Raw genomic sequence first — 252,377 nt, 5'->3', positions numbered from 1 at the left:
GTTCCCTGTTGAAGTTGTCAGCATGTGGAGTGCAGCTGATTTGTGGCATAACTGGCCCTGACCTTGGATTTAGTTTGTTTCTGTGTTCACAAATGGGATGCTAGACTGTTTTATTCCTTAACTGTTTGTAGCTCAAGAAGTTTCCTACTGATCTCAGTAATTTTATTAAATAAATTATATTTTAAAATTTTACTGGTGTCACCTTTTGCCCACAGCTAAACTGTCATTCAGACCTAGAATCTGTTTTTATTAGAAAAGCACTAACAGCAATGAGGAAAAGCAGAATTGTTGGTCTTTCGCACTTGTTTTTGAATCTTTTCTACGGACTGGAAACTGTTTCTTGGCATCTTTTCTGCTCTGTCTACCTTCCAGTCTCCTCAGGTGGCTGCTCAAGCCCCACCTCCTGTCCATCCAAACCACATCGCCTCCCTAGAGGCTCAGTGCAGAGGCATCACATTTCAACGGGGTGTGCGCTCTGTGCTTCAGATGCTGCCCGTCGATAGGTGCTCCTGGCTGGGGGGAAGAGGCCTGAGTGTTCCTCCCCAGAACCACGGGAATTGGGTTCCACTGACTCATGCATAAAAGATAAAGCAGTGGAGGGGAAATGTAGCCGAGCACCATGACGGCTACAGAAACTGCTCTCTCTCCCGCTGAGTGGAGATCAGGCAGCAGCTGAAGTGAATTCTTGGTATTAAAAGCTCAAGGCTGCTAAGGTAGTACTCTGAACACCTGATGGTCTGGAGGGAGCATCTCACCTGGGAATGGGCAGAGGAACCAGGGTGCTGCTGTTTGATGGATGAGTGGCTGTTACACACTGGCACCAGTTTGGCATCATGGAACTGCCTCGACGTCTGAACTGGATGCGTAACCGAGCTTGGAGGCCTCATGGCTGCCGCAGGCACTTCAATCGTAAGTGTAGCGTGTGTTTGGGCCAATCAGGGAATCAGTTTTAGTCTTGATTTCCATTGTTTATGTTGTCTTTGTATTCATATTTTATGTTCCTTTGTTTCTTCTTCTTCTTCTTCTTCTTCTTCTTCTTTACAAACATCTGCTTTCTGGACCTGCTTTGTAATTGTCTAAGTGCTGCTGTGAACCCGAGAAGCTCCCAGTGATGTCATCATGAGTTGTCAAGTGTAAGTTGTTGTGACTGTCACAGAGCTGCTGCTGTTCAGAGCATCATGAGGTGGACTGCAGACACATGTGTCTTGTGCGCCTAGTCATGCTTGATGATTTTAAACATGTCTACATGCTGCAAAGTTTTGTGTTTTTAAATTAGTCATGTGACTCAGTGAGCAGTTCTCAAACCTCTTCTGGCGTGCCCCGCGCTCATTTTCTAATCTGTCATTGAGGTGGGAAAAAAAGGTTAAGAGAAGTTTTAGTCAAATAAAAGTCAGCACCACAGCATCAGCAAATGATGTATAGTTTAAATTTTCACACCATGGTTGCAGCAGCTCTCTGCCGCAACAACAACAAGCAGACTGCAGGTGTCAAATAAGATTAATGTTAAGCATCATGTGCTGAAAACGCACCAGGCTGAGAGAACATGCACTGAAGTGTATGAAGATTCATTCATATTAAAAGCATCTTCACTTGGCTGCAGGCTGAGATCACTCCTGGTTTGTGTTGGTCTTATCTCAAAGGGCCAAACAACATCATTACACTTGTTATTCTTTGCTGATAGTTGATGCATTTGATGACAGATGGCTACGATTCACTTTTCCCTCTAAAAATCCCATCAGAAGGAAAGCTTGTCTGACACAGTGAGCGACGGCTGTCTGCCAACGCTCTAGTCTGTTTGATCAGGCCTGATGGTGAATGTTTAATTGAAACAACATCTGTGTAAGATCAGATTGTAGGAATGAAAAGGATGCAATGCGACACCCGTGTTTCCGGGCTGAGCAGATTTGATGGCGTTTTATTCGGTTTGCATGTTGTTTGCAAAGCTGAACGTCTGCAGACTTTTCTGTGCCTTTGTAGAAATAGTTGTTTCTTGTGCAATGGGTGTGTATAGTGTGACATGCATACATACCGCTGAAATGGAGTGCATGCCCAGAGATGGCGATTGCACCTAAACTGGCTCTATCATGCTCACTTCCAGCTACATTAATTTGATTCTTAGACTGTACTAAATAAGTAATTTATTTGAATTTCATGAGCGGGATCACTCGTTATACCCTCCTCTTCCAATTCTCTTGACTATATATGACCCCACATACTCTCTTTTTGTGCCCTCACCCTCCTTGCCTGTTTCAATGAATTCATCTCTCATTAGTACATGAGGATCTGTTCAGCCTGGAAGCCACCACCAGCACCCTCTGAGGCCCAAACCACAGCCTCAATTCATGCTTACTGCCATTATCTACTAGAAATGCACTCAAACCTCAATGAGGATGTGGTCCTAGCTAGTCAATAAGTATTTATGCAGCCCATCAGTTCCTTCTTTGTGGTGGGGCCAACCCTTGCAGGCAGTTTGAACAGCAGGTGAGTGGGGCCTCTGTGCATATCACGTGCTGACATCACATGGAGCACTGGAGTATTGGAGTATTAAGAGCAGTCTGAAGCCTTAGCTTGAATCAGTGGTTGTGATGGAAAAGACTTTGAGATGATCATTGAGAGTTCATGTTGTATGGCATTTGTACATTTGTGTTTCGTAAAGCCACCAAAACCAATCATATTTTCACAGTTGACTTCTTATAACAGGTTTTATCAGTCTTCTTAGGACTCGTTTTATCAGGAAAATATTCTATAGCTCCATTTTAACAAGGAGTGCTCAGGCAGGCAGCGATCTGGGTGAGGTGGGGGAAGCAAAGGGAGACCAAAGAGACAGCAAACAGCATAAGAACAAACACTTGATAGGATGATGGGGCCAGCGACCCTAGATCAGCAACATTCAGCTCTGTGTGTCAGAGGGGAAATTGAAAAGTTAAAAAATGAAAAGCACTGAACTGCTGCAGTGGATTATTATTATTAAAGATTTGCTCAAAATAAGCTGCCGAACTCGACTCTGCCCTTTCAACCTTTTCCTGAAATGAAAAAGTCAGACTTATAAATATGAACAAAATCAACAAAGGTTTCCATCAAGGTCTCACCGTGGAGCTTGGAGTTGAGGAAGCATCGCCACATTTGTGGAGTTTGAAACTAAAGCAAACACGTGATTATATTTAGGTGTTACTGTTTGAGATAAACATGTATAGAAGTCAAAGTCAGCCTTGAAAATGATCATTACTAGATTCAGGTTAGACAGAGCACCGATTCCTGCAGGTATTCACTCCCGTTTAACTTACTGAGAACACGTTATTCGAGTTAAATGTCATTCGGTATTTTCAGATGTCAAACAGGTAACTTCTCGCCTTTCTAACTGCTGAAGGAGCTGAAACTGAAATGTATCTCAAGTATTGAGCTGTAATTATGGGTCAGAATTTGCTTTGAAACCACACACTAAAAATCTTCTTTTCAAGTGGGACTTGGGACAGATCACTTTCTAAATATACTGCCTCTGTTTCTTGGAATAATCTACAGATGGAGCTGAAATTCTCAGACAGTTTGAGTTTAAGTTAGTTGTAAAGAACAGCGATAGCTCTTAAGGTTGCACCAAACATGGCTTGAAACTGTTTTGTCTCTGATATTTTATTGCTTATGCTTTGATCAAAGCATAAGCAACTATCGATAGTCGTGTTTGAGATTGTCTCCTGCTCCCAGGATTTAGCGACTCATGAAAGAGATTTTTAATCTGAATTAAACTTTTAGTTATAAAGGCGGGGTGGTTTGTGATTATGTATGCTGTTAAGATACTTGGAGCTTGCATTCCTTATATTTTGCTCTTAATCAGCTTTGCAGTTATAACATATACTTTAAAAACAACCTGCATTGCATGAAGCGACCTAATGCGAAGAAACCTCAGCAAAATAATGTATTGAAAACTCATTCATGTCTTTTTTGTTTTTTAAATTTCTCTTTTAATGTGACTGCCTGCCAGCATCCCCTTTAAACCTGCACTTTAAAGATTATTTCTTACGAGAAGGCTGAGTGGATTTTGCACTGATTAGCTCAGAATTTGTTAACGAGAAGATCTAGAGCAGCGGCCTCGAATGCATGATGGCATTTTTACGCCTATGAGCCTTGAAATAGCTCCGTAAAGCAGAACAGAATTACTTCAAAGTACTGATAAAAATATACGACTTTTATCGGCCTTTTGACTGTGGCTCAGAAATTAAAATAGCAATGGAGGGAAAAGGGAAGGGTTTTTTTTAAAAAGCTACAGCTAACAGGTCATAATGTTCGTACTAATAGTCGAAACGCAAATGTCAACTTCAACAGGCAGCTGGAAGAAATAATGTTCTCCCTGGTGGTTAAGAACTGCTGTCTCACAACAAGAGGTTATTGTTCATGAAGCCTTTTTGTTGTGTTCGTGCAGCTGAACCACAGTTATAATGAATATGCAGATCATGATAATGCAGCTTTTCACTCTGTCACATTAGAAGTTGTTGTTTTTTTAGTCTCCCACACCTCGTAATTGATGGTAGTTGATTGCATTTAATTGTAGATGGCGATTGTTTACACATTTTTTTCTGCTCTCCATTTCAAAATGTTCTGTTACCACTTCCTTTGTTTTTGAGGGGTAGTTGTTCACTGGAGACAGAGTAGTGGGTACTAATGTCGCTGTTCACTGGTGGCTTTAAGTACTTATGAACACTTGTGGGATGACAGTGAATCAGACCTAGTCAGGAGTAAGAAATCTATGGACTGGTGATTTATACATGCACAGGTTCCTTCTTCAATTTCAATTCAATTCAGTTCAATTCAATTTTATTTATATAGCGCCAAATCACAACAAAAGTCGCCTCAAGGCGCTTTATATAAATCTATCTTCATCCATCCATTCGCTTCCGCTTATCCTTTTCAGGGTCGCGGGGGGCGCTGGAGCCTATCCCAGCTGTCATAGGGCGAGAGGCGGGGTACACCCTGGACAGGTCGCCAGTCTGTCGCAGGGCCAAAAATCTTATTATTAATCTTATTATTGTGCATTATATGGAATCGAGGTTTAAATCTATCTTTAAACCTCGATTCCATATAATGCACAATAATCCCATCTGGACTTCTCCGTCTTTCTAACACAAAAAGATAACTTATCACTTGTCAGTGTGATTAAATAAATAAACCTCTTGCTCATAAAGGAAGCAGAACATTGGGGGTGGCTGTATCTCAGGAGGTAGAGCAGGTCATTTACTGATTGGAAGGTTGATGGTTTGATCCCTGCCTGCTTCTGTCTGTCAAAGTGTCCTTGGGCAAGACACCGAACCATGCATCCATCAGTGTCAGACAGAGCGCATTCAGAAATCCATGTGTAAACGCTGTGCTCAGATATAGTAGAAAAGTGTTATAGAAGAACCAGTTTATTTTTTTGTTTTGTTTTTTTCCCCTTCACTGAACTGTTTCTAGTACTGAGCAGTAGGGGGCCTCCACAGTTAGATAATATGCATGCTTCCCTTTAGCTCACCACAAACATACAGCACATGCTGTATGTTCCTATCTTGAGCTTAGAAGGAAGTGAAGCAACAAAAAGGCTGCACCTCTTCTCCATTCAGCAGTGTGTTTCTATTGTCAAGGTTAAAATGCATTGTTCCCCTTTTCTGCCACTGCGCTGAGGTCAACAACGCATCAGCTGTTTGATTTTATGAGTATTGCAGAAGCTGGAAAAATTACTTTCCTCTGATGATGACACACACGCACATGCACACCCACTGTGGCCAGTTTATCTGTCAGGCTGTAATTTGTTTTCCTCTAAATGGACCTGAAGTTATGATGAAGATGATTAAAATAAACCACTTAAGCAGATTGTGTTATTCTGTGACCTGACTCATTCGTGCACTTTCCTCCTTCATTCTGTTGTTGCCACCTCCCCATTTTGCCCCTCTCTGTCCCTCACCTGCGCCCTGCTTGCATTTACTTTATTGCTTCCTTTCCTCCCATCCTCCCTCCATTCACCATCCTCATGCCCTGCGACCTCCCTCCCTCTCTTCCAGTTTTCCCCCTTCCTCCCTCCAGATATTCAACCCCCACTCCTCACCCCCCCCCCGCTCTCTTCTCTCCAATCAGATACATAATGGTGCTCACTCTCTAAAAAATCTTCCCACTCCATAGCAACGCGCCTCCTCACCACTGTAACTCTGCTGCTACTGATGCGGGAAGGCGGTGTGATGCAAACTACATCAGAGGAGATTACATATTGCCTCAGCTCATTTTTCCAGCTGTAGCTAGACGTGATTCTCTCTCTCTCTCTTTCACTGCTTGCTCATATTTTATCCCAGTTTTCCTTTTTTTCTCCTCCTGTCACGCTTGTTTTTCCCCTCTTTCTTCTTTCTTTCCCTCTCATCCATACATTTCTCTGCACTCTGCGCTATCTTTGCAGGAAAATAATTATTTCTACAGGTTACCAGGGAGCGTGTAAATGGAGTCATATTGGCCCTTTCTCTGTAATTTCACACAATAAAGTCAACAAGCTGGGCTGCTGCGTGGGCTGCTCGTGAACACAGAGAGAAAGAGTTATAGAAAGAAAGAGAGAGTGAGGGACAGAGAGAGCAAAGAACAAAGTAAAATGTGTTTCCTAAAGAAGAAAATGTACAGGCAACACAGGCGCTCACATGAAGATTGTGTCCTATGCAATATAGTTCAGTATTTTGAGTTCTTGATAATAACGGCTGTAAGCTTAGACATACAATGAGGCTACTGTTAACGTGCAAGTTTTTGTCATCTATAAATGTTAAAAAAACAGTCAAATGCATAAACTGTACTTAAAGGATGGACATAGATTCCGGGTAGAAAAAGTGAGAGTTGTATTCTTTCTATTAGCCAGCAGGGGGCACCTTAACTGACTGTCTACAGGAAAACAACCCTGAGCTTGTTTGCTGTGTTATCTCACAAAATTGTTGCTTATGAGTTCATAGGCTGAACTGCTACTTTCAGGCAGTACTGAACACCAGTTTTTGTTTGGCTAATGGTGATTGCTAGGCAAAATGATGACATCATAACCTCCATGGGCCTAAGATGTACCTTTGTGCCAAACTTGGTCCTTCTATTCATGATCGTCTGGGAAGAGTTTGCAGACAAAGAAACAAACACACAGATAGAGATTAGAGACACATTGTAGTAAGAATAATTCATCCACCTGGAGGCTGCAGATGAGAGCAAGCCCACATTGACTGAAAGGTGTCCTGACAAAGGCTGCTGGAGCTCATTTATGTTTGCTAGGCCTTATCTCTAACTATGTAGTGTCACTGAGCTGACATCTGTTCACTGTTTGTGCTGTTGGATAATCTCTGACTATTATCGTGGCTTGTTGTTTGATTCAGACCATCCAAGCAGGTTGTGCTTCAGTTCTACTGAGTGAAATTCTAGTATTTCTTTAATCAGTTACTTAGTAACTGATTAAACCACTGAATTGTCAAAATGCTGCATTGAATGTATGACAGTCATGGCGACAATGTATCATCAAGAAGAATAAGCCCCGAGTTGCAAAGGCCTAGAGACCAGTTTCATCGATTTTATCCAGCAACAGCCAAAAAACCTCCTTGACTGCCAACCAGTCAGGGAATACATGAATATATATTTTATATCAGGTACAAAATGGCAAACAACTATTAAGTAACATGCGCGACATGAGGTCACACAAGACACGAGAAGCTTTGATTCTGGATCAACTCATCCCCAAGTGGCCATTCAAGGAACTGCAGATGGCTTTAACTTTGCGTCCTCCAGAAGGTGCCCCCTGGTATAAATACACCAACCTGTAAAAGTATTGACTACAGCCAAAGCTCAGGGTGAAGCTCAGCAAACACTCACTGCTGAGCAGTGTTGGGACTAACGCGTTATTAAGTAACGCGTTACAGTAACTACGTTATTATTGTGGTAACGAGCACGGTAACTAGTTATTATGCCAAAATCAGGAACGCGTTACTCGTTACTGGGATTTAGATAGGCTCGTTATTCGTTACTTCGTGTGGTGGCTATCGCGGAGCTTCCACAGATTCAGTAACATTAGCAAGTGGAGGAGGCCAGCAGATGGATGAGGGAAAGGGGAGGCAGGAGAAGGCGAGACCCGAAGCGGCCGCCCGTCCGAGTGTCAGGTGAACTGAACTTCAGGTAAGACGTTATGACCTGCAGTCTATCTGGGTCAGATATGAACCAAGTTTAGGTTATGCTGACTTTTTCGTACTGCGTGCTAGCTAGCATGACGGAGTTTCTATACAGCTGGGTGGGAGCTATGTTACTGATGTTGAACTTTATTTTGTTCATAAGGTTAATTATTAGAGTTGCCAACCGTTCCCTAAAAAACGGAATCCTCTCATATTCAGAGAAAATATTACGGGTTTCGTATTGAGGTGAAAAGGAACAGTTTGTCCCGGACTTCAGCTACAATGAAAAAGACACAAAGCTGGAGTTATTCTGTGTCTTTGCTTCACAGCTGCCTCTACTTCTCTCATTCTCTCCCCTCCCGCTCCTGTTGCTACTTTAATCATGAAACTGATCAATGATCAGCTGATGGCTTTTCTCTCTTGTTTGTTTATCGCCCACTTCGCGCGGATGTCGCGTTAAACAACAGCAGCACGTTTGATCCGCTGTTGTTAGAATTTATTTAATATTAATTTCTAGTATCAGCTGATGTTGGCTGGAGCCACAGCTGTAAAGCTGCTGGTCATGATGTCGGTTTGTATATGTGGTGAGAGGGAAACATGAAGATGAAACCAGGAGATGTCCTTACTGAATCATCAGAGCTGAACAGGTGATGGAGAAACAGGTTTACCTTTTAGGTGACATGAATGAGTTGAAGTGATGAACTGTTTCTGAGAGATGAATAACACCAGGATCCTTTTCTAAGTAGCTGACAGCTGGTAACTGTGCAGGGGCGGGTCTAGCAAAGTGTTGCCAGGGGGCAGGTAGGGCATTAACAGGGAGAGGGGGGCACAAAGAAATACTTTTCTTTCTTATTCTCATTTAAAATGTCTAGCTTTTAAAAAAATAATTATCTGAGTCTTACAACAAACGATTGATAGATTGATACATATATACCATCAGAACAGTGTACATCACTGTCACAACAGTGTTTGTTTTCATTCAAAGGTTTTATGATTTTTCCTATAATGGCGGCCGGTCTCTAGTCAAAATGCCCGGGCCGATTGTTTTGTCCCAGTCCAGCCCTGTAAGCAGCTCATCTGCAGTCTGGTGTTACCTACATCTTCCTATTCAGAAGGCAGAATTTCCGAGTTCTGAGTACAATCAAAGCACCACGACTGCAGTTTTTGTGTTGGATGTAAAAAGCGCACATGACGCTGTGACGTAGGCTAGAATCATGGTGGCGGTCAACGACGGTCCAGGCGTGGGATTTCTCTCGTGGAAATAAAAAATGGTAAATGGCCTGTATTTATATAGCGCTTTACTAGTCCCTAAGGACCCCAAAGCGCACATTATCTTTTCCTTTCTATTGGTAGGTGGCACAGTGCACTTATGGCAAGTAAGCAAGCTAGAAGACTGGCAATCTGGCTGGGTATCCAGTTACGGAAGCAACACATTAACAAGAGAAGTCTGAGTAAAACCAAAGTTACTTTCCCTAGTAACTAGTTACTTTGAAAGTAACGAGTAACTTGAAGTAACTGAGTTACTTTTGATGGAAGTAACTAGTAATGTAACTAAGTTACTAATTTAAAGTAACTTACCCAACACTGCTGCTGAGTGAGTAATATCAGCCAGTTCTCCAGGGCGTTGCACTCTGACCTCACTCTATAATGGAAAGAGCAAATCGATCAAATATCCTGTTGTTGTTGCTGCTGCTGCTGTTATTATTGTTCTTGTTGTCATTCAGAAGAAGTGAGAGAAAAGTTCACATTGACCTCGCCCTCTGCTTGTTGGACTATTTTTGTTCCTGATGACTCACAAGGTATCATGTTTGGAAAAAATAGACAATGAAGCGACTTTATGGTTCAAAAATGTAATATCATGAATGTTTCGTTACAATAAAGAGATGTAGTCGTATCTTTCCACACATGCTTCGATTTTGATATTCAGGTGCGGCAAATAACCTTGTAGGAGTCACTTGCTGCATTAAAGAACTTCTTCTTTTCAGAGTTGATCAATGAGTAAACACACCACACACAGCAAACCGCCTCCTACCATCTTATTATTTCTGCCTTTTCACTGAGACATGAATGAGAGGTTCTCACAGAAAAGCATCGGTCTGAGTAGTCAAACTTTGAGCCAGCTGAAGCATCTCAAGGCCAAAAACAGGAAGAGCTGGCATCCTCGTGAGCTCAAGGTTCCCACGTCACCGGGCTTGGACGGCGCTGACAGTTTCTTCTTTGTGCTTCTCGGTGGAACTGCCGGGTTTCGTGGTGGTCAGGATGTGGTGCTATTGAGTGTCCATTCCCCTCAGAAGGATGCCAGACTAACATCATTGTGTGTGTGTTCTTGCTTGCAAGAGACCGAGATGCCAGCGTTACTTAAACGCATGCTGGCTTCAATAATGAGAAGCAACATTCAAATGCTGATGAACCGGAAAGAAGGCATCGGTGTGACTCTGTATTGCTGTGGGAGAGTCTCCTTCTTTCTTTTCCTTAAAAAAAACAAATACAAAAAATGTGAAAAATCTAAAGTTATTGCAAATTAAAACTCATATGTGCAAACTGATATTTAATTTCTTTTTCTTTTTTTTTAATATGTCAGAAGGTCAAACAACCACTTCAGTTTGAAATAGTTCAGGCTTTGCAGGGTTAAATGTACTTACTGTGAATAACAAGGCTGGGTTATACTTTTGGAGTCCCAGCCTAGCTGTGATCTCAGTGCTTCAGTGCCAAGAACACAGTTTGTTCAGATTAGTTTTGTTTACTTATATTTTGATCAAGCTGTGCTCAGATTAGCTTTTATATTTGGGAGAGTTGTTGCCGCATTCAGCGTTTTTTGTAGCCAGTGTGTGAAGAATTGTGTATTAATAATGATACCATATATATTTACAACCCTAACCTATGGACTAGCCCATGTGTGATGACTTTAGATCAATGTTCTGCTGGAATCTGAATAATGTGACTTTTAAGCTAACTCCTAAATTCAAGCGCCTCTCTTCCGCTCCTTTACAGTGCCCACGGTGAACACCTGAAGATTACAATCACATGATACCATTGTATATCTACTATATATAGGGCTTTGATCAGAGTACATCAGTCATAACATTACAACCACCCTCATAATCCTGTGTAGGTCTCATTTACTTCTAAGGCTGCTCTCATGTACTGATGCATCAGCGTCACAAGACCTTTGAAGCTGATCTATGGCATCAGACAGCGAGATGTTAACATGAGATCCTGAGCTTTCTTGGGTGATGTCATATGCACATTGCCTGCCATTCTGCAATATTGGATGTGATACAATCATTTGTCTCAAGGGATAAATGTGTATTTGGTGGACATGTTAGCGTGATGGCAATACCTCAATAAGGGTGCTTTTAGTTTAGAAATGGAGTCCACTAAACACTAACGTCAACAAACACACAGATTCCAACACATAAAATAGAAGCTGATCTGGATGCACAAGGTATTAATACATGTGTATTCTTACTGGACTTCCAGCTGCTATCTCCAGGAGCTAGCCACTCATCAGCTTTATTAGATAAGCCAATCTTACCCAGTAAAAAGTCAGGTTTATCCACTGAAGTCCATCTGGCCTAACTGCAGTCAGACTGCTGGGCGCGGCATCACAGAGTGCTTGCTCATAGGGGGTCATATGATTGCTGGGTTTTTCTCTGTATGTATTATTGTAGGGTCTAACTTACAATGTAAAGCACCTTGAGGCGACTGCTGTTGTGATTTGGCGCTGTATAAATAAAGTTGGTATACTGGGGCTGATGTGTTTGAAAATGGCTTTCCAGTGCAGTGCAGGCAAGTTACAGCTTCCTCGCTCTGTGACTGCAGTACTATTTTCCAAATTTATGGGGAAAAAAATGGTTTTGTAGAATTTTTTCTTAAAAGTGTTCAGTGGCAGGTATCATTCTGGTGTCTGCATCAATGTCAAATGACAACCAGCATTATTGACAAATCATTCTACCTTCACTGTGTAATTCGTTTCCTTGGCTAAGTTTGATCCATTAATAACACATGAGAAGAATTGCAGGAAATATGTGAAATGTCTTTATATTTAACAGGTAAAAAAACAGTGCCAGGATCATATTGTTTTGTAAGTAGGTCATGCGTGGTTGCTGTTATTAGGCCACGATCATACTTCAGGGAGAAGGACAGATGTGAAGTCAAGGCAGATGTCATCATTCTGGAGTGACCTGATGCAAAGCTAGACTCTGGGAAAGCACGCTTTCATACACATATGCTCACACACACATGCAGAGATTTTTAGTCTGTTTTTAAAAGGCTTTCACGCGTGATGATGTGCTGTCATCACAGTTTCCAGCTCTGCCCCCGATCCTCTGACCATCAGGGCAGAAAGGCTACAAGTGTAAAACTGTGACCGCTTCTGTCATCCTCTGATTTGGTATACACCCTGAGCCCACTTCCCAATTGTGACACTTTTTATTAGTGCTGTGGTTTGTGTTCATTCTGTACTCTGAGAAATGCAGCTGCAACAGGGAGCTAATGTTATTTTACACACTATTGCCCAACCTTCCTTCCACGTCCCCACCCTAGTTCTCAGAAATTGTGTTACCATATTTTCAACTTGTTTAATCTATAAATCTGTTTGGGGTTTTTCACCACTGACTTTTAAAGTGTTTTATATTTACTGCATTTGTACCTTTTAACCACAGGACTAACACAACCAAAGGCCTCAAAAAGTGGATCTTATTACCGTGGGTAGCACGACCCATTTCGTTTGTCAGTGTCTTCTGTTTTCTCCACTTTTCGATTTTGAAAGTTGACTTCTCCTTTTTGTAGTCAGCAGGTGATGGCTGAAATGTAAACTAGAGGACACAGTGATGTACTGGGAGGCGTGGGAGAGGAAATTGTGGTTTTCAGAACTGTTGCCACCCTGTTACCCCACCCTGTGGTAACTTTTTTCATTTAGCTTCTGAATCTCCCCAACAGGAAAATGTTTAATGATCTGTTTGAAGCTCGGGCAAAATCGAGTGTCAGAAATGTGCTAACACACTGAGTGGACTGATGACTGTAACACGTAAAATAAAAAGGTGGGGCTATGTATACATGTGCTGGCTACATGATATCATGCTGCACTGTTTCACTGATCACTTTAAAAGGGATTGGGTTAGACTCCCTTTTACCACTGAATTGATCTGTCTGACTGTAATGCAGTCACAGAGGTGTTGCCTGACGGTCTGTTAGCCAAGATTTGTGACATACTGGCAGGCTACACCAAATGGTCACTTTATTAGGTACACCTTGCTAGTAGTATGTTAGACCACCTTTTTCCCTCCAGAATTACCTTAATTCTTCATGGCACAGATTCAACATGAGGTTGGAAACATTCCTCAGAGATTTTGGTCCTTGTTAACACGATGACATCACGCAGTTGCTGCAGATTTCTTGGCTGCACATCCATGATGCGAATCTCCTGTTCCACCTCATCCCAATTGTGCTGTGTTGGATTGAGATCTGAAGACTGAACTCATTGTGATGTTCAGGAAACCAGTTTGAGATGATCTGAGCTTGTGACAGGCCACATCGTCCAGCTAGAAGATGGGAACATTGTGGTAATAAAGGGATGGACCTGGTCAGCAACAATACTAGGATACACTATGGTGTTTAAGCAGTGGTCAGTTGGTGCTGAGGGGCCCAAAATGTGCCAAGAAAATATCCCCCAGTCCATTACACCACCAGCAGCCTGAGCTGTTGAAGCAAGGCAGGATGGATCCATGCTTTCATGCTGTTTACACCCAAATTTTGACCCTATGTCACAGGAAAAACTGAGACTCATCAGACAAGGTCTTCTGTTATCCAATTTTGGTGAGTCTGTGTGAGCATTCGCACCTAGAGAACTGAATATGTTCTCTTTTTCAGACCACTCTCTGTACACCCTAGAAAACCCCACATAGATCAGCAGCATGAACGTGCACCGAGGACATCCGCGTAAATTAAGCACTCAGGGTCACAGAGACCAAATGAACAGACAGGGTCGAGGTCTGCTGATTCTTTTGACTGAGTGCTTCAGCCGCCTGTTATCTCTTCCCTCCAGGTGTACCCGGGAGCAGCAGGCCACAGCATGAGTACCGCCATCTCTGCGGTGCCAGCCGGCACAGCCGGCGTGCAGCGGCTGTATTGCGGCCATTGTCTGATGCCCTCTTTGCACTCTGACAGGCACAGAAAGGCAAAGAGTAAATGAGCAAGAGAAGAGGATCCAATTGTGAAGCGGAAAGAATGACAAAATACAATAGCGGCAGGGAGAGACAGGGAGAGAGAGCACAAAAATAGAAAGTGGTGACAGCACAAAAGGAGTAGCAGGCTTCACACTGGTAAGAAGGCATCGCTTTGGATTATCCTCTGGCACAATGCATCGCAGAGTCAAGACATACAACCACATTAAGATGAAAAGATATCGATATGCTTACAGTAGGTATCTACTAGTTGTTCTCTTGCAAAGTTACTTCTGTGTGTTTTCATTACCAGCCTCGGATGTTTTCTGCCATCTCACCGAGCTTTCCTGCACACTAAACCACGCAGCGCACTGACGCAATCACAGGCTGCAGGTTTGTCCCAGTGGAAGTCGGTTTATGTGGTTTCTCTTGAATAATATGAGAGCGGATGATACTTGCAGGATTTCAAAACTCATTTGTTGTTTTAAAAGTTCATTCACTCACATGTTCTCCTGTTTGCAGGCTGATTCATGAAGGATGTAACTCAGCAGTCTGCACTGTTTACATTGTGTTTTATGCACGAGTCATTATATCCACTCTTAGATCCAAAATACGAGTTCTCCTTCTTGGATCTCTCAGATGATTACAACACTATGCCACTACCCTATGCTATAACATATAGATTTTCTCTATAGTTTGCATCCTTGTGGGTTTTAAAGATGTTTCAGGAAGCTGGAGCAGATGTTTTGGCCCGTGCACATCTGCATGCATGAATATGTGCAGGCTTGGCGGCGGTTTGGTACATCATGGCCGTCTTCCCTTAGCCACATGAAGCCATAATGTGCAGGACACACACTAACTCACACACGTGCACCTCCAATGAGTCAGAAAGTGCCATGGCAAATTGGATTTGCCACGCAGTGCCCCCGTTATTGTTACCCGGGTAACCAGCCACCCATTCACAGTCATCCCATTTTTTCATCTTTCTTATAGAGAGAGAGAAAAGGCCGAGGCCTGGCTAAAGAGAAAAGGAGAAGGAATGAGAGAGGTCTCCTTTTCCCCCCCTTGTGTCTTCTTTTTCTCCTCCGCTCCTCATCCTGTCTGGCTCATGCTCACATTAGTCTGTGGGAATGATCAAACGTGAGTTGGCCTGAGGACACTTTTCCACCGTCCTCCAAAAATGATGTGATATTTTTTGCCTTCACCTCATTCCCACCACCTCAGATGAATACCCATCTGTCAGGGTGCAGCAGAGGAAGTCAGGCTGACATCAAGAACTTTTTGGAGGAAAGTTTTCCCATAAGTCTCCTCGTTAAAATGATCAGTCCTGGAGCAGCACAAACTTTACTGCAAAATGCACTTTGTGTATGGCAGTTTGTGTAGTGTCAGCTTACTGTGGGTTGGGCGTATCTTCCTCTTTATTCACGTTCTTAGTATTATTGCTTGTTTGTTTATTGCTTTAAGTTGTTATTGCATTTTTGAAGAGCTTATCAGTTAATGCTATATCAGCAGTTGTTATGCACTGACACCAGATCACAGTTTGGAAATCTTTCACGAGAAAAGCCTGCAAGATGTTTTATCAGCAGCACGTTTCTTCCCTTTAAAATATAGTCTAAAACAAGAGCTTTCTATAATTTATTTAGAGCTGGTTAACATTTCTTTTAGAAAGTAATTTTTACACTGATAATAGCAATAATTTGCTAAATTACAGCAATTACAGCACAACTCACGGCCACATCAAGTGTGTTGTGAAGAAATCGTCAGAAGGGAACTTGTTGTGTAACAAGCATTGCTATTTTGCAAAATATCTGTCCTCAAAAAATGCACAACGGAATAGATGGAGTCGACATCAAGCAACGATGAGCTGGTCCTGATGTCCCTGAAGCAGGAAAAAGAAGAAACTGAGATTCTGGGTTCATCTAATTCTCACTAGCAGAAAGCAGCAGGGAGAAATTCATGGTTTGATCCAGGAGTTGAAGCTGGATCACGACTGCTATCGTACATATTTCAGGACGTCAGTGAGGCAGTTTGAGCTCTCGTTGGCAGAGTTGGGACCACATCTGAGGAGGAAAAGAAATCATTTCAGGGAGGCGATTGACCTGAGTCAGCATCTAACTGTGTGTCTGAGGTAAAATAGTATAATTTTACTATTTGTATGTCACTGTATATTCAATACCTGTGCACGTTTTGAGCAACAAGCTGTCACATAGCCAAATATAGTGATCTGATTGGTCAGATCTGTTTATGGTCATACGTGAGAGTGAAAAATATTTTTGACTCATTAAATTTTCACTCAGATTTAACACATCTGGTGTGCAAAGGCCTTTTCTCTAGTGAGAAAAGTAACTCACAGAAGTAACTTTTTATTTAGCTGGCATATTGGTTACATGTCCAGGCTTTAACTCATTGCATTTCCTTCATTACATAACCAGCAACAGGCTCGTCAGCGTCCCTCAGAGCAACAGCTAGAAGCTAGCCAAAACTGCTTCAGAGACACAGTCATTCTTGTATTTAACTATTACTGGATTCATTCGACTTGTATGCAGCCGTGTGGAATGTGAGTAACAGTAACAGACCAGTAACAGCTTTCTTGAACAGCAAAACAAACACGTTAAGCTTCTCGCTACAGAAAAAGTTGTTTGCGTATGTGGTGTACAGTGTTGGTCAAGTTCCTTGAAAAAAGTAATCAGTAACTAATTACTGATTACTTCCCCCAAAAAGTAATCCCGTTACTTTACTGATTACTTATTTTCAAAAGTAATTAATTACTTTTTACAAACACAATTTACAACCTGAATAGGTGATAAAGCGATAGATCTTTCAGCCCAATTCTACTTTTTCTGCATAATCCATCATACAAAATGTAATCAAATGGAAACGTCTATTTTTAAAACTTGTTTTATTAGTTTTAATCTTTTAACTTTATGCATCAAGCAAAAATGTAATTATATGCAACATTCTCTGGCTGGAAGAAATTTGTTTAATATTTAAACCAATTTTCTGCACATTCCAGCACATAAAATAATTTTTTTGTGTGTGTTTACACTCACTCTTTCAAATAGATGCAAGTAAAACACAGCAGAAAATAAATAAAGTCAAAGACTAGCGGTCCTTTTGCTCTATTTTCTCCTGTAAAGCAGGAGTAGGGTAGGCGGAGGTTTACCCTGGTGCAGGTGTGCCGCAGCGGTCAGTGGAAGAATCCACGAGTTTCTCTGTGAATTTCCCATTACATCGTTGCACACTCGATGCTTGCTTGGAAGTTTAGGGGTTTTTTTCGCTGTAAAAAGAAGTTTTCTTCCCACGCACAACGGACACTAATGTTTTTGTCACTTTTTATAGAATCAAACTTAAAGTAAGGTCAGTACTTCCATGCTTTAAACACTGCACGCTCATACTCTCTCCTGCACTCTATATTATCCATTGTTGATCTGCACACAGCTGTTGTCACAAACGTCGCACTTGCTTACGTCACTGTCATGAGACATTCTCAAAAATCACGGTTTTAGTAACGCAGTAACGCAGCGTTCCTACGGGAAAGTAACAGTAATCTAATTACCATTTTTGCAATAGTAATCCCTTACTTTACTCGTTACTTGAAAAAAGTAATCGGATTGCCCATCTCTGGTGGTGTATGCATCAATGGTCCTAACCAGGCTGAACAAAATACCAGAGTCTCCAGAAGGAAAGTAAAACTGACCTAAATGCTAACTAAAGGTCTGCAATATAAAGGAAAAAATTTCAATAACAACACTGACTATTTTTGTGAGTATATATGTGTAAGGGGTAGGAATTAGTGCAGTGAATGTATAAGTGGACACTTTCTTTTTTTCTTGTTTTTAATTTATAACATTAATGTTATCATCTTTGCCAGAGAAGCATTTAAATGACTGAAACTGGTATAAAAAGACAAAAAAATGGCGTGCATCCATTAAATCTGTCAGTGCAAGCCTCTCAGTGGCCTTTTAAACTTGTGGCCACAGAGACCAGTCACAGCTTTTAATGCTAGCTCAGGGACGATAACAATATAGAAACACACACTCGGTGATGTGCTCTGTTGGAGTCTGCACCACGTTATTGGTGCAGTTTGTCTTTAATGCAAGAGCTCAGTTGTCAAGCGCCACAGAATTAGCATGGATGCTAAAGAGCTGCTGCTTTCATGCTAATAACTGATATTTTAAGCCGTGGTAACAGGCAACATACTGATGCATATTTTCAGGGCCAGCAGAGCAGCTGTGTAGGAGGCTGAAGCCGCCTATTCAGCCTCCTGGGATACTCATCATCTGGCTCGATTCAGATGCCAAAGAGCTCCATTGTTTGACCCCATTCAAACGGCACCATTGTACAGAGCCGGTCTGATTGTGCGACAGTTACAACTGTGTATGCGTGTTTTTGTGTTCACTTGTCTGTTTGTGTTTTGTTTTGGTGGTATTGTGTGTGTGTGTTCAGTTGTATCATATGTGTGTAAGAGTCATTTGTGCGTATGCGTGGTGTTGTGTATTTGCATTTTCCGAAGCAGGGGCTTTTTCTCTGGTGGTCAGAACAAATAGCCGGCCATTGAAATGCAGCAGGGCAAACGCTGACCCCATTTTCCGGCGCTGCAGGCCGGCAACAGTTCACGGTCACAGAAAGAGAGAGAAGAGAAGCTCCTATATTTTCCGACATCTGCATGTGCCATTTTTGCATTGAATAAAGTGAGCCTCGGTTTAAGGGAAAAACAACAACAACAATGTTTTGCACATAATGATGACACAGTCAAGAGCAGAACCAGCTCGTTATAGGAGTGCACAGATGGGAGTGGGATGAGTCTGCATAAGACAGTGGGCTTTGCTTTGCATGTGTCACTGTGTTTTCTGTTTACTTGCCTGCCTGACCAGTGACTCTAGCTCCCTGCGACACAGAGCAGCGAGTCAAAATGTCACTGCTGTTAGCCGTGAAGCAGCAGTCTGGTTGGCGAGCATTAATTATGATCCGTCACTTAGTCCGACACTCGAGTTTAACTTGCAAGGAGACAGTGTGGTTCTTGTCGCGTTAATCAAAGAGAAAGATCTTTGCAGGGCTGCGTGATTACAAGACAGCATTCAGAAGAAGAAGCCTTTCAGATTGCTCTCATGCACAGTTTTCATCAACATACAGTTACTTAAAATTCTTACTCCTCATTTTATTTGTTTGCCGTTTCTCTGAGCATTGCACACTCTGACCTTGGGTGAATTTGCAGGGAAGACTGTGGCACCTGAATGTTGCAGACCTACAAACTATGAAAACATCCACTTTTAAAGAGGTGCTGATATTTACTGGTGCTCAACCTGGATGCTTCCTTACGTCTTAATTCCTATAGAAGCAGCTGACTGCTCTGCATGGAAACGTGGACCCTCAATAAATATAAAGCAATAATTCTGAGTAAAATACAACTAAAATATATCAAATCAAAGGCTTATTTATTCAAATAATTAATTGTAAAGGAAAACATGCTTGGTATGAACTGAATGTATACTAAGTAAAATTCATTTGACATTTAATTTACATTGTATTTACTTAATACAATTACATGGAAAATTTAATGTAATTGAATTGGTTAAAATCAGAATTTGGGGCCAGATTTCTTTGTTTCTTTTTTTGAATGACTTCATCTTTGGGTTTTGAGTTGCAGCGGCCAGTTTTAGCCATCTTCACAGATTCTGTGTTGCTTCAGATTGGCAGATAAGATTTGAACACATCTCTAACAAACACGACCGAAGACACATTCTGTTCCTCTTATCGACCTCACACAAACAGGAAATACTCTCATAAAGCGAGCCTTTCTCTCAACCCAAAGATGTTCTTAAAACAACTCTTTGGTCTCACATTCTTTGCGCGTCCTTTTGCGATGTGTCCGGATTGTCTGGACTAGCCCCAGTGAAAATGAGTTTATTCCCTCAAGCTTTGGCCTTGAAGGGAGCCAGCGGCTGGGGAGAGGAAGTCTGAAGGAAAAGTGATAATGAACTGACTTGAGGCCTACTTTCTATTTTGGTTTGAAATTGGTTTGTCTAAATGGGGTGAGTCAGAGAAACTGCTTTCTGGCAGATGTAGGCACAGAGTGAGAAAGAGGAAGAAAGTTCTGTGTCTGCCTGCTTTTTTAAAAAAAACAAACCGTTTCCATCTAAGAATAAATTAAAGGTCAAAAAGACACAAAGCGCTGCATGTTAGCAGTAATTTAGGAGTGGACATGAAATGCTTGAAAGAGGCTGGTAAAGGGCCTCCTGGGGATGGACCAAAGCTCTTTAAAAAGCTGGAAGAAAACTACTTCAGACTTATAAAGTGCACTAGAGAGTTTGTCATTATGCAACACAACATGACAGGACTCCAAAAATATATCCAAGCAGTTCTACATGCTTTTGTTTTTCTCTAAAACAGCACAACACATGAGTTCAGTGCCAGCCTGTGCTGTTTAACCCCCTTTATTTCTATTTAGGTCAAGCAGCTAAACATTAGACTACCTGACAAGATTTCTTACAGTTTTAAAGACTTATTTACCTTAATTCCTCCAGGCGCATGGCATAAAAACTATTCAGTAACAAGGACTCAAACGCCAAATGCAGGTGAAAAACATTTAGTGAGAGTAAAGCACCAATCTGGTTTGGAGAAAGCCTCACTGAGGATCCACAGCAGCTCCTGAGCTTGATACCTTTGAGAGAAGGTGACAGCTGCAGCTAAAGTAGGGAATGAGAATAAACGGGTGTGTGGGGCGAGTGATTATATATGTATGACCAGTAGGGTAGTGGGGTCTGGTCCAGCTCCTGAAATTCTGATAAATTCAAAATAAATACACTTGTGAGTAATTTATATCTATTTAAATTCCTGTCCATGAAGTATTGGGCTTTACTTTGTTAATCTCTTTAAATGATTTGTTTCTTGCATTCTTAATTACTGGATTTAAAGGTATTATATACTGATACCTGCAGATAAAGACTGAGGATGTCCAGTTGAGGTTAGATGCTCATTTTGGGGTTTGGGGCTTTTAGTGATTTCTTCTGCTTATACCGGAAGTTTGTTGATGGTCACCATAAGCATTTATCTTATATTTCTACTGTATTTCTCATCTGCTGTTTTTACTATTTGTTCTTAATTGTTTTTTGTATTATAATTTATTTTGTTTCTTTAGTTCATATTTAGATTTTATTTTTCTTGCAGGGAAACATGTTTCTAACCAATTAAACTTTGAAACTTGAAACTTTTCCACCCAATTATTTTGTTAAAGTCCATTAAAGACGTATGCTGTTTATTCATCTTATCCTGGAAAAACAAAAGCTCAAGGAAAACATTAAAAGCCCAAAATTACCACTGCATTCATACCTGTGATGAGTGGAGGTGAACGCACAGCTGTATAGTCAATAAGTACCACAGTATCAATGCACAGACTTAGAGAGGTGCTAGTATCACTGTAGACTCTAATTCTTCTTCCACCTGAGACATTTACAATGACCATTACATTTGTTTCTGTTTTCTGCGATTTATAGAAAGACTTTAAAACCTTGGCAGTCAGCAAGATTTATCAGATTGTCGTATATTCAGGTGAAATGAAAAAAATATTCATTTATAAAGGACAAAGAGCTGGAGGCGACATCTCTTTATTCACACGTGCGAGCACCCTGTCTATAAATGCATGATTATATGGAACAGATGACAGAGACCAGGATTAATATCCAGTCCAAAGATAAATTGCTCACTTTTTAGATGCATCACTCAAGTCAAGCATTGCTTCTAAAGAGAAATCTTGTACTAAACAATTGTGTACTGTACTAAAAGTTGACTGAATACTTTAACACTGAGAATGAAAGAATCCGGAGGCTTTACGCTGTTTTAAAGCATATTTGTAAAGGCCAGTAATCTCTGTTTGCGCTTCCTAAACACAGATTTCAAGTGTGTGACTCAGTGTAGTCTTGAGCAAAAGACTGAAATGTAAAAACTACTATTCTGCGAGAGGTTCTCCCACTCTGTCTGAATCTAAATCTGCCTCTTTCAGAGCAGGTGAGCGTGCTTATTTGCTGCATGAGCAGCTCTGTGGAGGCTTTCAGCAACAGCAGATGACAACAGACTTTACCGGCTCTGCCAAGGCCTCCTCACAGCGGGTCACAAAAAAAAAAAAAAAAATAGAGGGAGCGATCAGTGTGGTCCCATGATTCCTAGTGAGCTGTGAAGGAATGACAAGCAGAGCCAGCTTCATGTCTCACACACCATGTCAAACACACACACACACACACAGGGTGTGTTTTCACACCCTCTTTGCATGTCCTTGCTGGCTTAAAATAAAGAATCTAATTATTCTGGTTAAATCACCAGGCGCTTGAGCTGACTCATTGTGGAGAACCATAATGTGCATATGGATACACACACACACACGAAGAAACACATGTACACACTACTGATCCTCCCCGTGCTGTACGCTCGCACACATGCGCACAGTTACTCATACAAGTGCTCTCCAACCGGCACGCTCTCACTTCAGCCTTGCACAGGATGTTATGAAATCAGCACTGTTGCTGAAACTTGGTGAAGGTCGCTGGGAGTCCTCTCTCTCACCCACACACACACACTTCACCTGGCACTTACGCACTTGTTCTCATGCAGAGAGCTGAAGCTCAGCTCAGTCCCTGTCCCCTCCTGCTTGTGCGAGGAGCCTGCCGGCGATCGGACTGTCGCCTGTAGCGAAGAGGCCGGGCCGGCATCGATTCAATTTTTACAGCCCAGTCGCTCTCTCTCTCTGAGGCTGAAGGAAGACAAGAGGGAGAGAAGAAGAGAAAGAAGAGGAGGAATAGTGATGGCCGTGACCGACATTGCAGAGGACGACCTGGATGAGATGATGCGCGAAGAAGCGGAGGACGTCTTCTACGAGGACGGTAGGATTGCCAAGAGTCAAATGTTTCGTGTTTGAAAGCGGGCGTGGGTTTACAAGTGGGCTGCAGGGCCGAGACAGCTGCCCCAGCGCTGCGGCGCGGTCAGACTGGTTGGTTTGTGAGTTGTGGTTACGATCAGGGTTAAAGAAAGGGTAAAAATGATGGTTGAAGGACGCCCCAGAGGGCTCTCCCCAGCTGTGTAGGTGGCGTTGTCAACGGCACGGTTGAGTAGCCTCTCCTAAACACAGAGATGGAAAATGAGTAACCTCGAGATAAATAGATTTGTCTCAGTGAAATAAAAAATCACGGTCAGTGTAATGAATGCTTCAGCTGTGTCTCGAGTTTCCCTTCATCACATTCGCTCTGTGCAGTTTTTTTTTTTTTAATCGATTTCAAACTTTTACCCTTTGTAGAAAGCCGAGAGGAGCAGTGCCCTCTGCAGCGTGTGTGGGCGTTCTTGTATAACAAGCAGATGTTTTTAACAAGCATTATTCTCCACAAGAAAATCTCTTGGTTGTTTTTGGGTGGGGTGGGGATGTTTGCTATTTTAAAACAAAGTGTAATCATAACCTGAGGTGAGCTGGATGCTGGAAGAGTGATGAGCAACAGAAGTGCAGCAGAACTTTACTGATGATTATTCATGAGAAGGTGAGAAACGTGTCAGCTCGGGTCAGCTTACTGTTGGAAAAGTAATCTCCAGTATCAGGACTGAGACGACACAATACCAGATATTGATGCTTTATAGTTTCATGTGCATCTCATGACACTTTTTGTCTTTAATGTGCCCGCGTCTATTTAAAGGAACAGCTCGGTATTTTGCAAAAAGCTATTCTTCTGTTTCTCGCATGAAAATTTTTTTAGTTTTTTAAAAACATATGCTTCATTCCCACAAATGCTGTGCTGGTTCTGGTGCAGAATCCTGAACTAGTTTTCAGGCCCTGTAGCTCAGGAGATGGAGTGGGTAGTCCACTAAATGGGAGGAAACACCGACCTTCACATCCTGTAGTCTGAACACAGACGTAACCACGGGCAAGATTCTACACTCTGCTCCGATTCATCCATCAAAGCTTTACTGTGTGAGTTTTAGGTTGAAAGCACTTAGGCAGGGAAAAAATGGCTTGTGTGAATGTGATGGATTGAGGCGTGCAGGAAGAAAGTGTTTTGAGTGCTCAAATAGAGTATGAAAAGCACTATAAGAACAAGTCCCTTTATCATTTCCATCACAAAAAGGCTGGGTCCAGAGCAGGAACCAGTGATATCAGCGGTTATGGGAAGCGGCTACTGCAAAAATTTAAATGATGCAGAACCTGCAGATTTTGTTGGCCATGAATGCAACTTCTGCTACGTAACATCAGGTTCTCAAACCTGTTGCAATGCAGGCTGGCCAAGGCAGAAGTGGCTCTGCAACATTATCTGCACCGACAGCGGGAAAAAAACAGTGTACTTTTGACAGTCTTTACGCTAAGATAAGCTCATCAGACGATGGTGTTTCTTCAAATCTAGATCCTGGCAAGAAAACAAAACACATACTTCCCAAAAACTGTCCCTTTAATTCCAATGAAACTGTTTCCCTTCCTCGTTTTGATAAGCACATCCCTGCATCAGTGGCAAAATGGTCGATTACTCTCGTTCACAGAGGCAAACGCCTCACATCAGAGCTTTACAAGTGCTCTCCCATGTTTTGTGTTTACACTGGCTTTTCTTAGCAGTTAAATTACACACTAACTGATTGGATTACACACACTAACACCAGGCCTTTGATACATTAATACATTTATCTTTAGGGTCCGCGCAGGCTTAAAAAGGCTCTGCTGCAGCTTGTCAGATGGCGAGTGGACGGGGCGGAGGAGGATATTCCGAGTTATTTCGTCATTTGGTGTGCGACGTATGTAAATGCCTCCACTGACCCACTTCTGACTGATACTCACCGATGGTAATGTGACGTTCCCTTTGAACAGCGCTGCCAGGAGGTACACATGACTCTGTGCAACAAAGCAGCCAATCACAGCACACGGATTCATGTGTCGCTTGGCCAGCAGGCATGAGTGTGTTTATTCATAGACTCAGAGGAAGGTTGCACAATACGGATCGCTAATATTTTCTGTTCTAATTAGCTCTTTGGATTAGCGATGGGCTTATTCTGTTGTTTTGTGTGTGTGTGTGTGTGTGTGTGTGTTTCATTTTTATTGGTGCCAAATGCAAATTTATTACAATTGTCCTATTTTCCTTCTCAGTCAAATCACAGTTAGTGAACCATTTGCATATCTTTCACATCTTTCCTATGCACACATCAGCGTTGTGTTGAATGTGCTCAGCGTAAAGTGTGTGACATGGTTTTGCAGGCTTGTAACGGCCCTCGACACCACAAGGGGTCAAACGGCGAATTCAGGGGGAAAGTAGGCGTTACATTTCTCAAAGCATGAGAAAGACCTTTTTCCTCCTGTAACGTTAAACCTTAATCCTAACCACAATGCAGGAAATAAGATTCGAAGAAGAAATCTGACAAAACACTGGCAAAATTCTTCTTTCTTGGCTCCAGATATGAAGCCTGCTTTCATTCTGCTTCTGTCTAAAAATAAGTGTCCATTCATTTAGAAATAGCTGAGAATTACAAGCATGAAACTCATCACTGTCATCGCTTTGTGGAGTCTAATGAAAAGCATGGCGTGGTGTCTTAAACGCACAGATAAAAGCCAGATGAAGGAAGTAACAGACATCACAGCCCTCGCTACAACAGCTATAACAATACCCCAATGTGGCACTGAACTCAGAATTGCCGTTATAAAAAAGGGAGTGTATGTGAAGTTTTGTTAGCTCTGCGCTTCACAGACGTTTCTGCCTCTGTGCTGAGCTGAATTATGACTAAAGGAGTGCTACTTTTAGCCTGGCAGCAGAAATGTCAGAGTGCCTGAACATAGCAGATACACAGCGACACACACGCACACACTCTCTCTCCTCCTTTTCCTGCCTCTCCTCCCCACTCACACACACTCTGTGACTCCAGTTCAGGTCGCATGAATTAACAAAAAGCCTCGGTTAGCTTTGCTCACAGGAACAATGTGTTTCAAAGTACTCTGCCAAAAAGCAGCTGCTTTGTAGGGACGTGATAAGTGTGCTCACATGTTGACCAGATTATACCCACTGTATTCATGAATGTTTGTCTTCTGTAAATCACTTTGTGATAGCTGTCTGTGAAAGATGCTACATAAAGTATGCAAAACTAAATTCTGTGTTTCTGAGTCGGAACACGTGAGAAAATGTGTCTTTTGTTTTTGTATTTCCTTTTTGGTGTCATGTGCAGGTCTCTTGGCAGATGTTTACAGTGAGATTAAACCTTTGGACTAACTTCACAGATATTATCGTTGCCACTTATTTTATGTGTTACCCCCCTGTGTTTATTTGTGATACAGAAGTGGCTGAAATGTGCAATCACAAAAATCAACATTAGGAGTTTTAGAGGCATTTTTTCACTTCTGTTTAATGTGTCGCAGTATTAGTAGAGAGAAATTTCTCAATCGCCCATTTAAAGAAAGCAGCTACTGCATGAACAGCTATCGCACATGCGTATTTATGTATAATGATTCAAACAGAGTCACGCTCATGAGTCCATGCATAATCACCTCTGCATGAACTCCCACCGGACCTGAATGTTTCTGCTTAAAGCTCAAAGAAACTATAGTGAAACATCTTAAGTGGTTTTACACAGAGGCTAAGAAACAGTGGGTCCACTTTATACCCTTATCACCTTTTTCTATACCCCACCACACACACACCCACATTCACACACACACACATGCGCAATCTCCCTTTTTGAAGCCTCTCTGAAAAACAGAAAATTAGATTGCATCAGTAAAAGTGAACAGTAGCTTCTTTGAGACCAGAATAAACTCTTTAACTCCTTCTTTTCCTGTCATGTGAAGTCCAGAGAGTGATTATTGGTCTACTTCTGTGGCTGTGCGCAAAAACAAAGTAGAACAGAGCGGCACGTCTCAAACGGGAGCAGGCATAGCAGGACAGTAAAAATACAGTTGAGCGCTGGATCGATGGCGCCATGGATGGAGTAATGTGTTGGTGTTTGGTATTTAAATAAACCAGTGTTTGACTAACTGGGTCAGCTCAGAAAGCATGAAGAGAGGCTTTCAGTCACAAGTGAGGAGGGTTGTCGGTATCAGGGAGGCATCAGAGCACCTTGAGTTAAAGTTTAGAGAACCACAAAGGAAGTAACTCCTTCAAAATATCTAAATCTGTGAAAAGGTTCTTGCTCTCGTGCAGGAATGTTTTGCATTGTTCCTGCTTCTTGCACAACAGGATTCATCCCTACCCTGACTGCAGACTGCTAATTACATGACAAAACCACTAATTGCTGACCTCACCAGCTATTGTTTGTTTGTTTGTTTTAAGGCAGTGCAGTTTTTGAAAGCTGCCCGAAGCACAGTGGATTCTGCAGAATTTCACCGAGGTGAGGCTGAGATGTGCGATTAAAGGCAGGTGGAGCTTTGAGTGATAGCGTGAAGTGGCACTACCCCTGAAAGCGTTTACGTCTTTGATGTAGTGTTTAAGCCTCCACTCTTTTAAGCCTTTGCCAGGGGGGCTTTTCTTTAAGGTTTGCAGCTAATCAACACCTGAGATTTTAAGGATGAACAAATAAATAGGAGCATGACTCGACACGCAGGCTTCTCTTAAAGGAACAATGTCTCAAGCCCCAGAATTGGGGACTCATTTCCATTGTACAGGAATTTCTCCAGCAACAGGAGGCAGCAGTGGAAGAGCTGCACAGGGAAAAGACAGCTGGACTGAGGTGAAAACAATTTTATCCACTGTAAAAGTTGAGGGTTATGTGTTTTATGCAGCATTAGCTGAATGCACCTCATTGTAATGCGGTTAAGCAACAATATGAGAGTCAGAGGTTTATATATTACCACACAGCCACATGCTTAATTTCATTTCACAAGGTCATAATCAAATCACAGCTTCACATATGAGTACTGATGAGCTCTTATTATGTTATCATTCTGATGACATGAAATCTATCTCGCTTCCACGGTACAAGCTTTTATCTCTTTGCCCTGAGGGTGAGATGAGTGATGCACCCCCACAACACGAGCGCGCACACTTAACACGAGCCATTAGCATAACATACAGAGCTCCAGGAGAAGGCTGTAAGACTAGAAGCCTGGTCGGATTTCATAAATCCATTTTTCCCCTCTTAGCCTCTTGTCTGTACTTGCCTTGTGCAGCAGAGGAAACCAAATCCTTCCCTGCTGACATTGTGCCCGATGACAGTGAATCACGACCAATGAGTGGGGAGCAAAGAGGATATCGAGCCATGATAGCGCAGTGACTAAAGCTGACTTCAGTTTTAGATAGTTAGCAAATTTTACGTCATTTAAACCAGCACTACTGCATCAAGTGTTTTTATGATCTACCCCACTTTGTAGAAAGAATAAGATGCCGATAAAATACTGAGTGGTTCCAGCTGAGACTGAAGTGCTTGTGCGATGAGAGAGAACGAGACTGCAGAGAACAAGACTGAAAACTTCTGCAACATATAGTGTGCTGCACTTAGAGTCTGAACTCTTTGTTGCATTGGAAATCCTTTAAGCCCATTTTAGATGTGAAAAACAGCTGTGCAGTCAAACCTGACTCAGTTAATGACTAGCTTTGTTTGTCAGAACTTATTAAAAGAAAATTACGCGCTAATAAGTGATTTATGACTTGGCAGAAATCACTCCCGATGAGACACAAACACTGTAGTCGAGTGTATTTTACACTCACCTGCCACTAAAAGACGTCCACCTGCTCAACTGCTTGTTAATGCAAATGTCTTATCAGCCAATCACATGATGGCAGCTGAGTGCATTTAGGCATATAGGCATGTTCAAGAGGAGCTGCTGAAATTTAAACTGAGCATCAGACTGGGGCAGAAATTTAAATGCAAAACAGATGGCTGCATCTCCCTGAGCATCCTTTTCAAAGGGAGTTTTTCCTTCCCACTGTCACCAAGTGCGTGCTCCTTTAAGACTCATCTCATTCCTGGAGTTTTACCAATCATTTTTCTAGCGATTAGCATCAACCCTTAGCAACCACAAACCAACTGGTCAGGAAAGGTGGTTTTGGAGCTAACATTAGCTGCTCTCTTTAAATGCCCTCCTTTGCCCTGCTTGTGGCAGGTCTGAGTGAATCACTGCAGCTTAGTGCTCTGGTTTAGCTGTACAAACTGAACACTTGATATGTAAGTAACATTTGTTCAGGCCTGTTTAGACAGATTTTTATCATTTGCCTCATGTAAGACAATAATACATATTTTTTAGGTCAAGTCTTTTCGGATGTTCTGATTTCCTCTATGGTTGTTGTTGGCGCTCTTACGTTATGGCTTTGGCATTTACTATTTTGTTATGCTAGTTAAAGTCACCACTACCGTGGAAGTTGAGAATGATTTTGACTTAAAGCACTTTTTTCAAAATGTTTACACACAATATTATCATTTTATCACGGCACCATAATCGTGTAGTGCAAAATCTGATATCTGGGCTAAAGCTTGTCTTGCCAGAGCTTGTTTAAGGCAGTATTTCTGGAGAAATTACACAAGGAATCTCAGTATTTGGTATGATTGTTGCTTATATTGTCTGGCACTAAAATTATATTTGTTTTTGCTTCCCTTTTACTCTTCTTTATAGCATCAGAATCTGTGGCACTGGGGTCTAGCAGACAATACTGTCTTAATAATGAAAACCCTCATACCTGTGACTCACTTCACTGTTAAAGTGTGTAAGCTGCAATTGAAATTCACACCATGATTATATCAGACTTAGATGAAGAGCTTTCCCCGCAGCGAAAACAGAGAGTTCAGTCGGGCAGCACGGTGGTCAGACCGGGCAGTAATTTGGCTGATGTTTGTTGCTGTCTGTCAGCTTGAGCTGAACTTTTATGGGACATAAAGAGACACTCACCCCTCCCATGACTGCCAATCACAAACTGGTTTGTCAGGGATGCTATCAATGGAAATGCATATCTGTAATCAGAGCGAGTACGACAGGGGGAGCGGGCTGAGCTCGAGACTGATGTGAACTAACTCGCCCCGCCGTCAGACACACACATGCACTGAGCCATTCCTGTTTGAAAACTGCCTTGAAAATTCACACACTGGCAGTCCACCCACACACAAAACCTCCAGTGTGTGGCCACAGATGTCGTCTCTGTCCACGGGGATGCAACACGCTAACAGACTAACGTGACAGTCCTGCAGTTCATGCGTCAGCGGCCGCTCTGTGTTGGGGAAAGCTCTGACCTGAGGGGACCTAGTGTAGCTGGCATATTACTGCTCCGCTCTACATCTCCCCTCTTCCTGCTTCTGACAGTTGGCTTCACTGACCTACTTTAGCCAGAAGCCTACAACTATTATTACTATTATTATTTTCTGCAGCGCTCACTGAATGAGAGGCGAGAGAAAAATTAAAAGAGCAACAAAAACAAAGGGGACGTTTAATGGAGCAACATTCAGTAAGCCAGATGATGCAAGAGCAGAAATCTTTCTCTCTCTGCAGACATATCTCAGCCTTTTTTTGCTCACTGATATTTGCACGTGGTTTATATGAAAGGCGGCAGTTTCACCTTTCAGTTTACAGTTCTCATGCGGTTACCATGGCAGTGTGTGCTGTGGTCAGCACTGGGCGTGCGAGGTTTACACTTAGTGGTTTGGAACTACTCTCACAGTGAGGTAACCCTGTTTAGAGCATGGAGCGTAGCAGGCCACCCATGGCTCTTCACAGAACAGATTAGCGCCTCTTATTTGGCACTGGGTCAGAGTGCATGTAATTTAAATGGACAAGCCACCAGTGAGGGTTAAGCACAAGCATAAATCCTGAGAACGTTACCTGGATCTTGCAGAGTTCTCTTTGCAGGTATGCCACCCATCAGGAAGAAGGAGAAGTACAAGCTCACATCCACACCTAAGGCCCATTTAGACTCACTAGCTGACCTAACATGAATATCGGCTGGACTGTGGAGGTGGGGGGGATCAGGAGCACCTGCAGAAAACCCACGCAGCTGCAAGAAGCACCTGCAATCATCCAAAAAGGCTCCAGAGGACAAGGAGGTTTGAAACTAGAAACTTCTTGCTGTAAGGCAACAATGTTAACCGAAGTGGTATCATTCCACAGCAACATTTCACTATAAATAACAAATTCCAAACTAAAACAGTTCAAAATGTATTTTAATAAAATAAATTCACCACTTACAGACCTGTTTTAAAACCAGTCAGTCACATTTCTTAACCATTTCTAAAGATGGTTATGTGGTAGTGTCTGCTAAAACCAGTAAGAAGCCTCGCTGCTGAATTCTTTTTCATTTGTGGAGCTTTTTAAATCTATACAGTGTCAGAAACATGCTCTATAACACAAATCCACGCCTTGTCAGGTTACTCTGACTGTGAGTTGGATGATATTGTTGACACACACATGCATGGGATGCCTCCAAGCCCCAGGGGGGCCAGGAGTCTACCTGCAACAGCCAAGCTGTCATTACAGACCAAAGCTAACAGGAGCCATGGAGCCATGCAGTACACGGCCTGTAATTGATTCACCTCTGTACAGTACGTCTGACTCAGAGAGACGTACTGAACAATAGGCAGCTTTGTACAAACTTATAGCAGCTTTAAATAAACTTTATTCACAGTAGTGATAATACTTGTCAAAAATAAAGAACAAGATTGTGTTTTAAATAGATTTTATGATATATTTATGTGTGTAGAAGACATTGAAAATGAGGTATGGGTCCCTCTGATGGGATGCAACCAGTCGCCAAGCCACCCTTGGCTGAGCATATCCCCAGCATGTCGTACAGTAGAACAGATCCAGAAAGACGTGCACTACTCTGGCAGTGCAGAGCTGTGCATAGTCCTGCTCTAACAGCCACAAGAACTGCACAGGAACAGGTTGGAGCACCTTGTTTTGGTGCCTTTGTCCACTTGGATTTCCACCGAGATTCAAACCAGAGATAATTTTCTCATTACCCTAATGATAGTCTATACACAAAGGGGTTTTTTTGTGCAGTAAACTGAACCAATTCTGAGGTTTATGAGTGTTGCTGATTGTTCCAATCAACCGGAGCTGAAAACTAGCCACAGAACATGTTTGATGTACTGAGAAATGGATTTGAAACAAAGACTGAAACATATTTCACAACACAAAGCTTGAATTTCCCTTTTATATAACTTGCAAAGAGCAGAAGCTTCATTAATGTTGTGAGTTACACTCGTGGTTACCTGTTAAACCTGTGCATTGTTTGGGCAGCAGTAAAAGCAGCTGCATATTTAGAGCACATACATAAATAGCAAATAATAAAGCGTGGTTTTAATGAAAGTAGAGCTGCTGATGTCGTAATGTGTGTTGGATTCAGAGGAGAAAAATTCAACAATGATTCGACCTAAACGAGGCAAGTAATCTGAGCATAGGCAGCACTCAGCCTTTCAGTCACACACACATCATCATCAGCTGTGCCTGTACATCCTTTAGCCTTGACTTCCTAGCCCTCCAGTCATGTGGTCTTTTGAAATCATCGTGGCTTTAGCAGTCAGACGCCATTAAGCAGAGATGAGGGAATATGGGAAAAGGATCAAGAAAACAGTAAAATGTAAAATAAAAACGTTTGAATGAAATAGAATCTGAGCTACAGAGAGAGACAGGAGTTTCAATGCTGCGCCACAGGCCGAGCAGGAGACTGAAGGTGGTGAACAGCAGCAGCGGCAGAGGTTGGTATGGAAGGAAAGGAGCTGTGCTGCTGGGAGGTCAGTGGACCTTCTTCCATTCATAGTTTGTGTATATGAAAGGGTGTGTAGGTTTATGTGAACAGGGTATGCACCCACACAGAAACAAGGTTTTAAAGTCAAAGAAGTCAGGAGATGCTGGCAGCCACCATAACAAGTGTGGAACAAGTATGTTTTAAGTGCAGTTTAAATCAGGGAGGGACTGACAGAGCTGGAGCACACCAGAGAAGGAAGGAGAAAGGAAAAAGCACTTCTTTTTTTAAACCTTGATTGAGGGCGTTATGTAACTGTTCCAGCTCATTTGTTTGCTTGTCTGCCTGTTTGTTAGCAAGATGACTCATTAAGTTCTGGACAGGTGCGCACGAGCATTTTACCTGAGGTGTTTTTCTTGGCAGAACTTAGAAGGGACAAACTTTTTAGAGCAAGTTGATTCATTAGCAATATAGGATAATATATTGGACAAAAACTGATTCAGATCCAGATTTTCCTTGATTGTGTAACTCAATTCGCGCATGTGGAGGAAATCTTTAGCCTTAGTTTAGGTATGCAGGCTTTTTTAAAAAACATATTGCTAGATGTGTGGTTTTGTTTGTATGTAACTGGTCTGCCTGGTCTATATGTTGTTCTCTTTGTGGTGTGCATGTACACGGAGGTAAATATAGCTGCTGGTCAGGGGCTGTTGATGACAGCCATAATTACAGGCTGGGCTGTCCAACAGCTGAGAGGAAGAGAGAGAGAGAGTGTGTGTGTGTGTGTGTGTGTGTTAGTGCTAATCGAGGAGCTCATGGAAACCAACTCTCTGGCTCTACTGGACCTGAGATTTAACAGCAAAATGCACAACACAAAGTAAGAGCAAATAAAAATGTACTTGCTGAAAAGATGATTAAAAGATAGGGATGAACCGCTCAGCCACAGTTAGTGTGAAAGACGAAGGCTGAGCAATGATCGTGTTTGAGGTGAGTGGCTGCATTTATCTGGCAGGCTCAGGTGGGGAAAGTTCGCTGACAGCAGAACATATGGGGCTGCTAATGAGGAAGAGACGCCTTAGGGTGATAAAAACAATTCAGAAAGTTAGCATTATGTCGTTAAGCCAAATGGTGGCTTTATTGCTTCCCTTCAGACATAAACACTTTAAATCATCATCTGACTTTTAGCAAGAAATACAATAAGGACATTTCCTCCAAGTCGTTCCTCTAAACCTTTATCCGTCTTTCATTCATCCCTCCTCTCTGTCTGTATCTGTCATCATCGTTATGCAGCCTAATGGCCGGCGTATGCATTTCCCATCAAGTAGAAATTAAATCAAGAATGACTTTGACGATTTGAGTCACTTTGTCAGCTCACTTTACAGATTCACAGTCATCTCATTTCTTCTGTTTCCCTAAAGCTAAGTTACATTTGTGTCATGTCGAAATCACGCTCCACGAAAGCTGTCCGTAAGGTCGATGGCTCAGCAGGCTTTGATTTATGACTAAGCTAGCCTACTTCTGTCAGATTATGAGTTCTGTGGATTTCTCTGCCTTTTTATCGATGTTTTAACAAGGAACTAATACACTCGGTGAATCACAGCTGAGCAGTCTGTGGTCACAAGTGAAAGGGTTCCCCTTCCTGCTGTAACTACTACAGGACGCTGGTGAAATCAGCGATCCGTTCAGTTTAAAATTCTGCTCATAAAGATTGATTTGGGCATGTGTTACACTTTACTGCACACTTATCCAGGAAAGGATTAAAGGACAGCAAACCCAGCTTTCCCTCCAATGCACTGTACAGTTGGCCAATCAGCAGTCCTGAAGACGGAAAGATGTGTTTTAAAGGTGTTTGTAACAATGTTTAACCACCTTATGCATCTCTGTAGCCTCTTCTTGATTCTTTTGGACCTTGTGCCACTTATATCTGATCACAGCTTCTCACCCTAAAGAGCACCTTTGGCCTTGTTTTTAAGAAAAGACAATAATTTAACACAAAATTAAAGAAACTGACCAATTTCCAACCTGCGTGAAAACCTCATGAACCCACCCTCTAAGATTAATCATATTGGTGAGTCGTTTTAAAAGTCCCTCTCTCTACTAAAAACCAAGCTGATGGATTAAAAGGGACAAGCCATTTTCTGCTCCCTTTGCTTCTTGGAAGGGTGAGCTGAATTGGATTTGTATGGACTCAGCGGAACAATGTATCCACTTATGGAGGGCAATTATGTTGGCAGGAGCACTTCACGACGAGTCGCTCTTCATAAGTCGTGCCACAGAAATGTATTTTCCCTCGGCCTCAAATAGCAGCACCTGTGCTTCATGCTGTTTGTAGCTTCTAAAGATGGAAGCGTTTGTCTTCTTCATGGTTCCCTCGCATGTAATTCGGTTAGTTTGCAGCTTGCTTTCCAAGGAAAAGACCTCCCAGCAAACCCCTATTGAGGCAAACAGGCTGACGAGGTAATTTGGAATAATCTGTTGGTGCTAAGATGTACATTCACGGGTAATTATATAATCAGTCGTACAACCTGACAATAAGAGAAATGAAACAGCGAGGCACTGGTGAAATGTTGCAGAATGAGGCATGAAATTATTTTAACCCTTGGATGCACAACCTACCAATACCTACACTTTTCCACGACTGGGGTCAAAAATGACCCCAAATAAAATCAATGCATTTTCCTATAAACTCGGTTGTTATTCTTCAAAATCTTTAAAACGAAGAGTTGTAATATTTTCATATTTGAGGTATTCCTCATAAAACATGTTTGTGACATGAGGCCCTTTGCATTTTTATTTATTTTTTCATTAATTTTAAGAAATTGGAGTTTTTGTATCACTTGTATCACTTTTGTATGCTTGCTCTGCATATACTGCAGAAGCTGGGTCTTCCCTCTGAAAGGCACAAGTTGTTCATCTACTGTAACACAATCACTGAGGATGAATTTCTGCCTGCAGTTGACCAGGAACAGGCCCCATATGTAGCGGAAAGCTGCCATACGGTTTGTTTTCAGTCGGTAGGCTCTGGTCCTCTTGTCATCAAAGTGCAAGAAACGGCGAATATCTTTAAATCTTTGAATTGACATAGTGGCCTTGTACAATGGGTTATGCAGAGGACTCCCAAAAAGCACACCGACTTGTACATCCCAGTTCTTCTCACTTCCTGCAAGAATGGTCAATCAAATGAAGGCCAGGAGCTTATGTTTGATTACATTTTTCCACTCTTTTCCCCTGTCTGTGGCTACTCTTTATGCCTCCATGTTTGTGCATGTCAGCACCTCTTCTATTATATTATCAGACATGAACATCTTCCATGCATCTATTGGGGAGACAGTACTAAACCCAGGTGCAAGCCCTGGCCGTCTAATTCGTCTAATTCATTCTGTTAGACTCAATATACATTTCCCGTTCAGAGGACTCATCAGAGGACTCCTCTGTGTCTGACTGGCCTTGTTGAGTGGGGGGGACAGTAGTCTGGGTCCTCTATATCTGAGATGTCTGATGTCTGAGTCACAGCCTCCGATGGCCTTTTCATCCCATCCGTCCTGGATCATTTGTAGGGCAAGGTCCATAGGGATTCTAGCTGGCCTCATAGCAGCCATGTTACTTTAGATATTTAAAAAATCATCAGAAAGTACAATGTTTGAAATGCACAGAAAACTATAAACAGGGCTGCACATAAATGGTCCGCAGGTGCGCATTCGCTGTAAAATTAAAAAACACGCACCAGATAAGTTGGAATGCGCGTTTGCGTACATAAGATGTTCTGGAGGACAGACATTTGTTCAGAACTCTTAAAGATGTCGAAGAAGCAAGCTCCGTAAGCAATTACTTTGGTGTTCCTCCACCACAAAAGAAGCGCATATTCTCGGAATTTCTTGGAATACTTTTACTTTTGACACCGAATACGCACCTTCAGACCACTTATGTGCAGCCCTGACTATAAATCATGTATGTTACTGTGTAAAAATGAATTACTGATCCATCAGATGTGTAAGTGGGACAGTCAGAGTTGCTAAGAATTAAAGTTTCATAGAAGATTCTATAGGAACTGCTTGGGGTCATTTTTGACCCCACTTGTGGAAGAGTGGGGTAGTGATACAAAAACTGCATTTTTTTTAAATTAATGAAAAAATAAATAAAAATAGAAATGGCCTCATGTTACAAACATATTTTATGAGGAATACCTGGAATATGAATATATTACAACTTTTCATTTTAAAGATTTTGAAGAAAAACAACCCGTGGGGTCATTTTTGACCCCACGTGTGCATCTAAGGGTTAATTCCTTAAAGCTATGAAAGCTTCCTAAACATGATCCCACTGCTGTCCAGAGCGCACATGGAGATAATTCATAATCTAACTCAATACATTGTTCTATATTTTCTCTAATGTGAGTGTGCATGAACGCATCCCTATTGGTGAATGGTTTATGAAGTGCAGATCATATCCTGTAGCTGATAAACCTTTACAAACAGCATGTTTATGAAGGTCTTTCCTTTTAATTGCACATCATTAGCTTGGCACATATTTATAACACATTTATATATAGAAATAACAAATTGTCATTTGGACTATTTATAGATCAAAATAAAAGAGAGACACTCCAAATACTTCCTCAGAGAGGGAAAAATGTTTCCTATTGGCTCTCAGTCTCCGCTTATTATCTGTGCCAAGTTTTTATTATCTACACTGTACACAGCAGATAAAACAGGGCAGCTTCACAGCATGCTGAGACATCAACCAATGCGCGTACAGTGCAGTAACCCTGTTTGATGTCTGTATGAGTGTTAGCTTGTAGATTATAGCCAATAAAAAGCACCAAAAGAGGTCTGCAAAATTATGCAATAATATGATCTCAGCTGATATTGGCCACCCTTTGCAGGGTTATCAAGGTGAGATATTAAATAACAGAAGTATTCAGTCTTTGAAACTCACGATAATACAGCTCGTTCATTTTCGGAGATGGAGACAAAGGGAGAGACGCGTAAATGAATGCACGTACGGGCACCCCCACCGCCACACGATGGAGTTGGGGGTCATTCTTCAGCCGTGGTTAGGGTACAGAAAAGATCGACCCCGCCCTCCCCGTGACATCCTCCGCCTCTGATTGGCCGCCGCTGTTCAGGAGGAGCGCTGCAAACACAAACTGGAATGTGTGAGTGGGCTCAGTGTTTGCTCTGGACGGAGCCGCGACGACTGTTCGTCGAGGTGGGGGGGGTGAAAAATAAAGCGACGATCATCCATCACTCATCCGAGCAGCTGGTCCGTCTCTCTGGGAATGAGATTTTCTGAACTGTCACTGAATCGGTGCTAAAACCCTCCGCGCAGAAAGCGAAAAATCACTTTTGTGTTTTTTTATATATATTTTTTTCTTACGCATGGATGGAGAGGCGCAGGTAGACGGTCGGAGACGCCGCTGAGGAGCCGCTGTCGTGAAGTTTTTCCAGAGGTGGGTTGAAGCATTGTTCGGTGCTACTTCACAAAGGGTTAAACCGGGAACAAAATAGGCTCGTGGTTTGGTGTGGTGCGCTCATTCAGGGGAACTCCTCTTTCCCCACTGTGGAGGAAGGCTGATTCCCCGGGGCACTAGGTTAGTGGATCAGGCGACGCGTGAATTGATTTCACGGAGGATGGAGCTTAGTGGAGGATAAACGTACGGAAGCCTATAATAATTTCATTTTCAACCCCTTACATAAATCTCTTAGATCACATAATTAAACTTATAGAATAATAATTTGTTTTGGGGGCTTCACGCTTTTCTGAAAATAAACAACTTCAGGAAATTGAACTCCGACACTGTAAAACGGAGAGTATTTTTAGCCTCGAACATGTGCGTGTGCGGCTCTTTGTGTCATGTGTCACTCTGTTCTTCTGACAGATGATCCGCTGTGATCAGTGTTGACTGGAAGCATGCAAACTAGGTTTAAAATTGTATTATCGCAGCATCCACACGTGTTGGGACTCAGTGCAAGTGAAAGGCGAGAATCGGGCCAGTGATTTTTACAAATGCATCTCTGGGTTTGTTGGGGATGAGGCAGGGTCAAAGGGCATCCATTGTCCACAGAAACCACCCACGGTGGATCTTCCAGCTGAACCAGAGCAGATAAACGGAGCAGCAGCAGCGCTGAGGAGGAACTGTCTGTGAAGTGAGCCCTGACTGTTCTGTCAGAAGACATTGCCAGTAGTTAGCAGGTTTCTACCTGCCAGATTGCTGCTTCCTGGGCCCTCTAACCCAGAGGGATGCATGAATTTCCTCGAATTTTAAAAATCTAGCCCTGTTTAAAGGCTTTCCAACTGAGCTGACGTTATCTCTTCAGCTGCGTGTCCTCCAAGTTGATCAAAAGGTTCTTCAGGCAATCAGAAGTCTTCAGTTCAAAGCCATCTCCAGCACACATATAAATAACAACAAAACAACATGAAAATCGGCTGCCTATAAAACCACGCAGACGTCCATCCTGGCTGCTCGTGCCGTTTCTGAGGAATAGGGCTTTCTTTTTTTTTTCAGGGCTAAATGCTCTTTCAGTGCAGCGCCAGGCTGACTTTGATATGGTTAAGTGGAAGTGCTTTGCTTCGCTGCCAGGCTGTTTGGGCCGTGGTTAAGCTGTTTGAAGGGGGCTGGAGACGAAGGGTAGGGTGTTTGTGCCAAGCTGAGATGGGCTGCGGGGATGCAGGACCAGCGTCTGTTCCCAGACTCTCACACATGCTCCCCCCCTCACCTTCTCTCCACTTTACCACAACCAGCTTTTCATTCCCTGCATCTGCTGCCTCAACCGTCCCTCCTTTTTCTCCCCCTCTCTCTCTCTCTCCAGCTTTCACTTTCTGAGTCTCACACATGCAGGGGCAAGCACACCCACATGCACTCATTTCCTTCTCTTTCTCTCCAAAAGCCTCATTAAAGGAATTATGACTATGTGGTTTGGAGGAAATTTAGAGGCTCTGTCATTTTGTTGGGTTTTCCCCTCAACTACCAAAACACAACACTGCAGCGTTGGTATCAACTAAGTGGGACAGCTGCCAGTTTCACAGAGCACAGAGATTTATTAGATGTCACTCTTCTTTAATTCTGACCAGAAGTTCAAAACCCAAAGATATTCAGTTCACTATCAGATAAAACAAGGAAGTATGTTTATGGTTTTAAAGTAGTTTCCAAAGAAAGTTTGGCATTGTTGCTTGGAAAAAAATCTAACTATCTCAAGTTAGTGTCGATCATCAACAGATTATTTTTTATTGAGCAGCAGCCCTCTAACACCATTTCAAAAATCGAAACCAAGCCCAAACTCTTGGCAAAGTTTTTAATTTAATTGCTGTTAATTTTAGTAAACTGTAATTATCTTGTCAACTTATCAAACCATTCAAATAAGGTTTTGAAGTTTTGTTTGTAGTGCTACAGAGAATATTTCTTTGTGATGGTTTTTTTGTATCGTTATGAAGATGTTAAAGAAATATTAGTCATAAAAACCAATAAATCTGATAATAGGTTGTATTTCAAAACCAAAAGAGAGAGCTAGTTTACTACATAGACTGTATATAGATGATGTAACTAACATGACATCACCCATTTGTTTGGAAATACTGTTTTGAAGCTTCAAATTTGAAAATTTGGACGACTCAAACTTGTATTTGTTTGTTTGTTTGTTTGTTTGTTTGTTTGTTTTTATGAGTGTCTGTAAGTGATTGAGAGGCTAAACCTGGCAAGTTATCAGCAACCACTAGCTAGCTGGGCTAACAAAGTCTGTGTGTTACTTACTGTGATCTAAAATAAGAAGTTAGTTTCACTGAGACAACAGCAAACACAGGCTACCCTAAGCATCCACGTTCTGGATAATGCCAAACTTTAAGCTTTATGCAGTAAAAAATAGTCACCCCTGTACAGTTATTAACAAAAGTGATCATTCAAGTGGTCATTTAAGGAACTACACATTTTGGCACTTGTTCATTGGCTTCTTTTTCAGCTCTGGGATCACTTTCAGACTTCAGGGCTAAAAGCAAATCTTCTTTAAATCAACGTATTGGTCACTACGCTGATTTTTCTACCATGGTGTGACCTCACTGACCGCCTCATGTAGATACTTCAACAGAAGCGCATTATGAAGGTTATGCAAATGCCAAAACAGGATAAGCATGACCTGGTAGTCCATTGTGAACACAGTAAGTATTTTAGTGTTTTTAAGTCTATCAGCGTCTCACACATGGCGCACTTGACCTTTTTCTTCCTAAGTACACCCACTTGTACTTCTCAGGAATATTGCTTGCTACTATGTGTGTGTGTGGGGGGGTGGGTGCTTGTATTCACTGCATGCACCTACATATGTTTTTCCATCTGTGCGCATATATGTGGTTTTTTTGGGGAAAACGAAGGCCTTGCATTCTTACAGGAGGAGTGCCTCCTTGAAGTTTTCACAGCTGATAGTTATTTCTTAAGGACCGTAGGCTGCAGAAAGTTAAAGCTTTCCAAGTCCCAGTGGAAGGAAATGAATCCAATTGGAGTCTTCTGACGCTCCGAACGCTCTGAAGAAGTTTGATATTGAGGACGACTTGAAGAATAAAATCTCAAAACTCCTGCTGAGTTCATCCTGACTTCCATTTTTAACCTGCGTCTGTGATACAAACCGTGACTTGCAAGAGGAAGATTTTTTTTTTCTGGTCCTTTGATGAAACTTGAATGCTCCCTGTGGAGAAAATGGATCGTTCTGATCACTGATATACTGTAGATGACAGTTGTTTTCAGAGCACATCCAGTCTAGTGTTATTTTAGTAACAGAGTCTCTTTGTAACTTTCCAAAGTTTAGCAGAAATGTCTGTTTGTATAAAGAGCTTCATCACATGCTGAGCTAACTGAGATAAACCTCCATTTAGGATGTGGAGTGAGATAAAGCTGCCAGCTGTAAGTCAGAGGTTATCTCAGGATGATAGTCTTATTAGGCTGTTCCAACATGCCTGGCCCTACAATCACTGCCTCCTCAGGGGGGGTGTGTGGGAGGTTTTTCATGTTAGCTGGGAACTCTGGTGTCAAGAAGGTGGGTCATAAGCTGTTACACTGGGGTTAAGTGGTACGTGGAGGGAGTGGAGGGTTGACTGAGGCAGAGGGAAGGGATCAGCTGGAAGGAATGAGGAGTGGTGGAGGGTGATGGTATCTTCAGGGAAGGTGGGGGGGCGGGGTCAGATGAGATAAGAGAGGAACTTTAAGTTGGAGAGGAAGAGTCACTACTGGAGGTCACTTTGATGGTGGTTACACCACGATTAGCAGATAGACTTTTTTTTTTTGAAAAGTCGCTCGGTTATTGATGTCATATCGCTTTACGTTTATATTTACAATTTCATTTTTGACTAATTATTTATTTTGCAGAACTTAAATTCTCACCAGCCTCAGCTGTACGTCCTGCCAGATCAAACATCGTGAGGTAATGATGCCTAAAATGTCACTGACGTCTGGGTCACACAGCTTTGATGGGTGTCCATCTAGGAAGGGAGAGCTTGTTTAGAAGAATTTCATGTACCACAAGGTGGGATTGTACTTTCACTTTAAAATGGACCTGCTATACTTTTTCTTTCTTCTGTCATATAAAAGGATGGGTGTCCTTAAGGTTTTGATGGTACTAGTGCTCGGTAGTGTTGGGCGGATCGATCCAAATATCGATTGTATTGATACCAAGTCGGTATCGGTATCAGATTGATACTAGCCTGGTGAGATCGATTTTTTACTTTAGGTTCCGCTCTTGTTTGTAATGCTGTGGTTTCGGCAACGACTAAACAGCCAGGTCACCGGACTCGCCGCTCCTGTGTCAGCGCAGAGCAGGCACACGCCCCCCTCCCTCCTCTTGTGTTTAGATGTTGCCGTCAGGTGACGTGACTTAGACGCACAAAGCAAACAAACAAGCAAGTTGCTCGCTCAGGTTCATCAGCACAGAGAAAATGCAACAGAAGAAAGAGGAAGAGTAGCGCCCTGTGGCTGTATTTTCAAGTCGAAAATGAGACAACAGCAAAATGTGGGATTTGTAGAAAGCTTGTCAAGTATAGTGGAAACACTACCAATTTATATAAACATAAAAAAACCATATAAAATTATTTATGGAAAAGTATTGGTATCAGCGGTACTGGCCCATATTTACTTGGTATCGGATCGATACCAAAATATGCAGTATTAGTAGTAAGAAATTAAGAAATTCTTAATTTCTCCAATACCAAACGGCATAAATGGGGGTTAATACTTATACCCTGGGGCCCATTTAATTCCGCTTTTCACAACCATAGATGACTTTAAGAAAATCTGACCACAGAGCCGCATTAGTTTGATTTAAAGCACAAGAGGATGATTGTTGGGCACCGTGACGGTCTGGAAGCTCATACAAATATGGAATATAACATCAATATAGTAAAACCTTAATCTTGTGTAGCTTTTAGTCAACTGTATTAAAAGCAGACATGCTGCATTAACCTTTTTATATAAATAATACGATCAGCGTTCATCGGTTTGTGTCTGAGGGTCTGATGGGAGTTTGAGGTGGACACCACGGCCCCTCTGACAGTCTGCTTCATTACAGCGGCTCAGTTTTTGCCTCCTGTGACCATTTTCAGTCACAGTGTCACAGCAGCGTTTGTCTTTTCTTTCACTCTGCTTCACTCGTCCCTCTAAGAGAGACACTGAAACCAGTGCTGGCTTATTAATGAGCGGAGCTACAATAAGATTAGCCTATAGAATCGCTACAGAGGACTGAGCTGCCTAAAGACACATCAGAGCTTTTTAGGCCAGTGTTGAGAACAGTGCGACTTAAACACAATGACTGTGGATAATAGTGCAGAAGTGCCAACCTGTTATATCCCATTAAAGTCACAACACACACAAACACACAGGCTTGTGTGTACTTTTTTGTTTTTGTTTTTCTTCTGACCGCATGAGTAAGAAGTGGTGATGTATGAAAAATGGAAAACCAGAACAATTATGTGCCGCTAATGGACCTAATAAGTGTCCAGCTCTGTGTGTGTGTGTGTGTGTGTGTGTGTGTTTGTGTGGGGCGGGGGGCATCAATCAGGCTGAGTGCTTGCTCGGCATCCCTTTGGGTTTTCCATCTATATTATTGTGTTTTTCTATCAGTTTCCCTCCATCCCTCCTTTCTCTGGCACTTTCTCCACCCTCCTCCACCACATCTATTTACCCCCCTGTCCTTTCTGTGCCCTCCTGCGTAGATGCAGATGAGGAATTTATGGTAGGGTGTTTGAACCCATCCTCACCCCCTCCTCCTGTTGTTTCTGAGCAGATCAGCTTGGCATGTGTCTGTCTGAGGTGTTCCCCATTAATCCTCCCCCACATCTGCGTTACTGTTCTGTGAGGTGTGCACCACATGCTGCATGCTCTGCACGAGATGTCATGGGAGATCCATGATATCAGACACACTGGCACACACACACACACACACACCTCTGGCCGCAGCAGTTGGTAGTAGCAACGTTATGATTGTCATAAGCGTTTTAGCGTCCTAAGCTGATAATCTGTCTGTTTTGGTGTTTGATGTGCTTCCTCTGCAGCAGTCCAGCAGCTGGATGACACTCTGTTGGTTCACGTCTGTGTGTGTGTCGTGATCTTTTCATGTCTGGGTCTTTGTTTTGACAGCGTGACAACATGAGGCTAACAGATTGGTGGCACATCCGGTGCCAGCAGTCCTGACAGTTTTCTTCATAGTTACTGGTAGAAAGTCGTGCACGAGCTGTCAGCGTTTCTGGGCTACCGGGTGATGAATCTCTCAGCTGCACTTGTCTTCTCTGCCTCCTGCCTCCAGTCTTTGCTCGTTGGTGAGCTATCTCGCACCCTTTTTTTCCCGCATGCGTGTGATTACATCTCGTCACAGACATCTTTGCAACTTAAGGCATCCTGAAGTGGGCGTTCCCATTACTCAGCTGCTTGAGGGCGTCTGTGACACACAGCTGTGCGGTGACAGATGACTTAAGAAGGTGGAGAAGGGGTTGGAGTGTGTAGCTCCTTCGTCCTGAGGGGAATCGTTGTAAGGATGACTGAAACCTGCTACTCAAAATACGTTCAGTGTGGTAATGATGTTTTTTTGACATTACAACAGCTGAGAATGCAGTTATCTTTGAACTGATTGTTAAAAATCTATTCAGTATTTTAGGAGAACTGAACTGCACACATGGGGAGGATAGCTATGGTTTTAGGAAGAAAACCAGGCTGGAAGCTGAGGGAAATCAAGTTGGATTATGGGAATTGTGGGATCTGATAATCCTGTGGATGTAAGAAAATACTGGCATTACATACAATATCTTTGTTTTCTCTGCAATATATATTAGGAGATTTGTTTTTAACTCTTACTGCAATAGGACAGGAAAGACGTGCTGCAAATGGCCTCGGAGTGCATTCAAGCCCAGGGCTCTGCATTAGCTTTATCCATGTGGCTCACCCGCTCTACCCAGTGAGCTAAACCAGCGCTCCTGCTTTTAGTTTACTTAAAATCATGACTTGATTTATTGATTTAAAAAATCAATCAGCCTTCAGAGTGTTTCATCTATGCTCACGATTCTTACAAGTCTTTCAGACTGCGATTGTTGCAACTCTTGCTCAGGAGGTTCAGCAGGTTGTCCTCCAGTCTGGCGGCTGATCCTCGGCTCCTCCGCTCTGCATGTCTAAGTAGTGTAAAAGTTCTTTAAGTGGTCAGTGGCACCATTTACCATCAATAAATAATCAGCAGCTGAGAAAGGTCAGAGAGTTTTTCCTTCCCTCATAAATGTTTTGCCTTCTAACTGCGTTGGCTAAAGTGCTAATGTATCAAAGACATAAAATTCAGCGTATTCAGGTGCAGCATCTTTTAGCTGTTGACCTTTAGCGCACGTGCTCACCTCTCTCCTGCTCATCCTCTGCTTCATGCTGCAGATAAAAGCTGCCGCACTGTAATAAAAAAAAAAGAAATCATAAAATAAATGTCAGTAATCCATACAGGAGATCACAGCTGGACCAGATGTGGGCTTTGTGAAACATCTGTGTGTGGAGAGGCTTGGGTGTGAGCAGGTGAGCGAGTTCATGCAATGACTGGTGCGATGGATGGTGATGCAGCGTCTCTGCTGCCTGTCTGTAGCATCTGCAGCACCATCCACGCACTTCTCTGTGAGCGTCTGAGTCATCTTTTCGCTTTTGTTGTCATACAGCGACTCTCTGAGCTACACCCAGTACCAAAACTTTAACACGTCACACATCAGCACATAAACGGACCCATGTATTATAGCATTCACTGGTTGTAAAAGCTGCCCTGCTCCTTACTGAATCTCCTTTACAAGCAGTGCAGAAATCTCCACGTTAACTTGAAGTATCCAACTGTGAAATAACACTTTAGAGGGAAAGGAAAGTTCTCCTCTTCAGTGTGTTTCTGCACCAGAGAAAGTTGCTTTCAGGGACATGATGTTCTTTTTCTGTTATTTTCCATTAGCCTTTTTTTAAAAAAAAAAAATCCCGCACAGTGTGTTTTTTCTCTTTCATTCAGCCGCTGAGTAAATTTTTGTGTCGTTAACATTATAGTAATGGCTAACTCAAGGCAACAGGAGGAATGAATGGAACAGAAATCCACCATGACTTCTGTTTGTGAAATACACCCACAGATTTGAATGCATTGCTGGTAAGAGAGAGAGAGGGAGAGTATGGGCATATGGTTGTATTATGAAACAAATATAGCCAGAAAGCATGTGCTTTATGGATGTAGGTCATGTTTTGCTTGTTTTCTTAGAGAAAATGTGGTCAGATGTTGCATAAATTGCTTTTTTCTCCTAAGCAATATATCACTGTGTGCAGTTTTTTACCCTATTAAACATTAATAAGCAGTGATAACTCGGGTCAGCAGGCCTGATCTCGGCCCGTTGTTAGTAAGTCCAGAGAAATGTTTCACCTCACAGCTGACACAGTGGCTAACCCTGTCACTGATTGGCTGATTCACACATGGCTGTGCGATACTCTGAGATCGTGTTACCACAGCAGCTGCCAGCGGTGAAAACGTTGTTGTCTTTTCCCACTGAAAATAACAAATGGAGCTGAAATAAGCTGCATAATCCTGTTTTGTATGGTAACTGCATTCCAGCGCTGCGGCATAGGTGGCCACTTTCAGTCGGAGCCAGCGCATGACGGACGAATCAAAGGACCAGATATGTTAATCAAGCGTACCTTTTTATTTACATGTAGAAGAAGACAACGTGGGGCTTAATCTTCTGCGCAGCTCCCCTTTTTTGATTTCGAGGAAAATGTTTTCGCTCTCTTGCTGTGCCGATAGATCAGTCGGCGTCATGAAGAACAAACACCTGGTTAAAACATATGTAGACTTTTTTTTCTTTGTCAGAGTGTAGGGTGTTGTTGTTAAGACGCAGCGTTTCCTGTCCGTGCCATCTGTGTCATTTCTGACTAAGCATCACAGATGGGTGGGTTTATTAATACTCTGCAATCAAGTTAGGTGAGCTTGTATGAGCTCAGCAGCAAATGCACTGTGGATGTGCTGTTGAGGTACTTCATTTTGTTGCAGCATTCAGTGGATTTTTGACTATGTGTGCAAACTAAAGGCAGAAAAACACGCATCATGTGTTTGTGGTTAGGCCGCGATCTCTCAGCTGCTGCTCCTTCTTTCTACTGTGCTCTTTTATGTGTGAATTATTTTTTTAAAAAAATCATCTTCTAGATCATTAGAATAGGATGCATTCACTGTTAAGGCTTACAGTGATTGCACACGACCCTCCTGCTGAAATGCCTGAATGTAACCTCAGGCCCGACACGCCTCAGTTAATCTGGTCAAATTCCGCTTCATATCCTGCTCTTAATTTTTCCCGTGCGCCGTGAGGACCCTGATGACTTATAATTGGAGTGGAGTGACCAAATTCGCATCTTACTGATTTTTTTGGGCAGACTTTGACGCACACACTGGTGTCTGAAGCGGCGCAGGTGTCTTTAAATGTTGTGAAAAGGTGGAGAGAAATGATCTTTGACTTTTCTGACAGATATAAATAAATCTATTAATAACTGATTAGTTCACACATCGATAAATCGGGAATAGATCGGGTCGATACTGACTTAAAATACCTGCCAGTGCTGTGTTTCCGTGGTGAGTTTATCTGCTGCATCATTTCTGACCTGTCTTGACTTTCATGTGATAGAGCTGACATTGGCCTCCCCCCTCTCTTGCTCTAAAACTCTCTCTCACACACACACACACACAGAGGCCACCACAGTACCGTCACGTCCCGTCTGCACTGCATCCAGTTCCCAGTCTTTCCCACAATAAAGCGTTTGACTGCATCAGATGACTGAGTCGACTCTCAGCTGATTCTTTTTATTATTTATAGGGTCCAGATCAGTTCAGTGATGACCTGGTAAAGCTTTTTTCTTTTTTTCCCTTTTTTTTAAGTAAATCCGTCACCATGGGAGGATGGCTAAGATCAGTCTGACTAATTAGGTCAGGATTTCAGGCAGAGAGACTATTTTTGGTCAGAAGAAGTGATACGAGTAAAGAGAAGTCAGTCTTTCTTATTGAGAAGGGAAGCATCGGTTTATATGTTAGCACTGGCTGAAATTCACTCTCAGTGTGTGTGTGTGTGTGTGTGTGTGTGTGTGTGTGTGTGTGTGTGTGTGTGTGTGAGACGCTGCAGATAAGATAACATCCACAGTTATCAGTGAGTGATATCTGTTTTATAACATCAGGTTTACGTCGGCTAAATCTTTAAAAATAGTTTGATGAAGAATCGCTGCACTTTAACATTTTCCTTTAACAAAATAAGGAATAAACAGCAAGAAAAACATGTTGTTATCGTTCCAGCATCCGTAAAAACGGCTTATTTGTTGTTGTCCTGGTATAAATTTGATTTAAAAAGAATCAGTGCGAGCTATCTCCCTAATCGGAGCTCTTGTGGAAGCTTCCGGTTGAATAGTCTCACTGCTCGCTCCAAACAGAAATCGATTCCCTGAACAAACTGAGTTAGTCTGTGTTGTTTTACATGTGCGTTTGGGTGTCATGTTGAACATTTATGTTCTTTCTGGAATTTCCACCATTGCGGCCGTTCAAAGAGATAGCTGAGGGGGAAAAAAGAGCTCTGTGAGCACATGTGGAGAGGACTCACCAGGTACCAGCATCACACACGAAGTTTTTGTTTCTTTTCTTTTCTCTGTGTGACGGATTCCTGGAATCACAGGCTGGTGACTCTGAAATGGTGTTTATGATCCTGCACATGATGGTCAGTCATAACAGCGTCAATCTCTCGTTTCAGGTTCAAAGCTTTTTACAAATTCCCATTTGTCCCACAGTCGTGTTATTTACTACACCTTCCTCCTTCTTTCTGGATGTGAGGGTTCGTTTAACATGCTGGTAAGATTGGATTACACAAACTAGACATTTATACCTGTCGTCTACAAGTTTCAATTTCTCTTATTAAAATATTTATCATCAGAAAATAAAATAATTGAATATATAAATATTCGTCTTAAGTAAACATTAACATAAAACTTTATAGGGGACCTAATATGTTAATTTCTAGGTAGCAGAATGAGTTCAGATGACTGAATCTGAAAACCATATTTAATCCATATTTATTTTGCTGGCCTCTATTTGACTGACACCTTGCAGGGCCAAGACAAGAAAAAAAGACTGTCTGAATCAGTGTGAATCCTGAGCCCTGGCTCACACTGATTGCGTGCACAAACATTGGTGGTCTTAACAGAATATATATGGCAGAAAGTAAAGAAAAGCATAAAATATCCTTCTTTTTAAATCTGTAATAACTGTTTTTAGCCACTTAAGGGCACTTGACTGAATGCATTTGCAGTACTTTCCCTTTAACATCACTTTTCCCACTTCTATGGGAAATTTCTGGCTTTTATGTTGCTGAGTGCTCAACTGTGTTCACCAGTGAGTCTGTATGGAACTCTTTCTCCTGTTTCAGAGCAGACAGCTGTTTTGTGAGATCTTGATTGGCTAAAACATGAGACTGAGAGACTGAGCCGAAACTTTCATCGCCACCTCAAAAGATGACATTTTTCTACTCCACAATGTCATCTTAAAGCACTTTCCTCCCAGCTTTATAGTGAGCTTTGAGAAGCCTTTTCAGTAAAGATGAATAAAACCTTCCTCCTCGGGAGCAACGCACACTCTTTTGCAGCACTGTGGATAATGAGGCTCCCTGTTCCTGAAGTCATTTTTCCTTTTAAAAGTAGCTGTAAATGTGTAAATCCTGAATCGGGTTAAGAAGCAATATCGTGAGATTTGTGCTGTGTAGTAATGTGGATTCACATCTGCATGTGCACCCCGCCCAGGTTCGTAAACATGCCTGTTCTTGTGATTATGCATCGGTGTGTTCTGCACATTTGTCAGTGTCACATATTTTACCTGCAGGGAGTTTTGGATTTAAAACCTGTTCTTTCCGAGACATTCAGTGATAAATGTTCCCTTTCATCATGAAATTAATCTTAACTAACTAATACATGCATGGAATGTACCATATTACTTATGAAGATGTGTCCACGTAGGAAGCGAGCGGCAGCAACGCCGCTGAGATTCAGCGACTGTGAGCAGCGACAGAAGACGAGCATTTGAATTGACTGCCATTGATATGTGGCCTGATTGTAACCGATTGGTCCCTGGCAGATATTCCAGGCTCCGGTTGCCTAGGTAACCCTTGAGCGTAGTTACAAAGTTATTTATTAGATGCAGAAAAGTTTTAGTTTTGTGATAAAGGCTTGATTTAAAAAGATGGGGAGCATTGTTTTTAATCTGCAATGGAAGTTATTGGCTCATGGTAGAAACATGTTAGCTAGCAAGCACAGGTAGGTGAATTCAAAATCTGTTGTTTTTCATGTCTCATTTAATATAACAGTGATTTACAAATGACCAGTGACAGATGAAGAACTTGGACATCTTGGATCAAATCCTTAATAACTCCACCATTTGCTCAAAGAGTCTTAATAAGCCTTAATAATTAATCAATAATATCATGATGGGAAGGCGAAGCAAAACTTAAATGTGGTAAACTGTTTATTTGTTCCAGGCTGTAAACACCTCTGCACCTCTGAGAAGGCTAAATGTTTCAGCAGCAAAGGTTACTGCTTCATGGATGATTCAGCTGGGCTGAAGGCACACACGTGTACAATTTTGTCACATTTTACTTCCATTTCAGTGATACATCAGGACAGAGACACCGAGAGTCCCAAATTATACTAGGAAAGATGCTGCAACAGCTTGAAATATGGATAAAATATGAACATTTCTTTGTTAAATCATCTCTAAAGATCAAGTTTTTTCTCAGAAGTTTGAGTCATTAAGTTGAAATTTTGAGATTCCTGACCTGAGAGTTTTACTCATTGATGGCAAAAAATGTTGGTGGAATTGATCTTCCGTATTGAAAAAGCTCATTCTTTCTGGAGAAAAATCTGATTGCTCTACTTCCGGTTTTGACTTCTTTCACTCACTGCAATGGAGAACATTGCAGTTTGTCTGGTGCACCCTCAGTACTGGAACAAGCACTCAAAATTAGCCAAAACACAGCTAACTCTGAACCTTTTTACCTGTTCTCGATGGGCTGACATGCTCTCGCATATGTGACACACCTGGTTTTCATTGTGAACAGGAAAAGAAAATCATAGATGGAAACGGCATGTTTATTTTTTGGCTCTGGGTTTGCAGCCTGCAGCAACTTTAGCCCGGCTTGGAGCTAGACCAGCAGTTACTCTCGTCACTGAACCAGTTTATACAAACCTGGACTCATGGATAACTGCGCAGCTTCCAGGCACACGCTTGCAGCCTGCAGGCTGTGTTGGAACATGTTACTTCACTTCCAGTCATCGCCGATCGCTTCAGTTGGTTTTGTTTTATCACAAACTTGACTGTTTCAGCCGGACTGCTGCATCATCTTACATATTTCTGCCTTTCTGCATTGTTATCAGCACCTGCCTTTCTTGTTTTTCTAATATCTTTCTGTTTTTGTACGCACAGTGAGATAAAAAAAAAGAAGGAAATAATGACAAGCAGCACAGTCACTTTTAATGATGTATTTATGTGTTGAATGACATTGAAAGCAGCATCTTTAAAAGCTCAGGATATACCAAAAAAAACAACTTTTTTTCTCCAAATGCAGGTTTGGTGCTTTAAAAGCTTCGGCCCTGTAACACGAGGGTGTGTGTGTGTATGTGTGTGTGTCCTACTTCTTGGCAGTTGGCTCATAACTGTTGTTTTACGTAACACACTTCATCCCATTTTGTCTGCTGTTGCCATGGTGAGGCTAATTTATACAGGCATTAAGAATTAGCCCTCTCTCATTAACATGCACTGTGGTTCTGATACTGGTTTTTGCATGTAAATACACACTCGTACACGCTCTCACACTCTGAGGGTTATTCAGAAGTTAAATGTTGATGTTTGTGAGTTTGGGTGAGACTGTTGTATAAGAGAGGACGGGGAACGGAGAACAGCGAGCACAGTGAGGGCGCGTTTTGTGCAGTTTACAGCAAACGAGCACAGCGCGAGCAAGTGCTGTGATTATTATTCAGGAACGTTTTAGATGCACGGCAGAGTTTGTTTACATGTACGATTACACCAAATATTAGATGTTTTTTACTTGATGAATCGCTGCTTATTTTTGCAGTGCCATATTTTAACACCTTGTCTCCCTTTATTTATGGTTTTACCTCATTCGTGCTCTTCATGGGGAGAGAAAAGTGCCCCCTCATGCTTCACCATTGACAGATTTGGCTGCACAGACTGAGGATGAGGGAGTCAGAGCAGAGTGAGATGAATATAAAGGGAGCAAAACAAGAGAAAGAAGAATAAGAAAGTGAGTCACACTGTCAGTGAAGAAAAGACCATTCTGGGTGAAATCACTTCAGATATCTGAGTCACTCGAGTGAAACGTCACAAACATGAATGAAGGGTGGGGGGATTAAATGATTAAGAGGAACAGCTGCCTCACATGTTCCTGTGGAGGATGTTAGAAAACTGCTAATGCTGAAATGCAAAGGAAGGAAAGGATGAAATTGTGAAATGGTTGCGTTAAGTGTTAAGTGTTCTTTTGTTGACTCTCGGTGGAAGACTACTACATGAAAGGCGAGGATGGATTTAAAGCCAAGTGTTTCGAAGCTAGCGCTCATTTTATTGAAAATTGATAGACTGTATATAAAAGAAGGCCTTAACCATTAGTTTCCAAAGTTCCATTTTGAAGCTTCATTGTTGCTTCCTTTCAGTGCTTTCTAATGATTGTTAATATGTATTAATAACATGCAAAGCACAACATGAACAGGCTAAAGTTTATACAGCAGAGCTGCTGAGACCTTATATCTTCAGCTGGCCTGTCCAATCATCTGATCAGGTGTTCCACGCTCTTATTTTGAAAGCAGAGGTGATCATGCTTTTGAGGTTGTATCATATGCATATATGAATCTTTTTAACCTCCTAAGACTCGAACTCTTTCATGTCATGCATTTTTAATTTCTCTTTGCTATTTGGGCTGATTGGGACCTGATGAATGTAAAAACAAAGAATTACCTGATTTTTGTTTTTGACAAAAATAAGATTTTGATTTTAAATTTCGATAGAACAGTGGCAGTATAATGTCCTCGTAAGTGCATATCAGGCCCTTGTAGAGCAAAATGCAGTATTTTGGTCAAGACAACTCAAAGTGTGGTGTCCACATGTGTGGACGCCAGGTCCTAGGAGGTTAATGTGTTTTTATCCAAACTGTGAAGCACTTTATAACTTTAAAAAGTGCTTGTGGTGGAATTAAGGCACGACGGGACCACAGATCCGTGTTATGAGCCATCTTTATTTAACATTTGCATCACACCACCACAACAAACCCCAACCCCTGAGTCCCCGTGTTTATAACTCGGCGGGCGTGATTAAGGATGCCGTGCAGATGTGTCCGCCCTCCCTTCACGGCACCGCAGACCACGCCCCACCACAGTGCTAGACAAAGTTTTGAAAGTAGATAAGCGACATGGAGATCTGACTGAGAAACCAAGAGCTCTGAGTGCTAATGGTGGCATTTCCTCCTAATCATATCCTGCTTGAGCATCTGTTTTGTTCTATTAGTGACCATAAGTCATAAAATCAACATCATGCTGTGTTAAATAAGACTTTAAACGAGCTGTTAAGATCAGAAATTTATCAGGAAAGTGTTTACTGAGGTTAAAGATGAAGCAAGCAGTAGGTTTGTCCTCGTATTCGTGTCTATGTGGTCTGGTGGTTTATAAACACCTATTAGTGAGCTGGAAAGGCACATGCTGGAAAATGACCATGCTAGCAATCATGCTAGCTCAGCTGATGATGTCAACCACGTGACTCTTGCCAAAACATATCCCACTTTGCTTGAAGAAGCTCTTTTGTATTTGCAGTTGGCTCTCACTATTAGTTTTGAGGCTCTCTCATCCCTCATTAACTTAGTTGGGCTGTCTCTCTCCCTCACACAGAATCACTCAGTGATGGTGCTAATACGCTAATGTACGTGAACATTGCAGAGCTAACAGCAACTGCTCTCTCCAGCCACCTCTCCTTTGCTAATTGCATTTTTGTAATTTATCCAGTCTTGCCAAGGCGCAGCTAAGAGTACTGATTAATGTGATGCTTACAAGACCCTCCAAAAAAAAAAAAACACAGTCACACAAACACACTCATGAGGGTGTTTAAGGCTGAGATGAAAGACCATTGAATGGTCTGACTGGCAGCTGTATTCAGCATGGGTAACGCCTGGCACCAAACCAGGACGCACTGCAAGTGGGTATTGTTGTTCTCGCTCTGAAAGGCTCTTTAGACGAGATGAGCGGTGACACTAAGAGGTGCGGAGGAAAGGTTTTCATGATTCAGTGGTTGAACTCAGCCCTTTGTGTGTGTGTGTGTGTGTGTGTGTGTGTGTGTGTGTGTGTGTGTGTGTGTGTGTGTGTGTGAGAGAGAGAGAGACATCTATTTAAATGTTGTGGTTTTTTAAGGGGCTTGCTAATACTTTAGAAAAGTTTAGAAAAGCTTGGACTATAGTATGAACATTTATCACACTACTCACACCAGCTGTCCCCTACAAGAGAGTAAAAGCTTGATAGATTTCCTATTGCTTTGACTAATTAGCCTTTAAACCATTAGAGGAATTTAAACTGGAATATATTTAATTTGCTTAAGCTTTAACTAAAGAGTTGGACCCCTTTTGTCTTCAGAGGTGCTTTTTTCTTAATGGCATCGATCCAATAACATTCTGGAGACATTCCTCAGAGATTTCCATATTGACATGAGAGCATCACACAGCTGCTGCACATTTGTCAGCTGCACATCCATGATGTGAATCTCCTGTTCCAGCACATCTCAAAGATCTCTGGAGCCCATTTCAATAGAAACCAGTGTGAATGATCTGAGCTTTGAGTACACTCTGGTCATAAAGGGATGGACAAGGTCATCAAGAGTTCTCAGGTAGGCTGTGGTATTTAAATGATGCTCTGTTGGTACTAATGTGCCGAAAATGTGCCAAGAAAATATCCACACACATTAACCACCAGCAGCAACCTGAACTTGTCGATACAAGGCTGGGTAGAGCCACGTTCTCAAGTTGTTTACTCCAAATTTTGACCCTATCCTCCTAATGTTACCGTAGAAATCAAGACAAATCAGACCAGGGAACGTTTTTCAAATCTTCTATTCTCCAGTTCTGGTGAGTTGTAGCCTCGGTTTCGTGTTCATAGCTGACATGGGTGGCATCAAGTGTGGCCTTCTGCTGCTGTAGCCCATGTGCTTTGAGGTTCAACACACTGTACATTCAGAGATGCTCTTCTGGATACCTTGGTTGCAACGATTGTTATTTGAGTTATTGTTGCCTTCCTGTCAGCTCAAACCTGTCTGGGTATTCTCCTCTGAACTCTGACATCACGAAGGTATTTTCAACCAAAGAACTGCTGCTCAATCTTCCCTTTAGATAATTCTCTATGAACCCCAGAGATGGTTTTTTGGGACAATCACAGCATATCAGGAGTTTGTGAAGTATTCAGACCAACCATGCAACGTTCCACGTCACTTAAATCACCTTTTTTTTCCCCCATTCTGATGCTCAGTTTGAACTTCAGCGGGTGATTTTGACCGTGTCTCCATGACTGGACTGAATTGATGCCAATTTTTTTGCCAGTTAGATACTTGTATTAATGAGCAATTGAACCACTGTACCTAATGACGTGGCCAATGAGTGTTTATACAGTTTCCAACCATAACATATTAAAAAAAGTCAGTTTGTCAAATTCAAGAAACTGTAAATGGCTGATCAAATAATGGTGTTGATCAGCAAATCGATTATTTGGCTCATCATCTCATCATGTAACAAACCGCTGATCTTCATTCAGCCTGTTTGTAGCAGCTGGAGAAACTCACAGTCTAGATATAGGTGTTGCAGATAATTTGCTTGATAATTAAAAGTGAGGTATTTACTTTGTTTCTGAGTTCTGAGAGCACGCAGAGACAAGGTGATTACCTTTTATAAAGTACCACATTTATCCAGCAATGTGTGGGCGAGTCCCTGAAAATGAATGTAGGACAAACACTCTTTGAGTTTCATACAGCCTCTGCCTGACAGGCACTGTCAGAGTTTTAGCGTGCACGCCGTTGTGAAGCTGTTCTGTGTTTGAATCGTGTGAGTACTCTTATTTTACAGCAGTTTTCTCTGATGGCAGGGAGAAGTACTCCGTGTTATTCCCTTGCGTCCTCACCGTAGGCTGTGTGTACATCAGGATACTCGGGGGATAATCTGGTACCATTGGGTATGGAGTTTAGTGAGCACATCTTCTTGTTCTCCATCTTTGTTTGTCTGAATACAGTAGATCTTTCTGAAAGTGCTGTAAACAGTGTCCGGCCTGTTCTGTTATTATCCAGAGAGCATTAGGTAACTGGATGTACCATCATTTCCCTCCCACTGCTCCTCTTTTAGGAGAGTGAGTCAGAAAGTCCGCGAGACATGTACAGAAAGGCAGAAAAGTGTGTTTGTTGAACATCCAGACACCAAAATGGACCAAAAAGCTTCAGAGAATTGCAGCAAATTGCAGCTCTCGTGTAACGTCTCTTCCTTTGCTGTGTTTAGGCTAGTAATGGTGATTACCGCCTCTCAGGAGAATCATATCCCGATAATGTGACCACATCACATTATCTAACAAATCTGCTTTCCGAATGTATATTTTAGACCAGAAGCATTACTCTGGGTTTTGTTTTGCACATATCAGTGCGAGTAACAGTAATGAAGTGCAGGTAAGTGGTTCTAATATCACCGATTTTTAGTACTCTTAGCTACATCAAAGTTGAGGTGTGGAGTGTCCTTGTGTTGTGACCATAGACTGTATATATAAGATAGATGTGCCACCAGCTTCCAAGTCTGAAAAGCGATGCTGCATTCTTTTAACGGCCAGCAGGGGGCAAGTCATCTGGTTTAAAAAAAAAAGACTTCAAGTTGTAAAGAAGTCTATGGGGAAAAAACGTCTTTTCTCGGCTCAGTCACTGAATAGAACATTTTATAAATTATGGTCATCGTTACAGTCAGAAAGGAGGACTATCCAGGTTTTGTTTACTGGCTAATGAGTTGTAATTGACAAGTCATTATTTAAGAGCTCGCTCGTCACTTCAGGGTTCAAAACGCCAAAATGGCAACATCGAGACATCTGAGACTTCACTGACCATCTTTAACACCATTTGTGCTCTTGAGAGAAATAAAACTCCTTTGGATCTGTTTTTTTTTTTCATTGATACAGATAAAAGTGTATGTGGATTCATGCTTGTTCATTTATATATGTAGCAGCAAATAGAGAGGTGAAGATCCAGTGTCGCTTAAGGCAGAGAGAGCAACACTCGTTTTTAGTAAATGTCTTCAGTGAGGCAATGCTGTTGTTCTATGTTGCAAGAAAAGTGCCACAAATAGTTGGGTAACAAATGAAAACAGAGAACCGAAGATTGCAACGCCCTCTTTGTTCTCCGCGCAGCTATACAGTGGTGGTGCAATACGAGCGAAGGCGGTATCTGATGTTCAGACATAGTTTCGACACCAAGACCTGAGTCCTGCTTGAAATGATAGTGCAGGGCGGAAGTATAGAGTCAGTTTATCACTGCTGTACTTATTCTTTAAAAGTTTCTGGAGGGTTCTCAGGCTCAAACTTCAAAGCAGTGAGCAAAAGAAAGTCTGCAGATCATTGGTTGGAGGAGAACTGCAAAGGTGTGCAATAGGAGTAGCAAGTTTTACATTACGCAGTAATTTGACTGGCTGGTAATGTAAAAATATTGATTTATACACCTTTTAGTACAATTGTGAAAATGGCTTTAGCCACTTTTAAAATATAAAAATAAACATAAAATATTGGGTCTTCTGTCTGTAAAGATATATATTTTAAATATATTTTATATTTTCTAACTAATCCAGACAAAACTAGGATTATAACGCCTGTCTATGCAATGGTCCGAATCGCCTATTTACTCAGTCTCAGCCACCAGGGTCTTCTGTGTTCTAGTCAGCTAGCTGCTATTAATAGTCGCAGCCGTATCAGTCTTGCTACATTATTGTTGCTTCTCTGCAAAACAAGGATCTAGTCTTTCCTCGGACCGCGTGCTGGTTCTTTGTGTGGTCCTCAGTCCAGAGGAGCTAATATCAGGTTTCTAGTTTGGCTGCCTGTAGTACCACAGACAGAGGCTTAATGTGTGTGCTGCCCTGCTCCACCACCCCACACAGAAGTCCTCTGGAGAAATAAAGATGGATCCAGTAGGACAAAAGTGGGGTATGATTACAAGCAGCAGCACAAATCCAGAGTTTTCTTGTCATTTGGCATAGTTGTTTTAACTCGTACGCCTGGGGGATGGTTTGCGTCGCTTGTGAGAGGAGGGGGAGCAGACGCAGAGGAGAGCTGAATACTGAGACAAGCTCCTCTGCTTGTTAGTAAAGTTTAATTTGATGTGACAAATGTGTCTCTCTGTTCTTCTCCTTCAGGCATTTCTGTATTAGGCGAGAAGCAATACAGATTAACAAGACAGATCGAGCCTCCTCTGACTCACACAAAGTTTACAGTTATCATGTTATTGTCACCAACGTTGAGATGTTGTTTGTTACTCGGGCATGTTCCAGGTTGCCGTTTGTCTTGTGATGTTGCAGAGGGAGTTAACATTAAAGCAAGGAATAGCAGCGTGTGCAGGAAAGTTCAGGAAAGCGTTGTAGTATGTGAAGATATGTTTGCACACCTGTGGAGATGGCGTGGTATTGCTCGAGTAACACGGTGCTTTCATCTCAGTATATGAATAGAATTTAACAAGCATGTCCTGGTATTTAAAGAACCTGATTTCAGTCTCTTCTCTCATCCTATCACGGTGTCTTTCTGCAACATCTATAACCTTTTCCAGTTGTTCTGACCCATGCTGACCTCTGATGCACCAAAACAAAAGATTTCACTCTATAAAGACTTTCCTCTATTTCCCTTTCTTTTGCTTTTTCATGAGATATGAGGAAGCTTTCCTCGGTTAATTCTTTGAACTTTTTCTAAACTGCGCTTTGAGGTTAAATGTCAGCCTGTTGCCACCGAAGCACAGCGATCTGGACAAATTCTCACACTGCTGTTTGAAACTGTGATCCAGTTATCTCAGTGGATTCCTCCTTTGGGCGCTTGATCTCTGCTACATCATTATCTGACAGCTAAATTTGGCCGTTTCGCCATCTATTTTCGGCTTGCTCCCCAAGTGCCCACGTGAATCATGTTGCACTCCACATCTCCGGCTTAAGGAGAGGCTAAAAGCTGACAGACTGCTGCTGGTAAATATAGGCACAGTGATTTTAAAAAAGGAAGAAAAAGCCTTAACTACAGAAGTGGAAGACAAGACACGTCAAACACTGGGCTGTCTGTGGAATTAATAAGTCAAATGTGGTGATTAGAAGGCAAAAATGGCCCATTGAAGCAGGTGTGTGGTGTATGTAGTGACTTCTGCGTGACGTTAAACAGCTGTCAGTCTGATGAATTGCTTATTGTCACATAGTTGATTTGAAGTGACAGACGTCATGATTTGTGACACACACCTGAGGAATAACAGTAACGGTTGAGGTATGCGACAAATAAGTCAGAGGAGTTGAGGCATGTTAGCACTGGCTCCGAGTGCTGCTCGCACATGTAAAGCATCACCAACTGTGCCTTCTTTGTGCTCGCGGCACTCCAGGTAACCTCACTGTTGATGGCGTTTCATGCATTAGTGACCCCGATCCTAAATCCTGCACATGTTGTGCCTTTTCTGCAGGAGTGTCGTCACGAGTCCCGGAGATCATGGCGACCGGAACCCACTCCCCCGGCGGGCCAAATGGCATAATCCGGAGCCAGTCGTTTGCGGGTTTCAGCACACTACAGGAACGGCGCTCACGGTAAGCGGAACTCTGCTAAGCTGTTCAGCGATGATCAGCTGGAGTTCCTTATTTCTAAAACTGTAATCTGGGTCACACGGTGAATAAAAGACTGATTTGAAAATGACACATCATGGTGCTACTTCTGTACTTCTATGTCAGCATTTAATAAATAGGTTATAAACAGTACAAAAGTAAGTACCTCAATACTTCTAAAGCAGGGGTCCCCAACTCCAGGCCTCGAGGGCCAGTGTCCTGCAGTTTTTAGATGTGTCCTCGATCCAACACAGCTGATTCAAATGGCTAAATTACCTCCTCAACATGTCTTGAAGTTCTGCAGAGGCCCGGTAATGAACTAATCATTTGATTCTGGTGTGTAGACCCAGGGTGAGATCAAAAACCTGCAGGACACCGGCCCTCGAGGCCTGGAGTTGGAGACCACCCTGTTCTAAAGCATCACCTGGATGTTGTTGTTAGATGTTCTAGTAAAGGAAAGTTTGAGTTTTACTGTTTATAAATTACAATAAAACAAAATAAATGAATGAAAAGATTAAGACAAACTTTACTGAGCTAAATGATTACACATGCAGATGGCACCATTCAAGAGTCTGTGATGCCGGCATCATCGACGGAGAGGGGATAACAAGGGGAATTTGACAAGTGGAAACAGAAATGGTGAAAGGGAGATTAGACCCACAAAAACAAAACTCTCTATACAGTCTCCATACTAGTGTCTGTACACGGAGAAGACGTGTATCTCTTCGCATCCATGTACGAATCATATTAGTTATCTCTTCTAAGAGACAAAACAAAAGATCTCATTCTGACAAAAGGAATTCAATGACTCAGGGATATGGAGCCAGTCTTCATGGTGATCCACGAGCCAAAGCAAGTCTTGAGACCTGTGAAAGAAGCGAATTCTTAAGCAGTGATCGTCACTCTGTCACATGATGTATTCTCGTTCATAGCCCGGAGTTGGTTTCGTAAAGTTAGAGATGGATAAAGTTCTCGAGAGATAAGAGTTTCTTCTGTGTGCTTTCCTGTTTGACTCATCTGTGACGGCGCTCTCCATCATCATCACAAGACAAAGCCTGCTCACAGTCTCAGATATACTATATCTCTTATAATCTTACACTTCTGATTGTCGGTGTCTGGGCCTCTTCAGCAGTCCTGGTCCTGTTGAGAGAAGTGGCTCCTTTCTCTCTGCTCAGACAGTGAATGGAGTAATTGGTTCTAATGACTCGCTGTGTGGGCGACTGACAGCGACAGACAAGTTATCATCCTGATAATGAGCAAGGTGGAAAGCTGCACAGATATAGCTCCTGAAGCCGCTGGAGTGTGCCAGCGCCTGTGCGCGCTCCTCTGTTACTGTAATTGAGAAGGGACTTTCCATGTGTGTGTCCATGCGTGAGTTTTGTGTGCACTTCTGCGCGTTTGCATGATGGAGAATTTGCACTTTGTGCGCACAAGGATAAATTCATCATTATGCATGATTTCCTGTATGGAAGTGTTGACATGTATGTTTCTGTATATGTCCCTGCCAAGAAACCCTACTGCACCAGAGCTCGCATGACCCCACGGCTATGCAGCGCTCTCGTTCAGTGTTGCCCTACATTTGTGGCAGCTATAAGCTTCACTTGTGCCGCTGCTGGCACACAGCAAAACGCGGCACGTTCCAGCTCGTCTAGTGCTGGAATTGGTTGTCGCTGCGTCCCTGGAATGACTCTCAGATCATTTCATTAAGACTGGGGAAATGTCATTTGTCAGCTAAATCTGTAATGGTTTTAAAAGCTGAGATGTGCATGCGTGGGAGAGATGAGTGTGACCTAAAATGGATTAATGTGAGGAGAAAGAGACTCATGAGGTGGTTCTGCCACTTAGAAAACTCTGCCCCCTTTTTTCAGCCGCAGATATGAGGCTTAGAAATGGTAAAGTCTTACCCATGAAGACTAACTGAAAACACATTCAGCTTATCAGTTTGTTCCCAAAAGCTTGTTTCAAATCGAAAGGAGGCAGTTGAGGTGGTTCGGGCATCTGGGATTCCTCCTGGATGCCACTGTGAGGTGTTCTGGTCAAGTCCAAGACCCAGGAGACCCCTGAGAGATTACATGTCATACAGCTGATTTGGGAACACCTTGGTGTCACCCTTGGAAAATCTGGATGATGTAACCATGGAAAGGGAGATCTGGGCATCTTTGCTTTGACTCCTGACCTCAGTACTTGGACTTGGATAAGCGACAGATGGATGTGTGGATGAGAGAAACCTTCTTTGGTTGCTGGAAAAATCTTTCTTAAAGGCTTCAACCTGAATGCATACAGAGGGTTGTACCTACAACCTGTCGTATACGGTTATGTCCCCTATGGTCAATCAATGAAAAATCATACAGACTTTTCAGCCAATCAGGGCTAAGCTCTCTATCTCTAATATAATAACATCTGCCCCAGCACTCCTTTCACTCTGCTTGGTTGCAGTGAATTATCACAAAACACAAAAAGCTACCATTTGTGGCACAGTCAATCATTTGTATATTCATCTGTTATCCCTAATATAATAACAACTTGCAGTTAAGCACAATAATTACTGAGAAATAATACTAATGGGCCTCTTCTTCATCATGATTTGATTTTACAGTTTAAATGAGCGAAGAAGCTTCACATGAAGTTTCGTCTGTGTGGTTTCTCTGGCTGATGGAGGGCAGCAGCCTGTGAAGCTTTTACTGGTGATTATTTGTCTAGTTGTTCATTGTTATTAGTAGATCTAAAATGCTCATGCTCAAAACATTGCGCCTTAAAGATGATGAAAGTCAGCAAAACATCCACACAACTTGGGTTGCTGATTATTCTTACGTACGGTGGCCCTGAGAGGTCAAATGCAAAGCAACTTAAGAAAAGCAGCAAATACAAAAATGCTGCAAAAGCACACAAAACACATTGGAAGGGTTTCTGGGGACATGATAAAATGATAGACTGCGTGTGGAAGTGACAACAAAAACATGTGACCGATCTGTGTTTTTAGGGAGAAACAGATGCAGGCAATGTGTGTTTTAGTCACATGATTAAATAAAACTGTAGACACATGTCTGCTGTTAGCCGTTTGCTGTTTGTCACTTCCTGCAGCTGGGCTGTCACGTTATTGTCCGTTTGGCCTCTCGGGGGCCACCGTGAATGGGACATGAAAACTTTTTCGAAATTCGCATTCAAAGACGTCACACGGACACCTCTGACATCTCTGATATATCAGTTAGTTTCAAGTCCACAAAATGCAGACGTTTATAGCTTTAAACCAGGCCTTCTCCATTAGATTCGGTGCATCCAAAGTAGGAATGTTTTGAAAATGCCTCCCTTTTCAAAGATGGTCTTTTACTGCTGGATTAATCCTGGAAGGCTGCTAATATATCAAGTTCCTCCTTATGACAGTAATGACTGCGATTGTCTGATCAGTGAAAATTAAATTGAATAAGAGCATATCTATATAATAATCCACCAATGGACCCCTACTGGTGGTTTACAGAAAACTCTTCCTCCAAATGATTACCTTTAAAAAATGATGTGTGGTGGTAAAAAATGAAAGAAAGCTGAAGCTCCACACAAAGTGTCTGAGCCCATTTCACTGCCTTTTATACAATTATGACAACTCTCTGTAACTGGATCACATTTGTTCAATTCTCCCACTTGAGTCGGTCACACATTTGGTCATTTGAGGAAAGAGACTGAAGATCACTTGAATGTCATTAATCGCCGGGAGGATAAATCTGCTTGTTTGTTTGTAAGTTCACTCCAGCAGAGGATAAACGGCAGCTATGAGTCGGGGAAGCACATGTTTGCATGTGATTGCACACCCGCGTTAAATGCTCAGAATGTATGATTGTATTTGTGTCTGAATCTCTGAATAATATGTAGGCTAAATGCGTCGGTCACATATAAATGTATATGCGTGCGTGTATGTACGAGTTATTTTGGTGTGAGCAGAGTCAACAAGGTCAATGCATCTGACAGATGAGATGAACTCATGCTGTAACTGGCCCAAGGACGTGTTCAGGATGGTGTAAACAATCTAGAAATATAACTCCTTGCTTTTATTGGCAGCTGGTGGCCTGACACTTGAAGTGCTGCAGAGATCCTGTGATAAATATTAGATAAATATAATATGGAAGGTGGTGCCTTTGGGCCTGTGCGATGAGATTTAGGAAATTCTTGTGAGGCACAATCAGCAAACGGTAACTTATCCCGTGTTTGTGTGTGTGTGTTTGTCTGTGTGTGTGCAGATGTAACTCATTCATGGGGAACTCTGCAGTGCAGAAGAAGCCTCAGTCCAAGCCTAAGAAGCCCCACCTGTCAGGCCACAAGGGAGGCAGCAGCTCCAGAGAGCCGCAGCCCAAGAGACTGGAGGAGGTTTACACAGCACTCAAACAAGGCCTGGAGTGAGTAACTCATCCACTTGTTCTATGTACACAATTAAGTAGTTAATATGAAGCTAATTCACTTACAGTACACACTATGAAGTCTTCCAGAGTACCTTGAAATGCTCCATTCCTTTTTTTTCATTGGACAGCTGTGGACAAGCTGTAACTTTCCATCAATAAATGCTCAACCCAGGCTATTTTTTTCAGAGTTTCGACTTGGAAATATAAAAAGAAAAAAAAAGCCTCTAGATTTGATACTTGACACAAATTCTGAAACACAATAAGCCTTTCTATGTTTAATGCCAGATCTTTTAAAGTTAGTAAATATATAGAAGCCATATAGCAGATAGTCAGTAAGTACAATAAACACTGTGTTGTTCTTGACTACAGCTTGATTAAACAGATAGTATTATAGTATTATAGAAGTGCTGCTTACATTTCCCACACGGTGCATGTGTCACTCTTTCTGGCCTTAAAAAAATGTTGATGGTTGTGTTTTTATAATGGATGGAGTCTGGTCTTGTCATGAACTGTATATAAAGAATGTTTATGCAGTGAGTTTTCCTGGTATAGGGGCTTCCTGGGTAATTACCAGAAGCTTTAGTTTGTGCATTTACAGCCTGTTTGAGCTTGTTGACGTTTGCCTCTGAAAGCATTAACAGACCTCTGTGGATGTTTATGTTCCACATGTATTCTTTGGTGTCATTAAGTGATTTTGTAGCGGTGAACGTAACGTTAATGAGCGTCTGAACTTCTGCAGTCGTGTTTTAATTCACTGCTAGTGACTTGTTTTATGCAAAGACTGAAGTGTTTCTCTGTTTCCCCTGTGAAGTGAATATCTGGAGGTTCATCAGACGGAGCTGGACAAACTCACAGGTCTGATGAAGGACATGAAGAGAAACTCCCGCTTGGTGAGAAGTTACTCTGCATTAACTTACATCGTTCCTCGTAATGTTTACAGCCTGTGAGACTCACAGCTTAAGCCAAAAATGCTTTATAAAGAAAATGAAAAATTCACATATATTACATCAATTTTTAAACTAATGAACGCACACATGGAAAATATTTTTCATTGTTTACGCCATCGTGGTTGCCTGATGTGTGCACACAGGAAAAACTGTTTCTTCCTGATGGCAGATAAATGTGATCTTGGATAAGCTGTCCTACCTTTTAGTAACTCTGTAATTTCATGTGTGTGTCTGCGTGTGTTTTCTCTCCAGGGAGTGCTGTATGATCTTGACAAGGTAAGATGATGGGAGGGGAGGGGCTACTGTAACACACGCTCAAGTTTGGAGTTTATCGTGTGAATCTTATAATAACATATTTGCACAGAACATTGTATTTTCTGCACATTTTGTTGTATAATATGTAAGTCTTACCTTGTTATAATCTGTGGTGCCAACAAAAAAACAGATGAAGCCAAATTCTGAATTTTTGCGCTGTCTTTCTGCAGCAAATCAAAACTATCGAGAGGTACATGAGACGTCTGGAGTTTCATATTAGCAAGGTAAGGCTGTTCGGATTTCTTTACAGCTATATTTATTGTTTTGTCAGTCTCTAAACCAAAGAAAGTATTTGAGGCGATCTATATGTGAGTCTTTGGTTGGACTTTTTAATGTAAGTCTGTGGGGCATTTGTTTAAGAGCTTATTTTAAGTCTGAAACCAGTATTTAAGGCCTCATCCCATCCAAGCATTCACCCAGGAAACAGAGCGCTGATGCATATTTTTACCTGTTTCTAAGTAAATGTTCGATATTTTTAAATGCATCTATTTTATTGGTTTGAAACCGTATCGGTGCAGTATTAACTGTAGCACTCAGCGAGTTGGCTGTTCCAAGGTAACGACTACCTACCATCACATGAAAAGCTCAGAAAAATGACGTCTTGCGCTGTTTTGTTTTGTTTTTTGAGCTGTGCAAAGACTAAAGTGTGAAAGTAGCTGTTGATCATGACAGAAAGAAGCTACCTGCACAGCACTAGCATAAACACAGAAATCAGAGGAACTATTAAGGGCTAGGTGGAAATTGTTATCTATGGACAAAGTTTGGTTGTCATGGTCACACACAGTTTGCGTGCACTTGGTAAATCTAGTAAAAAAAAAAGTGATGCAAACTGGAAACGGAGAATGTTTGCCTTCAGAATGAAAGCTGTGCTTCACCACTACAGCTAAAATGTTTCAAAGTTTTACGTTGAAGGCTATTGTTGTCACACTTTTCCTGGTTTCAGCACCACTCGGAAAGTAGTTTGTGTTTGCTTGCAAGTCAGCGTGTTCAATGCAAACTATGAGTGACCACAGCAATCTGCTGTCAACCAAAGCAATTGCAAAGAGATTTTTGGTGCAACACTATGTCGAGGTTTCTCATGCACACATTGCTCAAGAGCAGCCTGCCATATTGGGTGTGATACAACCAGCGGTTGATTGCTTTGGTTGCTAGCTACAGTTGCCTGTAGTTTGCCTTACGACCAAGGGTTGCATGATGGTCGCAGACCAGTTTCTAGGGCTTGGTAAATGGTGCCTTTTTCAATACTTCCTGTATTGTCACAGTGACCGTGATGTTAATGACACACAGTTAGTGGTGTTGCATCTACAAAATCTCAGCAGCTCTTTGTGACCAATTTCACCTAGCAACCTCCAGCAACGACTCGCCAACCGATTAGAGAATACACCGCTTTTTATCAACCTTTGGCTCCCAGGATGTGACTGATATTTCTCAGGCCTTTGTGACTGAAGCGTAACTCTTAACAAAAACAAACAGACAGACAGATTTCTTAAAATGTTTGTTGTTCTCAAAACTTTTCTTTCAACCGGTTTCACGTTGAGTTTATTGAGTGAAGCTGCAGTTTTAGGCGTAACTTCACCTGCTTTTTTGCTGCCAGGCATTAGCTTAGCATTCCTGCTCTTCTAATCTGTTTATATATTAGGGAAGTTTCCAGCTGTTTCCATGGTTGAGGTAAAAACATCCTTTCTGAGGTTGCCAGGTAGGGATTTTTGGCCCCCTGCATCCTCTTTGTAGTCACCTCACAGGTTGCCATTTGGGGACATTAATCCCCTACAAGGTTTTGACTTTTCTTCCACATCGCCTTTTGTAGAGCTTTAATGGTCTTCCTCGCTGTGCGTCAAATCAGATGTGACAGCAGGCAATCAGAGTACACACGCCCAAACAACAGCGCAGCTCCAAAGGTAACCATGGTTACCCGGAGACAGAGCCTTTGAAGTCCTGATGAGCTGGATGGGGCCGTCTGTTGGGTGGCGTTAACCCTTTATGTTCACATGCATCTCGACTACAAAACCCACCTTCAGAACATTTGTCCCAAAAGCATACACAGGTAAACAACAATACAGCAGCGTGACTGCGATTCTGCGGGGATGAAGGCGACAGGGAATCTGGGTCAGGGCAGTTTGCAGCGAGGAGCGATTGACATGGCCCTCAAAGATGGGGGGGAAAAATGAAAGGAAACTCAGGAAGTGTATCTGCAGCTTGCTTCACTTTGACTTTGATAAGAAAGATAAAAGAAGTCGGCGCTTGTTCTGTCTTGTGACGGATGATGTTAAACAAACACGTACTGCTTAGCGTTATTCTTAAGCTCTTCTGTTCTTTCAGGCTTCATGCAAAAATAGATTTGAATGAAAGGGTAAATATTTGAAATAGCAGTGAAGTGTCTGATTTATCGTGCCATGTAAAAAACCTCAAAAGCTGAAGCGTAACTAAAATTAAGCCTAATACTCAATCAGTTTTTATTTATACTCACTATCTGACTTTGTGTAGCTTATCAGAGATAAAATAGTTTAAAGAAAAGACTCAAACTTGTGACTTGACAAATGGTTTGTCTTTATTTTTAAATTAATCAGATGCTAGTTTCTCTTCTAATTAAAAGTAATACAGTTGGTATTAAAGGGCCCAAAGTGTCCAGAGAAAACATCCTCTTGATCCATGTGATTGGCTGATTAGATACTTGCATCAACAAGCAGCTGACCAGGTGTTTCTAATGGAGTGGCCGGTGAGTTTGGAAAAGAAAAGTCATTTTCAACCCAAACATTCTTTAATCATCACTCACTTTCACAGAGGTGCATGTGAGAGCACAAATATCTGGTTCATTGGGCGCCATGTGTGCTGCTACCCACTGTACCCAGACTAACAGACATGTCTACAGGGGACTGTCACCTGCTGTGTGCTACATGTGTTCAAGGGCATCTTTGGCCAATGTCCCGACCTGATTTTTCCCGACATTGGGCAGAATGTGTGAAAATATAATGTAGAAACAACTTCAGCATCACACAGACTGACTTAAACTGTACGCATCAATAACCATAAGTAGCTGTAGTGGTAAGGACATAAAGTCTGAGGGACGTTTTTTTTCTATTTTTTTGCACCAAAAGGGACAGATGAGGACTTCAAAGCTAAAAGCAACATATAGGATGGGGAACAATAAACTCATCTGGACTACTCCACATGTCTTAAACACATGTACGTGATTGGTCAGTGCATGTGTAAACGAAACATTGTTCAGCAAAGACACTGCGAGTGAAAAAAAGAGAAAGAAATGGCGTTTCAGCAGCTGAGCTACAGTAAGCGTGAACATGTTTGTCAGTGTTTTTGCTCAGGCTCAGGCGTGTCTCTTTGTGTAGGACAGCTGCCGTGAGGGATGACTTAACAATCATCCATCAGCAAGTTGTTAGTTTGTGAGTCACATCAGCTCTGCTCTTTTGTTCCTGCGCTGCCTGCAGATGTCTGAGTAGTAATTGGCACACATGGAGGAAGCAGGTGGCACGATACAACCCGTATGATGTCCTGCATCATACGGGTTGTATGGGGGGGGGGGGGGGGGGGGGGGGGTTGGGGGAGTGGGTGTTGACCGCTGGTATCAGCAGGGCATCATTAAATAGACTGAAGGTGAGACGATCGTCTGCCAGACGTCTCCTCTTCCCCTGAGAGGGCGTGTGTGTGTTAAACACATGCCAAATTCAATCCAGAATGAGTGCGCATGCTTTACATGTGATTATTTGTAATATAGGGCATTTTCTGCTTTCCCCACTTCCCTTGAATGCTAATCTTGCCACTGGCACGCGCGCACACACACCCCCACAGCTCCCCAGAGAGCTTCATGTGTGTTTGAAGCTGTTTGGTGTGGCCCGCCTGTTTTAATCTGCTTATAATCACTGGTCCCCCGGCACGAAGTGTGTGCAAGTGCGCGAGGCGCCATCTATGATCCAGAATAATGGCCATATCTTAAGAGGATTGCTGCCATATCTGAAAGATTCACTGCTAATATCTAAAACCCCACGTTTTTAAATCATACGCACTGATGATAGTGAGATAATCCTTTAAAACGTTCAGCGATTCTTAATCACAGCTGCCTTTCAAACTACCAAGCAAATGTTATTAGGAGCGTTTTAGGAAGGGATGCATTCAAAATGGTTTCAAAATACAAAAAATTGTTATTTTACACCAAATACATAAATATGCAATATTATGCTCACTCTGAGCATAACTGATTCCCCAGTAATTCCAATAATCCCTCGGTCTCTGAGCCGTGCAGGTTATTTGTCATCGCAGCGAGCTGCAATTAGCACAGTCCAATAGAGGACTTAATTTAGAATACATTTCCATTTAATGTCTCTTAGCATCTGTAGAGAGGTGATTTAAAAAGGTTCAGATGGTCTTTACGGGCGGCCTGTTAAACAGATGTACTCTTCCTTTGATTAAAGAAGTGCTTTAAATGTTTCTATTTTGTTCATATTTTATATTTTTATTTTAATTAATGTTAAAATTACTGTTATTGGCATTGGTGTAACATTTCCAAAAGATTATTTTTATTCCTGAGAAATCTGCAGATTGTTTTTCTTTGTTGATCCACAGTGGGGGGTGGAAATGGATTTTTACCATTTGGGGAAGCTTCCATTAAAAGAAAATTGATGTAGTGTTTTGTTTTGATTTTTTACAATTTTTGTATATTTTGTACATTTGTCAAAATTACAACCATGTAATGTTTCAGATGTATTCTTTTTTATTTATGTTTTTTATTTTAGTTATTTATTTTACGGTTCTTGAATGATACATAACCGATGGAGACAAAGGGCAGAAAGACGGGGAGATCTCCACAGGAGCTGCTATCAGGATGTATAACACATGTCTGTCTGTCTGTGTGTATGCGCGTCCAAAAGAGCATCAGCACTTCTGCCGGGTGCAGTCCTCTCCTTCCTCCTGTGCTGAGGTTACTCTTGTTTCTTTGTGTTTTGCCTTTCATGTTTCTTTGGGTTTTTTTCCTCTGGGCTGAAATGTGCCCAAGGCTCAGCAATATGCTGACGGCCACCCTCTGGAGTGGAGGAGCCTGGCTGACCTTCAAAAGGACGTTTCCTCGAAGGCAGCAAAGGGCTTTTTTGTAATTGGGGACAAAAATTGGCTCCATTAAGCTGATAATATGATACGGCCGCTGATTGCCTCTAAAGAATGATGGCTTTTCATTAGGCAATGAATGCCTCGTTGTAGTCGTCTCTTTATTTATGTGAGGTGTAAAAAGTTTCCTTGGATCATGCACAAAAACACGTTTTGTGTTTTCCCCCTTCATCGTAAACAAAAACCGTTATTTTCTCAGAGTGCTGAGAATAACAGTTGAGGTTTGAAATTGTTTTCTAGCCGGCTCAGCTCAGCTGCTGCCGCCACATACATCACATACCACAGACAGACAGACAGACGGGCTGGGTCCCGGTTGAGGGTGGGGGGTGGTGAAGGCTTAGTTGGTATAAGGTGGAGTGGGTGGGTTTGTGCATATGTGTGTGTCAAAAAGAGTTACACACTCTAATATCCATCCCACCGCAAACCACTTTCACTTTTTTTTATTAGAAGCACTCCTTTGCCCACCCACCGCTTGCAAAAACTCGCTCTCCATGCACATGTCAGCACGTCGGCGCGTGCAAAAAGTCTGCTCTCACAAACAGGCTGGCAGCGTTCGGCTGATGCACAAAAGATACACAAACAAACAGTTAGATAAGCTGTTGGGACGACAGGAGCCAGAATGGCCCATTTTCTCCTGCTTCTCCCTAATGAGTGCCATAAAGAGCGCGAGGCATCAATATTTCAGCTCTCTCGTCAGGCGGCCGGAGATATTTCCCTTTGATGAGGCTCACCAGAGGTGTTTTGTTTTTTGCTCGCCTGCCGCTTCATCACATGTGAATTTTAGTTCAAAATAAGCCAAAAGATTCAAAGGACAGGACGCTAAAAATCTGGACCGCTGCTAAATGTTGTTGTTGGTACAATGGCTCTGAGTGAGTCAACCGCATCCTCAAAAAGTGCTGGGATTACAGCTCAGTGTTTCTTCATAATGACTCGTGTCTGTTTTTGGAGCCTTTTAAATGTTTGAATTTTAATGAAGTATGTGAAAAATTTAGGAAATACAAATATTGATGAGGAGAACTTGATTTTTAAAGAGTAGGGTTGGTTAAGGAGCACTTGTGTTTGGAAATGTGAAACAATTAAAAATGTTTGAAACAGCGTCATTATAAAGAATTATAATGACTTCATTACCAAAGCTTTGCTCATAATAAAATCATTTAAATCTGCTGTGCCTGTGGCTTCACGGCGGAGTGCATTTCTGTCTGTTAAGCTGAGCTTTTTGCTTCAGCATCATCGTGATTTGATTTCAGCTGAAACGCTGACATTTTAGCTCACACTGAGACAGCAGGATGTTGATGGAGTCGTTCCCTCTCCCTGCGGGTTTGGGTTAGGTCAGGCTAGTGCTGCAAACTGCAGTCGGGCAGACAAATGAGCTCTAAACCCCGTCTGCTGCTGCCTCGCCGTGGGAGTGTCCCACTGGGCTCGCAGACTGGGACAGTGCAGGCGTCGGGTTAGAGTTACACAGATATACAGCAGCTGCATGTGCCAGCTTACTTCAGGACATTTTTATCCATTCTTAGTTAATCCATTTGTCTCTCCTGTCGGTCTTGATGACTATCTTTCTGTCTGTGTGTAATGTCAGCCTTTTACTGTGTTTACTTCTGCAGGCCTTTTCTGTTTTGGACTTCCTGTACAGTCTTATTGACCATGTGATCAGATGTGTATCTGAAATAAAGTGTAAAGCAAAAGTTAATCATGTCTGTGCTTATTTCTGCTCTCGTTGCACAAGCCTGAAGCTGTGCCATCCGTGAATGAATCCCAGTGGGAAGCAAACACAGAGAAATTCACATGGCAGTTGGAAGTTTTTGGGAATTTGCTCCTTGCCCGGGGATGTTTTCATGTATATGGAAGTTTATAACTTTATTTCATAACTGCACAAGTTTCTGTCTCGTGTGTGTTACCCCGCCTGCAAATTCATGAGGGCCGATTAAAGATGGAGGGGACTCTGTGTGTGTGTGCAGGTGGATGAGCTATACGAGGCCTTCTGCATCCAGAGCCGTCTCAGAGAGGGTGCCATCCGGATGAAGCAGGCCTTTTCGTCCTCGCCCTCCACCAAAGGCACCAAAGAGAGTATCGCGGAGGTTAATCGTCGGTACAAGGAATACACCGAGGTACTCAGAGCTGTCAGCTGCAGACTCTTAGTCCTGTAAAGCGAATGGAGCTGTAAAAAGTAACTGTAATTTTAGGGTTACAATAATTATTATGACATTTAAACAGAGATATTTGCAGATTATATATAAACGCAGAACAGGGCGCATTAAACGTAGTCACGTCTGACAGCACCCACTCTAAGTATATGATACAGATTACTGCTTACAGGGATTTGTAAACACTAACCTGCAAAGCCAGATACTTACCTTTAAATCCCAATAACAAGCGCACCTGTCGCCACCTGTGCCGAGGGGTTAGACCCGCCCTCCCGTCTCCTCTGTAGTTTGGTGTTGACCGGCTTTGTCAGAGCCTGCAGAGATAACTTGATTATTGTTGTTGTTCTCGTTTTTGTGAGGGCCGTTTGTGTGATGAGTCTTATCTCTCTCGTTCCGTCCTCCAGAACATGAGCGCATTTGAGAGCGAACTGGAGAACCTGCTCGGGGAGTTTCATATCAAAATGAAAGGTGGGACGTGAATGATTTAAATGAGAAGTTAATGCAAGTTTAGTCATTTACACACTGGGATTATTTAGAATCCAGATGTTTTGGTGATGATTTTATATTCATTGGAGCAAAAATCCTAAGATTTCTCACTCATGGACCAAGTTAGAAACCCTGAATCCCTGAAAAGTCATGACAAAAATATGCTTGACAGTTAAAAGCAGCTTGTCTCATTGTGCAATAATTCATTCTGAATAAGAAAGTGAGGTAACGTTGCTTAACTCATTGTAACCTCCCCCCCAAAATGATGTTTTTTTTCTCTCCTCTTTGTGCATAATATAAATATGTCACTTCTATCTGACAGGTTTGGCAGGATTTGCTCGACTCTGTCCTGGAGACCAATATGAGGCAAGTTTATTTTCTTTGCCCTAACTGCTGACTCTTGGGTCTACTTTTAACAGGATTGAGACAGATAGACACAAGTGACTCTTTCAGCTTGAAACCGCTGTAATGATATTTATGTAGCAACAGCTTTGGCCATCTTTCAGTGAAACACCACTGTACACTCCACCCAGCTCCAAAGTTAGCACTTAGCTGGTTGGTTTAGTGAGACAAACAGTGAGCAGTTAAAAAAAATTAGCTTAGTAGTTCAGACATTATAAAGTTATGTGGTTAAATTTTTTTTTTTTGCTCCTTCCTTTAGATCTTCATGCGTTACGGTCGCCAGCGGTGGAAGCTGAAGGGGAGGATTGAAGTAAACTCCAGGCAAAGCTGGGATGGAGATGAGATGGTCTTCATGCCCCTCATTACTGACCTTATTAACATCAAGGTCTGTACAAACCCAGATAGCCTCGTGTCTAACACGTTGCGCTGTGGCACTGAAATGAGAAACAAACATAAGTTTGTGCCCATCAGGTGACGGAGCTGAAGGGTTTGGCCACACACATGCTGGTGGGCAGCGTCATCTGTGAGACCAAGGAGCTATTCACTGCCGTGCCTCAGGTGGTGGCTGTGGACGTCAACGACCTCGGGACCATCAAACTCAACCTGGAAGTCACATGGTAGTAAGTAGAAGCTCGCTGAATCTAACCGGTGTTGCACGAATTAGGGTACATAATGAGTTGGCAGATGCCAGATGGTATCACTGCTGGGTAGCAGGATTGTTCAGAGGTAGTCCAGAACTATTTTAGTCTTGTTGCTGGACCGGCCATATGTTTGGAGCATCTACAACGTTTGTTAGTGTCACAGCATTAAAGTCGGGGTCTGCATGCCTTGTGGGGTCCTGCCATCTGCTGGTAAAACATCATAGTAACACCCATTTCATACTTTGTTTTTACACAACCGAGATGCCTTGCTGTGGTCAGCTCCAGTGCCAGCACCAAATGTTTCAGTACTGATTTTCAAAAAGGAGCACCTCATCAATGATGTTTTTCCCAGCCCTTGTTGAAAACCCATCATGAAATATTGTTGTTTACACTGCAACAGACCACCTCAGGAAGTGGCTTGAGTGACTGCATCACAGTGAATCTTTGTGGTTGTTTACACCACATTTTAGGGCTGCCCATTTGTAGGTTTTTGAAACCAAATGTAAGCAGTGTTATTAAGAGCTTTGTCTTTTTTTATCCTCCTCTCCAGCCCCTTCGACGTGGAGGACCTGACTCTGTCATCTGGCAATGTGAGCAAAGCTGCAGCTCTCCAGAGACGAGTGTCCGTCTACAGCCAGGGCACACCGGAGACCCCCACCTTCCAGGACACCTCCTTTTTTGTGAGTCAAGCAAGTTGTTAGCATATTCTGTGATCCATAACACACTAACCCATGCACTGTCTGCACCGTGATGTAAATCATGCCCCATGTTATTTTTTCAGTTGATGCTTAAGCCGTGCAGGCACCACCCTTAAACTAACCCTCGCCCGTTTCCCTCCTTTTCTTTGCATATTCCCATTATACCCACACTCTGCCCCCATCTTGTATATCCTACATTTCACCCACCTGCCCTCAAATACCCAACACCCTGTCTTATTTCCCTGCCTTTACTGTGTAAAGAAGTGGCAGCCCTACCCTGTGGAGCGCCAGCGCTTCTCCTTCCTGCACATGCTCCGAGACACCCTGCTAGAGAAGCTAAGGCGCAGTCGTTCGTTTGGTGACCTGGCCTCACTGCGGCCAAGGCCCAAATCCAGTCTGGAGGTTTATGTGAGTGTGTTGTGGCCCCCGTGACCCTCCTAACCCGACTCTGTGTGCCCTCTTACCCCCACTGACATGATGGGGATGTAGTTCTCTGCTCTTGTGGACACACTTGGGTTCACTTTGTCCCTTTTTTTAAGGACTACAGAACGCCATGTGTGGCTCTTTGCACGTCTGTTTGCATGTTCGTTAAGCTGTTCCTATGTTTTCTGTTTATATTTTCCTCACTGTTCGATTCAATTTGGGTTCAGATCTGATCACAAGTATAGTATCAGTATAGTGTGCCATCGCTTTTTCTATCTTGGAAAACAAGAGGAGCTTCTTCTGCACTTTTCTGTTCTTCATTCACTGATTTTAGCCAGATCTCAGTCTTTTATCTTGTTTGCAGCACAGATTTATTCTCCTGTCTCTATTTTCAGTCCACACTGCCCGACGATGTCTTTGAGAACGGCGGCTGCGGTGTGGCTGAGTGCAAGCGTCTGTCCTTCACCTTCTCTGATACGTCTGGTTCTACGCCCAGCCCCAGCCCTGCCCTGAGCTCCTACTCCCCGGGCCAGTCCAACCCTGAGATTACTGTAACTCCTCCGGAAACCGAACCATTACCTACGCAAATCTTCCCAACTAGAGAGGACTCCATCGCAGAGGAACATTTAGTGGAGGAAGAGGAGGAGGAAGAGTACGAGGAGGATGGGGAGACGGGCAGTAGAGGAAGCAGGGGCAGCAGGAACAGTGCCAGCATTGCCAGCGATGAAGCTGAAGCGGCCGAAGACTCAGAGTGGGAGCGCACAGAGTCTCAGCGTAATTCTAGCTCCAACTGTGGTTCAGCTGCCCCGTCCTTGTGTTCAGATGGACAGCTGTCCGCAGTGGCTCCCGAGGATGTCTTCCTGGATCACGCCGACGAGCTGAAACCTGTGGAACTGGACACAGAGGAGGCGGGCAGCCTGACGAAGCAGCTCGTGAAGAGGCTGACTTCCTCAGAAATGATGCCGCCCAGTGGGAGCGCTGCTGAAGGTGAGGGAAGTCTGAGCTGGGCGGGAGAGGGAAGCAGGGCTTTCCTGGAGAGCAGCCTGGAGGAGGCCATCCACAGCCTGCTGACCAGATTAGAGTCGCTCACTCATCGCTGCAGAGAGCTGCAGGACCTGGAGCAGGAAGTGATGCGTCTGGAAGACCTACTGAAGGTAAACCCAGTCTCATTAACATCTACAGAAGATCTTGTGCACTAAAATTTTCAGAAAAACTGCCATCCTAGGGTTCATTTAAATTTTATTGTCTTGTTTGTCTTGTTTTTATACTCTTTGGATGCCCATCATCCTGTCTTTTCCCCCCAGTGCCGTCTCCCGGGTCACAGGAGTCGATCCTCTAGCCTCAGTCTGACTGTGGAGAGTGCCCTGGAGAGCTTTGACTTCCTCAACACCTCTGACTTTGACGACGATGATACCGGAGACGATAACGCCGTCATCAGCATTCCCCCACAGAGGTCTCCGATCTTTGATGCAGATGGAGAGAGGATCGGGTGAGTGTAATATTTTGCATTGGCTAAAACATTACAGTTTCATTTATTTATATATACACATGCAGTTTTTTTTTTAAGGTGCCATACCAAAAACTTTTGTGAGAACTTTGAAGTGCTTGGCAGGAAATGAAGAGTTTAATTCTTAGGATTCTTAGGACGACTGGACTTTTTAAAAACAAACTCACTACACGTACAGTCGGTGTGTTACCGCTGCCCCTCGGTGGTGACTCTTGTATGTTGCTGCTCAGGGCTCAGCATCCAGAAGCCAGAGGACACCTGAGCGAAGCCCTGACAGAGGACACCGGGGTGGGCAACAGTGTGGCAGGAAGTCCCCTCCCACTTACTACTGGAAATGAGAATCTGGACGTGGCTATTGTCATCCACCTTCAGTACTGCATTCACCTCATACAGGTAGAGCTCCTTCTGATAGTTGATATCAAAATTACCATTCATCCTGCTTAAGTAAAACACCAGCTACCTTCTGGAAATTTTAGCATCTGACATGTTTTCATTTTTTCTTGGTAACATGGCAGATGTTGACCAGTGGGGTCAGTGTCTGGCAGCGTCGCAGTGTCCTCCTCAAATTGTCAGGACAGACCCAGCTGCTAGAGGAGTTAGCAGAGATCAGCGTGGACAAACTGGGAGCAATAACATCTGCTGCTGATGGTGGGTATCTAAACACGTAGACCAGATTTCCTCCAACAAGGCCGCTGTCCTGCTTTACTTGTTTTTTTTCCTTTCTTTTCTCATGCTTCACCCCTCCAAGGTTGGCTCTGTAGTTTTTGCATAATCTGGAAACTTATCCCAAAGAACAACATACGTCTTATACTTTAAAGCAGCAAAACAAATCGTTACGGTGCATGAAGGAGGTTTGAGGGTTTGTGGTCTGACCTCGTGCTCTGCCCTGTTTTCCTCAGTCCTCCCGGGCCTCGTGGAGCGCCCCCAGCTGATGACTCTGTGGTCAGAGTGCAGCGGCTCTGAGGGACTTTTCCACACCACGCTGGACAGAGTGTTCAAACACATGAATCAGCGCTACACGGCGGTGCTGCAGGAGAACCGCCCACACGGCGCCGATACAGGTTCGCTCGTCCCTTCTTTGTTTCTGCAAACAGACCACGGGTTATACTTAAAATTTCATCTTCAGTCAGCGCTTCAACTGACTCACGTATTCAGGGTGTAAACAGGTTTTAATGTGCTCCTGAGGGGGAAACGAGACATCTGCATTTAACTGAGAATATAATGCAGCTGATGAAAATGGATAGAAACAAACTGGTTTATGTTATGAAGTAAACTGTGACTGCAGGCTGTGTGAACACGGCATTGTGATTTTTTTTTTCTTTGGTTTTTGTTGTATAGCTGAAACTAAATAATGTTATGCAGTTATCTTGGAACAATGCACTGATCTCTTCTCTCCTCTCCAGCGATTAGCATGGTAGTGGGTGAGATGGTGGACAGGAGCGACCTGCTGGCGGCACAGAGTCCTCCCGCTGCTGCGCTCTCTCAGGACGTCCTGACTGTGTTTCAGTTCTACAGCTACATCTTACAACATGAAGTCCAGGACATGGAGACGCACCTGCTGCACCTGGCCAGAGAGGGTGCGCAAAAGCTGTGATGCTTACATCGTGACACGAATTCCTCTGTTGTTGGCTGTGTCCTGTAATAACCGAATTATTTTCTTAACCTAAGTCGCAAAATGAGGATATTTTTTGCTACATGGCATATACGGCCACCTGTGCAAGTCCAAGATTTCTCCAAGTTAATCCAAATATTAGAGCTAACATTTTGATGCTTTATCCACAACATGGGGAAGAGCAGCGTTTCATGATTTATGAGATGAATCATCAGCAATTTGCAAATTCTGAGCTAAATCACTGTGACCTTTGCTTTCCACAACAATTAGTTAACACAGAAAAACGCAGCTTTCAGCTTTTCGTGTGTTTTGAAGCTGTGTTTTTTTCCTTTTGTTTTTTTTAATGTAATGTAAATGTGCCCGTCTCTAAAGCAGCTTCTGTTCTGGGTCAGTTTCTGTTGTTTAAATGTGCTATAGGCTATAAATAAAATTGACGTGACTGCCAACAGTATTGATGCTATCATGCTAGTATCAATCCAATAGTAATACCAGCGTTTGCATCGATGTATCTGGCTCGATCACCTCACCTCTAATCAGGATTTAGTAGAAAGGACGTTTGTGTGTAGATGAGGCCTGTGAGTGTTACAGCTGGTCCTATCCTTGGTTTAATCTGCGTGTGTCTGCGTTGGCTTCCTCCTCAGAGGTGTTTGCAGAGGTCCTGTGCAGCGGAGACTATTCTCGCTGTCTCACAGAACTGGAGGAGGTACCTTTGTCATCTCTCTGGCCTGGAAGCAGAACCCTAAGGGCCCTGGCATCCCTCCTCACTGCAGAGGACCCTCAGGTCAACAAGGCAGCCGCCGACTACCTCTCTTCTGGAGCGTCAAACAAGCACTTCAGGACCAGGGTGAGTAATGCTCAAGAGAAAACGGTAGGCGCACCATTTCTGCCTTTTGAGCCACATTTTTAATGGTTGTTTGTGTGTCTGCAGGCAGTGGAGTGCTACACCCAGGCACTGTCGGAGGCTGGAGTACAGAGTCAGAGGGCAGCCTGCTCAGCTCTCAGCTGTCTGGAGGTCAGTAGTTGTTTACTAAACTGTGCAAACAGCAGTTTTATGCAATAAAGAGAAACAAGTCATTTGGATTTTTACATTTTTATCTTGTTTGTGTGCGCAGGCAGTCGAGAGCATCAGAGCAGTGGTAGTGCTGTGCGATTCAGCCGACGAAGAGCTGCGTCACGTGGCCATAGAAACCCTGCTCACGTTTGGTGCGTAACAAATCCACTGCATTTTATACACAACTGCCATGAGGTCATTTACACACTATAGTGCTATTAAGATGTGTTTAATTGCAGTGTTGACTGTAAATTCCAAGAAAAACACGTTTTCTCTTGCTTGTTTTCTGGGGCAGATGTTTGAGCTTCAACACTTTCTCTGCAGACGCTTTAAAATCTTACATTGAAGGCAACTTTTCTCAAACGCCGAGGGTTTTAACTCCGCATGCAGATTCTTATATTTTCTTTTGCCAATTTGTTACGTCCTTCCTTTGCCTTCTTTCTGCCATAATCTTGATTGTGGGGATACGAATACTGCCATCTGAGAAGTAGGTGGTCATTACTAACAGAAGCTACTTTTAGCTGCTCCTTCACCACAAGAGATCGCCTCAGCAGGCAACGCTGCATGTTTGGTTTGGCAAAGCCCTTCCTGACGCAAATTCAAACCAGCGACCTTTCATTTGCCAAGTGATTTATTCTCACTAATATTTTTAGAAGATTCTGTTGCTCCTTCTGGCCTTCGTCCAAATTTTCATTCTTAACCCTTGTCAACCAGTTTTACCCGATTCCCAGCAAAATATGCAGGCATCTTGCTGGAGACACCAGTAAGTTCAGCGCCGAGTTTGATGCCATTTCAGTGAACATTGTGTGAAACAGTCTTTGTGAAAGTTAGACAATCCGAAAATCTGTGACAGTCCCACACACACTTAGTGAATGTATCTGTAAAGCTGTCCTCTCTGCAAAACATTCACTTTTTAAGTAACTGCGCATGAGGCGTTTGTGTACCATCAGTAAATTGTAGCTTTTCCCCGTTCTCCCCTTCAGTAGTTACGTGAAAGGTGACTGTGGACACATTATTTCTAATAATCTCTTTTTGCTGCTTGCAGGTGAGGAGGGGCGCCTGGCGTACGAGCAGCTGGACACTGTGCCAGGGGAGATGATCCGTCTGGGCACACGGCGAGGAAACGCCGTCACCACTGCCTTCTGAGCCATCACTGAAAAGAGAAACGGACTGCACCCGGACCTCCGAGGACAACACTTGCCTCCTTAGCTCAACCCACACAGCACACCTCACAGGGCCGTTAACGACTAATCTGTTCATCGATCTGCTTTCTAGCAACAACAAACGTTTTCACTTAAACTGCAGTTAATCACTGTTACTCACTGCCTCCTGAAAGGAAGTAACACCAAACAAGTTGTCTTAACCACAAGGACACACAACCTAGACCCCTCCTGACGCACGCTTACACTCCTCCTCCTCACCCTGCTGTCTGAGCCAGGCACACACCGGTCACGTTAAGTTGAATTGAAAAGCACAAATTTTGACTGGACACAAAGCGGCTGAGAGCTGCTCCAAAGACTGTGGAAATCAAGCACCGGATCTTCACCCTCCTGTCAAAAAGGCTTCCGAGAACACCCGTCTCATGCACTCTCTGAATAATCTCAAGTTTTACAGATTTATTGTACCACGCAATATACTATGATCTTTGTATAATCACTGTTAACATGCGTTCACCTAGATTAGAAGTGCTTTCTGACGCTTTCGGAAGACCTGCACTGTTGTAAGGCGTGTAAATACGGCTTAGTTTACACGTGATACACGTGGTTGTGTTCAAGACGTAATTTTCAGGGATCCTCGTGTGGTTGAAAGACCTGTGTGTTTTTTGGCAGGGAGGAACATTAATAAGATGAGGTCACAGCGGTCCAGGGGAGACGGGGGTTTAGCACAGTGCCCAGTGTTCACTCACGCAGCAGTTTGCGTCTGAGATTTCTCCTACTTGCAGTTTAACAAGTGCAATTTTTTCTGTACATATGTGATTTTTTTTTTCCTTTTTTTTGCACCTGGCTGACACGTGAAGCCCATTTGATATCGTCAGCTTTTGACCTTTTGAGCCTCGTTGTGGCTGAGCTGGCACATTACACAAATACTCTTTGTAAATGTATGTTTTGTTTGTTTTTCCTACAAGGTCAGGAGCCAGTCGAGGGCAATAAACTAGGCAGAGGACCTCATGAGAATGCACTTTCTCGGCAGTTGTGCAGAGAGGATGAGTTGAGGCAGCACGCGAGCTGATAGCAGGATAAGACATTAAGCTTTTGGCCTTTTCTGCCACACTTTGGGTCTGCTCCATGCAAACGGTTTAATGGGAACACTGACGCAGGGGAGGCATCTATCTCCAGCTTTTCTCATTGTAACTGTACTACTGAGTCTGGTGCTGCTGCACAGTGACAAAAATTAGAAGCTCACACGTCATATATTTATTATTTACTCCTTGTTATTCTAATATTCTGTCATGTTATTTTGTATTAGAGCAGACCACATTGTTATGTAAATGATTGTATATTTATGCTCTACTTTCAGGTCTGGTATTTGAATTAATGTCTTTTGTTTAAAAAGGCCTCTGTGTTTTTACCATACGACTCGTGTTTGATTATAATTGGAGTTTATTTTCAATTTAATTATATTAGATTGTTATTTTGGAGAATATTAAGATTTGCTAATAGTAATTATAGATTTTGTTTTCCCTAAAAGGTCCCCAAACTAACGGGGCATTTATATGATAGAGATGTTACTTTATTAAGTAGATTTACTATAACCAAAGGAAAAATCTTGGGATTTTAAAACGGTCTTTTAATAAGAGCTCATCCAGGAGAATGTATTTTCAATACAGCGTGTACATTTGGACCAGAACCCTCAGACTTATCTTTGGAAGCACAAAAAGGAAAAAAAGGCAAACCCGTAATATGAGGATCTCGTTACATCTGGTTGTAACTGCACAATCCAAAAGCCATATTAAAAAGCAAGCGGTTAGTATTTTTATGAAAGGTATTCTTTTTGTAATATAATCTGTAAATGCGTGAAGTTGATACTAAAAGTTGTTTCTTTTTTACTTTCATGCAGCCTTTTGCAAAACGTGGTCCAAATTTAAATTCCTTTTCGAGATGTGAACAGCATTACAGTATTTTGGTCCAGTAACTCACTCGGTGTCTAATTTTCTCTCTTCACAAACTCGCTGTTGACCTGTTTAACAAGTTAATTGGTGGACTGTTCAGTTCCTTAGCACCGTATATAATACAAGGTGGCAAAATGTGCACGTTTAATTTAGGTTTTAATAATAACTGCTGAAACTGAACTTCATCCATCTTCTTGGTCAATAGCTTCAGTACTGATTCATGTGGTTGCACACTGCTCTTCTCCGTCGTGGTTCCTCTGCTCATCAAGAAGTTGCAATAAAGTTTATTTTTGCATAATTAAAAACTGGATTTTTCTTTCCCCACAGAGTCCATCCATTCTCTTCTGCTTCTCCTTGTCAGTGTCGTGAGGGGGCTGGAGCCCATCCTGAGTCTTAAATAGAATGTTTTGTTTTTTTTAAGTCCTACTGCCGTTTTAAATTAATACTAATGTGTATATGCAAATCCATACATAATCGATCTGTTACAACTACACAGCAGCTAGATTTTATATGGAAAAGTGGGCGTACAAGCTTAAAAAAAAAAAAAAAGTCAGGTTTTAGTTCAGTGTAGATTTGACCATTTTATACTGTTAAGACATGACACAACCTAAGCCAGCGATGTCAAACTCATTTTACATTGTGAGCCACATACAGCGTACTCTGATCCTAAATGGGCCGGACCACCAATGTAAGTCAGTTTTTCCTTCCATAGCACAGTAACAAAGACATCTCTAGTTGAGGTCATTTGTGTGTCACTTTGCTGTAGTATGACAGGCTATCGGGGAGGTCTTTATCAGTGAGAAAAGCTGCAACGCGTATCAAAAGACAGACAAAAGTTCAAGATTCAGCCCAACACCACCCAGTGGACTGATTGGAGTCTTTGGCAGAGCCAAGTCCTGGGCATATGTTTGAAACCCCCTGATCTAAGCTTATCCTCAAGCTTAGTGTATACTGCAAACACTGCAGCATAAAGGTTGCACAAATGCTCTTGCCAAATTAGCAGCACATTCGAGTGTTCTTACTTCAAGTCTACTCTGCAAGTGAATTATACCTTTGGACTGACAAAACAAAAATTACATTTTACATCAGTGTGAGGAGGAGGGGGAGAAAAAAAAAAAAAAAAAAAACCAAAACAAGAGTCCCTAGCATACCCATTTATAATTTTCTCATTTCCATAGCAACTTCACCCTCTAGGTTCAGCAAGAACTACAAGCTTCAATAAGTGTCAAGATTTAAAATATAAAGTTTATTTACACCAATTTCACAGTGAGGCAGCATTTCAGGGTCATACTCTTTGCCACATCTAGCAGTAAATAACTGACCAACAGTGCACATTTAACTTATCACAACAGGGAAAAACAGGTGTTCAAGTAAAATTTGTAAACACTGTCAGCTCAACAGGAGCCACAAGACAAATCAAGTGCCAAAAGAAGCACGTTGGACAAGCGTTTTAGTTTCACCTGCCCAAGGTAAACTTCTTTTAGACTAATGGTTGTGGACACCCTGACATGGAAGTCTTTCAGGTGCCAGCAGCTTAGTTGACATCTGTACTTGTCTTCCTATGGCACATCAAGGGGTCTTCTGTTAAAAGGAAACCTTCACTGGCTTAGTTTCTTAAGACCCTTAAAAACTTGAGCAAGCAATGATGAAAAATATATTCAAAAATAAAAATTGCAGGCTGAATTTAGAGTACATACACATCTTTAAAGCTCATCTCCTTCAAACGAAGTACTCGTTGCAGTCAAAGCTTACTCAGGTCAAAAAGTCAAAGTCATGCAGTATTAGTTCTGGAGTCCTGAGGGTCCTGGTTCTTCATCATCTGATAGCTCTTCTGCAGAGCCGTGACTGTAGTCGGGATAGTTTTCACTCTGATCTGCCAAGTCGTCGCCTTCATGTTCAGCCTCAGCTTCATCAAGGGCAATTCCTCTGAGCTCATCCAGATTGTCAGGAGATTTCCCAGTCAGTCTCTAAAAAGAGAGTACACCAAGTTTAATTTACCAACAGACCCATCTGTGCAGTCCTGTCCAGTTTACCCATGCAGCTCTCCACCTGGTCAAGTATTCTGCTCAGGGAATTTGGGTTTAGCTCAAAAGGCTGAAATTTTTACCACCAAGTTAGTACTTTGTGCCCACTGATTAAACAGAATGAGAGTCCAAAATTGTAATTGCAATGCTGCAGCAAGTAGCCAGATTTGTAAACCTTGATCAGACGCATATTGTGTTAAGATTTAATCTCTAGACAGGATGGGCAGTTTATTTACCCCCAGTGGACCAAAGAAGACACTGAAACTGTTGAGGCTGCACCAATAAACTGAGCTCCAACCTGTTTAAAGTTTGTTTAGCGATACATTAAGCTTCCTGGTGCATCCCTCCAGTTCCACTTTCTCAAAAGTGTCCACAGTAATGTTGGTACACAGCTGATAACATTAACAGATGTAGTTTTTCGCCACAACTCAATGTGCAGTCAAATTTTAATACCTACCTCAATCATGTCAGCCATGTACTGGACATGTTGAGCGAGCTCCTGCAGCTCTTCATTTTCACTCTGAAGCTTCGTTAGCTGCTCATCTCTGGCCTCTATGCTTTTGTGGAGCTGAAACAACAATGCAAACACCAAGTTAAGACAACTTCCTACACATGGGAGGTCTAAACCAGAAAACTGCTTCACGTTAATACACTGTAGAGGCAATCTAGCCAAACAATTTAGGAGTTACAGGAATAGTGAAGTAGTGTCCATGAATGCAGAAAAATGCCAGCATTAGCACCTTTTATATAGAGGAGAATTCAGTGAGCTTCAGAGCTACTCAAGTGCCAGCTGGTCAGTAGCCAAAGGTCAAGCGTGTCAGTGGGAGCGTGGGAACAGCTCAGTTTGCAGCTAAACATTAGCAGACTCTCAGTGATTAACTCACCTTCTCATTCTCCTGTAGAACATTGTACAGTGCTTTCCGTCGCTCCTCTGCTACCTCTTTCCAGTAGGTGGAAGGTGGAGTTTCTACAACAGCAGCAGAGGGTTCAGATCAGAGTTTGAGAAAGTGAAAATTTGTGACCATCTAGCGCACCGTGCTGCCTTCTCTACCTTTGACCATGAGCTCATATGCTTCTTTGGACATGCCATCTATTAACCCATTAGCTGCTTCTGTTTGAGTGGATTTGACTTCCATCTTGACTCTCTTTGAACCTCTGATTTGCTCAGCCGTCCAATTCTTTCGCTTTGGACCAGCCTTTCCGGCCTAAAAAAACAAATCATTTCCAAAATTTAGGCTTGAAAGATGCAATTTTCATGAGTGATTCAACATCTACAAGTCTTAATCTCATGCATGCCAATTTGGACAAGATAGACAGCTACTACAAACCTGAGCTGACCTCCCCAGGTCTGAGTTAACCTGACGAACTTGCAGGGTTTGCCTGGCAGGTCCCATAGTCTTTTGAGAAGGTGTGAAAAGGCTCTGAAAGGCATCCAACACAAGTAACCGTTACTGTATATCTGATTAGATTACAACATGCTAACAAAACAGAAGGTGAGACTCCCCCCTCCCCCTGATTAGCCTTTAGAAACTAAAGATTGAGTCACATGGGAAAGTAGCAGAACCCGTGTTCTCATTCTCAAAGCTTCTATTCAGAAAGGATTAGCATCACTTCACAAGCTTTACTTTAGTTACACTGTCACCAGGAGAAAGGGCATAAGTGAGGTGCCACAACAGCAGTGCCATGTGCAACAGACCTACAGGTGTGCAAAGCGCGGGTAGGGCACAAATTCTTAACAGCCGTGGGAAAGTCTCTCTTCAATGATCATTACAGAGCAGCCAGAAAACATAATTTGTTAATGTTTGGCCACAGCTTCACAAGACTGCTGGGGTGTTTTGTATAATGGGTGATTAAGCTGTGAGTGGGACTTTTCCTTAAGGAACAGCAAAGTAGAAACCAAAACAAATGTATTTTTGTTTAAGTGTAAGCAATAAGACACCGATCTGCTCAGCAATATGATGAATTTAAATGCCACTTTACAGGAAATACCACATTTAAGTGCCTTTCCACACAACCCAACCCTGAAGTGTCCTTTAGGACTGACCTTCAAGCCACTTACAGTAGATGGCTTTGTTCTGTTGAGACTACATGTCCAGAGACTGCTGCAGCTGGATTATACATGTTAATATAAAGGAATAAAGACAACAATAAACGGAAGGGGCAATCTTGGCCTTCTATATTTACATAGAGGTTTTTGGTTTTGGAGTTTAAATAAATAAAAATACTGACCCTCACCCGAAAAAAATAAGAATTTCATGAGAAGCTCTCTAAAATGATACCAGTCACCCAAGAAAGGTAGTATAGGAGATATTTGAGCACTACTAGGGAAATGATTACCACCAATGATTACACTTGAAAGTCAAAATGACGAAATAACTTAAAAGTCTTTGTACTTACCTTTATGTTCTCATTGGACTTCTGGTGGCTCTGCTTTACTTTTCCACTGGCGTTCATTTTTTTTTCTCGAAACCTGAGCCAGGACAAGTAGTAGACAAAGAAAGCTTGATTTTTAATTAGCAAAAACTATTTTTTTAAAAAAAAATAATTAAACCTCTAGCCGTCTAGCTTACCATTAACTAGTGATTCTACCCACTTAGAAACGCTACTCTACAAGGAAAGGATTATAAGGTCTAAGTTTCCCCACTTTTAAAACAAACCATGGTAAGAAGGCCTCGAGTCAGCTAGAGCTTAAGGAAAAACAATTAGCCACGTTTAAAGAAGGCAAATTAGCCAACGTGAAAGATACTTAATGTGATATAACTGTAGATAAAAAATAAAATAAATTTAAAACATTTAATATAAAAACATTAACAGAACTTACCCTGCCTGCTTTTTCTTTTTTTTATCCTCAGTTTCCCGTTCGCTCGACTTTTCTCCGATACTCCCGCGCCAAAGGCTTAAATACGCCCACTCCGTCACGTGAGCAAGAGGCCAGTGAGGCGCATGCTCACAAAGAATTATGTTTTTGCGCCGTTGTTTTTTCCCCTCGTGCGGTCACATGTCAAGGCACGTCATATCTTTGTAGTTGACTGTGCAGCCATTTTGGGGGAGGCTGTAGACCGTCTAGCTTGTATGTGCCATTATTAGCTATCTAAAAAAACACGCAAACAAAGAAACCAAACGGAAAAAACGTTGGACGACACGTCGTTAAATATGGGCCCGCCGGGAGACAGAAAACTCCACATGTCGACTGAAAGAACGGAGGACTTGAGCTGGATTGTCGATTTATCTTGACATGGCATGCGGCAGGGCGAGCCGGAGGTTGTGACGACTGAAGAAAAGGAGAGAAAGAAAACAAGCGCAGCAAACACCTCGAAACTTCAGACGTGGAAAGCGCGGGGTTGATTTCTTTTGTTTAGCTAACAATTATTTCGCCATTCAACTGCTGTCGTTGATTGGCTATAATTGATTCCCCTGGGCTGATTCTGTTTTTTTGTCGATGAAGTAGTTAACAAGGCACGACTGAAGCGCATTACATTTAGCGAAAATGGTGTAAACGGTTAGTGAGTGAAGCCCGCAGGTTTCTTAGACTCAAACAGCACTGGCAGTCACATTGAGCCGAGGAGGTGGGGGAAATGTAAACGCGTTTAAAGATGACTGTACGCTAAGCTAGGTGATCACACATAGGCCTCAATTAAGCCAATCAGTCAGATGATAAGATGTAGCTATATCGCTGGCTCACTACTAGTTAGTGTCGGAAGTGAATGCCTAGATTAGCCTGCTAGCTCACCTTAGCTAGTGTGCTAAAAATACGCCCACATCATGACTATCGGCAGTGGCAGCAACGACACAGGCTCTGGGCCAAATGAGTGGCAGTAAAAGTCACGGAAATGTCAAGTTACTTTCACAGTAGTCTTCGATGTTACCCGGTGCCAATATCTCCTGGCATCTGTGTTTACCTGCCATCTTCGTCTGTTTCCCAAGTCCGTCTATAACACGCACATAACAGTGTCTGCACGGAAGCAAAAAGACAGCCATGGATGAGGGACTTTGAAATGACCCAAACGATAGAATATTTGTCCGCTTGCTGTAGTCCACAATCTCAATTGCAGAAAACTAGCGATATGGGTTTTTGCAGCAGCGCTTTCTGCTGATTTCAGTACCATCTATAGGAGGGAAAAGTTGAGTCATTTGAGTTGCTGTTTTAATTTAAATCTTTGTTGTAATCCCTCCATGGCAGGTTGAAAAACGAAGCTCACGGTCCTTGAAAGTCATGTCTTAAAACATGGATTTCTGATCAAGCATAAAGGAGATGTAGTCTTAGCTTGTCGACCATTCCCCCCCTCCTCAACACTGCCCTTTTTTTAACAAAACAATCGAAATGACTTAGTTTTGTTTAAGATTTTTATGACCTTTTAAGTTCGTAGTTGGTATACTGAGGATTTAGCCTAGAGTTTTGATGCGTTGTTTCTGCAAAGGGTAGCCAGCTCCATCCTTTATCAAACAGAAAGTAGAGAGTGTAGCCAAAATATACTGCAGAAGAGGAGAAGACACTACCATCGAAATCCAACCATGGGGGACCCAACTTCACGCAGAAATCAAACACGAAATAGACTTCGAGCTCAACTTCGGAAGAAAAGGGAATCTTTGGCTGATCAGTTTGACTTCAAGATTTATATAGCCTTCGTTTTCAAAGAAAAGGTTTGCCAGCACTACAGATCCACTCATGTTTGTTCCTCATTGTACAACCAAAGCAATGCCTTAAAATATCCCCCCTCCAATTTCTTTCATTACAGAAGAAGAAGTCAGCACTTTTTGAGGTAGCCGAAGTTGTGCCAGTGATGACCAACAACTATGAAGAAAATATCCTACGAGGTGTGCGCGATTCCAGCTACTCTCTCGAGAGTTCAATAGAGCTCCTGCAAAAAGACGTTGTGCAACTACACGCGCCCCGATACCAGTCAATGCGAAGGGTGAGACACAATACCATTTGAAAGGGGGAGTGTATGGAAAAGTAAACATTTTGTGTCATGTTAGCTGTCTGTGTTTTTACAGGATGTGATAGGCTGCACTCAGGAAATGGATTTTATCCTATGGCCACGCAACGATATTGAGAAGATCGTCTGTCTGCTGTTCTCCAGATGGAAGGGGGCCGATGATGAACCCTTTAGGCCTGTTCAGGTCAGTCCTTATCACCTTAGGTTTGGTCAGAACTATAGAAAGTTAAAAATATCATCTTTGTGTACATTGTGTACATTTTTTTAAATCACCTTCACAGTGTAGCAATTTTAAATAGTAAAAAAAAAGCATCTTATCAGCAAATTCAATTTTGCAGCCAGTTTCCCAGATATGTATGAAGTTCAGTCCTCAACTAACACGAAACACTGTGAGTTTGTAGCCTGAGACTAGGCTTAATCTGTGTCTGGGAAACTGAGACTTTACATAACAAAACTTTGTCCGTAGTTCTTAAGTCTGTCTTATTTACAGGCCAAGTTTGAATTTCATCATGGAGACTACGAGAAGCAGTGCATGCATGCTTTGGGTCGTAAAGACAAGGCTGGAATGGTCATGAACAACCCAACTCAGTCTGTATTTCTCTTCATGGATAGACAGCACTTACAGGTATGTCGCATCACTGAAAATAAAATGTAATTCTCCTAAAAAGAGGAGGAAAAAACCCTGAAATGGTCTTGTTAACACACTTTATCACAAATGTTGTCCACATTCTTTCAGACTCCTAAAACCAAGGCCACAGTTTTCAAGTTGTGCAGCCTCTGCCTGTACTTGCCCCAGGACCAGCTGACCTGCTGGGGTGTGGGAGACATCGAGGATCACCTCCGCCCTTACATGCCTGATTAAGGCTTCTTGCTCCACCCAGCCACACGGAGGGGGAATGAAAAAGAAAAAAAAAAGCCTTTCTCCCTTCCTCTTGCCTAAGCCTTCAGAAGCAAATTGATGTACTCATCTCCATCCTTTTTTCCCTTTAAGATGTGAACTTATGCTTGGATCTCCTTTTTTGTTTCTACTCGTTCTACCTTCCCTGACCTGAAGCTGATTGAGTTCCCATCCTTCATTTTTTTTCTGCCTCATGCTCCCAGTGTGCCCCCACCCCTCTTCTCCCTACCATTTTTGGATTTATCCCTCACCTTTTTTTCCACTTCCTCCTCATTCCCTGCTTCTCACTCACCTATTTTTGTTCATTTGAACCTGCACGAACATTGATTTTGAGTGGTTGGTTGTTCTCTTGGAGCTGCACTGTCAACAGCACCGGTCATTGAAGGAACTCTTTATGTTGCATCAGAACAGGAACAAACAATACACAGGTCATCATGGTGGTTCTCACATGGACGCGTTTTATATCCTTGTTGTCATAAGAAATGATTGTTAAAGCTTGTAATGTCACGCAGGTGTCTAGAACAACTTTACGCAGTCTTGTGACCGAGGACAGGTGTGGAGAGGTGTTTAAACACCCGTGTAAGCAAAGAGATAATGAGATGAACAGTATCTGTCAAATCATATGGTGTAGGTATCGCTTCTTATAAACAGCCTTAGTTATTTTGCTGGACTTTCAAAGATGGTTTGGTGTCATTTGCTTTCCTCTGAAACATGCTAGGCAAGCCTTCGCTAAAACCTTGAGTGACTTGAAAGGTGTTATACACACAAAGTTGGTTAGACGTTGAGGGTCATGTTCACTGTTCAAGCACTATTCCATTGAGCTACTGAAATGATGTTTTTATGTTTGTTTTATTGGGGATGTGGGTTGGTGAGTAACTGAAATGGCGACATTTATTGTTTAACATACCTAACAAAAGTTGCTGAAAGCTAATTCTGTTATTTTTATTTGACCTACTAAAAGTTAGATGATTTGCCACCATGCTCATCAAATTAAATTGGGTTTTGCAGGCTTGCTTGTCAAAGAATATTACGCACATATAATTTTGCTCCTTGTTGATTCAGTGTGTTCACTTTAAAAGGATGTAAGGCGTGTAACTTCTGGAATTTTTTTCTCTGTTGGTTCTCAAATCAGTACTGCTGAGCATATCCCAATACAGTGCAAATTCTGAAAGCATCACTCTTTGTCCATTTGCTTTTATTGCATGCGCACGAATCATTGATACAGTCTTTCAATCACGAGGGGCTCTGATCATACAATAACCACTGGTGTCAATTTAAGTTATTGGCAAATATTTAACAGCAGGAAATAAACATCAAGTAACCACCAGCTCGTAGCCCAAGCGTTGTGACACCCACCACTGAAGTACTGATTACAAACTTATTTACAGACAGAGAGAAGCTGTTTACATCGTCACTCTCGCTTTGACACTACAGACAGATACAGAGTGGAGAAGCTTCAGCTGCTGCCAAGATGTTTGGTGTGTCTTCCTTGTGCGATGATCTTCCCTGTAACCTTGTTGGTGAGGTCCACTGTGGCAAACGCCAGACTCCGTCCCTGTTTCAGAACCTGAGCGGTGATGAGAACATCTTCTCCCATCTTGGCAGCGTTCATGTACCTATGACACAGTGACAGCTTTTGTAGTTTATCGGGGAAATTATCAGCCAGGTTAGGAAAGCCTGCAAGAGGTTAAGTTTAATCCTGTGAGGTGTAACTTAACCCTCAGTGCGCTAAGCTGAGTATGTTATTTCTGACTTTCAACATTTATCCTTTAGTCTTGGCAATAAGTGAATAAAGCTACTTTTGGCTGCTCCCTGCATTAACACATCTGATGAAACCCCAAAGGGATTTGTCTCCTGGGATCAAGCCAGGGCCCATTTTCTTACTGGGCGATTCTTCAAACCAAAGAAAATAAAAATTCTGATCAACAAGGGGGCAAAAAACTATATATTTTTAAAGTACTTTTCTCTCAAATGTGGGGTCATGACTCATCACTCTTCATGACTTTGACCTCACAGAGAGGCCGGACACTACAGTTTAAGTGGTATTAAATATCCTCATTTCTGAGTGCAAAGCTCTTCCTATTCTGGCTGCTCCCTTCAGGAGTCGCCATCTTTCTCCATGTCATCCTATCCCTAGCATCACACCAACCCTCTGCATCATCCCCTTTATGCTTGCTCCTCTTCTGCAGTTCTAGCTAGATACTGAAATACAGTGACCACAGCTTATAAGCAAAAACACAGTTCTGAATGTCACCTTAACCCCCTGAGTATAGTGCTATAAATGATACGCAGGTAATATTTTTTTTCCTTTTTCATCTTGTGTGCGATAAGCCCAGCTGATGGATACACCAGTAGGAGTGTCTTGTATGTGTTATTATTCCTTTAATTTAGGTTCAAATTGGTTTGCTGTTTGAAGGTGCACAGCAATGAGAAATAAAAACTTAATGTGTAAAACATAAAGGAACAAGCCTGTTATATTTGTGTGAAAATGCTAAAACCATCTCAGCCTCTCCAAACCACTCAACCTGACCTGTCCCTAGCCCTGGTCACTCCACAAACTGGTGTACCCCTGGTGCCTATCCTGAGCACAGATAAATGGAATAAAGATAGTAAAGTAATTTTGGACTAAGTGTTCACATTTACCCATTTATGAGGAAAACAAAAATAGTATAATGTACAAAAGGTGACAGATAAAAGTAAAAAATATGCTACAACCATGTCTGCAGCACAAACGGCAAAACATTAAAAAAAAGTTTTTGTATGAAAATAACCCTACACGAGCTCAATTCTGGTTGGTGGCTGGGTCCGTGTTGTAGGACCCTGTGAAGGTTCATTTTACATATTTCAATTGAACCTTGAACCCTGCCTGCTACTTTTTACAGGCAGATCTGCCTTATGCCAGAGTTTTGAGGCGTAGAACCTGTTCCCAGAAAGGCTTACAATAGTTATGGACTCACGTTATATTCATATCCACGCTGACCCCCGGTGCCCCCCTCTCACTGTACATGATAGCCATGGTGGAGACGACATCAACCAGTGTGGCTGTTAGCCCGCCGTGCAGCGTCCCTCCCCGGTTTGTGTGCTCTTCTTCTACCCGCATCTCACACACCACTTTACCGGGGCTGGCAGACAAAATGTCCACCTGAAGAAAACACAGAGTTGTTTTTATGTCAGCGCAACAATACAGACACGATCCGGCTTTTTTCTGCGCTTAAACCAAAAACTAATTGGCACAAACTGTCCATATTTACCTTGCTAAGTACCCTGTCGAAGCCTGGGCTATCCACCATAGCTCTCATTACATGTTTTAGGGAATTCAAAGTAAGCGAAGCCATTGTTAACGGCACGGTGTGTGTGTTTAACACCTTTTCATGCAGCCAATGTCAAACTTCTGTTTATCTTACACCGCCGGAAACTGTGGCGTGCCGCAAAACGGTCCGGGTGAAACTTTAACTGGCCAGCCACAGTAAAGAAGGTAAACAGCGCCGCGTGCGTATAAAATTTTAATTTTAATAGTTTTTTTCCAAACCTTCTTTTAGTTAAATATTTTTTATAATAAAAAGTATATTTTAATGGTACGGAGTCTTATGAAATGGTATATCAACCCTAAAAAGTCTTATTTAAAGCTTCAATTTATCCGAATTAGAAACTGTTTAGCAAGTTCACCCGGACGTATTTCATGGGTACACCTTAGAGAACTTGCAGAGAGAAAAGATGGGCTAATGTTTGGTTTTAAATCTTTATTTCAGATGTACTTGTGCAAAACTGGTGTCTAATAAAGATGGCTTCTACCTCGGAGTCGGACACACCGTCAGTTTCTAACTTGGAGGAAAAAAGAAGCCGCCTCTGTGACGAGTTTGCAGCCATAGCGGGAACTGAAAGCGCCGTGGCTCAGTGCTACCTGGCTGAGAATGACTGGGAGATGGAGGTACATACACCAGCTGAGTGTAACTCTGGTGTTGTAGCCGGAGTCCAAATGGGCACTTTTAATTGCACTCAGCACAGCTGCGGGTTATTTTACTGATTAAATAAGAGCCTGTAGCTAAAAACATTACATTGATGCTGATGCTGGAATACGGATGTATATACAGCCAAGTCCTGATATTTTTTTTATTTTTTAGCCCTGTGATAAGCAGCACATTCCTGTCTCTTTTCCTTCAGAGAGCCTTGAACTCATTCTTTGAGGCAGACATGGAGAGAGTGTTTGATGTTGAGGAGCTTCCAGAGAAAGACACCACCCCCAAAGCTAAGAGGCAGAAGGTTGAAGATGCCCCTGCTGCAAACTGGTGAGTCTGCTGTCTTTTCTGTGTATGGTGAAGTTTACTTATGACTCTGTGCATTTTAGCCAAACTGTCTGTGGAAACATTTGCAGCATAGATTTGACTGCAGACAGTCCTGCTACCACACGGAAACCTTCAGAAGAAGATGATGGTAAACTGTCCATGATCACCTGGAACGTGGACGGACTTGATACGGACAACATTGCAGAGCGTGCCAGAGGCCTGTGTTCATATTTAGTCTTGTAAGCATGTGCTACAGTTGTTGCACAGTTTTAGGCATCATTTGGAGGAAATTTTACATTTTGCTCAAAGTTCTATATATTTGATAGTTAATGTAAGTAAAGTAATTGTTTTTACTTTCATTGTTTGTTGTTTTTTTTGTTTCATAGATACACTCCTGACGTGGTGTTCCTGCAGGAGCTCATTCCCCCTTATGTCCAGTACTTGAAGAAACGGGCTGTCAGCTACCTGATGATTGAAGGTACAGTATGTTAGATACAGTTAGGCAAAGCACTCGTGTGAACGATAAAATGGTCATTAATGGCTGAATGCAGTTGAACTGCTTTGGTTTCCCTCAGTGTCGCATGAGCAGAGCCATTAGAGACATTTGTAGATATTAGTGACATCTGTGTTCTTCTTTCACTGCTTTTATAAATTCTGACTGTTGTACTAATATGGGGATTATACTTCTGCGGGAACTGTGACAGGAAGCTCATTTTAAGCCCACGAGGTAACCGTCTGCATAACCTAACGTGGACCTCCAGAGAAATGTAACTGCACATCGGGTCAACACTGACTTGATTGGCATGGAAGGTTGCAGTGTAGGAGTAAAAGGAGTGTCTCATGGTAATTTTAGGGCTTTTATTGACTTGTACAGTTAAGACATTTTAGAGTCTTCAGCACCACTTATTAAAACATTCAAGTCAGAGTGTATATGTTTATTTGAGTCTGTAAGCATACTTTTGACTCTGTGTGGATTAGAGAAAATCTCAAATGAATTCAGACTTTCAATTTTTTTCACTCATTAAAGATGTATGCTTTACAATCATTGCACACTGGAAATAGGACAGTTCAAAGAAGTCATTAAAAGCCTCCAAATTACCACGACATTGATACACACAATGACTAAATGTAAACTGACCACAACCATTAAGTATCTGTGTACACATACAGTTTGCACATGATATTGATACTTGTGTGTATCAGGATACCTTGACTAAAGATTTGATGTGAAGGGGAACCAAAGCTTAAAAGTCTCCCTCTTCCTCCTGACTTGTGTTGACCAGGTGGTGAGGAAGGTTACTTCACAGGGATGTTGCTGAAAAAGTCACGAGTCAAATTTGTGGAGAGCGAGATAGTACCTTATCCCACCACTCAGATGATGAGGAACCTGCTTGTTGCTCAGGTGTGTGCAAAATCATCTGTGATATTTTCTTTATGTGCATAAGTTCTGCGGAACGGGATACTTAGGACCATTTTCCTTTCCAAAAATCAGGTGATCGTCAACAGCCAGAAGCTGTGCCTGATGACATCCCACTTTGAGAGCTGTAAGGGACATGCTGCAGAGCGGATGAAACAGCTGCATGTGGTGATGCAGAGGATGTCAGAGGCACCTGATGATGTCACCATTGTGTTTGGGGGAGACACAAACCTGAGGGATGCGGAGGTCAGACGCTGCTCCTTCCACTCACATACAGCCAGTAAACTTGTAACAAGTAATCACAGTAATTCTTTTCTCTGGACCCGTCTTAGGTGACCAAGGTGGGCCTGCCTGCAACTGTCTGTGATGTATGGGAACGACTGGGCAAGCAGGAGCACTGCCGCTACACGTGGGATACTAAAGCCAACAACAACAAAACTGTTCCGTATGTCAGTCGCTGCCGCTTTGACAGAATCTACTTCCGCTCGGCTACCAAGGATGGAGTCCCTCGTCTGGCCCCTGATCACATGGCCTTGGTGGGGCTGGAGAAGCTGGACTGTGGTCGCTACACTAGTGATCACTGGGGAATCTACTGCACCTTCTCAGCTGAATAGAACTACACAAAGCAACCAAAAACATGACAGTTAAGCATTTTATTTTAGATCATCTGCTCTTTAAATTACTGTAATGCTATGCAGGAAGATGTTCTTATCGCCTGTAAACGATTCACCTTATTTTAATCAGTTTTATACTCTAATGTGTGTCTGCTTAGGTGTTTTATGTGGTTAAAATGACAAATTAAAATATGAAAAGTACCAATAAATTACAATGTCTTTGTTTTATTATACACTTGCACTGATGGGGGGGAAAGTCCATTAACAGAAGTCTGACAGCTCTTCAGCTTTTAACCTTGTTACATGATCTTCCTCAGTGGATGGAGTTGGGACTGAAAAACACCACACACAGCATGAGAAACCCTACTGGGAAGTCACTCTGTGTGTAATACACGCATCAGGCCACTAGACAGCAGTACACAGTTGAATCGCAACTGTTCAAACACTGACAAAGACAAGAAGCAGTGTTATGGGAAGTCGTAATGGTGAGTCCAGGTTTTAACCACTACACACACAGTTATGCCTGAAACTGTTGATCCGCTGTTTTAACAGCTACATGTAATATAGGGCAAGTAGCGGGGTGCACATTAGACGTGGTAAAAAGTAATTTTGTGTTTATGTGTAAAGTCTTTACTTACATTTGTTTTCATGAGCAGGATTTACAAAGAGGTCATACATTTATTTTTTATTTTTTTTTTAAAGCACGTTATGTGCGAATCTTCATGACCTCGGTATTGTACCTACGTTATTACCAATCCAGCGCTTTTTGGCCGCTTAATAATGTTGTTTTTGGTCAAGATGATATCATTCACGAGGGATACATTTGACATATAATTCACAAATTATAGACCAACAAGTCATTTACAGCAGTTTAAATGCCGGTGTTTTAGGTTAACTGGTTATATTTGTTGAAATTCCTCTCTGCGTGTTCCAGATGTTGCATCCGTAGATTTGTCATTTTCACTGAATGGTTGTCTCTGTCGGCCAGTGTGCTGTTTAGTCAGGCGGTTTTCTCCTAACTGAACTGTGAGTATCACTAATTTACGTGGGTGTTTCCTGAATCAGCTGACGGAGCAAACAGGACGTATCCAGGTAAACTCGAAACTGTCGAGCTGATCTGTGCCATAGTGGAGAAACTGTCGACTTGTGATTTACACAGAGGTACGATACCACGCTGAAGAGTTTTATTTCTTTTAGTTATTATTGTTATTTAAATCGTTTCAAATATGAAAAGGGTTAAAGAAGAAGAACTAAAGAATTAATGAAACAACATGATTCAAGTGTAGGTTTATTCTGCCTGCCTTAAAATCCACACGTACAGAATAGGAATTAGGCATTAGGGGGTTTGTAAATATGGATAGAGATTGCAAATAGTTTAGTATTTGTTTTTATATAATTTTCTGTATGTTTATTAAAGTTTGGGAAAAAGGTTATGCAAAATTGATAGAATGGGTGGAGCTAGAACATGTCGACATACTTTCAACCACATTTGTGTTGCAACCATACACACAAAGACACAAATAAACATACTGAGAAACTGCCTGGGTGTATTTGCAGCCAAGCTATTTTTTTAAGTTATAATAAATGAATAGAAAGCATAACCTGTTGTGACCTTTCTTTTAGAGATCCATGAGCTAACTTGTTGAAGCAGACATGGAGAGTGACTCTGAAACACACAGTGGTGAAGATACTACTCCAGATGACTGGTAAGTCTGCTGTCTGTTCTCCTACATGAGGTGAAGTTTGTTTATGACTCTTGTATTTTCATTGACTGCTTCTATGAAAAATTTGCAGGATGGAATTGGCTGATGACAGTCCTGCTGCCAGTCACGGTGACAGTCATGGTGACAGTCCAGCCAACAGTCCTGCTGTCACACAGGAACCCTCAGAAAAAGAGGATTTTAAACTGTCCCTGATCACCTGGAATGTGGATGGGCTTGATGTGGAAAACCCTTCAGAGCGTGCCAGAGGCCTGGTTAAATATTTAAACTTGTAAGCACGTGTTACATTTTTCACACTTTAAGGCATCATTTGGGAGAAATTGTTGCTGGAGATGCAACATTTTGCCAAAAGCTGCATATATGTGACAGTTAATATGATTAAAGTAAATCTTTGTAAATGCAGATACAAACCTGATGTGGTGTTCCTGCAGGAGCTCATTGACCCTTATGTCCACTTCTTGAAGAAACGGTTTGCGAGCTACCTGATGATTGAAGGTACAGTATGTCAGATACAGGTAGGAAAAGTCCATGTATGAATCATCAAATGGTGATTAATGGCTGAATGCAGTTGAACTGCTTTGGTTTCACGTAGTGTCACACATGAGGAGAGCTGTTAGGGACTTTAGATGATATTATTAACATCTGTGTTCTTTCTTCACTGTTTTTATAAAACCTGACTGTTGTACCAACACTACCAGATTATTACACAGGCCATGGAATACACTTTGGAGAAGCTCAGCTGTTTGAGCCTGTTTTGGTTTTCCTGGTTTTCTCTCACATCCAGCACATACTGTATGTATTGTTATTATGATGGATTCAAACCTAATGATTTGAAACTGAAGAAGCTAAGTAGACCCTGGGCGTCAAAGCTCGGGCTTCAGGCTTAGGCTCTAAATACTCAGTTTTGTGTATTTTTTTTTTTCTAGAAATAGTAAGTCTAGTAAGTCAGAGGTAAAGCTGCTTAAAGAGAAAGGAGCTATAATTCCTTTTGTGTCCAAATTTCAACCGTCTAGCTCAGGGGTCCCCAATCCCAGTCCGCGAGGGCCGGTGTCCTGCAGGTTTTAGATCTCACTCTGGGTCAACACGCCTGAATCACATGATTAGTTCATTACCAGGCCTCTGGAGAACTTCAAGACATGTTGAGAAGGTAATTTATCCATTTAAATCAGCTGTGATGAATCAAGGACACATCTAAAACCTGCAGGGACACCGGCCCTTGTGGACTGGGATTGAGGACCCCTGAGCTAGACGGTTGATTTGAGTTGTTTGGTATTCCTTTCTTGCTGAGAGAAGTTCAGGAGACAATTTAGCAGTTCACACTATTTTATTATTAGGCAGTTAAAGATTTGGTTTGCACAGCTGTGGACTTCTCAGTGTCAGGCAGTCTGCACACAGAGTACAATTCATAATTCATTTGCATTTCTATTGTTATCATGCTGTCCTGTCAACTTGGTGGGTTTAGGTTTGACATGTAAACTAGATGACTGCCATTATTTCAGGGAAAGGGGATTTATCTTCCATCTTGCAGATGATTAAATGAGTGCAATGACTCCAACAGACTGTTGATTTTCCTGTTTCTGACAAACATGTGAAATTTGTACCATGACACACACACACATCTGATTACATGGAAACAAACGCACTGCATGTAACTGTCACGGCGAGTGAGATGAGCCGTGTGGAAATAATAAAGGAGGATCCAATCGCAGGCAGTAGAGAAGGTGTGAAGGTGGTTTATTGAACACAAAAAATAAGAATGGGCAAACGGAGAACTAAACTACTGAGCCTGAACAAGAACACGAACATGAACATGAACATGAAGGAAGCTGGTATATGACGGTGACAGCAGGGAGAACACACGAAAGGAACATGGTAGATACACAGACGGACCAGCAATTACAAAGACAGAAGACACGACTTAAATACACACAGAGAAACACAGGGAGATTACACACAGGTGGGGGACACAGCTGGGAGTAATTAACGAGACGAGACAAGAGGTAAAACTGAACACACCCACGTGAGACGCAGACATTCACAATAAAACAGGAACAAGAAACCATCACACAAAGACGCAGACTCGACACTGAGAGACAGACAGAAAATGACACATGGAACTAGACCTATACTAAGCAGACACGACCGAAGAACAAATCCTTAAACAAGAACAAACAGACACAAATAATTCTAATAACAATAATAATAATAGCACCCGAAAACACAACAATCACTCAAAAATAAACCAAAACATCAGAACTCAAACTACTGGGTCGAACCGACCCAGAACCGTGACAGTAACAGCACATGGGTCAAACTGATGAGCAGTTTGAGGAAAAAATAGTACAGAGGTACAGGAAACTGAGAGGAAACTGAGTGTGTATTTAACAAAAGATAAGTATGTAATTCTCACTGACAAAACTGTTTTCATAGAATACATGACAGAATAAAGTCACAATTGTTTCTACTTCACTGAGGGACTAGGCAGGGTTGCTGTTTGTCCCCTGTGCTCTTTGCTTTAGCTATGTAAAGCACTTTGAATCACCTTGTTGTTGAATTGTGCTATATAAATAAACTTGCCTTGCCTATGGAGCCTCTGGCCATTACAGTTAGGAACAACTCTGACATTGTAGGCATATCCAGTGGTCCTGTCGAGTCCATCATCACTTTACTTGCAGATGATGTGGCCCTGACACTGTCAGATGCCAGGCTCTCTTTGCCTGGCCTGCTTCGCCTCATCAATAAATTTGGGCAACTTTCTGGCTACTATTTAAATTGAACTTTCAGGACCTGGTTGATAGTATTAAAGCTAAGATAGATAATTGGACACTTCTCCCACTTTCTTTGATTAGATGTATCAATATAATTAAAATAGTTGTACTTCCTAAATGTATTCATCTCTTCCAAAACATTCCCATCTTTCTTACATCACTTTTTTTTCAAACTATTGACTCTATCATTATGTCTTTCTTCTGAGCAAATAAATCCCATAGAGTTGTGAAGGCACACTTGCAGAAACCCACCTCTGAGGGCGGATTAGGCCTCCCAGTTTTCAGGCACTATTTATGGGTTTGCAACGCCAGAATGTGGGTTTTCTGGAATAATGCTTTAGCTGTTCCTGCTGTTCAGATGGTCAGAATGAGTTCTTCACACTATTAAAGACCTCTACATCGACATTTGTTTTGCTTCATTTGCTCAGCTGCAATCAAAATGTATGCTTCCCTCTGCTCATTTCTTTCGATACTTACAAAATCAGGTATTTTGTTAAACACTCTTTCTCCCATCTGGACCAGCCCCCTGCTCATAGTGAGTTCTGTGATAATTTGATTACAAAATCCTGCTTCCAAACACCTAATCAGCCAGTTTACTAGACTTTTTACACTTACAGCACCTACATACCACATCAGGGATGCTTGGGTTTAGGACATGGAAGAAGAGATATCAGACGCTTTATGGGCCAATGGGTTGAAGAGGATTAAAGAATGCTCTGTTAATGCCAGATTACAACTCATACAGTTCAAAGTCCTTCATCGTTTGCATATCTCTAAAACAAAGCTAGGCAGTATTTGTCCATCTATTTCCTCATTGCGTGATAAATGCAAAGCAGTGGAAGGAACCCTTGGCCCTTAAAATGTTATAAATGCTGTCATGTATTCTATGAAAACAGTTTTGTCAGTGAGAATTACATACTTATCTTTTGTTAAATACTCAGTTTCCTCTCAGTTTCCTGTACCTCTGTACTATTTTTTCTCAAACTGCTCATCAGTTCCCTCTGACCCATGTGCTGTTACATGCAGCACGTTTGTTTCCATGTAATCAGATGTGTGTGTGTGTCATGGTACAAATTTCACATGTTTGTCAGAAACAGGAAAATCAACAGTCTGTTGGAGTCATTGCACTCATTTAATCATCTGCAAGATGGAAGATAAATCCCCTTTCCCTGAAATAATGGCAGTCATCTAGTTTACATGTCAAACCTAAACCCACCAAGTTGACAGGACAGCATGATAACAATAGAAATGCAAGTTTAAAAGATTATTTTTAAAGACTATTATAAAAGATCATTTCCTTTATTTAATTAATCTCACGTGTTGTTTAATCATTAGAAAGCATCTTATAATTCTAACATATTATCACTAAATTTGTTGACTGATCACTAATTGGAGGCACCGGTCTATTAAAAAATCAACCTGTTGTCCTGCAAGGTCTTGGTCAGCAGTAAGTGTCATTTGGTAGTAAGTGTCTGTTAAGTTTTCCAATTTTAACAGTAATGAGAGATATGGCATATTTATGAGTATAAGCTGGTCTGCATTACAAGCGTGTGTGTGTGTGTTGTTTGTTAGTAAGCGGGTTAATGCATTTGCTGTTAGGATGTGTGTACCTTTTGTTGTGATGCTCAGGACCCTTTCTTAACCTCCACTCTGAGTCAGTCTGCCTTAGTTTTTCCTGGTTTTCCGTAACCCAATCTTCATGTGTGCCCACACTAAAAACAGCCTTCATTGTTCCTCTATGTTCTCTTCTCCCTCCTTGTTATCTTCTTCCACCTTCTCACGGCCGCTGCCTGCGTCTCCCACATCCTGCAGCACATCATGGTTATAATGCGTACATTATCAGCAGTTCAGTGGGCAGTTCTTCTTCAGCTTTGTCTTATTTTTCAGTTATTCTGTCAGTCCGGGATCTTCTCCTGTGTGAGGAAACCCCTCCCTACCTTACAGTTGTTACCAGGGATGTTTTATTTTCATGCTGATGTCAGCTTTAATTGACACAATGAAGTCAGTTTTTCTTTCTTGTTGACTAGACCACCCTGTTATCATACACCCAAGAACAAGCAGCCTGTCTGCTCTGTGTTGTGCTCTGTAAGTGTTTAGCAATTTGCCTTCAACACTCAACTCTGTCAACTCCTCTTAGTTAACCCTTCACACCGTGAGATCAATGCTTGTATCCTTTTAATGAGGAGTGCATCAACTCTATCGTGATCATACATTGCAATTAATGTTCAAAAAAAACTTTATCAAAATCTTATTTCTAACAAATTCCTCCTTTCACACCATCAGGTGTGAATTCCACTATTGCAGATCCTTTGAAGAATATAGGGAATTTTTGGAAGAATTTTGTAGTCTTCCTCCTTCAGTATTCCATTACTTTATACAATGTACCAATACTACTGGCAGCAAAACAGCCCCAGAGCACGATGATACCACCATGCTTGACAGCTGATACGGTGTTTCTAGGTTTGAAAGTCTCATCTTTACTCCTTCACACATACCTCCTGTCATTGCTCAACCTTTTTCTCTCACCTGACCATGAAACATTTGACCAGAAACAATTTGACTTGCCCATGTGGAGCAGGGGCTTCTTTCTTGGTCAGCACACTCTCAATCGGGTTCACTATGGACAGAGATGCTGGTGTTCCAGCAGTTTCCAGTTCATGCAGGTTTGAACTCCTAAACATTCTAACTAATTTCCTCTCCTACAATTTTGATTGTGACACATTCGAATAACTTGAACGGATGAGATAGAAATGGCTCTAACTCATGTAAATGTGCAATTCCCTTTCAAAATCATCTCTGATATTTTCTTTGTGTGCATAAGTTCTGCTGAACGTGATGCTCAGAAACATTTTTTTTTGCAAAAATCAGGTGATCGTCGATGGCCAGAAGCTGTGCCTGATGACATCCCACTTTGAGAGCTGTAAGGCCAATGCTAAAGAGCGTATGAATCAGCTGCATGTGGTGAAGTGGAGGTTTAAACATGCACCTGATGATGTCACCGTTGTGTTTGGGGGAGACACAAACCTGAGGGATGGGGAGGTCAGACGCTGCTCCTTCCACTCAGATACAGCCAGTAAACTTGTAACAAGAAATCACAGTAACTCTTTTCTCTGGACCCGTCTTAGGTACCCAAGGTGGGCCTGCCTGCAACTGTCTGTGATGTGTGGGAGCGACTGGGCAAACAGGAGCACTGCCGCTACACGTGGGACACCTTTGCCAACAACAACAAGAAAGCTTCCTACCATGTTCGCTTCCGCTTTGATAGAATCTACCTCCGCCCGGCCATCAGACGTGGAGTCCCACGTCTGGCCCCTGATCACATGGCCTTGGTGGGGCTGGAGAAGCTGGACTGTGGACGCTACACTAGTGATCACTGGGGAATCTACTGCACCTTCTCAGCTGAATAGAACTACACAAAACAACCAAAAACAAGACAGTTAAGCATTTTATTTTAGATCAGCTGCTCTTTAAATGACAGTAACGCTATGCAGGAAGATGTTCCTCACTTTATTTTAATCAGTTTTATCCTCTAATGTGTGTCTGCTTAAGTGTTTTATGTGGTTAAAATGACAAATTAAAATATGAAAAGCACCAATAAATTTTATTGATATGTCCTTACATTGATGGATGAAAAGTCCATTAACAGAAGTCTGACAGCTCTTCAGCTTTTAACCTTGTTACATGATCTTCCTCAGTGGATGGAGTTGGGACTGAAAAACACCACACACAGCATGAGAAACCCTACTGTGATGTTACTCTGTGTGTAATACACACATCAGGCCACTAGACAGCAGTACACAGTTGAATAGCAACTGTTCAAACACTGACTTACAGGACTGAAAGTAGTGTTATGGGAAGTCTTAATGGTGAGTCCAACTTTTAACAGCAGCACACGTATGCCTGAAGCTGTTGATCCACGGTTTTAACAGCTACATGCAGTAGCATCCATCCACTCTCTTCTGTTTATCCAATTCAGGGACTGGAGCCTGTCCCTGCTGTTATAGGTCAAGAGGCAGGGTACACCTTAGACGTGGTAAAAAGTGATTTTGCCACATGTGTTTTTGTTTTGTGTGACATTAAAAGAAATAAAATTTGGCATATTTTATTAAGGACCGAAAGCCCCCACCCCCGGTTAATATTTCTATTTGTTGTAATAAAGTTTGTAATTAATAAATGTAGTTATTTCAAACCCAAATCCGTTTGGAAAAAGTCAGCTTTGTTTGCTTTTCTCTGTTAATTATTCTTTATCTGTATGTACACTGATTAAAGTTTGGGTAAAAAAACGTTATACAACCTTTATAGAATGGGTGGAGCCAGAACTTCGACCTTAATTTGATTATCACGAGTTTAAGTGGGCGTGTTTCCTAAATCAGCAGTAGTCGTTAATCAGCTGACGGGTGAACAGGCTGTGTGAAGGTAAATTTGGGAATCTGCCGAGTTGGTCTGTGGCGTACTGGAGACAGTGTCATCTCGTGGTTTATTTTACAGAAACACAGAGGTACGATACCAGCCTGAATACTTTCGTTTTTTTTTAAAATTATTATTATTATTTAAATAATGTCAATATGAAGAGGTTACACACATATTACAGACTGAAAGTCATTTTGATCAGTAAGACTGGAACAGAGCTTAAAAAAAATTAAAAAGTTCCATCAATTGATGCCAGGAAGAGAAGTCAAAAAACGTGTTTGAATTAACAAACTTATAAACAGAACTCTGTCATTCAGGCACAGAGAAACTAATGAGTTATAATCAAGCAGGCTATTCATGTTTAAAGTTTCATAAGACAGTTTTTAGTTTTTTATTCTTTCAGCTGTAGTTCGGAGGGTATTTAATGGCCTGAGAGCACGTACAGAATGGGGATTAGGCATTAAGGGGTTTGTAAATATAGATGGAGATTCCAAATAGTTTAGTAAAGTGTTTTACACATGTATACAATTATTTATGTATTTATTTTTGTGCGAACACACTTTGAATTGTCTTACGGTGTATTCCTAATAGTATCTAAGCACATGTGGTCTTAGTGTGGTGCTGGTGTTGTTGGGGCTGAGTTGTGTTGGAATCTGTCTGTGGAGGGTGATGGCCGGAAGTGTTTGTCTTCTGGTCTGGTGGAAAAATAAATGTGCTTCACTTTCAAATGCCTCCTACCTGGGCCCGTCCACCAAGTTCACACCCAGGAACCACCAAAGCTCAAGCTGCCATCAACTACAACCTGTGGGAACGCCAGCGTCACCGTCTCACTGCTCCAAAATCAACGTCTTCAAGCTCGGCTGAAGTTTGTAGCTGCCCACATAGACAAGCCAAATCTTTACAATTTCAATTAAATTCTGTTTTATTTATACAGTAGAAAATCACAACAACAATCACCTTAAGGTGCTTTATATTGTAAGGTAGACCTTACTATAATACATTCAGACAAAAACCTAACAATCATATGACCACCTATGAGCAAGCACTTTGGCAACTCCCTTTTAACAGGAAGAAACATCCAGCAGAAGCAGGCTCAGGGAGGGGCAGCCATTTGCCGTGACCGGTTGGGGTGAGGGGAGGAAGACAGGACAAAAGACATGCTGTGGAAGAGAGACAGAGATTAATAACAAGTACGATTCAAAACAGAGAGGTCTATTAACATATAGCGAGTGAGAAAGGTGACTAAAGAAGAAATACTCATTGCATCATGCGAATTCCCCAGCAGCCTACACCTGTTGCAGCATAACTAAGGGATGATTAATAGTCACCTGATCCAACCCTAACTATGTGCTTTAGCAATCTGGAGGAAGGTTTTATAGTCAAATGAGTCAAAGACTGAGCTTGTTGGACACAATGACAAGAGGCGTATTTGGAGGAGTACAGGTGAGGCTTTCACCTGCTGTCAAGCATAATGGGCGTAGCACCATGCTCTGCTGTGTTTTGTTGCCAGTGCATAAAGTGGATGGCATAATAAAGGAGGACTACCTCCAAATTCTTCACCTTCATGTCAAATCAACAGCTAGAGGGTTGAAACTTTGACACAGCTGGGTGTTCCAACAGGACAATGACCGCAAACGCATCAAAACTGGTTTTGAATGCATAAAGCAGTCTAACATGGAGCAACTGGACTGGCCTCCCCAAAGCCCCGACCTTAAACCTATTAAAAACTTTTGGTCTATACTTAAAAGCTGAATCTGAGCCACAAAACCAACCAATTTAAATTAACTTTGTTTCCAAGAAGTGTGGTCAAATATCCAGGCAGATTTATGTCAGAAGCTGATCTCTACCAAAAGAGTCTGGCCGAGACTCGCCATCACCACTGTGTGAATGTGTGTGTGAATGGGTGAATGACTGAATGTAGTGTAAAGCGCTTTGGGGTCCTTAGGGACTAAGTAAAGCGCTATACAAATACATGCCACTTACCATTTACCATTTAACCAAATATTATATGGGTTATATGTCATCATTGAAGACGCTGATTTCTGTAATAAATGTTTTCAATTTAAAATATGTTATTAAAAGAATATTTTCTAAGTCAGGTTAAAAAGGAATATCATTCTTTGACTTTAAATAGAACAGATGATAGCGAAATAGGATGTGGATTATTTACTTTTTGGTTGAGAGTCAGTCCACTCGTGACATGGTGAACGGCCTGCAGGCCAGGAAAATCAACCTGCTCTTACTGACATTAGAGGAAATAATATTTGACCATTTTTATTAAGGACAGAAGGGTTTTGTCACTTTTGTAGTAAGAACAGGACCCAACGCAGGACTTTTCCAAAAAGTGACAGTGAATTTATTTAAAGTGAAATAAGGTAAACAACAACGTGACAATCCCCACACCGTGGTTCCCATGGCGATTTCTCTAAAATCCCACATCCGCTTGTGTCCTTGGCGTGAATCGTGAAAATCCAAATCCCAAACTGTACAGTGGCCCCGCTCCCGTGAATCACTCCGTTCCCAAATCCTGGCAAGACAAGACACACACAAAGTCTTCACTATGAGGCCGGGGATGATAATCAGCTGATAAGCAGACACATGGGCGGGGCGACCAGCGAGGGGTGCCAGCTCAAGATAAACCCAAGAAATACTGACAAGCCCAAAAAACACATGAACCCTGGGTCTGGCCATGACAGGTTTTCGTCCCTCCTTTGGTTAATATTTTTATATGTTTTAATGCATATATGTAGTTATTTTAAAGCCCAATCTGTTTGGAAAAATTCAGCTCTCATAACTTTGATTTAATTACACACTTTTGAAATCTGTGGTGGTGTTGTATCAAACCTTTTATTTCTTAGTTTTTGCTTTTTTTCTTGCATTTATATAGTGTGATACTTACTGAACCTCTGTTGTTGCTTTGTTTGCTTTCTGTTCATTGGCCTTTCTCTCTATGTATGTTTATTAAAGTTTGGGGAAGAAATTATGCAACCCAGAATGGGTTGGGATAGATAGAATGGGTGGAGCTAAAACATGTCAACATACTTTGAACCATATTTGTTTGCAACCAAGGACACAAAAAGTCAAATAAACATACTGAGAAACTGCCTGGGTGCATTTCCAGCAAAGCCATGTTTGTAAAGTTATAGTAAATTATTAGAAAGCATAACCTTCCTGGGACTTTTCCTTCAGAGATCCTTGAGCTAACTTGTTGAAGCAGACATGGAGAGTGACTCTGAAACACACAGTGGTGAAGATGCTACTCCAGATGACTGGTAAGTCTGCTGTCTGTTCTCCTACATATGGTAAAGTTCACCTATGATTCTTTGTGTTTGAGCTGACTGACTGTGTGAAAAATTTGCAGGATGGAATTGGCTGATGACAGTCCTGATGGAAGTCCTGCTTACATTCCGGCCGACACTCCAGGTGCCAGTCCAGCCAACAGTCCTGCTGCCACACAGAAACCCTCAGAAAAAGAGGATTTTAAACTGTCCCTGATCACCTGGAACGTGGAAGGGATTAATGGGGAAAAACGTCCAGAGCGTGCCAGAGGCCTGGTTAAATATTTAAACTTGTAAGCACATGCTACACTTTTCACACTTTTAGGCATCATTTAGGGGAAATGTTGCTAAAGGCTGCATATATGTGAGAGTTAATATTATAAAAGATAACCTTTGTAAATGCAGATACAAACCTGATGTGGTGTTCCTGCAGGAGCTCATTCCCCCTTATGTCCACTTCTTGAAGAAACGGTTTGCGAGCTACCTGATGATTGAAGGTACAGTATGTCAGATACAGGTAGGAAAAGTCCATGTATGAATCATCAAATGGTGATTAATGGCTGAATGCAGTTGAACTGCTTTGGTTTCACGTAGTGTCACACATGAGGAGAGCTGTTAGGGACTTTAGATGATATTATTAACATCTGTGTTCTTCCTTCACTGTTTTTATAAAACCTGACTGTTGTACCAACACTACCAGATTATTACACAGGCCATGGAATACACTTTGGAGAAGCTCAGCTGTTTGAGCCTGTTTTGGTTTTCCTGGTTTTCTCTCACATCCAGCACATACTGTATGTAATTCAATTCAATTTCATTTATATGGCTCCGAATCTCAACAACAGTCGCCTCAAGGTGCTTTATATTGTAAGGTAGTTTCTTGGTTTCTCTCACATCCAACATACTGTATGTATTGTTACTATGATTCTCCATTTTCAAATAATAAGTTTGAAATTGGAGAAGCTAGGTAAATCCTGGGTGTCAACGCTCAGGCTATAAACACTTGAATTTCGTGTCTTTTGTCTAGAAGTAGTAACTCTAGTAAGTCAGACGTAAGGCTGCTTGAAGGGGGAGGAGCCATAACAGCTTGTTTCAGACAGTTTTGAGTAATGAATCATTCAAAGCTGTCCTAGTAGAGATATAAAACAAACAGGAGCTGGAGATGAGTGGAATAAATCCCACTATAAGCCCACTATCATAGCAGTATTCACTGTGATATTGTGTGCTTTCAGTTATTATGTGCAATTTAGCCCATGATCACCTGACAAAGGATTTCCTTTGAAGGTCTTTGCCTTTAAAAGTCTCCCTCTTCCTCCTGACTTATGTTGACCAGGTGCTGAGGAAGGTTACTTCACAGGGATGTTGCTGAAAAAGTCACGAGTCACATTTGTGGAGAGTGAGATAGTACCTTATCGCACAACTCAGATGATGAGGAACCTGCTTGTTGCTCAGGTGTGTGCAAAATCATCTCTGATATTTTCTTTACATGCATAAGCTCAGCTGAACGTGACGCTCAGGAACATTTTCCTTTGCAAAAATCAGGTGATCGTCGACGGCCAGAAGCTGTGCCTGATGACATCCCACTTTGAGAGCTTTAAGGCATGTTCTAAAGAGCGTATGAATCAGCTGCATGTGGTGAAGTGGAGGTTTAAACGTGCACCTGATGATGTCACCGTTGTGTTTGGGGGAGACACAAACCTGAGGGACGCGGAGGTCAGACGCTGCTCCTTCCACTCAGATACAGCCAGTAAACTTGTACCAAGTAATCACAGTAACTTTTTTCTCTGGACCCGTCTTAGGTACCCAAGGTGGGCCTGCCTGCAACTGTCTGTGATGTATGGGAGCGACTCGGCAAGCAGGAGCACTGCCGCTACACGTGGGACACCACTACTAACACCAATCAGAATATTTCTACACCTGTTCGCTTCCGCTTTGACAGAATCTACCTCCGCCCGGCTATCAAACGTGGAGTCCCTCGTCTGGCCCCTGATCACATGGCCTTGGTGGGGCTGGAGAAGCTGGACTGTGGACGCTACACTAGTGATCACTGGGGAATCTACTGTACCTTCACAGCTGAATAGAACTACACAAAACAACCAAAAACAAGACAGTTAAGCATTTTATTTTAGATCAGCTGCTCTTTAAATCACTGTAACTCTATGCAGGAAGATATTCTTATTGCCTGTAAATGATTTATCTTAATTTAATCAGTTCAATTTAATTTCTTCCTCTAATGTGTGTCTGCTTAAGTGTTTTATGTGGTTAAAATGGCCAATTAAAATATGAAAACCACCAATAAATTATGTCTGCTTTGTTTTGATATAAATTTGCATTGACCGATAACAAGATCCATTAGCAGAAGTCTCTTCAGCTTTTAACGTTGTTACATGATCTTCCTCAGTGGATGGAGTTTAGACTGAAAAACACCACACACAGCATGAGAAACCCTACTGTAATGTCACTCTGTATGTAACACAAGCATCAGGCCACTAGAGAGCAGTACACAGTTGAATAGCAACTGTTCAAGCAGTGAGTTTTTTTTATACACTTACGACTGAAGCTCTTGATTAGCAAGACTAGGAAAACGGCCCATGTTTTAGAGGAAGGTGAACTGCTCACATCAGAAAACATCAGACAATCTGCAGTTAACTTAATCTTCCAGATCATTTTCAGGAAGAGCAGACACAGATATAAAAATGGGTTGACCTGATCTGTTCATGTGAGGAGTTGTCATGAAATGCAGGACGATAGGACAGACAGACTTGACAAAGCAATAAAACAAAACAAAACATATATTGCCTTTATTGTTGCTAATGCAAATCCAGAATATAAAATACCAATGTCCACAAACACAAAGAAGAAATCAGGAGGGAAGGCTCTAGGGTTTAAACACAGCCAAACTGAGGTTACATACACAGACAGAAGGCAAGTGGAAACATCAGGGTAACAAGACATAAAGACTATACCAAAAGCCATCAAAGCACAAAAGATCAGTGACCACCAGAAAAAAACACAGGAGTTAGTGTAACAGGGACTCACAGAGACAAAGATTTGACAAAGAGAAGGTACAAGGGATGAAATGTGTGTCATTAAAAACACACTGAAAAAACATTAAAACTGATGCGGCAAATCATATCAAATTAAACATTTGTGTCACTGCCAAAACTTTTAGCTGTGACTGTGTAAGAAATGTGTTTGTGTGCATTCATTCATACATGTTTTTGTCAGTGTGGCCTTGCGCACAGGAATTTGCAAATTTTCTAAATTTACTGAAGTCTCCTTTAATGGTGTAATCCCAGTATGAGGATGAGATCGTGATATTTAATTCAATGCGTAAGCTGACTTTTTTACATCCATCTGTAAGACATTTTAACACAGTATGTGTACTTGTTTTTTCAGTGTTTTTTCACTCACTTTGCTTTAGCACGTTTAAACCTGCCTCTGCATCCTTGCAAGTTTGTGTGGTCGTTGATTGATCTTGCTCAGTGCCACGATAAAATTGTACCAACGTTTTTTTAATAATTAAATAAATAATTAAATAATAATTAAACATGACATATTGCTGTCTATTGGTAATTCTTATCAATAACCCACCATAACATAGCAACAGTAGGCAAAAAACCAAAGATGAACAAATTAAATAAGAATTAGTAAAAAAAAAACCAAAAAAAACCTATAGCATTTATAATTAAAATTGTAATAACATCTGCTTGTTTTTACCTTTTTTCTGTATAAAATAATGTTAAATATCTGATTTGAAAAAGGTGTCTTAAGATGTTATCCTATCTAATGAGTTCCTCCCTCGAGCCAGACGTAATCTGTCTCCTCGCACAGCCTGTCTGGACGCACCCCCCTCACTTCTCCCTGTAATACAGCCTCTGAGTGCATTTCTCATGTTTGTTTGGTGAGCAGTGAGCACAGTTTTTATATCACTGCCACACACAGTGAGGAAAAGCTGACCTCAGGAGAGGACACAGATGTGACTTTTCCCTGGGAGCAGCCATCATCAGAAAAGGCCTCCCACCCTCATTTGTCCCCTGGTCCCTGATTAACAAGGACACATGGACCAGATACGTCCAGCTCTGCTGAGTTCATCTGAAGCCTGAAACACAAACACCTCAAGACTAAACATCTTCTTCTATTGAAGCATTATGCAGATTATATTGGTTTTGGGGTTTCATGTAATCCAAATCTCCTTATCCAACTATTTTTTGTGCAAGCTTTTGGGAATTGGTTTGAAACCTAAAATGATGAAAATGTTTCATATTGCTGACCACTTTAATTCCCAAGTAACACTTCATTAGGAACACCTTGCTAGTTCTGGGTTGCACGCCCTTTCCCTTTCACAACTGCTTTAATTCTTCATGGCACACAGTCCATATTGACATGATGGCATGATACAGTTGCCACAGATGGTGTGAATCTACTGCTCGCCCTCATCGCAAAGGTGCTCTGTTGGATTGGGCTCTAATGACTGTGGAGGCCTTTTGGTTACGGTGAGTACATTGTCAGCATTGTCTACCAGGATGGATCCATACTTGAATGTTGTTCTGCACCAAATTGTGACCCTATTGTCTGAATGTTGCAGTACAGCTCAAGACTCATCGATCAGGTGAATATTTCCAGTTGTTAATCGTCCAGTTTTAGTGAGCATATGTGAATTATAGATTCCGTTTTTTGCTTTTGGCTGACATGACTGCCATCTGGTGTGGTCTTCTGCTGCAGTAGCTCATCTGCTTCAAGGTTCAATATGTTGTATGTTTAAAGATGCTCTTCTGCATCTGCACCTTAATTGTAACAAGTGGTTATTTGAGTTACTTACTTTACAGTCACCTCTGATCTCTGGCATCAACAAGGCATTTTCAGCCTTCTTTCAGCTGCTCACTGGATATTTACTCCTTTTTAGGCCATTCTCTGTGAAACCTATTGTTACACACAGCACTTTGGTCTGTGGGACTTGCAATACAAGTAATCTTTATGTGTTTCTATTCATAAACTTAGACCTAACATTCATAATAACATAACAACAATAGAAACGTCAATAGAAACAAATCAAACATTATGCTAAAGACGAGTGGGACCATCAGACCTTGTACCAACATACCGTTTAAATGCCACATGATGGCTGTAAGTATGAAGAACACATCCAGCTTTTGCAGCAAAACACATGCTACAATCCAACAAAACTACATTTAACACATAATAACAGCATGCCTCTCCATAATAAAAGAGTGCGGGGGCTGAACTGACTTGTCACCCACTGAAAACATTTGGAGCATTATGAAATGACGAATGTACAACAACTGGTGCATAGTCCTGTTAAACAGCTGAAATCCTATTTTAAAGCAAACATTTGGATTCCAACACTACAGCAACTAGTCCACAAACAGCAACGATCACGTCCAAACATTTTCTGAAACATCTTTGTGGTGGCTGCAGTTACAGTCACAAACAGTGGGATTATCAACTAAACAGCAGTGCTACAATAGAGACTTACACATAACACTATACTATACTTATATTTTTCTTTCTTTAAATATATGGTTTAACTTACAGTGGAATGAAGAATTGGTTTTGGTTTAGAATTAATTTTCTTTACTGTATTCTGAAATAAGTGCACTCATTTTAGTTTACACTGTTATGTGTATGAGTTGATCTTTCTTTGTCTTTTGAGTTATCTCAGTAGCAGCTGCTCCCAGTGTCTTGGTTGATGAGCTAAAAAGGGAGGAAAGGGGCGGAGCAAGTGTGAAGGGGGGGGGGTTGTGTGTTCTACCCCCTTTTGTGTCTTTGTGGGCTGATCAGCCACTATTTAAGTTTCTCCTTGGTCTTGTTTAAGTAGTTCAGGTTTTTTTTGAGTCAGTAGTATTGTTTGTTGACAGCTTTCTGTTACTTTGTTACAGAGTTCTATTACTTTGATCTCTTTTATGGGCCTACGATTGGGGGTTTTGGGGGTTAAAAAAAAACTTTTTTAGGGACTTTAACCTGTGCCTGACATTCCTTCACTGCTTGGTCCATTATAATATTCCTAACATTAAATTCAAATCAAGCATTTGAGGACGATATAAGAGCTTGTTTCTAACATTATTAAAGGATATGATCTTTTTTTTTTTTTTACTCCTGTGAAATGGTTTTTCTATAAAGTATCAAAATTGATTATTAGACCTGTTCTGGACCAGCAGAAGCACTACTGGGTTAAGTTAATATGATCTAAGCAGCTATTAAGTGAACAGTCTACCCAAAGCTAAATGCAGAAAAGAAGAGCACTGTCAGCTTTTCTATTCTGCAACTACAATGTGCACGGTGCATGAGAGTAGTGCGGTGTCACACTTGAGTACAGAGAAGAAGATCAGCATAAGGTCATCTACTGTACAGATGGAGGCAACAGCTGTCAGCGCCAAGAAAGTGGTCACATGATCTATCCCTCTGCCTCGAGGAGGATCCTTCTGCCAGAGGCCTATCATTTCCCTCCTCCACAAATCCATAAACATCCGCACCATAAGTTTCCCTCTGAAAGCCTGCATGGACGAATTCCAAGATCATCTCACTCACTCTTGTATTTCCTTCCTTGTTGTCGAACACCAACAGCCTCTCGGTATTTTTGGAGCTTTCCCTCCAAAGCGCAGGCCTCGTAGAGAACGAGGTCTTTAATTTGAGGATGTCAAATTCAATGTTTTTAGTTTTGTGCAGACGTGTTCGTGCGCTGGCGGAGAGGCTCTGGGATGGGGTTTGTCCTTCGAGGTGGGGTTACATGATGATGGGTCTGACACGGATCTGACCCGAGCCTGGAAAAGACTGCGTGAAGAGCAGCAGACGGACGTGCGCTGCAGCTCCTGATAACAGATGGAGCAATAAAAAGCACGACCTGTCAGATGTGTTGCTGTTTGATTGATAGAGTTTGGCTCAGCTTGTTCTTGCTTTTTATAATTTTGTTGAGCTGGGGATGTGAGCAGATGGCTCTGGGCTGCTTTTCCACTGTATGAAGTTGCATGTGGTTACATGGGCACAGCACTGTTTGCAAGCACAATCTAACTGAAGCACAAACACCCACCTCTCTCTGTGCACATGTGCACATAGAGAGAGGTAGTAGATTGTCACAGGCAAGGCAAGGGCACGTCTAAGTGGTACTCCAATCTATATCACCACCGCCACCACCACATCCATCACGACTTCACTTCAAAATTGCTGTGACAAACTGCCCCAGAAGCCAGTATTATGCCTGGCCGTACAGTTCTGCTTCTGCTGCTGCTGCTGCATATTTGAGCACCGATGGTTTTTTAGGGGATTGCAAGATAAGGGGAAATCTTCTGAGTAAGAACATTTCCAAGACTCTCAAAGGGTTAGGAGATGAAGCTGGGTCGTATTTGGAGAGTCGTGCTCGGATTTAGGATGGAAAAGGCATTTTACTAAGAAAAAAAGTGTGGTAGCTCAACAAAGACGGTGACAAGTTTAAAAATGAATCAGCAGCAGAAGCTTTCTGACACATTTCTGTTAAAACATCTGCCATGTAGTCAAGAGTTTTCCACTCAAACCAGTTCCCTTAAAGTGAAAACAAATAAGGACAGTTATTTACTCAGTGTTACATAACGCATCCTGACCTGTAACTCAGACAAGGACAAGAAGTTTGTGTATTTAAAGTCTCAGTGGTTTAGTGTTACTCTTCTATAAGCGACACAAAAGACAAAAGCAGTGGATGAAATATTCCAGGCTTCAGTCTCTATGGGAGAACTTCAAAAATACCATATCATATATTTCCCATCATGAAACTCTGTGTTGTGTTTTTATTAAACTGCATTTGTAAGTTTGTAAGTTTTTATCACCTGAATGATAGAATAAAATATTTTTTGCCTCTACAACACTAAAATGAGTTTAAAATCAAACAAACAGCATCCAGTCGAAGTGCAGATGTTCAGGGAGTTTAACATAACTACAGAATCAACTATTTAGGAATAAATGCCCTTTTTAAACACAGTCCCCCATTTTCAGAGGCTGAGAAGTAACTGCACCAGCTAACAATGTATGAAAAGCGATGATTGTCTTCAATACTTGGGTGAAAATCCCGTCAGGCAGTCACCGGTGGAAGTGCAGAACACATGGACCTCACCACATGCTGCGTTTCCTCAAGATGCTCTGCAAGACCTTTACTTGTTTGTGGGTCTCCTTGGCTTCAGTTTTGTGTTCAGTAATGGAATAACATGCTCTGTTGGAGTGATATCAGGTGACTGACTTGGCTCTTGATAAATATCACATTTCTTTGTCTTGAGAGTCTTGGGTTGCTTTCGCAGAAAGATTTGGATTGATGTGTACAAATAATTTAGCTGAGACCTGTGTGAGCTCCTTTACATGTCTCCTGGTAAAGTTTAGTCTATCCTTGTTTTTGAGTATAACCATTACCAAGGCATCTCTTAATTGCAGGCTTTCACACTGATCTGGCCACTTTCGCAAGTCTGTTCTTGACTTGTGTAGCAGCTGTGAAGTTGTTTTTCTTAAAACATGGAAATAATTCTGGGATCACCCACTTTAATTAATTGGTCTTTCAGGTGTTTTGCTGTTGCCGAGCTGGCCAGTGCATTCATTGTTTTTGAAGAAGAAAGTTAATTTGGACACTTAAGGGCGTAATCTCTCTTCTGGTTTTTCAGACTAATGATGACACTTGCACCAAAATCACTTTGGACCTCATTTTGAGAATTCCAGTGAAAAGCAGCAAAACGCAACTTAAACACTTTGCATGAACAGATCTTTTACCTGTACTGCTTATCAATATGTGCCTAGTTACTTTAGAGCCTCTACAAATAGAGGACTATGCATCAAAATTGCTTTTCTAATTTCAAATTAATTTCATTCTTTTTTTAAAATCCCTTGAATTAAAACTGAAACTTGGCACTTAAAACACTGGCTGACATGAAATCCACTGTGGAAAAAAAAATATTTTGTCCAAATATTTGTGGCTCTAAGTAATTATGAACTTCACCTTGGAGGATTAAAAGAGGTCATCTTGCAAGAAAACACAGAAGAAACCTCAACTTAAAATAAATAAATTCTGGTGTTTTAGTTGTGAGGTTTCATGGAAAAACAGAAGCAGAAGGTTATAACAAACTGTCTGGTTTTATTTTCTCTTTCATAAATAACACTGAACAAGCATTGTACAGTGATAAATAACATTTATACACTGTAAAATTCTCTGTATTACAAAATACAGTATATGTGTAATGCACTTGATACAGATGGGGAAGTATTACATTTCATAGCACCACACATGACCTCACGGCCCTTTAGGTTAATGATCCCTCACTCGGTATAACACCTGCATCCCAAACCCAGGTCTTATATGGGTGTCTATGAAACATACTTCCCTTAGGAATCAGTTGTTGCATAACTATATCTAAAGTTAAGTAGAGCCCACGTAGGAAGAACCAAAGCCTTTAAGTGTAAAACTAAATTTTTGCACAATCTGAGTTCCCAGGTGAGACGCTTAAACGTAATGACGTGTCCCCACGGTGGCCAATCGAGCTTCATTTATGTGTTTGATTTTTGCATTAAACATGACAAAAACAAAATTTAACACGCACACAAACCCCCCCCCCCCCAAAAAAAAACCCCACTTCCGAGCAGAGCAACTTCATTAATCACGCTACGTTTCAGGAGAGTCTCTGTTAGGGGACATCTAAGACTTTAAAACAAACCACATTTCCGTACTTTTAAAACATGACTAAGTGTTAAGTGATTTTTTTTCACAAGCTATCAGTTGTAAGACATGTTCCCCTCTCTCCCTCTATACGTAAACTGTCAATTCAAGTAAGAAGCTGTAAAAGTGTTTCGATCTGACGATAAAGATGTTCGTGTGATCTGTGTGCAAGCAGTCAGTCATTTCAGGGACTCTCCCAATACCAAACAAGCTGTTCTGATCACAGATACCAGCGTGTCTCGTGACGTCTCTTTCAAATCATAGGCAACTCAGAGATGTCTGTCAAAGAGGCAGCGGGAGGTAAAAGGCAGGCTCAACACTGAAATACAAACCTGGGAAAGGTGATACTCTGGAATATAGATCAAATAACTTAAATGCAGCTTTTTGTTCACGTTATAACCCGACTAAGCGATTCCCCTCACTTGGCTAAAGAGCTTACTGGTACATACTGGTATGGGCTTTTTTGCTTTAAACTGTCAAAATTATTGCTAAATTCAAACCGGAAGGGGCCCTTTAAACCAACATTTAGTGTGAAAATAACTCTACAGCTTGCCAGTCGACTGACAGCATGGAATGTGTTTGGGTGAAGACAGTTTCTGGTGTTAAGAAGAACAAAAAGGTACAAAAATTAAAATTAAAAACAAAACAAAAAGTTGCACCAGCATCACAAAGCAGGCTTTTTGTGAACAACTACAGGAACATTAAGATGTGTAATTTTTTTTAATCTTTTAAATAGGAGCCCTTAATATTCCTCTATCAGACTTGGTCTGAGGAGCAGCATCACAATAAATGTAAAAAATAAAAAGTAGTATCACATTCATCCCTTAGTGTCTGTGTTGTGTTTGATTGTCAGCTTCTATGACACATCCAGTTTTTCCTTTTGACCAACCAAACCCATTTGTAGTTCATCTGTATGAAAATAATGTTTGTCTGTAGTGGACTGTGCAAACAAACCTACAGCATGAGATCCTTGTTGTATTAAGAGCTTAAAGAAATATATAAAAAAAAAAGTTACCAGGTGATGTCCATCACCACCAACAAGTAAAAAGTCTTAAGTTGCACTCAGCCTCACCTCAGGCGAGGCCGGGGTCATAACGTCTCATAAGCTTCCTCAATTCACGGCACATTAAAAAATAAAAGCTTCTTTATCTCATGGAGCTCACATCTCTGTAATCTAAGTAAGATAAACCCCAAATAACACACAGACTTGGGTTTGTGTTATGTCGTATGCATGACAGCATTTCTTATTAGTTTGGTTTCAGCACTGAAATGTGACATTCTTGCAGTTTCGTTCTTAGATGTATTGCACTGATTTATCAAATCAACCATTTTAAAGAAAAGAGAAAAAAAAACTCTATAATTCTCCAGAAAAAAGAAAAATCTCACAGCAAAAACAAAAACAAAAGTAAAACGAAAGTTAACGAAAAATCAAAATGGATCACCAATGTGGCGGGAATCGCTCGCAGGGTGTGCGGCTCTCAGTTAAACATATTGGATTATAAACTTCCCGGCTCTCCTCTCAAACCTGCAGGAGGTGCTCAAACTGAAAGCCTACGCTCACTGGGAGTGTTCCCGCCTTCTCCATAGTCCAAAAATAAGACACTTAAAAAAAGGGAACCATAATTAAATGCCAAATAATTCAAAAATATTAATAATGCCCTTTATTACTCATACTGCAAATAAGCAAAATCAATCATCTGAAATAAAATAGAAACAGGTATACTTAAAGGTGCATAGGCTGGTGTTCTTTTGACACTGAAATGAAAAGTAAAATCGGTTCCTTTGAAAGGACCTGCACATTCAGGGAAAAAAAGCAGGCATTTCATTTCCTGCCATGTACTTAAAAACTCGCTCACTGTGCTACCCGCCATATTTTTGCCCACTCTCATGGCAAAAGTGAAACAGTCACGTTAGATCATGTAGAAAACAAACTTTGCATTTTAACCCAAACTATTATTTTGTTAGTGCTTTTGGTGCCAAACCGCAGTAAAAGAAAGCAAACATCTTAAGTGTAAAGGTAATAAAACAGAGTCTGAAAGCTCTGCTCCTGCCCAGCATTCAAGCTACAGTCTCAATAAGTGTATGATTAACTCATGCCACTGCCACCATCTCCCGCCTCCCAGTGTGGACTTTGTAAGTTGAAGTTCTACATGAGCACAAAAAAAAGGATTAAATATCGTGACTACTTCGCAGGTTGCCATGAGATCGTCACATTTCTGCAGACATCTCATGTAACAAATGTGAAAAAGTACCATTAACAAAAAACAAATAAACTACCATTATGACGTACCACGTTCATCAGCACCATTATCAGGCGCGTGGTCCCGCACTTCCACACCGACTACAGGCGTACACTTTTAGGGTGCTCAGAGCGAGATGCCGGGACGATCGCTGCAGTACGTTACCGTGCCGCCGGCGTGTTTGGGACACCAGCTGAACTGTGCTGGTTCCCTCAAGGATACGTGCGTTACAATTGAGTGACCAGGTCGCGGCTGCTACAGCCACGTGTGGCGATTCGAGATCACACGATGTTGATGCAGTTTCCGCTTCCAGCTGTCACCCTCTTGCTGCAGTAGGTGAAGCTGCTGTGATTGGTGGAGGAGCCGTTCATGTGCGACGACTTCAGCTCCATCTGGCAGGCGGCGATGGCTGCGTTGAGCTCTACCTGAGCCCGATGCACGACGTAGAACATCAGGCCGATGCTGATGATGATCTGTAGAGCGGAGCAGAGCAAGAAGCTTTGTGTTAACTAACGATTGTGGTAATGAGCCTTCTGTTTGTGTAATGATGACGATAATAAAGTAAAGCACTACATTTACAGGCACATCGTTTTGTCTCCTAAAAGCAAAAAGGGATGAAGACAAATTTTAGCTACCGTCTAACGTTTAGAAATTAAAACAGTAACAATTAAGTTAGTAGTTATAAACCAGAACAAATATCGATGGAACTTATTTAGTTCAAAAACTAAAGACATTGCTGTGTTCTTCTGTATTTAAAGACATTTCACCTTCTAGACAACTCACATACCTATGAAAACTAAATCTCGAAGCCAGCTGGAGTTTGGCATTTAGTCACTTTGGAGTCTGAGTTTTTCAGAACAAGCCCAAACAAATAATAGGACTTCAGAGGCAAAAACTCTGTTAGCAGCCTCTGAAACACTGCGTTAATTATACTGAAGGACAACCACCAATATGTTTATGATATAAATCACACGTAATTAGTTATTTAAAGGTTGGTTTTAACTCCAATTCATTCATTTTCTCCAGTTCACTTTAAGGTAGCAGGGAAGAGGAGCCTATCTGTACTGCTATTGAGCGAGAGCCATCTATCACAGGGCAAATCCAGAAAATCCGACTGTCCATTCCTCATGCTGGTGTCAGGGAAGCTGGACTACATCGGCACCTCCCATAGTTTCCCATCATGACTGGCTTCCATGTGAATATGGCCAGCTGTCAATGAGATAACATGAAACACTAATACCCTTGTTCTACTCACCAGACACTGGACTCCTGACCTTTATTAACTCTTCCCTGAGCACCTGTGAGAATTACATAAAACTAAACAGGTGTTGGTGATGCTGTAAAACTGAAATGAACTTGAGCTGACTTTTCTGGCACAAACAAGAGCAATGCCTGGAATAATACTTCACAGAAAAGTAATAGAAAGTTCTTCTTAGAAGCAAGGACCAGGTCTGTCACCTGTTGCTTGTGTGTGTAGGTCATATTTATTTTCTCTGTTACTATTGTAACTCTAAAGAAAAGTGTTCAACCTGCATTTCACATGGTCAGACTGGCGTACACGCAGGCTTGGCCGGTGGAGAGCACATTCTTCTTGTTGTGGGTTTGATGTTTTGGTCGATTACGTGGTTTTGTTGTGTTTTCTGACTCACAAAAACCTACAACAAGGAGTGCCTCAAAGCAAAGACCTGCCTAAAAGGGCTGAATAACATCTAAGCAGGGCATCTGGTGGAGATACAGAAGAGATAAAGGTCAGGAAATACCAAAGCTACTCCTTAATCTATTTAAAGCGCCTAATATAAGTGAACAGGATGCAGTTAAAGTGTATTTTGTACTTTAAAAATACTCTATCCTAAATAAAAATCTTAAATGAGATGTTTTAAAAGGAAATGTGATCCAACGTGGATAACATCCTTCATAAGGGAACTTTTTTGCACTTGATACTGAACGTTCTATTAAATTAAAATGAAATTAGAAATTAAAAATCTTCAGGTCTCAGGAGGTTAAAAAAAACCCATCCATAGTTGTCCATTTGGGACAAATTCACCAGAGAGAAACCTTTGAGTGGGAAACTGGTTCATTGCTCATTGACCACATTGCTCGTCAGTTCACTGTTGAACATTGATGTTTTTTTCTTGGCATAAAGTGTCTCATCGCCTGAGAGAATTTGGACTGAAAGCTCATTGACAGATCATTAACAGAAAGGCTAAACTGAAACCTGCTGAAGGACATATAGTGCACGAATAGAGGAAGATGTCAGTGAAGTTTGGAAGAAAGGTCATTGTCTAAAAAATGTTTTCTACAGCAGGAATTGCTTCCTTACTGCAACGCAAAAAGGTAAACACACACATCAGACATTCATTCATGCATCACTGTTTCCTTCTTTAAAAAAACAAAACAAAAACAAACCACTTCCTGTATGTAAGCTTGTTTTCGTCACAGTAGTTACTGTTCTCCATTTTAAAGCATTTTCCACAATACATTTACACACAATTTTTTTATTTTATATCCACAGCTATTATTATTCCTTCAATAATCACCAATATTTAAGAATAAAAATTCAGTATGGTCACAAATAGGGGTGTGTTGATAACGAGCTCCGCTGGGCTTTTGTTCTTTAAATGTCAGCACTATGTTGAGCAAAATGGGAAAGCAACATATAATCTCAAATCTCGGATATTTGAAAATTGTTACCTTCGTACTCAATATATTATCACCTCCAGCTCACCTGCAGGCTGAAAACGAAGTAGCCGCTGACGCTTTGCTCAGCGATGACATCCTCCATAGTACGAAGTGTGGTGCCCAGGTAGGAGTTTAGAAGCTGTGTGGGCAACAGGCCCACAGAGGAGGCCACCAGGTAGTTTGGCAAGGACACATCTGTGATCTGTGAAATGGGAGCAGTGATTAAAAAAAACCCCAAAAAACAAAAACAGGTTTCAAACTTTAATAAAATAACAGTAAAACACACGAGAAAAAGATCAGATTTAATCATATTTAAACATCTATAACTAAAAGACTGTCTTTCAGTTTTTAGTCTTCCAGTTATTTCAACAATGTTGAACTCTGTCAGTCTGTGAAAATCAAACTTGTCTGATTTTGTTGTGCCCTGAACTTTGTGTAGTTTCCAAAACCTGTTGAGTTTTACTGAAACGTTGTAAAGCTTTTAAAGAATTTAAAAAAGAAGCTACGTGACAAGGTGGCATTGTCCTTTTCTAAAAAAGAACATATGAACAACTCCAGCAATTGAATAACTTGTTTTACGACTTTTTTTTTTTATTTTTTTTTTTTATATAAATTGTAAAAGTACTGATTTTTTTATTGTTTATTTACACGCTTTTATATATGTACACCGAATAAATTCTTATGAGGATTGGCTTCCTCGCAGGATAAATAAATATGATACTAACCACAGTAAATTGGGTTAACTAAATAGTTTCTAACAAATTTGAGTGCTGAACCTGCACCCATCATGCAAAAACAGCTCGTGTTCCCATGGCGTTTGGCACCAGGAGAGCAGTCTGGTCCCCACGGGCTGCCTTCCACGAATCAGGCTTGTTCTAGCACGTCCCAGAGATGCTCGATCAGACTGGGATCTGATAAAGCTGGAGGGTGAGTATGGTCTTTGAGCTACTCCTGAGCGGTTTCTGTGCATAGGCTGGGTGCTCTGCTACAGGAGACGGCTGCAGTTGGGGAGTGTCGCTGCCTTCGGGGTTTGTTCCGGTTAGTGGTACACGAGTAAATATAACATTCGCATGAACGCCAGGACCAGAGGTGTCTCTGCAGAGCACTGCCAGTGGTGTCAATGATGTGGCTTAGTGCTGTGCTCACAGGCTACATCACAACTGAGTCCCTTCACCTCAGTTACTAGAAAAACTACTCAAAGGCAGGATGCTGTCTTTAAAAAAAAAAAAAAAAAAAAGAAAAGAAAGAAAGAAAAAATGTTGCTACAGACCCCTTCTTCTTCTTCTATTTTATTTATTTATTTATTTTAAATCTAAAAGGTGTTAAATAAATTTTGGTGCAAGTATCCTGAACTTTGATATGTCGGTATCTCCAAACAACCACCTTAATATAAATATACCGGTATATATAAATAACTGCTGGCTCGCTGTCACCCTTGATCTCTTGATTAAGTGATGACATAAGCCTCTGTGCACCCGTGCTGGCTGTGGGAGGATGTGACCTTGGCACCGTGTGCTCAGTGACTACGCTGCAGCTGATAGCAGTGTGTCAGGGGTTTTGGTATGTTGCTGCAAGACTGTCTGTGCCAAAATGTTATCAGGGCTTGAAAACATTTGCGCTCGATGCGGCCAAAGTGTCTCTTTGCTGGGATAAAATCCTCTCCCGTTATCACACTAGACACTGATAAGAACTTAGGTTACACTTCACAAAACACTGACATTATCGAATCGTGGTTAATCAAGCTAACATTGTAGTCCGGGCTGTTTTTTCGCCAAGCACTTTTCCCTCTGCACGGTCATGTGACAGGCTTTTTCTCCTCGCAAGATTAGCCTTGATGTGTCCACGCCACGTGCCAACACAATCAAAATGCCTTCAGCTGATTTCTGAGACATCTGTGAGAGCTATAGAAGAAAATGAATGCAGTCTCTGAAGCACAGGGCCTCTGAAGTCCCACCCAGGCATCGGGCACACACAGCTGTCTTGTATGCGACCAGGGAAGGGCCAGTCTGTGGTATTTTTAAGACTGTGCAGAGAATTCCCACTGAACCTCCTACTTGCTTCTGCAAGCCTGTATCACGATAATCTGCAAATTCAAGTGAAAAAAATATCGCCCCGTCTTATGACTGGCCTGATTTATTTAGAGCAGTAGCAATGCAGGCCTGACTTTGTGCTTGTAAACAAAACACTAGGTGCTTTGACTATGCAGTAAAATTAGGATTGCAACTGTCATGCCGTTTCTCTTTTTTACTCATACTAATGGAGTGTGAAGAACACTTAAAACATGCCTGCTTGTACCGAAGGTCCATAAATCACACACAAAGACTTCCCAGATTGCTTCATCAGCTCATTATGACGAGTGTTGAAGCCAGGCTAGCGAGCAGGTATAAAAGTGCAATAAAATAGATGTGCGGAGATGAAAGCGCTCACCTGAAGCTCAACGGATTCACAAGCATTTTTCCTGAGCTGTCCTATTGTTTTGCTAACTGCTGCAGTCTCTGTGTCGTTTTAGGTTACCCGTGATAATGTAGCACCACCGACTTCAGCAGAAAGAAGTGAGGGGCACAGTGAAATGTAGCCTCACCCGCAGAAAGTGCTTACCAAGGGCAGGGCAGACAAGACATAACTCTACTGCGAGCCGTTACGGGCCTATGCTTAGAAATGGCTCGTTTCTCTTTTTATTGTGGAGAATAAGATCGTACAGATACAACAGCAGCTCGGCTTTACAATGAACCTCCAGATGAGATTAAGTATCCAGCAAGAGCCTGAGTTGGGGTTGAAAGTGAAAATGTTGCAGGGAAAACAGGTGGTGAGACTGAAAAGCTCCACTCTGACAGTCATTTCTCCACCAGAAACCAAAGAATTTCACATGGAAGCGACTGCGACACGCATCACTGGGTGATGTGATGAATATATCAGTTCTCCATCCTGATCATTTAACAGCAAATGCTATCACTTCTCCACCACCTTCTTTACTTAGAAGGAAACAGCCACCTGACTGTGTTAATCAGGTCTCTTCTTATTAAAACATCATGCTTTTCTTAATAAACCAAATAAATATATATCAGACACTACTACCAAATAGACTTCTCAGAGATGCTGAAGTCTGTGTCTGGAAGGTGCATGTCAGTCTACAGCATAGGCAATGCAGTCCTGTAAATCAAGCATTAGCATCTGAGGACAAAGGCCAATTTTCTCCTCAGATGCAGCCAGCAGATATCTGAGGCTTCCTGCTCTATCTGCTCGATTACAACCTTATTTTGATTCTTATGCCGGATGCCCCTCCTGAAGCGGAGATTTGTCTCTCCCCCTTATCTCAAACCAGCAGTACTTTGCGTGTTAGGCAAATGCATTAACAAATGCAGGTAAATTCAAAAGCACCAATCCATTGCAGGCGATAGTTTATTGCAAAAATAAAATCATTCTTTTGCCTCCTGTCCTTGTCAGGTAACCAGAGCATGCTTGTGACTGATGAGTACAAATTCAGATCCCAAAGTTGGCCCGGGCCTCCACATTCTGCATATGTATACATAGATACCCGTTTAGAAAGATTAGGACTCCACTAACTCCAGTACACTGTGGTTGGTAAATGCTTTGCTATGCTAAGTGTGTCTGCTTGCCGCTTGGTGCCGAGCAGCTAGCGTACGGGGTGCTTTAACAGCATTTTTCATAAAACAGCTGCATGATGCTATGTGAGCAGTCAGAACAAGTTGCATACCAGACAGGTGCAGATCCAGGAGGAAACTGCTGATAAAAGTGTGGAAATAATGATTAAGGCTTACTTTCAATGCTGTCTTTGTGATTTCTTTCAAGTTATCATTTGACACCATATTATTCATTATCGAAGAAAGATGCAGATGATAGACATAATGATATCTCAATAAAACAGGTGAGTTTTTCTCCAAGCTTTTCGGAGCAACATCAACCAAGAACTCAACAAGCTGCTTGTAAATCTAAAATATGTCAAAAGAAACAAAAAACTCCTTAAAAAGCCTGACAATGAGTCAAGCACAGACACATTTTCCAAAGACAAACAGCTGTCATAAGCTGGAACAAACCAGCAGAAAAGTGACAAACGCAAACTGGCATCCAAAAAAATATGACCTACATCTGTAGCATTTGTTGTTTAGCCATTTTAGAATTGCAGCCTTTTTTGTTTGCTTTGACCATGTATGTAATAACCCAGAGCAAGCTGAAGATCACCATCGTAAATGACTGTCAGTGAGCTCACCTTGTACTTTGACTCTCATGAGCTGACTGAGGGTACTAACAGCGCCAGTCACAGAGTCAGCAGCTGAGTAACAGAGTGTTAAAATCTGTCCCTTTGACTTTGACACCTCATTTTCACTTCTGCAGCATGGAGCAGCAAGTTCAATGTTGCAACTATTGTCATAGCGTCTCCACTTATCCTCCCATGAAGCACAGACAAGTCCCAACTATGAAGTATACAGCAAGGGGGAAAAAATGAAGCTACTGAAGTCAGTCAGGCAAAAGAAAGCCATCTGCTAGGCTTAAGCTATGTCATACTCAAAGTCCATGATCAGGTAAACTGCTGACTTAGTGTAGAAATAAAGACTAACAATGCCCATATTCAGAATTACAGATTCTCATACTTGATGACACTGTATGTCTGGGAATTATCACCAACACAGTCTGAAAAACCTTCATTTTAAAACACATTGTGAGCATATTTTACACGAACACCCTAACAACTAAAAAAACAAAACAGGCTCACATTTGGTGCCATTATCAAAGGAATCATTGTCCAAACAGATCCCCACCGACTCTAAACCCTTATCTACGTCAGCTCCCTGCCTAACCTTGATATCCATACATCTGACTTTGAGATGCTTCTCAAATAGCAGCCTATCAGTCAGCGTACAACAGCAGCACAAATGCTTATTGCGTCCCGTGATTCTTGTACCCACAAGGCTTCTCATTATTACCATGCTCTCATCTCACCATTATCAAATTACCGTCTGAAGTTGTAAGGGTCGTTTTGAACAGTAACTGTAGATATGTTAATGCAATATTGATATGTTAAACCAAAGTCTAGTGTTCACGTAATGCAGTGCAATAAATAACTTCAACATGTTGCTCTCACACGCTACAGGGTAGATTAAGATTTCATACCCCTTTACAGGACTTCTCTCTATGTTCAGTAATAAAAATCACACTGGGGACACATTTAGATAGTTATTCAGATCAACCAGTATAGCGGTCGAACACCTCAATATTTGCATGAGGGTTATAAAGCAGATTTTTTATCTCAGTGTGGTGACATTAAACTGTGAGAAATCATAATCAACGCAAAGCACTCAACTCTATAAAGTTGACAAATGTCTAACCAAATCAGTCACCCCGGAAAACCCCACTGGTTTAGCACCATACAACCTCTGTGCTTGTGAAACACACTTACATCATCAGCTTTTTTCCCCTCCTTGGGCTTGTGCATCAACTCCTTCTTGCTGTAAGCTATTAATGTCTTTCAAGCCCAACGCTTTGCATCCAATTTTGCATGTTTGTGCTTCTGCGTTTTCCAGTATTTAAGGGGGATTTCTCATCAGACAATACTTTTAGCATGTTTACCGTTAATCAAGCTCTTTGAGCATGATAGATGCAGCAGATTAAATGTAGTTTTTGTTTTGAGATATAAATATATATATTTTTTGTGTGTGGAAAGGATGTCCCAGCTAAATTTTATTATAACTAGCAGGAATAAATCCTCTCAGTGGCAATTTTACACATATTATAAATGACATTACTGCCTACACAAGGAGTGTGATCCTTAACCTCCTAAGACCCAAACTCTTCCACAGCACGCATTTTTGATTTCTCTTTGATATTTGGGCATATTGGGGCCGATGAATGTAAAAAACAAAGAATTACCTTTTTTTTTTTTTTTTTTTTTTTAAATCTGATTCTAAGAAAAATGAGAGCCACATATGAGGATATTCATTTAAAAGTTTGATAGAACAGTAGCAGTAAAATGTCCTCGTAAGTGGACATCAGGCCCTTGTAGAGCAAAATTGAGTATTTTGGTCTAAACAACCCAAAATGTGATGTCCACATATGTGGACTCCAGGTCCTAGGAGGTTAAATGTATCTAGAAAGACAACTGTGGATATACTGGGTAAGTGAACCTATGTTTTTTGCATGGCTTCAACTTGTAATACCTTGTTTGTTTGTTTGTTTTTTTAAAATAGTCCTATTGTTTTCATATCGAGTGACCCATCCTGATATTCTATAAAACAGAGGATGATCACTTAAGCCTTTTACCTTTTTGGATGTATCAATGAGTTGAGTGAGGAAGATAATGAAGGGGTATAAACTATCCATGCAATGTATGAAGGTCAAGGGCCTCGGTTAAATGTAGGAAAGCAGTTGAAAGCAATATCACAACACTGATCTGACATGAGAGTCATCTCAAAAAAATAAAAATACACAGGAAACCAAACAAAAAAGGCAGCCCCTTAAACTAAATTGTGTTTATGTCACCAGATGTTCAAGAGACAAAAAAACAAACAAAAACAAAAAATTGCTCCTAAATATAAAACCTGAAATATGGCTACTGACCACTGGGAGCCACATCCTAGGAGCACTCCGTTTATCTGCAGAAAGAATGAGTTTCCATTCTCTGTGGACCGGCTTCCTATTTTCATTTCCACATTTAGACTCCGGTCTGCCTTGAATATTGAAGTAACAGGCCAACTACTCTTTTCAGTGTCCTAAACTGAAATGAAACTGGCAGTTCCTGACTTGTATCTAGATAGTTCTGATTTCCCCTGAGATTCAGCTGGCCTAGAAATAAGAAAAATGCATCCCCTCTAAAACACACACAAAAAGACCACAGAATTAACTGTCAGGACTCTGTTTGATTTGTTCAGCCATCATCTGGCACAGTAATGAATTCTTCCCAGAGCCGAAGAAGTGCTGTGACACATCTACTGCAATTTGTGAGTTTACACGATGGCCTAAGAAAACCTGGAAACATACTCACCGAGAAAACTGCATTTTGGAGTCCAAAAGGTATGGGGGTGAGTCTTGCTAAGGCCACAATTTTGAGTCCACTTCCTCCTTCCACCACGCGTATGACGGCACTGAGCTGTTCGTTGTTTCCAACTTTATTCAGCACCCAGTCAGTCAACAGTCGTTTGCACACCACGTGTGCCACAAAGGTCCCTATTAGAACCCCCACCATAACTAGTCCCATGCCCAGCACAAATCCGTAGAGGTAGCCAGCAGCCACATTAAGAACAATATATCCCCATCCACATGGAAAGGACACGATAATCAAACCAACTATAAAGAGCATGGCTCCAACAAAGCTGTCCAAACTCTCCACCCAGAGCAGGAGGTCCTTGAGGTATTGGCGTACCAGAGCCACCGAGGAGAAGCACACAGCAGTGAGGATGCACGCCAGCAGGGCGCTTTTAAAACAGAAGGTGGTGATACAACACGGGTGTCTGAACTCTGCACCACCGGTGAAGGTCGTCCCCCCTGCGTCAACGCTGGCCTCGGGAACACCATCCGACTTCCCCAAGCCAGCCCCCCTCTCATCAAAAGCGTTGCATATTAGGATGTCGATTTTGTCACACTCATCCGTGGAGGTCTTCTGCAGCCAGCGGTTCAGCTGGATCTGCGTCTTGCCCACTGCGTGCTTTACAAGCTTGGTGAAAAGCTGCACGGTCGTAGCCCCTGACATTGACATGTCGGTCCTCAAACAGCCTCTGGGGACCAGCAGTGGAGCTCAGATTGACCTGGAAGCAGCTGTTATGTTACAGGTTCCTAGAAAGCGTCTAAACACAGTCAAAGTCCATCTCAACAGAGACAAGTAATCACAAACTTCGCAGACGATGGCTTCAGCATAAGTAGTAGTCCATTGCTCTGGTGCTCTTACTGCACTGGCATAGTAAGGCATACAGGTAACCTTTTGCCATTACATTAACTGCCCAACTTAACCCGTGTTAGCAGTTTATCTCGGGTACACCAGCTGTGTAGCGTGCCAGCGCAGTGACTTGATGTTGTCAGTTTTGTAGTCGCTGTCTAAAGCACTCGCCATCTTCAGAGTTGTTATCACTTCGCTCAGGACAAGGTTGAGTCAGTGGCCGGAGGGACACGACAAAGATGGGTCTGCATGACAAGGGGAGAGCCTGTGCTATCCACATCAACTTCCAGGACTCCCCCAGTATTCACATCCAGCTTTAGCGATAACTCACCAGCACAAATCACTGCGTGGCTAACTTACTCTCCGCCGTTAGCTAACTAGCTCTCTGCGAGGATAAAGTCCAACAGTGCAATCTCGAGACTAAAACCACCGCCACCGGCCTTTCAGACCCGCCTCTCCCGGACACCAGAGCGACAAACAGGACTCACAAGCCGGATGTGAAAGCCCAGTTTGCTCTTTGTCTCCAGGCTAGCTGCTGTTGCTGTTTCACTCGTCGTCCTCTCTCCTGAGTGGATGCTGTCGATGTTGAAGCTATTCATACAGACCACTGTTTGTGTCCCAGAATGCCAAGTAACCTCAGCCCACGTGACCCACCGTTTAACTGTTTCAACCAATCAGAAAGCTCTCGATGTCACCGCGAGATCTTTTTTAAATAAGTTGTTTTTGAGCGATTGCTTGAACGATTTTGTTTCTGTCAGCCAAGCTTAACGCGATCCCTGTAACGTTTCTTTTACTTCAATCATTCGGAGTCTCTCTGTGTTTTTTAAGGCAAGATATAAGTAACAGATATCACCGTGAAATGTCCCCGTGTTGATACTCCTTACCGTCAGTGTGGCCGGGGACGTAGCTACGTGGAAAGCTCTCCTTTCTAAAAATAAACAGGAGCAAACACACAGTGATTTCATTAGAAAATTACAAATTACGCAACAAGAGGAAAATAAACATAGGAATTAGATTTAAAGATGGCCGGGATTTCATTTTGAACACACGTCATTTTTGATGGTTTATGAAATTTAAATAAATGTAACTGATAAACAACTGAAGCAAATTAAAACACACAAACACATACACACACGCATGAGATTCATATAAATTCATGAGAGCAATTTATTGTTGTTGTTACATGCTTTCTGAGACTTATTTTAAGTGTGTGTGTGTGTGTGTGTGTGTGAGTCTCAATGTGCAGAACAGATATTACCTATACCAGGGATGTCAAACTCATTTAACATCGTGGGCGCACTCTGACCTTCAGTGGGCCAGACCAGTGTAACTTCCCTTTCTGTCAGTGTAAATGCATGTAACTGCACATTTAATCCCCGAGAAGCGGTAATATAGGGGGGAAGTGCAATTTCAACAGTATTTCTCAGTTTTTCTACATTATTAATGTAGAAAATGACAGAAAGGTTTTTGGTACCTCATTGCCTACATAAACATTCCAGTACTGATATCATTATTAGTAGTATAAGTAAGTAGGCACTAAAAACAGGAACTTTTCTGTCATTTGATTATCTATTACTTTACTTTGGTATAGTATGAATGGCAATAGGAGAGGTTTTTATGAACTTGTGAAAAACTCATCAAAATACAGATTAAAGTTTAAATCTATGCATTCCTTCACACTTTCTACAACCTTTCAGTGGGCCAGATTGGAGTCTTTGCCAGGCCACTTCTGGACCCTGGGCTTTATGTTTGACACCCCTGATCTACACATATGTTTGCTCATTGGCATATAATCCTACAAAAAAGGTTCTCAATTCAGTTTTATTCTACTATAAAAGTTATATGTTTCCTCTTGATCACCTAAAATAACATGCTCTTAAATTCAGCTGGCAAAAGTATAGATTGTCTCCAATCAGTCTTCATTCACAACAAGATGAATTAAGCTTAATTTTCTTACCATGTTCATTCAAAATAGCTGTCAAAGAAGGAATCAAAAATAAATATCCATCATGCAATGAGGTGATGAAGAAGCAGACCTAAATGCAGTACATGTACCACAAATCTGTAACTGAACAATAGTACTGCAGTAAATATAGTTAGCATAAAAATACACTGCAGATTATTTTTATGGACATAATTTCACGTTTATAAAAATCTGGTTCATAATTTCAGGCGGCACACTACTGTGATATGTAGCAGAGTAAGAGCACTTTCACTTATTCTCCTGTATTTCTGAGAGCATGCAGTATAATATTATAGCCTGAGGGGAATCACCCTGCTTGGTGTGCTCAGCATAAATTCATAATGAGGGGAGTGAAGCAGACAATAAGTTCATTGGTGCATCTAACACCGCTTTCTCGGCTGTGGAGCTGTAAGCCTTGAGGTGGTATTCCTTTAAAAACAGGCTAACCCCTCCTGTCTGAGTATTATCTCACATAAACCCTGGACTATTAATTACATTATATGTTTTTTCTTTTTTTTTCATCAATGTAATTTTTGGTTTTGTTGATCTGTATTTTTGTGCTATCACAGCACCCCACTAGATGGAAGTGTTACACAGTTTTACAGCCATTTCAACCCACTACATGTGGCAGATTATAACATACATATCCTTGTTATACTTCAATATTCCTCTTCTTCTTCTTCTTCTTCTTCTTCTTTTGCTAATGCAAAGCTACAATAGAAATCATTCTTAATGAGTTGTTGTTGTTGTTGTATTTTAATTTGTTTGTTTTTTAGTTGTATGCATTTTCATTATGGTCAGATTAAAAGAGAGCATATACTGCAGCGAAAACACAGAAATGTCAGTCCTTGAGAGACTGGCCATTTTTGTGTGTTGAAGTGAGACCACCGTTTTCAAGCATTCAACTACCTGGGGGGAGGGGGATCTGTCTAGAGAGGACATCATAAGCCGACCTTTTATGTGGCCTTTGTAGCTTTTACAAAAAGTTCACATTTATGTAACAGCCCACTGTTGGAGTAAGCTATTAGTGCTGCTCATTTGGCTGAAGGCAGCGATGTTGTCAGAGTGTCTCAGGTGAAGTTTCTATGTATTTATTTATATATTTTAAAGCCTGTGCATCACAGTGTGAAAAACACGAATACTTTGCATCAACTAAGGCGGGATCAACACAGACAGTCAGTATATGGCAGGCTGTTGATTTAGCTGTCAAAATAAAAGCATATAGCTGCACGTCGCTGCCTAACAGGGAGGAAAAAGCAGTCTCAAAGCTGACTGCTGGGCAGTTATATTTGGGCTTCGTTACGTGCAGTGTAAGGATCGCATTAACTCTTATTTTCGGCTTTTAAAAGTAAACGTTTAATTGTGGCACTCCAGCCCGGAACTTGTGCGTTACTTCGCGTGTCTTGTCGGAGTCAGAGAATAAGAGGTTCAAGCGGACACACATTCCTCTGCAGATCACAAGTGAAGCTACACTGTGGATGATGGATTGTTCAGAAGAGGTTCAGCCGGTGTCCGAGGAGCCCAGCGCTCAAATAGAGCTCAAAAAGGGAATGTCCATTTTCATTGATGTAAGTATCATGTGTTTTTTATCCTTATTAAGACCAAAATTACACTTAAAAATCAACACTGTTAAAACATAACTGTAGAAAAATATATATACCAGGATTATGTGATCCTTACAAAATGCATTACAGTTTACAAATTTCAATTTATTAGAAATAAAGAAGACCTATTAGTGTTGATTGTGGCTCACTTGATTTAATATGGATTCCTCTAATGTATGACGTGTACAGAGGGCTTTCTTTCTAGTAATTATTTCATACAACTCACATGTACTTTATCTATTTGGTAGAAGGATTTCAAAGCTTACTCCTTTCGCTTCTCCTCAGCCTTAAAATCAAACACAGTAAAATAATTAATTAGTAGAAATCTGCTCCGTTTTGTTGATATGTTTGTTCACAAATCCAGCTTAAATATGAAAAATCTAATTAACATTAACATATTTCTAATTTGAAAAGATAAACCTGTATTTTTTTGTGGGGGAAATGATCATGCAAACATGGGTGTAGGTTTTGTTTGAGTATTGTGCAGGGGGTGGGGGTACATATTCAATTAAATTATGAACATCATTCACTTAATTTCCTAATTTTCACTGCGAATCTGTGCAAAGAAAAACAAACAAACCAGGCCATAGGTGGTAGTTGTAGACATGCTGGTGATTTTTCCTTAAGCGGGTCTTCTGTTTGGGTCCTGTTTTTGTTAGGGATGGAGGCAAGTGCAGAGGGTGTAAGTGTGGACAATAAAATAAGCCTAGGATTGATTCCTCACACATCTTAAACTCTCATCCTGATCTAATGACCCTTCTCCAAGTGTTTGTGTCTTAGCAGCTTTACCCCTGCTCTTAATCAGACTGCCTTCTGCCTATTATCCACCTACTGATTAAATTTCCCTCCATGCTTTCATTCATTTGTGATATCTTAATCATAAACCTGTTGGCTGCCATCAGTATTTTCGGGAAGGCACAGAATGAAAGCAAATGAACCAGGTGAAGTGTTTTGAGTGCTCGGTAAGAGGAGAAAAGTGCTTTGTAGTACATTTAGCATTTAACCAGAGTTATTAAAGGCAGAGACCTCTATCTATCCAGCCAATGTCAAACTCATTATCTGTCTTCTCCAACTGGATTACAGGGAATCAAACCATTTCTTGTTTTTAGGGGAGAGCTGGTCACAAATTGTTGCTTCTTGGGTATATTTTGTTTCTTCTGAGCTTCAACCTCAGTGTGCCTCATGAATACACATATCTTCAACCCAATCACTGACATTATCTCAGATGTTTGCATTTTTATTCTGCTACCGTTGTTGCGGTGTGAGATTTATTTTATTAATAGCATATGAAAGATTCATTTGGGTGAGCTGAGGTATGAAACGAGATGAGACCCAGACTTGAGTTTAATTACAGGGGTAAAAGCAGAAACGGCAGGAGTAGTCATCAAGATTACTCTAAATATTATTTAAGCCTGTGCTATTAAGATTGTGACAATGCGTTCACGGGGTGATAAAGAACAGACACAACAGCTTTAGAGAGCAGACACAATTACATCAGGAACAGGTGCTTATTTTGAGCATTTATTAATATCTATATTATTTTTATACTTAATTGATAAAAACTTAATTATGTGTAATTAAAATACCATGACTTATAAAATATCCTATTCTAGTTTCTTATAATACAAAGTGATGTCTTTTTTGGTAGTCTTTTCTAATTTATGTACACTCACCAGACACTTTATTTAGGTACACCATGAAGCTTAGTACTAGTTTGAGTACAGGCAGCTCATTGTTATGCTCAAGAAAGCATTTTGAGATGATTTTAAACTTAGTGAGATGATATGTGATCCTGCTGGAAGCAGCTGTGAGAACATGAGGACACTGTGGTTATAAAGATGAGCAACTCAGGTAAGCTGTGGCCTTAAAATGATGCTCAGTCAGTACTAATGGATCCAAACTGTGCCAAGAATATATTTTCCAACGCATTACATCACCAGCAGCCTGAATCACTGATACAAGGATGGATCCATGCTTCCATGTTGTTTATGACAAATTCTAGCAGCAGAAATTGAAACTAATTAGACCAGATAATGGGTTTTTTTTTCTAGTCTTCTGTTGTCCAGTTTTGGTGAGTCAGTGTGACATGTAGCCTCAGTTTCCTGTTCTTAGCTGACAAAAGTAGCAGCTAGTGTGGTCTTCTGCTCCTGTAGCACATCTACTTCAGAATTCAACATGTAGGGCATTTAGAGATGCTCTTATGGATATCTTTGTTCCAACGAGTGGTTACTCTTGTTACTCTTGCCTTCCTATCAGCTCAAAGCAGTCTGTTCATTCTGGAATTTTCATCCAGAGAACAGCCACTCACTGGATATTTTCTTTCTCTTTTTTGGACCACTTTCTAACATGCTTGTGATGGTTCCTGCCAAGTGAATGGTTGATTACATATTTGAAATAATAATGAAACAAAACAATGTTTTCTGCTTTGTCGCTTTGTAGAGGAACTGAATTTAACTAAGAGATGAAGACAGAGAGAAGCAGTATTTGTACAGCAGATTTTAAAAAAAAAGTGGGAAAAAAAAGTAAATCAGAGCACAGAATCGACTGCCAGGAGCTTGAAGATGGTGGGTGGATATTTTATAGTAGTTTTCTTTTTCTTTTTCTTTTTTTAACCTGTGTGCAGCTTTGGGCTAGAATCCTCTTAGTCTGGAAATCCCACAAATAAATGAATGAATTTAAAACAGACATCATGTAGATATAGATTTATCCTCCAAAGCCGCCTGTGCAGAGTCTTCTTCACGGTAAGTAAAAGTAGGATGTGCTATTTTGAGGATGGTGGCTCAAGCCTTTTACAGCTGATGTGGTCATTGCCACTCCGCCTTTCATCTCCTCTGGACTCTGGAACAGCACTATCAATAATTTAATGACGCACTGCTTTCGGCAGAGTGATCGATGATCCTCGCACTCACACACTTACTTACTTTAACTCTGGTGGTGTGTAGGGCTGCCACAAACTATTATTTTGATAGTCGACTAGTCACCGATTAATTTTGCGATTAGTCGACTAATCAGATCATCATCCATTGGACGTAAAACTACAGCTTATTGCACCAGCAGCATCTGCTCTTATATAACTATCATTAGCTTACAGCTTTAAGTGTTTAAGGTGCTAACTAAAAATAAAGACAAGATGATAGTTTATTAAATTTTAATGAAATTTGCAGATTGTTTAGGTGAAGTTTAATAAACTCAGCCGTCTGCTCCTTGATATCTAACATATGACGGGACACCGGAGTAAATTCTGGAGCATCTCACACTTCTGATAATCAGCTGTCTGCCTGATGTGTATTCAGCTGTGTAAAAACTATAACTTTGATTTCAGCCAAACCGATTTACTCAGGAACAAATAAAATACTAAAAAAAGCCAAACAATAACATTTTTAAGTTATCTAAGTGACTTATATATGTTTAACCTGAGTAGCGAAAGACGGAGGTGGGTTTGAAGCCGGGAGTCCGGTGTTCTCACGGCTCTAGTGAGCCTTGCCCCGGCTAGCTATCGAGCTAGTGGGTAACAGACGTCTCTGAAAACGTAGGAGCGCTTTTGAAAATATGTGGTGTCTTGATAAACTGAGCAGATATTTGAGGTTTACACAGATACATTCTCGCCTGAAAATATGTTAAACGTTTATTTTGTGACCCAGAAAGAATAATAAGAGTAATATTAAAACTAACTAGCTGCCGCCATTGTTGGAAACTGAGCTGGGCTGCGCTATGAATTCTGGGACAGAGCTACTTCTTCTTCGGGGTTTAACGGCAGCTGGCATCCTTGTACATGCAGTGCTGCCATCTTCTGTTTCAGTCCGTTATTACACTCTTAAATCCTACTACTTATTCCTGCGTCTTTTGTGATCTTACAAAGCTTCAAACGATGCGTCGACTATTAAATTAGTCGTCGACGATTTTGATAGTCGACGTAATCGTGACTAGTTGACTAATCGTGGCAGCCCTAGTGGTGTGGAACCTGCTTTAATATCCTGTTGGTTTTTTTCTTCATTTCCTAATTACAGATCTTACGGAGGGCCGATAAAAACGGTGAGTATTTCACCATCTGGCTCGTTTCAGATTCACACACCAACACCACTCTCTTCTGTGTTGAGCGTCACTTCAACCTTTCTTTCACAGATTACTTTCTCAATGAAATTCCGATCATGACTCTCTGCTGATACTCTGTCAGTTTCCATGGAAACAGGAAACTGACCATGCCCACTGAGGTTCAGTTTCAGAGCATTTACAAAGAAAAACACTGACATTTGTGAACACTTTTATGATAGTGGTCCACACAAAATGACTCAGAGGTGCCCTATAAGGTGGCAAATTATGTTGTTGTTTCACCTCCACTCTCTAATGCAGGATAAACATACAAAAATACATCTTTTATGTTCTTATTGATCAGAGAAGAGCAGACAACAAAGGCAGGGAATCCAAAAAGCACTAAAATAATAAATAAATCTCTTTCTGTTACACATGCAAGTGTAATATAGGATGCACATAAATCCTCCATCTTAGCTTCTTTAAGCTGCTTCACTGTTTACTTTTCATTTAAAAACTGTTTTGACCCCACACAATTCAAGCAAGTCTTTGTTTGCTGAGATAATAAATATGCTTTGAAATAAATAAAACAAGATCTAAATTTCTTTCATTTAATTCTGGCTAATGTTAATTTTTTTAAATTTAAATAATGTTTTTGTAAGAAATGACTTTGATGCTCTGACTTTTACTGAAGTGTATTATAAACATAGATTGTATATAAAAGATGGAAGTAGCCTCTGGGTCTGAACAATGAGGACAAACGTCAAAGTGCCTCAAATCTGCATTTACTCTAATGACCTGCAGGGGGCGGCTTTATTTTTTTATCTCACTTTTCTGATTGTTTTATAAACACATTTGCTAGTTTAGAGTCTATTCACCGCCTCATTACATTACATCTTCTGTGGTTTTGTGCTGTTCATTAGAGTATAATGCTAAATGACAGTTTACCATTTCCATTTAACATTTAGCCAGGGGAGTAGGAAAATTAGGAATTTGGTTAGATGATGCTTTAAGTTGTGGTTATCTTGTGACTGACAAGCGCCAACCTTAGACCTCAGTCACTCATGGAAGATCCTGACTTGTCTGAAAACACTTGCAAACTATTTGTTGTGAAAATACTGTGAAAAGTGTGACCAAACCATTCATTAATTTCCACAAAACAATAAATATAAGAAAAAAATAGATCAGTTTATAAGGAAATTCTTACCAGATGTTGGTAACAACCCATCCAATCCATACATGCAAAGACATCACACCATAAATGTCCATGAATTAAGTTATGTGTAAATAGAAGAAATGATAGAGAGAAAATGTGTTGATCATATGAAGAAAGGAAGGTGCAAAAAAAGCACAAAAAGTCATGACCCCTGCTGAAATCTGTCAGTAGTTAGAAAGCAGTCCTGATACTTTGTGCAAATTATTACGTTTGCGTTTCAAATTAAAAGCTGCTCTTAATTGATGCAACCAACACGTTTCAAAAGGTGCAGCTTTTATGTTGAAGGCAAGTAGTCTCTGTTTCTGGTTTGGGTCACTCTTTTTCAAGTTTCACGACTGCTCGGCGAGTTGCATTGCAGACTGCACGTAACCATGACAACCTGCAAGCGCCCAAACAAATCCCACTGTTTTTGATACAATACTGTATACCTCTTTGTAACCACTTTCACCCAGTGACTACCTGCAGCCACTTGCCAGTTGGTTGGGCAATACACATTTTTTCTAGCAACTGATGTTTCCCAGGGATTTCCCGACTGGTCTGTGTGACTGTGGACTCATGAGTGCAGTAGCCACGATGTCTGAGATTCACCCTGTTTGACAGTTTCATAGAAACAATCTGAAAATGGCAAAAATGTTCATGTCGAGGGTTCAGAAGGGGACGTCACGAAAAACTGCTATCCATCCTATAACGTCCATCAGCGATAACCTGGTGGGTGTTCTTTGCAATAAACAAGTAAACATCAGCACCCATTTCTGGAAACAGCTGTTTGTTTTAAAATGTTAAAAAGGAAAATAGTAGAATCAAGTTTCCTATAAGTCATATAACATACCGACAAATTAACAGACCTCTATATTTAGTTGTATTTCTTTGACCTGCATATATTTTTAATTTGGGGCCTCAGTTTGTAGCAGGAGGTTGATGGTTTGATCCCCAACTCCTCCAAGCAGCATATAGAAGTGTTCTTGGACAAGTTGCTGACCCATTTGCCCCCCATGTCATTAGTATATTTGTTATATCTACCCATTAAAAGTCTGCGTGAATGTGTGACTGCGGCTTGTAGTGTAAACAACATAAATGCAGTCCAGTTGAATTTAGCAGAAATGACCAAAAATAGCAAATCAGTATTTTTCACATGGCATGACATGCTCCATCATCTACTAAATATCCATCCCACGCCGTGTATGATTTGAAGTCTTGTCATGCAGCAATAGAAGTCATCCCACATGTTTGTTTTTATTGTTGCACAAGGAGCAGCACATGCCAAACCTGCTCCGAGCGTATTTCTGAATGCACTGACAGTGACTCACTGTAGGCTCTATTTTTGGGCATGTGATTGTGTTCCCTCACAGCAGCTATAGAAACATGCTACACATTTCCTCCAGATCAGGTCAGCAGTGACAATTTGAAGATGGGCCACACTGTGTCACAAAAACAGGAAGACACCACTGGAGCCAGAGCTGCGTGAAAAACGAGATGTCGTTGGTTTTTGCCGGAGGGCGTTCAGTTTGGAGCGCTCTGTTTTGAAATTGTGTTTATTTTCAGCTCATGAATATTTCATACTACTTTTATTCTGTTCATAATTGCAGAGCCTCAAATCATAAAAAATGACTGACTGTTTGATATAATGTTAGTCTAGTGGAACAAATGGTGATGACCTGCTTTATATATGGAGAGAGGGATAATAAAAACAAGAACAATGTACCTTTGCTGGTGTATTTTGTTATGTTATATTACTCCTCGTTTGATGTGAAAGAGAATCTGATGTTTAAACTTGATGCCATGTTGTACTGGTATAATTTTTAACATCTAAAGACACCTCAGGTCAAACCAGCTCAAGACAAATATTCTTTATTAATGTCATCTTATCAGTTTTATAACAAAATGATCCACCAGTTTCACTTTTACATTTTTTGGACACATTTTCTTATAGTCTGACGTCTTGCAAACACAAACCAAATCCACGATGTTTTAAAGTGTTGAGAACGAAGCCATCCTGAGAAGATTTGTTCTTTACCCCCAGATGATGGAAAGCTGTCCTTTGATGAATTCAAATCCTACTTCTCTGACGGAGTCCTGACAGCTGAGGAACTGAAGGAGCTCTTTCACACGATCGATACCCATAACACAGAGTAAGACTCGCTTTACCTTCTTATCAGTTTATTCCATTCAGATGAGGAGAGGTAAGGGGCGAGTAATCTGTTTCAAAATTCTGAAAGATATCGTTGTGTTTTCCTTTTTAATAACATTCATCTTTTTAAAAGTAAGAAGAGATTTACTTGCTCAAATTATTTTGTGAACTAACTAAAATAATACAACAATATAAATGAAATGGCTGGTAAAATTTGTTATTGGAGCTTTCCCACTGAGGCTTTGAGAGGTCATTTTGAATTTAGTCTACTGCTTTCAAAAATAATTTTTTTTATTGTAATACCTGTACAGATTTTTGTTTCACCCTGAGAGACTGCCACAAGTAGAGAAATAAAGTGAGCTTCTGCATGCTTTTCTTGTACACCATGTCAGTGTGTACCAGTGTGTGAATGTGAGAGTGAATGAATAGTGGAATTGTAAAGCGCTTTGAGGGTCTCGAAAAGCGCTTTATAAATGCAACCCATTATTATTATTATTGTTATTATTATTATTATTATTATTATTACTCTCAAATATCAGGCTAGTATCTAACATGGTTTCCAAATACTTGTGTATTATAAGTCACCTTTCAATCAGGGAAACCATTAACGCATCACAATGAGGCCTAAATCATCGTTAATGATGATCCCAATGTCCTCCCTCACTACACCTGTGAACCTTCTCTGTGGTCTTCCTCTTTTCCTCCTGACCTGCAGCTTTGTTCTGCAAGACTCAGCTGGAGGTGGAAGCACAACGTGTGTAAATACAGATCATCTACTTTTAAAAATCAGGCACTGATGTGCAATGTTCCCTTTATATTCACAATGTCCCAAACACCTAACGGTGAGAGGAAGCCAAAGACACACTGACACTTTACTGTCAACCGATTTGCACTGATTTTTCTGCTTTTTAGTTCACACCAATTCTTTTAAATCACACACATGAGAAACCACATTACTTATGCTCCCTGCAGACATTATAATGTGAACCAGCTCCTGCATCAGTCCTAATCAGGATACAGATAATACTTATACAGTCGCTCCTCTGTGATTACACTGAAGGCATTTGTGAGCAAATGACCCGCTGAGCCACAAGATATTTAGAAATAGCTGCTAGTTTCAGTTATATAATAGCAGTGCAGCACTGAAGCACTGTTTCTGTCTGAGAGGCATTTAGCAGGTGAACAAACCTTTTAGTGCCATTTTGACAAAGCTTAGATTAGTATGTAAGTCTATTTGTAATCTCTGTCTTCCAGCTATATAACACTGGCATCCTTAACCCTAAAGTCCCCGATCAAAGTTTTATATAAAGGAAACAAGTAGAACTAAATATATGTGTGTTATTGTAGAGTGATGTAGAACATGGTTAGGTTAGTAAAAGCATCTGTTATTGATCTAATGTTTAGATAGTCATAACAGAAGAGAAATAAAAGTGTAAAGCCATGCTAGCTTCTGTGCCACGCTTCAATTAGCATGTGCACAAACAAGCTAACAAGTGCTGTCATAAATATATAGAGTAACTGTATCATCTATCAACGTGTACAACCAGTATATAATCACACATTATTATTTGGTTTACCCTACTGTCTGTTGATAGAGTAATAGTCACAGGATGGTTGTTGTTGTTGTCTATGTCACCCGAAGCAAACAGTGTTAATTCTATTAACACTGCTTAATGAGTACACTTATCAGGAAGCTTATTAAAATATCTCTGTTCACTCCAGGATAAACATACATGTGGTGTGTCAATCATGTTACATACTTCATTGGTGTAATTAAACAACCAGAAAATTAAACGCTCTGACTCAAGTGGTTTGATACAGGTTGATTCTCTCTCTAAATAAATAGCTGCTGCAGCTCATCACATCATCACAACAATTATAAGAATGCAGGATTTGCACTCGGCGTTACATCACACAACGATCACCTTGGAAAATTTACATTTAAATCAATATGTTAAACAGTTTCAATGTTTTGGTGTCCAAACTCACATAAACTGCAAGTGGACAAAAGAAAAAACAAGCTCTGGGGAGGCCACAGCGATCAGTAAGTCTGGTCTCCTCACCTAACCAGTTATAGAGCCTTTTGAAGGGTTGTGCATCCACTCACAGAGCTAAAGTTAAACTTACTAACAACTGAATTTCAGTTTTTTCAGAAAAGTTTTTTGCAGACTGAGCACAGAGGCATCAAAACTGAAGTTTAATTGATTTTTATAAACATTTTTAAAAGGATAACCTCAGAAACAAAACCAGATTTCTTAAAATCAGAATATAGTTACTAACTAAATTTATTATATACACACAACCAATCACATGACAGCAACTTTTTAGGCATGTTGATAAAAAACATGAAAGCATATATCAGTCCTGCCTTGTATCAGCAGTTCAAGCAGAAGGTGGTGGTTTAATGTTGTTAGGGATATTTTCTTGGTACATTTCAGCCTCCTAAGCACCAGCTGAGCATCATTTAACCACCACAGCCTACCTGATTATTGTTGCTCATCCTCATCGTATACTTTTACATGGCCTCAACAAGATAAGCCAATGATAGGGGTGACTTAACAAAAAGAAAATAAATTATTTGGCCATTTGAAAAGCAAGAAGAAATTATCTGGCTTTGTCACCACTTGCTCCTACAGTCATCACCATCTAAACTTCTGTCTACTTCCTTAATATTTTAAAGTGATAATAATTATTTCACAAACACATTTTTACACCAGATCTCTTCCTGACTCAGTATTAAAGAGGATTTGTGACTATAGCTGGAATTGACCCAACAACCTTTCACTGAGTCAAGTGAATGTGTAAAACAGCACACAATCGAACTACTTCAGAAACAAGCAGATGACGTGAGTGTGTATGTGTAGATTTGATGTGATATTTGTAATGAGAATAGAGACCTAAAATGTCCCTTTATTCCTAAGCAGAGCTCAGCAGAACTCAATTCTGATATTTAGTTTTATTATATAGATTGTATCAGATATGTATTCAAGAAAATATCAACAACAAAAAAAGAAAAAATGCATATTGTTGACATGCAGTGGAGTCCAGTTTCCTATTATCTTTACCAGACTCCGTGTTAATGTGTGCCTCCACCTGTGAAATGAACACAGGAAGAGGCAGATGACAAAGTTGTAAGGAAGTCAATTGGAAGTCTCTGGTTGAATCCTATATTGATTAAAGAACGAGTAACCAGATTGTAAGGTCTCCCTGACAGGCTGTTAAACCTGCTCAGGTCCATGTCGAACACTGACATTCAATACAGTGGATTTAAACAGGCATACACAGCATGCTGCATGTATGGATGGCAGATTATTGATATGGAATTAACTGTATTTACAGTATTTCAAGGCTGTTTTATTTATTTATAAAGGTAACGAATCTTCAGAGCAATGGTAATGTACCTTCAGTGTCAGAGCAACCAGGCTTCAAGCAAAACAGGAGAGAGGCTAATGGTCCGTTACTTAGTTGTCTGACTTCTGGTTCCTCTCTCCGTTCTGAGCTGTTTGTAAGTGTTTTCTCCTGTTTGGATCATTGATTGCGGCACTCTCGTCTTGCAAACAGCAGCCACGGCTTGCATGAAATGCGGTTTAAACGAGTGAAATCCCCTGGTATCAATGACTAGAACAAGAAATAAGATGTGTTTTTGTGTCGTCTGAAGATAGTTGTAGTGCTGATACAGTGCCTAATATTCTCTTCACTTCGTCACCTCTCCTTTGTTCCACTTCTTTTCTCTTTTGGGCTCTCTCTTTCAGGAACAAAAATACTCAGACCACCCAGAAAAGCATCCATGCATGAACATTTATTAGAAACAGCCAACATTTCTGAAACTCCCCATTTGGCCAATTTGTCTCTCACTCATGCCTCTGGAGGCCAAAACACCAAAATGATTCTGTTACTCGTCGCATATTTTACTCAGTTCTATCTGTCATCACATTGATTCATCAAAGCAAAGACTGTGTCAAAGAGATCTTTGCAGGAAAAATGTACCTCTGTCCCTGGAGATGTCTGTTTTTAATTTAAATACCTGTCATTTTCTTCTTTTACAGCAACTTGGACACGGATGAACTCTGTGGTAAGTTGAGTCTTTTAAATACAGACAGAAAAGTAAAGATAGGTAAGTAAGTAAGATGTTAGACATGGTCACATGCTCCCAGACCAAACCCCTAAGGCAGTGCGAGTGAGGTGTCACACCAGTGCTTCTTCAACAAAACACCTACAGCCCTCTCCCAGTTGTCTGACTCACAAAATGTTTTTTGGTTTGGTTTTTCTGCTTCGAAGAGTACTTCTCCCAGCACCTCGGTGAATACGAGAACGTTCTTGCTGCCTTAGAAGACCTGAACATGTCCATCCTGAAGGCGATGGACAAAACAAAGAAGGTAAGATGCTATAAATGAATGTAATCGGGGGGAACATACACAGGAACACTAGATGTGAATAGTAATGATGTTTCCTGTGTTAATATTCGCATCTCTTTTGGGCATTCGTGTTTTTGAAATTCTCTTGAAAGCGTGTTTTTCTTTTTCACAATGATTTCTGCATTTCAGATTTTATGCAAATTCCAGTTCTTATTAAAACAAAATAAGTTAAAACATTACAGTTTTTTGGGCTCTTTCTATCAGGGAGGTCGTCTTGATGAAGCTACTGACATAACAGATATTTTAAATGCACCTTTATTATTATAAACGTAACATAAAAAAGTAAGAAAATTTGTGTTTGTCAACTGTTTCTTTGGTGTAACAATCTTGCCAAATATGCGTGTCTGTGTGTGTCTGTATAGTCATCAGCAATTTTATTACATGTGTCCAACTCAATATCTAATCAGCCAATCACATGGGTGGCATCACGGTTGACGAGGCAGGCCGTGTGGAGGTAAAGTGAGGACCCCAGTGCAGTCAGAGGTTGGTATGAGGAGTGAGTTTATTTAAATGGAGACGGTGAGGACAGGAACTGAGAAATAATTAAACAAGGAAAACCTAAACACATGAAACTGAATCCAAAACTCACAGGATAACATGCAGATGAACACAGGGAGACATCACAGATGAACCAGCAACCAGCAGGAGAAAACACATGGCTTATATATTCACAGGGACAATCAGGGAACAGGAGACAGGAGGGAAACACAGCTGGGAGAAATCAGAACCGACGAGACAAGGAAGCAAAGCAGAATACACTTACATGAGACACAGACCTTCAAAGTAAAACAGGAAGTACACAGATATAGCCTGGAGGGAGAAAGAACATGGAGGAGCACATGACGGGATGAGGAAACACAGAACACAAGGAGTGGGAACAAAGCACAATACTCACATCACTATATCCACTTAGGCTACGTTCACACTGCAGGTCTTAATGCTCAAATCCATTTTTTTCAAATCCGATTTTTTTTGTCTGCTTGTTCACACTACAAATAAAATGTGACAGCAAACGCGCTCTAGTGTGAACCCTCAAAGATGCGCAAAAGAAGACGTCACACACAACGCGCTCTGTTTAGACCCAGACCAAACAGTATTGTTTGACTGATGGCCGTTAATATAAAGACTTGTTTCGGACTTTACGTTTCCCAATTTTGCTTTAAGTTATAAAGTTATTTTGTTACTTGCATATGGCCTAATAATGATCCTTATTGCTGTTTTAGAGAGGAGCAGTGCTTCAAAGGATAGTTGCAGATTTCTGTCAGAATCTGCAGATTATACAGTACAAATAAAATGTTCACGTTTCTCCAACGTTGTCTTCCCAACAGTTTCACTAACATCTACACTGGATGGTCAGGAAGCGTTCGCGATGTCTTCTCCGGCGCTGATAATTGGCGTCTGTCTTGTGTCAGTGACGTAAAAGATGGATTTAATGCGACATGACCGTTCAAACAGCAGTTGCTTTCTAAAACATCAGATATGTATCAGATTCAGTACCACATAGGAAAGTGACCCAGATCGGAATTTGAAAATATCGGATTTGTGCCGTTCACACCGTCATACCATGATCGGATATGGGTCGCATAGGATCAGAAAAGTCGGATTTGATGTGCCTGCAGTGTGAACGTAGCCTTAGACACACAGAGGGAGACACAGGGGTCCACTACACAGAGGGAAAATTACTAAATAAGGTATACAAGGAACATTACCCTATAGAATAACTAAAGACTGACACTGAGGACTTAATACATAATTCAAAATGACAAAAACACAGGAAACTCAAAACACTGGGTCGAAAAAACCAAGGACCCTGACAAGTGGCTGTAGCCCAGGAATTAGAGCAGGTCGTGTACTGATTGGCAGGTTAGATTGGAGGGTTAGTGGTTCAATCACAGTCTGCATGCCAAGTATCCTTGGGCAAGATACTAACCCGATGCATCCATTAGAATATCAATGTGTGTGAACGTTAGCTTGGAAACACTGAAAATCATAGAAGAAAGTGTGTGAATGGGTGAGTGTGGCACCGAGTGCTCTGGGAGAGGAGGAAAGCGCTATATAAGAATCAGTCAGTCCAACTCAGTGCGCTTAGGCATGCAGACATGGTGGCAACAACAAAAATTAGATATAATAAATCAGAACTATTTATACCTGCATGTTAAAATAGAGCTTTAGCTTGTCAAATGGCTGTAAGCTGCATTCACAGTACTGGCAAAGGCCACTAATTTTTAATTTTATTTCACAACAAAATAAATGTATCTAATGATAATTTCCTTTATACATTTTTGTTTGCTAGATATCAGACATCACAATCATATGTGTGTTTTTTCACAGTGACTGAAACTCAGTGGATGTGACATTTGAGATAAGTTGTGTCAATTGGAGTAACACAGGAAACTTTTGATTAAATTTAGAAGATGTACAGACAATAGGAAGGCATGTTTGATTTTCCCAGAATGTGTCCAAAGCTACATGCTGAAAATCAGCATGCTCCTGGGAGGACGCCCAGCTGGCGTTCTCAGATCTCCCATTAGTCACATTTCCACTACAGAGCCAAAAAGGACAAGCCACGGCTCATGCATACTACTCATGAACCCCCCAGAACAAAACATGTTATAATTCTTTTTGGACTTGCAGCCAGCACAGATGACAAATTGAATGGATTGTGGCTGCGTTACCAAACAAATATGGCTTTTGATCTTTATGTATTACGTCCTCTTGATCTTACTGTCTGAAGCAGAGTGCCCTTTGCATTATCAGAGACGAGAGGAAGGTAGATGAGAGTGGCATGAGACATAAAGTCAAAAAGACAGGAATGATCAGACACGATGAAAAATGGCAGGGTGAAAGGAGAAATGACAAAGAGAAATGGGAAAAGGATGTGAGCAGAAGGAAGAGAGGTGGCTTATTAGATCTGGAGGGAGAGCTTCTATTTTTTTTGTCGCACTCTCTCGTCTTCTTTGTAGTATCTCAGCTGGTGCACACAGCACATGCTGTGAAGCTCAAATCGCCCCTCAGATCTTCAGTGAAGCAGACACATCTCATCGTGGCCATTGTGTGGGAGTCAAACCATTAATTTGTCAGTTGTATTTTTTTTACTGGCACAGAAAGAGGTAACAAATGATGACATCCAACTTATACATGTAAAAGCTGTAGTGACAAAGATAAATGATGGCCAATCTCAGATAAGGCTTTGGTTTATAGAGTGTGTTGGGGAAAAAACAGCAGTAAAGGTAGATTTTATAGAAAAAATTGGATCAAAACAGTTTTATTAATAAAATATGAGGTGCAAAAAAGTAGTAGAAGCTCATAAGACAAAAAGGCGTTGTGGAAAAAAGGTTAGACATGAAGGAGCATATCTGTGAAGTACACCTGCTTGAAATTTCACAATTTCTGCAGAGAAAAAATACACATAGCTCTGCAACCCTTTTGCAATCATTCAAGGGTCTCAACACGTTTAAGCTGAGGTGTGAAAATCAAATTGCACCTCAAATCATTTTTCTGTTCTCCAAGAGGATAACTGAGAGCCGGAAATGAGACATCGGCGGGGCGGTGGCGGAGGGGAGAACCAGGCAGTGTGTATGCTAAGGATTTATCATTTTCTACTGATGCTATTCACCTTGCAAATCTCTCAGAAAATCTCTAGTGCTCCCCCTAGCAAACACTCACACTGGATATTTGAGCCTAAATGAAGACAAATTATTCTGCACAAATTGGACAGACTGTGCAATAACTTCCAAATTAAATTCCAACACTGGACTGTGAAAGACACACAGGTTTTCACCACGATGAAGTCTTTCTGCTTGCGCTTTTTATAAGATTTCTTTGACCTTAGAAATGAGTCACAGAAAAAAAAACAATCCCCGTGTTTCTCTGATTGTCTCTGGGTATTGGCTGAGCAAGAAGGAGAACAGATGCTCCTTTAGTCACAAGAATAAAGCTCAATCGTCTCTGTTGGGCTGAGTATGTATTTCAGTGGGTAGTCTCTGGCTGGGGATGTACGTGAGGGGGCTGCAAGGTGTGTGGGGTTTTTTTTAATATATATTTTAATTTTGCACTGGAATACAATAAGTGTGTGCACACAAGCTAATTTATTTGTGTCCATGCCTCATGTCTTTATGTACACGTGCGGGGGTGCTGGAAGAAGCATTGGAGATAGAGCCAAATCTATGTGATCATAGTCAGTCCGTCTTTTATTTTACACAAATACTGATGCCAAACCTGTAATCTAAAGTTTTAATTAATAAAAAATAATATGCAAAAAAACCCAAAAAAAACCAGTGCTGCTGCCTGGTAAAATGTAGCCGTGTTGTTTGCTGTTTGGTAAGTTTAAAATTAGTGGAAATTTACACACTCCCCAGAAACAGATTAAAACATGCAAACTGAGTTTTACTTAGCATAGTTGTTGTGCTCAATCAGCTTGCTTTTGATGTTATTTAATTATAATTGTTAATCAGGATTTTTATAATTACTAAGGGTAAAACAACTGATGCTGAAGCTGAGGTATGATTGCAGGGCTGGGATTGCATTTATTCAGTGCAGACTTAAATGCTATGATTTTAGCAGCAGTTCTGGGTCAGAGAATGAGGTAGAAAATTATAGAAAACCACACGGTTTTGCCTTCAACAAAGCTCTCCTTTGACCTTTTGTACAACTGAAAATAAAAGATCAAAGAAGAGGCAAAAAAAAGAAACATGAAGCTGTTTAAAATGGTTCTACATTGTTGAGATGGACACACACACACACGCTAACACACACCTGCACAAAGGTGGAGATCACAGGAGACTGACCTTTACCGGTTTTGTCGTGACTCACTCTGGCTGAGCGAGCGCGCAGGCATGTGTGCAGGTGTGTACATGTGTGTGCATGTGTGTGCAGGTGTGTACATGTGTGTGCATGTGTGTGCAGGTGTGTACATGTGTGTACATGTGTGCGCGTTTGCCAGGGGATCAAACAATATCTGTGCATGAGAGATAATGAGACTTTAAAAAAAAGTAATACTGCAAACACTGCAGAGATTTTGTGTTATCTGTACTCCTAATCTAGTCTGCTTACATATGGTTTTGTGTATGTATGTTGTTAAAAGGACTTATGGGGGAAGAGTCTTAATGATCTGAATGCTAGAGGAGCTGCTAAGAGTTTATCTCTCTCCCAGTAGGCACCCACTCAACAAACTGTAATTAGTGAGTGTGTCTGCGCACACATGTACACAACATCTAAACAAATCCAGCTTTTAAAATTCAGCCATTTTCACCGTACTACTGAAAAACACAGCAGTTACCCAAATAAAGAAACACTATCTTTTGTTTTGCTTCGATGCATGCATTACGCACTCTCTAATCCAAGTTGCATTAGCGTTTGCCTTCAAATGTCTCATTGTAAGTGGAGTGTACGAATGCTCATGGTGCTCAGAACTGTAGGAGCAGGTCTGCCATGCAAACAGCAAACTGCTGTGCTGACCATCCCTCACTCTCCTTTGATTAGATTCAAAACAGCACTTAGCCCTGCTGTGCTGTTCCACGCATAACAAATGACATCTCTCCAAAACCTCATTGAGTCTAATTTTCCAACCTGCCATGAAAAAATATCCAACTCTGACTCACAAAATAACAAGAAGCTGATTGTTGCCAACATAATAGAAATGTATACATGTTATTTCCCATAAATAACTGCAGGCAAACACCTGTTACACCAATCCGAAGAAAGGATGCATCATTAAGAGGTGGTGATTGATGCTGTTTGTTTACAGCTATAAAGCCGCAAAAATAACACATTTAATTCTTTAAAGTCATACTTCTCAATACTGCATGTGTATGTTTATAGTATCACGACTATGCACATGGTATCACATGACTGAGAACATTGTTTTATCATCATTTAGACCCTTTCACTCTCTCTCTGATAAATAAATACCCTACGGAGTGAAGACTAATGAATGTGTTCAGGCTGTTAGCAGCCTGATATGTTTTGGGGGAGTCAGTAGAGATCAAAACAAACCAAAGGGGCAGCAAATAGTGACCATGTGGATAAATAGAGCTTCGGAATATGTAAATTTGAAAATGTTTGCTAACCTCTTACCCATAACACGTTTAAAAGTAGAGTTCAAAGTATTTAAAGATGTACTTACAGACTTCCAGCTTTAACTTACAGGGTTTCACATATATTTTGTTTTATATGTTTAAAAATTGCAGCCACTTTTATACACAGCCCCCATTTTCAGAGGCCAAAAAGGAAATGTACAGTTGGGAAACAGATCAGAGCTGAGTCCTTGGTGTTTTATTGCAAATAAGCAGAGAAAAGCTCTGGAGTTTGTTTGTCTTTGACAACTTTCACTAGAGCTTTCACTATAAGATCAAAGACGTGTTGATTCAAGTAAGAGAGTTTATCAGATAGCAACAAGGAGAAGTAAAAATCAAAAGTCTGGTCCATTCTGATTATCAGCTCAGCAACACCAAAAGGTCTTAAAGAATCAGAGCCACTTCGACGGGACAAGACTCAGCTGTTCATCTGCATCGTAAAGACAATGGTCAATCATTTATGGACGCCAGTGTTCACAGTTTGGACAGAGAAGACAAGTGGTTTGAAAGAGGAGTGAAAGAAGCCATCTGTGTCCACTGTGAATGACCATCTTTGAACAGAGGGCTGGTTTACGACACCAACTGTCTGCCATCTATAATCCAGTTTTGAGATCCCCTCCCAGACGCCTTAACGCCCACTCACATTCTGCGCCATTTTACCTCAGTAAATCACATGACAGGTTAGGGTTTCACAATGGGTTTACCTGAAACCTTGGCTGATTGTGACCCACACCCTGATTGTGACTTTTGCATGTGTGATTAGACACTCCCATTGGGCTTAAATTCTGGGACTGTCCACCAATTGCTCTTAGAAGTGAAGAAGCTTCTTGGATGAGAGGTGAAACATCTGCAAGAAACTTCCAGATGCATTTCTTTCCAAGCGCTCTAGGCTACGATGACCTGGATGACTGAGAACCTTCACAAACAGACAGAATCATTGTGAAGAAAAACAACTGCACCACATCTAATCAAGTAAAAAACAATCTCAAAGAGGTAAATGTAACATTGTCAGGGTCAATCAACTGATGCCTTCATAATAGAGGAAACTACAGCAGGTTAACAAAACGGTACAAACCACTGGTTACACCAAAGAACAGCATGGCTAGATTAGACTTAACCTGAATAAAAGTGTCTTCACAGTTCTGTAAAAATTATTTGGACCAATTAAACCAAGATGAACTTGTACCAAAATAATGGGAAGAGAAAATTATGCAGAAGGAGAGAAACGGCTTATGATATGAAGCATATCACATCATCTGTCAAACATGATGCCTGATCTACATGATATTATAGTATTTGGATGTATTGCTGCCAGTGGAACTGGGTCCCTGGTGTTCATTGATGATGTGACTGCTTGCAGAAGCACGATGAACTCTAAAGTGTACAGCGCTAATCTCTCTGCTCAGATTTAACCAAATATGGACAGTACACAGTCTGTGTAATATGTGATGACTGGATGAATAAATAAATATCAATCAAACATCAATAATGACCCAAAGTGTGGTGCAAAAGCAATCCAACAGTTTTTCAAAGGATATTCTTCAATGACCAAGATAGGCACCTGATATCAACCCAACAGAGAAGCTTTCAGTGACTGAAGACAAAACTGAAAGAGAGACCCAGACATTTAAACTAAAGGTGGCTGCATTAAAGGGCCAGCAGAGCAGCCATTGACTGCAAACAATTTTCATCCAAGGCATATAATCTTTATATTTAGAACACAAATATATTAGTTTCTCCAGTTATTTTTGAACCTCTGAAAATGAAGTCCGGTGTATAAAACTGGTAATTCTTTTTTGCAAAACCTCTTGAATTAAAGCACACAATCAGAATGTCAGTGTACAGAGGCAAAACAACAACAAAAAAAGAGTTTTTGTCTAACAAATGATGGATCTAACTGTATATCAGTGTTGACACACACACACCAGCAGTTCAGTTTCTATTAAATCACCTCCTGTCATTTTCTGTGCCGTCACCTCCCGTTTAGATTTTTGCTTCTTTGTGAACACGGATCCTGGATCCAAAGAGCCAAAAAAAGATTTATTCAAATAAAAATGACTGATCTCAGATAGAAACAAATATCTGAACTACCCACATTTGCAGCTTTCTCAACTGAGTCAAGTTGGGTTTACCTTACAGTATATCATCCACCTGCATTTACAGTTACCACATCAAGGCATTTGCCCATGCCATAAGTGAACTAAAGGTGCTGAACTCAAGTGTATCTGTAAACTGGGGGTACCTGTCAACAACATTACTAAAATATTAGCTGAAAGCTTTTGTTCATGGTCAGAATTCTCCATTTAAATCATGACATAAACAAAGAATGAGTTGTAACGTTGTTAAATGTTAAGTGGAAGAATTCACTTTTCACTTTGTAGAAACATTCTGTCGTTAAACTCGACTCAGGTTAAGCTCTCCATCCTACATTTAACTCGACGTCGACTGACACATTGCTGACATCAGTCTAGTGTGGTGGATCAAACACAGCTAACAGGGATTCTTTTATTAAATAAGTTAATAAGAAGACCAAAGGTTTGACATCTGCTTCTTTCTTCTCCTCTCTTTCCAGCAGCACTGTTGTGTAATCTTTTCTAAATGAATGATCTCGTGGGCATCTTTTAATTAGCAGAGGAGGTCTGGGCGTCGAGTGACTCCCGGCTGGCATGTGAAACGTGTCACAGCTCTCCTCGTTCGGCCCTCCTTCACCGTGCCTCCTACTCTAACTTGTCCTCCTCTAATCGCCTTGATTGACAGGATTATCAGGAGTCCACCCACTTGGAGCAGTTTGTGACCCGCTTCCTGCTGAAGGAGACAACCAATCAGCTTCATTCACTTCAAAGCTCACTCGAGTGTGCCATGGAAACCACAGCTGAGCAGACTCGCCAGGAGAAGTAAGAACAAACCTCCCCTGGTCATTCACACACACACACACACACAATTAGTCTTTCAAACTTGGGCAGAATATATTGTACAATAGCACCAATAATTACAGCTCTCACTTTTTTTTTAAACCACACACATCAGTTTGCCTCCCACATTTTAGACTTAAGGATGCCAGCATAGGTTCTTCTTAAGTGTTTGTGAAACACACCTGCTTTCTGTTGCAATCCAGCAGTTATTTGTCCTAATTTATCTGATTAACCCGTTCTCCATGAAGGAATATCTGAGAGAAGTGAAGCACAGTGCTGGTATGAGCTAAAACATCTATTGTAGTTCTCTTTTGCATTTTAGAATCTTTCAGCTCTTTCTCTTTCTTTTTTCACAGACAAGGTGCCAAATGTTGCGTTAACAAATGGTGCCAGATCAGTCAGTGCAGTGTAAAATACAATACAATATATATAAAAATATTTATAAATATTTCAGTTCAGTTCAGTTCAATTCAATTCTATTTTATTTATATAGTGCCAAATCACAACAACACCTCAAGGTGGTTAATATTTTAAGGTAAAGATCCTACAATAGTACAGAGAAACCCCAAAAATCAAACAAACCCCTTTGAGCGAGCACTTGGTAACAGTGGAAAAGAAAAACTCCCTCTTAACAGGAAGAAACCGCCAGCAGTAAGGGCAGGAATACAGAACAAAAAGCAAGCTGTGAAATATAACCAGAGATTAATAATGACTAATGATTAAATGTAGAATGGCATAAAAAAAATACTGAGTGAAATCTAATTTGATATGAGTTAATATACCGAACATATATCAAATGTTTAAGTTCAGATATTTTACTGATTCATGAAGAATATTTGCTCATTTTGAATTTCATGCTAACAACACATCTAAGAAAACTGGGACAAGAGCAACAAAAGGCTGGAAAAGTAGAGCCTTGTTCCCTGTGCACCCTCTGTGCACAGGGAACAAGGCCAGGGATGAATATTTGATGCCCGCGATCTTCAGGTCTTTGGGTAGTATTGTATTAATGAAAGACGTTATTCATTGAAATCACTGCATGGGCACAGAATAATCCGTTTCTGAGGAAAAGTTAAAATTCTTCTTGAAAAATGTTGGACACTACATCCCTTGGACTAAAGTGGAGAGGCACTATCCAGCATCAACGCTCAGCTCAAAAGCCTGCATCTCTGATAGTCTGAAGGTACATTACAGTGCCTGTGAAATTGGAAGCTTACACATCTGGATTTGGCTTTAAAGCAACATATGCAGCATATAACATCCAGGAAGATACTACACTGCATACTGCATTTATTGCAATAGCATGGCTTCGAAGTAGAAGAGTGATGAACTGACCTGCCTGCAGTCCAGACCTCTCACCAACTGAAACATTTGGAACATCATAAAACAAAACATATGTTAAGCAGCTCGACTCTTCTATCAGGCAAGAATGGGACAACCTCTCCCAAATATCCAGCAGCTGCTCTCCTCAGTTCCCAGATGTTTACAGGCTGCTGAAGAAAGTAGGAGGGATGCTACATAGTGGTAAACATGGCCCTGAAAAAACATTTTTGAGACATATTCCTGCCTTTAATTTAAAAGTGAGCTTGTATTTTTCTTAAACTGGTAGACTTTATGAGTTTAAACATTTGATATGTTTTCTGTTGTGAATGAAATATGGGTTTATGAGGTTTGGGAATCACTGCTTTTATTAACAGTCTATACAGCATTGTTTTTCAGAATCAGGGTTGTTGGATTTCTGCTGCTGTGTTGTCACAACTGTCGTGCAATGTGTAAAAATGGCAGTTTGTTTTTACTACTGCAAGCCTTGTTTATGAATACTAGAATGTTAAAAATATGACCTTAATGTGGTCATGATCTTATTATTATAATTTTTATAAATGCACTGACTGCTAATGAATACTCGCCTCTGAGCGTGAAAAGTGAAGGAGTGATGATTCAACCCGAGGCTCATGTTCTTAGTGGACTCTGTTTCAAGTATTTGATCAGTCTGGATCTGCGTTCAGGAATCAGACATGCCTCATTAGTGAGGATGACTCACCAGCGTGCAACATATTATATATGGTGTGAGTGTGGATATACATGGGTGTCCCCTGCAGGTCATGTCTGTGTTCATTATAATCCTGGTGTGTTTAAAGCACAGGTAATGATGCACCTGTCACCGATCTCAGATCAACAATTGAGCAACAATTTGCTGCCATTTGCAACCAAACCTGCATTCAACAGATTCTGAAATTGAACTGTTGCTAAATAATACATTTGTTTTGTTTTGTTTTTTTATTCCAGGCTGTCTTTGTTTTGTGTTTCTCTAATTGCTCTTCGGTCTCTGCGGAGGAAACATATTGCTGAAAACACTCCATTGCAAACTCTTGCTGTGTTTCTAATTAAGTGCTTATTGGATGCTGGATTTTGGTATTCCAAACACATTAATCGCAGTCCTTAAGTCCTTTTGTTTTTCAATTGCCACCTTAATCTTCATGCAGCAAAGGTCGAAGCTCAGTGGAGAGCAGCTGGTATCTTTGACAAACATGTGACACTCCAGCACTGAGAGGCTTTGGAGTGCAGTACAGGAACAATGCAAATTATTTTTATGCCTTCTGCTGGAAATCATACAGAATTTTCCTTGACATTTGTGATCAAATTCAGGAAGAATGACACAAGTGATTCCAAAATCAAAATCAAAAATTTTATTTATGCTCATTTTTTGACCCTCAGGGCAGAAAACATGGACACCCAGTACAGTAACTCAAAAGTGAGGCGAAGTAGGGTTTTAAAGTTCATACCATGGATGCAGCTACTAAGAATCTCTGATGCAAAAACCCCAACACAGGACCTGAGAAATGCATCTGTAGATCCATCCACTGTTCACTGAAGCCTCATCAGAAACGATCTCAGTGGAAGGGTGGCTGACTAGAATATGCTTAAGGAACAAAACAAGGAGAAAAGGCTGAGGTATGCCAAATTACACAGAAACTAAACAGAAAAACAGGAGCAACCAGTCTGATGGAGTGAAGAATCTAAATTTGGAATTTTTCGTTCAAGTTATCATCAGCTTGTACGGAGGAGGTCAGGCAAGAGGCACAGCAGTGCACGTGTACAGCCATCTGTAAAGCATGATGGAGGCTCTGTCATTGTTCAGGGCTGCATTTCAGCTGGTGGTGGTGGTGCACAGAAGTGCAACCAGATTTTAAACAAAAATCCTACAGCATCTGGAAAAGATCTGATTTGCAACAGGTTATTTTTCTGTATGGCAACGATCCCAAACAGACTACCAATGCAGCCAAAGGAAACCTTGATAGAAAAACAATGGAACTTTATCACTCATGGATTGTCCTCCACAGAGTCTGGAGCTCAACATTACTGAAGCAGTGTGGGATCATCTAAAGGCAGCAGGCATCCAAAGAAGAGCTTTGAATGTCCTTCAATAAGCCTGGATAACTATTCATGAGGACTACAAATTACTAGAAACCTCCCAAAGAGTTTATGCTGTGTTGGAAAATGAATGTGGTCCAATACCCAATAGTGACTTTGAACTGATGAGAGGTTGAACATTTAAAAAAAAAAAAAACCTTCAAAGTCCAGTCACTTTTCTTTCCAAGCTCCAATTATTGACTTCCAAGCTCATTAGAACTGCACAGTCTCTGCTTTTGCCTTATATGCTGCATTTCCACGTATGTTTGCACATGTTTCAAGAGCTCACTAAACCAGTTTTCCCATTTTTCATCTCAGAAATAAAAATAGGAAACAGTAGAGAAATGAGGGGTGGCTTCAGTCTACTACTTTAGCCACATTATGTCTCTTATGTTTTCCCACGTTACATCTGCAGCTATCGAAATCGCAACCAAAGATCCAAATCCCCATCAAATCATTTTACTTCCAGTTATATTTTTGGGTTGATACAGTTTTGCTTTCCATAATATTTTGTTTCACACAATAATTATGTTGACATTTATTCTCATGGGCAGAAAATGATGCGCTGGGATAAACAACCTTTAAATTAAGGAGACCTTCACAGACCGTCTTCCCTCAAAATGCATCGTTCTTTCACTCTCACGTCATTTCAAAGTGTGACTGTCGCTCGCTCCCCAAGCAGCTTCTCCTCTTCCTGCAGCCGTCTCACTGGAGAAATTGCCTTGTGCGTTTGAATTGCTCCGTCCTTCCAAACATTCGGAGATGTGGTTCTCTCTGGTGGTTTAAAATAGGTTTTTGTATTCAGTTGTAGGTATATGTGAATAGGCTATGATGGTATTACTCAGAACTGAGCTTGGGCCATAACAATGGCTCAAGAGCTTTATGTTTCCTATTGGGTTAGCATTATCTTCTTCATCATCCTCTCTGGAAAAAGATGAGCATTGAGATCGCACTTTGCTCTCCAGCTTCGAAACCTCTTTTCCCTCCTCCTCAGTTGGCATAAAAACTGTAGGAGGAACATGTGGATGGGGAAGCTGTTGTGCTTTGATCTGTTAGATATCTCTGAAAGTTTTAGCAATTAAAGCAGCGATGTAGGTGAGATTATGACTCACTGGCAGATCAAAAGGGATCTGCCCCTCCCAATTTGTCCTCATCAAGTCTCAGTGGTATAGATGTATTAGACAACAGCTTGTGAATTAAAAACTGTGCTATGCCCCACCACTCTCTTCCCAACAAGAGCAGATCAAGCTGAAGAAAACCTGGTTGTTTCAAAAGTCATTACATTAAGACTGAAATGAGTGCACTCCTGAATACTGCACAGTTACAGTTGAAAAACAAAGTTTCGATCACACAGTCTTGAAAAACAAGTGTATCCCATGTAAAATGTTTTCTGTGTGACTTTTTAAAAATCAAAGTAAACGTTTAAACATGTTTGAAAGAACAGATTCAGTCTTCTTTTGAATGAAAGAAGAATAAGGAATAAAATAGCTTAATAGACTGGTGAAGAGGGCCAGATGTGTCCAGGCCAGCCCCGTAGACTCTATAAAGGAGGTAGGTGAGAGGAGGATGTTAGCCAAGCTCATATCCATTATGGGTAACACCTCTCACCCCTGCATGAGACTGGAAGCCCTGAGCAGCTCCTTCAGCAATAAGCTGTTACGGCCACCGTGTAGGATGGCGCTAAAATATACATGTATGTCTGTGTATACCACTCCCACTGTTTATTTTTCCTTTTTTATTTTTCTATTATTTCCTTAATTCACTTTTTCTTTCCCGCTGCTGTAATAAGTGAAGGGTTTGTAAAGTTTACATCTAGAGTATAAGTTGGTCTTATACCTCAAATTGCTTCCATTTTAGCAGTAATAATGTTTTACCGTGTTTTGCTGTTCATCTGCCATCAGTCTCCAACATCAGCTTCCTGAAATTTTTGTTCATTCTCCCTTATAAAACTTCAGTTTCAAAGGCTTTGTTGGTTTTCTTGCAGAAAACTGCAGATGAAGAAAAACACGTGATTACAGCATGCCATCATTTGTTTTAACAAAAGTAAACCAGAATACAGAAGCAGTGTGTGAAAAACTAAATATACCCATGACTGTAGAAGCACATTTAGCAGCAATAACGTACTGTAAGCAATCATTTCTTGTTTGGCTGGGTTTGTAGTTACTCTGATAATTGCATGCTCTGGTTACACAGGACCTTTTTTTTCCACGTGACTGTATCTGGTAATAGTCCTGGAACTGAAAAAGAAGTGAGCATGTAGGGTGTTTAAAATGTAGAACGAGTTCAAAATAGAATTATGACATGCTATGTACACACGCACATGCATGCGCGCGGGCGCACACACACACATGCACATAATCATGCATGTTCACACGCAGCCTGCTCACAGACACCCTGAGGTCCCTTCAAAGTATGGGAACCAACAACTTGACAGCAGTAAGATAAATCTTAGGTGAAGACACCCTGTAGGTGCACATACCTTGTCACTGCCATTAGTATCACTGTCAGACCAGCATTACATAGAAATTTAAAGCAAGTCAAGACAACTGTGGCTCCAGACACCTGATTCTCATCACAGATTGTAAGAAATAGAAGAAAAAAACAAATAATTTTACTGTAATTTTGTGATCACCACATACGACATGTGCTGAAAGAGCATGTGTACTTTACAGAGGGCTGTGATGCAGTGTGTCCTTCAGCGGTTTGACGTTTTTTAAGAAAAACATAAAGAAAGTAAAAATGTATGCTGAAATATGTGAGGCTTAGGATATTTACTGGCCTGTTTTGATTCAAGACAGGGTCCTGTGAAGCCAGAGGTGTTGTCCATCCAGTGGTCGGGTCGTCGCTCTAATCGGAGGCTTCAGAGAAACAACAGCCTCTCCCCCAACAACCCTCTCTTTAGCCTCGTCGGTTCAGGTGGTTTTTTTTTTAATGTTTTTTATGTTTAAATAACTCTGCATCACCATGTTGTGTTGAGTTATGTTTGACTGTGATTCCTTCCTTGAGTTATCCTGCCTTGTTTCTGCCAGAAGCACAGGAGGGGAAGGAAGGTCATGTAGGTGTGAGAGAAACAGTGCAGTGAGACACACAGAGGGAGCTTGAGATGGAGGAAGGCTGTGACCACATGTGTTTCTACGTTTAGTTTCAAAGCCACTTATCTGGTGCACAGGTGGAGGTTTGAGGTTGCACATATTTGGAGGTCAGTGGCAAGTCTCAATGCAGTACCTGCAGAGCGCACTATAATTGGCTGTCCTGTTGTTGGCTCTGCAGCTAAAACATACTAACATTAGCACCCCTGCTAATATCAGTTTAGCAGGGGTGCAGGGTCAAATTAGGGGTCAGCTATTGACTTTGATTACATCTACAAAGCTTTTTTTATGTTTACGTAGTCACTGTCAATTATAGTGAGAAAAAATGGCTTCTTAATGGCTGCTTATTTCTGTAATCTGAGTTACTTCTTTTGTTCTATAATCTATTACTAACCAACTCCAGATACTACTACACAGTATGTGCTGTTTACCACAAGCTCTGACATTGTACAGGACTGTAGTTACTATACAATCAATCAACCTGCTTTAGTTTTCAGCTTGTTTAGCTGTTCCTGGAGTTGTTTTGCCATCACCTGCAATTTCTTCATTTTTTTAGTTTGCATCTAGATTTTACTTAACTGTCATAAAGCCTGATTCAAATTAAATAAATATGAAATCTAGGTATGATTTTTATAATATTTCTGATTAGAATCCTGATAAATATTCCTTTATCTACGACAGTTACATGTTTCCAGTGGTTTTTATTTTCATTGTTATACGTTTTTAACCGTTGACCTGGATTATAGCGCCAGATGTGGTTGCTAGGAGATCTGCAAAAAAACGACAGAGCATCTAGGAACTTTGATTACAGTGGTCAAAGCTTTTCTCATTGATTGGCCTGGTTTCTTGTCGCATGACATGAAAGGGATCCTTAAAATGCCTCCTGGCACACCGCCACCCCTTACCACAGCGACTGTTGAGGCAGTCAATGGAAAGTGTTTAAAATACAGTCGATGTATGCAGCACCTTTCATCCCCACCTTTCTGACTGAAATCCATCCTTCTCTCTGCTTCTCTCTCCCCTCCAGGTGTTTATGATGAAGACAGCCAGTGGATAATCCAGGTCAACAGACTGCAGAAACTTATCGACCGCCTAGAACAAAAGGTTACTTGACCTTTCGCTCAGCCTTTCCAGTCTCCTCTCCTTCCTACCTTCTTCTTGTGGGTCTCTTTCTGACATTTCCTGTTTCGCATCTTTCTCCTGTCTCTGTTTCAACCATTTGAGCTTTGCATCATTTTCTGAAACTAACCTGAGATTATGGCAAGTGGATTTAAAACTGTGTCAACATATTCACTCGTCCAACAACACCCACCCACATGCAGACACATGCACATATGTACGTATAGAGGCAGCACCAGCTGCACACAAACCATCATGGCTGCTCTCTGCATGAAATGTGGTGTAAAAAGTAGATAAAATAAATTGACACGCAAACCCAGAAAAGCTGTGATCTGTTTACATTACAAGTGCAAGACTGTGAACAACTGCAAGCATAAATATGAATAATATAAATATCTGAAATTTAAACCCCAGTTTACTCTAAATGCTCATTTTTTTCAAAGCATTATTATGATTAATGCTTTTAGGAATCTAATAAAATATCCTTATTTCATTATTTAATGTCTCTCTTTGTATTTTTAATCATCCTTTTATACGTTTTGAATTATTTTATGAAGATTTCAATTTTTTATTTTCATTTTTGGTTTATATATTTTAATTTTTAAAAATGTATCGATATAGTAATGTTGTTTTAATTGAATGCATTTATTAATTTATTTTTTATGTAGTTATACTCATACATGGTAACCACAAGGACTCAGAAGATAAATCTTAGAGCTCATGAGATCATTACCAAAAAAAGAGCTCTACTAAAACAAAACAAAAACAAAAAAAAACCAACTGGTTTGTCTGGATATTTCTTTCTTTGTTCTGTTCTGCAACTTGTTTGTGTTGCCAACAGCTGGAAAAATCTGTCACTGCAGGTTTTAAGGAGACTTGATTTTCTCTTTTTCAGCTGCTGGAGTATCTTTGAGTGACTTAGTATAATTCAGAGTTTATATATAATATAATTAATTATTCATATTGATATCTCATCTTCTGTCTGCACCAACCCATTTTATCTTCTCCTTCTCAAGACAGCTTTCTTGTGATTGGGTTGGGCTTCTATGCTCACACTAGACATGCAATTATATGGCCTTAGATGGTCATAGAAAGATATTTGCCTTCATAAACTCGTACAGAAACAAGGAGCAGAGAAGGCTTCCTGGAACTGAGCATTTAGAGCTGTTTGCAGTTTTTGGCTCATGGTAGTAACAGCTCATATATGTGACAATAAATCTGTAAAAGCATACCAATGGGCCGTGTAATACTTGTAAATAAAGACTGTGAATGACGGGTTATACACTGAGATAAATGAAAATGAGTCACTGGTAAAGGACTCATCACTTCCTTTTGTTCCACAGGAGATCCGTCTGGAGCCCGTTGAAGAAGAGGTCTTGGAGAGCAAATCGGTTTGTTTTTCCTTACTTATCTACTGTTCACCTGTTTTTCCACAGTGACCACTTCACTGTTCTCACATGGAGGCCAGTCAGTGTTGTCATAGCAACAGCAGGGTTTAAAGTTGCTCTGTCTGTCTTTATCCTCCATCTGTTTGTTTAGGGCTCAATATTCAGTTAGAGTAGGGAGCAGACATTAAGGTGCGAGGACGTGTGAGCTAGGGAGTCGATGTTACAGTGCCTCTGTGTTCTTGTACTGTTTCTGCAAAAACCCATAGCTTAGAATACTGGCCCTGTGAATAATACAGGACCAGCAGTAGGAAAAAATATGAACAATACATCGTAACTTATTTTTATGCTGGAGCCAAACTCTGATGTTTTGCCTGCATCAAAAAGCGCAGTCTAAACGGGTTCTCCCAGCAGTTTGATTTACAGTGATGTGGAAAAGTGTATCCTCTTTCTCTTAACCAGGTCTAAAAATCTCTAAAAACAGAGGTTTGGGCATTTTGCTGTATACAGGTGTGATGACACAATGTCAAGGAGCAAAGACATCAGCAATGATCGTAGAGAAGCAACTGTTGCTTCCCATCAATCTGGAAAAAGACATTTCCAAACTATTTATTTTACAGTAAGAAAGAAGAGAAAATCATTCAAAGACAGCTCTTCCTGGGAGTGGAAGTCCCAACAAATTCAGCCCAAGGTCCAAACCACTGAATCCTCAGAGAAACTACCAAAACCCAAGTGCTACGGCTCAGACCTGCAAGCCTCAGTTAGCATGTTATATGTAAAAGTTCATGACAGTACGATTAGAAAAAGACTGAACAAGGATTCGGAAATTTTCCTGGAGAAAGGTTCTTCTCTCTAAAAAGAACATGGCAGCACAGATTAGATTTGCAGAGTTTTTAAGAAGTGAGGCTTGGATTAGCTTTTGCTAAATAAATAATGTCATGCTGCAATATGTCATAATGTCACGTGCTGTTGTTCACCTGAAGTTATATTACCTAATTTTAGAACCATTTTGTATTATGTCTTGATTCGTTAAAGCTTTGAGCTGGTTGAGGGTGTACTTTCTTCTTCACGTGACTGCATTAGGGTCGTTACTCCTCGTGCTTGCAGATAAACGAGGGTGAGTAAAACTTAAAAATCTTGGACTAAAGTAGAAAAAAGTCCCAGAAGGAAAATGGCAGTCAGGCACAACAATGTCATTTAGGTTGATTAAAAGTGATATACACACACTTCCTCCTTCACAGATATTTTGATGTATCATAGATGATTGTCTTCATCGCATCACATACCCACTGTACTGTGATTACTTTTTGATTCCCACCATTGCAGGAGGACATGCATTTCTTTTTACCCAAAGTGTAAAACTTCTACTGACAAACAAAATGTTTTCCAGGTTTGTATTTGTGTCGCTGAATGTGCTGGTTTGTGTGTGTGTGTTTGTGTGTCCACATGCCAAAGCAAACAGTAACTGCTGTTGCAGTCTAAGCTGCCTGGCACTCATTTCATGGCTGAAATGATGACTCACTGACTATCACATCAACACCAGCACTAACAGGATTTCTCTTTAGTTTCTTCCATCATGAAAATCTCAGCAGCATAGCCAACATCTAATATTTTATATTTTTCATGCATTAGTTTCAACGTTTTAATGCAAAAGCAATTGCAATTATTATTTTGGGAAATAGCTATTTTATATTTTAACACCTTACTGCCACTTAACCTTGTCAATATAAAACAGATACATTTATTTTGTCTAACGGCTGAGAGAAGCACATGAAACATGTTTAACATGAGAACCCCTCATTGCATGTAGGGTTTTTTAGACATCTCTGGAGGTCCGTGATGTGACACATTCAGGTATGTCAAATATGAAATTGTGAAAAAAACAAAACAATCTCACGTTAGTTAAGATGAAGGTTTCTGACAGATAAGGGCCAAATCAAGTCCTGCAGCTAAATTATTTGCTATCCTGAGCTATCTGCAAAGGGCAGTGTTAACGAGTGAGAACTCAAAACTGTAAGTGACATGAAACCACTAAAATCTTTGTGTCATATTGATAATTTCAGTGGATAGCTCAACTATAGTTTCTGTACCTTAGATGCTTCTTACACTTCTAATAGTTCTTGCAAGCTGTTTTTATACAGCACTGTGCAAACGTCTTTAGCTACCCCTCTCTGACTGCTTTTAGTTCTGTTCTCTGTCAGGATGATCCCACACTGCTTCAATAATGACGAGGTCCAGGCTCAATCCATCACTAATAGTGTTATAGTATGTTTTTGTGTATCAACTTTTCTCCCTGTTTCTGTTCTTTTAGAATGGCCCCTTCTGATAATGGTCAGGCACAAGGAATGAACTGATTAAAGTTATTGAAAAGGCTCTCACACAAAAAAACGCTTTTAAAGACCTTCTGAAAGTCTGGATCATTGTTTGTTAAGACCACTTTTAGAAATTTACAAAAAGTCTGGATCCTTCGAAGATAAATATAAAAAATAAGAGGTTGTTTGAGACTTTTGTACAGTACTATATGTGCCCAAACAAAAAGAAAGTGGGATTTAAATAGTTTGTTTCAGAGAGAAGACGGCCTGAGGAGCATCAGTGAGGCTATTTTATAACACAATATGTGTGCGTTATGTTTATGGAATGATTTGTGTTTGTATCCTACTGCAGAGGCAGCTCCAAATGAAGGTATGCATATGAATGTTTCATGCTACTGTCATTCTCATTACTAATTTGATGCAGACATCTCTGTGTGTGTGAATTAATCAATATGTAATTTTGTTTAATTTGCTGTGTGTCACTGGGAATAAATGGGCTGCTGAGTAATCCAATAATGACCCACAACACAAGACTGATGTGTGTTTGTGTGCGTTAACATGCCTGAGTGGATGCGTCCCTGAGTGTGTGCATGCGTGCGAGGGTGACTTTCTCCCAAATTAGCCACTGAGAGAGCGAAAGTGTGTGCATTTCATCAGACACACCCATACACATATATACACACACCCGCAGTCGTGTTTCAGTCATTTCAAAAGACATATTGACTTACCTTAATTTCCTAGAGTCTCACCCTCATTAACACACTGCCTGCTTTATAGCCAACAGGGAGACCATTCACTTCCTGTTCTAATCATCTGCTCTGCTGCTGTTAACAATTCCTCATCAGCCACAGGAAATGATTAGCAGGTTGTCTACAGTCATGGGTACACCAGCTTTTCCCCCCCTGCTGTTCACACCTTTGAACAAGATGTCTGTACATGCTTCCTCTAAATGTGTTTTCGGGGTCATATTCTGGTCTCTGAGCAAATGTGTTGGCACATTTATTCAGAAGCTGATGCCAAGACCTTATGAGACATGATCATTTTTCACTTTACACTTCTGCGTGAGTCACAATGCACTGAGCAAATTCAAAATCCTGCCAGATTTCCAAACACCTCAGCTCAAACGGCCTCTCAACATACGAGAAGCAGCCTCTGTCTGTCTGACGTCTGTGCGCCTTTAAATGTTGTGTTTGCATCTTGTCTCTGCAGCACATCCTAATAGTTCAGAGGCAGCTCTCGGTGCTGGAGGAAGAGCTGGAGGAGTTTCGTTTGGCTCTCAGACAGTACATGGAGTGCGCCTGTGCCCAGACTGGATGTTTGCAGTCAGTTTATATTCTCTTTGTTCATTTGTGTCAGGGATTTACTGCTTTTATTTTTATCCTTTCTATTTTTCACATTTTTGTAAAGGCTTGATTAAGACGGGCAGACAGACAGGTCTTGTGAAGCTGCCCTAACCTGAGACTAAAAATATTTCAGCTGCTTTTCTGGCATTAGAAACTATTTTTAACATATTGCTTGCATTTCTTGAGGAACAGAAATCATAACGCATGTGTTTTAATAAGATTCCACTGAAATGCTGCATAAGCAAAACTAAACATCTTCTAGCAGTGAAGGAAACAAAGTCACACTCTGATATAAAGACAAGAGCTTCACCTTTGACCTTTTGATAATTATGTCAACTCATGGACCAATTAGAAGAATGAAGGTGATCTTCAATTCCAATATACATTAAATGCCCACTTTATTAGGGACACGTGTTCAACCGCTCCTTAATGCACTTCTGGACTGGTTTTCATGTAGCGCTTCTCTACTCAAGCAAATAAGGCGTTTTCTACAACATGTCCCATTCACCCATTCACACACATTCCAACCCACTATCATGGCAAAGCATGTAATAGACAGCGTGTCCATTTCCCCCTTTGCTTCAAAGTGTGAAATGCACATGCATGAAGAAGTTGCAATAAGCTGCAGTACCAGCAGAGGGAGATAAATTATTTCAACCCAACATGAAAATAATCACAGGAAAGTGTTCAAACAGACACTGATATGTAAATACGTATTAGCCACCTAGTGTAAAATCTTTCTAGCATAAAAAGACCCTGGAATGTACTGCCTCATACCTGCCTCGGTCACTTAGTGACTTATTGGCTTTAAATGTATTATGTCCCTCTGATGGAACTGCAGAGGGAGATACTATTATTTATATTATTTCATTTTACACCACTGTTAATGGGAAAGCCAGGAATGACACCTGTCCTCCACAAAAGCCTGAGCAGGCTTACTGCAACAAGCAAGAATAACTTGCGGCAACTTCTTCTAAACAGTAAAAATTAATACTTACTTGCACATGCAAAACAGAAAGGTCAGATGTTTGTTTAAAGGAAGATTAGTTAGAGTTATGAAGAAGGCCGAAACATATTCTTTATACGTCGAACTGTATGATTTGAACCTTTAATTAAAAAAAGTAATTTATTAAATCACTAGAGAAATATGAACATTGCTAAACTATTAATAAGCTACTAGTTCACCACTCCCCAATACTACACAGCATCCTTTGTGGCCTATATCATATGTGTATTACAGTGTAGTAGTGAAATTTAAGCTTGACTAGTGACTTAAATCTATATCAAATTAAATACATATGGCTGGTTTGAGCCATTGTCCTCCTAATAGGAGTAAAGAATCAGTCTTCTGTCATAGCTCAGGACATTTTGTGAGTTCTACTGTTGTGTGCGATCACAACAAAGCAGATAAAATAACATTTGCATTTCTGCCTGCCAAAACCTCCCAAAAATCTGAAGCTCTGTCACCCGAGTCGCTCCGTGAGTAAATTCAGCAGGACAAACCGAATTGCTCTCACATACTGTCACTCTGGTTTTAGACTAATCCCAGCAGCCTAAAGGACAGCTTGACATTTATATGCTTTGTCATGATTGCTTCTCTAAATACTCAGTCATGTTTCAGGCTCATTTTTAAGTTAAACTGTGATTAATAAAACACTAGCCTGCTGCATGAAGCCTCAACGTCAGGACGAAACCACACAGTGTTTTTGACAGACCCACAATACCCGCATGCTGTCAGAGTGTAGGACACAATTCGGGCAGAGAGGCTGTGTTGGGCGACATGATGCAGCACACTAATTAGTAACTGCATGACTTAACTGCTCTCGTGTTTTGTATTTGGCAGCATCGCAGTTCAGCGGCTGGCAAATGAATCACGCTTCATTCTCTATGAATTCTGGGAGCACAACAACGTGTGGAAGAAGTAAGTATGCGCCTGTGACAATGTAGTTGTTACTTGAATGTATGTTTTAACATGGAATTTTTATACATATTGTTGTGTCACATCATGTATATTTATCAAAATGAAGGATTCTACTTAATTTTCCCAGTTCTATATATAAAAAAAAAACACTCATTGACCCATCCCTTCCCAAACAAACGGCTTACAATCAAGCATTCCCAGTGTCAAATCACATAGCTAAATGTAATATAAAAGCACAGCGTGGGAAAGCAAATGTATAACAAGATCATTTTGTTTGGTTAAAATCACAAATCAAAGACAAAACCGTTGTGAATAATGCAGACCTGCCAGCATTTCAGGACTTCAGGCTGCATTTCCGCCACATCGTCCATAGCGGTCTGATTGTATAGAGGTTTCTTACATGTGCACATTGTTGTTCACATTATTGGACATTATACAACCAGATAGTAAAACACAAACCAGAAACAGATTGTTGTCCTTCAAACTAAAAGTTTTGTGTCATATTTCGAAAGGACAACTTTTACTTTTTAGGCAACAGTCCATTTCCAGTTTGTGTTGCACTTTTCACAGTTTCACTACCACCTGGAAACTGTTTCCAGACAAGCTGGTATGTCTCGTGCAAACTACCGGTGATTGCAGCAACTTGATAGTGACCAAAACAATCATAAACCAACGGGTGAAGGAATACACATTTCTCCCTAGCAACCAGTGGTTGCCAGGTCTCTAGGCGAGCGTGACTGATGCCTTATTCACTTGACCCAATCATGTAGTTTGTGGTTATGTATCCACAAAACTTCAATAGATGTCTGTAAGAAAATGACCCCACTGCTCACTTGATTACCTCAGTAAACACTTTCCTAGTGTCTGATCTCAGTTGTTAGTCTCTCGGTTTTTTTAATTGCAGATTGTTCAGCTTTTTCATTTTCTAACTTATGGACACATTTCCATTGCTGGAAAAACAATCCACTTTTATGGATTTTATAAATAAACTTTTATGACTGTTTATGTCTAAATTTTATTTTACCATGTTTGTTATATATACATATATTTTTTTTATGTTTTTTTATGCTATTGTTCACATGTTGTCTATGGATGTACTGCCATGAACACTTAGCCAATGAGAAGTGTTCAGCTCTGCAAGTCCTGCCCCTAAAGATCATAAACTTTCAGGAAGTGAATCAGGTTGAGCACATTTTAAGGAATTGTTGGTATGGCAGTTTTTTTAGTTGCTTTTGTGTACATGTTTACATATTTCTGTTTTTGTTTTTTTGTTTAAAGAATTTTAATTTATTGACTTTTAATAGCAAATAATTTGGAAAACTAGTGTTACGCAAACAGCTGAACTCAAAATCAATATGAGAATTATTCATTTATTTACTAGAAAGAAATTATGTAGAAAACCTGCCGTGACCCGGATTTGAACCGGGATTGCTACGGCCACAACGCAGAGTACTAATCACTATACGATCGCGGCCGCTCTGACCTGAAACCATCTTTGAGTTTTCTCTTTTCTGCTCTTCAGTCACCTACAGACCAACTACAGTAAAACCTTCCAGAGGGGGAACGTGGACTTCCTGGAAACTCCTGAGACCATTACCACCATGTTGGTTCCTGGTAAGAACATCCATAGCATCAACAGTGAACTGTGTGATTCAGGCAGCTTTTACTGGGGCTGCCGTTAATCATAAAAAGAATCCTCTCCAGGCAAACAATCGATTTTTTAAAATTCAAATCAGGGCTCTGCGGTGTTTGAAGTTATTCAAAGGTCATGCTGAGAGATCTCTGCTTTGAGATTTCACCCAACAAATGTGATTAAGCATCAGAGAAATGAGATTGGTTAAGAGCTTGACACTGGGAAATCAACAACGACTCAGTCTACTTGTCTGCACAGTTAACAGTGACTTTTCTTGGTTAAACGTGGCACAATTTGCTCTCCTGGAATAACGTAATTGTTAATATTTTAGCATGTGTTTTTTATGGTTATTTTGTGTTTTTTTTTTCTCTTCTCTTTTCTAATTCTACCTTTAAAAGTGTCACTTTCAGCATTGGGTCAGTTATTTTTGTTTTGTGTTTCCACTGCAGCCTCCTGGTGGGTCCTCAACAACAACTGAACGTGGACACACACTTCTCTTTACTGATGGGTGCAAACAAACAGCAACTGGCCAACACATCTGGAAGTCCACAGCAAGAGCAACAATGCCGCCCTACCCCTGACACGCGCACACACACGCGCACGCGCACACACACACACACGATGAACACATTTTGTGAAGTCATGGTGATTAGTATCTATTTTATGACCTCCATGTTCCTTCATAGTTTGGTGGTAGCTCAAATAGCTCACGCGTGTTTGTTTACGTTCCTCGGCCATCCTAAAAGCAACAACCTCAGTAGACAGTGATCAATCTGATTATCTCATCGCAGTGTTTGACATGACATCATCTATAGTCCAGAGTAGTTCATGAGAGAGGTGTGTGTGTTTGTATAGGTTAATTTGTGAGGACCAGCGTGTAAAGTTTTTGTCCCCATTGTTGGTTTTAGGGTTCAGTTGATTTGGGGCTGGGAAGTCTGTTAAAGAATGTCCTCACAGATAGCCATACAAGTATATAGGTGTGTGTGTGTGTGTGTGTGTGTGTGTGTGTATGACGTGTGTATGCATCTGTGTGAGTGACTGAGAGCGACTAATTGATGAAATTGTATCAACTGTAGCAGCTCTGGAGAGCTCATTAAACCATAATACTGTTGTTTCAGCATTTATTGAGTTAAAATGAGATAAAAGCATAAATAAAGACGATATTATTGTGTATTTGTGGGCTTCTTTTTCTCATTCTGTGAGTGGAAATGATTTCATCTCTCTCTTGGTGTTTGTTTCATATTTGTCTCTCGTCACAATATCTTAAATATGACAAATCAGTCTTTTTCTTTGTTTATATTTTTATGATTACGATTATAAAAATAAAATTATTTTTATGATTACGTAAAAGTGATATTTCATGCACAAGCATCAATTGGGAGCCTTATTTAATATCTACATTAATTTACTTAAAAAATAAAACAGGGTCATGCGAATAAGACCAAAGCAAACACATTTAAAGCCTAACACACTCTGACTGAAGCCTTGCATTTTATGTCCATATATATACTTAGCTAAGCAAACTGCACCACTGTGTGGACAGATAGCAGTACTGCAGCTAGGAGCCACTGCTACTAATTCTTTTTCTTTCACACCCAAACAGGAAAAGCAACATTAATCACATGACATAAAACAAAACAAAATAACAATAATATCAATAGAAAATTTCTGCAAGAGTAGACAAAAATCAACTTAATGATTTTCGTTAAAACTACACTGAAATATTTTGAAAATGCCAAAATGTTGTTTGTTTGATGTTGTTTACTTGTTTATGTTTTAGTGCTGGAGAAATTTATGGGACTGAGGTCAGAGATAGTGTGTTATGATCTTTTAAACAGCTGCAGGAATCTCTTCCACAAAAATCTCCTTTTAGGTTTTTTTCTGCACTTCCATAATTTGCTACTGACTGCGAATTAAGTCATCTGTGTGTAATGCGATCTGTACTTACACCAACGCTTTAATGCTCAGAAATCAGAACTGTTGACCTTGGGCAATTTCCTAAGAATATGTATCATTAATTTCACCACAATGTTTAGGCCAACTAATCACACAGTTTCTCTGGACAAGGTTCCAAGGATTGAAATGTGTCCCATCAGCATGGTTTCGTAAAGGAGATTGGTAGTAGCTGCTCCACTATAGGAACAGTATGACCTTCAGCACATAATGAACACCACACTCACTTAAAAAATAAATTTACTAAAACAATTTTAAACAACAACCCTTTTCTTTTAGTGTCTTTCCACTCAGTGTTTCCAAAAAAAACACTGAGTCCAAAAAAGACACGTGAGCTCAAGGAAAGGTAAAGTGCATCTTCTGAGCCCATCAATTTGTTCCTACCAAGCTGTTGGAACAGTGTAGTATCCAGTAACAGCATCCAGCTGGCAGAAGCATCCAGCTAGCAGCAATGACCATCTACCAGGAAGGATGGTTCAGTGGAGTCATCAGATGAGGATTTTCCTAAAGTGGTTCATCCAGCAGGAACAGACTACCACAGGAAAGAAAAAAACAGCCTACACACAAGTGTGCAGGGAAATTAACCAAAGCATATTCATGACTTCCAGTACCACTAAGTCAGTGTCAATGTCCCTAACGGCTCATCCAGCAGTCTTACCATCATAAAAATACAGGCTTGTTCATGTAAAAATATAAACAGAAAAAATAAATGCTATTCAATAAATTTTCTTATGCATGAACAAATCAACTTGTTGTCCTTGTACTGGCCGCCATATTAAGATGGTAGCCAGCCTTGCTTATCCGCTAGCTTGTAACAGTCAGCTATCCAGCCTGCTAATAACCTCATTCACAGATTCTACAACATTTAGCTTTCTTCCTTAACAAAATATCACAGTGGTGGATTTTACATCTTGCTGCAGCATAATAAGGCACATAACATTCAATTTGACCATGCGCTGCAAGATAACTCACCAGACGTAATAGCCAATGCCTGTCAGATTCGGCTCAGCTTCAAGTGCGTACCACCAGGGGCGGAGCGTGGGGGTGGCTTACTGGGCTTAAGCCCGGGTTGTTTTGTCAGAAGCCCGGGGTCTTTTGGAGTGTAATTTTTTCATAGTTAGATGCCTGGCTGACAACTGTATAAAACAAAAAGTACACACAATATTCGAAGCACATAGTGCACACTGTGGGAATTTACGACTGTGCGTGAATCCCCCCTGATATTGGTATGATCCGAGCTCAGGCACTAAGCGACTGAGCGAGAGGGCGGGGCAGCTGCTGCCTGTGAGTGCGCTGTTGGAGAAACAGAGCCAGCCATACTAAGGAGAGCTTAAGTTCGACCAGGTACCAAAGCAAATCATTCGTACCGTACAAATAATGTAAATATGACGGTGTATCACGAAAGATTGATATCAAACTGATCACTTGACCAATATTACGTTACTCGCTCTTCAAGTAAATCAACAAATGGCGAAATGAAAAGCCGAACAAATGCTATTTTTTTTAGAGAGTCTTAGCTTACGTGTGTTTATTTCATATTTTCAGTTCTTACCCTCCCCGACGAAATCGGTTTCAGTAATGTACTGAAATATAAGAATGGACATTAGAGGGTTCTTTCAAAGAAAAAACTCAGGTAAATGTTATTTTATATATTATGCTTTCTATGTTGTTCAGTATATTTCTATGCAAAACAAGAGGGATTTCAGTACACAGCAGGATATTCACATTTGTAACCAGATATTTACATGCACTTTAGGGAGAAAACATAAAACATTTTTACTGTACAACATCAATTTAGAGTAAACTTTTGTTTTAGATAAATATTGAAATATATTTTGAATTAGTTATATGTCAGAATAAAGAGAGAGAGATCTGTCTATTTATTATTACTTTCATCAAATTTAGGAGTACATATACACTAAGTTTATTGTTAATTAATAAGAAAACTCCAGACGATTCCATTCTGAGCTGAAGAAGCTTCTGATAGGTTAGTAGAGCCTGTTTCTTTGACATGGGAAAAATCAAGAGATGTCAACCAAAACACCAGGAAAAGAATTGTGGAGCTCCATAAGTGTGGCTCAAGTTTGAATACAATTTGGGTGTCATTTGCAATTAAGAAATACAGACAATTTCTCTCTTTACTCTTAAATTTAACAAATATAAATTAAACATTTAGTCTAATTTGAGGTTTTACCTTAAATAAGTGTTTGTGTTTTTATCTGAAGAGCATGTAAATATCTGGTTTCAACTGTATATTTGATGATTGTCAGCACAAAGAGGGAGAGAGAGGAACAGAGAGGGAGAGAGAGGAACAGAGAGGGAGATGGAGAATGAGGACAGAACAGAGATGGAACAAGAGCAGGTGAGACACACATGTTAGTCAAATGGTTGTTTACCAAAAGTATCACCGTATCATAGGTACTCATGTATCTCGTACCTAGTGTTTCTTTTTAGGTTTACTATTTTTCAAATTCTACATTTATTAAGTTATGCAGGCTTGTTTGCACAAAAAGGCTAAATAATTATATAAACTTTTCTCAATCTAAATAGTGGACTTTGGTAGAATTAAAAAAATAAGTGTAGTGCAGGTCTGATGATGATTTTTAGTGCTACTATCATCTAGTTCTGATTGTGGTTCTGTCTTGGTTAAGTCCTCAGTAGTCCTGATTTTGAACTGTTGTAGTCCTGTTTTAATTCCGGATCAGTTCTGGGTCTGGTTGAATTGGGGTTTAGTCCTCGTGTCTTGATACAGCCCCGACTTTGTTCTGCCTTGCTGCTTAATTAAAAAACTAGTTTAAGGTGTCCTGCATATGTGATATATATTTTTCCCTATATGAAGTCATTCTTTTTTGAACAAAACTCAAAACAGAGCCAATTAATCTTTCAGTCATTTCTAAACCCCCCCCCCCCCCCCCCCCCCCAAAAAAAAAAAAAAAAATCCCACATGCATACTACCCTTTAGGGCTAAGCCCCGGGTGTTTCAAATGTCTGGCTCCGCCTCTGCGTACCACTACATGACTTCTCTCTCTAATAACACATTAAACCATCAGTTTCAAGTACAAATATCTTGTAAACGTATCCATGGCGACTCATGTTAAATGTACCCAAGTTTCCAGCTGGCAGGGCACACGAAAACAGCATGCTCCTCATCAGATCGACAGGAGGAAAATGAAATTCTACAGCTGCTGGACAGGCGGCTGCTATGCTTATGGCACTGTGCTGCATTCAATGACTGCCAAATTATCAGAAATCTCATATTTCAGAAAATAACCTGGGTTACATGTGCATTTTTTCTCTACTCCTTGATGGACTCCTTTATTTGTCTAAGAGGTCCTTACAAGGAGAACTTTTCCTCTTGCTGTTTGGATCTTTGAGTCTCCAGATCTTCCTGGGCCTTGATCACTCCTACTTTCAAACTTAAACTTGCCTCTCTCTGTTTAGCCAGGAGATGTAACGTATCCTCTTTCCGTTGGCGTTTCTCTTCTTCAAGTTTGGTTTGAATTTGGGACAACTCTGCTGCACTAAGAACTACTCGGTTTGGGTTTTCTTTTCTCTCTCAACGGTGAGAGCTTCTTTCAGTTGCTCAATTTTTATTGAGGCATGTGTGTACATACTCTCTTTGTTATAAACCTCTACAGGAAGGACTGACCTTGCTTTTTCTGCCTCTACTTTTGCAGTTTCAAGTAGTGCTTTCAATTGCTCTTTGTCCTTTAGCAAGTCAGTCTTTTCTGCCTCTCTGGCTACGTTCACATGGATATTTTTGAAAACAGAGAATTTCCCTTTTCGTTTGTTTTAAAAAAAAAAAAAAAAAAAAAAAATCCCGTCCAGCCGTGCAGTTTTGAAAAAATATCTCCGTCCACACGTAAACCCCAAAAACAAAGTCAAACGCTGTCAAGGACATGCCAAATCCTAACAGTGGAGAAATGTTGGCCAATCAGAAGTCTAGAAGCTTGGGAGGGAAAGAGTACATCATTTTGGCTGATGTAGACTCACAACTTAGGAATGGACTAAATGCATACAGCTTGCTTGTGAGAGCATCTGTGTTGAATGTAGAAGACATGTCCGAAGTTCACTCTGACGCCTGTCTTTTTAAATGGAGGGGCAGCAACTGGGTTTGAATATGTAAGCATGTAAAAACTGCAGATAGTAAGATTAACAGCAACAGTATTTTGTCTATATCCCCCATTGTAGAAATTAATCTCACGTAAACAATCATGCGTGCACAGCGTGACGTCAAAAAAGGCACACACCTTTGACGTTGCATGACTAAATCTCAGTTTTCCTCATCTACACCTAAACGCTAAAAGAAGTTTTCAAAAATCTCCACCCTGTTTGGAACCCCATGTTCCTCCACAATTATTCTTCGTTACAACCTGCTCCCTATCTCTACACGTCAGAAGGGAACTGAAATATGCCACGTACTCTAATACTTTCTCACAGCCATCACGACTGTGTCACGCTCCGGCAAACACGCCCCCCACACTTTATGTGTAGCCCAGCTGCTCCAGTTTATCTGCTGATGGGTTATTGACAACTCATTCAATTAAGGTAAATGCAACCACATCAGTCTCATGAAAAAGACACCCAGCTTATCATCTTTTAGTTCTACAACACCTAAAATCACTCTGTTGTTAATTCATTTCCTAGATTAGCTGCTAGCATACAGGATGGGGGTGTCCAAATTCATGGGCTGCATCCTCCTGAGGCTGCATTTGTAGACCGATTATGTCACAGCGACACACCAAAGGCTGTCCAAATTTATAGACTCCTCCAAATGCAGCCAACAAATGCGTCCTCCTTTTCCCCGAATTTAGAGGATGGGTCGGGTGTGTCCTTCGTGGCCCACCATATCCCAGAATTCATAGCGAAGTCAAATTCCAGTTTCCGGCAATGGCGGCCGCTACTAAGTTTCAAAATTACTCTTTCTGGGTCACAAAATAAACTTTTAACATATTTTCAGGCGAGAATGTAGCTGTGTACACTTCAAATATCTGCTCGGTTTATCAAGATATCCCATATTTGCAAAAGTGCTTCAACATTTTTGGAGACTTCTGTTATCCACCAGCTGGATAGCTAGCCAGCCCAGAATTCATTGTGGAATTTTTCACGTAACAATGTTGGCACAAGTAGAAGATAAACCAGGAGATGAATACACTTTAAAATGTAAGTAGATGAAAACCTGGTGGTACAAAAGTTACATTTTTATAGTGGTTATGTTGTTAGGTTGGTGAATTTGCATAGACTTGTATTATTTACTTAAACAATCTTTGTAAAAAGTGCCTGTAAACTAGCTTGTTTTTCATTGCCACTTACATACAGCTAATTTTGATTTTTCCCAATTAACTTTTTTGTGATATGTTATAAGGACCAAAGAGTAAACGGCCGTCTTCATAAAAATTAGAGGAGAAAACGATCATTTCTTCACCGGGGTAAAATATTCAGCCACTGTGGGATGGAGGTACAAGAATAAATCAATTTACACATATTAATCTGAATACGGTTTCAATAACCCTCATTCTGTACAGAACCTGTGATGTCCAGACGGTATTCCTCTTGTGTTCTGCTGTGAAAACTTTTGGATTTAGGGATTATCATAGTTGTCATGGTTTTCTCTCTTTTTTCATCACAGCTATCCTGTGCCAGATGTTCTGTTGACCCACTGAGAGAGACATCATTTAAGAAATATCAGAAAGACTCTAGCTCATCGCAGGGATCAAGGAGGACCTCATGATCTTCACCAACAGCTCCCTCAAAGGGAAATCTTCAGAGCTCCACTTTAGGCCCGCCCCTAGGCCTAGACTTCAGATTTGCGTCACCAGCTGTCTAAGTACAGTTTAATAATCTCATCCATCTGCTCTTTGATATCTAAAATATAACAGGACACTGGCATAAATTCTCGACCATCTCATGCTCCTGTTTAATCAGTTTTCTGTTTGATGTTTATTCAGCTGTGTTAAATACTATAACTCAGCCAAACCAATTTACTCAGGAACAAATAAATCACTGAAAAAAAGTTAAACAATAACATTTTTAAGTTATCTAAGTCACTTATATATCATGTACCTGAGTAGCGAAAGACTGCACGGGTTCAGAAAACAATGTGCCAGGAGTCGAGTGTTCTCGCCAGCTCTAGTGAGCCTTGACCTCCAGGCTAGCTATCCAACTGGTGGGTAACAGACGTCTTCGAAAACATCAGAGCACTTTGGGTAAATATGTGATGTGTTGATAAACCGAGCAGATATTTGAAGTTTGCACAGCTACATTCTCACCTGAAAATATCTTAAAAGTTTATTTTGTGACCCAGAAACACTAATATCAAAACTAAGTAGCTGCTGCTATTGATGGATCCTTGACCTCCCACTCAACTATCAATCTACCGGGGAAAACAGGGGTCTCTGATTTTGGTTTTATCTATGGTCTTGATTTTGTTGGTTATAATGTACATTGTTTAATCCATCTTGCTCAAGATGCACAACAGGTTGGCAATGTTCCTGCTGATGGTTTTGGGCCTTACCCACGATGTTGCCAGCTCCAAGCAGCCTTCTCCACCAACGGCACATTCGGATTCCAACAATGCAACTAACATCGGCAGTAACGACACCGGAAAGGTTTTCCCTCCCACTTCTTTATCTCGACTACGGAAAAGTTCAGATTTCATTTGAGGTTGCATTGTGGATCCTCCTTGCTTCTCTTATGAAATTAGGTGAGTCAGATTTTATGTGAAAGCTCCATGTGACCTGTCACTATGAGTTCAGCCTTTTCAGGAAATACCTGTGTTACGTTATTGACCCAAATTATACAAGTGTCTCCTACTTCAGGTAACTTAGGTGTCCCATTTGCAGCCAGGGGTGAATAATTATATAATGAAAAACATTCAGAATTATGTTTCTTAGACAGCACATCTGAACGTGAGTTGGGTTAAAGTGCAATTTTCCTGGTGATCACATAGTGGATCACACAGATAAATCATATGGTATGGAAGTTGTCAAGCAAGCTCTCTTGGCCATCCTACTTGTGTTGTGCATTAATGATGGCTCTGGTATGCAGACTTTTCTCTGTGGTGGGCCGGGCGGCGCTGCTGAACTGGGCCCCGGTCCGGATGGACCTGGGCCCCCTTTCCCTGGTGGGTTGCAAAGTATGGGGGTGCAATTTTATCCCACAACTTAGACATTCACATTACTCACACTCTCATAACACATACATATAGGACCTTGGGGGTGGGCACACTACACATAATCCAAAAGACCATCAGGGTGTACAACCTCGCCCCTGGCGTCGTTGCCCACCTCTCAATTTTAAATACATGTAGACATTGAGGGCTATCAGGAGGGGCTATGCACTTACCTGCTGCTCTCTCTGGCAGGTAGCTCCATGCCCTCCTGGGTTTTAAATGCACCTTAGAACACACATGCACCAACACTACATATGAGCTGGCGGAGGGAGGTTTGGAGTCTTCACACACACACTCGTTCTCTGCAGCCTGTTGGAGCGGGGGGGGGCTAGGAGGAGGAGTTGGCCGTCCGATTGGGGTCTGGAATGTGGGGCCTCCCTGCTGCTGCCGAGTCGGGGCGGTCTGCTTCTCCCCACCGCAGGGAAAAGGGTAACACTTCTGGGTCTGGGTGCAGTTTCCCCCTCCGGGGGCAAGGGTACCTAGACCTGGGGCTTAGAGTACGCTTGGGGAGTGTGATTGTGTGTACAGTGTCTTTATTTATGTCTGTCTCCACGTTGGGTGAGTGTTGAGTAATTGCGTATGAGAGCATGAGGGTGGGAATGGATGTCTGTATCTGTGTGTGCCTGTTTGTCTGTGTCTGTATGTCAGGTTGGGTATCAGACGCCACCTCTCTAGGGACATCTCAGGCCCTCCAAGGTATGGAGGCCTATCTCCCCCACCACTTCCCCTGCCACTGGCAGACGCCCGCAGACACCGGTCCATTGGTGGTTCTTTGTGTCTGGGGATGGGCGTCCAGGTACACACCGGCTCACTCCTGGTGGCTGCTTGTCGGGGCCTGGAGCCTGGGGCTCGCTCGGGCCACTTCGGGGGTGGGGTACCCTCGGCCTCTCAGCCTGGGGCTCGGTCACTCTGGCACAGCTGGCTGCCAGAGTGACCGATGCATTTGATGAAGCATCAAATGCATCGGTCATCATTTTTCCTGTGTCATTGTCAGGAGCATCCAACAGCTGTCTGAAGGACAGTGTGAAGAAATCCATGAATTACTACAAAATTCATGGATTCTGCTCCAAAGGACACGACAGAGGGTAACTTTGCTTAGAAATGAATAGTTAGTCTTTATTGGTATGTTCATTTCTCATTTGCAGTAAAAATTGGCTTTGTCTCACTGGCAGTTAAGCATGTCATAATAAGTATATTAGGGCTCATAGGGGATCTCCCTCCCATTAGTTTATAACATCCATCCATCCATTCGCTTCCGCTTATCCTTTTCAGGGTCGCGGGGGGGCGCTGGAGCCTATCCCAGCTGTCATAGGGCGAGAGGCGGGGTACACCCTGGACAGGTCGCCAGTCTGTCGCAGGGCTAACACATAAGGACAGACAACCATTCACACTCACATTCATTCGCACATTCACACCTAGTGGCAATTATAACATATTTATTGATTTTTGAGATACACTTTGAGTTAAAATAATTAGTTTGGTAATGAATTTTATAACAGTTCTAAACATAATCTGCGTAAATGTGCAGTGATGCTAGAAGAAGTACAATCTCTTTAACCCTTTATCTCGTATAATATTAAACAGGCTGTCTGGAGTTATTTTGTTGTTTTAACTGTAAAAAATGGCATAAAATCAGCTATGAATGTGTGCTTTTGTACTTTTTTTACAATTACTATTTGTTTCCACATCTGGTAGGTTTTTTTCTCCACTGTGTACTATAACAGTGTAATCAGGGATTAATAAGAGAAATAGACAAAAAATAAAATAGAAATTTTACAGTTTTTACTGCATGAGGCACTCAAAATGTCCATGAATAAAAGATTTAGAATAGCCAATTTGAAGTATGAACTGTAAAACACTAAACAACAACAAGTGTTTGTTTTTCTGCCCTGTGGTTTGTTTTTCGCATCTCTTTTCTTCTAAATAAGTTCAGGTTTCTGGTAGAGCTCCAAAAAGCACTTGCTCTCAAGCTGTAGCCAAAGGCCTACATTGCACTGCTGACACTTGCGCTCCCTTTTATACAACATTTTGCTGAGTTGATAATAAACCCAGTCTGCTTTGCCTGTATGCTCGACCAGCCACAAATAACTACTTTTTTTTAGGTGTTGGAAGAGGGCTGAGCAGTGCTGCCAACTCCTCAGTAAGGAAAATCGCTATTGGCTGTCCTAAAAGTCGCTAAATGATGTCATCGCCTAATTTGCATAATTGGTCCTGCCTATGTAAATGTAACAGACGCTGTAGGAGAGAGAAAAAACATTGTGGAAGAGACATAAAGTGAGTTTAAAAAAAAAAAAAAACACCCTAAAAGCATTTAGTATATATTTAGAACTACAAATTAATTTTCTCTTAGTAATTATTGTTTTCAGTAATTCCAACCCTCCTCCTTTATCCGGAATCACTGGCGGAGTTACTTTTTTTAGTGTGTGTGTGTGTGTGTGTGTTCCTTTAAGTGGTTTTAAACCTTGTGATCCAAAAAAAGTAACAGTAAAAAGAAAATTTTTAACCATTAACAATCAAAATGAACATAGCAAACCTCTTCAGTGGAAATCGGATGTACAACATGGAGTTAAGGCTCTGCAAGGACATCCGATTTCTAAGTTTGCAATGATTAGAATGATGTATTATAGTGCACTGATTTATATTAGACAAAGAAAAATGTACATTTACCGCTGCTCCCGCCCTGCGTTACAGTGGGAGAGGAGCAACGGCTTCGCTCATGCGCGATTCATTTGCAGTTTTGTACGCATAGGGGTGAATATCTCCTGCTCTGACAGCAGCTGGAGGCGACTGCTGCGTGAGGACTATCTGCCGCCTGTGAGCGCTTTGGCATGGGCGAGGTGCTCACGCCAACACCTGCTTTCACATCAAAACGTCTCCAATAACACCAGAAAAAGTTACCAGATTTGTCGCTGGTCGCTTTTTAGAAAAAAAGTCGCTGAGAGGTTCTGAAAACTTGCTAAATGTAGCGACAAAGTTGCTAAGTTGGTAACACTGGGGCTGGGCAGCGTATGTTTGCTGATGGGTGAGAAGTCATATATAAAATGAATAAACATGGTATAAAACATAAATGTTCTTACTGGGCCTGGCAGGGAAAATCACCCCTTTGCTGGCCTAAAAAAAGGGACAATTTAAAAAAAAATACAAAGTACGCACAGTAGTACTGAAATATATGGAAGCCCGTTTCCGCCACTAAAAAAAAAAAAAAAAGGATCCATAACTCAAAATTTCGAGTTATTTTCTCAAAATTCCGAGTTATTTTCTCGAAATTTCGAGTTACTTTCTCAAAATTTCGACATATTAACTCGAAATTTCGATTTATTAACTCAAAATTTTGAGAAAAGCAACTCGAAATTTCAAGTTAGCGCTGCCAATCAGTAATCGTGAATGACGTCATTTCCTTGTTACCCGGAAGCTGAAGCCCTCAGCTACAAATGCTACAGCTAAGCTACCGGTATTACACCCAGTCGTGAATGCACAGATTGCTGAGTGTTTTCAGCCTGGCTTCACAAATGATGAAATCCCTGTGTTATTAGCTGAATCACATGGTGTTACTATCAGCAAACGTACTCGCGAAAGCGCCAATTTGTTGGGATCCGTTTTTGAGTGCGCGGTCCTCTGCGCCATATGCTTCCGGGTAACAAGAAAGCGACCTCATTCACCTATATTTTTGATTGGCAGAGATAACTCGAAATTTTGAGAAAAGTAACTCGAAATTTTGAGTTATATTTCTCGAAATTTCGAGTTATGGATACTAGCTGTTTTGTTTTTATTTAGTGGCGGAAACGGGCTTCCATAGAAATATGTATTGTTAATTATAATGTATTGAATTTATTCATGTAAACCTGTACTGTTGCTGTTTTTGTTAACTGCCACTTTTGATTTCCTCTGCCTGGATTTAAAAGGCCAAAATGAATCAAGGGAGAACAAGAAGAGGATCGGCGAGTGCTTCACCATACAATACAGTACAGCTGATTAATTTTAAATTTCAAATGATACAGGCTGAAAATGTCAAATTAAAAGAAGAGGCAGAAAAATCAAGAGGAGAAGCTAAAAATTCAAAGTTTGAAACTGAAGTAGTATTGCAGGAATTACTGCATGTGGGTCTCAAACTTAAAGGAGAGAAAATGGGAAAACAACAGGCAGAAAACGAGAATGAAAACATGAAGAAAGAACTGTTGGAAGCTCAAAAAGCATTGGAGGAAGAGAAAACCACAGCACAAGAAGCCAAAAATAAATATCAAACTGCAAAGAAGGAGGCAGGAAATGTGATTCAGGAATTACAGGAGGTGCAGGAAGCTTTTGAAGAGGGAAAAAGGAAAATGCAGTTGGCAACACAAGAAGCTGAAAATGTAATGGCTGAAGCTGAAAAACTAAGGAAGGAATTACTGCATGTGAAGCAACAACTTCAAGAGGAGAAAAAACGTAAACATGAGGCAGAAAATGAGATTGAAAATATGAAGAAAGAATTGTTGGAAGCTCAAAAAGTGTTGGAGGAAGAGAAAATTAAAATACAGGAAGCAAAGAAAGAAATGGAAGATACAAAGAGTTACACTCAAAACATGAAGAAGGAACTGATGAAAGTGCAAGAAGAACTTGCAGAAGAGAAAATTGAGGTGAAGGTATTCAAGAAAGAAATGACCGGCTCTGCGGTGACCAAGAAAGACTGCAAAGACGCACTTAAAGAAATACGAAAGCACAAAAAGGAAGCTAAAGAGCTCCTCAAACAGAAAGTGAAACTGGCCAAACAGCAGCTGAAAGAACAATTTAAAGATGCCGAGGAGCAGCTCAACAAAACCTTAAAAGAACTGAAGGCAAAAGAAAAGCAAGCCGAGGACAGGAGGGGATTCTGGAGCAGACTGCTGAGAAAGAACTGATCCAGCAGCATCAAGTTTGAGGAGATCAATAGTTTCTTCCTCCTCTCTCCACCTTTCTTTCACCCCATCCTTCTTCTTGGGACGTTTGTTTGTTTTTTAAAAACTCTAATCTGAATACATGTACTGAAATATACAAATAAAATTGCCATAACTTGACCTCATGTTGCCTGCTTCTTTTCTTGTGTGTCTGTGGATGTAAAACAGTAACACACTTTCTGCTCTGTCTTTAATTGTAAATAAATGCAATATGTTTTCATTTTAAAATGCAGTGCAAAAAACTTCTGCTCTAAATCTTTTTTTTTTTTTAGCAAAAAGCTTTTTTTTTTGCCTGTTGTGGAAGTTTTCCATTTAAATAAAGCCTGCAGACGAGCGGTGAGCGGTAGCTAACATTCTTTAATCAAAACACACAAAGAACAAACAACCAAGCTTGATGAAGTCCCTGCATGACCGCAGGACAGATGGTCAGCAGAGTCTCCCTGAGCCTAGCATGGCTCTCAGTTAAGGAGTGAGTGAGAAGCCCACTGCAGCGACATCACCTGGGTTTGCCAGAGAGGCCCTCCAGTCCTAATTGCCGCCATCCAAGAGGACACTCCAGGGCCCAGTTATTCAGTGGTCCACCAAAGTGAGCAGGAGGATGACGGCCAGCTTGGCCAAGAAAAGGGGGGGGGGGGAACAAATAACATTCTTTAAATATTAATCACTGTACATAGTTGAACTTGCTGTTTGTTGAATTTTATTTGAATTATTTTTTAAAACTATGTCCAACATAAAATGTATAAAGTTCTATAAATAAAAATCATTGTAAACACTTTAACTGTATTTGAATCATTTTCTCAAACTATGTACAACATAACTGTTTATTTGCAACTGATTTATTAAATTGTCTAAATTGAGAAAATAACAACAGTGAAAAAAACACAACAGGAGTATTAGTTATTAAGAGTTATTATTAAAGTCCAGGATTAGGCTGAGTGTCTCCGTATGCACACTTTTAACCAGGCCTGATATTTAGCTGAGCAGGAAGTCTCGGGCAGAGCTGCTGAATCTGCTGGACCAGGACCAAAGAGATGAAGGAGACACCATAAGTGAAACAATTTGCCTTTCTAGCTTCTAAGTTGAGCATCATAAAGGGTGGTCTCCACAAGTTGTTTAGGGATGCTTGTTTCCACAGTTCACCACATCATCTAACTCTAGGGTTGATGTAACTGACTGCTGCCATGTCACTAAAATGTTTTCAGGAAGATGCAAGAACAAAGTTGGGCAAAAAATCCTGTTAATATGGATATAACAAGTAATAATCTACAACTTTAAAAATGTACTAATGAATGAATACCTGCCTGTTGACAATGATTTTGGTCCAGGGCAGACACCTCAGCAGATAGGCGGTCCCACCAAAGAGCACCACTGACTGCCTCTGAACCTGTCTCCCCCTCATCTTGAACATCATCCTACGGGGCCACAATGTCACCAGCACCGAGGCAGATGTTGTGCAAAACAGCACATGCTGTTATGACCTGAAACAAATCTTTGTTTTTAAATAAAGTGTTTATATATCAACAAACACTAAAGTTCCCTGTCACGATCCTGGGTCTTTTAACCCAGCATTTTAGGTTTTAGTTTATGTTTGATGTTTATGGTTTATTTTTAAGTTCATTAGATTATCTAAGCTCATTTGTCTATTTCGATTCCCCTTGCGCCTTCTACCCCTGTGTTTTAGTCTCCCTTTGCCCTTTATGTGTTAAAGCTGCATGTCTTATGTTGTCAAGTTTATATTATCAAGTTTATGTCTGCGTCTCATGTTTCCTGTTTTATTGTGAAAGTCTATGTCCTAGTTCAGCATAGTCAGCTTTGCTTCCTGTGTCTCATTATGTCAGATTAGTGTCAGCTGTTTCCCATGTGTTTCCACTTCCCCTAATCACCCTTGTGTGTATTTAGTCTGTGGCTGTATCCCAATTCAGGGTCTGCAGCCTTAAAGGCCGCATTTTAAGGCCGATTACGTCACAGCGACGCGACGAAGGCTGTCCCAATTCGAAGGCTGCTCGAAATGCGGCCCTCAAATGCGTCCTTCATTTCCCTGAATTTTAAGGACGTGGCGGTGTAGACTCCATAGCCCAATATATCCCAGAATGCATAGCGCGGCGGTGGGTGTGGATAATTTTGCCGAAAAAAATGGCGGATGAGGGGCGCCCGAAGAGTACACTTTAAGTACTGAATATTATGTCACTTATTTATGTGCAAATGTTTAATAACGAAGAACATTAAAACATTACTGTTGGCCACATGTCGGCAAAGTTATGTGACATTAGTGACGTTTGTACTAACGTGGTTTTAAAGCCTTTACTTTAAAATATACGCCGTTCAATAGCTGAGCTTAATCTTACAGAGAATGATCAAAGCTCATGTAGAAACAAACAAACAAATGAACAAAATATTTTCTCCTTCATTTCTGTCAAACAAAGCTGTATGAAACGTTTCCAGCTGTTAGTATCATGGTTGCTAGGCAACCTGGGCAGCGCAACGGAGGCTAGACCGTCCCATTTCACAAGCCTCGCACTTCCGGCCTTAGCGGTCTTTAAGTACGCGGCCCTTGAGGATCGTTGAGACTGCGTACTTTCAGGCTGCAGACCCTGAATTGGGATACAGCCTGTGTGTTTCTGTTCATTCCTTTTCAGGTCGTCTGTTGTCCACGCCATGTTTCCAAGTTTCATGCCTAGGTTTTTCTTGTTGTTTGTTTAGTTCTCCCAGTTTAGGTTAATGTTAGTTTTACTTCAGTTTGCCTTGCCCTTTGTTTGTACCTTTTTTTACCAGCCATATTAAACGGCTCGCTTTTTGTTAACATTCAAGTTTTGTTCCCTGTTCCTTGGAGTCTGCATTTTGGGTCCACTCTTCACAATACATACAGTCTGCCTCCGCCAGACTGTGACATTCCCATTATGTCATTATAATAATTCAAAAAACAATGACAATGTATTCTAATGACTTACATGTATTACAAAGGCGTGGTGCACCTCCAGTCCTTGAATGTAAGGATGTAAGGGCAAGGAACCTCGTCTTCATCATTGTGCAAATCTGAAGTTCATATTAACCCACAGGTTTTGTTTTCTAGGAAATAATAATGTGGATGTGGTGGTGGAGCCAGGACTTAAACAGACTTAATATGACAACCACACTGATTTCATTTCCTAACACAGGTTTACAGGCCAAAGCGGAGCTACTCCAGAGAAGAATTTCTGATGTTGTCTGAAAAATAATGTCACTAACATTTTTATTCTCTTATTTCTGATGAGTTGACACATGGGAGGGACCATGTATGAGGGACTATATTTATATAAAACATGTGTTCTGACTGTATTTGATGTATTTTAACCAAAAAAAGCTTTGATTTTGCCACCTCATTTGATTTCCATCCCACCCTAAGAAAGTTTCTCTACCACCGCTATCCACCACTGGTGAGTGAATGAGAGAGAGAGGGTGAGGCCTGGGGGCAGACAGAGATGAAACCAGGACAACAGCGCCATCTGCAGGCCCCGGGGGTACCGAACACCTGAGGCCACACATCTTGGTGACATCTGTGCATCTACCCCAGCATGAGAAGTAAGGAGGCCCTAGATGGGGTGCCAAGAGCCAAAGGGTGACAGTCCCACTAGTGACACACAGAAAGACAAAGACACATGTGCACACAGCCTTCCTGCACCATCACTGAACCACCGCCAAACCAGTCATACTAAATGATATTACAGGCAGCATAATGTTCACCACAGCTTCTCCAGACCCTTTCACATCTGTCACATGTTCTCAGGGTGAACCTGCTCTCATCAGTGGTGGACTTGCCAATTCCTAGTATTCTATGGGAAATGCCAATTGGGCTCCAAAGACCTTCTATGGCCCTGTCCAGCTTTTTCTTGTGTAATTGTCTCTTGGAATTTCCTCTGTAGTTTTCATTTTGGTTCTGATTTGGAGGTTGTCTCATTGTTGCACCTGTAAAGTGCACCAGCTACTTCATTGAGCAGATCAATATCCCAGATGTTTCACTGATTTGATGCTATTCTACGGTGGCCCCGAGAGGCCAAATGGACTGCAACTTAAGAAAACACCAGCATTAAGAAAAACGTTGCAAAAGCACACAAAACACAACAGAAATAGGAAAAAAACTGATTTCCAAAAGAACAAGGGAAGTGTTTCTGGGGAAAATATAACCCGACAGACCAGTTGCAGGAACCAAAATATGCTAATAATTGCGCTGGGAGACGCTTAAAAGTGGAGGATCTATTGGTTTTGTGAAGAAAGAAAAGAGGAGAGGTAAGTGTGTTAGACTAACCATTAGCCTAAAAATCCGTCATCAGTATTATATGAATCATGATAAAACACGCCTACCATGTTTTGGGTTCCTGCAACTGGTCCGTCGGGTTATTGTCTCCCTGGAAACACTTCCCTTGTGTTTTTTCCTATTTCTGTTTTTGTTTATGCTATTTGTGTCTTCGTTTTTCCTATTTCCGTTTTGTTTTGTGTGCTTTTTCAGTGTTTTTCTTATTGCTGGTGTTTTCTGAAGTTGCGGTCTGTTTGGCCTCTCAGGGCCACTGTACTATTCTGATTAAAAAGGAAAAAAAAGGTTGTAAATCTGGATAACCTGGTTTTAAAAATAAATAAATGGATAGATTCATCATTGAGTTTTCAATTTAAAAAGAAGCATATCTTACCAGTGACAAAGATGAAATGAGGATCATGTATTGATTGCCAGGTGTTCTGATACAGGTAGCTGTAGCTAATGACTGTCAGGCCTCACCTCTGCTAATGTGAATCCTTCAGTTAATTGTACTGTTGAAGTCTTTAAGAGCAGTTTAATGCAATTATCTCACAAATAAGATCGTTGGCTGTTTGGTCCAAATTGTCCAAGCAGTTTGTCACCATTATCAAGTGAAATTATATTTTATTACTCTGTTACTTGCCATTAATTAACAGATCTGTGTTCTTACAATGTACTTGTACAGCTTGTGTAGTGTTTAACCTTATTGTTTGTTGTAATAAAGTTTGCTTGTTTGCGTTTACTTGGTATCAGATCAGAAAGGAAAAAAATTGGTATTACACATCACTATAGTAGGTCGGCTACTGCAAAAAAAAAAAAAAAAAAAAAACTGAACAGTTAACTGGCTGAAGACTCACCTGGAAAATACAGCTAGACTTAAAACAATTAACTACCACTTATTTCTTCTCGTTTTCTCAAATCTTCTTTTGATGACAATAAAATCACAAAGCCGGACTACCTCATAAATTAGGGTGCAAAATCATTGTATGTTTTCTTTTCAGCTTTCCTTGTCTTTCTTGCATTATTGAACTGGGCATTTGTTAGATTAGCAAAAAAGCATCAGAATTCAGTCCAGTGAAACATGAATTACTTCTGGTGAGCCAAAGACTATTTTTAGTAAGATCTCTTGGTAGTACTGTTGAAAGACTGAACAATAAATAAAACAGCTGCAGACTTGCCAGAAAAACAAAACTAGTTTAGCATTAGAAAAAAGGGACCAGCATAGCTGTGTGGTAATCCTACAGAAACGTTTGCAGACTGCTTTTTGCTGTTGATTTGGTTCTATTTGCTTCATCACACAACGAGCGGCCAATATTTTATCCTTAAACTCTGATCTCACTCAACAAACAAACAAATCAGCAGTTTTTTTTTTATTTTATTGATAAATTATCATTTTTAAAAAGCCAACTTTACCTTCTAGCTCACGCTACATACATACTCACTTACCCAAGTACTGAATTTGAACTATGTACAAAGTATTTCTTAGTATTTTCTGCTTCATCGTCATAATCACATTCAAAACAAGGTTAGGAGTTTGAACTGTGCCCACCGGTCAAGGTCAAGAGATAGGATGCTGAGTTAGCGTATAGCAATGCTAGCTAGACAGAGTTCACTGGAGGTCAAAGAGCAGCGATATAAGCGAAGGGAGGAGGGTTTACATTCTAACTCACAGGCAGAAGGAGCAAAGACAGGAACATCATAGGCTTCAACTACCTCTAAAACTGGAAGAGAAAAAAAGTTGGCATGCAAACGTGAGTCACCATGTTTTGTTTTGTTTTTGTGGATCATTTTGAGAAGGTAACGGTGAAAAGCTTGGGGACAGAGGACCAGGAAGCTTCATAACAACTCAAACCGGTTATTGCTGTAGTGAGTTAAAAGCTGCATGGCACAAAGAAATTATTTAAAAAAAAAAAAAACACAAGCTCCTCTTGATCTGACACTCTTCCTGACTAAACACTTGGAAGCAAAGTTGGCACACATGGGTATTTAAGGATAATTTCTCCTCAAAAATCAACATTTTCAGGAGTTAAAATCATATTAGCAATACTATGTCAGTGTACACAGGCATGAGAAATGGTTACAATGCAGTATGAATATGCAGCTTTCTGAAGCTGGACATTAACTAGCAGCAAAACAACACAATTGCATATAATTGTAGTGCAATGGGAAAACTGTTCTTAGGTTGTTTCAATTTGGTCTGGTCGGTAACGAGAAAAATCAAGTGGGTGCAGTCACGTCATTCAGGCTGCTGAAGGAAAGAAAACTGATAAAAAAAAATCCTAAACCCAGCCAGTCTCTTGCACTATCATTTCTAAAATCAGCATGTGAACCAATTAATTCAGGCATTTATCAAGAAAAATCATTTCAATTTCTTAATTCTGTACTTTGAACGATTTTAGGAGACTTGGACTGGATTTGAGTCTCAGTGGACCGGTACAGGACTGACTGACAGGCAGTAGGTTTGTTCAGTAAGTCAAAAATATTCCAGACACAAACGGAACATGAAGAAAAATCACCAGCATACTCTTTCTCGAACAAACTCCTGTCCATTCACTCTACAGATGTTCCACTTTGCCGAACATGACTGAAATCTGAGCAAGATGAAAAAACTAAAAGTGAAGTTTTGTTCTTCCAGCCGTGCACATGTTCTGATCACTCTAGGCGAAGCTATTCTCTGGGTAGCTCACTTTGATAGCCCCCCAGTAGCAGGCACGTATCAGACAGATGAGGCCAAGCAGATAGGCAAATGCCCAGGACACGTAGGTGGCGTTGTAACGTCTGGCGAAGTCCCGAGTGCCAACCTATAATTACACATAATGGGGGGAGGGAGGAAGAAGACAGCATGGAGGAAATCATAGTTACACCTATAGAAATACAGATCATCGATTTGTATTTAAAAAGATCCCTTATATGCATTTTGTCAGATTAGGCTCCAGTCATAAAAGGCTAGAGATCAGTGGGCGACTGCCTGGCAGCAAGCAGGCGCTAGGGGAAAAGTGTATTCCCTGCACAGAAAACCTCCTTGTGTTTGCTTTGGTCACCAAAGTGACCAAAGCAAACACAAGAGCAGCCGTGGCTGCTCGTAGTTTATCAAGTTATTTGCAAATCCTTGCTAATTGCTTTCTAAGCAAGAGTGAAACTGGGAAACCTGAAAACAGACACAGTTACCCTCACAGTAAAAGCTGCATGTTTTGAAACATGGTGCCTTCTGATAAGGCACAACTTTTACTTTCAAGGGGAATGGTGTCCATTTATGATTTGTACAGCACCTTTGCGAATTTCACTACCACTCAGTAGTTGGTTAGCGACAGATAAGTTGGCGTCTTCCAAACAAACTATAGGAAACTGCTGCAATCTGTTAGCAACCAAAGCAGTGAAAAGGATAGTTTTGGTGCTGCACCTTCTGCAACTAATATCACCCAGCCAAAGACAAAAAACTACTCCAGCCAACCGGGCAATCACTTTTTTTTTGGCCAGCCTGTGAGACCATGCCTCAGCTGAAATGCAAAAGTATAAGCTCATTATATTAAATATGTTTCTGTGAAACACTGAACAAGGCGTGGTTGGAAATGCATTGGATGTTTTGTAGATTTGTCACTTTTATCTTTCTCGTCATCTCTAAAACATATATACAGTTTTCATTTTCTCAGAAAGATCTGGAAATTTCCAGATCTTTACTCCTATTCATAAAGTACAGATAAATACAAATGCTCTACACTGAAGTTTTTCATTGACAACTGGAAGGATTACTGACATTTTCTGCAGATATTTGTGAACCCCACTGGGTGATGCTGCTGAAGACTTGTCCTCTAGCACCTCCACATGGAGGGAGTGAATTGTGGTTTAGAGTTTAAAGTCTCTACTGCTATGTCATGAAATATGATGCAGATCAGATTCTCTTTTTGTGACGTTTTGTTGTTTTACCTTATTTCACTTTAGCTCAGTTACAGTTACATCTTGCTTGTACTGAGCTAACTTGGTGGCTTTTTTCCATTTTCATTGTCAAAAGAGTGACTTACTTACTTGGATAGTATCTGCACAAACTGATCAAAGCGTACTTACTGTTAAACCCACTCCAATGAAAATGCAGATCATTCCTATAGTTATATAAGCACAACAGCGCCTCCTAGGGAGCGCACTGCCGACGGAGGATCTGCAGAGAGAGATTGAGAAAAGAAAGAAATTGGGGAGAAACATTTAGAGGGTTTCCACACTGATACAGACTGAAACATACAAACTACATTTAGATGTTACACTGTCTTATTTATTTTTTTATTTTGTAATCCAGTGGAAGTCCCCACACATTGTCCCAGTGATCTTACTTCACCACGCTCTGATGATAAATCTGTTCGCCAAAAATCTCACTTCCTTTTTTAAGTTACACTTGAAAGCGCTCCAGGACGGTCACATGTCCAGCTCCAAACAACCTCCACTCCATCCAGCCTCTAAACAAACACAGTTCAACTGCCTTGAAGCAGCAGACTGGCATAACTTTACTATAATTTCACTTTCCTTCCCCCACTCAGCTCTCACATGCCTCTCATGTGACAGGACTGAAGCATTCTTCAGGGATCACTGGCATTCAGATGGCTTAGGGGTGCCTGGTCACCTGATTTACTGCCTTCTACTTTTTTTCTACTGCATTCACATCCCCTGTTTCTTTTACTCGCTGTTTATTCAGTGAACTAGAACCATCTCTTCATTTTAGTAATGTAGACAGAAGAGGGAAATTACTACTGTTTTATCTGCTTAAATTAAGAGGACTTCTCTTCGGAAAGGTGTTACTAGAACAGAAGTTTCAGTTCCTCAATGAGAATTAAGGGAAAATATTTAGCTCAGCCTTTATGTCTGTAGTAAAGAAGGAAAGGGGGTTTTAGGATGAGAGAGACGATGATAGGAATTTTTGGAAAAGCTATGAGTGGTAAAAGTATTGCACAGAGATAATAAATGAAGTTCACCGACTTAAAGAAGTACATAGAACAAAGCATTGTACGAGCCAACTACACAGAAAACAAGGATAGAAGTAGTGTCATGTTATAGTTGCTGCTTATCTCACCATCACTGTCTGCATCATCTCATTAGGACAAAAACCTCTCTGAGGTGACCCCTCCTCCTCTCCTCAGCCCTGTGACCCTCATACCACTAACATTACATGTGAGGCCAAACTTTAATACGTGTCACACGTCTAGATTAGCCTTGCTTACCTCCCCTCCTCCTTCCAAGAACTGCAAATCCAGCCCTCTAAACCTTTGCATCTCAGTGAATTTAAACATAAATTCAATAGGTAATGGTAAATGGCCTGTATTTGTATAGCGCTTTACTAATCCCTAAGGACCCCAAAGCGCTTTAAACATCCAGTCATCCACCCATTCACACACAGGTGATGGCAAGCTACATTGTAGCCACAGCCACCCTGGGGCGCACTGACAGAGGCGAGGCTGCCGGACACTGGCGCCACCGGGCCCTCTGACCACCACCAGTAGGCAACGGGTGAAGTGTCTTGCCCAAGGACACAACGACCGAGACTGTCCAAGCCAGGGCTCGAACCGGCAACCTTCCGATTACAAGGCGAACTCCCAACTCTTGAGCCACGATCGCCCCGCACCCTCTTTTTTTCTCCTGGTTTCATAGTTGAGTCATACTAGACCAAAGCTCTACATGGCGAAGTGTTAATGCTTATACAGAAGTGAAATGTCTATGTTTTTTTCCATTCTGCTTTTTCTCATGCGCAGTATGCCTTCATGGTGAATTACTTCTCCAATAAATAAAGATAAATAACTTTAAAGTAAGCTGTGTGGGGATTTTAGTGTAACAACACTGTACAGTGTTTCACACAGCCTCAGCTTCACTCTGCTGACCAAATTTAGATTTTACAAAGCTCAGTGGATATAATGAATCATACCGATTTGCATGTGTTCACTAGTTGGCTCTATAGTGTTGTGGTTTACACATTTGCTTAAGAAGCACAGGATGTCTGGTTCAATGCTGGGACGAGACATGAATGCGTCTGGGGTTGCATCAGGAAGGGCATCCTGCAATTTAAAGTTATTTTCTATAATCTCCTGTTTGGGGCAGCTAATTAATGGGTTCTTTTTATCTTTATTTTACAATCAAATGTAACGGTGTAGGCTCCTGAAAGTTGTTACTTTCAGCTTGCACGTTGTTTTCAATGTTTCTGTGTTCATTATGTGGACAAAAGTCTGCCTTTACAAACATTTGTGATAGAATGAGTCGCTCTAAATTCGAAGCGCGGTGCTGTAATAGGATGTCACAGTTGCAACAAGTCAGTTTGTGAAATTTCTTCCTTTCCAGACATTTCACAATTAGCTGTAAGTGATGCTATTGCAGAGTGGAAGTGTTTAAGAGCCACAGGAACTCAGTTACAGAAGGATGTCAACAAACACAACGGGGCACGGTGGGTAAAAGTCACCATTGCTCTGCTGACTCTAACTGCAGAGCTGTAAACCTCCTCTGGCTTTATCATAAGCACTAAAACTGCATCCCAGGAGCTGCATTAGACAATGCAATTGTAATATAATGAAATGCATTTTAACAAAAAGCAGACTGCAGTACTTCTTTCTATGAGACATGAAGTAAAATTAGTGGCTTCCTTTCTGTAACTGCAAAATCATGAAGTTGGAAAAAACAAACCAGACATTTTCATAGTTAACGGGCTAACCTGACAATTTCCCCAGATTAAATTGGAAACTGACATCTGAAAATAAAATGTAGTTAACACTTTTTTTTTACTGTAGTTTTTAAAGCAGAACTGCATTGTGCAGCACACAGCAGAAATGAGGAGAAACACATGGGAAGTTTACTTTCTCAGCAGAAGAGCTCTGAAGCACAGCTGATGTTCACGTACAGCATGAATGAGTTCATTCAATTTAATTTTATTTGTATGGCACCAAATGCCAACAACAGTTGCGATAATAGAAAGAAAACCACAACAAACTATCAAACTTTGGGTTTATCAAACACAAGATTTAGAACTGTTACCGATGCCAGCTGTGAAGACACTGGTACAGCTGTATATTTGAAGGAAAGTGAACTTAATGTTTTTTCCTTCCTGAATTTTACTTTTATTTTATATGCTTGTTTGTTTGGGGTTTTTTTTAGCTTTTTTGTTTAAATTTTTTTTTTTTTACTCCCGTCTAACCAGGATGCCTCCTGGGTGCCTCCAAGGTGAGGTGTTCCAGGTATATCCCATCAGGATCAGCCCAGTACATGCTGGTGAGATGTATGGGAATGTCTTGGTGTTCCTCCCCACCCCGCAACAAAGACTAATTCAATCATTCATTATGAAGATAAATATACACATGTGAAAGAGTCTGGAGATGCCGTGGTATCTGTCATGTGTGCTCAGCGTGAATCTGCTCTCCTCTGTGAAGAAAACGGGGCTCCAGTGGTGAACCTGTTAGTTCTGGTGTTTTCTGGAGAGGTCCTGTCAAGCTGCACAGTGCTGGGCTGTGAGCACAGATCTCATTAAAGATTAAAAATTGCATTTTGGCAAATGCCACTGTTCTTTTGCTCTCTGCATGAACAGCCTACTCCAAAGTTCAGCTTTATGCTACTAAACCATGCAGAAACCAGAGAACTCCCATTCATCAAAACTTGCTTTGTGCCTACTGATTCAGAATATAAACATGCAGATATCCACTTAAAGCGACTGTGTGAAGGGGAACTCTGTGTGAAAGTTTGATGGACTCACATTTTTTTGCAGTGGGGACACTTGGCTAGCGTGTTAAATCGAAGCTCCATCCACTGTGAGGGAATAAAAAGAAATCAGCATTTTCATTTTAAGGCACAAAGAAAACGTATACACGCACGGAGACACACACGCATGCACAGGCTCACAGAAATGAAATGAAACACTACAATCTTACTCTTTTTAGAAACAACAAATCAGCAAAAGGCTTACTGGAAATGATCTGAAACAGTTTTAATGAACCGTCTAAATCTATCCTGCACTCTTGCTAAGTTAGCACACAGAGTCATAATTCGTTAGTTGATATTTCATCTAGTGTTAAATCACTCCAAATCATATTAATTCAAGGGTCACAGTGAAGTTAAACATGTGACAACATCTGGCTTCAGGTTAGAAATAAAAATAAATTAAATACCTAAAGGTAAGCAAGCGGCAATAAAAAAGAAACAATTTAGCGCAGACTTCTAGAGCCTAATGCATTAAAAAAAAATTATACATTTTATTTTTTTAATTGATCAAAGCTCTGCTCAAAGCCAGATGTTCACAAAGTCAGAGTAAATAAGGCCACAAATTGAGCTGGAGCGGGTTAGGCTGTTGTTAATAAGTCCACCAGTAAGACCAGCTTTCTCAACCTGTTGTTGTGCTGGTGGAGAGCCATCACTGGGGAGACCAGACATAGGCTGTGATGTCCTGGCGTCCTCACTGCCCTGCAGATGCCGCAAGCAGCAATGTGCAGATGTTAAGATGGCTCAGGTTGTGTACATAACCTTGCTTATGTAAAATAATAAATGCATGTGTGACATGTTACACTCAACCCAAACATGTCAAATGCACCGATAGTAACATCAACAAAGAGTGGCAGGAAGCCATTTTTATCCGAGATTAGAAAACTCTGCAAAAAGCAGGTTGAGAGCACGTTAGAGAGGGAAACTTGTGTGGAAAGGTGCGGCCATGCTCAGTCAAGAGGTACTCGGGATGTTTGATGAGACAGGCAAGGAAAGAAAACATGCAGAAAATGCATGCCAGCCACGCGCAGGTGTCTAATTCTGTGCTTTTAATGAATAGCTGACCCCACATAAAGTACAACTAGCTAGCAGACAATCCTTCAGCAATTTATCTATTTACTGCAGTAGTTTTCTGTAAACATGAACATATGGCGAGGCTCTCAAAATTACGTATATATGCACGTACCAACAACAGCACAGCAATGAGATTCTGCATTAACAAGCCTGTGCCTGACTGAGGATGGCTGTATTTGCAGGTTTACATACTAGGAAGGTGTTGCCACAGTGGCCACAGACCACTCTCATTCCCTCGGGTTGGATGGGCAGCGCTGGCTGGGCGGGTTGCTCCTCGGGGATCACCATCACTGGGCTCAGGTTGATAATGCGTCTGCTGTCGGAGGAACCAAGAAGACATTTATGATTAATAATAACTGATATAGATAAAAATAAAACTCCAACTGGTTCATGTAATCAGCGAGTCTTGTTTACATACTAAGGTTAATTATGGAGTTCCACAGAGTTTCATGCTGGGATCAATTCTTTTTACATTATACAGTGGGGCAAAAAAGTATTTAGTCAGCCACCGATTGTGCAAGTTCCCCCACCTAAAATGATGACAGAGGTCAGTAATTTGCACCAGAGGTACACTTCAACTGTGAGAGACAGAATGTGAAAAAAAAAAAAAAATCCATGAATCCACATGGTAGGATTTGTAAAGAATTTATTCGTAAATCAGGGTGGAAAATAAGTATTTGGTCAATAACAAAAATACAACTCAATACTTTGTAACATAACCTTTGTTGGCAATAACAGAGGTCAAACGTTTACTATAGGTCTTTACCAGGTTTGCACACACAGTAGCTGGTATTTTGGCCCATTCCTCCATGCAGATCTTCTCGAGAGCAGTGATGTTTTGGGGCTGTCGCCGAGCAACACGGACTTTCAACTCCCGCCACAGATTTTCTATGGGGTTGAGGTCTGGAGACTGGCTAGGCCACTCCAGGACTTTCAAATGCTTCTTACGGAGCCACTCCTTTGTTGCCCGGGCGGTGTGTTTTGGATCATTGTCATGTTGGAAGACCCAGCCTCGTTTCATACTTGTTTGAGGTGACCAAATACTTATTTTCCACCCTGATTTACGAATAAATTCTTTACAAATCCTACCATGTGGATTCATGGATTTTTTTTTCACATTCTGTCTCTCACAGTTGGAGTGTACCTCTGGTGCAAATTACTGACCTCTGTCATCATTTTAAGTGGGGGAACTTGCACAATCGGTGGCTGACTAAATACTTTTTTGCCCCACTGTACGTCCTTCCCTTGGACACTGTCATTCGAAAGCACAGCATATATTTTCAGTGCTTAGCAGATGATATGCAGCTTTATCCATGTATGAAGCTAGAAGACACACACCAACTAATTAAACTGCAGGAATTTCTTAAAGGCATAAAGATGTTTTAATGTAATGTTCTAATGGTTTTTTTAAAGAGATATTTCACCTCTCATCCGAAAAGCTTCTTACATCTTCAAGAAACTTAGAGAAGTCCACACGCTTTTCTTTCCAAGCTCCTTGGTCTTTACCTTACCTTGAGCGACTGTTTGACTTGTTACAGAGCCAACATGTTACCACAGCCCCAGATTCAGTTTTGAAGCACTGTGTGGCTTTATTGCATCAGTGGGGTAAAACTGTCTGAATGTTTCTTCTTGTTCCGTACCAGTTTGGTCGAGGACATCCTATCCTTCTGGATGTGTCTTTACAGATGAGCAGGCAGTTGCAGGGACACCGCACATACTTCTTCCCTGTAGGGGGATTCTTAATGGGCTAAAGGAAACATAAAAAAACTATGAGTTAAAACTGCTATGCTTAGAAAAGTTTTGGTTTCAGTAGTAAAGTACAACTCCTTTAAGCAAGTTTCTTCTGATTGGCTGCACCTGTTGAGCACATTTGCATGGAGCTACAAAGCTGTGACCACATTAGGGTTATTGGGCCCACTGACACCACTATGATCTGAAAGTTGAGAGTATAAAAAATGTTTTTAAATGATGAATTCATTTATTAAGGGAAAAGTTATCAAAACCTACCTGGCTCTAAGTGACAAAGTAACTGTCCCATAAACCTGTTAACTGGTTGTGCCACCCTTGGCAGCAAGAACTGCATTCAAGTGTCTGTGATAACAATGAGTCTTTCCCACTGCTGTGGAGGAATTTCGTCCCAATCTTCTTTGCAGATTTTTTTATCTTTGCCACAGAGTTTTTGAGCATGAGCTCTCTCATCGATGCCATTTTTGTCCAGTATCTTTCTTATTGTCGAATCATGAACTATGACCTTAGCTGAGGCAAGTGAGGCCTGCAGCTCTTTAATGTTGTTCTGGGTTCTTCTAAGACCTCATGAATGAGTCGTCCGTGGGCTCTTGGACAAATTTTGGTAGGCCGGCGACTCCATTTGTGGATAATGGCTCTCACTGTAATTCACTAGAGTCCCAAAGCCTTACAAATGGCTTTATAACCATTTCCAGACTGACAGATGTCAATGATTTTATTTCTTTTTTGTTTTTTGAGATCTTTTAGCCTCACTTTGTCAGACAGGTTCTGTTTAAGTTATGTCTCGATTCAACAGTTCAGCCAGTAATCAGGCCTGAGTGTGACCAGTGAAATGAAACTCAACTTTCCAAAACATGTTGTTAATCACAGTTAAAACATGGTTTAATAAGAGGAACAAGTACTTTTTCACACAGGGTCGAGTGGGTCTGGATAGCTTTTTTTCCCTTAATAAATGAAATCATAATCATGACTTCAAAATCGCATTTTGTATTTACTCGGGTTATCTTTGAACAAATTTTAATATTAGACAATGATCTCAAATATTTCAGTGTGACAAACATGTGAAAACAAAAGGAACTCAGGAAAGGGGTAAATACTTAATCGAAGAATTGTAAATATAAAAAAAATAAAGTCACAGCATTGTAGGTGCACTTTAAATCCAGGGCTCTCACAGTAGCAGCACCACAAGCACAACCAGTAAAGAATGCACTGCTTTAAATTTAGCTCATCCACAGTTCACGTTATACTTCAACACAGAATGAGCAGAATTAGTTCGGGGAAGAATTTATCTTCTATTTCAGATTTTCTGTATCCAGCCATCATAGCAGACTAAACCCTCTTAAAAACGACATTGCAGCTGGTGTCAACAACTGTAACAGTCAATTACCAACATAAACCACCATCCTCTGAATGAAACCATTACAAACACACTTAAAAACAAATATTTCAAGTGTACTTTTTTGCGCTGCCTGTGTAAATCAAACAAAACTTGGAGAAACTCCTGGTTAAAATCAAGTTCTGGTCATGTGACTCTCTAACTTTATATTTACAGTAAGATACAACAGCTCGAGGCCAGATGCTAAACCGTGCATCGTTTTGGTGCAGAGTAGCATAATATAAGATGTCCGTGTGGATGCATAACGACCAAAAATATCAGCTGTGCTAATGGCATTTCCCACCCGAGCGCTGGTGATGACAGTCATTCATTCTCCCTGCACTCCTTGTCACACTGGCAGCCTTAGGCCCTGATTAATTTGGTCGAATGTCAACATCAGTTTAAGCGATAAAGGCAGGCAAGGAAGCAAAGGTGGGGAAAAAGCAGTCCAAATGTGAGCACTGAAAGTCAATCAAACATTCTTTCATGCAAAAATGTGCCTGACAATAAAATTCAACAGGGAATTTAGGCTGTAACAGATACAGAGGAAAGTCAAATGTTGAACTGTTACAGTTTTAGTTTGTCGACACCTGTGATGATGTAGCCTCCACTTACTGTAGCTTCATTGCAGACAGTGCACTTGACCACGTGCTGATGCAGCTTTCCGTCCAGGTTGATGAGCGACTGGCAAACACGGCAGTTGATGACAGGCACACCGCCGGCATCGGGGCTGGCGATGGCTGTGTAAGGAGGAGGTAGTTCGGCTTTGAGAAGAGGAAGGCAAAGCACACAACACACAGCCAGCTGTTAATGGCATGCATCTGGAGAGAAGCAGCTTCATGAACAAAAATTTGGCTTTGTGTGTCCAGTTTGTACTTTGGAAACAGACAATAATTTATAATACCTGAATAATTCCACCTAAACTTGAAGGTTTTTGTTAAAGATTATTTTCCACTGTTGAATTAGTTGAATAAGTCGCCAAATTAAACTGGCTGCCATTTACAGACAAGATTTTCTCTTTATGTCTGCAAGGCCTACTGTGAACTGACTACAGTGGCCACCATAATGACCTCTGTACTGTTTAATCCCACATTAACCTCGTGTATTTAGTCTGTATTTCAGAGTTTTAACATTTAATCTACAGGCTTGCACCAGCCACTGCCTTTACTACAATGGCTTTGTGGCATATTTAAAATTCTGCTTGTCTGTAACGTAGCTAAAGCCAATAAAATCTGTAGTTACACAATTAACCATAATACCTCTATCAGTTTAATTTTAATTAACAGGAGCAGAGGTTTAAATAACATGTGAGCATACAGTAATTACGCCATCTATATTCTTAAGCTCTGGCAAGCTGAAATCATATTAATATCGATCAACATTTAAATACTCATTCAGATGTCAGTCTCACATTTTTTTAAACTAAAATGCCAAAATACATTTCCTAAATCCAGATGTGGTATGTAGAGCTGCTGCTCTTCCCCCTCCATGACAGGAAGCTAAATATGTTTAGGCACCGGAGAAAAAGTGAGGACGCAAACACGCTTTCTGGATTCATGACAAGCTTCTTTCCAAAAAATATTAACCAGCTATATCAGAATATACAGTCTCTTTGTTTGTCTTCATTTACCCGACTGACGACTCAGTGACACAAAGAAGCCATCCAATCTAACAATCGGCTAATTATTAGAATCTTATCTCGCCCTGAATGAGATAATGGCATGGGTCGGTGGGTAAACGTGTTTGGCTCCGACATTTAGAGACTCTGAACCAGTTGACACCACAGGGACAGATGGGACACCCGTCTACATTTGGGCGAACCTGGCTACGACTACGACGCGAGCATGCCAAGACTGGACACTCCCACTGAGTTTCAGGCAGCAGAGTGGCTCTTATTACACAACAAAGCTAAATGAATCCTCCTCTACTACGCTTTGTTAGTCTAAAATGTAACACAGTGCGACCAGATGGAGAATATTTTTTATTATTCCACAACACTTTAGGATTAAATCTAAATTTCTGCCGTGTTAGTATCCACCCCTACTTAGTCTCAGGGCTGTTTCTCCTCCTCTTGCTGCTTTGTGTGTCTTAATGCACGTCTGACACTGAAGACAGCAGCTATAGGTTTTCACGAGGAGCCAGAGGAAAGACGAGAAGACTCTGCTGCAACCACCACCAACACCACAACATACAATCCTGCTTTAAGGGTATCGACTCGATGACTTCACTTGTGGTTTGTGGGATAGAATGCCAAGCTGAACATCTGGTATTCAGACACCAGCAGCTCTGGAGACCTTTCTGTGTAGCAAGAAAAAATAATCTCTTTAATCTTAAAATAATACTACAGTTTTCCTTTTACCGGCACAACAATGCGTCTGCCCATCCCTCACTACAGCCAACATTTTAGATTTAATCTGAAGTCTTTAAGATCTAGCCACAAATTTGAGAGTTAATTTGAAAGAAAATCTAGTTATCTCCTAAAGCAGCTAAGTTAGTAGACATTTAGTGCATGTGTGTAAGACACAGTATAAAAATTGCAAACAATGTGCCTTAATTACATCTATGTTTTACACTATTACAATAAATTATTAATCTAAACATCTTGGTTACGTTGTGTATAAGCACACTGGTTTGGGTTTTCTTCTAATAAAGTGCTGCTCTGATTCAGATGATAAGTCAGCTTTTATCATGTTAAGATCAATGTTATTGTACCGTGTCTCGTTCTGTTCATTTACTAAAGGACAGCATGTCTCGACAGCTGATCTCTTTATTCATGGAGGAGTCTTTCCAGGCTGGGCAGTTCTTTGCCTCAGTCATCTTGGCGAATTATAACTTGGGCGGCTTCCACCTATGAACAGTTCAGCCAGATATCAATAAAGCTCCTCCACTCGTCTGATTAGTGTTGATCAGTCAGACAGGACATTGGGTTCGGTCGGCTCTGTTTGCAAATCCGTGACTGATAACTGATGACTGCAAATATCATTTCTGTTTATTTTAACTAGACTGAATTACTTTTTCTCTTCCACTGACCTGTGATAAAGACTCGTCATTGGTCACATTAAGTCACATGTTCTTGTAACCCACCCACTTCCACACGGTAGCTGCTCTCTCTTTGGAGGCAGCTCTTTAATGGTGGAGTCAGCAAGTTAATATTTTTAACTTTGTGTTTTCATGATAAATAAAACACTGAGAGTTTCTACTACTACCAAAACAAAACAAGATAACAGTGTTTTTTTTAATGAGAAAGTAAATTAACTGATTTTTCATACTAATGTAACTGAATTTATATACACTTGCCAGACACTTTATTAGGTACACCTTTCCAGGATTTTATGGGACCCCCTTTTTTTATTGCCTTCAGAGCTTCCTTAACTCTTCATGGCTTCAACAAGGTGCTTTCTCCATGGTGTAATGCCCATATTGACATGATGGCATCACACAGTTGCTGCAAATCTGTCGCCTGCACAGTGAACTCACTGTCATGTTCAAAAAAACCTGTTTATGGCTGCTGGAAGCAACAATCTGGGGCTGGGTACACTGAGGTCATAAAGCGATGGATGTGGTCAGTAACCTTACCATCTAACATCAAGTCTCATCACACAAGTCTTCCAGTCTTCTATTGTCCAGGTTTGGTGAGCTTGTGTGAACTGTAGTCTCAGTTTCCTCTTAATAGCTGACAGGAGTCTCACCTGGGGTGATCTTCTGCTGCTGTAGCTCATCTGCTTCAAGGTTCAAAATGTTCTGCACTCAGAGATCCTCTTCTCCATATCTTGGTCGTTTGCTTTTTTCAGTTGCTATTGACGTTTTATCAGATCACGATTTGTTCTCACTTTCTGACAAATCTCTGTAAACTGTATAGACGATTGTGTGGGGAAAATCTCAGTAGATGAGCAGTTTCTGAAATACTCAAACCAGCTCGTCTGACTCCAACAACAACGCCACATTCAAAGTCACTTAAACCACCTTTCTTCTCCAGTTTGATTCTCAGTTAGTCGTCTTCATGCATCAATGCACCGAGTTAGTGCCATGCAACTGGCTGATTAGATATTTGCAATAATGAACGGTTGAACAGGTGTACCTGTTAAAGTGACCATGAGTTGCTAACAAGAAGAATCAGACCTTTCTATTTCGGTATTGTAATAGCAGGGTAACTGGATCTCTTCATATAAAGAAACCCGTGAAAATATTGACGTTTCATGACTTCACCTTAGACTAATTAGTCCTGATAATGTGAAGCTGGTAAAGCTCAATTTTAAACGAGGCAGACTCGCTTGTTTTTCTTTGATTATTTTAGGGCAAAATAAAAAAAAAAACAAGCAGGAACCACTGAATTTCTACCTGCTACTACAGAATAATTTCAGTGAACACAACAAGTATTACATGGATATCCTAAAATTTAAATTCAAGCCACAGCTCACTTTAGTGCCTTAATGCAGCTGCTCATTAGTCAAAGCAGCGTCACAGTCATTGTGTTTCTGGGAAATGTCACAGTTTTGGCATCTTAGGATCAAATTAATTCATTTTACAAACCCAAACTGGAATTAGCCAATAATCCAGTCTGTAGAGAGGGAGGGGGGAGAAACTGTGTCACTGTGTTAGCATCCAGTCAGGCTCTCGCTTCTTAGATTATTACAGTCCAGCATTAAGAGTTTAATCCCATGGTGAAATATGAATTCTGTGGGATTAGACTTCTCGAGAACAACAAGCACTTCTCTCTCTCTCTCTCTCTCCTCTGTTTGTTTGATATTGGCCTAAAATGCTCCTTAAACTGATTTACACGGTCAATGAGTCCATTCATTTGCTGCCGACCATCCCGAGCTGCTGCAAAGCAAAGAAACGTTGTTTCTGTCAGGCTGCTGACAAAAACGTAGAAGCAGGAACAGGAAAAAAAGTCAAATACTACTGAAAGTAGCACTCAAAATCTAATCCTCAGACAAGAGAATGTGAACTGAAGTCAAAGTACAGCCTGAATCAATATTTAATGCCAGCAAAACACAAGGAGGGCTCTATGTGAGATCATGCATTTCTGCAGCTCCCACAGGCACTTTGCTTCGTCTTTCTTCTTGTGGAAAAGAATAAATTGAGAATTTGAGGAGATTATATTCAGAGCAAAGGTCAGTGTAGACAGCTGCTGCCAGTCCTGAGAACAAGCACTGTGGGCTGTAACCTACATGTTTATGTTTTCTGCTGTATGAAAGCTGCAAATCATGCAAGAAAGCTCAAGCTCGTCGCTTACAGTGCATTCACCATGCAAACGAGCAAAACTCACCATCATTAAAAACAGGAGAACACGACATTTAACTCGTGCTGCATTATTTCTCCCATAAAGGGCACACCTGTGGGTGCTTTTGTTGATCTGCAGCTGGACAAAAGGATGCTTCGCCTGCCTCCATCTGCAATGCCTCAGTGCTCCCACGTCAACATTCAACCCAAACTCTATTGAGGCTTTGCAGAGCTTCAGCTCATACCTTTTTTTTTTTTTTTTGCTGGCTAAAATCACGGCAGGCCCCAGTGAATCGTGATGTAGAAATCTCTGCACTGAAAACACTGTTTGATGGTACTGCTGGTATTATCGCAGGCCCCTCTCCTCTATAACCCACTGCTCCAGTTCTCACAGTGCAAGCTCCACCTTTCAGTCAGCTGCCGACTGATTTCCCAGCGATGCCCTTGCCTCGCCTTGCTGCAGCTTTATTTACGCACTCACACAAACTCGATACGCCCTGAAAATGATTCAGCATGCAGGCGGCGGGGTGCTGCGTGTGGCGTGTTTACCTCGGGGACTTGAATCCTGCAGGTACGGGGGAGCTGTTGGGGTCACATTCTCGGAGTTGGGGCCCGACAGCAGCGGAGATCGCTCGTCCATGCCGTCGGAGGCCATGTCGTTGACCGTGAGAAATGACGGGGTGGCTCCTGGCTGCACCGAGTTTTCCCTCAGCACGGAGGAGCAGCCAGCGGCTGGTTGTTGGTGCCGACTCGCTCCGGTCCAGCAGCAGCAGCAGCCCCGCTGACGGAAGCCTGGAGGGGGGAGGAGCTCCGCGGTGGTCCCCGCCCTTCTCAGATATGGCCCCGGGCATGGGCAGAGTTCATGCTGGTGCACACTGAAGGAATTTTTTTATTTTTTCCTGATAAACTGCATTGATTTAAAAATTTAATACCCCAAATACATATTAATTCATATTTGAGCCTAAGAATAATAACGACATGACTGAAATCCAAACGTGACGATAAAGTTTGAGAGTTTAAATGGTGGGATACGAAAAAGCAGCAACTCACGGCTGTTGCCACTAGATGTCACTGTGGGATTACTGAGGTCCGGGGCAGTGCAGACAGAGCATGCTCGCCCCATATTTTACTATTTATACACGGCTGTGGTGTCAGGTTCACTCAGCAAAGTCCCGCTGTGTTGTGTTTTTTATGTAGACCAGGGGTGGCAAACTCATTTTACAATATGGAGGACCACGAGTACCAAAACTAAGTAACTGTTAAGCATACCTCCCGTTTTCTCCCTGTGTAAATATGGTTAACTGCACTTTTAATCCCGTTTAATATAAGAATAAGAAGTGCAGTTATAATGGTAAGTCTTAGTACAGGATTGTACATGATAAAGGAATGCTGCTGTAGTCAATGAAAGAAATCATTACAGAAAACTACAAAACTGCAGGAAAAGGTTCTGATAGCTCACTGTTCAGACTGTCCTGCAATTGCAACTACAGGAGAGTATGTCATAACTAATAAATCATAATTAATTAATTGGGTTTTTTTTTTTAGAAATCTCTGTATTTTTGTGCATCTATTACTTTAGTGTAGTATGAATGACAAAAGAAAAAACTCTGGGAATGTAATAGCCTCAGATATAACAAAACCCCCCAAAATAAATCCATAAACATACAAGTGATCAGGGCTTTTGACAGGATTTTCAAAGTATTGTGAGTCAGATTTCTCTTTATTTCAGAGTCAGTTTTGGACTTTGCTTTTCACTGTATTTACAACATTTGGACACAATTATACAAACCTGTGAACCACACAGATGGCCTTCATAGAGCCGATTGTTCATACTTTAAACAGCACTCCTTTTTCAGTTTGACTGAAAAAGATACACTTTCTCATTTTAAACATCTGACGACATGTTTTCCAGCATCCCAATTGTTTTCAGAGAATCTCTCCCACTAAAAAGATAAATTAAAAGTAAATCACAATATTTTCCAGCACACATGCTCATAAAGTGAAATCTTTCCACACCCGTGTGTTTTGCTGCATCAAGAGAATATTAGTGTTGTTTTTTAAAATAAGGTCAAAGTCACATTAGGTCACTTTCTGGTGACAACAACAGTATAAAGATACAAAATTACTATAAAAGTAGTCAAACAGATTAAAATAAATGAAGTGTTACTGAACCATGTAAATAAACTGGAATTCATATTTTAACTTTATTTGACTTCTTATTATTGTCATGTTATTTTCACATTTTACTAAAATACCCAGTGAATACCTTTAAAACTTTACTTTGCGAGGCAGCAGGCAAACTTAAGCCAAACCAGTGATTTATTGCATAAACAAGATCTCATGGTGGTGTAATGTTTTTAAGTCCCACCCTTTTTATGTTTTACAATTCATCCTTAAATTTAGTGTTTGTTTTCAGAAAACTGCTCGTCATTCCCCTTAAATTGCAAAACCCTGGCTTGTTTGTGCCAAAATGTGTCCCATTCCTTGCAGCTTATGTCAGGGTGAAAGCCTCAGGCTGTGTGGATCCACTCTCTGGTCATTCAAAAAACTCGCTAAATAACTACAGATGCTCTGCATGAGTTTTGAGCTCATGGACAGTCTGGGTACTTTTTGAAACTCTTTTCTCTCCAGTAACTGCAGGACACCATCGTGTTCAAATGTAACTCAGGGATGGTTTCAGACCAGCAAGTTTAAGAAGCAGATTTGGTGTTTTAATTCGAGCGTTTTGCTGTAGCTGTTTTGGATGTTGTAAATGGCTCATAAATACCCAGAGCATCGCACCTCCTTCTCCCCCTGCCACTCAAATTAAAAAGTCTTCACTTCTAAAAACCAAAAAAAAAGCACAAATGAGCATAGAAAATGAAGCTCACAAAGAAATAAATACACTTCAAATCAGGGATACGATGCAGATAATGGCGCTCTCTCCCTCCAGCAGGGAGCTTTTACTGTAACCCACACCTCACATGCATTTTACAATCTCCCATCCCATCCCCTTCCACTGAGAGAAAATCCAAGCTCCTGATTCTGCTGTTACCGGGCCAGTAAAAGTGATTCAGATTGCATGTAACAGTCTGCAGTGAACGACTCATTTTTTCCGACGGCTGCAGGCACCAGAGGAGCGCCACTACGCACAAACAGAGACTGCTCTGTACTCTCTCTGTAAGGTAAGACCGCTGAACAAAAGTCATCTTAGAATGAAAATTCGCATCACATCCGTAAAACAAAACAAAAAAAAAACATCGCGGTGATCTGGAGTTCAGGATTTCCTTCAGTGATGCGTTTGCAGTTTTGATTTGTTGCCAACTATGACGCTACCAAACTGAGGCAAATTTCCGGTTAAACTGCAGGAGAAAAAACACAAATGTATGTTCTCTGGTTTTGTATTGGATTTATTTTTTTGTGTAATTTATTAAGAAATTTATTTAAGCTTATTTGCTATTGAACTTAACATAATAAACTTCATGCTTTTATTTTGAATGTTATGTCATTGAATGCATGCAATCAAGAGGTCTCAGTGTTATTTTGCATGTTTCTATTGATCAGTAGAAATTTCTTGCCCTTCACACAGTAGTTTTCTCTTGTACAGGAAGCTTAAGTATGAGAATACTTGATAATAATCATACTGAATGGTGATTCCTCCGTGTCTAAGTCTTTTTCTTTTTGATGCAGCCAGTTTGGAGATGCTCCAGGGGACAGTTAGCAGGGCTTGGCTCTTCCTGTCCTTCTGTCTCCTGTTGGGGATCTGTTCTCCAGCAGAGGATGGAGGACCAGCAAGTCCTCCTCCTAGTTTCCCCCCTGAGCAAGGGTCAGGGGAGTCGGATTTCGAGGACTGGGAGTGGGGCTCTGGATCGTCTCTTCTGCACCTGCTCCACAGCTTCCCTGCTGACAGCCCCTTCACAACAGAGTCCTCAGAAAAGCCAGTCAACTGCACGCAGCGCTTCTGGCTCCCTCCATCATCTCCAATCTGCTGGGAAAACATAGCAGGACCCAAAGAGTTTGCCAGGTCTCGTCTGCTTGTTTTGCAGAACAGGGCCGCCCTGCAGGCGGTGTCCACCTCCAGCGGGGTGGAGGAGGAAGGGCTGTCCTATGACCACCAAGCTAGAGAGGAGGTCCAGGGGATCCGATCAGACCACCAGAAAGTGACCGAAACTATACAAAGCGTGGAGACCGTGTTTGTCTCTCTGGCAGAGAAGAGGAAAGAGGGCAAGGAGCGGGGTGTCTTTACAAGGTAAGAAACAATAACAGTGGAGAATTCAGGAGGAATAACCCGAGATCCGCGGGTGGGTGGAGAGGTGAATACTATAAAATAGGCTATATATTATTATATGTTATTAAAGTTTTAAATGAATACTCTGTAGGTTTAGAGTGGGGTCATGTCACACCCCATGAATTAAAATTTACATCTACTGAGGTCTTCAATGTCAATTTAATGATTTATTGGCCAAAAACCGACAAAAAGCCTTAAAACTTAGAAGCTATGATTCTAAGCGGGCAGTGTGTTGTCAATATATAGAAAGTACTGTATAATGATTTAAAACATGTCATAGTTGGCCTCCGACCTTGCCCTCAAGGTCTATGGATTGATCTGAAAGTCAAAGTGATATTAATGCTACATAGAGATAATATAAGCAGTGGCAGTAAGAAACAGTTTTAACCCCTTTTTCTTGCTCTTGTGAAACCACGCCATGATGTCTTCCATTGCTCATTTTAAAATGCAGTGCAGTACTTGGTTTCATGCAGAGAAAATTAATGCTTATCCCCTGATTTCTTCTTTAATGATGCAAAATCTGGTGCTTTAATCAGGGTTTTGGCATATTTATAGACAGACTTCATCTACTGTACTTAGTACAGAGTAGATGCAACTTTGAGCCACATATTAAAGAAGTAAAGCAGCTACATTTCCAGCTGGGCTTGGATCCAAAAAGTGATCCAAGGCCAGTTGTTGGGGGTTTGTCCTAAATTATTATTAGTGAGGTTCTGGGGAACTCTGGACCAGTGTTTAACTGCTTAACATGCTGAGTGAAAACAGCTTACAGCCAATCTGAGTCATTTCCAGTATTTCCCTGCACACATCTGTCTGGACATCTGGTTGAGACGAGGCTCTGGCACAAATATAAATTGAAAGTTTGGACATTCGGCTCTATTAGATGTGAGCATTTGAGGGAATTGTTCAAACTTGACTTCTTGTCGTGTTTGCTTGTGATTTTTCATCCCATGCAGCATGAAGGAGCATCTCGCAAATACGAGGGATGCTCTCGAAGGCAGAGACCGCATGGCTAACCACCTGGAAGAGAGGTTTTCCACTTTGGAGGCGACGCTTCTCAATGTACAGCTTCGGCTTAGAAAACTCATCCATCACTGACGATGCTGGAAACCCCTTTTTGAATTGTATTTATATGATATGAATGTCTCATAACGATGTAGCCCATGCATGCATGCTCAGGATGAGTGTGGTTTGTAATGAGAACAAAACACACTTGATTTGCACCTTATTATGTCACCAGCTCACCTGCCAAAATAAAACGTGTAACCAAGAATCAGCAGAAATGAATAAATGTCACATTTTCTTGGAGTTCTGATGAACACAGAGTTGTAAAGTCTAGTTTTACAGTCAACGTTTGACATAACAGAACAAAATGAACATTGTAGCATTTCTTAAAATAAACACATTACTGTTTATTTAATAGAAATTAACCTATACTGCAAAAACATTGCATAAAAATAACTAAGCACACTCTTATTGCTTCCATAGGAATTAATAGGAATAGTAACAGCACGTGTGAGAACCTCTATAAAAGAAGACGTTTATGGTGGTCTGAAGTGTTCAAGTGCGTGTTTACACAATGCCAAGGAGGTAATACATCAGCAACAGAAGTGACTGCTGCTGCCAATTATTCTGGGAAGGGTTATGAGGTCATTTTCAAAAAATCTGAATACCATCACTCTTCAGTAAGAAAGATTATTCACAAATGGAAAACGTTCAAGACAGTTGCCAGTCGTTCCAGGCGTGGACGTCCCAGTGAATTCACTCCAAAGTCAGTTCTCAGAGAAACTGCAAAAAACCCAAGAGCTTCATCTCACACTCTACAGGCCTCACTCAGCATGTTAAATGTTTAAGTTCACGACAGTACAATTAGACAAAGCCTGAACATGTGTGGTGTTTATTGGAAGGTTTGCCAGGAAAAAACCCTTTCTCTCTAAAAAGAAAATGGCAGCATGCCTTAGGTTTGCATAACGTCTGAAAGGATATCTTTGGACAGACAAGACCAAAGTGGAGCTATTTGGGAATTTGGACTCTGGAACACTTTGGGGGTTGAGCAGAATCAAGAATCAAGGTGCTGCAGAGGCACAAAGTTTGGACCTCAACATGAGTGAAATGCTGTGAGAGCTGTGCATAAATGAGTCTTTGCAAACTTCAATGAACCAACGCAATGTTATAAAGAAGAGTGGGTCAAAATTCCTCCATACCGATATGAGAGATTGACAGTCATACAGAAAACGATTAATTCCTGCTAAAGGTGGTTCTACAAGCTGCTAAATCATGGGGTGCACTTTAGTTTTATGGACTTCTTTTTCTTTAAAACATGCTGCTTATGTATTCTGGTTTAGTTTTTGTTAAAGAAATGATGACACAGTACAATAGGTCAAATAAAAATCGTAAATCTTACCATGGCTCTATATTACCTGTTTGCAAAGGTATGAAGATTTCATGGTCACATTAAACCTCTAAACTGCAGGAAACACGAGGAGCTCAGAGGAGAGTACGCGAGTGGTTTAACACACCAAATTCATAAACTGTGGTATTTTTAAAAAAAAATAAAAACGTTCAGTGCAAAACAAAACAGCATGAATTTTTATTTTAATATCAAATCTAAACCACACATTTGTAAATACACAGAGGGCGATATGCCGACTAAGCTGAAACACTTTAAATATTTACATCTGTTAGAGTCTGAGATTTTATTTTGAACTTCAGAGCATGTTCAGTTGTTTTGTAGTTTTTCACTTCTGGTAAATTTCAAGTTCTTGACAGTCAAATCAAAACACGAATATATGGTTAACAGTAGCAACAGCACATCTGAGTTTGAGATCAATGTTTCACAGCACCTTTAAAATAATGTTTTCACCCACTTATTTTTTTTTAAGCCAACAGTAACACAGGAGCTAAGACGTCTGCGCTCCAGCTGCGTGGGCTGGATTCCCATGTCTTGGCTCACGTGGAACAAGTCCGTACTGGCCAGTTATGCAGAAACATTTCCGATAACGGTGCACGCAAATCAAGCAGCCCAATTAAGTCAGTGCTACCCGGGAACCTCCATAAACAGTCTAAGTACACAAGCTTATATGCAAACTTGTTCTGAACTCCTGTTTGCATCGTATATTAGTAATGACAGTACTTTGGCTCACACAAAATATATCTGTCAGTTTGCAGAAAAGGGTCGCTGAACTTCATTTACTGTTGGGGGAAGTTTGAAATTTGAGTCTTCACTTGATTTCACATTGATCCCGTGTGAGTTTGCGTTTAGTTCCACGTCCTCTAACTTTTTACAAAAGCCCTGAAGATGAACTCGAGAGTTCGAGTGTCTTTTACTGACGGTCACTTTGCTTTCGGCGACAGGCTGGAAGAGTAGATGCGATAACATCTGTCCAGATGGGAAATGTGGACCATCCTCCTGTTTCAGTAATCAGCTCCTTCTTCTTCTTGCATTTGCTCCAAAGAGTTGAGGTAATCTTGAGCCAGGATCTTCTTAGGCAGAATATCTGTCCAGGAAAACAAAGCAAAAAAATTGTAAAAATGCATAGTTGAAGGAAAAGATCTCATTTTTTGTTGCTGGTCAGTGAGTGATATTAACTCAAGAGTATTAGGAAGACTCAAATGGTTTTAAACTTGGCTGTCAAAAAGTTGACACACTGCACAGCTGCACTAAAATCTACTTTCACATTAACGTTTAAGCTTCTGTATATTTAAAATTCATCTGATATTTCACTTTATATAGATTATAACAAACTGTTTACAAAATGTTTTTACAGAAAAGCCATTTTTAAAACCTTGACATAATCATATGTCCAGAAGACGCATGCTGAGCACAAGTGGCTCCACGATGTAGTGGTTAACATGTTCGCCTTACAAAGCCTCGACAGAATGGGACACAGAATGTGTACACCTAGTCTCTGCCCCCAGCCTGGATAAATGGCTAGAAGGAAACCATCAAGAAGGGCAGCCAGTGTAATTCTGTGCCAAACCAAACATGCACGCTCTGGTGACCTCTCCCAAAACAATCGAGCAGCCAGAAGTACCGCAGATATCACAGGCAAAACGAGCAGCAACACGCCCGAGCATTTCCACCTTAAACCCCCTGAATCGCTGGATTCAGACAGCCCGACGTTCAAAAGTAACAAAGGAGTGAGTGTGAGCTGTTTGGATACAGACCCAAAAACACCACAGGAGATAAAATGAAGTTATGAGAGAGATAAAAGTCTTATTGATGGTGTTTAAGGGTTAAAGCAGTGCCTGAGAGACTTAAAAACAGTGCTACTTCAAATAATCCTTAAAGTAAAGCTGGCTAAACTAACTCATCCTTTCATGAAGGTTACAACTTTAGATTTTTGTTAAAACTGTTAAAATTAATTTTTGTTTTATGGAGATTTTAGAGCCTTTTTGTTTATACTACATTATACCAAGCAGTGTTTCTAATACTTATTCTTTTCTTAATCAGTTAATTTAATTATTTTTTTTAATTCATTGATTAATCTGGTCTTCTTGTGTTCAGCTGGTGGATGTACTGTGAGCTGCTCCCTTATTTCCTAAGGGATAACCATAGCGGATTGATCTGCGTGTTTGATTTGGCACAAATGTTTTATCAGATGCCGTTCCTGATGGACTCCTCCTGCTTGTGCTTAATTTATGGAATTGTGTCCGTTTGTTGTGGTATTTGACCATAGAGATCCTACAGACAAGGGCTGTCAACCAATGCTCGCTTTGCAAGGGTCACATGCTAACAGGCCGGCCAGGAGCGGGAGAAGCATGAGGGGGGAAAAAACATCAAGACAATGTCTGAAATTGACACTTTTGATTGCTTTTAACACCCAGTTTCTCTTTGGGTTTTTGTATGTTATAACTTCGCTCTTTTCCACAGCCAGGTGACGGACCATCAGCAGCACAAGAAAGACCCACAGAACAGTTACATGACATGTTTTTGATGCATCTGTCAGCAGATGCTCTCTGCAGGTAGACAGGTAGTTTGAAGCTGCCAGTGGACTGCAAATATACTACCTCAGCTCAACCACAGTTTGCCCTTTAGACTTCTGTGATGAATTTTTGTAGAGCCTACAGGGTAATGTACTTAAGTGGCTGACGCTGTTACCAGTCTTGATGCTTTTGTGGTGTTTTATGTGTTTATTACTTGAGGGTGATGTCCCAGTGTTTTATATGCAGTACCATCTATGACAGAAATATTTTTTTTTCCTTTTTGTTGCGGTCAGTTATTTTCTGTTTTTGTTTTTCTGTTTGGAGACATACATATTTGTTAGGGGTGGGTTTTTATAATCGATTTATTGATTAAAATCGATTCTGGCTTGGATAACGTGAAATCGATTCATTAAAATCCTGAATCGATTTTTTAATATAAATTTGTTTTGCCCGAAATGCCAGAATCTCAGGTGAAACCTCACAAAATTTCAACAACCACCAAACAGCTAAAACAGTAAATGAGAGCAGGAACACGGATTCTGCACAAAGACGTAAACACACAGCGCGGACCCGCCGACGGATCAGAATCAGTGAGATGTCGCCTTTCTCACCTGACGGCACGGACACGGTCGGGGCTGAAAGCTGACAGCTCACTGATTCTGATCTGTCGGCGGGTCCGCGCTGTGTGTTTACGCCCTTTTTGCGCTGATTCTAAAGCTGTTAGTTTTATCTCTCTCCAAACAATATTGACCGAACCAGCAGCAAAAGAAGATCCAAACTAAGCTTCACATAAACATCATCATGAATTCCCTCTGACTTTTGCTGTTTTGCTTCCACCACAATAAAATCACACTTCATGCACAGCTCTCTCTCTCTCTCTGTATACTTCAAGATCAGTTTCCGGTCTAAAAATCTGTTTTCTGCATTATTCGCTTGCTTGTTACGCACAAGTCTACCGTTGTTTACAGCGCTGTCGGCAGAAACCTAATTTCTGCCGTTCAATACTGAACAAATTTAAACTTTCTAAAATTATGCAAAATGCTTAGCCGTGTCTCTAATAAAACCGCTGTAACTTCAGAGGTAATGTTTATATGTTGATTAATGGTTTTCTTTCGTTTTTGATGTACTGCAGAATATTTTTATAAAATCCCAGGCCAGCAAAACCACCTTCATGTTTTTCTGTGTTTTGTCTTCAGCTACTTTGACACAAAGGCATCTGCTGTGATGCTCACACCTTTGACAAAGTCTTGCGTGTGTCAGCTTCCTTTATATAGATACAAAAATATGTAAATGTATTGATCTGAATTATAATATTTCTGACTGTCAAAATTTCCCAGATTCAAATCAAATTGAATCAAATCGAATCGATTCGATCCACGATTCGATTTGATTCAACCTTGTGAATCGGAATTGAATCGATTCTAGAAATCAGTGACGATACCCAGCCCTAATATTTGCCCCTTACAATGGCCCTGAGAGGTGCACAAAATACAACAGAAGCTATTTAGGGGAGACAATAACGTGATGGAACAGCTGTTACATGTTCAGGGTGGCGTTTCTATGGTGTAGATTTGAAACAGAAGCATAAATCCCGTGAAACTGGAAACACACAACCACAACGGAACAACAGTTTCCCATTTATCTACACTTGCTGATGCTGGGTTATGTAACTACCTTAAACACTTTAATAATCCAAAGTCTGATCAATTATCATTAAAGTAGTTCTTAGACTGTGGGTGAGGCCACTGCAGGTAGGTTCAGACATCGTGTGAAACAGGAAATTAATCGATTCAGACATTGTGCTGACTTTTATTCGGGCGTTGTGTGAGTCAGTGCGTGGAGCAACGGGGGAGGTATTAATTCACTGTTTCTAACAATCTGGACTCTGTGCAGTCTTTGGTATAATCTGTAACCAGCTGGTGCATCATAGGACCGCCGAGGTGCCTGCAGGTGCTTCTCACCTGTGAGAAAGTGGAAAGTCTCCGTCTCCTGAGCGGTGTTGGCCAGGTCGCTGTACGACAGGGTGTTTGTTTCCTTCCCTGAGCCGTTGTTAAAGGAGGATAGAGCCAGGTGTTGTACAAACAGCTCCTAAAACAATAACAACAGAAGACACACACAAACGCGCTGCTTCAGCTCACATGCCCTAGACAAGCTAACGGTGCTAAAAGTGTTAGCAAATGAATGAGCTGCGGATGATGTTTAGCTTACTGTAGCTTTGGTGGTGAGGAAAAGAGCGTCCTGGTTGATGCTGGAGACATCAGGGGAGCTCTTCATGATCAGCCTCACCCTGGATATCGGTAGAGAGATCGGCTTTTTGCTGCCCGACGCGTGGTCGTCTTTTCCTGAGCTGTTATGAGACATCTTCATAAGGACAGGGCGCGAGACAAGCGGAACTTCCAAGTATTGTTTTGAACTGTGACGCGGTTTGTTTCTTCTTCGTCTGACCAGATTAAAACCGTCTGGCGGACTCGACGCTGTAACATCGCCCCCTGCTGAAGAGGAGGCACTTTGGTTAAAAATGGTTTAGATAGATAGATAGATAGATAGATAGATAGATAGATAGATAGATAGATAGATAGATAGATAGATAGATAGATAGATAGATAGATAGATAGATAGATAGATAGATAGATAGATAGATAGATAGATAGATAGATAGATCATTTATCTTGAATCTTTGTACACGGATGGATGGATAGATGGATGGAAATTACTTTGTTACAGCAGAATAATGAATAAAAATAGTACAACTTACAATAAATAAACAGCAGTGCCACAGGTGCATAGTGAGGGCATTATACATCAAAATTTACCTATACAACAATGATTTCAAAAAAGCGGAAAAAGTAAAAGAAAAATTAAGTTAGTAAAAAGTGGAAAGGTAAGACTCATTTTGTGCAAGCGGGCAAATTAATAAATAATTTATACATTATACATCTAAGAAAAACAGCTAAACATATTACCTACTCATTGTGTTGTTTTAACCAATCGTGATTTATCACTACCACAACACGATTGGTTAAAATTAATCAACATCTTCACACTCTCACAAGCTCGCCTGCGTCTATTAGCGTTGTGTCCTCCAGTCCAGTGGCGTCGCATAATTTAGTCATGTACCTAAATCTAAACCAAAGAAGAAGAACTGATGGCAGGCGCCAGCGCAGAAGAAGAATGGTGCCGCTAGTAGTGGCTATAAATGGGCTACAGATATAAACAATCCAGGTTTCTGATCAATGTGGCTGTTCTCGTAAGTAACTCAGAGCCATACCTGTTTGTTTTAAGTCGAACTGCCCCAGAAGGAAGATTTCAGCCTCTCTACCAGAGTCACAGCCACACAAACGGAGCATCTTCATCCTATCACTGAGTTCTGTGTTGTTTCTTCGCCCACCGGCGTCGTTTTAAGAAGCGGCCACGATGCCGCTGGGTTTGAAACCATGTTGCGCCGTTTGCAAGACTAATTCTTCTTCGATGTGGAAGAAAGGAAACCAGGGAGAGATCCTGTGTAACAGCTGCACGGGAAAGAGCGCCAGCGGCGGGGCGTCAGGACCCTCCCTGTCCTCCATCACTCAGCCCAGCAATGGCGGAGGGAAACAGGTCAGTGAAACCCAGTGTGTCTAGATTAGAGCCAGGCCTGTTTGTGATGGTGTAAAGCCTCACGAGTTTGTCTTCGGGCTCTTTTTTTAGACTGGTGGAGCTGTGTGCAGACATTGCAGCTGCATCATTCACAGATAATCCTACAGGGAAAATATAATAGCGCTCTCGGAGACCACGCTGAGCTGAATTAGGAAGGTTTTCCATTTCAGTTTAAATACTGACGATCACTGTGGGGTTTTTTTTGAAGTTATTAGAAGAGCACAGGTCTCATTTCAAGACTGTAGTCTTCACTGTTCATGTGTAAAACAGTTTAACAGAAACAAGCCGGTGTGACTCCAGGAGTTTTACATGTGGTGTCGCAGATTTGATCATAATAACTGCCTGAGAAAGCACTGGGCACAACTTTCAGGCTCTTGTGCAGCAGCCTGTGCGAAATACAGATGGTAGAACATAAAAAAATAATGCTTCAAATGAAAGTCATTTGTGTTGTACAAAGTGAAAGTATTTAAATCTTTAAGAGAGGCGAAACATCTCAACAAACCCCCAAGATCATTTAAACCCTTATTTTTAATTAAAATTGGTAATATAGCAATCTGTTGTCAAGTGAGATCAAACTTGAAGGGTAAAACTATATATGCCTTAAACATTACATAGCTTCACATTTTACTGAAATATTTTTCACATTAAGTGATTAATCAGTTAACAAACAAACAAACTGATAGTTGTTAGTACTGGTCTTAGTATTGTCTCATTGTTTATTTTTCATCATCTTCTTCAACTGACAAGCTGCAGTCAATTGTCCAATCCCTTCTTGTGTTTGTCTATAGTCCAAGCAGGAGATCCACAGGAGGTCTGCACGTCTGAGAAGCACCAAGTACAAAGCTCCTGCATCAGAGAAAAAAGTCTCAACCAAAGGAAAAGGAAGACGACACATATTTAAACTCAAAAATGTACGTTTGATAATGTAAATTTGATTTTTCTTCTTTCTTGTTGAGTTCATGCATTTGACCCTTGTGTGTGCCAACCTTTTAGCCAATCAAAGCACCAGAATCTGTAGCGACTATCATCACGTCAGAATCCATATTTTATAAGGTACGGTGTTTATTGTTGCAAAGCATGAGAAACAATACTTTCACTTGAAACTGGTCTGATCTTTTTAAAGCATTAATTATATCAATTAACCTTAATCCTTTATCACTGTCAATATATCACAGGGTGTATACTACCAGATAGGAGACGTGATTAAGGTAACAGATGAAGAAGATGGGAAGCCTTACTATGCTCAGATTCGAGGCTTTGTGCAGGATCAGTACTGTGAAAAAAGTGCAGCACTGACGTGGCTCATCCCCACTCAAGCCAGCCCAAAGGACCAGTTCGATCCTGGCACCTATATTGTTGGTGAGCAGTTATTCTGGATCATGCAGTGCTCTAGTGGAATTTGTTCATTTAAGCTTTAAAAACCAAACAAAAATGTTTTGCAATAGGTCCAGAGGAGGATCTGCCCAGAAAGATGGAGTATTTGGAGTTTGTGTGCCACGCCCCCTCTGAGTACTTCAAGTCTCGGAGCACCCCGTTCCCTACTATCCCAATACGACCAGAAAAAGGCTATATTTGGACCCACATAGGACCCACACCGGCCCACACTGTCAAAGAGTCTGTCAGTGCCAACAGTTAGTGGGACTGTGATTAAAGACATGGACTCTGTTCTTAAAGAAATAAATGTACATTCACATGATGCTAGTGCAGGGTCAGCAGTCGCCAGCACATCAGCAGAGCATCTGCAGAGGTAGATGTTGCAGTCAGTGGAGGTTTAAATGTAAATAAGGTTTAAATGTAATAAACACTGATATCTGGGAGGACTGTGTCATCTGTGAGGACACAGGACGGTCTGAAATGTGACATTTGTTTTTAGTGACGCCTAGCAACAGGAACGACGGGGTCTTTCAATGACTAGTAACAGGAAGAAGCGTCACAAATGAGACACCCCCCGAATTACTTCAAACTTGGCACTGCCTCCAGTCCATACACCCGCCAAGTTGGAAGGAGAACAGACGACAAATGCATACAGAGATTCCTTCATTTATTAAGGAGATAATGATTTTGGGGTTTTCTGATCATTACTTCACATTTGAAGGCGAGTTGTAAGTTGATGGTAATGATGTCTTATTGCTTTGTGTTATTCACAAGCTGTGATGCTGAAACATATGGAAGCTTGTTTACACCACTTTTTTTTTTTTTTTTTTTTTCAGTGGTAGAAACAAGTTTACATAAAAATGTTACTTTTGTATTTGATAATAAACAAAAAGCTCTTTTCCATCACTACTGTTGCCTGTGATTTTTCTTTTGTTCCTTTTTTTTTTTTTTTTTTTTTTTTAAACTGATATAAATAAATGTTTTAAAAAAAACATTAACAGAGAGATCTGGTTGGTTTTTGCTCCAGCATCCTGATTAAACAAATGTCACGTTTGATTTATGTCAAAATGTTAGACTGGTGGTGTCTAAAGACTGGAATAAAGCCACTTGTGTCAGTTAAGCTCTTGACCGTGAACGTCTCATTGTAAAGTCTTTAAGTCGGTGGTTTGTGTCCGTTTCTCAGTCGGATGCTGTTCAGAGTCGTTTAACAATAAACACACTGTTACTTTGATTTACAGACGTAAGGTTGGGTCACGTGTATCACCGATCTCTAACCAATCAAACCGAGTTTAACCGAAGCAGGAAGTGCGCGGCAGTCATCGCTCTCTGCCTGTGCACTCCTGGATAAACGTCTCGGTGAAACTTTGGAGTCGTCGGTGAAATTCCCAGTCCGCGAAAACTTCCTCATGTCTTGAGTTTTTTTTTTTTCTCTGGGCTGGACATGGTGAACATTTCTTGATCACAATATGGGCAAATTCCAGTCCAAACACGGTGAGAAGTTGCATCTAGTTAGCATCTTTTTTTTTATTATTATTAGAAATGAAATACTTGAAATGTCTTATCACTAGCGCTCACTGTCATCTCATTATTTGGGCAGCTTCGAAGCCCCGGCAGAGTCCAGAAGGTAAGACAGAAAAGACACATGCTGTCATAGCTAATTTGTACATGAATTTATAATATTTTTTCTTTTCTTTCTTTCTTTCTTTTTTTTTCTTTTTTTTAAATATGTGGTTGTTTTTATCCTCTGCAGGACGGAGTTTGGCTTCCAGTGTGCTGAGAGAGTCGCAGAGTAGCCACATATGCAGAAGAAAGCTGACAGAGGTAATGAGTTTTATCTTTGTTCTTATATTAATAACTAATTCGAGAGAAGCTAAACCTATAACTCGCTCACCTACGTTTCCTGTATCACTGCGCTGATCTGGTGCTGACAGAAAAGAGTTTAGACCTGAAGCTGGTGCAGTAATGCCCGGGTACTATTCAGCTCCGGAAACCAGCCAGGTTTTACTAGTAATTTCGGTAATAATGTAGGATCTAAGGGCCCAAAAAGCAAAATCATATTTTGTGTAAGCTTCTTTCAACAAATAAATAAATGCACATTAAAGCCAAGTACATGTGTTCTTATGGTGCAGAAAAAACCGCACTGCCTCTTTAAACGCCTTTAACACAGCATCCAGGGCTTCATTTCAGTCGTGCCAGCTTGGGGACAAACTGCTCACATCTATCCAGGAGACATAAAAGATGTTTGGAAGGTGGTCGTTTATTTATTTCTCCACCCTTCCTCCTCCATCTCTATAAAGAGACTTCCAAGTCTGTGAAGTTCAGCACACCCACCCCCCTCCAGACAGCGAGGTCTTTATGCCCAACTTCACTGAGGGGGAAAAAGAGAAAAAAGGAAAAAAAAATCCACATCTGGGACTGCTTTCCTGCCCCAGCCAGACGGGTGAGGGTGCGAGGTGGGGTGTTTGGGGCTGGAGTGGGTGAAGTGTGGCTTGTTTCAGTTCATAAATGGCATCAAGTGTAATAATGTTTTTTTTTTTATTTGTTTGCTTCTGAGACCACCTGATTAAAAACACTGATTGCATTTGTCTTACACACTTTAAGGACAGAAAATTCACTGATCCAGCTTTTCAAGTGTTTGATCTCTTAATATCTTTGGGCATAACTTGTTATTTTAAGGCCAATAAAGTCTGAAGCTCAGGACAATATTTGCACAGGGCTGCTGTAAGAAAAAAAAAGTTCTGGAAAGTTCTGCAGTTTGGAAAAAGATGTTGACTCTGCCAAGATTTTTAAAGGGCTGTGGTGGAGGTTCTGCGCTTGGAGCACTTCCTGCGATTACATTTTCCAACCCAATGTAGTTTTATCCCCCATGACACCACTGCTGTGAAGTGGTAATGTCAAAAGCATCTCTTTTTCCAAAAGATGACTCCGTTCTTTGCATCTTTGTTAGAAAGTCTTCCCCTTAAAATCACATTTAAAACGGAACAGTTTAAAAAAGATTTTGTAGAGATAACTAAACAATGAAGTCTTTTATGTGCAACGTTCGATGTATCCAGTGAGGGGGGAGGAGGGGAGCGCCGTGGGTAAAAATTTTAAACACGCCGACTCATAGGTGAATGTTTACATACCTGTCAAGTACCACTGAGGCAGGCTCAGGTGTTGACAGGTTGACTGTCTAAAGAATGGACAAACCTGTTTCCTTTCCTATGATCTTCCGTCAAGTATGTGTGCAGAAAAGAGGCTGAATAATTACAGTTTTAAGTAAATGTTGGCATACTGAGCAGAAAAGGCGTGGCGAGTTTAACTTGAAGTTCAAAGAAAACAATCCTGTCTAGTTTTTGGTTTAGACAGAGAATCCAAACTTCTTTTCAAAATAATGTGTTCAAAATGTGGATTTTGTGATTATATTTGGGTTATAGTCCATCCCGCAAGCCAATTATAGACCAAACAATCTGAGTTTGTTCACTTACATTCCTCAAATTGAATTCTACCAAATGTGAAGTTGTTTTAGTTGCTTAGCTAAATGTTCAAAATACCAGATTGATAGAAGCAGCTCAATGTGAACTATCAGTAAACATGTAAATATGCATTAGTATACAGTCATGTGATAAAGAGGGTTTACACAGTTGTGCAGGAAAACTAAGTCCACACTTACCGCTTCCATAGGAATTATGCAGCAGCCGGGAGCTGCCAATTAAATGCATTTGATTAACTGATCAAGAGAGTTTGAGCACCTCTAAAAACAGATGTTTGGCCGGTTTGCTGGTCTGGAGCATTCAGGTGTGTTTTAACACAATGCCAAGGAGGAAAAATGTCATCAGTGATCTTAAAGAAACTTAATTGTTGATGTCCATCCATCTGGGAGGAGTTAAAAGGCCATTTCCAAACAGTTTAAGTTCATCATTCTACAGCTAATGGAAAACATTTAAGCTAGCTGTCAATCTTCCCAGGAGTGGATGCCTCAGCATATTCACCCCAAAGTCAGACTGTTCAGTGCTCAGAGAAAAGCCCAAAAAACTTAGTTAACATGTTAAATGTTACAGCTCATGACAGTACAATTAGAAAAAGACTGAAAAAGATTGGCTTGTCTGGAAGTGTTTCCAGGAGAAATGCTCTTCTTTGTAAAAAGGTTGCACAACTTAGGTTTGCAAAGTTGGACCTCAAAAAACTGCAAGACTTCAGGAAAAATGTCCTTTGGACGGATGAGACCAAAGTGGAAATGTTTGACCATAAAGCACAGCATCACATTTGGAGAAAACCAAACTCAGCATATCAGCACAAACACCTCACACCAACTTTCAAGCACGGTGGTGGAGGGGGGATGGTTTGGGCTTGTTTTGCAGCTACAGGACTCACCACTTTGCAGTCATCGAGTTAACCCTGAATTCCTCTGAATACCAAAGTATTCTAGATTCAAATGTGTGGCCACATGTCTGAGAGGTCAAGCTTGGCCAAAATGACAACGATCCCCAAAACATCAGCAAACAGAAAGGCTGAAAAGAAAAAAATCAAGGTCATGCATAGGACCCTCAATGAACTGAAGCGATGCTGTAAAGAAGAGTTGGCCAAAATTCCTCCATAACAATATGAGAGACCACTGAAGTGGTTCTACAGGCTATTAGGTGTGGACCTAGTTGCATAGATGTGCATCAGCTACACATTAGTGAAATGAACTCAAGCTGCTCACTGAAATCAGGATGGGCCCATGGACTGACGGGTGATGCCGCCTTCTTTCATCAAAGCTTCACTGCAGGCAGAGCGTGGCAGGATACGCTGGGTGTGTTGCCTGCATCTGAACATGAATGCGGGTGTGCAGACTTGCCCACAAATTATCACTCCCTGTGTTGCTCAACTGCATCTGCTGAAGCATCAGTGTGACATGGGTGAGGGACATGTTGGCAGATAAGAGGCTTTTTGTTCCTGTCTTCTTTTGTTTTGCACTGGAAGACTAAAGCAGAAAAAGATTCATTTTCTTAAAGTATTATTTATTCGATATTTTTCAAGTAACAGAAATTGATCCAAGTCCTTTCATCAACCCTGTCTGCTGTAGGATTTGAAAATATGTGTAAATGCATATAAGTATATAATGGATTTAGAGGATTTAAAGTAAGCTGACTTATCAACACATATACAGTGTGTCTAAACCTAAACCTGAAGTGCAAAGAGGTCCAGCCAAGACTCAGGATTTAAGTGAGCGTTTTCATCTTCGTGTATTTATGCAAGAAAGCATGCGAAAAGATGTCAACCATGTCAAACATGCGGGTAAACCGGCTTTCTTCTTCTTTGCAGTGCCATATGTTTGTGTGTTTAAACGTGTGCAAAGTAAGCCAAAAGTATTCATACCACTGCTTTGTGTTTTGTGGTTCATAAAAAGGAAAAATGCACAGATTATTCAACATTGCTCACATCTGGAGATCCATCTTCACACTCACGGGACAAGAAAATCACTTAATTGCTTCCTCCCGCTCTTAAATGTGTCCTCTGATAATTTACACTCTTGACTCTTTTCACAGAACTTGTATGTGGAATTGAGGAAAAGCACTTCTGATCATAACTGCAACATGAAGGGTGAGTGGGCGATCACACGTCATCCTGTTCCCCGTCTAAGGTTTTTAAAGGTTTAATTGTTTAGTGAATGTCATCGGGTTTTATCCACTTAAACGAAACAATGGAAATAGTTCATATAAGACTAAGACAGAGCCTTACATGAGTAATCAGAAAGATACAAGATAGACCGCAATAATTTTAAGTACCCATAAACTGTGAGTCTGTTAAAAAAGAGAATTATGATGCATTTTTGTGCTGTTTAGTGGTTCAGCCACCAGAAGAAGAGAAGACGCCCGATAAAGGGACCAATTTTCACTTCAAGTGCAAGAAGGAAACAAAGAGGAGAAGCAGCCGTGCTGCTGTGAGTGAGGTAACTGGTAACCTCGTTATTTGATATTCAAATAACGTTATAATATAGTATAATTGTAGCAACTGGTGTGTACTCAGATTTTGTTTTTTCCAAGACTGGTGGGGTTGGTTGCCGGGACTTCGTGGAGTTTTCTAGTAAAACGTGATGAGACGACTCCTTCTGACTGTGAAGAAGTCGCGCAGAAAAAGCTGCATAAACACCCATTTTTAAATATGTATTCTTGAAATGGACTAAACAAACCTGATAAAACATGTTATCTTATCAGGTTGGTTGCAGGCTGTTATGGAGGATTTTGCTATTTTAAAGGGGCTGTAATGTTCTCAGTGGCCACTTTGTTTTTTTTAGCCATTTAAGTACTTATATTTATTGAGACAATCACATGGGAGCAACTCATGTGATTGTTAGAGAGAGATGGGTATTTCAGAAACTGCTGATCTGCTGGGATTTTCCCACATGCTCATCTCTAGGCCTTGTAGAAGTTTTTGATTTTGGGGTCAGAGGAGAATGGCCAGTTTGCTTTGAGCTGATAGGAAGGCAACAGTAGTTCAAATAACCAGTCATATGCAGAAGAGCATCTCTGAACATCTCTGAACTGTGAAGGGCTACAGCAGCAGAAGACCACACCGGGTGCCACTCCTATCAGCTGAGAACAGGAAACTGTGAAAGCATGGCTCCATCCTGCCTTTTGTCAGTAGTTCAGGCTGCTGGTGGTGTAATAGTGTGGGGATATTTTGTCAATATGGCCAAAACCTCTGAAGAATGTTTTCAGCACTTGTTGAATCTGTGCCATGAAGAATTAAAGCATCTCTGAAAGAAAAAGGGAGTGTAATAGTAAGGTGTACATAATAATAATAATAATAATAATAATAATAATAATGATAATAATAATAAAATGTCTCATGAGTGTAAAGTTACAGTACATATACATATAATAAGCAAATACACATATTACTGTAAATGTCAAACTATGGCATCAGTATTATTCTGACAGCATGTTCGCATGTGAACACAGGGCATGGAGGGTAACGTGCTGCCTGGAGACGACTCTCAGCAGGAGTGGACCTTCACACTGTACAATTTTGACAACACAGATGAGGTCAAGAAAGAGGTAAGAGAGGGTTTTTTTTTTGTTTTTGCTGCTGACATATTTCAGATGTAAAATGTCTCTGTATGCAGTGTGTATATCTGTGTTCTGCAGGACATGTCCAGCCTGATGCACTCCGTGTTTGAGGTTTTAGAGACATCGGTGAAGCAGCCTTGCAGTGGCACAAGGCCCCTCAGGATCAAGCTAGCTGTAACTTCCTCACATTATCCAAACAAGAGCTCAAACACAGGTACGTGTTATTGTGATTTTTAGGATTCAAGGACCCAAAACTAAACAGTTCATGACCATCAAGATTTTAATAAGCTTCTAAACTGTCAGCAATGCCAACATCCTGCACTCACTGAAAACAGATGCAGAGCAGGAGCAGAGTGGATCTCAGGAGGCCGGACGTCCAATGAGAAGGCTCTTCTGTGTGGATGAAAACAAAGAGCGCAGAAAGCACTACCAGGATCTAGCTGGCATTGAAAATTATGCCTCCAAGTTTGACAATGCAGGTATCATAAAAGCTCCATTCATTCTGTGTGTGTGTGTGTGTGTGTGTGTGTGTCCTTTGGAAAATACACTTAAGGGTTTTTTTCTTCTGTTTTTTTTAGACTCACCTCCTCTTCAGCAACATCTAGTGGTGCACTGTGAGAACTCTGTGCATTCTGAGTCACCTCAAGACCTCCGTGTTGTTCACTCCATGAGAAGCAGATCCATGTGTGATAGGACCAGAGCTGAGAGAAAGTCCTGCAGGTTGCATGGCCGGCACCCTGCTTCGTGGTGCCATCCTACCCAGACTCTCCTTCGAGCCTCCCAGAGCCTCCCGCGTCGCTCCCACAGCAGGAAGCTTCACTCCACGGTACAATATTCTGCCTCGCCCCATACACACGCTGGCTTCCAGGCACAGCCAGGACAAGACAGGGAGACGTTTTACAGCCTTCAGCCTTCCTTTGGTGTCCCGCTGGCCCAGAGACATGAGCACCATCACTTCCATGAGCATCATCACCATCATCACCACTACCACCCATCATAACCTCATGTGATACACATATAAGACAGGTAAGAGCAGCTTAGTAATATTTTAGCTTAGTCTTCACCTTATTCTGGATTTTCTTTTCTCATCAGTGCCCCAATACAGATATTATAATGTCAAATGTGAGACACATGCATGCAATAAAGTTGTTTAGACTGTTATTATTTATATGAGGATGGCTCTGTTAGTACAGGGGCAGTGACCACAGTATCTCCCCTGACAAAAATCCTCAGTTGCACAACAATGCCCTGCAAGCATGCACCTCTATGTTGTACAAAGTAGTTTGGTTGGAAAAGAATAGCAGATACATAAAATGAAGTACATGATGGCAAAATAGTTCAAACTGTGTTAAACGCCAAACATTTGGTGTGCTGTGAGGAGGAAAGTGAAGCTTCTCGTGAGCATTCAGATGTTGTTCCTGCTAATCTGTCTGGCAAAAGTTGCAAATAGAAACCACGTCCAGCGAAGGACGTGAGACAGCTGTTGCTATTTATAACCTCAACCCTCTTACTTACCCTCTGTGCCTCTCTCCTGCCTCACCAGAGCAAAACACCCAGAGAGACAGCAACAGAAGATACCAACGGAGCAGCAGCTACAAAAGAGACAAGACGCTGAATCAAATACATACCAACACACACAAAAAAAACTAAAGACATGAAGTCCCTGCGATTCCTTGCTGCTGAGGGCTTCATTCAGGCTGGTGCGAGAACTCTGGAAAACCTCACCTGTGTGTCTTTTAACCTCTACCCACTTCTCTTCAAGGCCTGCTACCTCCACGAGCAGGCTGAGGTGCTGCATGCTTTGGTCCAGATGTGGCCTCTTCCTGAACTCAACCTACAAAGACTTCTGGGAAAGACAGCCGACTGTCAGTTAGACCTCACATCTCGCACCTGCCGGCTTTGTCTGGAAGCAATTCTCAACGGCCTAAAGGTACCAAACCACCCACCTTGAATGTACCCCTAATCATTTTCATTTCAGTTGCATTTCTGTTGTCATTGCCTTAAAACACTCATGAATAGTCACCTTTAATGTAATATTCTCTTGTTTTCGAAGGATTATGTGCTGTCTCCCCCGAGAACATATGCCAAGAGCCTTCACACGGTGGACCTGACTGCCCTTAAGGACACTGAGCATCAGGCCTGCCCTTGTAAATCCACCCTGGGTCGATGGGCAAGAACCCAGCTCCTGACAAAACTGTGCTACGAGACCATGGTGGCCATGCAAGATACGGACGTGTCCCAATCTGCCTTTGAAACATCTGTTGACGTCTGTCTGAACGGCTTCGTCACAGGCCGCAACTACGAGCTGGTAGCTCAGGCCTTCCTGCTCCTCCGTTACTGTCCCCTGAAGCTTCGCTTTGTTAGTTTTAGGGCGGATTCTCTCACTCTCAAGCAGCTGTTCTATGTTCTTCGCCTAGCAGAGCCAGAGTCCATCACAAAGCTGGAGGTGGTGCACAATATTCCTCTAGAGGCCTCACACCTGGAGGTGCTGCTGTCCAGGGTGGAATTCCCCAAATTACAGTCTCTGACCCTGCCAGCCAGTGCCCTGGATGTCAGGAGGCTCGGTTCTGACGACGAGGATCTGCTGGCCACCATTGGCAACCTGCTGGCACGACTGAGCAGCCTCACTGAGCTCTATGTTGGTTTTTCTACTCTCACTGGACACCTGCGGAGACTGCTAAAGTGAGTACAAGCACAGACAGGGAGCAATAAAGAGACAGACAACAAGGTGCCCTAAGTTTGTCTATTCTTGTAATGCATGCTGATTGTAGACCTGATCAGCAACAACACCAAGAGCTTTAACACAGCTCAAAATACCCATCTTTAACCTTTGTCAATTGTACAACAGTGGAAGGTATTCTGTTGTTAAAATTGCTGATGTGGTGCCAGTGCGAGGACAGGTGGCTGCAGGACAAAGACCCGCTGGGTATTCTTCACCTTCAAATGGAAATAGAACAGGAGCGAGTATGCACAGTATAGATTTTGTAATGTAAAATGTTTTGATGCTCAACAAACAAGGTATAGATGAGCAAAAGCTTGCAGCACATTGTTCATAAAATTAACAAATAAGTGAGCAAAGACTTTGACAAAAGATTGAATTTGCGTTTACAAAGATGTACAGATGGGTGACCAACCAACATAATGAAAAACATTTTCATACTGATGAAGTGGATCTCTACGTCCTATGTACTTCACTGATTTAACGTAACACTTCCGTCGAAGGAAAACGTGCCAGCCTGTAGCGTATAAGAGCCATGAGTGTTCTCTTTTATCCTTTGTCACCTGTTAGCTGTACCTTTTTAAGCATTTCCTGTACTGCTCCTGTTTGACTACAAATGTCTACCTCTATTAGCATTTCATACCAGAGTCATTTTTATTCTCCCTTGTTTCCTTCTCACAGTCCTCTCAACACACCTCTACTATGCTTGGAGTTGGCCAACTGCTGCCTGAACCGTGTGGACATGACCTACCTGGCCAACAGTCTCCACAGTGAGACCCTGGTTCACCTTGACATCAGTGGACACAACCTCTTTGACTCTTTCTCCACCCCTGTACACAAATTGCTTAGCAGGAGTTCGGGAACTCTGGCGAGATTGGCTCTCGAGGAGTGCAACATAAAGGACGAGCACATGGACGCCTTCACTAATGCTCTGGCTTGCTGTCAGCAACTGGAGGAGCTCAGACTTATGGGAAACCCTCTGACATCTGTTGCCCTGCTTAGGTTATTCTCCACTCTATCTGCAGGGTTTCCCAAGTTAAGGTACATAGAAGCACCTGTGCCCCGTGAATGTTACGCAGATGATGTCACGTATCCTCTGGACGATTCGGTCTTGCTGCGTTACAACACGGAGCTGTTTCAGGAGATCAGGATCCAGCTGATGGCCGTCCTGGAAAGAGCAGGTAGAGATGGGGTGGAAGTGTGCACCCCCATCATGGGGGCCTACGATCCAGACATCAATGAAACCAGTAATGAGCTGGGGGTGTCCATGTTGAAATCTTTTAACGCCGTCATCGGCACTTTTATAGGTACGATAACCGATGTGAACAACAGGAGATCCCAGACTTGGAAAGATGATTGATTTTTACTGTGACTAGTCCTGAGCTCAAAGTCTGCTGCTTCATTCAAGCCCAACACTGTGAAAATGGATCCAGTAAACCAGATTTAACTATAGTTAAGACAGGAATTATGTTAGTGTCAACAAATGCTAACTGTTTTCTTCCAGGACTTAATTATATAAACTAAACAGATGTGCAATGCAGATAGCAACTATATTGGTTATTGCTAAGATGTTTTATTAGCTGTATATACAGTGCATGTTGTTTTAATTTATATATTCTTGTTTAAATGCTGTAACTATATTTATAAGCAGCCCAACACTGAAACATGTGACAGATCCTTCTATAGTAATTCTGAAACTGTAATTTGTCATATCAATATCAAATAAATGACAGACATGTTTCAAAATGTACATTTCTTTAATGAGCACTGTGTTATATATGTAGATTACATTTCATGTTAAATATTACACCAGGGGACGACCACGAACCAACCGAAGACTAAGATTAACAGCTGCGAACTGTAATGGCCTATTTCTTCATCCATTCCTCTTTTTCTTTCCTCTCACGGATCACCTCCTCCAGGTATGGAGTCAGATAGTGGACATCCTGCAGGAAAAACACAAGGCACAATACATGATGTCAGTAATCAGCAGAGGCTAAAAATCCCACCCTAAACTAAGACAATAAAAAATTTTTTTCCAAAAACCTCTGTGATAGTTCTGTTTACTTATCTTTCTTTTCCACACTTTGACTAAAATTTCATATCTCACACTGAGAATTCACTTAGGACTCATCATAAGCTGTTTGCACTAAAGTAAAAAATAACATCGCTTATGCGGATACCCCTTTGGCGCCAGCTACAAGGCCGGAGCTGAACAACAACACCCTGATAACGACTGTGTTTAGTCTGTTCCTTCCCATTCCATGCAAGGCCACCTGGGTTGGCTGGAAGACTGTTTACTTAGCCTGGCAGGGCGAAGGACACTGTCTCAGCTGAACTATGGACACGCACACACATACATATACTGATACTGATAAGCACTCACCGACGCATCACCCTCCCTACCCCCGGATCCAACGCTTACCTCCCCTCTGATGTGGACATCGGGTCAGTTGGAGGCGCAGTCCAAAGATTGTAGCGGTCCCAGATCAGATGCACACACTGGAACTCTTTCCCATGTTGCTTGTCTGTGTTTATTGTGCTATGGTGTGTTGATATCTGTGCATTCCTGTATTATCCTTTTGTGTTACACATTTCGATGTTTTTTTTCCTCGCTACCTAGCCTGACCTGTCTCTCCAATGTGATGTTTGTGTATTGTATGTACGGTCGGCAAGGTCTGTCATCTCGGTTGTGGGCAAAAGACCTGCAACTGACAAATAAAGGCTATCTCATCTCATCAGCAGCTATATTCCAGCTGACTGATAAGAGGTGAAATCAATCGTAGAGAGGGTCCTGCACCAACAACATCCTTATGATTACAGTAGTCACTAGCAAACTGTTGCCAGTAGTTTGCAGGGAAGACAACTTGTCTGTGAACATTTGCAAACTATTCAATTGGTAGTGAGGAAAGTGTGATACATACCAGGAAAGGAGAATGAAGGCTGTGGCTTTTGAAATGTATTGGTTGCACAACTTTTATCTAGTTATAAGTTTGCAGACAAGTTGGCATCCTAAGTGCAAACTACTAGCAACAAAGCAGCACTGCACACCACTTTGCAACCACCTTCAGGCTATGGATTCCCAACACCCTCCAGAAACCAGTCGCCAACCAGTTACAGAATACATACTTGCCCCTAACAACCAGTGGCTACCATTTTCAAACCAAGTGCCAAGACCACTCACAACCAATCAGGGGATCAGATTTTCCCCAAACAAACAGTGGCTGCCAGACCTGTGCTGACAAATCTTTAGGACTGCATGACTCAAGCCTCAGTGGAAAACTTAACAAATAATCACGTCCAATGAAATGACCAACAGAAAAATACTACATCTATCCATGTTAACATTAACACTACATTTTACACTGCACTGAAAATGCTAATTTAGTCTGTTTGTGTGAAAGCACCTCATCGAATTTTGTCCACTGGTTTTTAGGAAGAATCTGCTGCTTCATAGAGAGATCCAGGGCCCTCTTGATCCTGAACATCCTGTCGTTGTACACATTCTCTGGAAGCCTCCTGAGGGCCTCTTTCACATCCAGGTCCTCATGGATCGTGTCATCACGCATTAAACCTGCAACAGAAAACCCACAAGCTCAAGACAATCCGGTTTCCATTAGCAAGCTTCGAAACTGGCAACATTTTTAGCTAATGAACGCTGATCATCTTAAATTATTATATTGTGGCCTTACCAAGTTTGTTGAAGCCACACATGTTGTAATACCATTTACGGAAGCCAACCAGGAGCCTTCCTGTTGCAGCTGTAAAGAAATAGAAAAAAAAAAAATCATGAGAAAGAGACAGAAACAGACAGGATCAGTGAGGATGGAGAACGAAGGAGAACAGTGTTCTAGCCACTTAGTATACATATTTAAGTCAGTCAACTTTAGTTATGAAGCACATTACAATACAAAATAAGAAAATTAAAATTGTATAAATAGATAGGTTTAAATAAAATTAAGCCTGTACAGGTGGCCCTTAATCTCCTTTTTAATGGTATCAGTAGTGTCACAGATCTAGGGAACCTCAATCTCAAAAGCAGTCTCCTTTTTCTAACCTGGACCAAAGTACCACCAACAATCACTGATCACCTGATCAGAGACCTAGTAGTTAAACATGGATGTCTTAGTTAACAAATACAGGGAGAAATCTATCTTGTCATACTTTATTTATCTTACCGAGCTATTTTAGTATGAGCTGCTGTAACAGTGATTTCCCAACATAAAATATATGTCATCTTATAAGAGGCAATTAGTCAGATGTGCTGTATGAATATCAGACAACAACCATTCAACTACGACCACTCAGATGTCATTGTGAGACAGACGTAACTATTCACTAAAGAAAACAAACTTTAACCTCCATTAGCAATGAGCTAACAGCAGTTTGGTTGATTTCTTAAATTTAACTCCAAACGACGGCTGAGCTCTACATCAGTCATTTAGTAAAACACGCTTTTTATTATTGCGCAACAGGATGGAGGTATTTGTTTAATACCAATTATCTTATTTTACCGGCACTGGAGAGCGCTAAGCTAACGCTAGCTGACCAGCACCCGTTAGCATCAGCTAGCACGGGGACACTAGAGGACACAGACGAGTCAAAGGCACCGGAAGGCCTAATTATACTGACAAAGTAAACATAACGACCTGCTGTGAGCAACAGAATAAAACAGATCTGACCACAGGTTAAAAACGAGAGGATTAACGAGCATAACCTGGAAATATGAAAAAGGATAGGGGTTCATTTACCTGGTGCCCTCGTCGCCATGTTTATCGCTGAGAAGGAACGCGGTGGGTTGTGGGTAAAGATGCGTTCAAAAGCAACTTTATCTGACGTCACGCTGTCGTAAGGTCCGACGTTCACGGACAGCGGAAATTTTGTTTAAAACTGTGTAAATACACTTTAAATCAGTGTAAACACTGAATAAATACAGTAAAAATATAGTATAAATAAATTATAAATCGGGATAATACAGTATACATAATATAAAACAGTATAATACAGTATAAATACTGTATCAATACAGTACATAACATTTTAAATTTACAGTATAAATAGTTATCAATGCACTATAAATATCCTCCTGAGAAGCAAGGAAAAAAAAGTATCTTACAGTTTTTTGTCCACTACAAAAAACATAATGAACAGGCTGGGTCTCAGGAAGATAAAGCGTAAATCAGTGTAACTACTGTATAAATAATGCCTGATGTTCCCTGTGAGGAACCTCCATCTGAAACTCCATTAATGTCTGAGCCAGCTGTATCTGTTTACAATAATACATAAAAGTCCGAGGACCTTAAAATTACGAAGAAGAAGAAAGAAAAGGGCTTCTTCCCAAAACTGTGTGCTGTTTCTGTGTCAGACCCAGAGAAACTGACTTTGAGAATCCCATCTGTCTGTTCTCACTCTACAAAATGAAATTTAAAAGAAATTTCAATATTTCTGCATGAGTCTGCATCTATGATTAAAGAATATTTTTCTTCAGATGTTTACAAGTCTCTTAGGATTTTAAAATAACTCCACAAGTCCAGTAAGTGTTGTTAACATAACATATTATTGTTATTTTTAAGAGAATACTGTTTACAACAACGGTATCGGAAACTGGTAAATTTCTTAAAAAGGGTTCCCAAAAATTATTAACAGTGCTCCACATCTTTGTTTTGTAAGGATCAAGATAGAAGTTTGCATATACCAGGACCTCAGTGTTTATTTGTATTCCTGAGGAATTAAAAATATTAATAAAAGGAGCTGATCAGAACCACAAATTAAAATTTTAAAATTAAAAGGAAGTTTGCATGATGTTTGCCAGGTGCTCAAATCCACAGAGGTCAATTAAGGAATAGAGTTGTACTTATCCAACATTTAAAAAAAAAAAATTAAAAAAAAATAAATAAATCATAATTTTTATAAATGAATGGATGATAAAAATACCTATTTAGATTAAAAATGTCCTTATAATTTCAAAGTTTCATTCAGTAATGGTTGCTCATTCTAAAGCATGCGTGAAATAGTTTATTATTTCATCCGAAGTTAAAACTGTGGACATCAGCAATTTGAATCTTTCACAATCAAGCTTTTCAAATGAGAAAAGGAAAACCCATTTAGGTAACTGCAGATTTCCCATGTTGGTTTTCGGTACCCGACCAGAAAAATATTGGATGCAACTTAGATAATTTAAATAGCTGTATGATTGTATTATGTAATTGTTGCGGCTGAAAGAGCAAAAACTGCTTGCATGAATGGGTGTGAATGGGTGAGAATGGGTGAATGAGGCAAGTTGTGTTGTGAGTGCTCAAATAGAGTAGAAAAGCGCTATGTAAGAACCAGTCCATTTACTTTAAACCTTACTATTTAATATATCATTCTATTTACAAAACAGTACATTTCAAGCTCTTTTGATGCTCCATGTTTATATTTTAATGTTGGCACATAACTGATGTGGCTGTTGGTGAAAAATCAAAGTGTCTTTTGGAATAAATAAAAATCTTCCAGTGTGGCCAAAGCCAACTCAGTGCAAAACGTCTCATCTGGCAAAGACACCAAGCGGTCCAGAGAGATGTAGTTGGGCAGGGTTGGATCATACTGAGCTTTTCCGAGATACTCGAGGAACAGGTGGCGCTCTCTGAGGCGCAAATACTTGGAATTGAGGACCTGGAAAAAGATGTCAGATACTGGAGTTAGAATTCCTCAAAACAGCCAAAGAAAATCAGTTCATAGTACTTTAAAACTTGAAAATATGAGCGCAAGAGAGACCTACCTGTGGGAACTTGGTGATAAGGTGGTGGGGTACTTTCATGGTGTTGTGGATGAAGTCAAATATCTCTGTCAGCTTCCTTTTATTGGCAGTCAGAAGTTTGGGCACAGCGAGAACTATGTGCTGGATCTCGTTTCTCTTAAAGCCAAGCTCTATTTCACACACCTGTAGAGTAAATCAACAAAATCTACTGAGAACAACACATCTAAAACTGACAAGTTCTAATAATGTCTCCTGTTTTTTCTGTACCTTTAAGTTTTCTTTAACGGGCTCCAAACTGCCACACAGTAACCTGGGAAGACGAGCTACAATATTCCGTGTCTGGGGAGAAATGCAAAACAACCTATAAGCTGTAATAACACACTATAACAAAAGCATAATAGCACGGCTCATATCTTATATCTCCTATCATAGCTGCATACATTGTTAGCACTGAGGCTAAGTTGCTGCTGATAAAAACCCAATCTGTTGTCCAGCCTGTTCACGCTGAAGTTGAGCAGATAAGGAGCTCTGGACACCATGGACGCAACCGTCTCTGAACTGAAGTTCTTTGACTTGAGGTAGTGCACCCTTCACAAATGAGAGAGAGAGAGGGAGAGAGAGAACACTCATAGTGTCATAACAGTAACACAACACATGAACACAAATAGCTCATTTCCAGCAGTACCTACTCGACTCAACTCAATTTCAGAAGTTTTCCATTACAATCAAGTACCACCTAATGTGCGTGGGGTCATTACAGCGACACGGCTGAAAGTCCATTGACATCACATATCGTTTCACTTCACATCGCTTGGAACCCGAGCCAAGAAGGTACAAAAGTATATGAAGCTTATGCGTCAATTCAATAAGGAAGAACTATGGCCTCACATCTGTCCACTTCCAGGTGCTGCCGGATAAATCTAAACTTTATCACTTCCACTTTCCCACACTGTCGAGCTGTTTTTGTCATCACTGGTCTAGTCCAATCACCTTCTTCCGGCCTTCTCCAGGCCAATCAGCATTTACGCTGCTTGCTTTAAACCTCACTGCCCATCCGTTTTTCTTCTTCCCAGATGTCACAGCACAACCCACCTCTTCCCCATCTCCAGCTGTCATCATTCAAGCTCCATTCAAGCCACCTTCCTCTCCATCACCAGCATTTAGGCTCCGGGGGGGTCCTGCTATTCTCTTTCACGGGTTCCGTCCTATTCTGACCCCTTGAACCTGCACTGCCAAAGCTCACTGGATCACCTCCATTATGTAAAAATGGCAAAACATTATCTTGGATTTCACTTTGAGTAAGCTCCAGGGAGGTAAATCTAACAAATAAGCAGATGGTGAGGGCCAATAATTTTAATGTGGCCAAAAAACTCCATAGTTCCAGCTGTTTCCACTGAACGTCCTCCATCAGCCACCTTAAGACAACACAGCTAAACCTCACACTGACAGCCTGTTTCTGGTTTACTAATTCATGTGGACAATGTCCTGAACATTAAAAACAACAATGAGCATCCTCATCATCATGCTCCTGACCTGGCTTTCATACTATGCAGACAAGGTCTCATTACAAGTAATGAGCCTCATTATGGGTCAGTATGACACAGAGGTTGTTGTCTGCTCTTTGTTCAAGTCTGAGGTTAAATTGTTAAAAAAAACAGGTGCTCAAAATGGGACATTACATGAGCAAAAAAACCCAAAACAACAACAACAACAAAAAAACATCTCCAGTGCCCTTAAAGTGGTCCAGATGTACAAGAGAAGATGACTTTTAGAGGGAGATCAGGCAAAATCAAAATCAGATAAGATTTTTAAATTTCATGGGTTTACTTAATCACATCAGACACATTTATGTTACAATAAAGATCCTCGACATGTAAAGCTTTTCATTAAGATGCCTTCGAGCTACCTGGCCTGTAGGTTTTCCAAACTCTCAGTGAGAATGAAGGGGTTGTGTGAGATAATATAGCCGAAGCGAGAGTCCTCCACGCCGATGTCTTTGAGAAACAGTAACCGCGGGGTCACATCTGTGTTGTAGTTGAGCCTCAGCAGCATGGAGCCTACATTAGGCCTTTGTTCCAGCTTCCACAAGTTCACCCCTGCAATGAGAAGGGGTGGGTGAATGATTAGAAATAATAACATTTGGGCTCAGATTTTGAAGATGAGGTTTTACTGTGATTCCAAAGTGGTTATTTTGATTACCTAGTTGTACCAACTTGCTAAGCGTCTCAGACTTATCGACATAATCTCTAAGAGTGGTGGAGACTGGAGGGATGGCAGAGGGAACAGATATACTGATTGCCTCTTCATCACTGATCTCTTCTAAAGCTGAAGGCTGAGCCACAGGATCCAAATCTGCTTGATAAAGAAATTACAGATGAGCAGATTCCAACGTGATACAAAAAACCCTTTAAATTAATGAACAATCACAGCAGCAAACTACTACCTACCTAATGATATATGACTATTTTCAGTAGTTAGTGCAGCATCTCTAGTTGGTAACAATGAGGTCTTGTGTGCTCCAACATTAGTTCTTGACAGCTCTTGTGTATTCGTGCCTTCCTTTGCCTCGGTTGTCAGATATTTAGCTGCTGAGTCACTGTAGAAGCAAATCTGTTGTTTCCACCTCAGTCTTGTCAGCGTTGTTGCTGTTGTGTGATTCCCCCTGATCGATAATCCACTAATAACTTTTGTTGGTACTCTTGTCACCTTAATCCGCTGCTGAACCCGAGTGTAATACTGCCAGGTACTGCTCACGGTCTTACAGTAAAGAGGACCTGTGCCTCTTAGACACAGCTGTGCACAAGTAGAGGCCATGGTTATTCTGTAAGAAATGAACATGACATATTTTAGAGGCATACTATGCAACATACAGTAGTGGGAAAAGGTCTTCAGTCAATTGTCATTCCTTTATATTTTACTTTCAAGTAGCCAGACTTTCTTGTAATTTTTAAAGTGGTCTTGAGCAACAGTTCTCCAGGCTTTCTGAAGGTCTTTCACTTTGTTTTCTTTTGACATTGGCTGCTTTTCCACCAATTTTAAGCCAAGTTGTTTTTATCTGGCCTTCAGAGAAATGTTTTTATTTCCCTCATTTTAACATGGACAAACGAATCCTTCCACCATAAAAAGGCAGATGACTCAAGGGAACCAGTGTTGTGTCTACACATTTTAGACAAGGACCAATTTTAAATGTATCTTTAGGCACTTTGTAACCAGCAGCCTGTCACAAAACACATCACTTGTTTCCATTTCTTTAGTTGAAAAATACAGAGGGTAACACAGTTTTACAAGCACAAATTTGTATTTTTATACCAGGTGATTCCCAAAGAGCTGTTAGCTGAAGACCTGGTATGTCTCAGCATGGTTTGCAGTATGCCCTCACAAAAAAATCTGAGGAAACTGGACAAGTGGGGGACAAAAGAAGAAGTGACGGTCCTTAAGGACCTGTCGTGTCACTAAAAAAATTGCCAATTGCAAAAGTGCTCGGGTGCAGTCCTCTAAAATCTTAACTGGCACTGTGCATCGGTCAAATGTTGATTGGTTGACAAGTGGGCCAGAACTGGGAAAGGATCAACAGTGGAGTTCACCACTGTCACGGACAGCCCTGCTCATCGTGATGGTGTGTTTTTCAAAAAGACAAAGATGAAATGCTCGTGTTATTCATATTTACAAAAACCTTAAGTCACTAATATATACTTTCCCCGGATTAGCTAGCTATGCAGATAGCTTGGTTAATGATTTGCTAGCCTACGAAAGGCTAGCTGGACACGGTTACATCGTTGTATGCTAGCAGAATAATAATTCTTTAAATCCAGTTTAAATCCAGCGTCAGTACATAGACCTTTCTGTTGTCTTACTCACTGTTTATGAATCAAAGCATTTTCTTCACCGTCCTGCAATGTCAAGTATTTTCACGTGCGCGCTAACGGAAGTGCTCCACGTAAACGTCACTTTATGGGACGTGCCACAACGCCGTGTTTTTACGCATACCTGATGTCTTTTTTTATATTTAGCAGATAAAAAGTGTCATACATACAAAATTAAAAACATAACATAACATTACTACAGTTAAAAAAATGCACTGCTGTAGTTTATAACCTTTGCTCTGGGGAGTATTACAAAACTCTTTGGCATACCACGCCCCTACGATCAGGCTTGGTTCAGTCCGTCTTCAAGGTTCCTGATTGTTGGTCTGTTTTTACGTCACCCCTCATAATTTCACAGCTTTTAGTGTTCACGGATAAATTTGCATCGGTAAAGTTCAGGAGGAGGCATTTGTCTCAGCGACATGGCAGCTACGATTGGACCCCGAATACTGAGGAAGGACGATGCGAATTATAACTTACATTTCCGAATGATAAACGAGCAACAAGTGGAGGATATCTCCATTGACTTCTTCTATAAGCCGCACACCATCACTCTGCTGACAGTCACTGTGCTCAGCCTGATGTACTTTGCCTTCACCAGGTAAATAACAAGCTGAAATTGTACGTTGCTGTTTACAATTGGTTTAAAAAGCTTTGTGTTTTAGTTCACACCCGAATTTGTGCCGTGACAGGGATGATGAACACACAGATAACAACCTCCGTGTCGGTTTGTTGGTAGTCGTCTTCTTCTTCTTGGTCATCAGTGTCCTGGCCTTTCCTAATGGTGAGTTAATAACTACTCATAATAACATTCCTTTAGTGGATGGTCGAGTGTGATAAAGTCACCGTGTGGATCTGAAACAGTGGATTCATTAGTACTGCTTTGATGATTAATTACTAGTTTAATCGCTTTTACGGAGTTACTACTTTTCTGGCTACAAGTATTTTCAGTTTTTGACTTTTGGTTGATTGAATTAGGTGACTGGAAAATATGAAACCAAATCTGTCAGTTTTTGTCATTTTAAAAATATGGCTCGATCTGCCTGTATTCAAATCTGTCATCTTAGACAGACCAGAATAGACTTGATTAAAAAATAGATTTTACCCACGAAATAACTAAATATGATTAATTACTGTAAGAATATGTCTTAATTTATTAGTATATGTATACTTTATGTAATAAACTACCATTAAAGTGTAGCTTTAAAATAATATAGTTTGTTAACTAAAGCTAGAGACTCAAGATTACCTGTTAAAACTCAGTTAGCTGTTTAATCAGATCGTCATACCTGCATTGTTGTATGCATCAGAGATGTGGGGCCATAAAGACATTTCATTCATGGCCTCATGGGTATCTTTGTTTGTCTGAATGCAGTTGTTTTTAAGTTGTAAATTCAGAAATCTGCTTGTATATTCGATTGAGACCAAATGTATATAAGGTGGAGAAGTGTGTATATATATATATATATATATATATATATATATATATATATATCTTAAAGAGATATATATATATATATATATATATATATATATATATATATATATATATATATATATATATATATATATATATATATATATATATATATATATATATATATATATATATATATATCTTAAAGAGATATATATATATATATATATATATATATATCTTAAAGATATTATTGTGCAAAAAAGACATTGGATCTGTATTTTCCATGATCTCTTTATTATAAATAGTACAATCATCTTATGATGCTTTCTATTTCAGGACCCTTCGTTAGGCCACACCCTGCAATATGGCGAATGGTGTTCGGTGGGTGTTTAACTTTTCTGCTAAGATACAGTTCTCATGTAGCCTTATCGTCACTAACTCACTTTTCTCCTGTGTTGGGTAGGTCTCAGTGTGCTCTACTTCCTGTTTCTTGTCTTCCTTATATTCCTTAACTGGGACCAAGTGAAGACTCTAATGTACTGGCTCGACCCAAACCTCCGCTATGCAAAACGGGAGGCTGATATAATGGTAAGTATAGCTTTGACCTTACATTTTTTGGAACCTGTTGAAGTGAAACTTAAAATCCTCTAAAGCCATTTTTTGATAGATTTAGAATAATCATGCCGCATAGTTGTTTTATTTTTTTCAATAAAGTTTTATGATCTATGTAGTGATGTTCTTACATGCTCCATAATATGATCTATTTGGAGAATCTGCTGACCAGTGAATACACACTTGTGTAGTCAATTTCAGTAAAATAAAGTAATTTTGGTAGCAGTAAAGATGTAATCAAAAGGAGGGATCAGCATGATTGTTAGCATTGTTACTGTTGTTTTCTCCCTAACAGGAGTATGCTGTAAACTGTACAGTGATAACGTGGGAGCGCATCCTGAGCCACTTTGACATCTTTGCGTTTGGCCACTTTGGAGGATGGGCCATGAAGGCTTTGCTAATCCGCAGCTACGGCCTGTGTTGGACCATCAGCATAACCTGGGAACTCACTGAGGTAACATTCATGTGATCTCCGCATGACAGCAGGCTTGATCTGCCTGTATTCAAATCTGTCATAAACATGCTGTATATTCACAAAGCGGGGAGTCTGCAAGGTCACAGAAGAGTAATTATCAGTCATTTGTAGTAATCCAGCTCATGCGAGAGAATGACAGTGCTTCAGATTATTCTGTGCAGGGAACAGGGATTGTTTGTCTGGGAGACATTTATGACAGTATAATAGCAGTAGGGGCTTTTTGCACACAACAAAAGCTGTGGTCTTGACTGTTGCCAAGGAGTGGAAGTCTCAGCAAATCCACCCCATGGTCTGAATGTACAATGCTCAGACAAACTGCAACAACACAAGAGCGAAATGTTAAATCTTACAACTGGAAAAAGTCTGAAGGGTTGTCAGGAGAAAGCCTCTGCGCGCTAAAAAGAATGAATATTTACGTGGCAACATTCTTACCTTGCAGAAAAAATGAGTTCATATTCAAAATTACTATCGCCAGAAGAGGCACGGCTTTCCAAAGTGTTTCCATGGGAATGACGGTGGTTTAAAAATAAATTACTAAAAGCTCTCAGGCTCATATAACGCAGAAGAACTAAATATCTTTTCCCTTGAGACACCCACTGTGGCTCAAGTGGAAAAAGACTAACTACAAAACTACAATAAAAGTTATTCTTTCTTGTGAAAAGAATAACCCCAGATGAGGAGTTCACTGCACCAGAAAAAAAAGATTCTCTAGCATCCATGGGATACTGTTAAGAAATTATACTGTAAGTGATGACATCCAGAAATGATAGAAGTCATGTTTAATGAAAGTTGAGAACATGTAAGATACGATAAGATGAGATAAGGGTCAATGGAGTTTGTTTAAAGTAGAGGGATTGTGGACGCAGCACACCGTTCGTCGTGAAGAGATAGCCGAGTGTAAGAGTGAAATGTTCGGCGTTCCCTGGGATAAGTTTGAGGAAATTAAGAAGGGGCTGTTGGGAGGCCTGGGCTGGGCTGCTCTGCCTAGGCTTAGCCTTCGTGGCGCGTCCCCAGATAAGCTGAAGAAAATGGAAGGTTAACGCTTAGACTTTTCCATTTTTCCCATTTTACATATTTTGTTTTCTTTATGTGCATTTTCTGTTGTAGTTCTGAACATTTTGTAGCTTATGGTGTTTTGGAAAACTGTAACCATAGTTTTATTGTCATAATTAGTAGCAGTAGTTATGTCAATTTCAAAGACTTGTGTTTAAATTTCCAAGGCAGACAGGCTGTGATTTGGTTGTACGCATGATCAGAGGGACTGCTACATTTCTGCCTATAGTATGAGCAATTTGAGGTATGAAAATACTCATCAACTAAAGATTTTCCTGTGAAACATTTGTACGCACAATTTGCATACAACAGTGCCTTCGTGCAGTTCTTAGGCACTGTAAAGGAAACCCTACGTCCTTTAGACGATGAGACCTAAGTGAACATGTCTGGCCAGAATCCACAGCACCACATCTGGAGAGAACCAAACACAACATATCGCCACAAACACCTCATGCTGTCAAGCATTGGTGGCGGAGGGGTAATGATTTGCGCTCTTTTTGCTGCCACAGGTTCTGGACACCTGCAGTCATTGAGGCGGCCCTGAACTCTTCTGTATATTAAAGTATTCTAGAGTCAAATGTGAGACCATCTGTCTGAGAGATAAAGCTTGGCTTAAACTGGCTCATACAACAGGACAAGCAGAGGAACAAATCTAAAACAGAACGGCTGAAAAGGAAACTAATCGTTGTGTTGCAATGGTATGGCGAGCTGTGCGTAAACATATGCCCGCAAACCTCAATGAACCAAAGTAACACTACATAGAAGACTGTGTTAGAATTCCTCGACAATGTTGTGTGAGACTGATGAAAACGAGTAGTTCCAGTTATTGCTGCTGAAGGTGGTTCAACAACCTGGTGAATAATTTTTGTATACTACTTCTGCATTTTGACAATGTTTTAGTTCAATAAAGAATAACGCAGTATAAATTATTATGTGTTGTTATCCATCAGTTTATATTTAAATGATTTTGGAACCCGATAGGGACCAGATGGACTTTGTTCTCTTATATAAACCTTAGAACTGTAAAAAGCAGTAATTTCTATTTCGCTGACTGTATATTAACTCATGTCCCATGTTTGGTCACAGCTCTTCTTCATGCACCTTCTACCAAACTTTGCGGAGTGCTGGTGGGATCAGGTGATACTCGACATACTGTTGTGTAATGGAGGAGGCATCTGGCTGGGAATGACCGTCTGCCGTTTTCTGGAGATGAGGACGTATCGCTGGGCCAGCATCAAGTCAGTATTGTCTTGTCTTTTTTTCCCATATGTAAAAGAATTGCCATGAACATTAGAAACAGCTGAAACAATCTAATAATATGATAAGAGATATAATATGTGTAAGACAAAGTTGTCTTTTCAAATTCCTAAAAGCCAAAAAAAGCATCTCTGGAATTCCTCTAAAACCTTTATCAATAAACCTTAATCATTCAACTTCCTGGCGTTCTTGTTTCCCTTTTTGTTCTCAAATGATTTACATTCAGAGATATTTTTCACATAATTGACCACAGGGAGAACAATTGGTTTCTTTTTGTTCACCTTGAATAATGTTCAAATGTTTAATGTTTCAAACATGAGTAGATCTCTGTATTATGAGTGCAACCCTGACACAATACACTATTTCTGTCCAGGGAAATCCACACTACCACAGGGAAGATAAAGCGAGCTGTGCTTCAGTTCACTCCAGCCAGCTGGACCTTCGTGCGCTGGTTTGATCCAAAATCATCATTCCAGAGGCTTGCAGGCATCTATGTCTTTATGATCCTGTGGCAGGTAGGGTGTACCGTGATTCAGAAACACAAACTCAGTTCTAAAAAGTTTGGGTGCTTCGTAAAAACTACAAACAGAATGCAATGATTTGCAAATCTCATAAATCGATATTTTATTCACAGTAGAACATAAAAAAAGATATCAAATGTTTTATTTATGCCCAAAAATGCAAAAATATAAATGAACAAAAAAGACAGGACCCTTAGAAGAGGTCAAATGAATAAAACTAAACTAAAGCCAAAAATGGCAACTAAACATATATCCACACTAACTGCTCAACAAATTTAAATAAATAAATAAAAAAACCTGACCTAACACGCAAAAAACAAAGGCAAAACTAGTGGCTCAGATGTATTTTTTAGGGAAGGCCTTTCATATTACAGCGAGACAATGCTAAACACTGCAGACAAGAACCTGGCTTTGGTCTACCTGCAGTCCAGACCTTTCACAAACTGAAGACATTTGGAGCATCAAGAAAGAAAAAAACTAAACAAAGAACACCCAAGACTGTTGAGCATCCTACATCAGATAGGAATGCCATCCTCGGTTCACTGACGTTTACAGACTGTTGTTAAAAGAAGAGTGGATGGTACACAGTGGTACACATGGAGAAACATTTTTGAGATAAAAGAAATAAAAAAAACTTAACTTGTTCTTAAAATGGTCCATTTTCTTAGTTTGATATATTTTCCTTGTTTTTTGGGGAATTAAATATGGGTTTATTAAATAATTGCATTTTACACACCTTCCCAAGTCTTTTGGAATCGGGGTTGTACTTGCAAAATAGCCAGTCATTGATCAATTCACTAATGTGTCCGTTGAATATTGTTCATTTGAAGAATCATATGTTCAGTAATACCCTCACTGTACATAAACAACACTTCCTGTGAAATCCTCTTTGTCTTACACATCTTTCTTTGCACAGCTGACAGAGCTGAACACATTCTTCCTCAAGCACATCTTCGTCTTCCAGGCCTCTCACCCTCTCAGCTGGTGTCGTATCCTCCTCATCGGAGTCATCACTGCACCCACTGTACGGTATGATTAAACCTCAAATTTACATCACTTATCAATCTTTGAGCAGTGGTAATTACAATGTTATGCGGTCTTATTCAGGTTGTACCTACTAAATACACGTCTGTGAGGATGCTGTGTTAATGTTTGCTTACTGATTTTGGGTTTTGGGGTTTGTTTGTTTTTTAGACAATATTATGCTTACCTGACAGATACTCAGTGTAAGCGAGTTGGCACACAGTGTTGGGTTTTTGGGTGAGTATCTTTTTTTTTTACTGTAAATTTAAGCATTTTCTTTATCTAAGAGCAACTTCAGATGATGTTTTAAAAAATGTAAAAATTAAAAATTGTAGCTAGAGCCATAACTTGTCAGTTTCCTTTGGCATTATGTAAAATTGGCTTGAATCTTTTTTATTAGTTATTTGCATGCTTTGCAGAAGCTGTCACCACACTAGTTTTAACAGAGCAAATTCAAAGTAACATTGTAACAAGTGTCAAGTGTCACATAGTACTCATCTAATTCTGTTTATGGTTGAAATCTGTTGTTGAACAGCACATAAAACAAAGCTTTCACTCATTTTCAACCAGAGAGAAAATGGACACTTCCTGCCACTGGCGCCAGCTTAACCATAATCAAATCAGGCCGCGAAGCACGGGTGTCAAGCTGTCGCATTAGACTACAGTTTGAATCTTTATTTAAACCTTTTGGATTCATTTTTATAACAGTGTAGCTTCATGTCAATTGAAATTCATAACATCATGTAGTCCTCTCAGACACAAAGGTGCTGATGTCCTTAGTCTGCTCCGGTTACTATAGCAACGAGACCGGCACACTCTCCGTCAGCAACTTAATGCTGATGCTGCTCTCTTGTCTGTGGTTCACCCCTGCAGTGTAACCTTTAAAAGTGAAAGAGTTTCCCACTGCACAGTGTGCTGAATGAATATCAGTTATGCTTCTTAATACTGTGGGAACGGTAACATGGACAACATCCATTTAGAGTCTCATGCATCAATAGAGGCATTTTAGCGCAGTGTAAAGGCATGGCCAAGAGAGGGGGCCATTGTTGAATACAGATGTCTGTTTTTGAATCATTCAAATCAAACACATCATTTCTGTTTTATTCTGTATTTCTCTTTAAGAGCCATCGCTTTCCTGGAGGCGCTTGCTTGTGTAAAATTTGGCCATGACTTGTTTTCCAAGACACAAATTCGCTACGTGCTCCTGTGGCTGCTGTGTCTGGTAAGAAAAGACAAGTGAGCATTTATAATTAAACGATATGTGTCACCTACAGTAATTGATTATTAAAACAGATTGAAAATAAGTGATTAATAAGGTAGATGTTGCAGGACTTTGCATCTGATGTGCTGCAAAAATATTAACTGTGAGGAGTAGCAGTTTATATTTTCTTTTTTCTTTAAGCAGACTCATTTTTTGCACACTTTTCCTTCCAGGCACTCATCACGCTCCTGTGCTTATATGGGATGGTGTGGTATGAGCAAAAGAAAGTGAAGGTGAGATGGGGCCTTGGGCTGCTTGCTTACTTAAATGTTTCTAGAGGTTTTGGTTTGCTTGTGATAGTAGAAACCTCCGTCTGTGGAATAGAACAGAGGGATGTACTACAAAGAAAGCTTAAGAGGTAAAACCTAAAATCCCAGTCACACACAGCAGGTATCACAGTGGTGGTTATCAACCTTTCTGTTAAGCCGGGCTTTCTGCTTCAAGGTTATGTGCACATTTACATAAAAAGGGCCGTTTAATGTTTCACATGACGCTTCTTCTGCACAAAGTGATCTCTTTGAGTGCCAGCTACTCCAGTCAGAGATTATTTTCCGATGATGATGATGATGATTAAACAGTATATATAAATGACAACAACATATAAATAACACAAAGTTAAATAGCTTTAAAATTTGACTCTCGTCAATACATCAAGTTTATTTTAATACTGAGTGAATCTCAGTGCTGCTGTGTAAGCATCAGAACCCAATATAAAAACATTTATATTAATTTTTTCCTCCATCGCCAACTGCAAATCCCAGTAAAAATGCACTGCTTCAACTTTTTAGCTGCACATTCGGTGGTGTTAGTAAGCTACGGCTTAACAAGCTGCACATATTAGATGTATTTACCCAGCAGAGGATCTTTATCACATGGAAACCATGATGTTTAAAAAAAGAAAAAAGAATCAGTGAAAAGCACTTCCTGATTATTAGGGCCCGAGCACTAAAAGTGCGAAGGCCCTATTGTATCTGCTCTGTTTATTATTATTATTATTATTATTATTATTATTTTTATATATATATATATATATATATATATATATATATATATATATATATATATATATATATATATATATATATATATATATATATATATATATATATATAATTTATTTATTTATTTTTCATTGAAATGAATTGCCTTTTTGAGGGCTTTAACATGCTCAAAAACTCATGAAATTTTGCACACATGCCAGGTCTGGTGAAAAATTTAGTATTTTAATGGTTTTACATATGAGCACTGGGAAATGGCTCTAGAGCGCTACCTATGCCTTGTTAAATGCAGCCCTACGAACACATCGTTTGAGCTAAATGTATGAAATCTGGCACACATGTGTATCATGCCAAGACGAACAAAAAAGTCTGTGGGCCCATTGACGCAAACCCAACAGGAAGTCCGCAATTTGGAAGTGAAGGTGACATTTTGGCTCTAATTTTGCAATTTCCATGCCTCGAACTTTTTCGAACTCCTCCTTGGGATTTGGTCGTATAAGCTTCATCTTTGGTCAGTGTCAACTACACACCTGGGCCATGTTAAATTGCGGAGCTTTTGAGTTTTCGTGATACGGTGAGGCCGTGGCGCCACGGCGAATTATGATGACTCGCCATGAAAATCTTATTGCCTCTCATTCTGTCATACATTGTCCGATCTGGACCAAAGAGCACACATATGATAAGGCTCCACCCCTGAACAAATTTCAACTGCCATATTTGACATTAAGGACAGCGCCACCTAGTGGGAACAGGAAATGTCATGTTTTACACTTTGGGGTACAGTATTGTGATGGGTGACATCTGCAGCCTCAAATTTCTCCAGGAAAGCCTTAAGGAGTTGGTCTTGGGTTACAGTGAAAACTGTGACTTTTCGCGAAAGGGTGCGACCCCGAAAGCATGGCGAACTTTGATGTCACGCCATGAAGAAACAAATTAGTATAACTCAATGAAATCCAGTCTGATCAGTACGAAACTTTACAGGCATGATTTCAGTCCCGCCCTGAACAGATTGACGTGCCCATTGTCCGGAATACGCAGAGCGTCACCTAGTGGCAACAGGAAATGTCATGTCTTTCATTTTGCTGTACTGATTTTCACAGGTTCATTGTGGCCACCTCAAAAGCGGTGAATATTAACATGAGTCCCTCATGATGCTTCAGTGTGAAAATTGTGACTTTAAACTGAACGGCGCACCCTGGTGGTAACGCAGTTCACCATGAAAAATGAAGTGGCTTTTGAGGGGCTTGGAAAGTTTAAAAAGTCTTGAAATTTGGCCCACACCTCCAA

The 252,377-nt window shown here is 40.9% G+C and overlaps 18 protein-coding genes across 28 annotated transcripts in view; 11 read left to right on the top strand and 7 right to left on the bottom strand.

Moving 5' to 3' along the window:
* Positions 1 to 14,438: 14,438 nt before the first annotated feature.
* Positions 14,439 to 83,401, top strand: ripor2 (RHO family interacting cell polarization regulator 2). Of its 4 annotated transcripts, XM_084918486.1 has the most exons (23): positions 22,733 to 23,169; positions 60,126 to 60,246; positions 64,491 to 64,646; positions 65,461 to 65,539; positions 65,849 to 65,872; positions 66,082 to 66,135; positions 72,982 to 73,131; positions 73,572 to 73,635; positions 73,976 to 74,019; positions 74,315 to 74,440; positions 74,527 to 74,675; positions 75,247 to 75,376; positions 75,656 to 75,802; positions 76,213 to 76,971; positions 77,122 to 77,306; positions 77,555 to 77,717; positions 77,840 to 77,972; positions 78,224 to 78,385; positions 78,728 to 78,901; positions 79,578 to 79,780; positions 79,865 to 79,948; positions 80,049 to 80,139; positions 81,033 to 83,401. In XM_084918486.1, exons 1-23 carry the CDS (start codon positions 23,091 to 23,093, stop codon positions 81,131 to 81,133), a joined length of 3,378 nt encoding a protein of 1,125 aa, XP_084774612.1. In that variant the 5' UTR covers positions 22,733 to 23,090; the 3' UTR covers positions 81,134 to 83,401. The 4 variants fall into 4 exon arrangements, with proteins under 4 accessions (XP_084774611.1, XP_084774612.1, XP_084774609.1 ...); XM_084918485.1 differs by lacking the exons at positions 22,733 to 23,169; positions 75,656 to 75,802 and adding an exon at positions 14,439 to 14,552; XM_084918483.1 differs by lacking the exon at positions 75,656 to 75,802 and having other exon boundaries at positions 22,734 to 23,169.
* Positions 83,402 to 84,321: 920 nt separating this feature from the next.
* gmnn (geminin DNA replication inhibitor) lies at positions 84,322 to 88,073 on the bottom strand. 3 transcript variants are annotated; one of them, XM_084918518.1, is made up of 8 exons: positions 87,942 to 88,073; positions 87,518 to 87,590; positions 87,165 to 87,228; positions 86,449 to 86,541; positions 86,172 to 86,325; positions 86,005 to 86,087; positions 85,578 to 85,688; positions 84,322 to 85,063 (listed from the first exon to the last, which is right to left on the bottom strand). In XM_084918518.1, the coding sequence occupies exons 4-8, from the start codon at positions 86,512 to 86,514 to the stop codon at positions 84,878 to 84,880; spliced, it is 600 nt and encodes a 199-aa protein (XP_084774644.1). In that variant the 5' UTR covers positions 86,515 to 86,541; positions 87,165 to 87,228; positions 87,518 to 87,590; positions 87,942 to 88,073; the 3' UTR covers positions 84,322 to 84,877. The 3 variants fall into 3 exon arrangements, with proteins under 3 accessions (XP_084774644.1, XP_084774645.1, XP_084774643.1); XM_084918519.1 differs by having other exon boundaries at positions 87,180 to 87,228; XM_084918517.1 differs by lacking the exon at positions 87,165 to 87,228.
* An 81-nt stretch (positions 88,074 to 88,154) lies between these two features.
* Positions 88,155 to 92,132, top strand: c22h6orf62 (chromosome 22 C6orf62 homolog). The gene is made up of 5 exons (XM_084918516.1): positions 88,155 to 89,761; positions 89,857 to 90,033; positions 90,116 to 90,241; positions 90,548 to 90,682; positions 90,794 to 92,132. Exons 1-5 carry the CDS (start codon positions 89,633 to 89,635, stop codon positions 90,917 to 90,919), a joined length of 693 nt encoding a protein of 230 aa, XP_084774642.1. The 5' UTR covers positions 88,155 to 89,632; the 3' UTR covers positions 90,920 to 92,132.
* Position 92,133: 1 nt separating this feature from the next.
* On the bottom strand, positions 92,134 to 94,383 carry acot13 (acyl-CoA thioesterase 13). The gene is made up of 3 exons (XM_084918520.1): positions 94,207 to 94,383; positions 93,913 to 94,097; positions 92,134 to 92,571 (listed from the first exon to the last, which is right to left on the bottom strand). The coding sequence occupies exons 1-3, from the start codon at positions 94,288 to 94,290 to the stop codon at positions 92,412 to 92,414; spliced, it is 429 nt and encodes a 142-aa protein (XP_084774646.1). The 5' UTR covers positions 94,291 to 94,383; the 3' UTR covers positions 92,134 to 92,411.
* Positions 94,384 to 94,610: 227 nt separating this feature from the next.
* LOC146362893 (tyrosyl-DNA phosphodiesterase 2-like) lies at positions 94,611 to 97,478 on the top strand. Its single transcript, XM_084918513.1, has 7 exons — positions 94,611 to 94,883; positions 95,117 to 95,241; positions 95,328 to 95,477; positions 95,625 to 95,716; positions 96,522 to 96,640; positions 96,731 to 96,901; positions 96,988 to 97,478. The coding sequence occupies exons 1-7, from the start codon at positions 94,737 to 94,739 to the stop codon at positions 97,267 to 97,269; spliced, it is 1,086 nt and encodes a 361-aa protein (XP_084774639.1). The 5' UTR covers positions 94,611 to 94,736; the 3' UTR covers positions 97,270 to 97,478.
* A 282-nt stretch (positions 97,479 to 97,760) lies between these two features.
* Positions 97,761 to 105,953, top strand: LOC146362892 (tyrosyl-DNA phosphodiesterase 2-like). The gene is made up of 8 exons (XM_084918521.1): positions 97,761 to 98,430; positions 98,893 to 98,975; positions 99,064 to 99,261; positions 99,394 to 99,485; positions 100,700 to 100,713; positions 102,131 to 102,188; positions 104,580 to 104,797; positions 104,884 to 105,953. The coding sequence occupies exons 2-8, from the start codon at positions 98,923 to 98,925 to the stop codon at positions 105,163 to 105,165; spliced, it is 915 nt and encodes a 304-aa protein (XP_084774647.1). The 5' UTR covers positions 97,761 to 98,430; positions 98,893 to 98,922; the 3' UTR covers positions 105,166 to 105,953.
* Positions 105,954 to 106,030: 77 nt separating this feature from the next.
* On the top strand, positions 106,031 to 111,738 carry LOC146362891 (tyrosyl-DNA phosphodiesterase 2-like). The gene is made up of 7 exons (XM_084918515.1): positions 106,031 to 106,256; positions 109,358 to 109,440; positions 109,530 to 109,739; positions 109,852 to 109,943; positions 110,780 to 110,898; positions 110,989 to 111,159; positions 111,246 to 111,738. The coding sequence occupies exons 2-7, from the start codon at positions 109,388 to 109,390 to the stop codon at positions 111,525 to 111,527; spliced, it is 927 nt and encodes a 308-aa protein (XP_084774641.1). The 5' UTR covers positions 106,031 to 106,256; positions 109,358 to 109,387; the 3' UTR covers positions 111,528 to 111,738.
* A 6,791-nt stretch (positions 111,739 to 118,529) lies between these two features.
* tmem64 (transmembrane protein 64) lies at positions 118,530 to 132,567 on the bottom strand. The gene is made up of 3 exons (XM_084918514.1): positions 131,045 to 132,567; positions 124,094 to 124,249; positions 118,530 to 121,841 (listed from the first exon to the last, which is right to left on the bottom strand). Exons 1-3 carry the CDS (start codon positions 131,753 to 131,755, stop codon positions 121,650 to 121,652), a joined length of 1,059 nt encoding a protein of 352 aa, XP_084774640.1. The 5' UTR covers positions 131,756 to 132,567; the 3' UTR covers positions 118,530 to 121,649.
* Positions 132,568 to 135,245: 2,678 nt separating this feature from the next.
* On the top strand, positions 135,246 to 173,659 carry necab1 (N-terminal EF-hand calcium binding protein 1). 2 transcript variants are annotated; one of them, XM_084919232.1, is made up of 14 exons: positions 135,246 to 135,463; positions 139,507 to 139,531; positions 142,765 to 142,873; positions 146,919 to 146,944; positions 147,151 to 147,248; positions 156,119 to 156,255; positions 162,479 to 162,600; positions 163,801 to 163,877; positions 165,236 to 165,283; positions 167,942 to 167,959; positions 168,799 to 168,911; positions 170,776 to 170,853; positions 172,376 to 172,467; positions 172,936 to 173,659. In XM_084919232.1, the coding sequence occupies exons 1-14, from the start codon at positions 135,374 to 135,376 to the stop codon at positions 172,962 to 172,964; spliced, it is 1,062 nt and encodes a 353-aa protein (XP_084775358.1). In that variant the 5' UTR covers positions 135,246 to 135,373; the 3' UTR covers positions 172,965 to 173,659. The 2 variants fall into 2 exon arrangements, with proteins under 2 accessions (XP_084775358.1, XP_084775359.1); XM_084919233.1 differs by lacking the exon at positions 167,942 to 167,959 and having other exon boundaries at positions 135,253 to 135,463.
* Positions 173,660 to 192,146: 18,487 nt separating this feature from the next.
* Positions 192,147 to 208,707, bottom strand: pip4p2 (phosphatidylinositol-4,5-bisphosphate 4-phosphatase 2). 3 transcript variants are annotated; one of them, XM_084919059.1, is made up of 8 exons: positions 208,468 to 208,707; positions 203,311 to 203,435; positions 201,215 to 201,321; positions 199,767 to 199,890; positions 199,128 to 199,202; positions 198,499 to 198,551; positions 194,850 to 194,940; positions 192,147 to 193,588 (listed from the first exon to the last, which is right to left on the bottom strand). In XM_084919059.1, exons 1-8 carry the CDS (start codon positions 208,571 to 208,573, stop codon positions 193,445 to 193,447), a joined length of 825 nt encoding a protein of 274 aa, XP_084775185.1. In that variant the 5' UTR covers positions 208,574 to 208,707; the 3' UTR covers positions 192,147 to 193,444. The 3 variants fall into 3 exon arrangements, with proteins under 3 accessions (XP_084775185.1, XP_084775184.1, XP_084775186.1); XM_084919058.1 differs by having other exon boundaries at positions 203,311 to 203,459; positions 208,468 to 208,703; XM_084919060.1 differs by lacking the exon at positions 199,128 to 199,202 and having other exon boundaries at positions 203,311 to 203,459; positions 208,468 to 208,699.
* A 70-nt stretch (positions 208,708 to 208,777) lies between these two features.
* On the top strand, positions 208,778 to 213,963 carry LOC146362887 (uncharacterized). Of its 2 annotated transcripts, none has more exons than XM_084919063.1 (3): positions 208,778 to 211,082; positions 211,592 to 212,146; positions 213,139 to 213,963. In XM_084919063.1, the coding sequence occupies exons 2-3, from the start codon at positions 211,599 to 211,601 to the stop codon at positions 213,278 to 213,280; spliced, it is 690 nt and encodes a 229-aa protein (XP_084775189.1). In that variant the 5' UTR covers positions 208,778 to 211,082; positions 211,592 to 211,598; the 3' UTR covers positions 213,281 to 213,963. The 2 variants fall into 2 exon arrangements, with proteins under 2 accessions (XP_084775189.1, XP_084775188.1); XM_084919062.1 differs by having other exon boundaries at positions 211,588 to 212,146.
* Positions 213,964 to 214,748: 785 nt separating this feature from the next.
* Positions 214,749 to 219,585, bottom strand: chrac1 (chromatin accessibility complex subunit 1). The gene is made up of 3 exons (XM_084919064.1): positions 219,317 to 219,585; positions 219,070 to 219,196; positions 214,749 to 215,679 (listed from the first exon to the last, which is right to left on the bottom strand). The coding sequence occupies exons 1-3, from the start codon at positions 219,473 to 219,475 to the stop codon at positions 215,597 to 215,599; spliced, it is 369 nt and encodes a 122-aa protein (XP_084775190.1). The 5' UTR covers positions 219,476 to 219,585; the 3' UTR covers positions 214,749 to 215,596.
* A 628-nt stretch (positions 219,586 to 220,213) lies between these two features.
* gatad1 (GATA zinc finger domain containing 1) lies at positions 220,214 to 223,021 on the top strand. The gene is made up of 5 exons (XM_084919061.1): positions 220,214 to 220,702; positions 221,530 to 221,652; positions 221,735 to 221,794; positions 221,917 to 222,100; positions 222,187 to 223,021. Exons 1-5 carry the CDS (start codon positions 220,523 to 220,525, stop codon positions 222,375 to 222,377), a joined length of 738 nt encoding a protein of 245 aa, XP_084775187.1. The 5' UTR covers positions 220,214 to 220,522; the 3' UTR covers positions 222,378 to 223,021.
* Positions 223,022 to 223,478: 457 nt separating this feature from the next.
* LOC146362884 (protein naked cuticle homolog 2) lies at positions 223,479 to 230,787 on the top strand. The gene is made up of 10 exons (XM_084919767.1): positions 223,479 to 223,606; positions 223,713 to 223,739; positions 223,866 to 223,936; positions 227,626 to 227,680; positions 227,923 to 228,029; positions 229,042 to 229,137; positions 229,228 to 229,363; positions 229,485 to 229,628; positions 229,728 to 230,175; positions 230,693 to 230,787. Exons 1-9 carry the CDS (start codon positions 223,582 to 223,584, stop codon positions 230,147 to 230,149), a joined length of 1,083 nt encoding a protein of 360 aa, XP_084775893.1. The 5' UTR covers positions 223,479 to 223,581; the 3' UTR covers positions 230,150 to 230,175; positions 230,693 to 230,787.
* Positions 230,771 to 233,510, top strand: lrrc14b (leucine rich repeat containing 14B). The gene is made up of 3 exons (XM_084919768.1): positions 230,771 to 231,079; positions 231,203 to 231,831; positions 232,550 to 233,510. The coding sequence occupies exons 1-3, from the start codon at positions 230,804 to 230,806 to the stop codon at positions 233,226 to 233,228; spliced, it is 1,584 nt and encodes a 527-aa protein (XP_084775894.1). The 5' UTR covers positions 230,771 to 230,803; the 3' UTR covers positions 233,229 to 233,510.
* Positions 233,511 to 233,606: 96 nt separating this feature from the next.
* uqcrb (ubiquinol-cytochrome c reductase binding protein) lies at positions 233,607 to 236,699 on the bottom strand. The gene is made up of 4 exons (XM_084919769.1): positions 236,620 to 236,699; positions 235,561 to 235,629; positions 235,276 to 235,442; positions 233,607 to 233,814 (listed from the first exon to the last, which is right to left on the bottom strand). Exons 1-4 carry the CDS (start codon positions 236,636 to 236,638, stop codon positions 233,737 to 233,739), a joined length of 333 nt encoding a protein of 110 aa, XP_084775895.1. The 5' UTR covers positions 236,639 to 236,699; the 3' UTR covers positions 233,607 to 233,736.
* A 1,107-nt stretch (positions 236,700 to 237,806) lies between these two features.
* Positions 237,807 to 242,562, bottom strand: mterf3 (mitochondrial transcription termination factor 3). Of its 2 annotated transcripts, XM_084920058.1 has the most exons (8): positions 242,466 to 242,562; positions 241,055 to 241,428; positions 240,807 to 240,959; positions 240,514 to 240,703; positions 239,048 to 239,195; positions 238,875 to 238,946; positions 238,629 to 238,790; positions 237,810 to 238,522 (listed from the first exon to the last, which is right to left on the bottom strand). In XM_084920058.1, exons 2-8 carry the CDS (start codon positions 241,419 to 241,421, stop codon positions 238,328 to 238,330), a joined length of 1,287 nt encoding a protein of 428 aa, XP_084776184.1. In that variant the 5' UTR covers positions 241,422 to 241,428; positions 242,466 to 242,562; the 3' UTR covers positions 237,810 to 238,327. The 2 variants fall into 2 exon arrangements, with proteins under 2 accessions (XP_084776185.1, XP_084776184.1); XM_084920059.1 differs by lacking the exon at positions 242,466 to 242,562 and having other exon boundaries at positions 237,807 to 238,522.
* Positions 242,563 to 242,764: 202 nt separating this feature from the next.
* Positions 242,765 to 252,377, top strand: part of ptdss1b (phosphatidylserine synthase 1b) — a 29,072-nt gene continuing 19,459 nt past the window's right edge. The window contains exons 1-11 of the mRNA XM_084919915.1: positions 242,765 to 243,071; positions 243,163 to 243,254; positions 244,227 to 244,271; positions 244,354 to 244,478; positions 244,798 to 244,956; positions 247,117 to 247,268; positions 247,661 to 247,802; positions 248,725 to 248,837; positions 249,003 to 249,068; positions 249,954 to 250,053; positions 250,266 to 250,325. Of these exons, the coding sequence (XP_084776041.1) occupies positions 242,893 to 243,071; positions 243,163 to 243,254; positions 244,227 to 244,271; positions 244,354 to 244,478; positions 244,798 to 244,956; positions 247,117 to 247,268; positions 247,661 to 247,802; positions 248,725 to 248,837; positions 249,003 to 249,068; positions 249,954 to 250,053; positions 250,266 to 250,325 (1,233 nt within the window). The 5' untranslated portion in view covers positions 242,765 to 242,892. The remainder of the gene's footprint in view (positions 243,072 to 243,162; positions 243,255 to 244,226; positions 244,272 to 244,353; positions 244,479 to 244,797; positions 244,957 to 247,116; positions 247,269 to 247,660; positions 247,803 to 248,724; positions 248,838 to 249,002; positions 249,069 to 249,953; positions 250,054 to 250,265; positions 250,326 to 252,377) is intronic.

Source organism: Perissodus microlepis, chromosome 22, assembly GCF_051167445.1.
Source record: "Perissodus microlepis isolate ML-2025 ecotype Zambia chromosome 22, ASM5116744v1, whole genome shotgun sequence".
NCBI classification, from domain to species: domain Eukaryota; kingdom Metazoa; phylum Chordata; class Actinopteri; order Cichliformes; family Cichlidae; genus Perissodus; species Perissodus microlepis.
Note: the sequence above shows the minus strand (reverse complement) of the source record. Positions and strands in the feature narration are given on the sequence as shown.

What these genes read in the sequence shown, in the direction of transcription:
- LOC146362893 (XM_084918513.1), top strand. Translation starts at nt 94,737, where the DNA reads ATGGCTTCTACCTCGGAGTCGGACACACCGTCAGTTTCTAACTTGGAG. An exon ending in CTGTGTTCATATTTAGTCTT is followed by an intron (nt 95,478 to 95,624) that starts GTAAGCATGTGC and finishes TTTGTTTCATAG; the next exon opens with ATACACTCCTGACGTGGTGT. An exon ending in CAAACCTGAGGGATGCGGAG is followed by an intron (nt 96,902 to 96,987) that starts GTCAGACGCTGC and finishes GACCCGTCTTAG; the next exon opens with GTGACCAAGGTGGGCCTGCC.
- acot13 (XM_084918520.1), bottom strand. Translation starts at nt 94,290, where the DNA reads ATGGCTTCGCTTACTTTGAATTCCCTAAAACATGTAATGAGAGCTATG. An exon ending in TCGACAGGGTACTTAGCAAG is followed by an intron (nt 94,098 to 94,206) that starts GTAAATATGGAC and finishes TGTTTTCTTCAG; the next exon opens with GTGGACATTTTGTCTGCCAG. An exon ending in AGCGTGGATATGAATATAAC is followed by an intron (nt 92,572 to 93,912) that starts GTGAGTCCATAA and finishes ACTGTGTCATAG; the next exon opens with GTACATGAACGCTGCCAAGA.
- ripor2 (XM_084918486.1), top strand. Translation starts at nt 23,091, where the DNA reads ATGGCCGTGACCGACATTGCAGAGGACGACCTGGATGAGATGATGCGC. An exon ending in TGAAGAGAAACTCCCGCTTG is followed by an intron (nt 65,540 to 65,848) that starts GTGAGAAGTTAC and finishes TTTTCTCTCCAG; the next exon opens with GGAGTGCTGTATGATCTTGA. An exon ending in GCTGCACCTGGCCAGAGAGG is followed by an intron (nt 78,902 to 79,577) that starts GTGCGCAAAAGC and finishes CTTCCTCCTCAG; the next exon opens with AGGTGTTTGCAGAGGTCCTG.
- tmem64 (XM_084918514.1), bottom strand. Translation starts at nt 131,755, where the DNA reads ATGTCAATGTCAGGGGCTACGACCGTGCAGCTTTTCACCAAGCTTGTA. An exon ending in TCCAAAATGCAGTTTTCTCG is followed by an intron (nt 124,250 to 131,044) that starts GTGAGTATGTTT and finishes CCCATTTCACAG; the next exon opens with ATCACAGATGTGTCCTTGCC. An exon ending in ACTTCGTTTTCAGCCTGCAG is followed by an intron (nt 121,842 to 124,093) that starts GTGAGCTGGAGG and finishes TCCGCTCTACAG; the next exon opens with ATCATCATCAGCATCGGCCT.
- gmnn (XM_084918517.1), bottom strand. Translation starts at nt 87,574, where the DNA reads ATGAACGCCAGTGGAAAAGTAAAGCAGAGCCACCAGAAGTCCAATGAG. An exon ending in ACCTGGGGAGGTCAGCTCAG is followed by an intron (nt 86,326 to 86,448) that starts GTTTGTAGTAGC and finishes TTGTTTTTTTAG; the next exon opens with GCCGGAAAGGCTGGTCCAAA. An exon ending in ATATGAGCTCATGGTCAAAG is followed by an intron (nt 86,088 to 86,171) that starts GTAGAGAAGGCA and finishes CTGCTGTTGTAG; the next exon opens with AAACTCCACCTTCCACCTAC.
- LOC146362884 (XM_084919767.1), top strand. Translation starts at nt 223,582, where the DNA reads ATGGGCAAATTCCAGTCCAAACACG. An exon ending in TCATAACTGCAACATGAAGG is followed by an intron (nt 227,681 to 227,922) that starts GTGAGTGGGCGA and finishes TGTGCTGTTTAG; the next exon opens with TGGTTCAGCCACCAGAAGAA. An exon ending in CTCCAAGTTTGACAATGCAG is followed by an intron (nt 229,629 to 229,727) that starts GTATCATAAAAG and finishes TGTTTTTTTTAG; the next exon opens with ACTCACCTCCTCTTCAGCAA.
- mterf3 (XM_084920058.1), bottom strand. Translation starts at nt 241,421, where the DNA reads ATGGCCTCTACTTGTGCACAGCTGTGTCTAAGAGGCACAGGTCCTCTT. An exon ending in TAGCAAGTTGGTACAACTAG is followed by an intron (nt 240,704 to 240,806) that starts GTAATCAAAATA and finishes TTCTCATTGCAG; the next exon opens with GGGTGAACTTGTGGAAGCTG. An exon ending in CCGTTAAAGAAAACTTAAAG is followed by an intron (nt 238,791 to 238,874) that starts GTACAGAAAAAA and finishes TTTACTCTACAG; the next exon opens with GTGTGTGAAATAGAGCTTGG.
- necab1 (XM_084919232.1), top strand. Translation starts at nt 135,374, where the DNA reads ATGATGGATTGTTCAGAAGAGGTTCAGCCGGTGTCCGAGGAGCCCAGC. An exon ending in GAATGTCCATTTTCATTGAT is followed by an intron (nt 135,464 to 139,506) that starts GTAAGTATCATG and finishes TCCTAATTACAG; the next exon opens with ATCTTACGGAGGGCCGATAA. An exon ending in GGACACGGATGAACTCTGTG is followed by an intron (nt 146,945 to 147,150) that starts GTAAGTTGAGTC and finishes TCTGCTTCGAAG; the next exon opens with AGTACTTCTCCCAGCACCTC.
- c22h6orf62 (XM_084918516.1), top strand. Translation starts at nt 89,633, where the DNA reads ATGGGGGACCCAACTTCACGCAGAAATCAAACACGAAATAGACTTCGA. An exon ending in CCTTCGTTTTCAAAGAAAAG is followed by an intron (nt 89,762 to 89,856) that starts GTTTGCCAGCAC and finishes CTTTCATTACAG; the next exon opens with AAGAAGAAGTCAGCACTTTT. An exon ending in AACCCTTTAGGCCTGTTCAG is followed by an intron (nt 90,242 to 90,547) that starts GTCAGTCCTTAT and finishes TCTTATTTACAG; the next exon opens with GCCAAGTTTGAATTTCATCA.
- gatad1 (XM_084919061.1), top strand. Translation starts at nt 220,523, where the DNA reads ATGCCGCTGGGTTTGAAACCATGTTGCGCCGTTTGCAAGACTAATTCT. An exon ending in GCAATGGCGGAGGGAAACAG is followed by an intron (nt 220,703 to 221,529) that starts GTCAGTGAAACC and finishes GTTTGTCTATAG; the next exon opens with TCCAAGCAGGAGATCCACAG. An exon ending in CAGAATCCATATTTTATAAG is followed by an intron (nt 221,795 to 221,916) that starts GTACGGTGTTTA and finishes AATATATCACAG; the next exon opens with GGTGTATACTACCAGATAGG.
- LOC146362891 (XM_084918515.1), top strand. Translation starts at nt 109,388, where the DNA reads ATGGAGAGTGACTCTGAAACACACAGTGGTGAAGATGCTACTCCAGAT. An exon ending in CTGGTTAAATATTTAAACTT is followed by an intron (nt 109,740 to 109,851) that starts GTAAGCACATGC and finishes TTGTAAATGCAG; the next exon opens with ATACAAACCTGATGTGGTGT. An exon ending in GGAACCTGCTTGTTGCTCAG is followed by an intron (nt 110,899 to 110,988) that starts GTGTGTGCAAAA and finishes TGCAAAAATCAG; the next exon opens with GTGATCGTCGACGGCCAGAA.
- pip4p2 (XM_084919058.1), bottom strand. Translation starts at nt 208,573, where the DNA reads ATGGCCTCCGACGGCATGGACGAGCGATCTCCGCTGCTGTCGGGCCCC. An exon ending in GCAGGATTCAAGTCCCCGAG is followed by an intron (nt 203,460 to 208,467) that starts GTAAACACGCCA and finishes CTCTTCTCAAAG; the next exon opens with CCGAACTACCTCCTCCTTAC. An exon ending in CTCCACCAGCACAACAACAG is followed by an intron (nt 198,552 to 199,127) that starts GTTGAGAAAGCT and finishes ATTCCCTCACAG; the next exon opens with TGGATGGAGCTTCGATTTAA.
- LOC146362887 (XM_084919063.1), top strand. Translation starts at nt 211,599, where the DNA reads ATGCTCCAGGGGACAGTTAGCAGGGCTTGGCTCTTCCTGTCCTTCTGT. An exon ending in GAGCGGGGTGTCTTTACAAG is followed by an intron (nt 212,147 to 213,138) that starts GTAAGAAACAAT and finishes CATCCCATGCAG; the next exon opens with CATGAAGGAGCATCTCGCAA.
- uqcrb (XM_084919769.1), bottom strand. An exon ending in GTGTGGCTTCAACAAACTTG is followed by an intron (nt 235,443 to 235,560) that starts GTAAGGCCACAA and finishes TTTCTGTTGCAG; the next exon opens with GTTTAATGCGTGATGACACG. An exon ending in AGTGGACAAAATTCGATGAG is followed by an intron (nt 233,815 to 235,275) that starts GTGCTTTCACAC and finishes TTTTTCCTGCAG; the next exon opens with GATGTCCACTATCTGACTCC.
- chrac1 (XM_084919064.1), bottom strand. Translation starts at nt 219,475, where the DNA reads ATGAAGATGTCTCATAACAGCTCAGGAAAAGACGACCACGCGTCGGGC. An exon ending in TCCTCACCACCAAAGCTACA is followed by an intron (nt 219,197 to 219,316) that starts GTAAGCTAAACA and finishes TTATTGTTTTAG; the next exon opens with GAGCTGTTTGTACAACACCT. An exon ending in GACTTTCCACTTTCTCACAG is followed by an intron (nt 215,680 to 219,069) that starts GTGAGAAGCACC and finishes TTTCCTGGACAG; the next exon opens with ATATTCTGCCTAAGAAGATC.
- LOC146362892 (XM_084918521.1), top strand. Translation starts at nt 98,923, where the DNA reads ATGGAGAGTGACTCTGAAACACACAGTGGTGAAGATACTACTCCAGAT. An exon ending in GATACTACTCCAGATGACTG is followed by an intron (nt 98,976 to 99,063) that starts GTAAGTCTGCTG and finishes AAAAATTTGCAG; the next exon opens with GATGGAATTGGCTGATGACA. An exon ending in CTGGTTAAATATTTAAACTT is followed by an intron (nt 99,262 to 99,393) that starts GTAAGCACGTGT and finishes TTGTAAATGCAG; the next exon opens with ATACAAACCTGATGTGGTGT.
- lrrc14b (XM_084919768.1), top strand. Translation starts at nt 230,804, where the DNA reads ATGAAGTCCCTGCGATTCCTTGCTGCTGAGGGCTTCATTCAGGCTGGT. An exon ending in CAATTCTCAACGGCCTAAAG is followed by an intron (nt 231,080 to 231,202) that starts GTACCAAACCAC and finishes TTGTTTTCGAAG; the next exon opens with GATTATGTGCTGTCTCCCCC. An exon ending in CACCTGCGGAGACTGCTAAA is followed by an intron (nt 231,832 to 232,549) that starts GTGAGTACAAGC and finishes TCCTTCTCACAG; the next exon opens with TCCTCTCAACACACCTCTAC.